Source organism: Acanthochromis polyacanthus, chromosome 15, assembly GCF_021347895.1.
Source record: "Acanthochromis polyacanthus isolate Apoly-LR-REF ecotype Palm Island chromosome 15, KAUST_Apoly_ChrSc, whole genome shotgun sequence".
NCBI lineage: Eukaryota > Metazoa > Chordata > Actinopteri > Pomacentridae > Acanthochromis > Acanthochromis polyacanthus.
Genome location: NC_067127.1, coordinates 13,539,331 through 13,827,688, shown reverse-complemented (window position 1 = coordinate 13,827,688; position 288,358 = coordinate 13,539,331). Strand labels below are relative to the sequence as shown.

The following is a 288,358-nucleotide window of genomic DNA, read 5'->3' as shown; positions in this document are numbered from 1 at the left end:
TGACAAGATTTGCATCCAAAAAAGTCTTCATACTTTAAAGGGATTTGTAAAATAAATCAAAAAGAGAATTTACTGTGGAAATGCGCACGTCCTGTACAAAAGTTAAACTCAAACATCTCTGAACCTTCTCTTTCACAGCTTCAGTGGGAGTTCGCTGGATGATCGGCCAGACTGAGATCGAGAGAGGCTCAAACTATGGAAATAAACAAGTTCCACTAAACAACAGCTAAGGATTTCTGACTTACTCAGAGCTGCTTCTTTGCACAGCTACTAATCTGCAAAGTTGCCAGTCTGGCAGGAATCTGTTGGTCCCACAAGTCCAGACCTGCTTCAGTGCACAACACGGAGCCTCTTCTTGTCACTAGGCTACAGAAGCTCAACATGAAAGATCATGGAAGCAGATCGTGGTGATCAGACTCTTTTGCAAAAATGAAAGGACAGGCAAGATTTTTTTTTTTTTTTTTTTTTAAAAGGCTTTACTACATTGTACTTCGATGAGTGTTAATATTTGAATACAACCAAGACAAACATGTTTACTGATCATTGAATTAACCAAATGAAAAAATTGACTACCTCTATGATTGCAAAGTAATGCTTAAATGGCATTTTCACAGTGAAAGAAAATAAACATTTCACTTTAAAAAAAAAAATAAAAACACGTTGCATAATAATGTGGTTTGTACAGTAAATGACCTGAAGTTGTGGTAAGAGTCAAGTGTGCGTGTTTGGTTGTGTGGATGTGAGCTGTGTTCAGCAGCAGTGAGGGCCTCTTTTTCCTCCTAGTTGATTCACTGTGAAAGCCCTCAAAGGCTTCAACTTGAAATTCTCTCCTTTGCAAAGTGTTTTAAGTACGGGAAGTATGAGAATATTTGTACATTAATTAGGAACACTTTAAAACAGATGCATGAAGCAGTCTCACGTTGACTTCATTGTGCTTTTAGTCTGAAGTCTGCAGGTTAAGATAAAAGTTGGTGAGTCATTGCTATGAGCTACAAGTCACTTGCATGTGGTTTTAATAAAGAAATTGATATACTGCACTGTTACACAACTACACTCCCATGTATGCTCTGCTTGCTAAGAGTGAAGGCAGATCACTAACTTAGTAATCCAGGATCTCAAATAGTCTTACTCAGTCACATTAAAAACTTTGCATCTATCTTCAGGTGCAATGTATGCTGATAAAGATTAAAAATTGGTGAAAAATAACCTATTAGTAATCAGTAATGCATGCATATGTACGCACTGAATTGTGAAAGTTTGCCTCATACACTCTTTGGATGGCGCAACTTGCAAAAAGGGGAAAAGATGGAACAAACCACAGAGACACCTGGTGGTAGGACGCAGACAGGACACTAGCTTTTTTAAAAACATGATTTCCCAAGTATAGTGTCCCTGTCTGCTTTTCGTGAGGCTTAATCAGGACTGACAACGTCTCGGTATTTTGACCTCAAATCAAAAGAACAGAGGCAAAACTGACAACATCTTGGGATCACATAAGGGATGCAGGTAAATGAGAAAGTTATGAGACGGACTGTGACACTGGTTTCTGATGAATGGTGGACAGTGGCTGTAGTTATCTGCTAACGGCAAACTTTGATCACATTTCCTGCAGCCCCAGTCTCTCTCCTTTATTTATCCCCGCCTGAGATTGTTTTTTTTCTTGTTATAAGTCACCTAGAAATTGCTTTCAATCCAGCGAGATTGTATTTTGAGCTTTTTCCCCCATGAGTTTTATGAGTCAATGTGTGACTGAAATGCCTGAAGTGGCCTAAATTGTAAGATTAGAGTGATGATCCTGGACAGGGCTGCATTCCGATTAGATTGTTGGTGTGTCTTGGCCTCACTGCTTCACTCTCTCACTAGTGTTTTAAAAGATTGCGATCTGTCTGTCATGAAGCTCACACATCAGTTTTCTGTTTTATTTTTTAAACTCACAGGGGTGTAACACAGGTCTGATTGTATTTCTGTTTTTGTTGCAACTGTGAATGACTTTGTGCAGTACCTTTTCTTTTTGGAAATTTCTAATATTAAATTCTCTTTTTTGTCACCATCCTTCAGCAACAGCTTAACAATAAAAAGGAATCAGGAGGGAATGAGAAGTTTTGAACTAATAACACTGTGGCTTTGGATAACAGACTTCTGGGGATCTGTTTAACTGTGATTTTGCCTTATTACCCTACTTAAAAACACAATTTTGCACATATTTAGTCACATTAAAGCAGGAAGACGGGTCTACACTGGCAATAGGAACACATACTTTTTCAGATCAACCCCATACGTGAACCTCTACTGTACATTTATTTTATTTTGAGAGAAAGGACCAAGAAATGCAAGTGATACTGAAATTACTAAACCAAATAAATAGTTCATAATAAAACAACAGATTTCATACATTTATCTCCAAATTAGGGTTAAAAAGTTAAAACAAAAATGAATAAACCATAACTGTGAAGGGGGGAAAAAATTGTTTTACCCTATTCCCAGCATACCTATTGAAACCCATTAACAGTTCTGAATGCATCAGTATTATTTTCAAACACATTTGAGGGTCAGAGCTCTAGAGGGCATTAATTGATTTCAAAAGCAGACAGATTTGCTAAAAATCTAATGGTGGTGATTCACCATTAGAAAAGCAAGACTAACATTAAGGGCACTAAATTGCAGAATCGCTTCATTTTCATACCATGTATCTAAAATGATTTTACCTTGACTTGTAGGGATAACTCAAGATATGGTAACCTAAACAGTGAAAAAGTTATGAGCACCGCAAGAAGCAAATGTTTGCCCTGTTGATGACGGCTTAATGGCTCTGTGAATAAACAGGAGAGTCCAAAGTTAATCTTTATAAGCAGAGCAGGTTTTCTTGGCAAAACTTCACTTACTTCCAAAGTGCAGGGAGGAAGGTTCTGTCAGGTAAAACTGAAGTGTCTCAAATCTGGCAGCAATTGTTGGCAGATCTTGGCTTCTTTGAAGTTAATCTTGGTCGCCGTGGGTTGAGCTGCTGTCACACCTTAGGAAAACAGTTGGCTTGAGCTTGAAGGTGTGTTTGAGAGAGTTGTGTTTAGCAATATCTGGTTCCACCAAGTCAGGTGTGTGATGTGAAGAGATGCCTGTGTTTTAAGTTTAGGATGTGCTGCTTTTACGCTCACTGGCAAATGTATTCGGTACACCTGTTTAATTGCTTGCTGACGCAAATAGCTAATCAGCCAATCACATGTCTGCAACTCAATCATTTAAGCACATAGCATCAGAATGAGTAAGAAAGAGGATTTAAGTGACTTTGAAGGTAGTGTGGTTGTTGGTGCAAGACTGGCTGGTCTACTTCAGAAACTGCAGATCTACTGGGATTTTCACACACAACCATCTCTAGGGACTGAAAAAAAGGGAAAATATCCAGTGAGCTGCAGTTGTTTGGACAAAAATGCCTTGTTGATGTGAGGAGATTTTGCCGACTGGTTGGAGATGACAGAAAGGCAACAGTAACTCAAATAACCACTTTTTGCAACCAAGGAATGCAGAATACAAAGCTCAGATGCTCTCGAACTGGTTTCTTGAACTTCACAATGAGTTCACTGTACTCCAGTGACCTCAACAGCCACCAGATCTCAATCCAACAGAGCACCTTTGGGATGTGCAGCTGTCAAATGTGCAGCAAGTGTGTGATGCTATCATATCAAAATGGACCAAAATCTCTGAGGAACGTTTCCAACACCTTGTTGAAAGTATGCCATGAAGAATTAAGGCAGTTCTGAAGGCAAAGGGGAGTCCAATCTTTAATGAGCAAGATGTCCCTAATAAAGTGACCAGTGAGTGTACAGTGTAATGGTCTCCTGCAGCAGCTGAAATCCAAGTTTTTGTGTTACCTGATCATTTGCTATGTGTCAGACTGGCCTACTTGCATCACTAGCTATAAAAATGAGTCTTACTCTCTTCTACACAGATGATCCTTTGGGTGTTAGGTGCTGAAATGAAAAAAGTCTGTCATGTGTTTGGTAGCTTTGTTGCAATAAACAGGTTCATAGATTTCATAAACTCTGTCCTCACATAAACTTGTCAATACTTCCGTGCTCTGATAACCCTTAGAGATGGAAGCTGTCTTACACTGGTGGTTCTCTTCAGTCAGCCATCCACAGTGTATGTAAATGCAGTCACCAGAGGACATCAGCTGGAGGTGGAAGTCTTTGAGCGAGAAGGACGAGACAGATTAGCAAATCAAATGAGCTGTACAGTTAACTGCTGCTGCGTCATGTCTCATCTCGGTGCAGCTGTTTAGGATTCAACGCTGATCTCCAGAAACAATGAAACGACGACCTTGCTTGCACTTAGTCGAGTCAAACGAGGTAGTGAAGTAAAGAACAAAAACAAAAAAAAAAAAAAAAGAGAGAGGAGGCTGTTGCACCATGGAAGCAATACACAAAGATAAACTGTAAATTAGCAGCTCACATGTCAATGGACGGAATAACTTTTGCTACAAATTCTTTTCTAATTCATAAACCTCATTTACTTAATAAATTAACGATGTGACAACACACGGTATCCTGAGAGTGACAAGCAATGCAAATAGGAAATGCTGATTTTGGTTTTCTATTGTTACTAAGCAACTACCGAGAACAAATGCTAGCAGACTAAAATACATTTGGATCAAGTTTCTCACTTCATAATTAATTATAATTATTGAAATTGGCATGTCATATGCAAGTACAATAAGTGTTTGAGTCTGAGAAGAAATTGACAAAAAAACTTTTTGTGGGAAATATGTCAACAAAAACATCGTCCCTTCTCTGTGACATTCTAAACATCTGGACTCCTTCAAAGCCTCAATGGGTGTTTTGAGACTAGCAGAGGCTCAATCTATGGTAACAGGGAGCTTCTCTAAACAACAGTTCAACACTCCTCTCCGACTCAGAGATATTTCTTTGCAGAATTCTAATGATAAAAGACATCAGATTCTTTTTAAAAAAACGATTGGTTTATTAATATCGTTTGTACATAGCAAACACTGTAAGAGCAGCAGAGGACCAGAAGGTGTGGTGTGTGTGTGTGTGTCAGTGTCTGTGTGTGCTTGTATGGATGTTTTGTGTTCAGCAGCAGGGAGGGAGAGCAGGCCCTGATCTCCTCTTAGTTGGCTACGCTCTAATCACATGAACAGCTCTTCACTGGTGACCAGTAGACTTGAACATTGCTCCAAATTGACATTTCCTCCTCAGCAAAGGCAAAGAACAACACATTTAAAAAAAAAAAAAAAAAATCCTTCCTCGTGCCCGCGCTTGCTAAATGACGAGATAAATCTGTGGATATTTGGATGGTATTCATTTCATAAAGGTAAACCAGCGCCTCCTTCCATTCACTGAGGCTTACCACACCTCTTTCAGCCTCAAAAGGCGACTGAAATAAGAATCCTCCCTCCTCTACTCAACTGCTCCCTTGGGTAAACAGTTTAAAAGTGCTATAGATTTTGTCCCCTCCCTCCCCACCCACAACCCTCCCATTTGTTAAAAACAAAACACACACAAAAAAGTATTCCTCAATGCCTTTTCAGAGGTCTCTTCACCAGTGAGAACAAAAAAAATGTGGCAATAGTTACTTTAACTTTACAATATTGTTTATACATGAATTAAAGCCAATCCTATTCTTACAGTATGTACAGTCCCAGCCCGATTCTCCTCCCTCGGTCCATGGATACATACAGACACAACAACTCTATATTCCATAGATCCAGTTGTTCTCTGAAATGATTTTGTATTAGTTCCTCAGTTTAACTCCATGTGCCTTCAGCCGTAAGTCCTTCTTCTACACGTCCACAGTTCTTTTTTTCTTTAGCCGACAGCATGTACAGTAGTGCTTTAATTTGTAAACTTTAAAGCCGCAGAGGAGATTTCGTTCACTCTTCGTCCGTGCAAACCTAAAGCAGACAAAAGACAGCAGCTGTAATAGGAGCTTGTTGGAAGACCTGTTTACCCAAATGCAAAACATGATTTTATAAACTTGAAAGTCGTCATTCAGAACTAAGGAATGTCCAGTCAACCCATGACAGTCAGCTCATAAGATGTGATTAAATGCGTAAAGAAAATAAGGGCTGCTTCAAAGTGCGTGCCATGACAGTGTCTCACCTTGACAAACGGGTGGTCGAGCAGCATGCTAGCTGTCCAGCGCCGTTTGGGTTCACTCTCCAGACAGTGACCGAGGAAGTCCTTCCCCTCCGTGCTCAGCTTCTCAGGGATGGGGGGCTTGTGGCCCATGCCCACTTTGTACATGATCTGAAAGTTGTGCTCGTACTCATGCCAGGGTCTCTGCAGGTGGAGATAAAGTTAAGAACATGAGTCACTTCCTTTTGTTCGGTTTAATCTTCTGGTGAAGTGAATTTCCTGAAGTGGTAAGAGGGAGGAAATAAGGCGTTGAGGCATGCAAGCAAGAATTTGCACTTGACAAGCTAAACTACCTTTTTTTGTAACTTTCGTACGGATCATTGGTAACCACAAGTACTTCATTCTGGAAGTGGCAACAGCTCCACAGATCGGAACAGCAATTTGTAGCCAAAGTGTAGAGACTTTAGGAAACTTTATATCACAGCTTAACCTTTGGATTTATATTTGATTTGAATAATAATTATAAAAACAGCTCAAAATTGATGTTAAATGAGATTTTATTTATTTCTCTAGACCTCAAAACCGACCAGTGGGACTGAAAGGCCTGAAAAAAAAATCTCCAAAATTAGACCACTTGTCAGAGCCAAAAACGGCAAAAACAGAAATCCAATTTAAACAATTGTTTCCGCCTTTAATAACTACTCATCTGTGGCATGCAATTCCATTTGGAAAACACCACCAAATCTAAGCTTAAAATGTAATCAAAGTCACTCTATTTTACCTGCCACATACATAAATTCACTTAAACGATTTGCAATTTAAAAAAAAATTATGTTAAAGAAAACAAAAATGTTGTGCTCCTTGGCGCAACCAGGAAGTCACTAACGTCTCTGCTGTGACCAACAGCTATGTGGTGAAAAGTCAGGGACATTTCAGTTGAACTGCAGAAAGTGTTTAGACATAGAAGACAGGTTTGGAAACAAACTAAAAATGTAAGTAGTACTCTGTCATATCATGTCAAGCCAACATTTTTTCCAGTACTTGGAAAAATGGTGCACAAATAATCAAAGCTATTTAATTTTCTTTTCTTATTTTTTATGATTATAGCATTGGTACTCTGCACAAAAGTCAGTTTTGAGCTCTGCCTAGTTTTAGTCATGTCTGTGCCATTTCCATAGAGGTGAAGAACTTTACACTGCAGTGAAAAATGAGCTTACAGGGTGACAGGAGCATAAAACGCCCAGAAGCTGCTCGGGGCTTCAGAGGGTTAACTGAACTAAAACATAAAAATTGCAGGTGGGAACAACAGCTGATCTACAGAGAATCTATTGTTTTCAGTAATAACAACTGAGCTACAATAACCTAAGGCGGTAACACAAGTATTTCCATCTGTTTTTCCCCTTCTCCTTGAATAGAAACCAACATCTTACACCAACATGGAAAAATATCTGTGAATCAGCATTTCTTTTGAACCGTTTAACGATGCATGACTAAGGCAAAACACCTGCAGTCGGTGGATTGTACGCTGTATGTGTGTATGGAAGCTCTTTTCCATCACCGTTACCTTTCCAGTCACCATCTCAATAAGGACGCAGCCCAAACTCCAAATGTCTGCTGCTCTTCCGTGACCTTCTCCCTTTGCTCTTGTGATGACTTCAGGTGCCATGTAGGCTGAAAAATATTGGGAGAAATAGCTGAGAATTAGAACACTAGAATTTATTGTTATTAACATCGCAAAATGCAACATATAGGAAGGTTTCACAGTCATATTATATCATAGCATAATGTCATATGACCAGTGACAAAGCTGATGGACTGTATTGAGCATGACATGTGTAAAGGAATGGATCAATGCACCAGAAGACAGAATTTTCAACATTTCAATCCCATATTCTCCACCACAACGAGACAAGAGCACAAATTACAGCATATGGGCTCAGATCCACTGGTGAAAGGGGGAAAAATGAAACACACCCTTGTGGCAGTCGGCAATCACAATGCAAGATGTAATTTCTGACCTGCAGTTCCCAGCGTGCTGTTCACCTCTCCTGGCATGGTGTGAGTGTTGTTCCTCAGCTTGACTGAGCAGCCAAAATCACCCAGTTTAATCAGGCCCGATGACGTCAGAAAGATGTTGGCTCCTGATACAAAGAGACAGAGACAGAATAATAATGGGGAAGTGGTTGCCGAGTTGATTCTGAAATGTTCTGATGAGAAGAGGAAACATGACACTGACCCTTGATGTCGCGGTGCACGATGCCATGCTCGTGCAGGACATTGATGGCTGTAGTGATTTGTTTACTGTAAAGCCTGATGACATGCTCCTGCAGCCCCAGTCTGGACACCTCTTCCAGTGTGCCCTCATCGCAGTACTCCATGAAGATATACATCTCCTCCTGTCGGTGGTCACATGATAATTTACACCAAACTACCTCTTGTCCTCCCTATGTGATATTCAAGACGTGTACTACAGAGCAGGTTTGACATTGACAGGCTTTCTCTGCGATAGCTGGTCAACCTAAAACACTCATCAGAGATAATGGGTATCATGATGGCGGGTATCAACTTTGTTAACTCGGACTGTGCATGCTTCCATAAAACGGGCATCGGATGTCATATTTGACTCTTCTTCTGAGCAAAACGGACCAATGGAGAACTGTCTGTTATAATAGAGAGCTACATTTATTTACAGTTAAAGCAAATAATGTAAAAGATATGTAAATAATGTAAGTTAAAAGATACGTGTGTCCTCTCAATGTGGCTACTTATTTCTAAATGGTGATGCTCAACAACAGCACTTAGGTCTGACACTGTTCCATAACAATGAATACTCTGATACCAGTTTAGTTTGTGACCAAATTAATGGTACTGATTGAATATTTTCTGTGATAAATACAAATATAGCACTCAATTTTCTAGTCTGTGTTTTATTATCTGCCACCAGTGAGAAACCAAGACTTGAAACACATTTATGCTTCATCTGCATCATCAAATGAGTGCATGCTGGCTCAGGGTTAGGCAACACCATGAATACAGCTTTCACTACTGTAATTGTATGGTTTTGTTCACTGGCATCACTAACATGCAGCTCAACAGGTTTGCAGACATAATGTATTCCCTCATTGCTCAAAGAGAACATCGTCAGGTAAAGAATTGTGAAAGGGTGAAGCTGCTGTTCATTTAAATTCAAACTCCGTTTAAAAGAAAGTCGCCTTTGTGACACTGAAAACTCTGGCTGTAGGCTCAACACAACTTGCCTTTTGGTGTACCCCTCAGAACTGGCGCTTCAATATAAGCTTCTTACCCGATGGAGCTCAACTCCGAAGTATCGCACCAGGTTTGGGTGTTTAATGCCTTCGAATATTTTCAGCTCATCTGCAGTCTCTTTGATTGTTTTGTGATCGTTCGGCTGAAATCGGATCTAGATGAAAACACAAAAGGAGCATGTGCTACCACCACCAGCATTTATGATTGGTCTTTTGAAAATGACTGAATTAAGCTTGAACTACATACCTCCTTCATAGCCATCAGTTCTCCAGTGTCAACATTAATGCAGGTGTACACTTTCCCATACTGGCCCTCACCTGTTGTCGTACACGCAAACATAACATCACTCTCTGGATGTGTGTTAAATAATACACAGCATAAGTCAAAGCAGTACCAACACAGCCTTACCTATCTTGTTGCCCCTCTGCCACTTAAAGGTCACCTTCCTGAGCCCAACATGCATGACGTTATCATAGGACTTGGGTGTGTGGCACACTTGGCCGATGATGTTGCGCTGCTTCATGACAGCGTAGCGCTTCTCCTCGAACTTGCGAATTGAGCGACGGACGGCCTCCATGGGGCCTTGTCGTGCTGCAGTGTCTGAGAGGAGAGAAAGGAAACAGGATTTGTTGTTTATTTGACATTTTTACATGTTTAATGATTTAGTCTATCTGACATGCTTTATCGCTCTACAATCTCACCCTTCGACTGACTGATGAAGGTGCGGAGCTCCCAGCTTCGGCGTGCAGCACTGTTAGGGTCTCCCTTAGGATATGAAGGTTCTGTAGAAAGAAATCACAAAAGGAAACTCAGACAAGGAAGGTTAACATTCACTGTAGGCCAAATCCTGCATAACATCTGAATGCGGGATCACCCACCTTCTCTGTCCTCGGTGGGGCTGGAGTGGCGGCTCAGAGATTTGAAATGCAACTCGGCTGCAACTGACGACAGACGGTCATTCTCATGGAAACTGGAACCCCTGCAAAGATATGGAAAACACTCATGCCACACTGTGATTCAGTCAAAGAGTATTGGCTCTGATGGCATTTTCAGTCCAGGGGATTCTCTGTTAATGGCCAAATGAGAGGTAAACAGAGTGCAGTCTTTGCTTCAAGAAAGCACTTAGTTTATATGCTTTAATTACAATTTCATGTACTGAGTGGTTCCTTTTAATTAAATGGACCGTGTGAAATTAAACAGCATGGGACACTGTTTTCTGAAGTCATCTCAATCATATGTAAACAAATGACTTCTTCATATTCTTGTGTCTTTAGAGAAAATGTTCCCACACTTGTGTTTATAATAAAACTTATTACGATAAACTCTGTAAATAATCCCAGCAATAAAATGCTACACAGAAATCTTAACATCTGAGGAGATGTTATTAGGGGTTCAAGATAAATGTAAATAGAACTAACAAACCATCTGACTTTTGAAGAGGGGGAAAAAAAGAAGCTTACTCACAGTGTACCTTTTGAAGCCCATTAACAATTCAGCATGCATCAGAGTCATTCACACTTTAGGATCAGATCCTTTGATAGCATGTTCTGAATTCAATACCACACACTAACACGCCAGAAAATCTAACAGCAGTGAATCACCAGCATCAAAGCAAGACTGATGTAAATAGCACTAAAAAGCAGAATACCAGTCTTTCAGTGAGGTAGTGCTCATTTTCACACCATGCACAACAATCACAGTGTCTTCCCTTGACCAGTAACAAGACTTGTGTGAGGCCTTTTTTTTCTGGTTTGGTGACATTTTGCAGAGCTTGTAAAAGCTACAGTTAGACTTTGAAGCCTTAAAGTAATGCTAATGAAGTCCATTCTGAGATTTTTCTTAATTCAGGAATAGTCTTTTGTAGCTTACACCAATGCCATGCAAGTGATTATTTAGATGCATGTTCTGCAAAATCTCAAGATTAGAATAATCACACGTAAACAGACGTACTGTAAGTGCAGCTTAAGTTAAATTAATTTTGATTCAGTTTTTTTCTTTAAAGAGAAATTTAGAGTAGAAGGGAAATGCCTCATTATTTAATTTAATAAAATCAGATCAAAAGTACATCTAAAACTCCTCTTAAACTAAAAACGATGGATACTAGATTTAAATCTGTGGTGTACCAATGTAGAGCCTGTACATGATCAAGTTTTCAACTAACAGGAAACTGACTTTGTGGTAAAGCAGCTGATCCAATATCTGTCTAAATTTATTCAGTTTGTTTAGATGAGTCAGAAGGCTTAAAACAGGAAATGAGTTGTCTGTCTTTGAAATATATATATTATTGAATTTCCATTCAGGGACGAATAAAGTGATTCTATTCTAAATAATAGAGCTACAAAAATAACAACAGAAGAAATACAGCAAGTATAACTAAAATACATCCTCTGTACAAATAATATCGTTAGCATAGTGTTTAATTCTTTCCATCTTTTGACATTCACTGTTAAAGCTATACTTTGGCACAACATCACAGATTTGACGAGTAGGAAAAATACTTTTCGCATCCAGGCTCGTGCTTATTGTCATAAAGAATTTAGTGAATCCCCTCCGATACAGAACAAAGTGCCCCAGGTGCTGCAAATAACAGATTTCGAATCAAACATGAAGCATTTCCTCCTTCTATTTCCATAAGCCTAGCAAAAAACTTTTGACAGCTTTTGTTTTTGCCTCTGGGATTGTGTTCTGACAACAGTTTCTACTTGGGGGCAAAGCTACCTGACGTCATTGGGGGTGCTGCCGGGTGCTTTGGGTTGGCTGTGTTCCCCTGGGCCCTGAGGGACAGGGACAGGGCGAGGGCCGTTGGGGAACAGCTGGTTCCGGAGATCGCAGGGGAGACTTCGAGAGCTGTGTGGCGAAAAAACAAACTGAGGAGCGCTGCCCTGGGAGATAAGGTGGCTTGCATGGGATATGTGTTGATACGTGTGCAACTGGGCGGCTGGTTGAGAGACACGCACTCACTCAAGACACTATACAGGTTAAGAAAACAGCAAAACAAACACTGATGACATACTCACAGCATACACACACAGAAGCTCACATAGCACATAAGCTTAATAACTACAGAGCCAGAACATCACAAGGTAAAACAAAGCAAAGCCATGCAAGATAGAAAACCAACATTAAAACACAGCTGGCTCACAGATTATTGTGACAACCTGAACTGTGTCACCTACCTGAAACTGTCAGCATTAGGGATAAATAAATTGGGGTTTGGTGGGTCACTATGGCAGCGAGGGACCTTTACAGGACGAGGACTATTCCTGGGAGCTGAAAAGGAAAATGCCCAACGCTTTATTTAGTCAAGCCTTTTATAGAAAGCACATAATATGCATTCACTGAATGGAACTCAAGGCTACAGGAAATTGGCTAACATTAATTCTACACTAAGGATGATGGCGCTCATCCTTTTGCAACAATATAAATCCAGTGGTTAGGTTATTTGGACTACATGACAGTCAGGATACTGCATTGCTTTACAACATCCATGTTAAAAAGAAAGATGCTACAACATTTAGCTCTGTGCACCCCTGTTCTAGTACAAGTTCGGTGCCTCCACATTCTAGTTTGCAGAACCAATAAATCTGGACACATTTAGTGTTCATTTTTCTATAAACACTGCATTTGAATTAGCCTTAAATGGCAAAAACAAAGCTATGCCTGACATTCTTCAGGTAGCATGGTTTTAGAAACTGTTTTACCTACAATTAAATTTGTTTTTTTAGTCCTTATTTAATCAGGAAATGCTTGCTGAGCAAACATGCCCATTTTTTCAAAAACAACCCTGGTCACAGTCATAGTGGCACAGGTTCACACTTGCTCAGGATGTTCAAAAGAGTCTGACTAACCACTGAGGTTACTTAAGCTAACAAACTCACAGTCATATGCATGCGTCTCCTCTTTTCTATGGGAGTTAACTGTAATGTCACTGTTGCTGTGCCTGCTTTGTGCAACAGCTCATTCCTCTGACATGCAGGTTATCAACTGGCAGCAGAATAAGGACTGTAATTAATCCTGAACTACATACACAGAAGTCACTAGCAGTGTCTCACACAGAGGGCATCTTACCAAGGTACAGGCCAGTAACTGGGCTATGAGGTTTTCCAATCACGTGTCCGATACATTCATTCATCAAGGCTTGCAAATTCTGCAGAAATATATGGACATTTTTAATAAGCAATAAAATAATGATATCCTGAACATGCTTATTTAGAAAATGCAAAAAAAGAGAGAAGAAAACAGGCCACATTACCAGGAAGTCATCCTCTGGTAATGCTGATATAAAGGCAGGTTCGATAGCCTGAAGAAAATCAAAACCCTGAGTCGCCCACCTGTGGAAGTGAAACATGACAGTCAATCAGATATTTAAGAAAAAAAAAGGGAAGAATGATATTGCACAGTGGCAGGTAGGTAAGGGATGGAGAACTGAAACACTATTACCAGACTGAGTATCATAATTAGGAGGTCATCAATTACTTTTGATCAAAACTACAGGTGAATATAGATGTATATGAATGAAATTAAATACGAATTTTGCTATTACTTAATGCATTTCTAAGAAGCATCTTTGATGACAAATAATACGAATATGACAACTGAGTCATACTCAGGGATAAGTGTGCCTGTTTTTGTTTGCATATTTGCCATATTAATAAGAAAGGTCTCTGCCATACTTGCCAGAAAGCTTTATTCTATTAACAGAATACAATGTTGCCATGGTAGCTCGTTAAGACTCAAAGGAAAAGAGCTTGATAAACGGGACAAAAATAAATGTATTTCAATGGAGGTCGTGATTTTTATGTAGAAAACAGAACTAATAGCACCAGTCGGCTAGATTGCTGGTCAGTGAGGTGGATGTTCCACTAGAGGGCCTGGGTTAAATTTTGCTATAACAATGCCACAAAAAAGCATCAGTGAGCAACACGCTAGCTGGCAGACTCGTCACCCATCCACACAGCAAAAAAACACACACACACACATATCAGTGAATAACTTCAAACTGCATACATGCTAGAACGTATGGCCTTACCTGGGCTTGGTGCCCCTGCCACTCTCACATTTGGTCAGGACATAGGTCATCCATTTGCGGGCAAAAGCTATGTAGCGTTCCCCGATTCTCTGCCTGAACTCCCCTGACATCAGCCGCACCACCTCCTTGTGGTACTACAAGTGAGACAAAAACAAAAAATGGGGATATGTTTAGAATTACTGCCTCAATTTTTCCCCCATCTGATGATTTCACATTTAATTTACTTCATATGTAGCTTTATTGTCCCTTTGTCAACTGTAATCCATAACTACACCAATGCTGGAGAAGCAGACACGTGACTGTTAGGTCACAAGGTTCAAATCCAAGCAGAAGAAAGGCTGGGTCTGATGTGCAGATTCTCCAGCACAGGCTTTTGTTCTTAATCCCTCCAGGCTTTTACCTCAAAGGCAAAATTGTAGCCCTGTATCATCGCCTCCCTGTAGTACTGATGCAGAGTGGCTGACTCGGACTCCTCCACCTCTGCCTCAAACTCTGTGGTGAACATGTACTCCACTCGCTCAATTGCAGCACTAATCTTAATGCATAGCTGCAGTGCCTCATCCTGCGGTAGGAGAGAGAACAATGGGGAGAAGAAAGAGAAGGTTGTATTATTATTCTCCGATAGAATTTTTTCTACAAAGCCTAAAATTCAAATGTGAAGACACTCAAAACAGAAAAACGATAAAAGCAACATTACTGACAGGTTTTGAACATGACAGGTATGAGTGTTTAATTTCCCCATCAGGTAAGGCTTCTAAAATCTTACCTGAAAGAGGCTCACTGTCTTTTTTCATGATCACAAATTCAGGGTAAGTGATGAACAGTTGCAGTAAATAAAGATGTGAAAGTGGGACACCAACATGCAACTGTTTCCGCACCAGCACAAAATAAACCAGTGTTTTAATGGGCTAGAAACCACAGCATGTGATTATGAAAGTACCTTGAGCTCTTCCAGAGCACTGGCAATGAGAGGCTGACTAGATGTTTGCTCCCGGCTAAGACTGAGCACATCCTCCATGGACTGCTGAAAGGCCTTTCGCTGAGTCACCAGGTGAGCTGACTCCATCACTATCAGGAGCACATTCTTCACCTGAAACAACATTGGATCAGTGGGATGCTTGGAAATAGAGGACACACAGATGCATACACACACACAGACTGAATTATAAAGCGTCACATTACCTTCATGGCCCGTAACGTGTCAACAGTTTCCATCTGTGGGACCAGTTTGAGAAGCTCTCCGTCCCACTGAGCCCAATCAGAATCAGTGGTGGAATCCCCAGCTCCATGTTTGCTCATGAGCAGGTAGGTGTCGTCCTCAGCAATTTCGTCCGGCTCTTTGGAGCAGTCTTTGCCAGCAGCCGCATTAAGAAGCTGCAGGATGAGAGGCCGCTGATGCATCACGCTGAAGGGGACAAAAACTTGGAGCTCTTCTAAACCGGGTATCTGAACCTGAGTACCAAGGAAGGAGGTCAAACAGTTATGTAAACGAACAGAGGCCGGAAAGCCAAGATCAGAAATGTGTGACATGAGCAAAATAAATAAATAAAACGCACCTTGACATAGTTTCTCTTCTTCAGTGCCTCCAGGAGACAAGTCACCCCATTAGTGATATTGAAATCCGCAGCAACTTCCAAGTCCTGCAGAGAGGGAAGCAAACAGTGTGTGTCAGAACACGCAGTCCCACTTCTTCAGTGAACAAAGAAAACAGGGTCAGAGATAAAGTACGAAGCCAGCGTTGTTGTGGCTTTCTGTTTCAAGGAAGTGCAAATTCTTCACTGCGGTCTCTTACTTTGCGAAGCATTTTGGCAAAGCCCAGAGCCTTGGATGCTCTCTCCCTGGCCTCGTGGAACAGCTCTTTAAGCGACCGGCTCGTCTCGATAACCGACCGTCTGGGAAAAATTAAAAGGTTTAGTGTTCAATATATCGCCAGCGGGACAAAGAACGTCATCAACAACTTTCATATTAAAATCTATTAGCCATTTAATCCTCCCTACCTGATCTCATCTGAGGCGGTGCTATCATCTGCGCTTTCCCAGAATTCATTACCACTCTTTTGCAGACCAGCATCAAGGAACTCTCCAGTGGATTTGAGCAGCATCCCAGCAATGTCACTGCAAAGAGCAGGAGATTACTCAGTTTCACATTACAATAAAATGTATTATTATTATTAGAGTTTCTTATGTCATTTTGTGCTGTATGTAGGTGCCATGCCTGAAAAAGAATGATGACTGTAAAACACTCCTGTTTAGATGGACTACAGGTTCACTTACCAGAAAAGTTTCCCTGACTGGGCCTCCCCTCCACGAATGTAAGGAGTGATGACCTTGGTAAAGTGCCACTCCTCCTCCAGCAGGTTCTTTAGGCTGTGAGAGGCCTGAGGCAGCTGCTGCAACATCTGGATCCAACTGTGCATGTAGTCAAAGTAAACCTGCAAAAACAGCAAAAGACGTTAAGTAACCACAAAATCTTTTATGCACAACTAACAGTTAAGTAGTGCATATAATTCCATGCCTTTCTTTGCAGTTATTTCACACTTAAGGTTAGTCTATCTAAACTCTGCAACTTCAAGTAGAGGTGGGAGAAGGGTTAAGGGTCTTACCACCAGCATCTTGTGAAGGTCCTCTTCAAATTCATCAATATTGGCATTTGTTTGCAAGCCCTGAGCATCAGTCACCACGCCACGCAGCATGAACTGATAATACTGCTTCATCAGTAGCCCACCTTTAAGAACCTCCTTACACTCACGCACCAACTGCAAAATGCAAACAATACATGTAAGACCAATTGCATATGCTGATCATACAGTAGAACTAAAATACGTTAGATTTAAAAAGCTTTCAGTCATTCAGTGAGGGGTAGAGGTTAGAGAGTAAATGTTTCAGCAGCAGCTTGCCTGTTTGATACTGAGCAGTGAGGGCTCTCCAGCAGGCCTCTGTTCAAGTCGTAGTTTAAGGCATTCGTGAATGACGTTGAGGAGGACTCTGCACAGCACGAGGAATGCTGGCCGGAAGGATGGGAGATCCATATCCAGCAAATCCTCCCAGGACACCTGGTCTGCTTCCAGCTCTGGATCAGTCGGACCACTGTAGGATAGGTGGCGTGACAGTTCTGGCAGGTAATCGCTGTACAACATGGGGTCTGGGAAGTCTGCAAACTGCAGGTGGAAGGAGCACAGTCAGCTTTGTTCAGCATGTCGTACAGACCTCTATCACTAATGAGAGCTGGAATATTCTCCTGTATTACCAGAGTCAACACTTGACAGTAAATTAGTCTGCTATTTAATAATTAGCATTTAAACTGTGTGTGCTCATTGCTTGAGTCATCATAGCTGTTAAATCCCAGACGGGCCTTCTCTATAAAGACTGTGAGGCATAACGTATGTTACTAAAAACTTTGAATTGTGCAAGAGCAATGATGTACAGCCACGACTTGTGCTATCCGACAAGTGTTTAAATTTATTGTCGTACGATTCTGTGAGGCTGCGGTGGTGGTGGGGCTAGTGTCTGAATTGACCTAAAATGCTCCATTGAATTGTCACCCAGATGAACCGATAATTCATTGCAATAGACTCACTAACAATCCTCAGCTCTTTACTGCCTTTTTTGCTTTTACTAGCCATATCAATGTGTCAACACATCCTCTGCTGTTTATAGCCTCGGCTCAGACTTCTTGCAAGCTCCGACCGGTGAGAACTGCTCCAAATGCTGCAAGTGCCTAATTAAATTACTAACATTTGAACTGCAAAAGTTACAATTAGCTGTTTGACTGCTTTTGCTCTCCACTTTATAGCAGTTCCAGACTGCAGACATGACTGCTACCCAATTGCTTGGAAACAGAGCACCATATTATCGTTCTATCTGGACAATGACACTCATTTAATTGCAAATGTTTTTACATAAATTAGCAGTAGCTTAGGTAACATCACACTGCATTTCACTACACAAATTACTGCAGAGCACGAGATAAACAAACTTTCAAATCCCTGAATTGTTATTTGACAAATCAGTCACTACATGAAACATAATTTAGCTTTCAATAGACTTTTAAATAACCATATAATGTTTTCCTTTCTTGAAAACTTACCAAAGACTACTGTCCTTAGTTTGGGTGTTAACACAACAGCATTAAATTACTCCTTTAATGAACCTGAAGGAGCAATCACGCGACAGACTGCCTCTGTTTTACCGTTTACAAAAGAAAAGATGAACAAACATTGAAGGAAAACCCAGTTGTAGTCATCCATGACAGGCACACAATGCACACTGTCTACAAAAATGTAAAACAAATGTATTTAACCAACAAACACTTCTATTTTTGAGTAATCTGTAATGATATATTCAATATAATATCATGAAATTGTCAGAAAAAGCTAACAACGCCCCAGAACATGAGGTGTCTTTTTACTTATAACTATATGTTTGGAAGATTATTTCAGAAATATTTAATAGGATGCATTTTGATTAAATTTTTCCATTGTATTTTACCCTTCTTCCCATGAACTGTTTAAAAAAAAGTTGCTTTTTAATTCAATTCAATTCAATTTTATTTATATAGCGTCAATTACAGTCAAATTGTCTCAAGACGCTTTACAGAACCCATATGCCTGACCCCCAGAGCAAGCCCAAAGGCGACAGTGGCAAGGAAAACACCCTTTTAACAGGGAAAAAACCTCGAGCAGAACCCGGCTCTATATAGGGGGGACCCATCTGCCTGCTGGCCGGGCGGGTTGAGAGGGACAGAGGAGGGCAAGGTGGAGGGATGGGAGGAGAGGGAGGGGTGGGAAAGCAAGGAAAGTACAACACACATTTGGATACAACTAACAAATGTGTGTCGTTTAATATTAGTGTTATGCGTCTATATCAATTCATTATTCAGGTATTTATTGCTATTCTATTTTAGAGTGCGCATGTAAGTCTGCAAAAGATCAAGAATAAACTAACTGATGTAACTATAACATGGTTTTATCCTCACAGGACACCAGAACACCTTTGTTTTATAGACAGATAACATTCTGTGATGTTGCTTTAATAATGCTATTGAGCTTATTTTACTTCTATTTATTGCAAGAATAGGATAAATTTGTAACAATTGAATGTGCACTGAAAGAAATGAACGCCTCACCTCCAGTGCTGGAGTGTGGCGGAGCAGCGCTGCTCTGGACCTCTGAAGAGAGCGGTCCATCAGTTTGTGCAGTCTGAGGATCAGTTTACGCAGTCCCATCTGTTTCAGGGCTTTATCCACAAATGGCCTGTAGATGGCTGTGGGGCAGAATACTCCTCCCGTAGTCGCTTCTGCACTTCCTGAAGTGGCAGTTGGGAGAAACTCCTCTTCTGACAACAATCGGGCAAATTTAGGAGTCAGGGTGGGAGACAACTCTCCCTCTGCTACATGTCCCAATTCCCCCTCCCCCTCCTCCTCCTCCTCCTCCTCAGCATCCCTGTCCTCTCCATCACTTTCAGCTGTAAAAGTGGCAGTCGAGTCATTCTCCTCATCCTCCTCATTCTCTTCTTCTTCATTTCCACGGGAGCAGCGAGGTGAAGGGATCTCAAAGACAGGCCACCCGATACGGGACAGATCATGAAGGCCCAACACAGTGGCCATAATGCGCAGCTTCTGGTTGAGGTCCTGCGTGATGTTCAGCCACAGACAGAGCGCCTGCACTCTGCCCTGGAAGTCTCGTGCTGCATACTTTTCATAGTCCTTCTGTAGGGCCTGCAAAGAGGGATACAAAGCTTCCACAGATTCCAATAGTTCCATAACCCGCTTGACCTGGTCAAATGCCAGCCGCTGGCGCTGAAGATGTTCCCTGCAATCAGAGCCAGAACCTAATGGCTCTGCCGCATTCATCGCTGATGAGGGGCAGGCGCTAAAGCCCCAGGGATCTACGCCACAGTGGTTGGTCTCTGCTACAGCAGGCTCCCTCTCCTCTCCACAGACCAGATCTGGAATACTCTGATAGTCCCCCAGGATTTTTTGAGACCCTGAACACTGAGCCCCTCTCAGGCTGTCATAGTTGACCTTAAAGTGCAGCACCTCATTAATGATGTCAGGGATTGCTTGGCGGGCAGTGAAAAGAAAATAGTCTTGGTCGTTGGTGGAACGTCGAGCATGCCATGCCTGCAGCTCCAACCAAATGACCTCGGTGTTGTGACCCATGTAGGGCATGTTCTCCAGGCCCCTCTGCTCCTTCTCCTTCCTCTTAGAGGACATAGATGTGAGCTTGAGCAGCAGCCGAAGAGTCTCAAAGAACTTGAGGCGGTCAGCAGGACAGTCTGTCCTGGATGTCTGTCGATGGGTCCGGGCCATATGGGGCATAGTCACAGGAAGCTTGCCACTGCTGCAACCCAAACTCAAGTAATGCTTCCTGGGATCCATGTTGAGGGCACCGAAATGGCTCGACTTTGAGAGTGGATCCAGCATGAAGGAGCCTTGGAAGGTCTTCTTGTCGTCTCTCTCCGTGGTGCGCTGTGTTGCCCTCTGCTTCTTGCCTTGCTTGTAGCTGTGCTCCTCAGGGGGCTCTGCTGGCTTAGGACTCTCTCTCACTACAGATGGGCTGAGGTCAGCTGGAATAAAAACAGACTCCCTGTCAGTACAATGCATATACAACCATATTTACAAAACGTTTTTTTTCTGTCAAATCTATTTAATAACTTGCCTTTGTTTGGAGACCGACCAGCACCCCTCGCCTGGCTGTTCCTTTGATGCTTGCCAGACATGCGTTTCATCTGACGGGAGGTATAAGGAGGTGATGTGCCATACAGAGCTTCCTCCTCCTCGCTGGGAGAGTCCCAACCCTCATCCACATGCAAGTTCTGCTGGGATGCATCTTTCACTGGCTTCGCCTGCCTATCAACAATCCATAAAAGAACATATTACTGAATTGGACTACGCTGGCATATTTACCAAAAGTAGTGAAATTTAGCAGTAGGGCTGGATATTTTGCGTCGTCCCGTCGGACGATTTCGCACGATCATTCCTTCGTGTGTTACCCCACCACCACCTCGAATGTTACGCTCCGATCCAATCCAAATATCCGGGTATTTGTCATTAATCAAGGCCAAATATCCAGATCCCAGAAATTGCTACACAGGACAGCTCTACTTAATAGACATACTGAAAGCAAGTCATTGCTTTGACATAATGAAACTATTTCAGCCATATCTGAAACCAAAACCTAAAAATGTGTGTAGAAGGTCAAACAGTGCTGGATTGTTTGCACCCATAACAGTGTGCAGCAAATCTCCTTTAATGCCACTGCAGGCAGGTTGCTAAACTGCAACTACACTGAATGTCTGCAGCTACCTACAGCAGACTGACGAGTTGTCGGTCCTTTGGAGTCTGACTGGCTGCCTCCTAAATGTATAGCAGCAACGCTCGGTGCATGACCACAGCCATCCAGATGAAGGATAATAAGCTGTGGGCAAACTCTCTTGGTCTAGGTAGACATAATAGCACAACCAGAGAGGGAGAAATAGTAACCCTCATTAAGTCTGTCTGCGGAGTCATCAACCATACTGCACGAGTCGAGATTTTTAAGAGAACCGAGACTCACTCACCAAGTATGTGGAAGTTGTTGACTGAATGGAAATACAATAATGCAAAATAGTATGCTACTTTCATGAGATGATGGTACATCTTGCATTTAAAAAAAAAAGGATAGAGACATTACTGACATCTGATTACAATCTGACATGACTGTGAATTCCCAGTAATGAACCACCCTTGCAGTATCTATTTCTACAGAAAAATAAACAGTACAGCCATTCAAAGCACTTCCTTCTGGTAAAAAAAAAAGGAAAGGAAAAAAGAAAACCAAGGGTGCAAGCGGCACGCCTTTGCAGATTATAATGTCAGAGCTTTGTTTCCTGATGCCTTTCTGAGGGTTTTTAATAGGATTAGAGAGAAAGGTTGGAAGGTCTGACCCCACAAAAAAAAAGAAGAAGAAAAGACAAAGAATGGGGGGAATGAAAACGGGCGATATCTATGCTGGTGACCATGTGTCCCTCCATCGATCATCTGACTGCAAAGCATTCCCCAACACGTGCCTGTTAGCGTCTGTGTAGGCAGAGCTGAAAGGGGCATGGGTGTATCACTTTCACTGGGGGAGTGTGAGTGTCAAGGGAGGGGGGTTAATCTGAAAATCACTTGCTTAAGCTTTTCAAGGAGCCACTGAGACAGAGATTCCAGACTTCTATTCCCCATCTGCCCCATAGCAGAATCTCCCCCTTTCTTTCTGCACACACACAGATGTATGTGCGCACGCACACACACAAACACTTACACACTCACACACAGAGTCTGGCAGCAGCTGTGGAGCTACGTGCGAGGCAGTCAGACACCTGCTGCAAATCCTGCGTGTTCAAGTTGAGGTAAAAATCAAGAAGAATCATAAAAGAAACATGCTGCCCTCAGTGTTTGTTCACAGATCACAATGAAACACACACAGCATAAATTTAATAGTAGGGTTAGGGTGCATTCATGTCAAGCGTCTCACGTTACCAATGTAGCCAGAAGCTCTGTTTTTCACAGTGTTGCTATATTGTGCAACAGCAATTAGAAATCCAGATGTTAACAACAAAAAGAGCCAAAAAGTCAAGTTAGAAGTTATTAATAAAAGAATAACAGAGACTAACTATGATGCAATCTTTAACTGCATTACTATTGAATTATTCCGAGGTTGTTTATTTGTTCTAAACGTGGATGCTTTTATTCTTTAACAATATTGTTGAATTATATTGTTTAGTTCTGTATTGAGTGTCTGAAGAGTGATGATGTGAGCACAACCACATTACCCACAGCAGTCTTGAAGCTGCAGACTAACTCATGCAAGAAAATACACTGGATCCATTATGAGTGTTTTGTATGAGAAATTGTGAAAGGGCTTGTTTTGCAGGAGCAGGACATAACAGTGATCTTTTCTGTACGCAGGCTCAATGAGACACAGTGAGCAATTTTGTGTGTTACAATAAGACATTAAGCACCACAACAGACACATTTTGCAATACAAAAATTGTGACTGGAATCAAGAAGCTGCATGGAAAAACAGATACAGTAAATGCTTAAGTAGAATCCTATCCGAGCAATTATGCAACTAAGTATTTAACAAACCTGTTATGCTACCATGCTCGTACGGCATCTGTCATAATTATGATCTGATTGGGCATACATTTGTAAACATTCCAAAGTGTGCATGGGTGTGTGGTGCCTGAGGACAGAAATAGTACATACATGTGAGAGGGAACGAGACCAAGTTTTAAAAAGACACTTCTCCGCGCAGAACAGCATGACTAAATCATTCAGGAATGAAAGCGGAACCAATGACGCCATCACTGCCGGTTGTTTGTTAGGTTGCCATGAGACACTTCAGGCACAGATTGTGCCGTTGCAGTAAAGGCTGCGCAAATTCTTCTTCTGGATTCCTCAACCTACTTGCAGACTGCACAGAGAGAGTCACCCGCCTGTGTGTCCTGCAGTTAACCATAGCTGCACTATGGTCTTCAAGCTGTCCCTGCCTGGCTGCCACTAGTGAAATATCACTGCAGATGGTGTCTGGCTGCTCTCAATGGCTCATCTGATGGCTCATTGGGGCTCCAATAAAGGCCAGTGGAATGCTAGAGCCCCCAGGCAGAAACACTGACTGAATAATAAACAGCACAAAATCGAGAGTCTTTTCTGTATAGCGACTGAAGCAGTGATACCAAGGGCTGCCAGAGTCAGGGGGGCCTGACCTTTGACACCAACCATCCACACTATTGTACCAGCAAGGGGCACTCTATTGTGCAGTTGTGACACGTGGCCCGTGAGGCCCACAGCTGAATACCACACAGCTGGTTAGTGAGCACACTTGCACACAATGTCCAAACTAAAGGGGATTTTTTTTCAAGAGGGGAAAAGGAGGAGAGGGTGGCTGGGGTTTTGTAGGAGCACACTTCGCTTTAATCAGGTCATGCTAGCATAACCGATGCTCAGTAGGATAAATGCTGATTTTGATCACCCCCCACTGTAAAAAGGATGTTTGTTGGCTGCTATTTTGAGCCAACTGTGTACTGCTGAGCCCATAGGATTAAAAAAGTGTATGTGCACATGTATGTTAAGCTCAATGGAAGTGTTGTTAGTGCATGCAAAAGTATGCATCTCTGACCTCCTGTCAATCCCTGATAAAGTGGCAGAGCTGAAGCAGCAATCAGTTTTTGCACCACAGGCTGCCAGAATGTAGAAACAATGAACACGACATACTTGACCACACCCTTCTCTGGAACAGAGTGACATTGCCAGGAGTGGACCTCCCAAACTCTCCTACATGCAGCTACACAAAGCATACTGTGCACGCACAACAAAGAAGACTCCCTCTGCACGACAGGAGAATATGCAAACAGACACTTTCATTTATAACAACTCGAAAGTGCTTTGTAAAACATTACTGTGCTTCCTACAGGATACACTACCAAACACAGGGAACATCCTCAGTCTAAGAAAAGACACAGACCTTACTGTGCCAGTGGAAGCTCATGCCATTAACCACAACAAGTCATAAGATCTAAATGTATCTAAATGTAGATACTGTTTGCAGACTGTGGGTTGCAGCGGGAGTTTTTCACCTTCTGCCACTTCCATCACAAGTGCAGAGAAGGCTGCAGTCTGCTCTGCCTCTGAAATTTAATCTGAAACTGTAGAGTCATAAACAACACCTTGTTCACTTTCAGTTTGCAGTTTCTTTTGCAGCTGTGCACATTATGAAAGCCAAATCAAGTAGACAGACAAACACTTTATTTTCCTTTCTTTTTCTTCTTTATGCATTTTAATCTTGCATGACCCTGTGCTTGCAGCATCTCAGGAACATCAATAGTCACAGTTTAGTAGCTACAAAGATGCAATTGTTTAAAAGGAAATGGCAGATGAGAGTGACAGAATGCAGGAGCTGTAGCTTCTCTCTCTAAAGCAGGTGTGGGCAGAGATAGGATGCAGTTAGGAAATGCTAGAGGATGATCCATCTGTATTCTACAGCCTGTGCTCCTGGCAAATGCAGGCATTAATGAGCGCTACCCAATGAGTGCCTCCGGGGCTCAAGGCAGCTATCTACTGCACACAGTACACCACATCCTGAAATCTCTGGAATGCCTGTGAGCCACAATGTCTTCAGACTGGCTTTGAGAATGAGGCATTATTGACAAAGGACCTCTGTACTTGCAAAGATAGGGATGGCCTTCAATTGCCAAGCAAGCACATAGCTCATTTCTCTCTAGATGGTTGTCAGTTTGAACCGACCTCACATGTTTTAAGTACGTGCACTCACTGAGGTAGACGGCAGCAAGGGATCACATGTTGTGGTGCCACTCATTTTAGTCAAGTTTGAATGCATTTGCAGAGCTGTCACATATGCCGACTTTATGTTGCATTCCTGCAAACTCTGCAGCTTCACTCACATTAATTGCTTGGATATAGAAATGACAATAAACCAAATACTCCAGCAATGCCAAATTTAGACTTACTGAATGCATCTACAATCTATACTGCTAAGCATTTTTGAGCTCTTTAAAGTCTCAGTTATCTTTCACCACTAAAATTGGTGCACACACTAAACATGGGAATAAAATAATAAAAAAAAACATGAACTGATAGCATGACAACGCCAACTTGTGACACTGACATGCACGCAGCAAATGCATGATCAGCTGTTCATTACTTTTCCTTTATGCAATAACGTCGGCCAGCAGTAACATTAACAGGGCCAGTATTGCACAATCATGCGAGCTGTTTGTGTATCCACTTCAACAAAGTGGCCACAAGAGTGCAAGGTAATAACAACTGGCTGCGACTCAATCATTACCGAAATAGCCGACGGAGGAGAAAAAAAGGGGCCGGCTATTTGCTGAAAACCAGGATTATCGCAGAAGATGACAAGAGCTGATCCTACGTGATAAATGCCTTCAAACTCGTTCACTGTGCAGACAAACAACTGCATGCGAGCAACAGAAGGGAGGAGAGGACGGGGAGAAGACACAACAGCGGATTCCTGAGGGTCTGTCGCCAGCGGTCAGGGGCAAACACTGCGGCATTTCGTTTGCGATTATGCGCACACAAGAGAAAAAAACACGTTATGAATGTGTGTTTGAATGCATTCTCCTGCCAGGCTGCAGGAGAGTACCGCTCAGTAGCCTTCTCATGTGAACACATGCAAAATGAAATACACCTTCTGCACATATTTGCAAATATTACTTAACCAGACCGCTACGAGCAACAATAACAATCCAAATAAAGGATGCACAAACCGCACAGAGCCAATGCACGCAGCAAGTATAGCTACGGGATTAACAATAACAGTGGAGCAACATACTAGCTAAAGCCAGCGAAGTTTGTGCTTCGGTGTGATGATGAAATGCACAGGCTGGCGAACACAAATAACCAAAAACGCACTTGTAAGTCCACCCTACGAGGCCACATTGCAAAGGTAATTTAATTTCAGCTCCCCGAGTTTCTGTTAGTGAACTTGTGGATGAACAATAATCTGACAAGCTAGTGGAAGATGTTAGCTAGCTGTTGCCTGACATGTTGCACTATTACAGTCTTCATAATTGTCCGGAATATTACCTTATCATTTGCCGAGCATTTTGCCTTTCTTTCTAGCAGCAGAAAATCAACCGAGAAGCAAATGTATGCGGCAAAATCCGCCAGGAAACGTCGTTCCAAAAAGTTTACAACTCCACTGTTGCAAATGCATTAACTGCACGCGTAGCACTATTTGACAGGAAGTGAAATCGTACGGGATGCGCAAGCGCTGCCATAGAGCTCTCGCAGTGTCATGTTCAGCTCCCTATTTGGCAGCTGCGAGGTCCTGATGGTGAAGTGTCTGTTCAACAAATTCGCATACCTGCTGGGCTTGTTACGATCCGGAGGCTCCATAGCAAAGCGGTGGCTTCTTGTTCCTAGCCGTGCATGGACTACACCATGTCTAAGCGATATCAGACGCACTTTGCACTGCTAAATCTTTGCAAAGGTGGAGGGTTTGTGTCTCTTTAGAGCACTTTCTATCCGCCGGCACAGTTGACTCTCGCTGGTGCGTATGCCGTCGCCATCTTTCCAACGTTCATTGAGGAGGAGTGCCACAGCCTTGTATTACTACGGCAACCCGGATAGGTCATGTTCGGTCATCGCTGTGCGGGGAGCTTGTATTTATCCGCAGGGTGATGCAGATAACATGTGGTCATTACTGGGCTGATATTATGAGTTATCATAATTAAAACACACACACAATAAGGAAATTACTGTTTTGGATTTTATGTTGTTAATTATTAATGAGCGGGGTATGTCAGGAGGCCACCTGCTGGGCCGCTGTGTGGCGTAGTAGTGTGGGAACAACCACCTGCTCGTCAATGTGCAGATGGCTGTGGACTTGAGCACGACCAGGACTAACTTAAACGCAATTTCCATTTTACTGCTCCTTAAATATTATTGCAGTCGTTTTACTTGTGTGAGAAAAATTAAAAAGAAAAAATGATGTAAAATGATGTAATATTGTATACAAAAGAACCCTCTGGGTTTTTTTTTGTTTTGTTTTGTTTTTCAAACTTTCACTGTTAACATGAGAGTCATATGGAGGGCTAGTCATTAATTTGAACAAAAGAAAAATCTGTTTTAGCTATAATATCTAAAAATGTAAGAGGAGGACTTTTGATGGAAGATGTCCTCCTCTGCCAAGAATCAATTATTTTCAATTTTAGAATTGCTAATGTCAGATTTTTTGGATGAATTGTTTACACTGTCATCTGATGCAGTGACATAATAGGTAAAAATGTAATTATTATAAGTGTAAAATGTTAACAAGTTTATTTTAATTTAGGCTAATAGCATTAAGCTATGTTAGCTTGCTGTAGTATGTGCTAGCTTAAATTCTGTGCTGCTTTTAGCAAAACATTCCTACTGATTTGACATTGTTTTTAAGTCAGAAACTTAAAGATCAGTGATTGTAAAGCAAACTTATAAATCTTATCCTGTAATTTTAAATTAGTTGCCAATAATTATATTGTTTAAAGAACAATCTGATATATATTTTCTATTAGTGTTAGCTGTCATTTATGTTGCACCTAAAATCATAAAAACAGTTTAAAAAACTGAGAATGTAGTTATTTACATGCTTAAGTAACAGGCTTCTATTGTGACTTTCGGAGGCCTTGTCCCCAGGTCGTGGTGGGGAATGCCCCTTTTCAAATGTACAATTAATTTTGTATTAAAACTATAGTCAGTTCTTATTTATTTACCCTAGGGGGATTTGCAGTGATAAAGGAGCAAAGAGGATGTTGCAAAAGTTCAGGGAACATCAGTAGAGTAATACAACCGAAAAAGGAATATATATATATAAGTACCGCTGACATTATGCAGGCTGTTCAACATGTGAAAATTCAGATATTGCACATATTCCTCTGGATGTGGAAATTAATGATGCTGCACATATCTCTATGTTGAAAGAGTTAATAAAGTACAGATTCTTCCATAGGTAGAAAATATTGATATTGCACAGACTCTTGTATAAGTAAAACAAACTGACACTGATTGTGCACCTATGCATAAGTGCATGTTGCACCAGAATGGAATACATTTTTCTGCGTGCTCTATTGATTGTAAAGTCTTAAAGCAGCAGAAAGATGCTTACATGTACAAATTTAGAGGGTCAATACATCACAACAGACTACAGCTGCGTTATTATGAAAGTAAATGTCAAATCCTGCAAAAGGGGCATTTTTGCAGGACACGAGAACCAGTCATTTTGATCAATATAAACCTGTAACTTTTGCAGAATTTTCTCTTTAGTTTCACAATTTGGTCTCTTGGTCTCTCTTCTTGATACCATGAAGAGCGAAGGAAAAACTCCCATTTTTACCCATTCCATTTAAAATAGGATTACATTTGCTACTGATTGTCTACAAGTGTCTAAATCGACTGGGCACAAAAAAATATCGGAGATATATTTACTAAACACAAGCCTGGAAGGTTTCTCAGACCTGCAGGGAATTTTCAGTTTGTGGTGTCCAGAGTTCAGACCAGACACAGTGATCAATTATTCCATAAAATATGTGTACTTTATTCGCCTACCTTTGAGTCTCCCTCGACCAAACTAGTCTTTAAGCTCTGTAGTAAAATATTGCAGATCTTTTTCCATTGTGTTGTGCCTTGTGCAATATTCTTTGCTGCTAAAAAATCTCAAGGCTCAATGCCTGATAAAGCCACTACGGAGTTCTCAGGCAAAATTTTCCTGTGGGCTTGTATTTACCCACACAACCGTGTTTCCTCAAATTATTTTGTCTTGAAATCTCAGAAACCAACAAGTATTTCTACACTGGAAAACTTCTCTTTCCTAGGTTTGCTGTATTTCAGTAAACCTCTCATGATTTCATAAACTAACATGTTCTTAAAGTATGCACCATGTGAGCATAATGTTAAATAAGGTAGTTTAACTAGAGGACAGTCATTCTGTGTTTCTTTTTTGTGTGTGTGTGTTTTTAGCAGTGTGGGATATTGATCTTATTTGCAAAATAACACAAAATTTATCATCATTATTTTTTAATCATTTTCAATAGTCTTCTATATTAAATTTCTAAAAACAATTTAACTGAAACAATCTAAAATGTGTCGGTTTAACTGGTCTCTCATATTCATGTAACCTGTGATGGGAGGTCATATGGAGACTTCTTTGTGTCTGTTTTCTGACTCATGGATAAACGAGTTCTGTATTTCAGTGAAGACACTGAATCACTTTAGTTAGGATAATGAAGTCCTGCTGCACATTTACACAATCACTGATCACTTGATGTTTGAAGAAATAATATCTACACTATTTTATAGACTCCCTACCTCACCTGTATTCACCATCCTTCTTTCTTGCAAATACATCTCTGCTGAAACACTCTTCAGATAATTGGCGTAATTTAAATGAACACTGGTAGATATACATGTACTCTTGTAGCCCTGGACAACTTCATTCCATTTGAGGTAGCACCTGTCATTTTGAGTCTTACAGAATTACTGACACTTCGTCTTTATAGTAACATCTGAAATAAATCTGTCTTTTTTTGTTCAATGTATTTGTCATGTGATGGAACTGCTCTACAGCTTATGAGACAGCAGATTCAACCTGACCTTTACATGTTTAAGATTAAACATGTTTTCTGTCCTTCTGTCCTTCCTGAACGAAACAAAGGGAAAAGTTCAACTGTTAAATTACGTGTGGAATGTCCTTGTATCTCCTTCCACAGTTAATGGGGCACCTCCTAATAAAGACCAAGCTGCAGCTCCCAAACTTTTAGCTGCAGCCCCTGAAACATAGCCGGCTGCTACACCCAAACTGCAGCCTACAGCAGGTGAAAATTCACCGCTGAAACTATTGCATGCCAAGCTGGCTCAGAAACTACTATATGTTATAAAGAAAACATCAGGGTGACGTCTGAAAATACAGACATGATATTAAATTGGGGTCATAAAAATATTTGGGGCTTTTTGCAACTTTATATTCTCCTCATCTCATAACCCATCAAAACGATCAGGTTTGTGATTTTGTTGTCTCATTTAGGCATAACTCGCACAGTTAAGTAGCTTTATTCTCTTGTCTTGGAACATCCTCTGTTATAGCACAATCTTAATCTCAACAAGACAGCGAACCACCACCTGCTGCATCATCCATCCATCCATTCTCTATACATATATCATTAGGGTCGCGGGGGGTACTGGAGCCTATCTCAGCTGACTCAGGCCTGGACAGGTCACCAGTCTGTCGCAGGGCTACATATGCAGACAGACAATCACACTCACATTCACACCTATGGGCAATTTAGAGTCATCAATCAATTAACCTCAGCATATTTTTGGACTGTGGGAGGAAGCCGGAGTGCCCGGAGAAAACCCATGCATGCACAGGGAGAACATGCAAACTCCATGCAGAAAGATCCCGGGCTTAGGCTGGGACTCAAACCGGGGATCTTCTTGCTGCAAGGCAAAAGTGCTAACCACTATTCCACTGCTGCTGCATCAGATTCTCTGATATATCTGAATGACAGTCTCATCCCCTTCAGCTCCTACCATCTAAGTCGTAGCGCACTTTGCTTTATCAAGACATTTTTAGCTTCTATAGCATCATGTTCCCTCTTCATGCCTATCACAGTACAGCCTGCTTTGATACACAGCTGGTAACAGCTGCACTGTTCATGTCATCATTACGCAGTTGTTTGCAGCCATATTGTTTCTGCAAGATTTACTCTTTGGTAATATTTAAACCTGAGATGCATATATTTTGATTAATTTGAAACTGGATGCTGTTCAATAGGATTCAGCTTTGTGTTTACACGGCTGATGAAATGGTCAATGCTTAAATTCAGTTGTTTGTGCTTCTACTGGGTAGTTTATTCTTTTCATCACCAGGAAATTGAATTGGGTGGAAAAAAACATAACAACTGCATTATTTATTTTTAGATTTCTCTCTCTCTTTCTTTGTACCCATGTCTACATCAGGTGTATGTTTGTATTTCACTGCACACTGCCCATCTTCAGATTCCTGCATACTCACATAATGAACTAAGCAGAAGGGAGGGTAGTATTATTTGAATGGGGATAGTGCAGAAAGCCTCTATTGTCATTCTGTTTTTACCCTTTGCTAAATATGTTTTACATGAGCCACCTTTTTATTATGTAACATCTGTGCAAAGCTATTTTCTTTTTTTATATGCAGTACTAGAAAGGAAATACAAGCAGAAAAGCAAAGGAAGCTCAGTCTGGCGAACAAAAGGTGGCTAAATTGAAAAGTCTGATCTTAACAAACATAGTACATTTCTGTTAAAATGGGAGACCTGATGCTATTATATAGAACTGATGTCATATTAATTGTGTACTTTGAGTCAATTATTATCCATTCTTCCCATCCTTGTGATATAATACAAATAATGTTGAATATTAACAAAATCCTATTTCTTGTGGCGGGTCATGTAGAGGTTTTTAAGCATGACATGTTGTTCAACACCTATGACTAAAACCGTAAAATGATGTTACATCATCGAATTTGCAGCTGCACAGAAAACGTTCAATGCAGAACATAATGTTTGGGGGTTTTTTCACTGTGAATTTCCCCTGTAGTCCTGAAAATGTGCAGGGATGCATGGGGTTCTCCTGCAAGCGTGTCTGCACACAAACGCCCCCTGTTGCTCGTTGCCTGGAAGAGTGTTGTGTGGCTTGGTCTAAGCCACTATATGTTTTCTTTTCCCATTTACACAGCCTGAGCTGTGTATGAACACTTGATGTTTTGTTCACTGTACAGACAGCAAGCAGACTGTAAGGAGATTTTTGCCAAAAGGTAAATTGGATAAGAATGACTTCCTATACCATTACTGACTGTTTCCATGTTGAGGCTTCAAGAATAAAGACAGAATAAAGTTGTGGCACTGAAGCAAACCATTCTGCCAGCATTGATTTTTACTTTGAAAGAGATAGATAGAGAGGAATAGGCTACATTAGAAAGGTGTAGGGAGACAGAGGACGAAGCAGAAACTAGAAGAAAGACTAGACACGGTGTTACCATAACCAGTTGGATTTGATGTTGTATTATGAAGACAGGATATTTTTACAGACACTCTCACAAACTTGTGCCTCTCTCCCATAGAATCTAATAGTGAAAAAGGGATGATGTTGTATTAAACACATTAAAATACATAAACATATCTACCAAGGAGGTAGGTAGGTATGTTTGTGAGTTTACAAGTTTGTGTGGGTCACAAACTTGTGGACCCACACAAATAAAATTTCACAGGAATATGTTTGCATGCTACACAATAACTTTAAGCTTGTAAATAAACTTTGTAATGTAATTTACCTGAAAGATTAGGCATTGAAATATCTGTGACCACAATGCTACTTACTTCCCCAGTAGAATACAATAGTGAAAAGGGAAGAGGTGAAAGCAGGTGACAACTTCGTGGGTGTAGGGGAACAGAAACTCAAATGTTCTGCATATTGACTCTGGAGGTCTAACATGGTAGACTATACCTATTTACATGCATTTAGTTTAATTATAACATTACATATTGCTCATGTACATTTTTATACACATTGTTGCTGTATAATTTAGTCTGTTACATCAGTAAAATAATGTGTTGCATAGAAATGAATGAACACGTGAAGACAGATATATGAACAGGATAGCTCAAGTGACACATATTGACTCTAAGTACATTTTGCTTTATATAAAAACTTCTTGCACCAACGTGCCTTGTTCATTAAACACCCAAACACACATATCAAAGGGCAGGGAGTTGGAGCATGTATGGTCCATCATGTCTGCTGTAACCTCAATGGGTCTGATTAAAGAAGCAGATGTATGCAGAACTAGGCCATGATAATTTTGCTATTTGGAGCCTGCCTCTTCATAAACCAGAATCTCAGCTCTCAACATGTTTTACATTCTGCATATCTGTGTTGTCATCCTCCCTCCATTGACGACCCTTTTCTCCAGTGATCCACAATAGCGAAGTGACGCCTTATTGCTGGGAATAGAAACAGGCCTGACTACCTGAGAAGAGAGAGGAGGAAGCCCTGACGTCACACGATCGTCGTCGTCGCCACATCACTTGCTGCCTTCATGGGCCGTTCAGACCTCGGAAATGTGACAACGGCAGTTTTAGATGCCTTTTATACTGGTGGGATTTTCGGAAATTATTACAAAAATGGAAGTAATATATTGACGCAAAGCGCCTATTTGTTCTTTTGTGCTTGTACTTGTCACGAGTTTGGAAGTGGCGCAGAGTATTTAATATAAAAGTGTGAAAATGCTGTTGTTGCCATCGGGTCACTTGAAAATTCCCGATTACACATGAACGCCTCAAGTGCCACAGCAGGTTTCGCGAAGGGGGAAGAGAATCCTCATTTGAGCTTTGTCTATTAACAACATCCCTCTCTGTAGCTTATATTCCGTTCAAGTAACACGTTTCTTTCTACTAAAGTAACACCGTAACTGCGAGGTGGTAAACCTCTCGAAGATGCTTCAGTCTCTCGCCAGCAATTCCTGCGTGCGTTTGATACAGAGTCACAAATCGACGTGGTATTTTGTCTCCCTGGTCTTGGGGTATCTTCTGTATCTCATATTCGGCGCCGTCGTCTTCTCGTCGGTCGAGCTGCCGTATGAAGACCTGCTTCGCCAGGAGCTGAGGGCCGTCAAGAAGCAGTTCCTCCAGGAGCACGAATGTCTCTCCGAGGAGCGTCTGGAGCATTTCCTGAAGAAAGCCCTGGAGGCCAGTAACTATGGGGTTTCCATTCTCAATAACGCCTCGGCTAACTGGAACTGGGACTTCACCTCTGCGCTGTTTTTTGCGAGCACGGTGCTGTCCACCACAGGTAGGTGTCGGTCACTGCTGGCCCTGGGCACTGGGGGTGATGCTGAGGTCGGTCAGGTGCGCAGCAGAACATAGGACAGATATTTATACTGTGTTTCTACTGTACTGTAACACTGAAGGCTTGATAACAAAGCTTTGTTTTTGCCTGAGTTATGCATTAGGCCACACAAGCTTAGCCTAGCCTTAATTACATGCACCTGAAGTGAGGTACTGAAAATTTGTCAGCACTTTTATATATATTACTTCATGTTTATCCCTGAGTTTAGCTTCATCTTCAAAAACAAGACCAAAATACACAAATACATCCTCCTATCTTGCATTTGTTTGCATGATGATCACTGTCTTGAAGCTGACCCAGCCTTTGATAAATACAACATTGCTGTAAGAGAGCAACCCTCTTGCAAAGTCCGCTTGATTTCTACTGTATTCCAGGCAGAAGCAGGCCAGTGTCAGTGACAGACAGCTTGACACAGCGTCTATGTCAACATCATCATCTTATTAACCTCCCCCTCAAGGTAGTGTTCTAATTTAGACAAACCCTTTGGACAAATTGTTTTGTATACTTCGTCTTAAGGCGTTCCGGCAAGGTGAGCAGCAGTTGTCTTCTGTTGTCCAGCATTGCATAAAAAGCTTGCAGATACTTGTCAGTCTTGAGACGTAAAGAACTTCAATCTGACCACATTGCAATGGTTTATCTGTGAGGTTTCAACATACAGGGTCATGTAGATATCATGTGTGCTAGTTAACTCTTTGCTTCTTGTTTAAATCTCAGCAAATTTGATGACTAAACAGACTTGGCAGACATATAGACCAGAAGGAGCTCTGAGTCTTTGTAATTGTGTTTCATTTTGGCAGAATCTTGATCATATTTATTACAAACCAACTTTGTTCATCAGCATTATGACAGACATGCTACAAAATGCATTTCTAGAGACCTTTGTGGTGTTTATTTATGTCTCACCAGCTTTAGAAGGGCAGGGCCCAGTGTCCAGCCTTACATTCAACCTATTCTGAACAGGGATTGTAATGTATAAATAACAAGCAGAAGCTGAAGGTCCGTAGTTTGGGTTTTTTCCAAAACTTTCATAACAAGGACTCGCACGTTAACCTCCTGATTTGCACATTTATGTTAGTGAACCATGGCATTTTTAAGCCTCTTGTTAGGTTTGATTCACGTAAACACGCCAGGTTTTTATACCTTCTTCACCCCAATGCCACGTAACTCCAAAGCTACTCTCAGTTATTGTCCTCCATTTGCCTGTAACTGTCTTAACTGGGTTGGTACCTTATTTTTTGGGTTTTATTTCAGTTTAATGACTGTCTAGTTAATGATTCTGTTTATGATAGATTTACTTGTCGGTGAAACTGTTACCAGGACGTTGCTCAGCGTGAGCATGTTCGCTCAGCCAATGTATTAATAAAGCCAAAAACACACTGCGTTCCAAAACCTTGTGGAGGAAGCAATGTTGGAATTATTGTATGCATGTTAAAAAAAAACAAAACAGGAAGACCGCAGATATTTGGAGCATGTTACAGACATTCCTGTTTTGTTCACCGAGTAATCATGACACAGCATGTCACCATTAAATACAACTAAGGTCCAATTGTATAAAATAGACACAGGTACAATATGATTGTGTACTTATTAATCCAGTTTGTAGGGGAGTGTGGTACATAAAATCTGTCCTATGACTCATTTCACACCTGATAGGAAAAAAAACAGACTGTGAGAACATTGTTTGACAGTTATAATGGAAGTCTACTAGAAACATGTTACGCTTTCATCGTAATCTCTGACAGCAGCAGCTTTTGAGATTATAACTGACACATTGTCTGTGGTTTTTGCTTTTTTCATACAGGATATGGTCACACAGCCCCACTGTCAGATGGAGGAAAGGCCTTCTGTATTATATACTCAGTGATTGGTATCCCCTTCACCCTCCTTTTCCTGACTGCTGTGGTGCAGAGGATCATGGTGTTCAGCACACGGAGGCCCATCATGTACATCCACACACGCTGGGGCTTTTCCAAGCCGCTGGTTGCCATTGTTCACGCCACTCTGCTCGCCACATTGGCCGTCTCTTGCTTCTTTCTCATCCCTGCTGCCATTTTCTCAGCGCTGGAAGAGAACTGGAACTTCCTGGAGTCCTTCTACTTCTGTTTCATTTCTCTCAGCACCATCGGCCTGGGCGACTACGTGCCTGGAGAGGCTGCTAACCAGAAGTTCAGAGAGTTCTACAAAGTGGGAATCACTGGTGAGTGCTGAATTTCTTTCATTTACAGATCTTTCAATGGCCTAATGTCAGATCACAAGTTGATTCTGCTGCTTATTGGGGTTTTTAATGATACTATGTGAGACATTTCAAACCATTTCTATCATTTTCACATTTGATCTGATATTTTGTTATAATTACAATTACCAAAAGATATTATTGTATTAATGATATTATTCTTGGTGCCTGTGTTTCTCATAAACCCTTCTACTCTCTGTTGTAAAGAGGATATCACTTGTACTTTCTAAGTTAGCGCTGAATATCTTCTTCCTTGTTTGAGCTATAAAGCAATAAAAAAGCCACCACACATCATATAGAATTTGTGTCTCACTATTTAACATACGGTATGGTAATGGTGTCCGTTTGTTCAAGTGTCTCAGTGGCTCAGAAATAATGCTGTGATGATTTACTGTTGTGATAATATCCCTTGTAGCAGGTTTATGATGGTGAACTTCGATCTTTTCAGTGTGACATAGTCAGCTGGGGCTATTCTTTGACCCATTTTGTAATACCTTGATTACAAAGTGTGTAACACTTACATAAAACTACATATACACAGAAAGGATCCGTACTAGTGCTTTCCTAAGAACAATTTTATATCTTTGAAGACAAATGGGTCACAAAACAGCTCAGGTCATAGACAGGTGGAGTTAAAAACATATTTTTTTTTTTACTCCCCTGATAGATAAAGTAGGAATTAGCACTATCTTGGTCTTTAAAATGGGACATTATTTCCAATTTATAAAACTGCAACTGAACAAATTATTGTTATTAGACATTATTCACCTGCATTCTCACATTAGTGTCAAGGAAATTTCCCCTATAGGCAGCTTTCATTTCTGCACTCTACTGCAAATTTATAAACGATGCAAAGCTCATTGAAATGGTTCAGATCTAGCAGCTAATATGTCTGCTGCCGAGAAAGCAACATTTTCCTATGTATTTAAAGCCATATTAGGCAGTCAGATAGACCAAGATGGGAGCAGTGCTAAAAAAAAATGGGCCATGACCTACTGGAAAACAAGAGGCATGTCTACATTTACTGGATGACATGTAGAACTTGCTGCCAGCAGCACAGTTGACGCTAATAGTGAATAGAATAAAAGAGAAGAAAAAAAAACAGGAGTCTTGACAAGCTGTGGGTGTGCGCGAATGTCGAACGCTACTCCTGTGAACCGTCTCCAGCATGTGTGATGTGGGTGTGTGGCGCGCAGCAGAGACGTCATTCTGTAGGCGCAATGTGTCAGTCTGTAGGTGGAGAGAAGGCTCTCACAGAATGTGTTTGTATGCATGAATGGCCTCAGACACATCTGAACGACTTCCTCTACGAAGGATCGTGTCGGAAGTGACATCACCAGTATTAATGTTTGAGGGACTGAAACAAAAGAACCAAACCACAGTTTGAATCACAAATAATGAACACTTTGTCTCCCTTACTGGCATTACTTTTTGTTTAGATCTTATTTTTGCTGCTTTAATTATTTGCATTTAGGATGTGGCACTACAAAGACTGACACTAAAGAAAAGACTGTCGTTTAAATGCAAAAATACAGTAAAATATCTCAAGTCTCACAAACGCCAGACTATATTTTTCCAGGATAAGGGGACTTCCAATAGAGCAGCTATAAATGAAAGTAATAGTATGTTCAGGTGCTGGTCTAGACCCACCTTACAGGGGATTTTGAGCATTGACCTAAGTGGTTTCCCTTTGTTTCTCTTTCAATTAGCTATCCACTGCCCTCTTGTGACAGTGCATAAAACAACAGGGTTTTGGACAATAGTGAAGAAATGCATTGTTTGTGTTTCACCAAAAGAGTGACATGCACAAATTATGAGCAGCTACCATGTTAAAATTACAACATTATAAAAGTAATGTCTATAAAATTTCACAAGGATACAAAAGGATTAACTCGTGTAATTTTATGCCATCCACCAAAACTACATGATGCATTCTAAAAACATATTTAAATCCAGAGAAATGTGAGAATGATTTCATATCAGGGTTGCTATAGAAACTGTTTTTAATATGGCGTTAATAACACTTCTCACTGCAGGTCATTTCTCATTATAATCCCTGCTTTTATTTTATCTCTTCAGTCTACTTGATCCTGGGTCTGATAGTCATGCTGGTGGTGCTGGAGACCTTCTGCGAGCTTCAGCAGCTGAAACAACTGAGGAAAATGTTCTACCTCAAGAAGGAGAAGCCGCAGGACCGCATCGCTATTTTGGAACACGACCACCTGTCCTTCACCACCGTGTCCAACAGAACCACGCCCCACAGCGACGAAAAATCCCAGCAGTTTGTTAGTGTCCCAACTCTGGCCTCTCCCAATGATGACCCTATGATCCAGTAAACGTCGGCGTAAGCACATAACAAAGGAGGGAAATATGAAAGCAGGGGGTAATGCACGCAAGAGTAGAGGTAGTACATAGAATGTGTAGATCACCGTCTCAGCTGTAGGCATTCTGCAACACTCAGCCCTGCAAATTTAGTAGTAGAACTGGCTGAGAATACTCAGATCAAGCAAACAGTCTTATCTAGAAAACCACAATACTGACAATATAGTATTACACAGCAGAGATGAAATTTAGGTACATTAATAAAGGAGACAATTAATATTTTAACAATGATTATGAGTACAAAGTCAGGGATAAAAGAAAAGGCTTCTGCTGTATTTATGACTCACAGAAACTAAGCGCCTTTATGAGCTGCATTATTTATTGCATAATTAGGAATACTTTACAGAATAATTGGTCTCTCAAATCTAGCAGGAATGCAGGACAGATCTCTGTTGTCTGTCGCAAAATAGTACATAAATATGTATGCATCTTATAAATAGGGATGCTTGACAGGTATGTGGAATGTACATAATCGGGTAGATGTTTTAAATGTACAGTACAGTGGCACTTTGAATTATCACACCTGCTACAGATGAGCCAAAGTGTAGCCAGAACATACAAACATCTGCAAGTAAACAACTGTCATTTCAGTGAACTTTGAGTTGTTTAATTGTAATGTATCTTCACAACCTTTTTTGAATTTTGTTTTTTGAGTGGTTTGCGATTGGTGCAATCTAGTCCGTTTGCTGCTGTGTAAGCTCTGCAGCGCTTTATTGCATTCCTAGCAGTTGAATTGGCTCCTATTGATTTTTTTTTTTTTTTAAGTTTCAGGGCCCTGCTTCTGCATAATGTGGGTCACAATTGACTGAAAGGGAGGATACAGTTTGAAAGGAGGGACAATGAATCATGTTTCTGTGCAATAAACAAGGCAGAGTTCAGAAGAGTTCATAAAAGCATGCTATTTTTAAAAAGTGAAAGCAGGCTTTGCTCCAGGAGCTTCCAAGAAGAAACAATATACTCCATGTGTAAGGACAGAGATATGTTTTGTAGCATCTTTGGGCCATCTTTATAGAGGTGTTGACTATTCCGGTCGCTGTCCACATTGTCACATTTCATCGTGAGGGAAAATATTTTCTCATGTTGCAGTGCTGTTTCAGAGTCATCCATGTGTGAAGCACTATAATTTATTGATTTCGTCTGAATGGCTTAATGTGTGCTGGACTGTGTGAAAAGGGAAGCGAGGCTAGCCCAGCTTGTAAAGGGAACTACAGAGGGCTGGCCTGTTGCATTTTACCGTCAACGAAGAGAGCTCTGTTTGGTATAGAAAAAATAACGGTTGGGGGTTCTCTGAAAGAACGGAGTTCAGATTTCATCCATGAAAACGGCAGATATTTTTATTCAAACAGCACTTCTTGTGGATGATCTGTAAAAGCTTGAGATTTGCTCTAAGCTCGTAAAGCATTTGGTTGAACTGTTTTACTGTATTTGCTAAATTTGAATGTAGAATTGTATATTTTTGAATACGACATAAGGGAAGTTTACAAGATTTTGTGAAGTAATGAAAGCAATTCTGTACTAGAAACGGTACAGTAGGAAAACTTGAACTTGTGATTTCAAGCAGCAGGAGTGCAGCTAGAGCATCCCAGGTCTAACTATATGCCGTGTCAGTTTTAAATCTGCTCGTCAAACTAGAACCACATTCAATAATTAAAGCGGTGGATATACACGCTTGCAAGTTTTTATGAGATATCGCTCCTCTGTCTAGTTTTAAGAATACATCTCTTAGTTGAGGAAAAAGTTTTTTTTTCAAAAGGAATAATTTCAAGTCAGTATCCGTCCTCTGATATTCCGCTTTGTGCAAAGACGACCACACAGAGTGTGGACAACATTGTCCTGTAGTGACAATGTTTTTGACATTTTTTATTTTGTAGTACATATTACAAGGGAAATGTTCATTGTTAATTAATTTTAACAATGTCACAGTCTTAGTAAGGAGTTGAAGTTCTGACCTCATTTTCTCTGGTACATTTACACATCAAGACAACATCGCAGCTTTTTTTAAAAGTCTTGAATGTCATGTTTTTTAATGCTTTTTGCTAAAGCAAGATTTGAGGCCTGGTCACGGCGCAGCTTTAGTCATTGCTGCCCTGGTTTATTGGAAACATTTCCATAAAGGTGAGCTCAAGCAAGGCATCATTGTCGCTTGTAAAATTAGCTTTGACTGTGTCATCATTTGATTCACTCACTGATCTTTAATATTTTATGGATCTGTTCTTTTTTTTTATTTTAACCATTCTGGGCCTTCATGTGAAACAGTGATATCATTCAGTTTTCCTGCTGAGAAGAAAGAGAACTTCAATTTTGCAAGCATGTGTTCTCTCTTTTACTGTAAGATGTTTCACTGTTTTGTAGATACCTTAAATACATTGATGTCAAGGCTTTGCTCCTGCAGCGCTACTATTTTCAGCAGTGTTTGTTTTCATGCGCATACAGTTTGTCTTGAATGTGAAAGCTGTCAGGAAAAGTAGTTCTAGTTTTGTTCAGGGAATACACATTGTGTAAAGGATTACAAATGGAAGCACACTGACATTATTTATTTATGCTGCCAAGACAGACATGTCTGGAACTTTTGTAATCATAGCTTTTTGTAGATTTCATATCTCTTCTGTTGTCGTGGTGGATACTGTAGATTGATATGCACAGTTCAGTATTTCATTGTTGCAATACCGACATTGTAATACAGGGTTGCAATGGAGTAGTAAGGTTTTTATGTGAAATTCATTTTGTCATAAGAAACAAACACATGAACTGTATACCAGTGTGTCTTCAATAAAGTGTTGGTTTCATTTTATTCTATTGTTAATCTGACTTTTTCTTCAGTCATTTTATTCCTTTGACTCTTATCCAGAGCTGCTGCTGTGCGCTGAATGCTGAAATAGGTACTGACACTGGCTGATTCAGCTCATGAGAAACGTGCTCTGATGTAAGCTCACAGCAACGCAGGATTATATAACATGAAATTTCTGTAAAACTGTACCTCAAATGAATTCAAGTAAAGGTGAGGGACGTGGACAGTTGGCAGGCTTCTGAGCACAGAAAGGCATGTGGATGAATTGGAAAGAAGAGCAGAACAAACAACAACGGATGTTTGATGATTATCTGTGGGGTCTTGGGTGGCTTTTAAAAAAAAATGTTGAATACACTAGGTGTATCTTTTATCCCATCTTTGAAATTGAAATGGAGGTAGACGTTCGGCACATCCTTATTGCCATCACAGAGGAGCAGTAATTGAAGTTAGAGGTGAACAGAAGCCTCAGATATCCCAGCTAGTGACTGAATGGAAGATCATTTCCTTTTAAACAGTGATGAGACTGATTATATGGGGCGCTTCATAAGAGAGAGGGCATTGTTGGCTGTTGAAAGACACTGATTTATTATGGGAACTTGTGAACAATATTACACAAGGCTTTTGAATTTGTAGAACATATAGCAAGTTTGGGATGACAACATAGTATCTGGCCTAAAGAAACATACACAACAAACATAACGCTGCTCTTACTGTTCATTTATTTTGTTTCTTCATCTGCCAGTTCTGATGTGATGCTTTCCAACATCACCCCGATGCTGTAGAGCATATTGTGTTTTGTAGCTACGGGCTGCGTATGCCTCTCTAAAGAAAGTAAATTTAATTGTGCAAAGCTTTTGTTTTATTCAGTAGCCGTATTCCTTATCGAAGAGAAGTGTAATTACCTTCGACATGCAGGCTCCTCTCGCTGCAGAGCCACTGAGCCGACATCCACGTTCTCAAGTTTAACTACACGCTCAAAAAAAAGATGGGGGAAGGCAGCTTGTACACTTGCTCGCAGCAAGTATTTATTGGATGCACACTGTGAGAACACGATTACCTGTGGGTGCACAGTAATTGGAAATAACTGTCAAGGATGTCAGCTAGTTTGATACAGAACACTGTGTTGCGAATCAACACCAAATAGCAATCGTGTTCATTTGTGTGATCTAATTACAACGAAGCACCGTAAACTTATTAAAACCAGTATTTTAAAGTTTATGATCAGCTTAAATTTAAATGGCATTTTCTGCATTTCTTTAACTTTGCATATAATTTACAGAACAATGTGCAAGCGACAGTCACCCTCTTTGCTTTCGTGCACTGCAAATTTTGTTTTATTTTGTTTATGTAACAACATTTGGAATATGGACAATGATCAATGGATCCCTGAACCGAGCCTTCTCTATGGGAAAATCTGAATGTTCATTCATCACAGGCAAACTGTAGGGTTCATCAAAAATGCTCCTGTGTAGTTTAATTCATCAGCAGGTGGTAATACATTTTCCAGATTTCCCTGTAGTTGCTAGCTGTTCCTTTGCTTTCCTTTGCAGCAGGTTGGCATGTGTACAACTGGCTCGACAGTGACCAAACAGAACCACGTTTCAAAGCCTGCTACATGAAGGTGTAGGTTCATGCCTGTAAGAAAACAAAGCTGAATTAAAAGGGGAGACAGCATTCCCTTGCTGGAAATGAAACATTCTGCATGCACAAGCAAAGTCTGAGCTTACAGCAGAGTGACATTGCATTTGCTGACTGCAGAGACTCCAACATAATACCTTGTAACTGTGGCATGCGGCCAAGTACAGTACACCCATATTTTATTGCTTCTTCTCATGCTTCACCCTGTGTCTCCTTTATTTGCCTTTAACTTGGACCCAAACACAAACTCATGCATGGTATACGATTCTCAGAAGACAGAGCCAGGCTGTCAGTCAGGAGTGTAAAGGGGCAGAACAGGACAGTCCCCGAAGGCTCATCTTTCTACACCTGACTGGAATCAATCAGCAGCCTCTTGTCATTAATATTGCTATTTGATCTTTTTGCATGATTCATATGCTCAAATTTGACTACTTGAGCTTGAATTCCTGAGATAAAAATGATTTCAATTTGCTTCTCAACCCTTTATTGAAGGTGCGAAATGATTGCACTCATTGTAAAGATGTTTTTTCCGGAATCCTGATGTGGAGTCAGTCGCATCAGTGCACAAATAATGCAAGACTGATGAAACGTGGATGCATGGATCAAAAACGCACTCTGGCAAAGCCCCAGAGTAATACACAGTGCAGAAACACCCAGAGAACCATTCTGAAATGCTTGACATTTCATCTGTCAGGTTGTACAACAAGTCCATTGTTGCGACTTTGGCTCCTCGTGCGGTTTGTGGTCGAGGCTCTCAGGGGTCATCCAGGACGGGGGGTGGGTAGGGCTTCACTGACTGGCATCTACCCTATAGCACCACTTTCTGATGGTGGAGCAACTCTATTTATAACCCACACACTGGGACTATGTGAATGCAGGAAGCCTCAAGCACAAACATTCCCCACTGCCAACTCTATAACTGCTCTCATTTTCTACTGCAAACACAATGTGTGCATTTTGCTGGTGTAAAGGCAGTGGTGACTATAGCTTCTAAATGAAAGTGCAGATTTGTATACGCTATAAAATAAAAACTGAATTGGGCATTTCAGGTTATGTTTGTGCAAGGAAGTCCTGGTTTAAAAATGTACATACTGCTCCAGTTAACTCTGTCTTGAATGTATAAGAGGTGAGACAACCTGACAGGACAAGGAGGGAGGAGAGAAGACAGGAAGGAGCCAATGACAAGAGATGCTGCAGCCATCCTCCAGTGAGAACTCAATTTCTGCAGCGACTCTGATGTTTAGAGAACATCAAGATTTCCGCTTGGCTCCTGTCACATTTCATACAAAGAATTTTCATTTCTGAGGTGCTGGATAACTAACATGAATACACAAAAAGAAGAACCGGAAAAAGCTGTAAACTGCCGTTGTTTTCCCCAGAGTTTACACTTCTGCCGGAAACCATCCCAGGATGAGACATCGTGAGTCAGGATGAAACAGATGGAGAAGCTCTTGGGAATTCAGCAGCACAGTGCACATTCTTTCGTGTTTTTCCGACTTGTCATCCCACTAAAGTTGACATCAGATGTGTGCTTGATGTGCAGGATATGTCGTGGACACTAATTAGATGACAAAAGGCACAGAGCGGTGCCCATTTTAACAACACAAATGGTGTTAAATCACGAGCGCAGGAAGGAACAAAAACTGACTAATTGCCATGTAAGTTATCTAACCCCATAGGAGTGCTGTTACAACAACCTCAACATGGCCTGATTCACAGATTTCTTCATGCCCCACGATTCTCTGAAAATAATTGGTTATAAATATTCAAAAGAAGCAATAGCTTGTTTCAAGTGGCAAATGTCAGACAACCCTCAGGACTTGGAGAAGAAGCGTGGTGCTGAGTTCTCTCTTGACCACATGGGGTGACCAATTACTCCAAATCCCTTTGGCAAACTGGGCAGCTAAAATGCAAAGCAGGGCGGGGAAGTACACACTGTCTTAAACACAAAAAACTGAGGATTTTCATGTTAAAGCCAGTGGACAGATGATTTTTCTAACAGAGGATTGCAGCATATAAATATGCATATGGGAGAAGGAATAAAAAGCAGTATGTTCCTGTGGCAATGAAGACCAGAGTATGTGTTCCAGGCACAAATTGCCTTATTTAAAATAGAAACAAGGCTGTAAATATGTAAGAGTGGTGTATTTCATTTAGAGGGGACCCCAGTTCAGTCACCGATTGCATTTATTTGATGGGTATTTATTAAAAAGCTATACAGAGCAGGATTCGTCATCTGTGAGGATGAAAAACATTCCCCATAACACATTCTGCGAGGACAGTCATCTGAAAAGCTCATCGAAAGTGGCATCCTGGTATTTCGAAGGTGTGCTTTAATAATAATAGCAGCACAAGAGAGAGGGGATTATGTGAGGCGACTTCCAGAACTTTAATCATATATTTTTGTCTTGATATCATTTGTCAGCAGAACTAAAAAGGGAATATCTAATAATGGAAATCAGGGCAGTTAAGGCTGGCCAGAAAAGAAGACAGAGGATGCCAATCTTCACTCCCTGCCCGAGCCGCTTGCCTCGGCAGCAAACTGGTTTATGATGTTGACACATAATGGTGTCAGCAGGACCTCTTGTCCTCAGAGATTCTGCTTGCTGCTCTCCAGCTGTGTGTCAGCCTTACCAATAATGGCACATGAATAACAAATATACCCTAAAGAAATGACACCGGCGGTTGGGACTACAGGGTGCCAAATTCATAAAGGTTGGGTCCTTCTGGTTGGAAAAACATTTTAACAGATACAGCCTTCTTCACCAGCAGAAGAATAGAAGTGTCTCTTTGGGTTGTGACAGTAAATCACTCCTCATGTTGGCATATGCAAATCGAAAAATCACTTATCAAACACTGAGTAATGAGAAAAATGTCTGTAAATTCTCTAAGTACTTAAATATAGAGTATTAAATGTGACCTTTTTACTGGCTCAGAGTTTCACTTCTCTCCAGGCATCGGCCAATCAGCAATGGTCTGTCGCACTGTTTCCAGGCTGGAAGCTGCATTAAATATTGATGGTGAGAGGAGACATGGTTTGCATCATACTTTAAAAAAAAATGGGTGTGAAACTGGACACAGAAGAATGAGAGAAATAATGGAAATGTATGAAAAAAATAGATCAAGGTTTGTAATATCCAAGCTTTTGTTTTTGACAGAACTGTGAAGTGTACAAGTCTTTGAAGGAAGAGAAAAGAGCTGAAGGGAAGCTTATGATGAAGGATCCCGACTCCAAACACCAGAAGCTGTTTCACATAATAATCTCTCTCCTTTCTAGAAATATGATGAAAAATCACTCACTGGACCGTCATATATTCGGGAACTGCAAACAGTTTTGGTTCATTTCCCTCTATTTCACAGTATTTAAACACAGGATCCACTGAGAAATAAAATGAACATTTTACACAGGATACATGATGACGTGCCAGTAAAAAGCACAGCAGCAAATAAGAAAATTAATGATGGTTGAGTTTAATTTAGCTGCCTCGGTTCCAGCCTTCTGGTTTTCTACATGCTGGCTCACTGCCACACTGTCATGATTTAGTAGGACACTTGAACAGATTGGAGCCATCATTAATGTACTAACACTTGTGCTTTTCCTAATCACATCTATTCTCCTGTTATGTGAATGAAGTCTATTAACAAATCCTTTCAAGAACTGCCGTGCAATTCCAAAGAGTTTTTTATATCCTTCATCAGGACCAAAAGCTGATAAATGCTGCATTCGAGGACTGTTAAGTTTCAAAGAAAATTACTCGTTTTAAAATGTGCTTCAAATTACCTACTCAAATTCTAATAAACAGAGCTACAGAAGCTTACAGTTAATCAACAAACCTAATAAACCTTTCTGCCAAAACACTGGGATTTGAAGAAATTCTGAAGTTACAGAAAAAGTGTTCACTTTGCAGATATTTCACTTATCATTGCAGAGTAAAGATGTGTGCAGCTAATAAGATAAACAACAGGGACACAGCTATGCTCAATTGTGAGTCAGCAGAAACATCTAAATAGGATGCTGGAATTATGAATGCTGTCTTTGTTCCACAGGTCAGCATAACCGCAGTGAGAAAACTAAGGAAACCTTTTGCATGAGTGATAATTTGCATATCATGTAGTAGATTAAACACTGGTGTCATAGTCTTTATATTTTAGAAATTGACGCATCTTATCTACTTCAGGCAGCTTAAAAGCCTTGGATGACTTGCTGAGACAGTCAAAGGTATTAAGCGTAAGAATTTGAGACAATTTACATGTATTGATTGCTTTTTATCACCAGTGTGTGAGTGGATTGGAAGATATTTTTTAAAAAATACGACTATCCAAGACTTTCTCATTGGCGGACAGCAGCCTGTGGACTGATTTGTATGCAAAGGAGTCGTTCCACTTTCCTTGGAAAATCCAAAGGGTGAGATGGTCATGACCACTCCGGAGTGCCTTGCCTAAAAGGCTCTCATCTTTAGCTCCCCTACTGTGTCAACAGCATGCAACACAATATAGCATTGGCTCAGAAATATAGACCCTGAGAGCTGAGTGGTTAGTAGGATGCAGAAGACAGGGTTAGATTGATTCGCCGTGGCGACCCCCGAAGGGAAAAGCCAAAAGGAAAAGAAGAATATAGCTGAGTGGTTAGTGTTCCTAGAACATGGGCGCAAATGCCCTGAGTGGCTTGGTTCATTTCTCAGCTGGCTGTACCATTTGTTGCATGTAATTCTAATGCTTTTTCTTCATTTTTGCTGTTCCTCTCCATAGTAACTATCAAACAGAGGCAGAAAAATGGAACACAAATGATGTAAAGCAAAAAATAAAGAAACCATAGTGTTCAAAAACAACCAACTTCCAGCACAAGATAGACTTCAAAACAAACAAAAGTTTAATCTAGTCAAAGCTGTCTGGGAAAACAGTAATGTGTCAATTCCTGAAAGGAAATGGAGTCAGGAAGAGAGCCCATAATTAGTCACACTAGTCATACCTATCTCCACGTTTCCAGAGTTAAAGTTAGTCCATAGTGTCTGATATAGCTCACTATAGAAGTATATAAAGTGTCAAAAGATCAAGGAAGGTAGTCGGCAGCGCAGAAGACTTCTGCAAAAGAAGTAAAGATTTTATTTTACAATACTTCTCCATTTTAAGACTAAGTGTGTTACAACTCAGCTCTGAAGCTGCAACAATAAAACAGGGAGACAACACAGGGTTGCGACTAAATAAAACGGATTTATTGAAGTACAAACCAAGTCAACAAAGGCGCACTGAAGACCTCCAACCAAACCAGAACCAGACTGCAAACCAGACCCAGGCTGCTGGAGCTCCAGAAGGGAGCAGCTCCTGTCAGAGAGCCCGATGCTAGAAATAAGGGAGGCTTTATGTAGTTTGAGCCACTTGATCCCAGGTGTGGCTCAATCAGCTGACGACCCTCAGCACCTGAACAGGCACACCTGGTGCCCAAGTGGAGGGTCATCACAAGTGATTAAACGATACAAAAAATATACATTTCCAAATAAAACCTTTTTCAGAATTAACCCACAGCTTCTCAAAAACAGCCCATTTACACAGCACATCTCTGTCCTCATGGCGCACTCTCTACCTATCGCTATATACAGTGCTCAATTCCCACCTCAATAACGTCAGCCGTACCATCATACAGCATGGTGGACGACTGTATAACCTTGTTGCAAACAAAAATGCAAACAACATCGCTGTACACACCATATTCTTGTTGACATTTATAAATATCTCTCTTAGAGCTAAACATGTGAAATCATTACCGACTGACACCTTTCAATGCAGAAGAAAATTTCATCCAAAATACAAAACCCCACCGCTTGGTCTGGCCCAGTGATGTCACTCTGTCTCATAAATTCAGGAAGTGCTGGGCGGGCCTCCTCCCAAACACTAGCCCTACATGTGAGTCAAATCAAAGGAGCAAAGACAGGTAAGTTTAAAAAAAGGAACAAATTCTTAAACCACATTTGACCTGCAACTTAATGCAGGATACATGGATAACAACCCATGTGGTGGATGTAAACTGTAGTATAATATTAACACAAACAAGCCTGGCATAGTGTGTGCTGCAATACTACACGAGCATGGTTAAATTAAAGCAAAATACAGAGAAGGAAAACAGCATTGGATAATGTGTGGCATCAAAGTGTCAAAGGACAAGTGGAAAAATGAGAGTTCTCACCCACTTTGTCACACACTTGTATCAATAAGATGCCAGCCAATCACATTCAAGTTTTCTTAAACGGTAAACCTTGAATCAGTCTGAGCCATTGTTAATGCTACTAGTTACACGTGTGCTTTTCTCATACTGACAGGACAAAATATTAGCAGTCAGAGGTTGACTGCAGCTGATTTTATGATGAATTTGCTGTCAGAAAACTATAATGAACCTGGTTTAAAAGGCATCATTTTAGTCAGTGTCCTCCATCCTGTGTGTGGAGGGAAAAATCCCCCTCGCTCTATTCATTTTTTATTTCTTGGCCTTGAGCTTTGGCTCTCAATTTATCTGAGATCCATATTTAGAAAGGAGTGCAGAGCCCTGTAGATTGCGGCATCAATTAGATCACCATTACAGGTCTGCTGAAGTGGACGATGCTGTGCTGGACAGCAGTGGATGACTTGAATGTATTAGCACTGCCCTTAGGACAACTGTTTTGATATGTATGAGGTGTGTCTTACAGGAGCGTGAGACACGGCTCACACTTTATTTAATTTTGGCAGAGAAGAAGGTCGAACAGTGAGATTGATTCTGCCTCGGGTGATCTGTGAAGTTGAGAGGTGCATTATGCAAGATAAACTTGATCCTCTCCTCCCTAAGGCTGTCGATGTGAGGTGTTGACCCCCTTATTGATGACTGGACTCTGCTTTTTTTTGCTCGAGTAAGCACAGGTCCTCGCCGCCCACCTACCGCGACTCCTGGTGCTGTGTGAGGTGCAGCTGGTCATTGATCAATGCAAAAACCTGTCTTCAAAATAGAGTCTGCAGTCAGGAGCTCACACAATGCCGACGCAATGCAGCGAGTGGACCGCAGACCGGGGATGTGTGGACACCTCTACCCCACTGATGCAAGGTACAGTTCCACTTTCCTGATTGTTGAAGCTGCATGCACTAATTTACTTAGAGAACAAAGAAAAAATATATTTTGCCTGTCAGCCTTGATCGATAAAGACAGATTAAGCATGAAATGTATTCTACATCATGTTAAAGGCCATATCGGTGAGGAGCACATCACAAATTCACATTCATTTAAAGGCCTACTAGAGAGTCGGGACTCGGGTGTAAGTCCTCTGTTGTTGCACAGCTCACATCTGAACTGATTTGAATTTCCTAGTGGATATAATCACCATCAGTGAACATAATTGCCAGATTACTACAAGCACGGCTCTGATTGGATATAATCAGCCACATGCCTGTAACCGCTTTCAGTTCTTGAGCAGAAATCTCAGTTCTGCTGTTTCAGTTTCTACCACTGTTCACTCAGAAATCTGAAACAAAGGCCCTGGCGTCATGTTGAAATGCTGGTGGACTCTTTAGGTAAAGCTTACTCTGAATAATAGAACAAAAAGGGACCTCCAAGGCTTGTAGAATCTTCAGCAGTAGTTACGGGGGAAAAAAAAAGTTGTCTGATACCAGGGCTGGTATTTTTCACCACTGTGCTGAGAAACATCTTGAACTGTCTGAATTTGTCAAGTCAATATTTCTGTAACAACCTGAATAATCAAGTGGGAAAATTTAAGCTTTTAAGACACAGGCAAGAAATGTCAAGAAGTTTTAGGATGGATGCACTCATAGAACTTTTTTACAGACAGCAAGCAAGGGCTGTAATATTGACAGATTCTATTTTTTCAAGAAAATGAGGTAATTTAAGGTGCCTCTGCTTCACTTTTCCATCGCCTTTTTTTTACTCGATAGTCTTTTGGATGAAAAATTTCTCCACTCAGAGCAGCCGGTACTGTTCTAAGGCTGAGATAACTGACACCATCAGATAAAAAAATGAAACACCTGCATGCTTCACACTTCAAAGTCAGGTTATATATGTGTGTTTTTGTTCGTCTTGAGCTGGAGGAGACTTGGTGTGCCGTTATTTCATGTGACAATTTGAAGGAATAAAAGAGCTCATTTGCAAAGTGTGACAGCTGCCCACTGGAGTGTGATTTACACCTTCAACAACCAGGAGAGAATACTTCTGTACTACTAAAGCTGAGCCCCTCTGAAAGACGTTCTTCAGCACTTTAAAAAGATCACAGTTGGTACAATTCATTCTCAGATGATAGTGACTCCGGTAGATGGCGCTGTTGCAGTGCCTCCAGGAGCGAAGCAGCATCCAGAGCGTAGCGCATGCTTTTATTGTTGGAACGGTGCGCGCTGTAGTGGCCAGCCATATGTCTGTGGGGGTGAGGAGGAGCAGGACGATGGTACTTATCTCCGTCAGCATCGATGAGGATTTAGATTCGCTGTAGTTCGCCCTGATTTGTGGCCCCCGAGGATGTACGGCGATGGAGAGGGCACAGTGTGGGACCGGGTCGGACGGCCCCACCGGGACTGTATGTGCTACCTTGGACCTCCAACCACTTTGATGCCCATGTAAGACGTTTCAACTTTGACTAAATGCACTACAGGAGGGAGAACAACCTGTTGCACACTTAATTTCACAGTAAAGTAAATTGACTTAATTGTGTGTAAAATGCATTGTTCGCTACAAAATTTGACTGACGCACCAAATTTAAGTGTTTTTATTGCATTTTTTGGTTCATTTGGAGTCAAGTTGCAGCTTTACAAAGATTACACAAGCTACATGGGTCTGATTTTCCCCAGTTTCCACACCGATCTTTCTGTGTGGGTCAGTAAACCAGATTTTGCTCTCACATGATGGTTTTATAACAGTTGAGAACCTGTCAAGCCACAACTGAGAGACTTTGTGAGCTCTATAGGTGCAATTTTCAGCAATTATTTCTGTTTATCTCACCAGCTTGCACCATGTATTTATGTCCTTTGCAAGATCAAAGCAACATTTGATGGGCTTTCGTGTAGGTGCGCTCCAGTGCCGTTGACGCTGTCACAAGTGTTTCATCTCCATCTCTCCAAATCCCTCATGATCGATTTGTTTCAGATTCCTATAAGCCTATAATGGGAGTTGCACAGTGCATAGTATACAACAACTGCAGGACCAGTCACTTTCGCTTAGTGTCTTGCTGTGCGAACGCAGGGCCACTGAAGGATGAGGATGATTTCTGTGCGCTGCAGGGGCCCCAGTGGAAAACACAGCGCCGACTTTTCTGCTTTAGCCAAGGAGAACTCTTAGGATATCTCACCAAGTCATACACAAGGTTCACAGCTTTTTACTCACTCTGTACCAAACGGCCTGTCTTTGTCTTGTAACAACACATCCTTCCTTGTTTCTCTCTTCTTCCCAGCGGGATGCGCAAGTCGCCCGACGTGAGCCCCAGAAGGCTTTCGGACATCAGCCCGCAGCTCAGACAGCTCAAGTACCTGGTGGTGGACGAGGCCATCAAAGAGGACCTCAAGTCCTCCCGCTCGGTGGAGGACATCAACAGCGCGTCCATAGAGGAGCGGATTCTGCGGATCACCGGTTATTATGGATACCAGCCATGGAGCGCCAGCTACAAGAGTGAGTCACTTGAAACGCATGGTGCTGTGAACTTTGAAGCTGTGGAACATGCAGTGTTGTTGTAACAGTGGACGCAGACACTCATTCCAGATTATATTAGAATATTGATGACAGTGATGTAGTGTGCCGTTAAGCATCATTGATGGCTGTGTGCTCTAGCTGACACTGATGGATGCTTTTGTGGATGAATTGGACAGAGACAGGAGGAAGATAGTCCAAGTTAAATAATGACATGATAAATGCAGGTTTCACTTTTTTTTCTGAGAAAACATGTGGATATGTATTGTCTGTTAGATTGTTTTACCAATCAGATGTAGATGGTTTGGCCCCCCAGATTTAAAGGCAGCATGTTGTGTCCCTTTAAGCAAACTGGGACCCAAATGAAGACACCAGAAGCAGGCATTAGAAAGGTAAGCATAAATGAAAAAAAGCTGGTATAAAAACACACTTAAGTCCACGTCAAAACCTAAAGGTGCAGACAAAGATACTCTATAGGACCAATAGTGGCCTAAAGTACAGCATAAATAAAAATAAACGTAAAATATGTACAGTATTGATTTACAATGTTTGTAATGAAACAGTTTTGATGACTGTGATGTACTTTTATTGTAAAAGAGAGATTTCTAAAGTACTAATTGAGGGTCAGCTCATACAGGAGAAAAGTGGAGGGAGGTGATTCCTTTGAACACAAGAATCTAACATAGTGCAAAGCTTCACCTTTGACTGACCGCCGACAGTGACTGCAGTTTCTACTATAGTGTTAAAATGAGTGAAATGGACTTTTGTTATTGATACAGTGGCTTCATGTGCATATCCACCTTAAACAGAAATTACAACCCTGTCTCTGCTTACAACACAGCTTTTAAAAATGCTTGCTTAGGAGAGGGAGGGGAAAAAAGAAAGCATAGTCAGAAGTAAAGTGACACAAACACAATTCAAAAGTTAAATGTAACAAACCAGAAGCAGAAAAGAAACACAAGGAAAACCAGACCAGAAGGCCTGGAGAATAAACAGGGCTGACAAACAGGTGGGAAACAGGCAGGATTACCTGGAGGCAAAAACAAAGTTGCATACAGGCAGATGGATCATTAGACAAAACAGGAAACAAACTGAGAATAGAACCAAAGTCCATGACAAACACAACTTCTGTCCATCCATCCTTCTCATCCTCAATTGTTCCGTTAACCAGAATTGGGTGCTAAAGTGAGGTGCAGATCCTGCTGTTCAATGCACAATATATGCTCTGCACAAAACGACTTCTGCTCTCCAGAATTAGAAACTAACGATGCACACATGGTGTCAGCCATCATCTTCGTCATTATATTCATGGAGTCTAAATTTTCACTCTTTCTCACTAAAGTGTCAGAGTTGCTGTTGGTTGCTGCAGAAGGGGGAGCTAATGTTTGCTTCACTGAGCTCGGAGTCAGAGAGTGAGAATGTTGCTCGGAGCAGTTTATTCTTTGAAGAGCGAAAAGTTGTCAACGCAGCTTTTATTTTCCTCTTTCATTTTCCTCCGCTGCATCATTTCAGTCGATTTGCATTATTTTTTTTGTGCATTGCTTTAAATGCCTGGGCTCTAACTGCTGCTGATCCTTGCTGGTTGATGTGATGGATTACAGCTTCACCTGCTTCATCTCGGAGCTTTTTGTTTCTTGTGGTGGTGTCGCCACAAACCGCAGTCTTTGCAACTGTCATTCTTTTGTTCATTTGTCTTGTACTGTTCTGCTCTGAAGTGAATATATTTAGCAGGTAGGATTTCACTGGCTGACAACTTCTAGCTGGTGGCAAATTTTGTAAATTTCACATGATACTGCAATATTAAACAGCTGCGAGGCTTATTCAAAATTCGTCTGACCACTGCAGAACTCACAGGACAGCTGCTGTTCATATTTCATTTTGTCTTCACTTTTTTTGTAACTTCTGGTCCTGCAGCAAGGGAAAGTGAAGCAGAATATTCCACTGAAGCGAATTTTGTGTGTATATTGCTTCTGAGGAGTGAAAAGAAATGCTTTTTTTTTCTTTTAAAATTGCTGAAAAATACACAACACTTTTTCTGCCAGCTGCAGGATCCTCTTGCTGCCAAATCAACAGCAGTCAAATGTACTCATGGTGTTGTATGCAGATATGTTGAGTCGGATTATTTGTGTGAAAAAGAACAAATGTTGACCAAAGGGCTTTTCAAAGAGATAAATTTATGACATTGATTAATTGATGATTACAATCAAGTTGAAGCACACAAATGATCAAATAAAAACGCAGACACTGATAAAAGGGTAAAAGCAAATTTCTCTGAGAGAGAGTTGTCTTTTAACTAGTGCATACAGGTCAGCCTAAAGTTATTTGTACTCATGCCAAATTTTGATTTGCAATTAATTTTTATTTACAGTTGGTTTCCTCTGGCTGGAAACAACAAAATGAGTGAAAAAGACAGGAACACAATGTTAGAGATGTTAAGAATGCATTTTAGTTATTTGTATCTTACATTTCCATTTAAAATATCATGTCCTGTCTTAGTCGCACTAAATGTAAGCCTCTACACCATTTCAAGAGGTCCTGGTAATTTCTACTTTGTTCTAGAATATTCTAGTACACTGCTGTTGCTGTAGTCCTTTAGTATGTTATTAGTCAATTCCAAGTCATGGCTAGAACTAAAGTGATTCAGGAGTCAAAGTGCCAATGGCCGCAGTGCAAAGCGTCCTTGAACAGTACATGGAGTTCCATGCTGTGCAAAATGTCACAGGTTGGGGTATGAAGCCAAAAGTGATCCCCGCACTGACAAGAATCGCTACAAGAGAGACCAAGAGGAATTTAGAAATCGCTGAATCTCAGCAATTCTCCACAGCCACTGACCAGGGAGGACTCCACTTCTCAAAAACAGGCACACTGAAGCTCACCCAGAATTTGTAAACGTTCGCCTGGAATATAGAAGAAAGTTTTTATTCATCAGTATGGTGGCTGGGTGAGATGAATACCGAGTTGTTTTGACACAAGGATGTTGCTTTCATTTGGTGAAAGAAAGGAGAAGCATTCAGTCCCAAAACACCATCCCCATGGTCAGGTGTGTAATGCTTTGGGGTTATTTTTTTTATCCAGCGGGCCAGAGGCCAGGCAACCTTGCAAGTAAACCGCATCATGAGAAAAGAGAACTGCATTAGGATTTCAAAGACGAAAGCTGTCCTCGGGCAGCACTGCACATTCCAACAAGACACTGATCTGAAACATACAGCCAAAGTGGTCCAAAAATAATTAGGAGAAAACAATATTAGCCTTTTGAAACAGCCCAGCCAGTTCAAACCTTAATCTAATCGAGAATCTGTGGAGCGAACTGAAGACCAGAGTAATGGCAAAGATGACTTCAACTTGAAAGACCTGGAGGACATCCAAAATTCCAGCAGAGTCATGCAAAAAGCTTGGTCACAGTAATAAGAAGGTTTGATGGATGTGGTGGCAAATCAGGGCTTTGCCATTGAATAATTTGGACATTGTATTTTTAAGAATAATATAAAGAAATAACATAGAAATAGTTTAAATTGTGCTGCACGGTGGTAAATATGCTGAGGTTAATTGAGTACTCTAAATTGCCCGTAGGTGTGAATGTGAGTGTGATTGTTTGTCTGTATATGTAGCCCTGCGACAGACTGGCGGCCTGTCCAGGGAGTCCCCTGCCTTCGCCCGAGTCAGCTGGGATAGACTCCAGTACCCCCCGCGACCCTAATGAGGATAAAGCGGTATATAGAGAATGGATGGATAGTTTAAATTACCGGTATCATTAACACCTCAAAAACAATGTCTTAACATAATTTGTAACTTGTTTATTCAATTTACAGCCATAAAAGGTCAATTGGTGAAATGAAAGTTCACTTTACATCAAAATTTATCATGAATATAAATAACTTTGGACTTAATTGTAAGTAATTAATTTAGCTGAGGTTTATTTTGTAGATTGTAATAATAAATATAATAATGAATAATAGTAGCGCTGCATGTTGAAGCTTTTCAATAAAGTTGATTAACTGCTAGTCAGCAGCATTGGTGAAATACCAAATGGAGCAACACACATTGCTAATATTTATTAATGTAAGTGGTAATAAATGGAATTCTACATTAGCATGTTGGATTTACTTACATAAAAACAGACTGATACCACCGTTTTTATGTGCAGATGATTTAGACACTCCATTAAGGCCTGTGTTTCAGTCAGCTCATTATCATCTACATAAGTTATTTTTAGTGTGATTGATTGTAGAAGCGGTTGTGAAACAGACACATTAGCAATTATTATTTGTTAGAGTGGTGGTGTTTTTATTCAACTGAGTGATGAAATGCAAATGTCCATTTTCCCCCAAATTACTTTGCAGCAAATAAGAGAAATTGAGGTTTTCATTCCAAAACACCATGACCAAACTGAAATGCAACATCCACTCTTTGATTTATACGACAGTCTGTCCCCTGAAATAGCCTTCTGTGGATGACAGTCATGCTGCGTCTGATATTTCATGATGAGTTGCATTCTTGCATCAGACGTTTGTCTGCGTGCATGGCCACCAGGGAAAACGTCCATTAATTGCACATTTCAGGAAGAGTTTGGTTCGTTCAGCTTCCTCCTGTTTCTAACAAAGCAGTCCTAAAGTAGAATTAATCTATGTGATGGTCCACATTCAGAGCAGCTTTCAGATCTTTGTGGCCCACCTCGCTGTGACGTGTTTCGGGGGGACAGGAGTCAGACGAGTCACACATTGCACACTGTTGCATGCCTTGTGTTGAACAGAATCAGCCCACAGCTGCCTCTAACACACAAATGTCCTGACTGCTCAGGAATCAGTGGCAACTAGAAAGCAGTGGATAATGGCAAACAAAGAGCAGAGGGCTGATGCGGAATGCAGCCAATTTCAAGAGAGGTGGGAGGCTGAGTACTTCACAGCAGAGTGCAAAGAGATGCCTGTTTGTTTCATTTACCACCAGCCTTTCCAAATTGGCACATGTGCTCTTTCACGCAGGAGCAAGCACACCGAGACAGAAAGTGGGAGCTGGTAGTAAGATATGACTCAGGCTCGGGAGTTGAAAGGCAGCTGTGTAACTTTGTTTTCTTTCTGACTTAATGGATCATCTTAATATCCTGAATGTGAGAGTGCAGGGATCACAAACATGCGGGATGCTGTAATGGCCCTCTGATCAGAAGTGCATGTGTAACACGGCCAAATGCAACATGAAAACCTCACTCGTTTTTCAAACCTGAGTCTGTGACTCACTTTCCCATGAGTGGTGTACATGCAAACCCAGAGGAACATTAAGCCAGAATTTTGCTTTTGATGCAGTAGATACAAGTGATCTAGCCTGCAGGCTTGTCCCTTTTATCCCAGGATGCCACAGCTCTGTATTCAGGCTGCTTTAAGCACGTGTAGACTCCACCGCAGATAGCTGCTCTACCTTCCATCTACCTATAGTGTCTTCTGTTTGATTCTCTCTCTTCTCTCACACTCTCTCTCTCTATCCATTGCAGCTGATTGACAAACACATAAATCCAGCCAAAATGCCAGTAATGAATTCCCTCCTTAGTGAAGATCAACAAATCGTTACATAATACCCTGCCTGTGAGAAAACTGCTCTCACTAGACTTTGAAACTGGCCACAGATGGATTGATTGATGTCTGTGTCAAAGAAAGGTCACTGAAGAAAGGTTATCCGAGGGGATATTTGGAGCTATAATGTCTAAATACTATATCGTATAAACAATTATCAGTCATTTTGTGCACTTCTCATCCTTCTTTTGCTTTCTCAATGGTAAATCCATAAAGATTTGCACTTCATAGATTCTATTGGAAGTTAAAGCAAAGGAAGATTAGACTTTTACTTGCCATTTTTGTCATGAAGTTGTGAGGAATTGGTACGATAAGTACTGCAGAAGTTCTGACATATCTGTCTCATCTAAGTCCTTCGACCGCGAGGGATTGTTTCTGCTGAACTCGTACAAAATGTCATCTTGAAAAACCGACTCACGTCGTGATTAATAAAACATAAATGAATGTCCTCTCCTCACACTGATCAGACTTTAGAGTGAGGGCGGATTGAATCTGATATCGCTGCTGCAGGTTAACTCTTCAAGATACAAGGAAACTATTTTAACACGGAGGAAAGTGAGCGAGCGAGTGTCATCACTTTCCCCTTCGCCTGAGGAGTCCTCAGAACACAAAAAACATTTTAGCTACAATAATTCCACTTGAAACCATGGGAGCATTTTGGAGCATTTTTACACAGGAATATGGAAGATATGGTAGCTGAAGAGTAATTCAAAATGTAATTGTCGTAACCGAATAAGTGTAGCAGGCAATTATGAAGATAATATTACTTTAAAAGTGGAGCTGAATGTCAGCTGCTGGCTGTAGTGTTATTTTATATGTATTCATGAAAGCTAGAGATGATTATTTGGTTCACATCCTGTTGGTTCTCCAGGCATGAGTTCAGTCCGAGGACAAGTTCCAGCTAAAAAGTTTGTTTTACTTTCTCCTCTAAGGTAGAAATGGTTTTCTCTCAGATTAAGTCTTTACTGTGTCTGTGAAAGTGTCCCTTGAAGTTCCAGTGAGAGACAGACAATTTGTCAAACAGTCTTTGTTCCTTTCCGTAATTTACTCACACCATCACAAATGTAGCATCCCCTCTGGTGCAAATTTAGGGCTTCACAAGGCATGAAATGAGGTTGGATTCTATTTTCAGCTCATGGTTTGGGCATGGTGAGACACAACAGTGGAGCAGGTTGGAGGGAGACTATGTACATAGTCACTGCTGCCAGTAGCAGGACAGCTGGAAGGGATGGGCAAGGTATGGCCTGACTGTGAGAATGACTGCTTTCAACTCGGCTGGAGCAGAGGAGGAAGACAGAAACAGTCATGCAGATTCACTCTCTCACTTGCTCAGCTCCTTACGGATAAATCCAGCCTGAATGGAGGCTTGGTTGAAAACTCCTGAGGAAGCCAGAGGAAGACTTATACTGGTGTTTAAGAACTGATCAGTGAGGCAGACAAGAAAAGAAAACAGCCACAAGATGTTGCATTGGGTGAAAGCGATAAAGGTTAGACTTTTAGCTCACATGGAAGAGCTGTTCTTCTGCTTTCACTGTTGTTCTATTTTTAAGCACATAAATGTAGCACAACATTTAACGCAATTGCCTGTGTCGTCGTATAGCTGAGTCTAACAGCTTTGACCCACTGAGACGAGGATTCCACAAGACCTCTGAAGGTGTCTTGTGGTTTCAAGAATCCAAACATTAGTAGAAGATCCTTTAAATCCATGAATGAGGCTTGTTTTAACAGCACAGCCCACAGATGCTTAGCTAGGCTGAGATCTGGCTGACTTGAAGACAAGCCAACACTTGAACTCCCTGTCATGTTCCAACCACTCCTGATCAATTTCAGCAGTGTGGCAAGGTGCAAAAAATATGCTGTCAGGGAATACTATTGCCTTGAAGAGATGTATGTCATCTGTGACATGAAGCCACTGCTTCCCTGCTGGACATTGCCCAGAGCTTCACACTGCCTCTACTGGCAAGCCGTCTTCCCATAGTGCATCCTGCTGCCATATCTTCCCCAGGCTAACAGTGCACACACATCCAGCCATCCACATGATGTAAAATAAAACATGATTGAACAGACCAGGCCACCTTCTTTTTGCTGCTTGATCCAGTTCTGTCCTTCCTTGAACTACATTTGCTTTTTACTAAATGCTGCAAACCAGGAAAAACCCATGAGACCTTCTTGACCACTTTTATTCCAGCTTACAACACATCAGCTTGAAGAACTGATTATTCCCTTGTTGCTACTATATTGCACCAGTTGATAGATGCCTCTGTAATGAGATAATCAGTGTTATTCATTTGGTTTTAATGTTATGGCTGATCCCTGTAATCCATAGTTGAGAATGACAAGTTTGAGCATCAAGGTTTAGAGAAGATGCTCTGGGAAATGTATTCAATCACTGGCTGGGAGAGAAGTGAAGGAAAGGGCTTGAAGAAAGAGTTGACAAAATATAAATGGCCTGGTGATCATTAATTTTCCTTTATATCAAAGGCTCACCATTCTTTATCTGATGATGTGTAAATGGTGCATCATGACAGAAACGTATTGATTTTTCAGTTGTTAATTTATCACAGCCACCCGGAGATAAATTATTGACCCAGTAAGATAATGAAATATTTGTATCCATTTTATTCCTGTGTGAAGCAGAACTATCTGTGTGTATTAGACTGACAGTGATACTTCTCCAGCCTTTATCAGCTTCTTTCACATTTGCATTCGTCGCTCAAGGCAGGCGATTGCGCGCTGATGTTCAGTCGAGGGGCAAGAACATTTCTGTACACAAATAGTCGCTGTTCCACTTAAACTTCTGCATGTTCACACGCTCATGTGCAGAGTCATCCACAAAGAGTGAAGAGGAGTGAAATGAAACAAAAGAAACGGAGACGGCAACTGCACAGCGTTGAGGTAAACAATTCATTACCCTGCAGAGTTTCATCTCTAGACGCTTCTCCTTTCTTTATACATGCATTTTTTTAAAAACAGTCCTACATGTTTTAGTGATTTGCGTAACACATAACATACTAAAAAAAAAAATAAAAAATCTGATCCCAGAGGACCTGAACACCATGATGTATTTAATGCTTTATGTAAATGGTTATGTGACAGTGGGACATATATTTATGAGTTTTGGGTACATATAGCTCAGTGTGGCTCACATGCCATGATCTGCCAGGGATTATTCAGACATACAGTGTTTTTTTTTTTTTCTAGTACGTGTCAATAACTGTGTTGTTGTACCCAGCACCAAAGGAGCTGAGGCAGGAGTACAAATACCGAACAGCAAATTATCCTGCTGCAGCTCGCAGTTGGCCGGAGGGACTGAAAAATCAACAGTGATAAGAAAAAGCACACAGTTCAGAGCAAGAGACATTTTTGACTGTGTCTTATGAGATTTTACTTATTCAGAACCAAGTAATTCTGGTTTTCTGAAGTTTATTGGGTGCAATTTTGTAGAACTTTAACAGGAATGTGTATTTTAATGAGGGTTAATGTGCTGGAGAGCGTTGCTACACCCTTATGATGCTGGGTTCAGAAACATAGTTGAATGGTTACTACAATAGTGGCACTGAAATCTGAGGAATTTCTGCCCCCCAACTTGTCTGTAAATAATTCCCTCACTGTGTTTCAGAAACCCTGACGAAGCAAAATGTCTCTAGTCCCATGTTCTGTCCAAGTGGTGCAAGCAATGCTTCTGTGAACAAGTGTATTTTGGGCTTTTTTTACCCTCTTCAGTACAGTAGAAGCAGCTTCTGTTGCATAACATCATATCTATTATTGAAAAGGATGCATAGATCATCACACACCTGCTCCTCAAGTCCCGCTTGTGCTCATTGGGCTGGAGGAGCTGCAGATCAGCTATACCACTTTGAAGAAAAACTCTAGTCTTGTCTGTTACAGCTGCTCGCCTTTGCTCATCCAAAGTGGTGGAGGTTACTGTGGATGCAGAGGAGCAAAAGAGGAGCCATCTGAAGCAATACTGAGGAATAATATTCAGTCTCAGTTTGGAAATTTTACAAAAAATCTCTTGGTGTTACTTGCAGTCGGGCTCTTTTTTCCCCCAGTATGTTGCATTCATGAACTTGTGCATCTGTACACTTTATGTAATATCTGAGACGACATCCTTGCCTCGTGCTGGCATTGTTTGTGCTTCTCTTTCTCAGATTTAATTGTAAAGACAATTGCACTAACTGAATTACAGCTGTAGTGCTCCGTTCTCAGTGCTCAGTCTTCCTTGTAATGGAAATCCTGCCAGTTTAATGCCAAATCCTGCCCTGCTGTCATCCCTTTCTCCTCTTCGCTCCTTTTATCTGCTGTTAATTAGAAGTTGTGAAGTGATGACTCCTACTTCTCCGTAATTAATCCAGGGTCTGCTGTGGCCATACACAGCACATCATTGTCTGTGCCGCCACAGAAGAGCAGTGCTCGGGAACAGGCAGAGCAGAGTGTAAATGGGGTTGCGCAAGTAATTAGGAGGCTTATTTGGGCACCTTGATGACAGAAGATGAGTATTGATGGCAGCTTGTAACACAGATACAAGCGTTCACCGGCTGCAATTAACTGGTTTAAGTGTTGCTAAATTTTGTGCCCACTTTTTCCTGCTAGTAGGAGTTGGATCAGGAAGTGCAGACAAACACCATTAAACACCATTAAATGACAATGTTTTAAAAAATTCACAACGATTTTTACTCTTGACACTTGACACAAATGCCAGTGTCAAGAGTGAAAATGTGGCAGAGTGAGGAAAAAATAGGAAGCAAAAGTTGGCTCAGCCTTTATCTCAGTCCTCCCGTTTTAGCAGCGGTTTGGGAGAAAAGTGTTGCATCAACTGACCTAGTTCTAAAAAGTTGGGCAGCGCTGTCATATCGTTACGCCTCTTTTCTTATTCGCTGGAGCGATCTTACCCCCCCGCCATTTCAATTTCTCAATCAGTTTCTCATTGTAGTCGTCATTCCCAGAGCAATTTGCAGCGTAGATATCAGCCCTGCTGGACGAGCAGCAATTGACCTTCTCACCGCACTCAGTCCTGAGAGGAGTCTCGTCGTTTCCTTGTCAGCTGATTATAATGGTGCCCCAATAAGAGAAATATGGCTGCAGTATTAAAACATAAGGCAGTGGACATACAGAGAAGTTGTGCAGAACACAAATTAGTGCCATCCAAGTGCAATTCTAACTGATTTGGATTGGTTTTATTACATCAGCGGTAATTTGTTAAAGGTACAGCTATTAACAGTTTTATGTTAACAATGGATCAAATGGCTGTGTGTAATAGATTTATGAGTGACCTACAAAAAAGTGTCACTAAATTCGCTTTCAAAGTGTTTTCTTCCACCTTATTGTTTTGGTTTTAGTCGGTAAACCCACTGTGTACAAGAAAATGTCAAAAATATAAATTAGCAACTAACCGACAAACACAGTGTAATGGTTTGCTGCTAGAAAGACCAAAACACAGCTAAACGAAAAAGTGCGAAAGCAAAAATATATAAATTAAATGATTATTGCGGTTTTAAATTGTATTTTACGGAACTGATTGTATTCTACTTTGACTGGCTAACTGGGCCTGTGTGTTTCCCATAAACACAAAGACACATGGGCAGTAGATCAGTTATTAGACACTTAGAAACATAATTAAATTCACTCTAAAGTACCTGTTGTATGTTGCATCCCACCCACTGTATGGTACATGAATCATCCTCCAGTCCTTTAGATCATTGGAAAAAATAGAAATGTCAAAGTATCAATAATAATGAATTATCAAAACAAATCAATTCCCCACCAGCAACTCAGGAAACAGGGCAGCATAGGTAGAAACATGTAAACACAGATAAAGCATGTTATGTGCAGTCGACGCTTTGCCCAGGGTCAACACTCCCCTCATCATTGAGTCATGGTGTCCACAGGCTGACAGTAAAGAGGTTCTGACTCATTTTCAAGTGTTAATTCATGTTTGTTTTAAAACCTGATCCTTTATCCTCAGGGATAAACACTGTCAAGAAACGAATTCACAAAATATTCCAGCGGGATGAAATGAACACTATTAAGACGTTTGAGGGCTGATCAGCATGCAGCTTATATTGATGCTTGCGTTTATGAAAGCAGCACTCGTCTGGATTACCTCTAAATGGCGTGGTGCTGCAGATTTCTTTGGCCGGTGTTCAGCCTTCCGATAGATAGAAGATATAATTTTGTCTAAGATTAGGATCTGTATGTGCGTCAGTGTAAAGTCTAAAGTAGCAATTCAAGTCAGAAGTAACTCTTATGGCAATCAGGACTCTGTGGAGTGAATTGCAAGAAGGGGAAAAGATATTTCACTTCAAAGTCTAAATGTAGTATATAATTTAGCTCAATAAAAGCTTGCATTTGAGTTGCAGTTTCAGGGCTTTATTTGCATCAAAACTTGGTGAGCTTACATTTTTAGCTCTCACATATATATGAAGTCAGATTTATGTCTGATTTGGCATTGCGTATTGATTAACTGAACTTCAGTTACTGCTGCATTGTCCATCTCAGCATCACCATATGAGTGGGCATTACATTAGATTACATATGGTCCAGATGCAAGTGTTCATTGGTGGCAAAAAGATGCACAAACTCACAGTCACACATACAGTATTTCACCCTTCAGTGGCACTCCTTGTTTTACAACTTTCTGTTTGTTTCAGGTGTTTCATGTGCTTCCCGATTTTCCGCCGATCCTTCATGAGGAGAAAAAATGATTCCAATGAAAAATATTACAGTAGAAAGTATAGTTTCATTTTCAACAAGGAACCTCTTCAGTGATGCCTTTCATCCAGTCATGTAGCAGCTGTTCACATCACCTTCCTATTTTGTGCGCTGTCTGTTGTCATTTGTCTGACTGGCATTTCTTATTTAGCCCACTGCTGTTTAAGTGCGTCTTTGCAACAGGGTGAGAGCTGCAGTCCCATCAATCATACAACCTGCTGCATACTCCTCAAACTAAGTTTATTCCAGTCTCGGGCTCTCTGTCCTCGCTTACCTCTGCTCTTTGTCTTAGTCGGTTTGCTTTTCAAGGTAAAAGCAGCTAGGGCCTTGGAGGAAAGGAAGCGTGTGTGGCCAGTGCTACCACCACTGCAGCATAAGTCCACTGAGCTCAATATGTGGCACTTGAGATTCATTTGGAGAGATTTATTTGTGGTCTAATGTAAGGGAGAAACAAACATGAGCAGCCATGCGTGGCGGTTCTGGTAAACAGACTCATTTGGTCTGGTGTTTGCTTGCTTAGCGGAATTGAAGAGCGCATCACCCTCAGGTGATCCTCGCAACGATCTGCTACAGAAGAAGTGCTTTATTCTTGTTGTCTTTAAAGATAGGAAGGAGTTTGTGGCAGATGAGGGGTGGGGGTTGTGCTGGTGCAGCCCGGGGCAAAAACAGCAGGGGGGGGGAAACAGTGCAGTCAGACCTCTGGGATACTCTGCTTAGCGTTGCTGTTGGAGAATCAGATCTGCTCTCTCACCAAGCTTCCATGCAGATAATGTGTGACACGTTTTGTGGTGAATCATCACTCTTTGTTAGTTCAAAAGCCCAGAATTGAAGAAATAGTTTGACATGTTTGGGAAATGTGTGTACTTTTGTGCCGTTACGCGAAAACCGAATTATTTCACTTAATTTTTTTTGTTTGAATCTATTTAAAACACAGCTTGGTGTCATCTTTCTCGTCCAATTCTCAGGAAGAAAGCGAACCTTCCTCAAAGTGTCAAACTGTTCCTTTAAGTGTTTACTGCTGGTGTACAGACGAGCTACTCTACTGTAAATGTGTGGGAGCGACTTGCTTCCTCAGAGAGGTAACAAAAGCCACACAGTGTCTGAACAGATCTGTCAGAGAAGGAGAATGAGGCTTAGAAGAACAACAACAAAGAAGACCAACCGTATAAAATCTTTTTCTAGATGATAGAGACCCCCATACAGCCTGCAGTGGTTCTAAAGGCTGTGATAGGGCAGTTAATTGGCGTCTCTGCATGAGCAAAATTATCACTGGTGAATATTTGACAGCTGATCCCTTTTGTCTGAAATTGTTCAAAGGGGAATAATCCTCACAGAACACCGCATACACACCAACTTCAATCTGTTTTGAACGCTATATTTTGTTTTTATGGGCTAATTAGGCTGAGATGTAATTACCATTTATATAGAAATTTGGACTAGAGCCAAGCAGGAATCACATCAAGGGGAGTCGTAAATTGAAATAAAGAACTTCATGTAGATGTAATTTCACAACGATCGCATTTAGAAGTGGTCCGCCATTGTCGAGGCAAGCCTCTCGTTCTATCATTCCATCTCATGGATTATTAGTGTGCTCGCAGGAGTATCACTAATGGCTCAGTGTAAGCACTTGATTTTCTTTACTATCCAAAAGATATCAGCAGGCTCATCCAACCATCTCTCTGGCTGCTCACTGAGTTCCACAAATACTGAACAATTACAGCGTTTAGTCAGAACTCCCTGCATTATGAGTTTTCATAAGACCTGACTGTTGCAAATTGTTATGCAATGCACTGCTTAGGATGAGCAAGACATGATTTCAAATATTATTCATTTTCATTTTTTGGGCCAATGTACATCATGTGGTGAACATGGAAGTTATTGTGATATAGTTTTCTGCTATGCCAAAATCACCAAATTCTGGGCTCTAATGCAATTCCATGGGTGATGTGTACCTCTATCTGATCTGTATATACAGTGTATGCTTAACAGTTTGAATATCTGCCCTGTAGCTGCAGGTATTTATAAAAAATATTACTTAATCAGTTAATCAGTTTTCAAATTTACTTGACTAATTCTTTCAGCTCAAAATTACTTAAATTGAAAATTGACTGCAAACATGGTCTGTAATTATTTCCACTGTTGTAAAGATTTTATCCAATACCACTCTGCTCCTCTTGAAAGAATACACCATGAAGACAAGCTGGATTTTAATTCTAAGCATTGTTGAATAGTGGAGGCATTAATAAAAAAGTCCTGCCTCATTTTCTAATGGCTTCGTTTGAATTCAGAGTTCTGGTGTCACATGTCTTACACCGACCCAGAATATTTTTTTGTGAGACACTCTTGTGTGGCCTAATATGAGGCTTTGATTTAAGTATTAAATGAAGAGGTCTGTGATGAAGTCGGTGAGAGCTTTGATAGCTGAGGGAGCGAGTCTCTCCCATGCGTGTCACTATAAGTCATTATTATAACCCCCAGCCCCCAGCGTACAAAGTAGCCAACGTTGGGTCAGGAAATCAGGCAATTAAGGGAGCTGTGGATGTGGATGAGAAGCGACAGCCAATGGGGGAGTGCAGAAGGAGCCAGAGAGGCTTGAACCTCCTCTCTCCCTCGGGGGAACTGACTGGTCCACATCCCTCAGCCAAGTACATGTACAGACCAGCTACTTAATCACAGTGCTTATTCAAATCAAGACAATGCACAGGCCTGTGTTTGCCCAAGTTAAACTGTGCAATCACTCCACACTTAAAGGACAGTAGTCGACAGACCCGTCTATGAGTGAAAACTGTATTGAGCAATGGCTGCAGGTATTGTCTTGTGAGATAGAACAAACGTGGTTTAAATGAGAATGTATTACCTTCCATTTTAGTGTAATTGAATAAGGAAGAACACAGTGTTATTGAGTGCACTGAACAGTCTATTACGAGAGATTAAGCTTGTCCTTGCTTATAGCTTTTAAAAGATAATTTTATAGCACAATCAAATGGTGTGAAACACAGACAATACAACCCTGAGATGTAGAGCACCTGTCTTACTTTTCTCAGTGTGAATTCTCGGTAATTACAGCAGAGAATAGAACACGACATTCGTCTTCCATGTTGCTTCTAATGAGGAGACTTCCCCATAATGAGAATTGCTCTCAATGGAATGATAAATTGCCTCATTTTTTGGAAATTTCATCACCAGCTGATAATGAAAACAGCTCTCCCATAAATCCTGATAACAAGGGCACGGAGCTGTGCATTTACAGCTTTTGGGAATGCAGGGGCATCAAGTTCTATTTTAGTCCAACACTGACTTCTCACTATTTCAGTCTGGACTAAGAACTGGAGATAGAGGAGGGAAAGCTTGTGAATTTTGCACCGCTGACAGGAAACACACCTGCTGGCCTTTTGAAGCGTCTCCAAACACCTGCTGCTGTAGTGGACGGAAATATAGGTTCGCAAGTGATCAGAAACCAGTTTGATCAGTGTTGAAAGCGACCTGGCATCCAATCTAAAACTAATAGATCAGAAGGTTGATGATAATATGAATATACAGGTCTGAATTAACCTGCTTTCATTTTGCATTCAAAAGCCATCCTTCTCTCCTGTGAAATACTTTATTTCATTGTTGCTGCTGCAGCTACGAACTGTGTTTAACAACTAGTTTCTCTCCTGGCATCGGAGCCTGTTCCCCAGCTTTGAATTATTTACCACAAACGGCAGAGTCTCATCCCCGATTTTTTTTTTTTTTTTTTTTTTTTTTTTTGTGACTCTGCCAGGCTCCGTTATGTTCAAGCAAAATTATTCAAATCTCTGTATAATTAAGGTGTAGAGTCTCAGGTGTATCATTTCACTGTTACTCACTGCACTCATTTGTGCACAGGATGTTCACAGTTCTGTCAGCAGGCTCCATGGCGCCGTCTGTAACGAAGATGGAGATTAGTTGGATCCCTCATTTAAGGTCCCACGTCACTGACTGTGGGAACTGTGAGGGAAACGTGTCAACAGGTCCCTCATTTCCAACGAGAATTCTTCGCCTAGTCACTGTCCAGACTCTTAGAATGTTCTTTTCATGTGTCATAGATTTAATGAAGAGCTGCAGGATTGGCTTGGCGCTTAGCCAAGTTGTCTCCAAACTGAATATTAGAGGTTTGATCCCCTGTCTGTTCATAAGTGTAGAAGCAGCGTTGGGGAAAAAAAACAACTCCTTACTCCTTCTGTAATCCATTTAATCAGCAGCAACATAGTAGCTGTTGAGCGCTGCATTCCAAAGTAGAGAGAAGGAAAAGAAAATTTCATGCTCGAGGGATCAATAAAACTATATCAAAGACTCGGGTAAGAAAAGAAATTCTGTGAAATTCATGTCGCTCATTGCTATTCACATTAATTAACCTTTTTACTGCCTGGATGTAAAATAACCTGCAATGCATCACTTCATGGAAAGTACAGTACTTCATATATTGTGATACATTCAGACACATTTTCATACCTCACGTGTGGAGTGTACCACTTATGTATTATATATATATATATATATATATATATATATATATATATGTATATATATATTATGTATCTTTTATATATTAGTCTAGGCAAACCACAGTTAATTTATTTATATAGTAGATTTCATACCCGATCCCAGCTCTACAGAGGTAAAAGCACACGGAACAAATGGCATAAACAATAAAAGAATCAAAAGCACACAGAATACAAAACAATAAACAAGCTAACAAGCGCGTTTGATATTCATAGGAAATTCAAATGGCCACTTAAGTCTGATCCAAATTAATTCAAAGCAGTGGTAAACAGACAGGTCTCGAGCTTGTATTAAAAATAGTCTGCAATGTCTGAAGTCTTCTGACAATTTATTCCGTGTTTGAGCAGCAGAGAAGCTAAAGGCAGCTTCACCATGTTTAGTTTGGATTCTCCACTAATCCAGAACCAGCCAACCTGACGTGTCTGCATGGTTCATACTGGGTCAGAAAATCTGATAAGTATCTTGGACTTTAGCCGTTCAATGATTTATGGATAACAGACTTTTGAAGTTGACTTTGTAAGAAACCTGTAACCAATGTAGTGATCTGTGAAATAGAGTTATACGCTGAGCTTTTTTGGTCCATGTTACAGACCTGGTAGTGGCCATGTGGATGAAATGAAGCAGTCTGATTGCTGTCTTAGACAGACCTGTGAACAGTTGATTGGTGTAGTAGAGCCTGCTAGACATAAAAACGTGTACAAGTTTCTCTAGATCCTGTTTTGACATCAAGTCTCTGATTCTTGCAACACTGTTGAAGCTGTAGATGGTTTAGATTTTGTCATTGATTTGATGTGACTGTTGAAATTTAGTTCCGGGGGCAACACTGAGGTTTCTAAATCGATTTTTACTCTTCAAAGATGAAGCACAGACTTCACGGCTTTCTATACTGGCCCTAATAAACATTACTTGTACTCATTTAACTGAAAGAATTTTGGAACATCCAGCTATGAACTGTCTCAGGAAGTCTATTGAGCTGTGTTTGTTTGGTGAGATAGCTGTATATATTTGTGAGTCATCTGCATACATGTGGTATGAAAACTCACTATTCCTCTCCAGGTTCACCTTCAACTCAGCGTAAACACTAAAATACTCTACAGTATACAATGTCAAATTCTAGTATTGGAGTAATTCAACCATACATGTAAAAAAAATCGTAATAATGAGACAGAGAGCCCCACTCTGCAAGTTTGACTGTATCAGTTTCTTCTGTTCGCTACCTATGAAACCCTGGCTGTATGAATACAAGTTATACTTGTGGATACACTGCAGTTTTAAGGTCGATGCTCAGCCTTGTGGTATTTCTAGCATTTATATATAAAAACACCATATAGATATGTTAAAAAGGTTAAAAAACAGAATGGATCTTTAAAAACTTGAATATTTGTAGCCATCGGTAGTTGGTAAAAAATAGCTGAGGCCCAAGAATCAACCCCTGTGGAACCTCATACATTGTTCGACAGTGCTTTGATGTACAGCAGTTCATGCAACGTAATCCCTGTCTTCAAAGTTGGACTTAAATAATTCAGGACCATGATATGGAGTCTCTTTATTACTATGGTGTGATCAGTCAATTTTAGGATTATGTCACTCAGAACCTTGATATGATCAGTGTCAGTACTTTGGCCTAAATCAGGTTAAGGAAGCTATTTACTGCCAGAAATCTGCTGAATTGTTAAAGTCTTACTGAGAAATGACATGTTTGAAATGGATCTTTAGTTGTTTAGTACATATGCATTTAAATTAATTGTCCTAATTACTCAAGTTTTCAAGGCTTTGGAGAAAATGAATCCAGTTGAAACTGTTGACTACTTGTAATGCATCCGTTGCCAGGCAACTAAAAACATTTTCTTAAAAAACGCTGAAGGTTGCAAAGTTTGACATGTGAAAAAGAGGTTTATTACATCAAAATGATTGCTGAGGCGTGTTTTATTCTGTTTAACCAAGTAAGGAAACAATGATAGTTTGCCCAATCTTTCAAAATGTTTCCTGTGAAGAAAGAGGAAAAGTCATTATACACAACTTTGTAGAATCGAATTGGCTCTGGTGCTCGTGGGTTGCTCAGGGAGGAATGATTGTCTTGCATTTCTCAGCTCTAATTAGTATTTATGGAGGCTGTCTTTGTAGAGATCGTAGTGAATTTGGAAGTTGGTTTTCTGCTATTTGCTCTTTTGGACACATTCTCTTTTGAAGATTTGTTTAGTTTGAATTCACAATGAAGGCTGGAAATTTTCTGTTTTTGGGATATGATATAAAGACTTTTTAAACAATTTTTTTAACCAAACTCAAAAGAAGGACAATGACGGGTATTGTTTATGCCTCCGTTGCCTTATTTGACCTACCGCTAACCCTCAATCCACAGCTCAAAATGGGCCATATTTTCTGAGGGTTTTGAGGGTTTGGGAAATTATTTGACTTTATCTGAAATCCACTTGCAGTTTTACACATAATGGTGTCTTTGGAGCTCTGCTAAGTATTTAATGCTTCTAAAACCCACATGTCAACTCATGCAAAAATCCTTTTTAAAACAGATACTGTTAATTGCATTCAACTTTGTAGCAGAGGTTTTTATCAGTCAATTAAGGCGTTAAGCTTGAAATTATTTTTCAGTTTGTGAAAAACCACAGTACACGGCTACCCAGTGAGTTTTCAGTGCTTTTTTCGTTCACTCTGGACTCATTGTAGTCTTTTGTCATGTCACTGTGAAGGATGTTGGTTGAAAACAAATCTCAAACTGGGAGTGAGTGCCTCAAAGTGTAACATAACACCACCACCAGAAAGGACAAAAAAAAAAATAAAATACTGTGCTTGTTGTTGCTATTTTTTACCTATGTGTGTGTGGGTGTGTGTACTATAGTTGAGTATATATGGGTCTCTTCTTTGGTCACATTGAATTTGTCCTGTAGTTTCTGTGTATGTGGGTCAGTTCATCACTTTTCATTACCACTCTCCCACGTTTTTTCCCCTCACCGCTGGGCTGCAGTTTAATTTCTTGGTCATTTTTCATCCAAACCCTGAGCAGGTGTCATTTTCTTGTCAGTAAGGTACATGTAGTCACAGCTCCCCCTACAGGTTCTGTCAGTACACTGCAGTTTGACTGGATTATCAAGTGTGACAGCAATGGACCTTCTGTTTCCATTTGCTTGTGATTTCATGCAATAATGTGAAGACACAGCAATACAATATATAAATTGTACTATTTGTTGCATGTTTTGGGGCAGTGAGGAACAATGACTTGATTCTGTAAGTACTTCTCATAACAAGAAGCTATTTTATTTTAATATAAACAGTTTTATAATAGAATGAAAACTTTCATCAACATAATGTGCTAGAAATAAATGGCCACTTTGGCTCAATAATTGAATGATTAGACACTTACCACATGGGTGCCAATGCCATCAGCAGTGAGTCTCTGGTTCAATCCCCAGCCAGCCAGATTTTTACTGCATTACTTTTCCAACATTTGCTGTTAAAATAAAGCCAAAAATGCAAAAAACTCTACCTCTGTTTCCACAATTTTCAGGCTCAGGTAAACAGCCTTATATAAATGCAAATGGCAGAGAGGAGCTTTTGGAAATGTGGTTCCATAATTACACCAATTTAGTACAATCTGAATCATTTTAAGCTCCTCAGTTCAAAGAGGTGCTGCTTCAGCTGGGAGAAAGCACTGAATTTAAAATGCATTAAATCTAAAGTTAAATGCTGGAAAACGAAAAACAGATTTACCAACCAGCCGATTACATAGCGTTGACTTGAAGTTAGTCAGGCAGATTTGCCCAGTAAACCTTGAAGTTGAAATAACCATACTGTGCTTTGGCAACAGAGGGAGCCAGTGTCATTTACTGGAGAGAAAATGTCTTTCGCTGTCCATGTAGTTTGTCTTCTAAGGGAGGAATTTATCCAGCACTGCACCGGGGGACAAGGAGTCAGTCTCTTTGTTACTGGTGGAGTGGGCAGAAGTTAAATGTCTTCCTGAAGGTTAATTTGTACAACCATGTGAAGGATGGAACCAGTGCTAGGGGAGTAGTTGGACAACCTCTAAACCAGCATTCCTTGCTCCTGTTATCAACAATTTTCATCAGTTATATGAAGAGAATGCTGGTCAGAGAGGCCTAAAGATGTAAGGTTGGCATTTTGATCACCAGACTGGCAAAAAATTAGATGCTGAAAGTGGGTTCTACATGGTGTGTATTGCTTTTAGAAAAGGCAGCCAAACTCTTTAACATATTGTAGAAAAAAAGTTAACACATACTGTTTGAGGTCAGCCAGGCAATTTCATGTTTTCCATGAAAACTCACACGTTTATTCATGTGCTAGTGTAATTGCACAAAGGCTTTCTTATCAAGTAGCCTTTAAACACAATTAGCTAACACAATGTAGCATTAGAGCATAGGACTGATGCTTGCTGGAAATGTTCCTCTGTACCCCCATATAGATATTCCATTAAAAATCAGCCATTTCCAGCTAGAATAGTCATTTATCTCATTAACAATGTCTAGACTGTATTTCTGATTCATTTAATGTTATCTTCATTGAAATAAAGGCATTTCTTTCAATGAAGGACATTTCTAAGTGACCACAATCTTTCGGACGCTAGTGTATATACACACTTATGTACTTATTTGTAGGTGTTCACGCCAGACTTGTGCTCGTGATGTTATGAGCACTGTGCCTGAAGTAACAGTTACCATTGGACTAATATGTGCTGTGTCTTTTCCAATCTTTCTTTGATCCCAGCTGAGACAAACCCCATGTGATTTAGCTGCCATGAAAAGAAACAGGCTAATGATTTCCACAAAGGAATACATATAAAGGGAAAATAATTGAAAGTATACACATGCTGGCTGCAATATTGTCTAGCACATTTACTGCACAGATTAAAAAACAAAACAGTGGGTGATCTGTTTACTTTTAAGAAGTGACATTTCCTCCAGATAAAAGGTTCAGCCTGTTTGGGTGTCTGGTTCAATTTTACATCCCTCTTAATCGGCATTGATATCAGATACTGACCAGAATCACTCTGGTCTCACTGCTGCCCACATGTCCTACAGTATCCAGGGCCAAATCCTAGATCAGAAAACCTCGGAGCCTTTACACACATCTCTCTCACTCACACATCAAACTTTTACTCATCACATGTGGTGGCCCTGAAACAACCTTAATTGGAAAGGAGAAATGTGCTGGCGGGGGTTGATTCCTCTGGTGGGATGTAAATTTAATGGAGACTCACTCTTCCCAATTAAGCGTGGGCCACCGGGGTAGAGTGTGATTATAAGGGCTATCACTGGGTATTACAAGTTGACAGCATTTAATAGATGCTGCTGGACTTTATTAGCTGTGGTTGTAATTAAGAGGAAGTTCCACATTTTTAAAGTGGCAACCTGTCTGGCTGTCTTTGTTTTTCCTCCAAGACAACACTCTGCTTAGAGTGAGAGGAGGTTAGAAGCTCTCTGACCCATGTGCTCATCTCACAAATTGCCAGTCAGGCCGTTTATTTGCGTTTGTGTTAAACAGTGAATGCAGCTGAGCGCTGGAACAATAGACAATAAAACCAACTGAGAAACAATTAAACTGCAGTTAATTAATAATTGATTAGTTGTCCATGTTATTTTTCAAACCCAAAAGCTTCTCAAATATGTAAATGAGCTGCTTTTAAATTGAATGTCTTTTAATTTGGAACTGTTAGCCAGACAAAACAAAGTGTTAAGTAGCCGTTAATATGCCCAAGCTGCACCTCTGGGACATGCTGCTGAATGTGAAGTTTGATTACCTGGACTGACCTATCTTGAATTTAAATTAAAAATTGAATCCCCTACGCATATCTCTACAATGTGATACAATTAGTGACAACTTACAGAAAAAAAGTCATTTAACAGTAATTGATGGTTATTTTAAAGGCAGTTTGGTGACCCAGCTGCTGATATGTTATAGCATTTTATTTTACTTTATTTATATTGTTGTTGTTTGTTTTGACAGTGTGACTCGAGCTTTCCAGCAGGACCAGCATTTAGTATGCCTAATTAACACATCTGCATGATGTCTGAACTCATGCCCTGCTTTAAACGGTCAGACTGTTGCCTCCCACCTGCTTTGTTGTGCATTGGCTGCTAGCTCAGTCCACCTCAGCCTCTTATATTCATTCCAATATCAGTTCCAAGAAATTGTGAAGGTCGTTTTTTTTTAGCATACAGATATATATATATATATATATATATATATATATATATATAAACCCACTAAGTTATGTTTTTTGTCAGTTTTTCTCAAGCTTCAAAATTATTTTCTTCCCAACTAATGTTAAACAAACACATGGATGCCTTTTTTTCTCCATATATTGAGTGCTTCTCATAACAGAAAAAAATGCATCTTCTAATAATATATTTTAATTTGATGTTAACAGTTTAATATATATATATATATATATATATATATATATATATATATATTTATTTTTTTTTTTTCCACAGTGAAAACTTCCACATTTTCAAAATTTTTTAGGAAATTTTTGAACATTTTTGGTGGGGAAAAAAACAAATTAAAAAAAAAGTTTAAGAACGTTCAGAAAAAAATCTACCAAAATCCAGTGAATTTTGCTGTCAAATTTGGGGATTTTTTTATTTTTAAAAAAATAAAACTTTTGAGGGAAACTTTTCAGGAATTTTCTTCCTGAAGATTTTGCAAATTTTTATAAATTTGGGGAAATTTTTTCTGAATTTTGGACTTTTTTCAGACAAGACCACAACATTTAAGGTTAAAAACAGAAGAATTTTTTTTTACAACACAATTTGTTAGAACTAAACGGCCACTTTGGCCCAATAGCTGAGTGATTAGAGCACTTACCACATGGGTGCAGATACCAGCAACTGTGAGTCTCTGGTTCAATTCCCAGCCATCCAGACATATACTACAGTAGTCATACATTGACGTGCACCCCACACAGCCCAAACTGGATGCAATTATATTTGATGTAATTACAATAATTTAGTCACACCACCAACTGCCTATGGAAAGATTAGAAGTCGTTGGAGCTGCCATTTAATAATCCTGCAAATGAACTAAGCTACTGGAGGCTAATCTTATATTCAGCGTACCTTCAGACTGCACACAAAGACATAAGAAAAGAAGTTTGTGTGAGGATGACTGTATACCACCAATCACTATGGACAGTAACATCACAAAAGCTGAATTATGTGACGGTTAGGGATTGGATTAATAGTGTTTATGTCATCATAAAATATTCATGCAGCTCTTGTCCTGCAGAGAAGAAAGACAGCTTTATTACAGTATAGCACAGAGGTATTGAATTCCAACAAGGGATTTGCAAAAGCTCATTAAAAATCAGTTTGAAGATGAAGTGTAAAAAACTGTCAGGATGTCATTGCAGTTGTCACATAAGTTACACTACGGCAGCACAAGTTAAAGGTTTCAAGCATAAGATCAATACAAGTGTGTGCCACCATGCAGCTCTGCAATGTAACTAAAATGAGGAAAGTGTTTGGGCAACTGTTTTCTCCCTCCCACGCCCCAGGGGACCGCGCCGAGGCCATTAATCCAATAAACTGCTGTTGGCTGCAGTACCTTGACAGCCGCTTGCCTCCGCAGATGAGCTGTGTCTGCTCTGAAGATGTATAGGGCCCAGGAAGAGGGAAAGTTAATTTGACTTGACCTTTCTGGTACTTGAAACAAGCTGTTATTTACAGACTCCACGCCACGACCCCCCCCTTCTTCTGTTCTCATGCCCTGGGAGTTGCTGTTAAGTTGCCAGACAGACTCCTTGAGTTCTGTAATGAACCCTCGGCCTCCATGCTAAACAGGAGGCAGAAGTCACCCGGACTGCAACAGTGGAGGGAGACATGGTTCAGACAAGATTAAAAAAAAGTAAACTTATATTGTTTCTAGAGAGAAGCAAAGACTGAAGACTGTTCAGTTCACTTAGGAGCAAATAGCTTCCAATATTTACCATCAATATTAATCACTGCACCATTAATATTCATGGTTACATTAAAGTGTATTGGCCTATCTTCTTTGCTGCAGAACTTGATTATGTGTGATTACTTTAATAAAGTGGGAAAAGTTTTCAAAAAGAACTAAAAAGCTCAGTAAAGTTCAAGAATGAAAGTGCCATTTCTGTGTCATTGCTATGATAGCAGATGTGAAGCTTTGCACGGAAGTGAGCTCATTTCTAATAACATGTTCACATTGATGTCAATACTGCAGCTAATTAGCAGGTACAACCTGTACTCTATTCATCACTTTAGTTTAGCCTATTAGCATACTAAGCATACAATCAGAAAATGGGAATGTCATTACTTTTGCTGGTACAAAGAGTGAAGATGTCTCAAAAGTGACATGTATCATTGCTAAAAATCTGTCAAAAAGCTATTTTAGCTCTGATTGTTCTCATTTTCACACAGCTTTTGTATCCAGTTGGGTCAAGTGTCTTCTAACATCTTATAAGAGAGTAACTAATAGATATCAACATGAAACTTCTCAAATTAATTACTTCCAATAAGGCTATGACTTTTTACTAACTTTATATATGCTGTGCAAATAAAGGTATTATTTAACCAAAGAATGCTCAGAGTTGCATAAATTTCCAGAACAGAATCTCTGAAGGTCAGATAAATCCAGCTTTGAAATGTCTGTTTCATTCTGTTGACTTATTAGAACTGAATGTTTTCACAGAGAGGACTTTGGATATTTCTTTTTTATCACCCCATAATTCAGAAAACACAGTCAACAGCCAGAAAAAAACCCATCCCCTTTCTGTTTTTAGGAACAATATGTCTATGAAATATAAATATGAACAAATGTCTTTTTAAAAACCTTCAGAAGACAGATGGGAACAAAACATTAAAGTTTGGTTTGTGTAATTCCTACTGAAGTAAGAATTTATGAGCAAAAACTTACTTTGAGAAAACAGCCTATATTGTAAAATTATATTCTAAAAATGTTTAATTATAGGTGTACAACTGTCCCAGTTGATGATTTTTGCAATTAAAGTTTTCTGAGATTTTAGGATTAAATATTCAAATGAGGTGTTATCTCATTAATTACATGTAAATTTGCATAAACAGCCATTAGATAAATTGCTGAGAAATGACATTTCAGCGTCTGTTTTGGATATTTTCTTTCCGCTGGTCTGAAAAAAAGACACATTAAAGAAGCAAAAAATCTCAAAAGTGACAGTGCACGAACAAAACATGTCTTTTTGCCTGTGGTATCTCACCACAATGTGATAAATAATCTGTGCTTACTGGTTTAAACACAAATAATAAGAGATTAAATCTGACTTTTGATATGTGCAACTGTGGCCAAACATTCTCAGCTCTCATGATGCCTCCAAGATTCCTTAATTTCAGTGAGATAAGGCTCACATTAGGTCGTTACTATGGGTGTTAGACAAGTAATTGATTTGTCTTAAATCAGGGTTAACTGTAATTGGTGATGAAATGCCAATAACAAGTCTGTTAACATTTTTGGCAAAGATGCAGCTACAATAGCTTAGACAGTCTGTACCATACGGCTGCTGTACACAAATTAAACCAGGCGCTTTCACTCACACTGACAGTATTGGTTAATTTAAGCTAGACGGCCAGAAATCATTTACTTTTGCACACACCTTTTAGCCTTCCAAGTCAATCATCTTCCACCGAATGCTCTGTACAGTCGAATTTGCAGTTGAAGCCACTTTTATGCATTATTAATAAAATGGCTTTTCAGACTACTTCATTTTCCTTCTTCTCATCTGGCTCTTTGTGATGACAGAATACAACGGTGATTTGTAATTGTGACAGTGGTGAAGACTTGAATTCAGTAGGTGAAAGTTATCAACTGATCTGCGTCTTGGTTTGAATTAGACATTTTTTATGCATGTTTCTTCTGATTTCATATTTAAACTGTTATGTTCATTTTGCTCCTTGCTTATTCTCAGTTTCAAGGAAGAATATTTCCTTCAGCTCTGAAAAGAGATTTTTCCCTCCGAAAAATGTTTACTAAGTAGCTTCAAGACATTAATGTTTCCCTGGAGGAGCAACTTCACATTAATTTCTTGCTATGACTTGAAGGCTACCAGTAAAATTTTGCCAGGGATCCTCTTTCTTGTATATCCGCCTCAGTTTTCCCTTTAGGTACCCATCAGCCCTGCAGTATATCTTTAATTTTATGCCAGAAAAGCTTTACATGAAGCATTTCCCTTGTCCCGCCATCAGCAGGAACATCACTCAGCGCTGGTTGGTGCAGTTAAAGATTGTTTGACCTGGAAAATGGCTACTGTAGCTTCCCTCATTATTCAGCATGAATAAACGAAAGAAATAGAAGTACAAGCCGCTCTTTGGAGCGCACTAGAACATTCCAACGTGCATGGGAGAGTAATCGCCTCTCGTTCTGCCTCTTTCAGTCTCTGGGTAGAAATAGGGATTCAAAAGACTGTACTGATGCAGGGACCTCAAAGGATTTGGCTTTTTTACACTTCATTATTACTCACTTTTCCCTATACAGTGTGCGAATGTGTGTTAGAGAGAGTTGTCATGTGGTGTCTCAGAGCAAGGACCGGCTTGATCCTCCTCCGTGTTCACAGATAAAAGTCTATGAGTCACTGACTGGGATCTTTTAATGATCTCGCCCGCTCCACCCATTTCCACCTCTCTGTTTTTTCTATCAATAATAGCATGTGGGCTCTTAGTGAATCTTCATGTTCTTACCATACTGAGCCACTGAAAACTGATGACATTAGTTCCTGAAGGCAGCTTTGGAGCCTGAGTGGGACTCTAACACACACACACACACACACACACACACACACACACACACACACACACACACACACACACACACACACACACACACACACACACACACACACACACACACACACACACACACACACACACACACACACAAAAAAACACACAAAAAAAAGAGGGAGATGGATTTTTTCGGACAGACACAACAATATAATTCATAGGTGACATGTTTATAATGTTTATCCATCAAACATCCTGCGCTGCTCTTTTAGTTCATCCACTGCGAGCTCTTGCACTTCATCCATTAGTCCCCATCCGCTGTCCCTGACACTTCCCATTTTGAAACCCAAACACAGGAGGAGTGGGGAGGCAATGGAAAATAGTGGAGGATCCAGTGGATTTGCTTGCTGAGGGAAGCCAGAATGGGTCTGGGCAGAGTGTTTTTAGAGCTCCCTGTCCTAGTTAGGCAGGGCAAGGGATTCTAGCATGAGTGTGAGGTAGAGTCTAAGCAGTGAATTATTCAGCACGGCTTCCTTTAGGCGTGCTCACACTCAGCGGATTTCACACACATATGCAGGGCCACTGCAGACACTCACTAGCGTGTCTTTAAAGACATTAAAGTATGGTCACACGGAGAGCAGAGGCATTCTCAGATCAATAATGAGCAGTTTAATTTGCTCCACTGACAGCTATCTGCTTTCCTCTGATGTATTATGTCTTTGCGTATAATGGAGTCTCAGGAGTAAAACACAAGTGACACGTGGAGGAGTGACAGGATAACTATACACTCGGGCATAATTTCAGTTGACCAGCTGCTATCACGGCGCGTTGGACAGCTCTCAGTCTGAGAGTGTTATGAAACTCGTTGCGAAACTCTGAATTGTCACTTCAGGCCTCAAAACCAATTTCTGTTGTTGTTGCAGAGACCTAACAGAGAAGAGTCACGGGACACTCAGCAACGCTTTTCAGCAGCTCGTGGGTGAGCCTGAAAATGTTACCCTCTTCAACGCCTCGAGCAGAGAGAATTGGAGCTGTGATGACTTTGGCAAAGTCACAGACATGGCGCACAAGCAAAAGAACTGGTGGCAGAGGGGTCAGTCAGGTCGCGATTGACTTTGTCAGAATTTAAGTGGCAATCACTTTGCAGAACATACAGTAGGAGAAGGAACACTAAAGCTGCTGAGTGTTCATGACAATACAATTCAGGGCAATAGTGAATTAGCAGCTGATCCTCTATTTTTGCCTCGGCATCATAACCTACATAGATTTCTGTTGGGGATGGACTAATCCAGTGTGCCAGATTGCTATCAGCGCCAATACAAACCTCATTAAACAGATAAAATGTCAGCCATGACACAACCAATTCACATTAAATAACTTTTCTTTTTCTCTTTCTGGCTTGATGAATTTCAGTGCTATCATTTGCGTTACATTAGTCAAGGTGGACACGTGCCGCCAAGTCAGTGCTTTACTGCCGCAGAAATCCCTGACCTCACATTGCCTCGCGTAAAATGTTTCCTATGGATGCAATGCAGAGGAGGAAGTGCTATAATTGGATCTGTATTGGCAGATACTTGGAATTGAGGTAAACAGAAAAAAAAAAAAAGCTGGATGGGTTTCGTCCCTAATCTCTGTGTGTTAATTGAACACACTGTGCATTAAATTGCAAATCCTGACAATTAGGCTGAACAAACAGACCGAATGCTCTGGAGAACAAAAGTCTTGGCATATTCATGATACTTTCTACATTAATTATGCTGCTAATAATGCCATAAGAACGATATGCAATTAAACATATGCAATTAAATAGACTTTATTTACTGTGAGTCATTATCCTGATCTTCATATGTTGAACTCAACTGTACTGTAATTGTTCATTTTTTAAAAATATGGAACACACGTTTATGCAAAAGAATGCCAAACAAAAGCAGAATGAACGAGAAATGATTTATTACTCAACTGGAGGTGATTTATTTGAGTGCAGCTTATTGAATGTTGTCATTAGCACACAATCAGGAAAAGATTAAGAGGAGAACAATCACTGTAGAAACCTTGTGCTTGTCATTTCCTGCTCACTGATTGCATAAGGCTAACTTGATCTTGTGAATCATTTCTCACACCAACACTTTAACACTCTGTAAACACCAAACTGTGCCATTAATGCGTGTGAAGAACAGGATCACCTTGAGGATATTTTCAGCTCATAACCAGCACTTTAACGCAATTACTGTGCAGAACATCAGCATATTGGAATAACCTTAATGGAGAACACACCACTGAAATTCTGATTAAAGCCCTAATGGATAAAAAATCTGCAACATAAATATGAAAAAAAAAAATGCGATCAGGAGACTGGATTACAAAGTTGTGTCTGGGGAGCTTAATGAGCTTAATTGTGAGGATTCCATGTGATTCACCAGATATTAAAAAAAAAAAGGATTAGTTGGTTTGCTTTGTAATTTAATTCGCCACAAATTGCTCCAGTCGGGGTGTTTATGGGCTAAACACCCCCCACAGCACACACACCTCCCTCCCACCTCGGCTGAGTCGCTGCCAATATGTGCCATCCATCGCGCAGAGTTTCCCAGGTCTCCGTCCTCTCAGTCCCATGCGGGAGGGGAGGCGAGGAGGGAGGGAGGGAGAGGGTGGTCTGTGAGGCCAGCCGGGGCTCCAGGACGAAGTGGTTGGAGGTGGTGGGACGTGGTTCTGATTAACGCGTGACGTGGGCGAATTGCAGCAATTGCCCAAAGTGTACGTGGAAAGGAGAGAGAGCGGCCAGGGCGCACTGGATACGGCAGATTTGGGGCGGGAAGGAGGCGACAGGAGGCAGGGGGTGGGGGGAGACGACAGACAAAAAAGCATCAGCAACGGGGAGTTGGATGGATGCGAGGGGGATGAGAGCGGGAGGAGAGCGGCTCTAGAAGCGTCAAGGGTCCCGTCAAGAGGTCTGGTGTCTGCACCAAATCAGCTTCAGGGATGTAGTCGAAGCGGCTTGGAGCTCAGCCCATCCGAGCTCATCATCATGAAGAAACACTCCGCAAGGGTTGCCCCGCTGTCCGCCTGCAACAGTCCGGTGCTCACCCTCACCAAAGTGGAAGGTAGGGAGAGTTTCCTTGTCCGTTCAGACCGCCTGGCACCCTCCCCGCGCACTGGGGCTGCTGGTGGCTCAGCATGAGAATAAACGGAGACATGACTTGAAATGCCTGAAATGTTCGTCTAAAATCCACTCACGATTTTTTTATTGTTTTTTTTTTAAAGACATGGATCAACTTTGGCGAATCCTATACTGCGCGCAAAATGGATCAATCAAACGCGCAACTTCAGATCTGTGATGTAATATTCGTGCACCATCATGCTTTATCCATTTTCTGCATACAAGTGATGTCTGATGCATTGTGTTTGTTTCCTCCTGCCGTGTTGTAATGCTGAAAAATAAATCCGATATGAATCAGGAATATGTTCAACTGTGTTCTTGACGCATCATCGACAATAAGCGACTCACAGTGGCCTGATCACCACTGTGCTAAATGTACTGGTCCATAGGGAGGGTCTTAAGTTGTTATTGCAGCAGGGATTCCCCATCTCCGCCCTCCACCCATCATTGCTAAAAAAAAAAATATGCCCGAGCATGGCGCTACCAGAAGCTGGGACACGAACCCCAGCAGTGATGCTCCCAGGTGGATGATGCCCCAGTCTGCCTCTTTAAGTGGCTTCATGATGGGTCTCCCCCCTGTCTGGTCTGACAGTCCCTTTGATCTGCAGGAGCACAATTGGTATCATTAAGAGATAACACCTCTTTGACTCCTTTTGTGTGTGTTTTGATGCTGTGTGCTGCTGCATCATTTCCAAATCATCCCCAACATCCCTCCTGCCCTGATGATGTCTTGAACGAGTCCTGTCATACCTCCTGCCTGTACAGTAATGCCTCCTCTGATGTTCTGCTCTTCCCCTCACGCTTGTGCAAAGAAGAGATGTTATGCATTTTTTAATCTCCCCCTCAGCTGCTGAATATCTCAGTGTTTGGCAGAGGAACAGAACACAGCAGAACTGGCTGCAGATTTCACAGCTGAACAGAACACTACGAGCACCTCAATTAACAAATAGCTGTTTTAGATGATCAAAATGACAGATTCGCACATCCGGCTACGTGGAAACGGTCCTCGGAGGTTATGACGACTTAGAGATGAAGTCATTGTTTGATCGGCTTTGTGTTATAGCTTGCTGGCAGCTGTACTTTGTGCAGTGCAGTAGAGTAGCTTACATGAACCCTGAAGGCAGCTGATCATCTTGTGTGTAGTTCTCCAAAAATATCAGCGCGGCCTCTAAAAACAAGCTGTTTTCAGGCTATATTCGGTACATATGTGAACTATGAATACAATGGCGTGGATACTTGTGGAGCTGTTTACTTGTCATTCCGTTATGCAGTGGTGTTGGCAGCCAAAACTTGAGATAAATGGCGTGCTGACTAAGACTTGTCAGTGAAGCTTTACTCCCCGTCTATGCTGTTGTCTGGGATTTCACAACAGTGTGGGGTATTACTGTGAAAAATATCTGAGAATGCTTCATTAATCATAATTTATGAGTCGACCAACTGCTGGAATATGAATGAGGAACTTCCGTGCAGTTTTACATGGACACTGCAGAAATGTGTCAATCTCGCCTGTGCTCTTTAAACTGTGAGGCATCCAGGATAACCTCGAAATAATCGCCGCCGCCGCTGGATTATCGTAGATTTTAAGCTTATTAGTGTGCATGTCAGCTCGAAACAGAATAACTGAGGTGGTGGGCTGTTAGTTGTCACGCTTCTGTGTCCAGATTTAAAAGCTGTGCTGTGAGACAACGTGGTGTTGTTTGGGGTAAAGATTAAGTGTGTTTGTGTGTTTTCGAGCCGGCAGCGATACAGTATTGTGGATTGTTTGAGGGGAGTCGAGGCTGTAAAGTTTATGATGTGAGCGTTCGGCTCCTTGTTTCAGCAGCTGCTTTGAAGGAGGATGGAATCACAGGGGGCCACAGCGGATCAACACACAGCTTTTCAGAGTCTCTGCTGCTTATGTAACAGCAGCTCCGAAACCTCTGTTCTCCCCACTAACAACCTGCACCCAACTGTCAGAGTTTTTTTTTTTTCACTTTGGGATCCTCACTGATCTTTCTTTTTTCCTTCAATTTTGTGTCCAGTTAACATCCACATCGTGTTTGTGAGACAAAACACTGAGGAGATGTTGTGGCATATTCAGTTTCATGTAACCAAATCCTGGAGTCCGTGTGTTTGTTGTCAGATTTTGAACATGAAATTCCAGTTTTCCTACAGATGGTTCTGTCACTACATGATCACCAACATTTCTTTAGGCACAGTCACATTCTGTGCTTTAAGGTCAGACAGTAACCATTGTGTGCTCACATCGATCTTAGTGGTACAGTTGTCATCCTGAGGCAAGTCACAAAACAATCTATCAATGAGGAAACATTCCCCCGAGTCATTCTTAGTTCCTTCAGTGTCGGTCGATTTTGCTTTTTAACACCACAGGAGTCCATTCCAGGTACATATTGCTGTCTCCTGCAGCCCCGAGTTTGATTCACTGTCTTCATCTGGAACATTTACTGCTTTCCCCGTGTTGTTGTTGTGCTCCTGTGACAAATCCACCCAACCATCGGCCCATAGACGATAATTATTGATTTCCGTTTAAATGTATTTCTGGTGATGGTGTCTTCGGGGAGCGTCTGTGTTGTTCCTGTGTTGTCAGGGGTAAGAAGTTCATAAAAGACTCTTTAATCTCTATAATTTAATTACACGCTTTGAAACAGAACAGGCATCTTTTGAGAGTAATTTAGTGTACATACGTCCCCCAGGAAGCCGGCTATAGTTCAGCAGCTACTATTCCGGGCACACTGAACCATTCCCAAGGGCTCCATGCACCTCAGCCATAAGTTACCATACACACACAAGTAGAGCCTTAGGTCAGAATGGACAGATAATTACCTTGTTCATAGTAGTGTTGGACCTGTGTCAAAGTGCTTCATAGTGCGATGACAAATCTCCATGTTTCTTAAATTAACCTTCTTTTTTGTGACTGTATCAGCAGTTTGCTTTGTTCCCTCTGATCCCAGACCGTAAAGATGTTTTTAGAACTGAAGGGAAGCCAAGTATTGAACCAACTGCTTTGTGTGGATGTAACTTTGGTTAATTTTCTCTGCTCTTTGTGCGGAATGTAGAAGAATCATCTTTATCTTAGTGAAATATGAGGCAGAGATTATAACCTTATTAACCAAATTCAAGACAAAACCTCCCCCACTAAAACCTAAGTCATCATCAATGTTAAACATTCAAGCACATTCACAGAGGACATCAATACAATCTTGCGTCTTGTGCTCGTTTGTATGCGTCTTATTTGTATGTAAAAGCACATTCAGGTTCTGTGTAAACAGCAGCAGCATCAGTGTGGAGATGAGACTGGATCTGCCAAAGTAGAGGTCAAACATACATACGTGTGCATACGCTTAACCAGCAGCAGGAGCACTGATGGCTTTAATTTTGGAGTTTCCCTTCCTGAGCTCCATTAAAATGTTGGGTCTTGCTTTCATCCTTTGAGCTTAATTGGAGTTGACTTTGAATGTTGTCAGAGGAGTAAAAGTGAGGCGTCTCCTCGCTAAATTCATTTTAAGAGCCAGCGAAACAGGCCTTGATAAGTGTGCAATGAATACACAATGACAGGGCTTTTATTTTATTAAGGCTTTTCCCTTACATTTATTAAATGCAGTGTGTGTGTGTGTGTAGCGAGAGAGAGAAAAGGCTGTCAGTTCCATTGTAATAAATCAGACTTCATTGAATTTGGTGATTAATCACTGTTTGTGGCCAGACTTCTTTGCTGAATATCACACTTGTATTTGTATAAGAAAATGCTTTCTGTGACAGTGTAGTAGTGTTTCATCTTCAAGCAAAATCCTTTACAGAAATGTGTAACGCAGAAGCGCTAAGCTTAATCCTAAATTGAAGGAGTTGATTCAAAAGCTTTTGTCAGTCTGCAGGAAAATTGCTCGTCTTCTCCAAATGTGTAATACCGCCACTAAATGTTGCAGTTCTTGTGGGAAAAGGATAATAATAACAAATAATTGAACAAGCTAAATTAAAAAATATATATATACTTTGTCCATTGTTGCAGCAGTTGTAGTATTTGTGACCAACTTGGAAATGGCGTCAGCAAAAATGTGTGCTGTTTGCTTCGTTGCGTTTAATCTGTAAAAATGACAGAGTCGGCAGTTGTTTCATAAACATAATTTTTTTCTGTTGTTGCCATTAAAAAGATACATCAGTGATCAAATTGTGATGTCAGTTTACAGCAGGAACATAGTGGGATGGTTAAAATGTTTTTTTTTTAAATGGCAAAGCCATAACTCAGGTTTATGTAAGTCCCGAAGAGCCCCTGTTATCAGTGGTTTTGGGGTGCAGGGAGGGAGTAAAACCGCTGTTTGGGCAGACACTCGGTGTACACCTGCGGTGGTTGCCTATCCATTACTTCAACAGGGACGCTGTGGCCAGTCTTTTAAATATTGATCTGTCGCGGAAAGTGCTGGGCCTTTTGCCAGTCTGTTAAACTGCAGGTACATCACGCTGGTATAAGGGACTGCAAGAGAGAGAGAGAGAGGGAGGGACGCTTCCACACTGGAGGTGGGAGTTGTGCTGTTAGGCAGTGTAACAGGGGCCAAAAAAATGATGAATGCTATTACTCTGCTGCACGACACATTCAATCACACTCTGCTTGCTTGCACGCAACGTTTTGTTGTGTCACTAACCAATGAGGCATCGGGGGGCCGCAGCATTGACCTGTATCATGAGCATCTGTTGAACCAGCTGGGCAGGTCGAGGCAGAGACAAACAACAAGTTTGCTACTCGGTGAGGAAGTCGCTCCGTTGTCCTTTGAGGTTGAAGGAGAAACCGGTTGAGGATGAAGGAGAGTGGGATCAGTAACAGCTGTCCCACCTTTGTCTGCCCTTCTGGGCCTTTTGTCCCCTCAGCCCATGTTGCCCTACCTATCAGCTTTTTTGACGCAGCAGGGTGTGTTTTCCGCCCGTCTCTCTGCTGTGTTATTGAGTGGGACATGCTTGTCAGATGAGCCTGCTCTGATGTGTTAAAAGGCCTCTGACTGACAGCTTGGTCAGGCCAAGCTGTCACAGTCAAGTATCACAGACTCCCACTGTCTGACACTGAGATCACAAAGACAGTGACTGCTTTCTGTCTGTGTGCTGCCTGTCGTTCTGCTATAATAAAACTACCACCCATTTGGATTTAGACATCTCTAATTTATAATTCATAAAGATCCTAGAACTTGCCTTCCATTTCAAACAAATGTGGGCAACTTCTTTTAAAGACCGTCTTACATAACAGAAATGACAAATCAAATAAGTCATCATGGGACTGAAGGATTTATTTTTATTAAGGTATCGATTCAATGATTGATACTGTGTGACAGCCAGAAACAAGCTCAGTGATTTTGCAGTTTTTTCTTGTTTTACATTTGTAAAGGTCAAATTAAAGGGTCAGTTCACAGAAATTGCAAAAACACCCAACATATTTGTCACGAATGGCACATAAATCTAGTTGAGAATGGAGATTTCTGCCCTCAACCTTGACTCAACCTTTAAGGAAATGATTTATGGGATAGAAACTCTGAAAGCAGCCGTACAAGGACTGCACACCATAATGTTTGATTATGACAGCATGAGTAAGTTACACTAGTCGATTCATATTCGTCACCGAGCAGATCCAGCAGACAGTAAGACAAGGAGATGTGTTCGTCTGAAGTGTGTATGGGTGATTGATCTGTTTACCCTCTTGAATCACTGAGGCACAGCGCTGCAGTGCACTCTCACTCCCACGGAGGTGTTGCCAAACAGCCCGACAGACAAAACTCTCTCTTACCTCCATGTCTCCCACTTAGCTGAGGTCCCAGTGAAGCGCTTCCCCGACAGTTGCACGGCCACTTTTGCAAACCAGCGCGTGCCTGATGCTATCGGCACTGCTGCCAGCGAGGATCTTGCTCGGGGTGGTGCTGGTGGGGTGGAGAGGGGCGGGGGGCAAGGCAGCAGAGAGCAGCGAATAGTGTGGGCGGTGGCCTATTCAGGGAGCAGCAGAGGGACATAGCGGGGCTTTCTTGGCCTGTCACGGCCAGGTTCTGTGAAGTGTGAGAGCAGGCAGTGGAGCAGGGCTCTGCTGGCACGTTTGGGATTTGCAGCTATCAGCAGGAGAGATCTGCACTGCAGAGACTGCAGGGGGAGGGAGGAGAGCACAAGTGGGGAAGAGGCTGGTTTGGAAGCAGGGAAGCGTGGATTGAGATAGAAGAAAAGCTGGAAAACTGGCTAGTTAATGGAAGGATAAATCTCTTCATCCATTGGAGTGCTTTGGCTCTATTGGGAGTGTGGCGTCTATTCAATACCTAATCTATGAAAAGCTCAGTGAGCTAAAATCCAAACAAATGAGCCCATGAGAAAAAGGCTGACGTGTGGCTTTAGTCAAGTTTGACGTATCCACAGATGTTCACAAAATATGTGCATTTTTCTTCTTAAATGTTAATTGAGCAAGTCCCATCAGGGCTCAGATGCTATGCTTTGTATCAATGGATGCTTCAGCTGTCATGACATTACTTTTTATGAACACATTCTCTACTCCGGAGACCACCTTCACCTGTGCATGCTAAATCCAATAGTGTTCGCATGCCTCAGTCCAACTGCAGGGTCAGGATGAACATTTGAGGAGGCAACAAGGAGAAGCCATACACAGCTGTCAGAGTGGATCAAGAGCTGCTCCTACAAACACTTTCGTCCTGTCTCCAGTGATTTCACAGATGCCTGTTAGGCTTCATTTAAGCACATTTGGACACAGAATGGGTTGGATGAATAGAGATATTTTCATGTCGTGTTAAATTAAGCATCATTGCTAATGCAGCAATCTACAAGTAAAACTAATCTAAATCTGTTCTAGTGTGCAAAACACTGAGATTGATAAAAAAATAGTTAAGATAATACACTGTATAAGCTTATGATTGCATTGCATGCTGTTTCTTGGTGACCTTGATAGTTGATGTTTGATTATGATAAGGTGAGACAACTGATAAGGTTGAGAGCTTTCACTTAATCATTTAGCCATTACAGAAGACTCTTCCTTAGTGTTTCCTTCATGGTAATAATGGCTTCAAATGTCATTAGCGGAGGAGCTTTTCTATCTTGCGCAGCCACTCCACTGACCCACCTCCCTCACACTGATGAGTTCAGCCACGCTCCGTATTGTTCATCACTGGCAGTCGAGGCTGATACTGTATCATTTGTCACCGTCCGTCTAAGTGTAAAAGAAGTGTGTTGCCATTGTGCTTCAGTTACAAATGAATATACATTAATGTCTCAGCTTTTAATCACAGCAGCTTTGATTATATGTCTTACCGGCTGTGTTTCAGATAGAATATTACATTTGAGTATCATGGTAACAGCTTTATTTCAGTGTGGGCTGTGCAATATCTCTAATGTTGTCATGACACTTCACTAAGTGTGCAAAGCTGGAAGTGCCTAGCTGGGGCTCCTCCTGGGGGCTGATTGGCTTGGCCCATCGCTGCATTTGGAAGATTAAACTGTGGTGCAGTACGGAGAAGTGGCCATAACCACGGGATGTGGGACCAAGGCCCAGGAAGGACAAAAACTGGCCAGTGTAAACAAGAGATGACCTTCAGAACAAGACAAAGAGGCTTAGATCTCAGAATAGAGAAACTTAATTCTCACCCTTGTGCCCAAGACTTTGATCGACATCCATGTGTGGCTGCATCTTTTTTCGGTCTTTGCTGATTCATCATTTCATCGCAATAACAGACAATGATCTTGAATCATCTTTCATTGCAGCCAAATTTGCCAGTGGCCTGTCAGAACTGTCAAGTGCTCCTGCAGCAGCAGGGAACATTGTTCAGGATGCTCAAACAGTGCGGCATAATGTCAGCTTAATTGCATCACTTCTTTTTTGTTTGCAATAGATAAACAGAACGCGGCTCTCTTGTATATGCGGTAGATAGCCTGGGGAAGCCGGGGCATTTGCATTAGAGGCGATAGTCATCAGGGAAGTTAATCTGAGATATGATGAGACCACCTGGCTAGGTCAGAGGCAGCTCTTCCAGGAAGAATGAGTCCCCCTTATACAGCTCTTTCAAGCAAGTCACATATCAGAAGATGGGTGTTCCATTGACTATACAGATCATATTAATATACAGACAGAAAATGTTGCATGTGGTAGACATATGACCATAAAGTAACATACATAATAGAAGAGAGTACAGTGTCCTGTTGGTGCCGCACAGTAATATTTTTGCAGTGTAACTCCACCTTAAGTTAGATTTATTCTTGTCTCACTGAGATCTTTTGAAGTGTGATCTGTATTCTAGTCAGCAGCATACAGTGCAGATGAATTGGCAAAAGTCTCCCTGCAGCAAATCATTACCTCTGGAAACACCATCAGGGGGATCCCTTTTTTTTAATTTTTTTTTTAACTTTTTTGGAAAGTACAAAGCTATAGAAGATGCTTGAAGCATACTGTGCGGCAGGGTTGTTGTTTCCAGTTTTTATTCTTGTCGCTCTGGTTACAAAGCCATGGCCTTGCAGTTTTATTCTAAGTGCTGAAAGTATAGCTGCAGGGTCTCTTTGGGTCAAAGCTGATGACACTTGGTGATAAAAGGAGGCAGATAATCTGCCTAAATGGAAAGCCGCTGTATGAATAATGTAACTATCATTATCTGCAGAATAAATGTCCACTCAGAGGACCTGAACAATTGGTGAACCATCTTGAATGTTGCATTTCAGCTTATTAAATTTTGTCCTTTCACACATGATTAGACGGCTCTAACTGCACTGTTTAGAGGAGACAACACTCGATGTATCCTCAAGTAAGTGTAATAACTCAAGGGAGCAAAATGACCTTGGTGAGTGAGTCACTTTTGAAACACAGAGTGGGTGTGAGTGGGACAGAAAATGGCAGGTCCACGCTTTGCTTCAATTCCCGCGTTATTGAAGAGGTATGGAGGCTATCAGATTTTGACGGGAGGAAGAGAAAAGTTGTCGCTGTGCTTGCCTTTGTGCACTCGGGCAAACACACAAGCCACTGTAGGTGGAGAGGAGGTCGTCTTGGATTGGATATCAGATCTGCCCCCTTTTGTCCTCTGTTTGGCTGCCGCCTGTCACACTTGATCACCACATTTTTAACTCAGATGTCTGATTGATTACCTTCAAGTTCAATTAAACCACGAAAGCAGCTATTTTTAGCTGGAATAGCTGACAAGACACATGTGACCTGAAGTCATTCGGAAACACTTGCCTCAGCTCTGACTCAGTGCAAAAGCTATTAAATGTACACATGTGATGCTACTGAGATATTTTCTAAACAGCATTAGAGAAAGGGAGCAAGTATGGTTTGTTTTAGTCTTAAACCTGCTTGAATCTGACGGTTTAATGGGATAGCTGGTTCAAAAATGAGAAAAATTTCCTTGTGATTTTCTTTTCAGTCAAACTAATATGACTGTGTCCATCTATAGGAGAAGACCGCACCAGAGAGAATGTGGTGGGCACCGCAGACGCACAGTCGGCCGTTGCAGGAGGAGCAGAGTCCGGCACCAACAGAAGGAGGCTCCACTGCTGCATCAGAGTAACAACCGTCCAGGTTCGGAAGGCTCTGTGGGGAGTCGCCATGGTGATGTGCGTGTGCTCGTCCTGGGCAGGCTCCACCCAGCTGGCCAAGCTCACCTTCAAGCAGTTCGACGCACCCTTCACCCTCACCTGGTTCGCCACCAGCTGGAACTGCCTCTTCTTCCCCCTCTACTACATCGGCCACTTGTGCAAAAGTCCGGAGAGGCAAACGCCCAGGCAGAGATTCAGGTGAGGAGACTATCACTGCATCAGGACAACACAAGCAGAGCAAGCAGACTTTACTCATGTAGGCACCTGTCAAAACAGAAGTTACAAAGGGATTTACAGGATGAAAAATGAGAAGGGAAAAGAAGAGCAAAGAAGTAAGGTAAACAAGTGGGTTTTGATATGGCTTGTTTAAGACCTTGTGGGAGGCGATTCCAGAGTCAGGGATCAATAATAGCATTATTATGGGGAGAGTGATGTGGATTTCACAGTGTAGGGTTCTACTTAACAGTGCTCCCTGGGACCATAAGACACTGGTGAAAATAAACAATTATTTGGCAGTGTTTTTTTGTTCATTTTAATGCTAAATGTGTGTTTCTTCTTATTTTTTGTGGCTAACAGGCCAAATAGAGACACCACGTTCCATCCATCCATTCATTATTATACACCGCTTAATCCTCATTAGGGTCGGGGGGGCTGGAGCCCATCCCAGCTGACTCGGGCGAAGACAGGGTACTGCTTGGATAGGTCACCAGTCTATCACAGGACTACACATAGAGACAAACAAGCAAACTCACATTGACACCTACGGACAATTTAGAATTACCAATTGACTTTGGACTGTGGGAGGAATCCGGAGAACTTACACTAGACTTTATTGTCCCAGTGGGGAAATTCTTTTTCACTGCACCATTCCGCTTAATTTACATTAACAGGACAGTACAAAAACAAAACAAGAAGACATTCTACAAAAACACTGTTCAACATATAAGTGCTGTTTTCACTCTGGTCAGATCACCTTGGCATTTTCTTAAGGATTGCTATATTAGATGTCGTCATGCTTTTGCCATGCTCGTCTGCATCTCAGGGTTCTGTATCTAACCCGGTGAGAAAACACACATACACAGGGAGAACAAACAAACTCCAAACAGGAAGATCCCAAGCCAGGACGCGAACCAGGGATCTTCGAGCTGTGAGGCTACAGTGCTAACCACAAGACACTGTGCAGCTCCAGAACAGAAATGACTGAGAAAATATGAATAGCATATGTGAACAACTATTGAAGAGGGTTGTTTTCTGTCTGCAGCAGTTTCACAGGACAAAAAGAAAACCAAATTGCAGCAGCTTCTGCAGGCCAGAATGCAGTGCATCCATTAGCTATACCTGCTTTACCCTGTAATGCTGTCGTGCTGGGCTAGTGGTGACAACTGGCAAGAGAAAAGGTACAAGCCGAACAGATCGAGAGTCCATTGCAGGGCTGACACTAACAGTCAGACCGTGCACACTCACACCTCCACATATAGAATCACCAGTTAACCTACAATGCATGTCTGTGAACTGTGGAAAGAAGCTGGAGCACCCGAGAAAACCCACATAGAAGGAGGCTTAAACCTGGAACAGTGCGAACTACTGCACTGCTGTCATTGAGTGAGCTTGAAGAAAAGTGTTTTCTCTACCAATAAACAGTTTCGTGGTTCTACTTTATACAGGTACAACCCACAATTTGGTCTCAAAACAAGCTGAGGAGTCATCAGATCAGTTTTGCTTTTTCAAACTTGTCTCAGGTTATTCTATACTTATGACCTCTGGTGACCCCAGGGAGAAAGGGAAAATAAATATATAAAATTGAAGTCTGATGACCTTATTTTTATCCCTCAGACTTCAATTTTATCTTTTCTTTCTTCCTTTTTCTCTGAAGTCAATAGGGGTCACAAATATAGCATAAGTTAAGTTTGAATAAGCAAAAATAGCCTCCCACTGAAGAAGTCAGTTTTATTGCAAAGCAAAATTATACATTAAAGATATGTGATATTTTGCACGGCCCTACTATGCCTATGGGGATATTTAATGTTACATTTTTTTATCACATTTTCAAATGGTGTTCCAATTTCATTCTCTGTCTATATTACATCTCTCTATATATTTAATGTCTTTTGCCAGCTGCTTTCAGCATGACATGCAGCAGCTGATAATCTCACTAAGTGAGCTAAGGTTGCATGTTTGTTGGTTAGTTATCCACAACAACTTCCTGTTTATTTTATTTCCAAAACAGCCTGACACTTATTTAATTTGGAATATCAGGTTTAGATGCCATTTTTAGGCCTGCTGCTACAGAGAATGTGATCCTTTGGAGTTGCTTTCATAAGTAAAACAGTCCATTAATCATGGTCTTAAGACAAAAGTCTTATCTCTGCTGCCTGCTGTGCAACTTTAAAACAAACAGACAAAGAGAGTGACGGGGTAGAAGGTGCTCTGTGTGTGTAAGCCGGGAGGATAGTCTCTGTATTTGTGATCATTGCACCTCTCTGATGTAAGCCATTTTTTGAGGACTTAGACGAGTATCTGGGGCTTCCATTCCTGGACTGATGTTCTCTGAATAGCAAACACCAGATAAACCAAGAGAGGGCATTTGCAATAGCTAACCTGCCTCTTCGTATGAAGCGGTGGCCACATTATAGAGGCCATAGGCGTCAGTTTAGGGGGGGACGTGTCCCCCCCCACTTTTTGTCAGGGGTCATTTTGTCTCCAACACATTCAAATTCTTCACATGTAAGCCGTTGTAAACCGAGTTATTTTCAGTAGTATAGAAAATTCCGACGCTCCTGAACGCACCATCCGCACTCGGCCGAGAGTTGCACAGACACGCAGCACACCTTCGTGAGGTTAAAAAAAAAAAAACGCGCAGATGCTAAATTTGCGCCTGTGCCAAGTGGAAACTCCGACCAAAGGCGTGCAGGGACAAAATTTCGGCCCGGGAGAATTAGTACTATAGCGGCCCACAGACCCCTCTACCTGTATGTACCGATAGCTCAACAGCTTGAGCCTCTGCCTTTGGTGCGGTGGTTGTGAGTTCGAGCCCAGTTTGTGGTATTTTGCCGCCGTTCTTCGACATTTTCTCAAAGTGCTGTGGTCTCCACCCCCTCCACTTTTAAAAACAAACTGACGCCCTTGATAGAGGCAATGACATGACGCTTATTATCGTTGGTTTCTGTCCTCACAGGTTTGAGTGGAGAGGATGATCTTCATTACCGTGTATCTACTGGTCACCTTTCCTGCTGTACTGACTTAATATTCACATGACAGATTATGGATAGAATTATTAATAATTGTCTGATAAATTAAATCTATGTTTTCAAGTTTTAGCCTCAGTGCCTGTAGTTGAAGAAGGTTCTTGGCTATTGAAAAAAAAAACTTTAAAAAGTCCCTTGAATAATTGAAAATATTGTTGTCAAGGTGAAAGGAAGGATGGATTATCGTGCTTCTTGAAATATTCACATAAAAATACAGTCATTCAGTATGATCTGATCCTTTTTCTTGATAACTTTGCCTATGTTTTCTGTTTTTTTTGTTTATTTTTTTAGCTCAATTGTGAATAAAAAAAAAAAAAAAAGTTCAGGCACCAGAGACCTATTTGCTAATATTCAATTATTTTGAAATGCAGTGCTTAACAGTTGGTTTCACGAGCTTCTAGATGATTTTAAATCTTCCTCCATACCATTTTCCCCGATGGAGTTGTAGAGTTGCAAATCTTTCCAACGTCATTGCAAATTATGGGTCTCATAAGCACAACAACAAAGCAGAAGTAAAGAAACGTGCTGCTGCTTGTTTGGATTTGAAGGTGGTGCATTCACCGTCACTGGTAATGAAATCATGATAAATTTTAACGTGGCTGTCACAGAATTAGTGTTGTGTTTATAGAGCGGCTTTGAGCGGTGTGTTTTTTTTTAGTGCTGACTCAGCTCTCTGGAGCTGATTCATAGCAGCGCTGCTCCTCAGTATCCAGTAAGACTCTGGCGAAATGTGCTACCTGCCATTCCTCCGTTCTTGCTGCTTCATCACTTTCACAGGGCCACGTTGTCAGAGTAAACGGTATAACTCAGGAGTACTGTAAACGGCAGTCAAAAATGCATGATTGCTATATTTTGACTCATGGGGGGAAGGGCGGAGTCGTGCAGTTTTGGGGTAAAATAAATCATTCTTGGCCTCACGGCAGAGCAACGTGATTCCTTAACAGAACAAAAAGTCACAGTTTGGTTCCTCTCTTACCTTACAGAGGGTGTTGTACACTCACTCAGGCCAAGAGTGTTTGGACTGTCTGCTTCAATCAATAGCATTCTCATTCCTCTCAGGGATCAAGTCCAGACTTATTCTTCTCAGGGATCAAGTCCAGACACAACCCAGAATTTAGCTATGACGTCCACTGAAAAACATCCAGAGTATATGACTAAGCCTCACTCTTGGCCAAGATGATGCGCTTAAAGCTGAATCACTGCTTCTGGAAAACATAATGTCGCCAACTGACTGTTAATCATCTATCACCAGATTTAGTTTTGCTTCCATAGTGTGTCCATTAAGTCTGAGCTGACTTGATTTCCTTATACTGAGTCATCACCTCAAATGTTCAACATGTGCATACGTAGGAGAAAGTTGTTTGTGTCCCTAATGTACCTCCATCGTTACACCCATAAGGAAATTCAGAATCTGAACTCCCAGGGTCTTGAAAAGTAATGAGGAGGGAGGAAGATAAAAGGACTTTATTTCAGTACATTTAATAAACTCTTACAAACTGCTTTTTTCTTCACCGATATACATCATGCCCTGTTAGAGCAGCAGAAATGATGACACCTCTTGGCCAAGCTGTGAATATGTGTCCGATACAGTTATCTTCAACACACATCCTCTGATGCAACATCCAATACAATCGAAGAGCACTCCAACAGGGTAATTGCTTATGTATTGCCCTAATTTCTGCTTACTGTACATACAATAAAACAGAAATTGACAAACAAATGAAATAAATTTGTTTCTTTAATGGAGACAGCTGCTTATTTAACTTGCTGTTCTTACAGATGATCTGATTGCATTTGTAAGTATTTACTAATTTCTCCAGCAGAGTAGATTTAGTCCCACATGTGCTCTGGTGTGGGACCAGCATCATTTAAACGTAACTGCTGGAGTGGGAATTACTGAAGCCACTCATCACAGATTAGCGCCTCCGCTATCACTGTTTATGTTTGTGTTGATTAAAGTCCCAGACCGCAGTAATGTCTACTAGGTTTTAAATAGTACCGCATTTCACAGCACTGTGCTCTGCATTTTGTTTCTGCACAGGGAGTGCTGTCGGTTTTTTGGGGACGACGGGCTGACACCCAAGGTGTTCTTCACCAAGGTGGCTCCCTTTGGCCTGCTGTGGATCCTCACCAACTACCTGTACCTGCAGGCCCTCAGGAAGATCAACACAACAGACGTGTCAGCACTGTTCTGTTGTAACAAGGCCTTCGTCTTCCTGCTGTCTTGGATTGTACTCAGAGACCGCTTCATGGGGGTCAGGGTAAGTTCATCTGCATGGTTTCTGCTTTGAGGAGAAAGCATTATTGCTGTATTGTTAGATAAGAGTGAAGCACAAACGCTAGCCGCAGAAAGAAACTTGGTTGATTTTTATTATTTCTGCCCTCTAGACTTGTAACTTTTATCTGTAAATGACAGATAATGACTAACAAGCAAAGCAATTACCATGATGTTATTGCTACAATGGCATATGTAATGATAATATATAATATATTTAGAACGCCCATTCACAGCTTTTTGCAACATTTAACTCAATGTGCTGTTATATCAACTCGTATATGTTTAAATATTATCAGTGTCACTTTAAATTTGTTTCTGTACTGTATCAGGAGATAATATCTTTTGATTGAATGTTTGCATGCCCTTTGGTTCAGTTTCTAGCCAGGTTTAATTACAGTTACAGCATAACCAATATTTGGGAAGGAAAAGTTGTCACAGTTATCTGATTTATGAGTACTTTCAACAAACAGTGATGTCTTTTCTTCCCAGATTGAATCAGTTGGATCATGTTCACAGCCCCGAAGCAGTAAAAGTATTCCGTTTTTCACAAGACATGAAGTAAGATTAGAGAGAAGTGAGGAAAATATAGAATTTGGTGTAGCAGAGCTATGTTCTTTCTTCTTTTTTTCTGTCCTGTGAGCCATCTCCTGGACGTTTTGGATTATGTTGTGACTCCATGCAGGGGTTCTGACAATGAAAATTGTTTGTTGAGCTACAGATATGCCAATATGATCTTATTGTACTGACTCACTGACATGTCAGTCTATGAAAAATCCAGTGATGTTGCAGAGGCTTTCTAATGGATGACATGACATAAATAGATAGCCTTCCCTTGCCATTAGGATTCTTATTGCCACTCTCATTGGTTTCCTGTTGGAGAGAAAGAAATCTACTATATTCCCTCTAAGCTCCTGTAGTCGAGGATTTGTCCTGGAGTGATTATGTATGAGCTCAGTTGCGCAGGAGTTCACGTGTATCAAGTGTATATAACCGCTAAAAGAATGCAAATAATTTATGATGAGTTACTCAGACTGAATTTGCAGCTAAACATTCAACACAGCACGGCTGAGTAGAGAGCAGGCTATCTGTGTGACAGCATGATTGCCCACCAATGATCAGAGTGTCACTCAAATGTAGGTCCTGGTTTGTGTGTTTGTATATGAGAGTGTGTTTCTCTACATTTTTGTCCAGATGAGGAGAGAGAAGCAACAGGGTTTACCTTCATGAATTGAGGCATCTCCTGCTCTCCTCCCACTGGACGCATCAGCTGCTTTCATATCTGCAGCTGTCCTGCACTCTGCAGAATGGATTTCCCCCTCTTTTCTTCCCCACACTTACAACCATCCTATCTCTCCCTTGTGCATGCCCCTACTCCCCACCCCATTATTTCTGATGAAAAGCCTCAGTAGGAGACAAATACTGTAATAATCTTGCTTTTCTCGCTCTCTCGCTCTCTGTCTCTCTGTCTCTCTGTCTGTCTGTCTGTCTGTCTGTCTCTCTCTCTCTCTCTCTCTCTCTCTCTCTCTCTCTCTCTCTCTCTCTCTCTCTCTCTCTCTCTCTCTCTCTCTCTCTCTCTCTCTCTCTCTCTCTCTCTCTCTCTCTCTCTCTCTCTCTCTCTCTCTCTCTCTCTCTCTCTCTCTCTCTCTCTCTCTCTCTCTCTCTCTCTCTCTCTCTCTCTCTCTCTCTCTCTGTGTCTTGCTTGGTGGTGGGGATTGCAGTGTTTGGATGTCTGCAGCAATGCAGGGGATCTTGGATGAGTTTGCCATGAAAGTGAAAGAGGAGAGAGAGAGCGAGGTCCTAAATCATCCTTGTTGAACTGGGATTTGGGTTGTTTTAGGGATATTATGTGCATAAAGAGATGACTGTTTTATTGGCAGCAGCAGAATCAGAATCATTTTATAACCTAAAATAGTAAAATAAACTGAAGAGCCTTTTGGTTGGCGTGTGACTTGTATTTGGGTTTATGAGTTGAAAATGCAGCATAGTCTAAGATTACATGCTGCCGTAATGGTGTTATGAGCTTCCCAATGTGCAGGGGCTTCCTAAACACACTGCACAGGATTAGGCGAGGTCACGATCTTTTCTGCCACCATTGTGCTGAAACACCTCGCATTGTCGCTGACCCTATAAGCGAACAGAAATGAAAGGTGTAGCTGTGACTGACAGGCAGCCCGCAGTGCAGAAAGAGCCATTTCACCAAAGGTGCCCAAGGGCTTTGGCCTAGCAAAAACACACGGCTCATTTATCTTCCTGACACCTCCTTAATGCAGAGCTAATCCACTCAGCTGGACTGCGCCGTGTCCCTGTCGTAGTCAAACAACCGTTGCATGTGCAGTTACTGTATGAAAACACGCACTCAAACACAGACTTGCATGCAGCAAATGAGGAACTTGTTTTTGGTGCCAACCGAGAGCGGGATGGAACCAAAGATGGTGCCATCCTGAAGCTGTGACACAGGCAGGGAGTGGGGGTGGGTGTAATAAGTCGGGGTTGCTAGATTGAGAGGGTGGGGGTTTGGTTTGTAAACATGATGGCAGCGGAACGGAAATCAATGTGAGACAATCAAGCCAACACTGTAGAAGCTGCCTGTCCCGCACTGGAAGCCCTCACACTGTGAATCTGAGAGCAGAATTCCTCTGAAGTGCGCCTGTGTTTGCCTGCATGTGAGAAAATGTAAATACCAAATGAGCTGCCTGCTGACTATAAAATAAAACTCACACAATAATTATACCATCACAAGCTGAGTTCTGTGAGGCTTGTGATTTCTGCGAGTGGAGAGCATGTGTGCCTGCTGAGTCCCCACACAGCGGTAAAGGATCAGGCGTCTTCATCACCAAACTGTGAGCAGCGTGTCCACTCATTGATCTTCTGTCTTCCTTTACAGATAGTAGCTGCTATCTTGGCCATAGCAGGCATCGTAATGATGACTTATGCAGATGGATTTCACAGCCACTCGGTCATCGGCATCGCTTTGGTCGTGGCCTCTGCTTCGATGTCAGCGCTTTACAAGGTATTTGCTTTTCAGGGCGTTATTGCCAGGTTTCTACACTTCCCTTGTAGGGATGCTTTATTTGCAGTGGAACAAAGCAATCAAAAATAGCTAAACATATGTATGAATAGTCTTACATAAGAAATCCTGGACTCGCTCCCTTCTGGTTATGTAACCAGGTGGCAGACGTCAGGAGGAGATTATGAAATGTGAGACTCAGCTGACAGAAGTGTGTGGGTCTGGTTGCTCGCCTCAGGTAGCGATACCCCGAACAGGAGGACAGATATCTATATTTTGACAGGGTCTGATCTGCTCTGCCCCCTGTCTGTGCCTCCTAATGTGATAAACAGACAGCAGCGGCCCAGAGCCAGAGACGTGGCAGGTGCTTGGCACGTGAACCCTCTGTAATATACCACAGCTCCTAAAGGGCAAGATTTTGTGCATTCATCATTTTCCTCCTTGTTTACCCTCAGGTGCTCTTTAAGATGGTCCTGGGCAGTGCCAAATTTGGAGAGGCTGCACTCTTCCTGAGCATCGTTGGAAGCGCCAACTTTGTTTTCATCAGCTTCGTGCCGGTCATCCTGTATTTTACACATGTGGAGTACATTGGCTCGCTTGAAGACATCCCCTGGGCCTACCTCTGTGGGGTCGCAGCCCTGCTTTTCGGTATATGAAGTGGACACAGCAAGCAATATTGTGCAAGTTTTGTGGTTTGACAGTGTCCTTATGTGGTCTGCTGTTGCTCTGATTCTGCTTTTTCTCCCACAGCTTTCAACATCCTGGTGAACTTTGGCATTGCGATAACATACCCAACATTAATTTCCCTTGGCATTGTCCTAAGTGTTCCTGTAAATGCCAGTAAGTCTCTTGGCTTTCCTCCCAGTCTTAGCTTCTTAGTTGTGGTCACCATTTAATATTTGATTGAAACTGAAATGCCCCAAAAGCTGTCATCTATATTTAATAAAGGATAAAATGCGGTTTTCCCATCCCAATGTAAAACTTTTCAATTTATTTGACAGGCACAAACTCATCATTTATGGTTTACAAACCACTTTAAAAACTGATTATTTACATTCATGAAGTTCTTGTCTTTTAGTGATAATATTTTAAATATCTTTTATATTCTCATATTAATACATGCTTGTAATTTGACAGTGGTGGACCTCTATACGTGTGAAATCCACTTCAACACGGTGCGCCTCATCGCTGTGTTCATCATTTGCCTGGGTTTCCTCATGCTGCTGTTACCGGAGGACTGGGATCAGTGCATCATCCAGCTCAGCACGAAGCTGCGCAAACGCGATGAGCCTGCAGAGGGCAGCGGGGAGGCAGGCGCCACCACAGGGCTCAACTGGAGAGGGAGAGGCAGGACCTCCATGTCAACATTTGCACATTGACTCCATGAAACATCACCGTACAGACACACACAGAGGGAGACACTTTAACACATTTGATCTGCCTGGTTCCCTGCCTTCTGTCTCGCGCAGCTTTCTGGGTGAAGCAAGCAAAGAAAAAGAGAAACAAAACGAAGACTATTTTGGACTGCCCTTTGATCAATAACATTTCAACCAAGCGGAGAAGGTCCAGGAGGCACAGATTGTGTGTCATTCATTGGCCGTCCATTCCACTCTGAAGCTATCTGAGGTGGTGCATGGACTCATATCAATTGCGATCCTTTTTACCCCCCCAAAATGATCAGGTATAACTGATTGCGTATTAATTTTTGCTGTACCTCTTAATCATTCCATCGATTCATGACATCCTTGCGCCTGGGAAGACTTGCCAATTTGCCTGATATTTTTCAATTACGAGAAAGACACAAAACAAAGAACATACGTTTTTCAAGGCAGGCCTAACACCTTGTAGACCAGCTGGCTTTAACATATACACATCCACACACCTTTAAGATCCAAAGAAGAATGCCTAAAATGCTGAATGCCTGAAAACAAAAGGGAAGGCCCACAGCGGGCATCCCTCAGGCGTAAACTTAATGACAAATACCTGCCTTCTGTGCACTGTACATAGCTATGTTTCACACCTTTGATGTCCCGGAGCTGCGGACCTGATGGGCTCATCTGGTGTGAAGGGGACCTGTCTGGACGTCTGAGGATCAATCTGAGCTGGAGAAGCTTTTACAATGCCTCTCTCTGTTCATTCTGAGAGAAGAGGTCAGGTTCTTTTTAACCACGCTGATTGGCTCCCCGTGGTTATGCGCATTCCTGGGGCTAAACTCCTACTCCGTCAATGCTCACCCAATGCTCGGGCCCACAGTTTAGTCACGAAATATCTATTCCAGTATCTCTATTGCATTAGATTACAGTGCATGGGGTTTGTTTGTCGAAAGGTGCGAGTGCTGTCAGACCATCCATAAAGCCCTTGCCTCACCAAGACACCAATAATAAACAGCATTAACATTTTATTAACCAGGCTATAGAGATAATACATGTATTTATGCATTAATATTTGAATAATCTTAAGATCTCATGAATAATGCTTCAACCATTCCAAACTCTGGATGGGCTCGAAGCTCTACCAGCTTAAAATAAGATGGACAGGCTTAAAAAAACCTGGAACTACCCCTTTAATTCTTTTAAACCATACCTATCACTAAACCTCCCTTTGAATTCCTACCACATCTCAAGATTCATATGCACACGAACCAATCTGCGGAAATTCAATTTTATTTCTGGTGGAAAAAAACAGACAGCTCGATAGAAAACTGTCTCACTGTGGCTTGAGGAAAAATGCGTCGACACATGAGAATGGCTCGCATTTCTCCAGCTCTTGTCTTTATCAAAAAAGCAAAAAAAAGTCTTACTGTACCTGTTTTCATTTGTCACATTTCTGAGGCAAGTTGACAACCAAGAAGAACCCGAGAGCGACTGAGGCACACGCCTGGTGAAGCGACGGTGTAAACTCTGCCTTGTTGTGAATGTATGAACATCACTCGACCACACACGCTCAATACATGCTATCTGTTTTTTACAGTGCCACCACAGACTGCTGCAGAGAGACTCTTTAATACTATCCTTCTTGTACTCATGTGAATGAGTTGCATTTTGTTTTTTGGAACAAACTCTGGATGCATCGCACAGGACTTTTTAAATATTTTTTGCATTTTGGTTGCTGACTAACCTCGCGGGGACAGTGGTTGAGACATCTACAGAACGAGCATGCACATTCTGTATGAGCAGATACAGCTGAAAAAGTCCACTTCACTGCCTTTTCTTTGTTTTGCAATAGAGTACATTAGCACTGTTTCCCATTGTCATTCTCTATGACAATAAATAATAATATTGTATTCCTCTGGAATTATTGCTAGACATAAATGTAAACCTTTGTAAGGAATGATGATTTTTACACTGAGATGCAACATATGATTATCACATTTGAGGAAGAAATATTTAGTGTGAATAAAAGATGGGTTTATTAGATCTACTGTTGGGTGTCTTCAAGTGTAATCACATGTACTATATAAAAAAAAATTTCTTTTCAATACATTTCCTTGTCCAGGTTTGTTCTTCCGCAGCGTTCTTGGTCTTAGTCCATTAATCAATTGGTTGAGCAACAGAAAATCAATTTGCAGTTCATCAGTAAGTCTTTTAAGTTATATTTCAAGGAAATTATGTTGTTTGCTGATTAGTTTCTTCTCTGTGAAGATATGCACCCTGTATTTGTTGTATGAGGTCGTAAATTAAATGTTTGGGAGTTCTGTAGAGCTGCTTGGACAACAGAAGGCATAACTGCATCAGGTTCAGCTCTGGTAAATTGTGATGACATAACCAAATGATTAATCATTTGGCTATGTCATCACAATTACACTTTGCAGATCAGCTGCACTTGTGCAACCCTAATCATTGTTTCAAATCAATCTGATGTGAAATGAGCCACTTATGTAATCCCAAATGACTGTGTCAAGCAAAAAAACAAAAAACAATACACTAGATCCAGAAAGTCTTACTTGATACTGTATGGGAAGACAACCATGATAAAAACAAGACACTTCATCTTCAGATTCAGTTACATTAAGAAAAAGCACAGACAATATATAGGCGTATGCTCAAAGAACAGATTAAGAATTAAAGCTGCAAGCAGGGTTGGATGGGTCCTCGCATCCTTGCTGGTCAGCAAATCCACGCCTGTCCACAGGTGGCGCTGCCACCGAGACTGTATATTGGCCTATGGATATCATGAGGACTAGACTGATCACACATGTAAAATTTCAGGCAGATCGGAGCATGTACAGGCTAGTCATAGTTTTACTTCCATCCACCGGGTGGCGCTATGTTTGTCGCTGTATATCAGAATGTGAATGTCATCAGGGCAGGACTCTGATCATACATGTAAAGTTTGAGGCAGATTGGAGCATGTTCAGGGCAGTTACACAGCATTTGATGTTTCATGGCAAATTCATGACAAATTGTCAAATTCCAGGGGTCGTCATTTCCACGCCCTCAGACTTTTGAGGAATGTTTTGAAACCTTTTGATCACTCATGCCTGGAGTACATCCTGGCCAAATTTCAGCTCTCTCAGTGTTACTCTGTTTGAGTTTATAGCTTTAGAAAATGTCTAAAAATTACACAAATCATCGAATATGTGACAATTCAAAATGTCCGACCTCCTGTTCGTTTTCTAGGCATGGGTGTCTACATTTTTGTGCATCTTGATGAACTACATATGTGCAGGGCTGCCAACTCTCTTTGGCCATGAGACACACGCAACTCGGTCCCTTCACGCTCTCACGCCACACTCCAAATATCACATGGGCAAAAAAAAAAGTTCCATTTTGCTGTTATGGGAATATGTAACCTTTGGGGAAATCTAGTTCACGTTTTACTCCAGAGAATGCCAGGTTTGTGAAAATCTGGTCTGCATTTTCCATCCTACAGGGTCATTGTGCAGCTGATAGACATATACATGACTATGGTCAGGCTGGCTGTCTCTGAGTGACGTACCTGTGTTTGAAACATAGACATACAGTCTATGGTTTGAAAGCCAAGCGCTACCTGGGCAGTGGTGGATCTTCCGTGGGGGCACGGGGGCAGTGGCCCTTCATATGATCTGATTGGCAACTCCGTGTGCCCCCCCAAAATATTCATTGGAAATTTACTGATACTCCGATTCCTGACGTTCCTGAACGCTGATCGTTGTCCGACTGCACCTGAATGCAGCAATGACGTTAGTTTGATCTTTTGATTGTATTTTGTTTGGATTTGAAGAAGCTTTGAAGAAGTTTCCTGATGCCGGAGGAGAAGACAGATACTAGAGTAGCATAGTATGTCTCTTAGAAAACATCATAGTAGCCTTTGTTATGAAAAAACGCCATCAACTCCAAGATTTTAAATACTTTAATTTACTGCAAATGAAGATCTACTCCAAATATCTCATTAATAATCACTATCAGCCTTAAAAGCTTACAAAACACCCCTCTATACTCGACCACACTTGGTACAGTCCGGTTCCCCCTTCTATACATCTGCTTGGAATCTTCCACTTCCTGTTTGTCAAAGTGGCCTTCTACCAGGGTAGGTTTTGTTGGAGCTCATGCAACAAACATTTTGGATAACTGCACATTAGTATGGATGGATGACACTGAATTAGAGTCTGTTTTAATGAGACTGAGTTCAGATGTGTAGCTCTGTTATTAAATAGGAAATTATTTCTCAGAATTCAGAGAAAAATCTGAAATGTTTGCTAGGTTAGCATCCCACATGTTCTTTGGCTCAGCTAAAGCTAAATCTCTCCAACTTCTGGATCTCTTGAGTTCCTTGTTGTTCAAATATCTTGCTAGAGGTGCTGAAGCTCAGAAAGTCTGAGATGTTTGTTCAGAATAAGCTCATTCTCAAGTCTTATCTGAACTGTCCTCTTTTGTTTGAACTTTCCCTAAACTTAGGAGTTAATGACAGAGCAGCACATCCAGACTCAGTCTCATTTATGTAGAGATTAAATTTCAGTGTCATTCATTGATGTTAAAGTGCAGTTTTTTAGATGTTTGTTGCACATGCTCCTGACCAAACCAGTCCAGGTGGAAGACGATGTGAAGAGAAGCTCCAGAGGATGAATATCACACATTTACGTTGGAAATAAATGTCCTTTAATTAGACATCGTCATGGAAAAGTTGGATTTCCCTTTATTGATGTTCAAATCTAGTGTTTTGTTGGTGTTGGTTTCTAAATGTTTTCTGTCACTCGGCCCCAAAGATTAAAACTTTCTACAGCTCACAAGCTGCAACAATTCACACATTATCAACTATCTTTCTGACTAAGATAAAAAGTGAAAAACTGCCCGATTCCTGCATCATGAATGTAAATCTTTTTGGTTTTTATGACAGTAAACTGAATATATTTGGGATTGACATTTTATAAATCAAAACAAATGAATCACTGGAGAAAACAATCAACAGATTAATGGACAAAGAAAATGTGTTTTCCAACATATATGGCTGAATTCCTCCAACATTACAAGATACATGCAATTTAAATTAAATTTTATTTATATAATGCCAATTACAGGTCAAATTGTTTCAGGACGGGTTATTTTTATATTTTTTGTCATTTAAAATAAGTAAGAAATTTAAACCTCTTGACTAATCCAATTTATTATTTGTTTTTTAAAAGACTAAGACAACTAAAATAACTTTCTCCACTAAAACTAATAAACATGAGGTCAAATAGAAGGAAGAGTTTTAAATACTGCAGTCCCACGACGGCAAGAATAAAGTTTCTCAACAAAAACTAAATCTGCTGGTGGATTCCATTAAAGTCCTAATAAATGATAACAAAGTGTGATACTAAAGGTTTGTGGTGCTAAAAATCTCAAAGTCAAAGATTTCAAGTTGAACATCTGGATGGAGGTTGATAAAAGTTGACCTCCCTTCATTTCTCTGGAGCCGACTCCCTGGATTTTAGGGATGCTGGTTAAAGACTTGCTCTTCTCGTTGTCTTCCTTCTCGTCGCTGTAAAAAGTTACTCCATCCTCGCTGACTTCAACACCTCTTTATGACAAGTTCTTCTGCCTCCAACCTCGTGGAAACTCCAGAAACTCGGGAAAACTCGTCGAGACTCGGATTTTCGAAAAACTCGTCGGGCGGGGGAAGGTGTGGTGGGCGGTGGGGGAATAGAGGGGGCCAGTGGGGGGAAGTGGGGGAGGGGGGGGGGTAGAGGGGAGAGGCTGCCACCCACCTCCCTGCCTACTCTCCGCCTTGACTCCACCCTGACTCCTCCCAGACTCCGCCATGGCTCCACCTGTGTGGTCACTTGGAAACTACGATGTCAAAGGGATGACGAAATTCTTTCCTTTTAACTAATCTGTAGCTCAGTGAGTTAAGGGTTTGCTTACGGAGCTGTAGGTCACTGATTCAAGACCAGACCCTTCTTAAATTTTTTGGAAAAACTTAGACAAAGAAACAAAGTAAAAAGTTGATGGTGGGTCTTGAACCTGTTATCTTCCACTTGGTAGTCTTTCTTCTTCCCCCCTGAGGTAGAGCTAGAGCTACCTATTCAGACGCTAATCCTTCTTTTTTTGTGTGTCTTTGTCATCGATTTTTTTGTTGCTTTCGAGTTTTTTTTAACTGGAGTCTCGTCTCGACCGTTTTTCTCAGGAGGTTGGACTTCAACCTTTGTGCTGGATGGTTGAACCCTCAGTTTCAAGATTTTCCAAAGCCTCCAGACTGGAGGCACACACCTGTGCCATTCCCCTGAAATATAAAACTTTTTGCCGGTTGTGGTGTGTGTGCAAATTTTCATGCATTTTTGTGTATGTTTAGAGCTTCAAAAATGATTTTTTTCCCCCCAGCAGACGTAGAAAGTATAATCATAAGAAACCCTAGCAGTTCAATAGGGTCTTCGCAGTTTGGTGCTTGTACCCTAATTATACTTCACCTAAAAATGTTGTTTTCACAGCTGTCTGCACTATATAAAGTCAAACAAGAGTTCCTGGATCTTGTTCTGTTGTACTTTCAGCTGTCTGACCTGTCAGATCAGCTGTCAGAGCGATGCAGAGCTTGCAGCATGAACTGATGTGGCAGGCAATTTCCTGGTGCAGTAAAAGTTTGACACATCTAATTTAATTCTGGTATGACTGATCAAATAGCTGATGGACTATTTTCATAATTGAATAATTGCTGAGATGCTGATAAATTACAGATTGAGCTTCTAAAGTGTGAATATTTCACGGACTTGAACTGCTTATCAGACAAAAGAAATGAAATCAATACACAAATTGTGAAACTGTGATGCACATTTCCCTTTTTTGACCTTTACAGACCAAACAAATCGTGATTTATTGAGAAAATATGTGTACAAAACAAATAAATAATTGTTAATTGCAGTCTGAGGAGACAGCTGATTTTCTTTCAGCCACATTCTCTGCAGAAATCAGGTCAACAAATATCATGCTCCACTCTGACTGTTATCTGGCCATAGAAAAAAGTGGCCTGTCGCTCCTCAGTCAGAGCAGAAAAAGGAAGTCTGCTGCTCTCTTGTGGTCGAGAGGGGACCTGCAGGTGGTCCACTCTGTCACCAGCAGCATCCTGCCACACGGAGGGTGGGGGGGTATTTTCTGGATGACACACCTTCCATAGATGTTCATCAGAATGATGTTTGAAGTCAGTGCTAACAGTAAAAATGGAGGAGGAATACTTTGAATTGTCAGTGGTCACACTTTCTAAGCTGGAGGGCGGGCTGGGATTGGTGGTGGTCAGAGTGCATGGATCACTGCTCCTGCCTTCATCCCCCTCCGCTCTGACCTCCCCTTCTCTGCCCACCACTCTGCCCAGACGAGCTCTTATTTTTTGCCTCAGTCCCTCCAGAGCGTTCTGGAAACGCTTGCTAAGCAGAGCATACAATAGAGGATTGATATCAGAGTTCAGCAGCACCAGCCAGTAGGAAAAAGTAACAACAGAGGCAGGGACAAGGTTGGATCGGCCTGAAATAGCAGTTTCTGTGGCCTGAATCAGGGCCACGCCTATGTATGGTGTCCAGCAGAGAAAGAAAGCTGAGATGACCATGAAGAGACGCAACACTCCGTGATTGTGCTGCTGGGAGTTCTGCAGAGTCGCCTGGGAGGTGCTCTGAGCCAGAAAGGAGAAAAAACGTCTGCATGCTGGGTTGCTCTGCTCTGTAGTAGCACCTGGAAGAGCAGAGTTGATAAAATCCCTCTCCTCTGTAGTGACTTCAGATACAAACTGTCCACTTACGTGATAGATGAGTGTGGAGGGGCTGTGGAGGCTCTCACAGTGCTGCTGAGATGAGTCATCGGGAGGACAAGCAGAGCATGGATTCCTGCTGCGCTGGACAGAGTCCTCCAGTGTATGAATCCTCCTGGCATGGCTGCGGGCCACCTTGACAATGTTCACATAGCAGAAGAGGATGACAGCTGCAGGTAGGAGGTAGGAGAGCGCAGCCATGAAAGCAGTGTAGCTGGGACTGCTGGCCCAGTTGACTGCACAGCTGTACATTGGAACCACAAAGCTGATGGAGCCCCAGCCCAGCAGTGGAGGAGAACTGGTGGCCAAGGCCTGCAGCCAGATCCACAGCACCACAGCACAGATCCTCCACAGGGTGCATCGGGAGCTGTAGCGCAGGCAGTCTATGATGGAGTGGTAGCGGTCAAGGGCAATAGCGGCTAGTGTGAGTACAGAGGCTGTGCAGTACACAGAGGAGGTGTAACCCACGTACAAACAGAGGTCCTATCAGACAGGAACACATGCACACTGAATGCATCAAAGGAAAACGGATGTAAACACAAAACAAGTTAGCTATAGGTCAAATGTAGAACATTTTATATCACTGAAGAGAGCCGTCCTACCCTAAAATCCACCCATCCATGGTTCATGATAGACAGAGCAACAAAAGGCATGACTCCGATGCCCACCAGCAGGTCACTGATGGCCAAGTTCATGATCAGCACTGATGTCACAGAGTGGAAAGTCTTGGTTGCAGCCACAATAACAATGACAAGGATATTACCTGCACAGAGATCCAACAACACACAGAGAGGTCAGGGTGAATTCTAGACTGCACAAACATCTTTTCCATGTGAAACCCAGCAACAGAGACACAATCCCCACAGTAATATCCTGTGATTTCAGAAAATTGTGGCCACAGAGACAGATTTGTTCTTATTAATGTTTAGGCTGCTAAACTAAAAGAGTTGGAAAATGCCAAACTTTTCCCAAGATCCTCTAATACTTCCTTAAATGTAAGCATTTCCTCCAAACACAGATAAAACATACCTGAGATGATGCAATATATAAAAAATTTTTTCTTTGGTAAAACTATAGAAAATGAATACTTCACTATGTAAATCACAGGTGATATTATTGAGGTGCTGAAACAAGGAAACATACATAGAACTCATGTTTTTGCTTATAAGTGTGATTCTCAGTTTTGTTGACGCTTTAAAAGGTAAAATGTCACCCGGTCACCATGTCTGTACCTGTCACAGCGCCCAAACACATCAGCACCATAAGAATCTCCAGGACCAGCTGAGTCCTCTTGGACATCCCAAGCTCTGTGTCCTTAGTCAGGCTCACGTTGATCACTGCTGCCGCCCGCAGAAGCGATCTGGGCTCCGACCAGGAGACATCCAGATTGTCCATAACCCTCCTGAATTAGCCGCTGTCCTCACATCATGAGTCACATACAAGCTGGACTAGATGGAAAAAGAAATTACTGTCATCACAAGTGCTCCATCTGCTCCCATTCTGCCTGGACGGTCTCCATGTGAACCAGGTCGTTTTAAACGGAGGGAGGAGGATACACGAACACCTACTGTACCTGATTTAACCCTTTCACTGCTTCTTCTGTTACTGCTGTCGTCTTGAGCTGTATTCAATCACGAAAGAACAACAAGGCAAAGAAATGATTAAAAGTATATTTATTTCAATATGTTTTTAAAAATGACATCTTTAAATCATAAACTGCAATAAAAAGCACTAGGAATACTGAAAATCATGCTAATACAAATGCAATACTGAGATCAGAATCTGCTGGGGGTGAACACTATAACCCAGTCCTGATGCTCCGAGGCAAAAACTAAAAGCTCACATAAACAAAACACCTTCCTCAAAGGAGAAAATTTCCATTTATACTGCTGCTCTGTCAGCACTCCCTCCATTAATATAACAGCATGCCGAGTGGCACATTTAGGTGCAATAGCCAAAACTGAGCTTTATTCATGGCTCTCATTAAGGCACAAGAGCAATGCTGAGAGTAGAATTCGAAAGTCAAGACCTACAGTATGCAGAAACCTCACAGACAGTAGGTGAAGTTTGCATTTTCATTTCAACTCTCCCCTGACGTGCCACCAGAGGAGGACAAGCAAGGTCAACATCTGGTGGTGCGATGTCATGTCAGGCTTCTTCTTCTTCTTCACTTGCGTTTCGAGTTGACCTCGGCCGAGGTGAGATGTTGTCGGGTGTATTCCCAAATCAACAGGGCAGCGCTCACATGCACATTGAGGGAGCGGATCACACCCTGCTGAGGGATCTCCACACACACGTCCAACATTTGGAGCAAGTTGGCAGGAATACCTTCCCGCTCGTTGCTGTGAAAGGGAAAGAGAAAATCAAAATATCGTAGAACGTAGCAAAGCAAAAGGGAATTTTAACATCAAATATAGATTAACGTCTACCACTGAAAGTAACCCATTTGTAAGTAATACAAGATGATTCATTTAGCCTGGCACAAAGACCTTAAGAAACTGCCAGGTAAAGGTAACACAATCTATCTACCAATGCCTCTAAAGCAACACCTCTAATTTACCAAGCTTTAGAACTGTCAGGCTACCCGATTTCCCTGTATCCAGTCTTTTTTTCGAAGTTGAGCAAGCCAGCCGTGCACAAATATTAATGTTTATATCCAACGACTGTCAAGAAAGCCAAAATAATATTTATCAAAATATTGAATGCCTTCAATTGGAAAGACTCAGTGTTTACCCCGAAGACTTTTTCTTTTTAGGATGAAAAATCTTCCCAAAGAGAATTCAGATCAACAGAAAATACACACAAAAATATTTGCGCAAATTCAGACGAATCCCTCAAGAACGGGCTATTTACTGTATTTTCAGTAGTTGAGTCATTTGGGACATGCTACTAAATTAAATCATATAATTATCCGGATAAACTGCAGAATCAAGCTGAAACCAGTGTATAATATATATACAGTATACTTAACATTTTTCTAAACGGATCTTTCATTTGGCTTCATGACGATATAGATGTGATTAAATTTAAGAGCCCTTAACATGAGCAGCCAACTTGCTCTTTATTTAATCTCAAGCCTTCACAATTATGAGTACTAAACTCGTAACACAGATGACACACGAGTGCAACTCCAAGAGCAATTCAAGCTGTAATCAACCGAGCACATACCGAGCTCCAGCAATATGGGAAATATGGGACATGCAAAGCAAACATAAAGAGGTAATGAGTTTGGCGTTCGGTGTCTGCAGAGGATGCCACACAGTAAGAAATCGTGATTTGATGAGCTACATTTATCTTGAGTGCAAGTGGGTGAGATAAAAGCGACCTGATGAGAAATTAGAGCTGGGCCATGCTGAGCCGAGGGGAGCACAGCTGTGAAAGCACTCAAGATTGAACTCACACATGGGGTGTTTAAGCTAACGGCGCTGCTCACACCTCTGTGGCTGAACGAGGTAAAACAAAACAGGACACCTACACAGAGGGGATCAATATTAATTCTTCCCTCTGCGCCAGGTCGGCTGCGAAATTGCGAAACACGTTTAGTGAGGAGAGTGAATCGTGCGGCTCCTGTTGCACATGCTTCTGTTCTTTGAGTAGCTACAAATGATTTTTTGTGTCACGGTGACCAAACTAATGGAAGCCACAGGGCAGCGTTACGAACAACACTAAACAAAGATTAATGTATTTCTTCTGCTGTCATTGCACTGCTTGTATTGGTTTTTGTAATTTATTTCCTTTGCTCCCCTCCGCCTCCTCTGGGAGAGCCAATTATAGCCCAGCATGTCCCGACAGGTACACAATGGAGAGGAGATGTGCAATCCTCACAGGGAATCACACTAAGCTGGTGAGAGAACGTTAAATAGCCTCGTCAGCTAACACCTTTATCTATGCGAGAGTCACAAGGGCATGGGAAGACAGAGGCTTGCATGCATTTATGCACAACTGGTTGTGTGCTAACGATGGAAAAACAGTTCTTGGAGCCTTTTTCATGGTTTCACTAACTGGAGGTGTCGTACCCCAGAAGTAGCAGAGTCTTCTCAGGGAACTGGTAGTCCTGGAGGCCGTGACTGTTGGCCGTCTGCTCCACACCAACAATACAGTATCCTTCACTCTTCTTCACCTGCAGGAAGTCAGTCAGCTCCACTGGCTTCACCTAAAGGACAGATACGGTGTATGATGTTAGTGATGATGGGGACAAACAAGGAGCAATCAAAGTGAGTTAAAAAGATATTTAAATGGAGGAAAGTAAGTTTAACGCTATCTAACCACCATCTGAGCCTGGAGCAGTTTCTGGGTGTTTTTTGCTCTTATCACATTTTCCACTCAACGGGAGGTCATTTTCTACTTCAAATTAAAGTGTTGCTCCTTTACAGAAACAGCACAACTATGACTATATGTAGAGAGAACTCAAAAAAAGAAATAACAGGGCTCACAGATGTTACCAATAATGGAAAGAAAAAATGTGAGACTACATATTACAGATGTTATACTAGCATTTCCTTTTAAATTTGTTTCAAAACACAGACTACAATCAATCAATTTCAGACAAAAAGTCCCTGAACTTTTGTCATTTGACCTTTTGTCACAGCTGAGTCACCAAAGGTTGCAATAAGGAACACTATATATATATATATATATATACACAGTGTTTCCCCTCCCATATAACCAGCAAGGTGGCCTGCCTCGTCGGTATAGGCCATCGCCTCATTAAAATACTGCCGACAATGCCGCCTCACTGGTCCGCGGCAAAAAAAAAAAAAAAAAAAAAAAAAGGGGCATTCTGTGTATAGCAAAGGTTCATTTTTAACAAATTTGTAAATGAGGAATGTAGAATGAAGTAATACGAAGATTTTAAGCAGATATTTAGTCAAAATCCCTGATGGAACAGCATGTCATAGGAGAGCAGTTCAGACATTTATATCTGGCAATTCTCTCTCTATTTACAGTTTCTGGCTTTGATAAATATTGTAATTTTGGCCATTTTGTAAAACAATATGCCTATAAAAACTCAGTGGTGGGTTTGATCCAAGGGTTAAAGGCCCTTTTTTCAGACAATAACATTGCGGTGGGTTAGAATACATCATATATGGAGTAAATGCTACAAGCTGTCACACTGTAATGTCCCAATCAGCTGCTCCATATGGTGGATGAAAAGATGCTCCAGACTTGGAGGGACACCAGCTAATCAGCAAGTTTCACAGTGTCTAATTTAAGGCTTCATGAGAAGATTTACTGTTCGCCTACAATACACCATGTTGATAGTTGTTGTACTAAAGCCAGAAATTTTAAAAATCTGAAGAATTTCAAAAAGATGCCAGCAGGTCTCTTGACAGTTTTTTTGGGGGTCACAGCACAAACAGGAAGATATTAGGAGAACTACATCTTACCACTGTACTGGTGACAACATTCCAGCTCTTTTGGATGCTGTGTGCATGTAATGAGGATTATTTTAACCCCCAGCTAACTATGCCAACTCAGTCTTTGAAGGTCCCATTTTCAGCAAATTATTAAAAGTCTCACATGTCGACAGAATGTGCCTTTTACTATTTTCAGCTCAAGTGACCGCAGAGACAGTTCATGTCACCATGACTGGGTAAGCCCTGGTTTAAGCTGTGTTCTAAACGGGCTGTAGTTTTAAATTCAGTAAAGCTGCTGCTGTTCACACTCCGTTCAGGAAGAAGACTCTCTCTGCATCTGTCAATGATAGTGCAGAGCAAAACAGTAGACCGCGAGACCTGGACTTTATATTGCTTCTAATATTCTCTGTGAGGGATCATTTTATGTGAAAATACAGAAGAATCACCAGTTATTGTTTTCAACACGTGTGCATGCTGAGTTTATCGACTGGAAACAACTGTGAAGTGACTGCCAATTAACATGTAGTCTGAACGGGCTGCATTTTAGTCAATATTTCATATTTGTTCTGTTGTCTGACAACAGAAGCAGAAAAATGTAAATGACAAAGCATTATTGGGAATTCAGCTGTACTAAAATACAGCATATATGAGCACAGAAAGCAGGACAGTAGCAGACAGACGTAAAAGTCTGACATCGGGGCATATGCTAATCAAAGCTACTGCTAACATTAACCACAGCACCTGCACAATGTCCTAACACAAGTGATTTTCAGATTGCTGTGGTGACATAGCCACCAAAAATACAAGTAATCCACTGGATCCTCAATTCATCAGATGCTGGGACTGAATGGAAACTCTTGTGTTCACTCTTGCAGCCAACAGAAGAACATTTACTCCTGGCCCAGACATTTTAAGGCTTGCAGAAGAAGCCTTAGAAAGTAAACTGACCTGGTGGACTACAGGCAGCTGCTCTTTTTGAATGGCTCACCTCACAAGCAGCAGGCAATGAGGGGGTTGGATTATACAAAGTGGGAGCTAGGTGATTATTTTCCCTGATGTGAGAGTAGCAGCCCAGTAAAATTCTTACTGGCTTGTAAAGCTGCGAGGGAGCTTGAAAAATGCCTTCATATCACATCTTTTATAGCAGTTTTTACATTATGTCTTCATGTTTATAACAACAAAATTTTTTTTGTAAGACTACACCATCCATCATGCTCAAACGAGCGTGATTAGTGAGGTAGTGAGTAGATTTTATGTACTTCACCTCTAACAAAGGAAGCCAGAGCTCAGACGAGACGCTCAGAGACTGGAAGTGTTTGTCATTGACGTGGCGGAGGCTGTCCAGAACCAGAGCGCTGGCACCAAATATCTCGCATGTCCGACACAGACCTAAAACAACAACAAACAAATAAACACAGACAAAGGCAAAGTAACATCCATTTGACTTATGAACTCTGGAGCTGCAATGACATCAGCATGCTTCTGAAAATAAATGCTCCATGACACTTGTTATGACATCTGTGGCTGCAATGACTAAGCATACAGAGTTTATCATCGTGGGCACAGACATACAAAAAAAACAATAAAAAAAAATAGGCTGGCGTTAACAATTGAGTGGGAGATTTCAAGTGAAACATTTACAGAGCAGTCAAGGCTATGTTACATCACCCAGTATCAATATTAGTTTTGAAAATGGGTCTTTTCTACTATAAACAAATTGTGATTGTTTCAGCGCTGTATCGTCTGAGACAAAAGCGCCGGAGTACATTTGCAGAGAACATAAAATATGTGTCTATGATGAAAGCCGGGCGATCGCCGTCTGAGGCCTGATAAGCGGTTCAAGTGCTTTTGGTGGAAGCTATGACTGAACTGTTTGTCAAGCTCACTACTGGGAAACCGAATGACACAAATCAAGGAGAAATTCACTGACTACATAAATGATAAAAATGTGAAATGATGGAATAGGTTGTGCTGCTCCTGACCTCCCAAATTGGTGGGCTTGTCTATAAGTGAAGCCACAACTAGCAGAGCGCCGTGCAGCTTGCCCAGTCGAGCAGCTCTCTGCGGTGGAACCAGCTGAAGTTCAGCCTCCTGCTCCTGAATCCCCAACCTCCAGGGGGTGATCTTCTTCTGCACCTCGGCCCAGCGCTCCTCCTTATCCTGCTCACCTGGAAGATAAAACATCATTACCACTTAGTAAGAGCCGGCATACGATTGTGGCAGAGTGTGGCTGTCTTGTGAGAGGTGCTGCTATACTTCTGTCTTGTTGGATCCAGTCTCCAGGCTGGAGCTGGTTCAAGTCGGGAGCCGGATTTCTGAAAGGGAAACGCGGACTTTCAGAGAAACATGACAGCTTCTCAAACTTCCAGGTTGGGATCCACTCATCGTCCGCCAACTCTGACAGACTGGGAAAAGTGCAGAAGATGGTCTGGTGTAGAAGAAAGCAAAAAAGAAAGAAACAAGTGTGATTCAGTGTCATCCTGTAGTTTAGCAGGCTTCTTCTTCTTCTGTTTACTTTTTAACATATTAGCATACCTCAACACTGTAATCCCTGATAGGATGAAAGGCACCAAAGAAGAAGTGCTCCTGAATCCTTATCCAGTTCTTGTTGGCATTTCTAAATGTGACACAGCAAAGGCATATGCAAATAAGCACATTAGCATTTTTGCTACAAACTTTTTGCGGCTATTGCAGGTGTTCTGCTCTCACCCGGTGCTCTGCATGGCCTCAGCCTGGTTCAGACAGGCCCTGATCACAGAGGACAAGCCTCTCAAAGCATCGGCCTGTTCTTCTGCCTGGTTTTCTGCCAGGCTCCACACTCTCTTCAGGGCTAGCAAGGCATACAGGCGGACGCTGAAGTTATGGTTGAAACACGACTGCAGGATGACGTCTAGTGCTTTACGCAACTGCACTGCCTTAAACACACAGGGAAAAAGATGTCGTAAATACTAAAAAGCGATATGAGAAGAATGGAGTTTGAGTGAAAAAGAAAAAACATCAAAGGCTTTACCTTATCCTTAAGATGAGGAATGATGACACTGAAATGTACCAGGACTGACAAGAAGGTGCAGACACTTGTCTTGGTCTGTTCGTGATCCTGTACAGAAAACACAGAAAATAGTCAATAATTCAATTTTTTCTTTCCTACTTTTGCATTATTTTCTGATAGATATGTGCCCTGAATAGATACTGACCATGTTGAAGCAGCTCCAAAAGCTGTCCATGTGTTGTGGATAGTGAAAAAGGATTAGAATCATCATCCACTCGATCAGGTACTTGACTGAGGCCTGGTTGCTGCAAAATCCAGCTTCAAACACACGTTCCAACAAAGTGGCAACGAACTCCTGCAGGCACAAACACAAGAAAAACACTTTGAGTTTTTTTTCCGTTTTTTTTTTTTACTTAATTGTAAGGGAGAGTGTAATTTTCTTACCCCTCTGAGTTTGGGCAGCAACAGCAGCAGTGTTTGCCATACTCGGTTTTTAACACGATGCTGCAGGGAGTTGCTATAGTAACGCACTTTTGACTTTGATATGGCATTATCCTGAGGAGATATAGTGAGGAGTTGAAAAGATAATTGAAAATGGCATCAAGTGTTAATTGTGTGAATTCAGTTAATCGTGAGAGACATTTACTCGCTAGATAATGAAGAAAATGCCCTAAATATGAGGTGGAAATAAAATCTGATATACAAAAACAGGTACTTTTGGCCATACATGAACAAAGAACAAACAAATTACATATAATTTGCCCCGCTCATCCCTTCATTCCTTTCAAAAATCTTAAACAAAAACAGAAATTCAAATATTTGACAAGAAATCCTTAAAGCTTAGGTGATAAACAGATTCCATACTGGGATTGGGAAGCTAATCTATTACATACCTTTTTCAACAAATCCAAAACCAGCTCCTCTATTAGTTTTTCATGCTGCTCATTAGAGGGATCCAGGCGACTAAGAAAAGCCAATATACATGTGCGAGGCAATTGATCATCCCTGTTGTCACTGGAGAGTAAAAGCAGTGGATTAGCTGTGAAAATGTCTACACAACGAGAGAGACCTCTAGTGGTTGTACTTTAAACTACAGAAATAGAGGCAGAGGTGAAGCAAATTACACCCGGGAGAATTACAGCTCACCTTGTAACTGCAACATTTGCCGCACACTTTTCACCGAGACGCTCCACATATATTTGGACATCCTGGACGAGCCTTTTAAAAGAGCAAGGGGAAACTGTTCAAACATCTCGGAGAGACAGCCCAGCGAATCTGAGAAATGCTGCCGAGACGTACCGTTGGTCTCTGCGGAACACTGGACCGTAGACACAAGCCTCGCTGACTATGTCGATGTGACTGAAAACGCTCGAAAAAGCAGCGTCAGCCGGCTCACCGCTGCCTCGATCTGTGGGCAGCCACGTGTGACAGCAGTGTTGCAGCAGCACACCGAACACGCCGCTCTTCGACTGAGACAGCTCCATCAACTCCATGGCAATCTAAAAACAAAGGTACGATCCATCACATGGTGTATAAACATGCATAAAGTAGAGAAAATGTGTGTTTAATGTGCAAATTAATGGGCCCCTGTCCATCTATGTCAACTGGTTTAATCTGATTCACCTGTTTTAAGATGGCTGTCAGGGTCGGAACCTGAGCGTGTGTCAACTTTAGCAGTTTAGGGTGGAAAGCCATGGAGATGAAGCCTTTGAGGGCTGGCCAGAAGTCATGAGCATTAGTGCTCAGACCCTGCACCAGCTCCCAGCTCAGAGTCACAGCCTCCACACAGAGGGCCTCCTCATCATGCACCAACTGCAATCAAAATGTCACAAAAACAAACATTTTAACATATTCTAACACAGTTCTTTTTAAAATTACAACTACTAGTTACTTCACAAAGAACTCTACCTCCATGCTACAGTCAAACATCACTTTCTAATCGCCTAAACTGTTCCAAATTGAGTGAGACTCACTTGTGGCAGCACAGTCTCCATAAATGTGAGCACAGGCAGCACCAGGTCGCTGGGAAGCAGAGCCAAGGCCTCAACACTGCAACTCAGAGCGGCCTTGAGAGTCTCAGATGTTTTGGGAATCGCCACAGACTCAGGAATCCCAACAGCCTTGATCAGAAAGTTCAGACAAATCCACTGGTCCCGCAGAAAATTGGCAGCGATGCGTCCCCAGTCCTGCTGCAGAAGGCCTTGTGCTTCGAGATCACTACAGAAAAAAGAAAAAAAAAGGGCAGCCCGGCACTTAAAAACTGTATATTTCTATCCTGAATTGTAATATCTATTGTTGTTTTCTGTAATAGCGGTAATAAAATGTTCTCACTAACATTGAGTAGTCTTCCATCTGTGGTTTCAGTAGACGTTTATTGACATTTCCGAGAAATGCTTGTCTTTGTGAGGAAGGGGACACTGGACTGTAAAAGTAATCATTCAGTGATTTCAGACCAGTAACAGTCTCTGGTTGCATGACAATCAGCTTCTCCTCCATAAGACCACACACCATAGCCAGGGATGCCATAGTAACCGCTCTAGACACCTGGTTTGCCACAGACGGTACCTGGCAATGGAAAAACAATCATTGCTGAATAGCTGAGCAACTAAACTGAATAATGGAATTCCTGCCCCATGAAAGGGGCATGTACCTGCTGGCTGGGTTCCTGCAGGACCATGAGGCTGTATTTGATGAGTTTAGGGAAACCATTCTGCTGAATCCTATTGTAGTGCTGTGGTGCAGAACTGCACATGACAACCAGTTGCTTCAGGACACAGAGATACAGCTCTGCTCGCTCCACATCAAACAGCTGTAGAAAAAAAAGAAAAAAGTCAGCCACAAAGGACATCTACGTAACTGCAGTGATGGTGACTTGTTTCCCTTGCTCCTTACCTCCTGCAGTTCCCCACACAGCCGCCTCAAGATAAAGTCCTGGATTGGAAAGACATGTTCAAAAATGACCTTCTCCATGGCAACCATCACACTATCCCCTGTGAAAAAGACAGCGAGGTATGAAGTGTTTGATTTCAAGTGCTCCCAAGTCCCTCACTGTATAAAACATGACAAGGGGAGCTGTGGCCACAGCAGCACAGGAAGAAAGAAAGAAAATAAGAGTATAAATCAGTAAGAGTGACCTGAGAATGTTAGGTCAGGTCATTGGACGATTAACATTTTTGGAATCTATCTCAGTCTTCAATCAAACCTCGGATCAAATGACGCTAAGAAGGTCTTAGGGGTAAATTCTGCAATCTACCAACTGAATGAAAAAGAAAGGAGTAGAGACCTAATCCAAAGCAAGAGCTATTCAATCCATGGATAAAAAGATTCATGTTGGAGGGGAGGGAAATGCAAGAGCATTAAAGGCAGAACTCAGAATATATCAGAAAAAAGTGACACCACATAGTAGGAATCTCTGAATTCCTGAAATGCTGCTTCTGATTTCTTTTTACAAAATATCAGAATTTGTAAAAGAGATGCAATGCTTTGTTCATGGAATGAATGCACCTGTCCATCTACTGTACCTGCTGCATACACATGAGCGCAGCCTTGACAGCTGTAACAATGAATCTGTGTTATCTTTACAAACCTTGCTGCACTCCAACGCCCTGACGGTTCGGCATCGCTCCGAGCTGGAACAGTCGGAGCACAAGCTGCAGGCTCTTGTCACTCTTACGCAGAGGCAGGTACATATTGGTGCTGACTCTGCTCAGGGTGTCCGCCAGGGGAGACAGCAAAGACTGTAGATCGTTACTGATCTCTGCTCCAGTTCGGCTCCTCTCCATGTCCACACACAGCAGAATGGCCCTGGCCAACTTATCAGCCTCTCTGGGGTCAGGTAACCTCTCAGACTGACCTGGGGAGCAACGAAACTTACTTTAATATTTTTTTTAAAAGAATCACATCTCCAGATGGAATTATTCACTTATAACTGCTTCACTTTAGACTTACCTGTGCTAGCTGGGACTCGGAGATAGGTGAGTATCTCATCTTGAACATAAGCTCTTACAGTGTCCGTATTTTTGGAAGCACCAAAGCCATCTCCATCCATAATCCTGGGCTTGAAACTGTCTTCATGGTCCAATAGCCAGGTACACAACTGCAGTGATGTCGCACATATACAAGATAACGATTAGTCAACCATACAACTTCTCAGCATGTTATGACTGTTCCTCCATCAGTCTTGGGGATACAGCGTACCTGATTCCAGAGCTGTGTTCCTCTACACAGCGACTCATCTGCACGGAAATGCATCAGAAAGCTAAAAACATCATCCAGGGTCACTGCGCTCTGAAAAACAGAAATAAATGCAGTGAAGCTCTACATCTTTAAAAAAATACTACAACAACAGTCCAATCAGTGACTTATTTTGTTGAATGAATCACAGGTATTAGTTTAACCTAATACATGTTTGTAATGTTATAATTTGGGGTGGTATTCAGCAAATATCTCACTAAGTCATCTTCTCATTTCTGTTGGAGGTTAATGAGGAACTACTGGTACCCTTTGCCAAATAGTTTTTCATTAGTGTTGCGTATGTTTTCATCGTTTTGGTGATATCTCCCTCGCACTTGGACTGTAGTTACAGATGTTTCCTTTTCAGTCCAATTGCTGTAAAAATAATTCCCAATTTTGGATAGAAAACATGTCTATTATTTCTGTTTCTGTCTGTGCACTATTTCTGTCTTACCACTACTGTGAGGCAGAGGGCGCTGTTCAACAGAAAGCACTGGGCAGCTCCTCTCAGCAGGACCTGATGAGTTATCATAGTGCAGCGCAGCACCTCTCTGCAAAACACAACAGAGAAAATCAGCCTCCCTATCAAGCGCAACAAGCAGCAACACAGCCTGTCTGTAAACATGACGAGTTACCTTAAAGCTGTGAGTCCACTGGTCTCCAGGAGTGGACTTGGTTGGAGACTGGACAGAGCCTGAGAGAGGAAGAGGAGCGGTACTGCACACCAGTGCTTCAAACTCAGCTGCTGAATCAACTGCAGCAACACACGACCTTCAAAACAAACACAATAGCCGGAATTGGGAAGGCAATTTCATAATGAGTCGGAGCTTTGTCAACATGTATTGTCTGTGGCTTCTGTACCTCTATTTTCCGATGGCAGGCTATTGAAGAAGGAGGCCATAAAGGCTTGGAGTTTAACAGCCAGCTCAGGACAGTCTCCTACACTTTGTAAAACTGACCTACATGCGGACAGACAATCAGTTACTTAAGTCTGGTGCCAACAACACTCAATAGCATCCCTGCACTGTATTGTCCTTAGTTTAATTGCTTAACTGGTTCTAAGTCCTCACCTGTGGAAGAGGGACGTTTCGGAGAGAACATCCATAAAGGGGCCAACGATAAACTTCAGAGCAATGTAACAGAGAAGAAAAATGTAATAAATAGGTTTGACTTTAAGTGTTTTCAGTGAAGGTGATCAAATAAGCCTTAGTGACAAAATTGTGCCTGAGCCTGTACCTGAGAAAAGGCCAAAGCAAAGGCTGATTGCTGGAGGACCCGCAGTTCGAGCAGATGACAAACTCCTTCTCTCATTAAGGATTTATTCTCGCTGTGGAACATCCGCTGGTACACGCAGAGCAGCCAGGACGGGTGGAAAAGGCTTTGACCTGGAGCTGCAAAACAGACAGAGAACTGGCATGAAGAGGAGACCATGTTGAGACACAGAACACTTATTTTTAAGTATATTCTTGGCGCTTTTATAGCCTTCATTACAGTAAAAAGTGGAGAGAGAGAGACAGGAATCATGGGGAGAAGACTGAGGGAAGAACATGCAGCAAATGGCCATGGGTTAGACTCAGACCCAAGGCCACTGCATCCATTGTGTTTGTGGGTCGCCCAAGACACAGAACACTTCTCCACTGAATTACTTCTGGATCTTTAATGAATTTTCAAGGCTATCTACATCTGCCATTTTCTTGCTATAGTGAAATGAAATTTAACTCCGATTATGATCAGTTCAGTGCTTTTGGATTCATAGAATTATGGGTTGGCTGTGTTGCTACATCCATCCAACACTTAAATAAAGCCATACAAAAAACTAATCTAAATAAAAGAGGTAGAAAAGGATTTTCACCAAACTTTCAATAACCATACCAAAGCAATTCCCCGCTTTGCTCAACCCTAGTATTACCTTGATTATCATTCACTGTCGTTCGGATCAGCGTGTCTATTCTGTTTAAAACTGGTCGAACAACGTGAACCTGCAGAGGAAAGACAGACAAGAAGGGGTAAAAGTTGCACCATGATTATATTTTGAATAAAAGAGTGAAAAGGCAGTTAGTTGGGATTTCCTACTTGGTTTTCCTCCAGAGTCTCCATCACCAGCGCATAATCCTCCCAGAACTCTCGAAGCAATTTGCTCTTGTCAGGGACCCATTTAAATAAGGTCTCATCTGCAGACATTTCAAGAAGAGTTCAGTAACAAACCTTCCAACACTTGTGATTTAAAGCTGGTACAGTGTGAGGAAATCTGAGCATTTTACCTTCCTCAGATGGAGAGAGAGGACAGTTCAAGCCCCGCTCCTCTGACAGAGCTGCACACCTTTTCAGCAAGTACAAGGCCCTCTTACGTGACACACTGTCTCTGTGAATCAGTCCATCCTGGACCATCCTCCAGAACTGGAGGGACAGACGAGGATCAGGCTCCCAGGAGGAGGAGGAGGGACGGCTGTGAGGGTTCAGGAGGTGGTCTGACAGGGCAGTCAGACACAGCAGGGTCCGCTCTGTCACCACAGGTGTGCGGTCAGTGGAGTGCCAGCTGTACAGATCATCCAGTATCACATTAAGGATGCCTTTTAACCTCACACCGCTGCAGCAGCTCAGTAGAGTTAAGATAATCCTGACTGTGATTTTGGAAACCAGGACATCAGGGAGAGTTCTGATGGATGACAGAGCAGATGATAAGATGGTGAGTGTGAGGGCTTCATCCGCTGACAGAAAAGGTAAGAGAGCAGCCAGGACTTCGCTGGCAACCTCCACACAGAGTCGTCCCTGACCCAGCAGCTCTTCTTCTGGTAGCTGGAATGACGGCAGGACGAAGCAGACAGCTCGCCTCCAAACCTCGTCGTTACAAAGAGGGATGCAAACGCTCAGAAGCCGGCAGGCAGCAGCTGTACTCTCCCTGCAGCGAGCACCTTCACCAGCTTCTGCTGATATTCTAGAGAGGAAAGGCAGACATTTTGTCCAAATGACCGACTCAATTTTTTCTTGAACGGAGCGTCTTTTTGCGTCTGTAAATTGAATCGAGTCTGCCAAAAGTGGTCCCAGTCCCTCAATGAAAGCTGTCAGTGCTTCCACCCGCTCCGTCTCCGGCCACGACTCCTCCGTCCAGGACAGACTTTTAAACAGAGCGTCGTAGTCCGGAGAGCTGGACAAAACCGCGTTCATTAAAACGGAATACATTGTACATATCTGTTATACTGTCAGGATGAAGCAAGCTACATATACCCGACTCTTATCCTCATTGCTGCCATGAGCAGCACGTTTTCCAAAACAGAATGTAAACTTCCGCAAACGTCACGTCTCACTCTCGCGAGAGGTGGGATTTCAGAAAGAAACCTACTGATGTTTCTTTACATATATCTACGTCATTGGGTAAATCGAAACGGATTGATTTTAGACAAAAGTAAAAGGAGTTGAAAAGAAACTGTAGACTCTGTGTTTCCTTTAGTAACATCAAGAATTTATTTTCACCATCATAAAAAACAGTGCTTTAGGTAAAAATGAAGTACTGTAATTTTTACAGTGTTTATACATTATTGACATTGGGTAAACGTTTTGCCGTTTAATGACTGACATTCTTTCCTGCTGCCCTCATACTGGCTAATGACAGCAGTTTTTTTTTTGCATATGAATTATCTACAAAACAGTGACAATGATGTCTGAAGGAAAAAAAGTCAGGCTTTTGTTTGGGGGTTACATAATACACAAATACTGCAGATTCATTGTACACTTACTGATTACAGAAATAGTGCAAGGAATACTTTTCTGTTATAATTACGACGGCGGGTCATAATGCATCTTGTACCATTGCCAGTTGCAAAGAGGTTCAATTTTCCTCATCAGCAGCTACATTGCTGTGGAAGACTAATGGGTAAAGCATGACAGAGCACACAATACAAAAGAAAAGTGTACAATAAAATAAGACTTAAAAAAAGACAATAAAAGCAATACAGGAGCACAAACAATAGCACCATGGCTTCTGGGGATTCTCCTGAACAAAACAAGGAAATGTACATGTTTATATAAACAGCAAGGAAAATAAGCCACATTGTACAAGTGCCCAGTACAGCACATGGCTGTGTTGTGCAACTTTTATGCCCTTGACATTAAGCTATTAAGACATTTCAGAGAATGTTTTAAAAGCGTGAACTTTACAAAAGACAAACTTGATTAGATATGTTTTTGCTCAGAAAGGCTGAAAGGTAATAAAATAGTGCAAGTAATATGTACACAATAAGTATACAACATTAATAAATATGCTCTGTTTACCAAATGAAAAGTTGCTGAATTAAATCTGTTGTCTAATCCTCAACTTTTGGAAGAAGAATGCAGGAACTTGTGATTTTCAAAAAATGTCTCCCTGCAATTTGAAATAAACACATTCCTCATCACAGAAAGCAGAGAGGAAGAGAACAAGAGTGTTCATCAGCACTTGATGTATTCAAAGTATGAATTCCAGAAACTGCTCATCACCCAACATGTCCAGTGAGACACAGTTGGTAGACCTGCGGCCATAGAAGGAAGGTTTGGCTTGGCAGTGCAAAAGGGGGTAATAACTGTGATCAACAGAGGTCTTAGTGTTTGCTGAGACATCTGGAAGCCCAAAGGTGTAGCTGTGGGAGGAATCAGGTGGCAGTGTCATTCCCAAGGGTGCTGGAGGTGGGACCAGACGGACATCATCTAGACTGTGGCTGTGTCGATCCACGCTAAGTTGTGCTCTAGATTTCAGAATCTAGAATACAGACAGAAAGTAAAGATAAGTAAGTACAACAAAGAAATGTAAAGAAGGCAAAGTGAAGCAGGTAGAAAAAAAACAAAAACATAGTTGACCAACCTGTTTTAACATATCGCTGTTATATAATTTCCTGGCATCTTTATCACTGTTTGGGGGACACTCTTTGTTTTCTGTGGAGCCCAAATTATTTCATTGGTCAATTTTAACAAAGATGAGAGAAAACAGAGTTTGAGAACAAAAACTATTTTGCTTGAAAGGCTTGGATGAGGACAGTTAAAGGACCAGTGTATTGGATTTAGGGTGATCTATGAGCAGAAATTGAATAAATTATTCATAATAATGATTTCATTAGTGTAAAACCAACTGTAACTACAAATATTTGTGTTTGGATTAGTTCAGAATGAATTGTTTGTATCTACATAGGAAGTGACTCCTCTTCTTCAGAGTCTGCCACGTTCCTACAGTATCCTGGAACAGACGAACCACACACTGGCTCTACTTCTTTTTTTCCCCCCACATTTAAGTGGTTGCCACCTCAGGCTCTTCTGCATGCTTAAAGGGAGGGGTACTAAGGTGGTTGCAATGTGCAACCTCACCACTAGGTGCCATCAAATCCTGCACACTGGTCCTTTAAATGAGTCATACCTGGTGAGTGAGTGTCTGAGGATAGTTCTGCACAATCTACTGACACTCCTTCAAGAAGATCAGCCAACTGGAACATCTCATCAGGATCATCCACAAGCACCTCCTCTGGACTTCCAACACTGGTTTTGGTCTCTGGACACAACAATTTAGAGATCTGACTGGTAAAAATCCAGACAAACAAATCTGCTACAGTTGCATAGAATTTAGGAGTACAATGGACCAAAAAAGGCAGCAGCTGTACAAACAGCCTGTAACTAGAGGTCAAAAAGTTGCAAGAACACAGACATGAGGCAGATGAGGGTAAAAAAAGCAGAATAATGACATCATATTATCTTTACTGAGCTACATATTTTGCTTAGTATGTAACCTGAGGAACACTTTGAGGAACAGTGCAGTTACTGGAACTGTACAGAACTATTGAAAACACCTGCGCAGATGGAACTGACATCATCATCATATAATAGTACTACACCAACTTAATTTGTTGAAGGTAAAAACTTTATATTCATATTTGATTATATTTACATTTATTATCATCATCAACATTCTTATTCCACAGTCTTGTGGTTCTATTATCACTTTGCATCTTTGAAACATACTGCCAACTTACTGAGGGGTAACGGTGAACACAGATCAGACTAGCAAATCAATAAGCCCAAAAGAAAGCTGCAGAAGTAAATTTAAATTCAACACATCACATAGTAGCTGTCATGACCAATATCACTGAACTCCAACCCGAAGCATCAGTCTATGCCAGTGCAAATGTTTTTAGTATAAAAGTCCATTCACCTTCCTCTGGCCACCCTTCATCTTCGATTCGAGCCTTGCTGCCTGTGTCAAACCCAGAGGTACAGGAGCTGCCTTGGCTGACTGCTGAGCTGAAACACTTCTCTGCTTGCAGCTGACCTTCCTCCTCCATAGAGGCCATTTCAGCATACATGCTATGTTGGCGGGCATCTGCTTCAATTCCCGAGCTGCTGGTGGAGTGTCGGGACAGACCAGGGCTGCTTTCACTGCCTTGAGGGTCCAAATCCAGGTCATCACTGATGTATGATTCTCTGTAACACTTCTTCTCTAAAATGAAGAAAATTTAAGCATAAATCAACAACATAAGCCATCTAAAGAAACTTTTCAACTTCTTAATATATACAATTCATCCCAAAGTATACTGCCAACAGTACTATGATCAATAAGAAACTCACTTTAGCTCTTTTCTTTTACGGCAGAAGAGAAAAATATTAAATCTTTAAATTGCTACAAATATGATTATTGAAAAGTAACACCTTCTGCAGTACTAAGTTACTTATTGCAAGTTACGCAATTACTTTCTAGTAGCCACTGGGGTGTTCTTTTGAGTCCATGTGGTCCCCATCGAAACTCTAATTATCCGATACTCATTTTGTCCCTGTATTTACTTCTCCCCTCCCTACCTTTGCTCTCCTCCAGCTGGCGTAGGTGTTTCAGTGCAGGCTGGAGGCTGAGGTAGAGCTGATGGCTGCTACTCAGGTGCAAGAGGAGGTGGCGAGAGCGAAACGATGACCCGGTGTAGTAAACCAGCTTCCTGGCTGATGGCAAGCCATCTGGCTGGATCTCGAATTTCTTACCCTGAATGGGACAACATATTTTACACAGTGTACGTGGCTAATGCCCACTAAATAATTACAAGGATTCCACTTAAATTTAACTGTGAATGCAAATGAGAAGTGTTCATACCAGGAAAGTAAGACGTCCCACATTTGACCAGGGGAAGTCGTACAGCAGCTGTCGTATGTTGTTCACCTCCTATGAATACAAACCGCACATAATTAAAAAAAACAAAACAACTATTCAGTGTGATATCTGGATGCGTATTCTAATTAGCCATATTTTAGAATTAGTCATCAATAATCAATTGTCTTTTTTGGAGCCATCTGGACTTGAATGAGGCTAAGGGCTTCTCGAGGCATCTCACGGTCTGCTGGCTTTCAAATCAGCCAGGCCTGGAGTGCTAATCCCCCCCAGATGGCCCCTGATGGACAGATCAAACAACTGACAGGCATGGCAGTCAGCGCCTATCTCCTGATGGACTGCTGTTGGTGGCAATCCCACACATTCCTCACACGTGTAGTCGGGGGTTTTATAGGACTACAGCCACAAAGACGGAATCTTTGAGCAAACGCAGATTCCCTCGTGTACGCATGTGTTGACGTACACCCTGTTCATCAATAACACACTCACACATGCACGCACCTGATAAACTTGCATTCCTCGCAGGGTCAGACCGAGCAATGCTGTTCCTTTCTCCTCCTTTTTGTCCTGGACAAACGAAAGATGAGATATCAGCGAGGCATCTGACTGGCTCAGATAAGATAGCTATTTCACAGTTTAGCCTCGCTCCTAGTTCACTGGGAAACACTGAGCTGCTGCTAACAACAAATTTAAAGTGATAGAGTGTTACGCAATGGATGGGCCAGACTTCAAAATATCACTCTATAGATGAGTGATTTTGAAATGGGGAGGTCGAGAAACTGGAATAGATGGAAGGTTACATAACCGCCTTGTAGTTGTTTGTACAGAGCAGCTCAAATGAAGCCAAGCTAACGGTATTTGTTTTATATTTGTGCCAGTATTACCGCCAGAAGGGAGAAAAGAAGCTGAAAAGTTGTAGAAATGAGCTGAAAACTAATTTTTACAATGCAACAGTCTAAATAATCATAGTTTCTTATTTTTAATGAGATACATCAGTTACATAAATAAACAGTCTGTGTATTGCAAAGGCTTCAAAAATCTAATTCAAACAACTAGTTTAAACTAGCTTATGGTAGGGAAATACTAAAGTGACTCATAACCTTTTGCAATCTGTAAAACCTGACAGGTACGTCCTCCAGTTGACATGACTCTCTGATGAAGAGGAGGATGGCGTCACGAGTAGACATGCCCCACATCTCCTGATGTACCTTGGGGCCATGGCAGAGGAGATAGTTCACTCCACGTTTAGCTACAATCTACAGAAGGACAAAAGGGCAGTAGTTAGCAAAGAGCGCCTTAAAATAATTTTACTACATATCATTAAAAAATTGAAACACTTAACAGAAGCTTTTTTAGGGGCTTTTAAATGTTGCTGCCTTATTGTGACACCTACCCAGGGGGGAAAGTATTCCTTAGGCTCGAAATAAGGGGTGACCTCCATACCCTCCCGAGGCAACGGGTGGTCACCGAGGTCAGCCTGTAAGGCGTAACCTGCCAGCTGGAAGTACACCTCCTCCTGCTGACGGCATTCAGAGCGAAGCACTCGCTCCCGCAAGTCTGCGTAGTATAGATGCCGTGCCTTTCGTTCACTGATATCACACACACCCAAAAATCAGGGGAGGGGAGGGCACAAAAAGGTGTCAGGAAGCAGGACAAGATAAATTAGAAAAACATAAAGAATACAAGCTTCTCCAGAAGAAGATGCATATAGAGAATACATACCATAGAAGTCTACCATTCTCTATGTAGTATTGTACTTTGAGAAAAAGTACTAGAGGCAAGGGTCTCTTCAGTGAGCCCTGTAGATATAGACAAGTTACATTAATCTTGTGTATATTATCGTCTTTTGTCACATTAAATGAATAGTTAACATACAGGCCACTGAACTCTACCTCTCAATTAATGGATTTGTGTAAGAGTTTGCAGAGTGGACCGAAGCAAACAACTTCTCATTTGAAAAAGATTTTCATACCTTTCTTGGTTCTTGCTTCCATTCCTTAGCAAAGTACTTAGTCAGTTTCTCCTCCATGTCTAAAAATATGTGCTCATTGTCTGGGATGAAGAAAGACAATCAGGAAACAAGGAGACAGTTAGTAAGCAAACAAAACAATAATGTAACCAAGCGTAAAATTTGCCCAACAATGGAATTCATTAGGGTCAAAGAAAAAAGTCCTTGTTCCATTTATGAATGGGGCTACCAGGAGGCTGTGACATCAGTGCCAATATTAATGTATGCATTTTCTAATGCCAGTGACAACATGGCAGCACACACCAAACACTGTTGGCAAGAACAGTGTATTTTTAACAGTTTGTAAACATGTAAATACATTGTTTGATGCGCTTAAAATAATAAAGCTTCTATCTACATAGGTAGCTCCTTATCTGTCCTATAAACCCCTGAAAATAAAGTTTTATGCCAATGTTAACGCTGTTTTATCTAAAACGATTTTGAAATACATTTTACTGGCAGGTCTAAAAAGCTGTTTGCAACCCGTGCTGAGCTTCAGGATGTGGTATCACTCTGTGCCTGGTCCTATGAGTCATGACATAAGCATTTTCTATTTATTTCAACTTATCTCTTTTGTTCAACTTTGTGTAGCCAAATCATCCTTGCCAAGCTGTTTCACAACTTGTTCCTTTAACCATCTCTCTTCTTTCAGCCCGTCTCGTTCCCACTCTGACTCATTCCAGCTCCTTCACTTCTCATCTTTCATTGAGGCCTTTGAGTAAGAGTTGAGTAAGGCAGCTTGTGTCATGATGAATCTCCCCTACCTCTTTTTCTACCACTCCCACTCCCCTCCTCTTCCCATCATCAATCCATCCCTCCTCAGTGAAGCGGAGGAATGCAAGGGTGCATTCCAGGCTTAATGAAGTTAATATTGCAGGAATCCAGGCCTAAGTGATCGCTGAACCAACACCACAAAAACAAAAGGCTGCTTGTTCAAGTGGTGAGCCACACAAGATTACTGAGGCATTTCAGCGTATTTGTACGACCGGAACACTAGGAAACAGAAAGTTCAGGACTTGCTCAGTGGCTCAAGTGGATTACAAAAATCAATTATGCAGACTGAGGAGTTGGAATGATTTTGTCTTGTTTACATTATACCGAATGGATCGCTGAAGTTTTGCACTTCCAATGCCATGATCTTTTTTTTTGTTGTTTTTTTTTGAGTTTTCAAATTCTATTCTGGACTCTAGTGTGAACCATCCTTTCAGGTTCAAGGGCTGAGGGGTCAATGAGAAGCCAACTTACCTTTCACCACTGTGAGGCCAAAGAAGTGCAGCTCTTTGATTCCAAGAAACTCCGCTACACGATTCAAAACATCCTGCCCTGTGGTCTTTATCTGGAACAGGTGAAAAAACAAAGAAGTCCGTATTCACTTTGTATTCAAAAAGAACACGATGCAACCAAAACACTGTCGTTACTCACTGAACTTTCACCATCTCTTAACACCTCTAGGTGATAGTCAAGTGCACATCCAGAGAGATATTAAATACCTACCCCGACAGTGATGTCCAGCTGGGCTTTGTTGGGCAGGAGAACACAAATGGTTCTCTCCTGCTTGACTGAGGTGGACATGATGTCTTGTGTATGTCTCTGACAAGTATGCTCGTTTTGTTGAACTGCTTCAGCTTTTTCCTGCTCCCTCTATCCCTCACTCTTTATATGTTCCAGGACAGTCCATCCTTATTGCATCTAAAAAGATAAATGGCATCAGAGTAAGATAAGCAAAGAAACGAAAAAACATAATCCAAAAACAGGTCAATGCCAATTATGAAGACAGTAGAACATACCTTAAGAAATTACTGACTTGTGTATGTTCTGATATTAAAATAAAAGAAGTTGAGCATCTTAAACAGCATTAATGACATTTTCTAGGTTCTGCTGTGAAACATGTAATCTTCTGCACTGACATTGCATTACAATACTGTCAATCAGTTGAAGCAAAAACAATCCCATTCTCAGACATAAGTACATGTCCATTATCCCACAACCAAGATTATCTCGACATGATTTGTCTGTTCGGAGGGTTGAAGGACAAGTGTTTAACCATCACGATTATCTTCCAGAGGGAACATAAATTTAAGACAAGAAGGAAAATCTTCCTTAAAAATCATCTTTACTGAAATGCTCAGCAAACACTGCAGTACTGTATCTTTGATAAACAAGCAAATAGTCAGGCAAATTCAATGAGCTTATCAAAGTATAATCCTAATAATAGTCATTAACTGGAAACAATCAGATAATCCTTGTGCATACCTTTTTTCTGAGAAACCACAGCAACACAGCATTATAAAAAGTATTTGTATTATTGCAGATGGTTCTTAACATACCAATTCAATTGGCCATGGCACTTTACTAGTAACCGAGGCCCACCTGAAACTTGCCCAACTATGCTGAGTCAAAGCCCCGACTGGTACGACGCTCATCTGATTAGCGTCTAAGAATCAAATAATCAGGTTAATTACTGCCGTGCGCCGACTCTGATCCCCTTAAATCCGGCCCTGGACGGTAATCATTTACAAAAAAAAAAAAAAGGGACAGAAAACAAATCATCAGAAACTCAAACAGTGTGATCCTTCAACAAACTACAGTTTCTTTGTGTCATACTCGTCTGTATTAACACTCGACGCTTAAGGAGTTAAGCATTCAGACTGGGGGAAAAAGATGTTTATATACATTTAAAAGTAGCACATACACCGCTTTTCTGATTGACATAAATGATAAGAAAAAGAAAAACTGATAAGGCCTTTCCAGTGTACAAAACAAGTTGTGGGAATTACAAAAGCAAACGCTCTTGGCTCATAACGTAAAACATTTGCCCTACCAAATATGATTTATCAACATGTTTGAACACATCAGGGTGTCAGCTCAAACAGACGTTCAGAAAACCTGAAATTCCAGTAGCTCGAACATCTGACTTATGACACAATCTACCAAATTCACACTGGAATATAGCAAATGGTACACAAACTCAACACACCCAAGTACATGTTCATTTGGACAATGTTTAAATAATTCCTACATTTATTAGAAAATAAAAATCGATCACAACCAGTCGTTTTAATCTTGGATTCTTCTGCAAACTTATTTATGCCCACAGTGACACTGTTGTAGAACACAAAAAATATTAAAAACACTGTATTTCTGTGATGTACTTTAAATGACACAGAAGTAAGATACAACAACATACGGAGGCAATAAATGATAAACAAACATCAATGCACAACAGTTTGCTGGTTTGATTCCAGAGACTGGAAGAAGCGGTTGCATATCTTAGTGTGCAATTTTTTTGAGCAATGCATGTGGTAGGCAATACCATTTCACAAAAATCTGATTGTTTTTGTATCCGCTCTGACTCTCAGAACTGTTCTATGCAGCTAATACAAGAACGAAAATACATGCATTTAATAAAATCTGTACTTTCAATGCAAAGCCTGGCCAGTCATTTTTACTCTTTAGCATTTGAGATATTTGCAACATGAATTTATGGTCCTTAAAGCTGTCATAATGCATTAAAATATGCCTGAAATGAGGCAAACAGTTGGGTATCTAATGGAAGAGGTGAACTAACCCAGTGTATGTATATTGGTGACACTAATCCTCACTGTATCCCACTGTCAAAACAAGTTTCCCCATCAGTCCAAACGGTGTTGACTGACGTCTTCAAACATCCCCCATGTTGCTGACCAGGGTGAAACCTGGCATCACATGAGAGCAGCCATCTGTATGCTTTAATTCCCCTCCAAGACTGTTATAATCCCTACTTCTGAGCACACTGCTGGCTGGTGGAAAAACAACATCCCTTCTGCACTGTGCAAGCTCTCTGTAGTATTTAGGGATCCTCGCTGGCCGCTAAACTCATAAAGGAATAAGACAACATCTGAATAAACAGGGCAACACCAATTACACCCATTCTACTTTAAAACAATGGGGTGAGCTAGACTTTCAGTTTTGGGGGAGCAGTGCATTCCTCGAGTTTGAGTCAGAGCTCTGGAGAGACACATTTATATAACATGTAGGAAATTAAAACTCTGCTACAAAAGACCACGAAGAAGAAACAGCCTGCTAAAGACAAGCAAGGTGCATTAAATTTCCTTTTTTTTTTTTTTTTTTTTTTTACAGTTCCTCTGTAACGGTAGTGAAGGCAACAAAACGTAACGCTGGAAGCTCAGCAGTCGCTTGTTCTGTCAAAGTTTCTGAATAACTGTTAGCATAAGTTTATTACAGACATTACTGAGTGAGCAACAAATCAGAACAAAACAGGAGAAGCTGAAAACAAATAGTCCATATTCCCCTTTCCTAAAGTAAAACTGTAAAACAGCGTGTTTGGTCGGATAGAGCTGTAACGTTACACACACAGTGCAACAAGTGCATCACCAACTCCGCCGACTCATTTACTTAAGTTACGTATGAAGCGGGAATTACTCACAGTATAAGAGGCGAAGGAGATTTAAATACAGTCGCAGGTCTTCCACAAAATGATTCAAAACAATCTTCTTATTTATCCGAGTAAAAATAAGACAGAAGTAAGCGGACCATCACTTCTCCCCCTCCCCATCGCGTGTTGTCGCGTCTTAAAGCGCTGCTTCAACCACCCTGAAGCTCTAACGATTGAACCGTACCATTTCTGGCAGCTGCGGGGGTGATCTGTTGTGATTGGGCTAATGTTTGATATGTTCTCAATACATTCATGTTCTATTCGATAATTAATTTAGCTGTAATCGTATTTAAATAAGCCAAAAAAACACACGTCTTTATCTATGTAGGTATATCACCTTCATATTATTTCAAATAAACAGGACAACACATCCCTTATTTTGTGACGGTATTATGAGGCGTGCTAATTAGAGGGCCATGTAGAAGTGTTGACAGCAGCTGTGATTCTCGTTGTAACTTCCAGCGTTTTCCAGGAAAAGGGTTATCTTTTAATCAGCGTTTGTAGTATTTTGATAAATAGGAGGAGCTTAAATGGAGAACTTTTTTTCTGTTGTGGGAATATCATTCACACTAGTGGGTGAAGTGCACAAACTATAGTATATGACATGGCTGAAGTATCATCTATTATATTAAAGGGTTTTCTTAGAAAAGATTAGATTTGAAGGGGATAAATAAGTGATTATACGACTGAAGACACGAGTGGTAAGAAAATATTACAAAACTTACTTCTAAGAAGTTCCAAATATGTTGTCAAGATCATTTTAAAGGCTATTCGTCTTTATATTGTTATGGAAAACCTAAAGGCGTGTAAGCATGCTTGTCAAAACAATATCACCTAGGTGAAACCATGTGGCATTTCAAAATCATCTGGCGGGCCAGATATTATTCCTGACGGGCCAGTTTTGGCCCGCGAGCCGCCAGTTACCGACCACGAAACAGTGACATTAACCGTGGCATGTTCCCTAAACAGTGGCATTAACCGTGGCATCTCTGCTGGCATCTCCAGAGGCCACTGGAAATGCCGCTGCGGCAGTGGCATCTCGCCCGAACAGTGGCATTAACTGTGGCACCGCGGCGGTGCCACAAAAACTGTCACTGCACAGTGGCATTAACCGTGGCACCGCGGCGGTGCCACAGAAAGTGTCACTGCGGCAGTGGCATCTCGCCCAAACAGTGGCATTAACCGTGGCACCGCAGCGGTGCCATAAAAAGTGTCACTGCTCGCTGCCAGTGCCACAAATCGGACCTGCTGTCTCTCTGGAGAAGTGGTCCATCATCCATGGTTTCATGGAAATATATAGGCTACCCAAATGTCTTTGCCATTATAATCCCATAGCCTTTATATCTTTTTATCTGTCAGTGAAATCGCCCACCTTTGTCCCTTGTGATTGCATTGGCAGAATATATTCGGCCTCCAATTAAACTCCACTAAATAAAATATACACTGGCCATATCAGTGACACCTATAAAAATATCCTAAGATTATGTAGAGGTCTAAGGCATGTAAAATGATATCAAATGATATTCCAATAGTTTCACCATTGAAAACATTATTGCTGGCACTCTGCCAAGACCCCTACAGCCACTCCTGTATCAACTGAAGTTCCTGCAATGATCACATTTTACTGTGAAGACACTGCCTCCTGCAGGACCATTTGATCCATTGCAAAAACAAAACAGCAATTTAACCCCCCCCCCGTAAAAGTTAAAAAAGACACCAAGACAATCAATCCAAACTTTGAAATCAGACTTTAAGAAACCATAGGATTTCAATTGCAGCTACAAGTGGGTGATTAGAATGAATCCATTGCAACTACCACGGCTGTACATAAATGTAAGAAAAACTAGACTTCATAAAATCTTTATATTTATTTTTAATTGTGATGAGAAATCTTCTAATTAAAATTAAATGTTTTTTTAATGTAATACATGAACCCCATTCTTGATCAAATTTGAAAGACAACATTGAATCGGATAATTTTCCGAAAGCCTTGAGAGTGGCACAACACTCTAAATCCCGAAAAGAACACAAGAAAATAAAAGTCACATAACCTACTTCATAATATGCATATTTAATGATAGATTATGATGATATATATAAACAACTGTCCAAGAAACATTTAATTCCAACCAATACTTTCCAGTTTAATAAACATAAATAATCACCAAATGATCAACCAAATACTTTCAATAAAACAAGTTCATATTACCAACGTGTGCTTTTGCTGAATCATGAGCATTTCTTAAAACCTCCGTAATAAATTGTCATTCTGTTGTAGGCAAAGCTTCACTCTCCCAACACCAGGCTGGGGAAATGTTGTGCTGCAATGGCAAGTAACAGCATTAAGTATTAAGACCAAAGCCAAGGCTGCAAAGTCTGGGCAACAATCCTATTTCATATGCAATCTTTGCCTTTAAAAATGATGGAAAATTGTTGATAAAAAAGTAACTTGTACAAATGACCATTTTCAGTACAAAAGCTTGTAAAATGTAGTTGTGGTGCAAATCAATGCAGTGTCTCTTAACATTAGTGGAAAAACATTTGCAACAGTGAGGACAGTATGTGCAGACTTGACTTGGGCCAGCTCACCAAAACAGCCATTTCATTTTTGTAGCAGCTACATTTCCAGTTCAGAGTCTAAAATTAATTGTATACAAAGTTGGAGTAAAATAATTAAGTAAAAACATAACACATAAATAACACTGAAAATATAGCATAAGATGGGGAAAACCATTTTCCAAACACAGAGGCAAAACAATGTTTTTAAAAAATGGTAGTAGAAAAATAAAAATGACAAACTCCGTATCCACCGTGATTCCAATATAAACAACGTGAAAAGACAGAAAAATGATTTTGTTCATATGTCTTTGAAAAGGTAATTATAAGTACTGAAAAACCAAGAGATAATCCAGATGCCCATTCAGTTGCAGTGAGGTATCAGTGCCACATTCCTCCTGCCCAGCCAAGTGTTTGATTCTGCCGCTGTTCTACTGAAAGAACTTGAGGCCCGCAACGAGGAAGAACTTCTCCAGGAAGATCTCAGAATCAAGGACGGCAATGTGGGCAGCCCGGCCGATAAGGGAGTTGGCTGTGTTGGGCAGGGCATGGATGACATCATATCGCACTAGATTACAGTCTTTGTTCTGAAGTACTGGCAGCAGCAGGTTCTCAATCATCTCAGCATAGACAGGACCTTTAGAGACAAAGGTGAAACAGGCTGAACAGGACAGGGTTGGGTACATTTCAAACTCTTCAGTCAATATAATTTGTAAAACTGTATGCTAGCCTAATATTTAGTTTGTCAGCAAAATTAGGGAATGTGTCCATATAGTGTTTCTTTGGCAAGAAAAGCCTAATCAAAAATGCACTCCCCATGCTTTTTGTCTCTTTGACAGCAATATCTTGACACTCTAACCTTAGCATCACCCCTCGTTGTGATCATTTCTGCCTGACATTTCATAAAGCTCTGCATAGACAGCCATGGCCAGGATAACCATCATTTGTTTAGTTTCCAGGATGACAAATCCTGCCCATATTATTATCTGAAAAGAAGCGACAGTGACAACACCAGCACCATTTTGAAAAGTTCAGGGATTTTCTACTTGATGTGCCCAGCGTGGCTGCACAAAAGAAGACAAGAGCTTTGGGAAAAGATGCTGGGTGCAGCGCTTTTTCTATCGGTGACCACATACGATCTATCTTCACCGGGATCAATTTAAAAAAAGATGCTGGCACTCAGTAAAACATGCTATATCGACACTCAATCTGCAATCATAATTTAGCCTACATCACCATGTTGGAAAAGGAGCAAAAGAATTGAGGGGAATGGAAAAAAGTCAGAAAAAAGTTTGGACAGCAGGACACTCGCTATTTTTTAAAGGCAGAGCTAAAAATACTGAAAAGGAGATAGCAAAAAAGGGGAAACTGCACTACATGGGTGAAGAACAACCTAGCAGTAGACAGTGGCTTGGTGTGTCAAAACCCTTAAGAGTGTGATTGTTCTGTTTGCTTCTCCAATTTAGAATCAGAACACCTGCATTTAGCCAAAGCCCCCTTATCCTGGTCATTATATCACTATGCCGAGCAAGGATGCTTCAACTTACCTGTTTGTTTGTCTTTTAACGCAGTTTTACACATTTCTATTCGAGCAGAATGATAGGGGACATAGCGATCCTGCAGTGACCCCACCAGCACCACATTCTTGAAAAACTGCAGACCTTGAACAGGAGATAAAGAGGAAGGTTATATGCAATCTCAAATTCCAAATGTACAGCCTAAAATGTCTGTTTAGAAACTGTAAAGCTAACCAGATTTCTTGCTGAGCTTATAGAGAAAAGTTTGGCGAGGATCAGAGTGATCACGGCACGTCAGCTGCAGGAGTGACCCTGACTTTTTCCACTTCTGCATGAACCAAAGGCCTGGAAAGACAGTTGAATAGCTATTTAGGAGGATTCCTCACGATAGATAGATAGATAGATGGATAGATGGATAGATAGATAGAATACAATCATAGCAACTACCTAAAAGAAGGTGGAATCTCTGAAAATGAAGTTAAATGTTCTGACATTCACCTGTGTTGACCAGAGCGGAGCTGTTGTACAGTGTGCCCAGGTGAGGTCCAGAAAGGGAAAGAAAGGTGTGTAGCCTGCTCAGGTAACATTTAAACCTGGGCCTGGTAAGCACTGAGCGAACTATGAGGTTCCCCAAAGAATGACCCACAAAGCTGCAAATGAAGAAACAAAAGGATTAGAGACTGCAAAGACTCCAAACAACATTAAAATGTCACTGACATAATTTGAAAATAAATAGCCTTAACATTTATCATTTGTTGATTGATAACGTGAACTTCAACACTTAGACATGGCTATGTCTAATCATGTCAGTTTACTGATGGTTTATTGCACTATGTTGCTGTTTGATAAATCACTAACATGGATTTTTTTCCCTATTTTGCATTCTCACGGAACATTCAGATAAAATCAAACATATTACCTTATCTTTGACACTGTGAGGTTGTATATCTGAATGTACTGGACTATTTCATCCAGCAGTCGATCTGTCATTGACTCAAAGTCAGCAAAAGTGTCATTCTGTAGATAAAAGGAGTACTGAATCAGCAAGGACAAGGTTTGAGTGTACACTTGACTAACAGTTGTTTAAGCTCAAGCATCTTTAACAGATAACCCCAGTTCATCCACTTAAACTCAACAAGTATAAAGTCTGAACCATTCACCTGATTCCTCTCAGACATTAGGAAGTCTATACGAGCACCAGGTAGTCCAAGCTCCAGGTAGGTCTTCACTAGTCTCAGATCAGCACTGTTACCTGCAGCAAAAATGCATCAATGTGTTTTTTTTAAAAAACATGGGCGTAAAGGAACAAATCGAATGTTGAAGATGTTGATGGAAGGTTTCCTACCATCCAGGCCATGGACACAGACTATGAGATGGATGCCTTCTTCACAGCTTTCATCCTCTTCCAAGCTGAAATAGGGCACAGTGGATGCCAGCTCAGGCACTTCACTGTACAAGAAACCAGGAAGCCTTAGCTGCTTCATTTCTTCTTTGGCCTTGATGAACCTGCACAATTATAATGAAACAGGTTGATAAATATTAATTTGTAATGTGTGAAAAACAACGTATGATATTAGGTGGGATTTGTGAAAAGTTTTGAAAGATGACTCACGCTTTCATCTGTGGTGTGGGTGCACATTCGTACCACTGCAGGCTAGAAGAAAGAGAGGTGGAGGAAGAGACAGGTCTTCCCAAGCTATAGCCAACACTGCTGGAGGCCAGGTTAGAACAGATAGGAGCTTTTGATAAATCTTTTGTTTCATGGAGGTAGTCAATGCTGAGCTGTTCGAACAGAAGACTTGTCTCTTGAGCGGCTGCATCCCCAATCCCAATCCGGTCATCATCCGCCACACCATTGACAAAAGCATAGCCGTCACCTTCTTCGTAGTAACCGTTCTCGATCATTTCATGCTCTGTCTCGTCCTCATCCTCCTCAGCCTGTGGTCCTGTCTGGATTCCCAGTGTGATAGCAGATGTTTCTACAGGGCTGATCTCAGACACATCAGTACTAGAGCATGAGCCAAAGTAGTTCTCTACCATCCCACGCTTTACCAGGTCAGTGCTACTGGTGGCCGAGTTACTAGAGGGGCAGGCTGTGTGTGGTTCACTACGGGGTTCTTTAATGGTCCCAGAACCAGCTGCTTCTTCAAGTCCAGATTCAGAAAAACCTAGTAATTTGGAATCTGTTTCCAAGTCACAGGCAGGTTTTCTAAGCTGAGAATCACCTGCGACTGTGTCAGGATTGCAGGCTACATCAGGTCTTTTAGCGATATCCCCAGAGAAGACAACACTCTGCTCCTGCACCAAAACACTGGACTTCCTGCCTCGGACTTCAGCACCACTGGAGCCCCTAGAGGAGCCTTCACCCTCATCATCTGAGGGCAAGGAGTTGATCGAAGTGAGGGAGGACTGGACTCCACTGACAGCACTGGTATTTTCTGGGTACAGAATTTCTCCTGCCCCACTGGGCTTTTGTATTGCACTTTGCTGAGCAGGCCGTGCGGGACTCAGGAAGGGCCTCTCAGGTTGTGGGGCAGCAGGACCTGATTCAGTGGCACCTAGCCCTGCACAGGTCTGCGGTCCTAAAGCAAGCTGAGTGGCAAAGGAACTGGGCTCACTCTCAATGCCCGAGTCAGAGAGGCGAGACGAGGCACTGGGGGCTCCTCCATCTGGCATCCTGATACAATCACTCTTTACCTGTACGGAGACAATGCAGGACTGGCCACGCTGTGCTGCTTCTTTACTTGGCCTTTCAAAGACTGATTCTAAGACAGACTGTTGTGAGTCACAAAGATCTGTGTGGGTGATCTCAGGAATATTACTACTAAGAGTTCCATCAGTCTGATATGGTAGAAGAACCGTTACTTTATCACCTCTGTATGGGTCCTTGTTACTTGGTTTCACTTCAATTTGTTTCAGTCCTGCAGACCACTGTGGCATCTTTTGGCCACTGTGGTCAACCTGCTCATCATGGTGAACTGGTTGGTTGGATGTAGCAATAACCCCAGGACCTGCCTGAGGATTATTCTGCGTGTCCAAAGTTGTAGGATTTTTGAAAAAAGCTTTTTGACAAGCAGCAGTAGTTATATTGTCATCCGCAACAGAATCATCAGCACGGTTTCCAGAGTGTGCTGATGTGGCAGCAGAGTCAAAAACAGAACTGACATTAGTCCTTAAATAACTACTTGAGTCCCCTTGCAAGATATCTCGTTCCTCATCTTGGTTAAGAGGAGCTTCGCCTTCCTTCCACTTTTTGCTGGTGTCACCATAAGGAACTTTGAGGTTCTTATAACCCACTAGAACTACAGAGTCCTTAGAGCCCTGTCTAATCAGCTTCTTGGAGTTGTCTGTCTTTGAATTTTTCTTCAGTTTGACTGACTTGCCTTTGGACTTTGGTGGTGGATCATAGTTGTCTGGCCAGGTGTTATCCATAGGAGCATATCGTGACTCAGGTATGGGGCTTGCTGCTGCACTGTAGTCCTTAGCGTTGGGCTTGTCTGCTTTACAAGAAACTGAGCCTGTCCTTGTATTGTGCATGCCCAGCCAGGGTCCATCGCGATCTTCAGGTTGAAAACATGTTACACACAAAAAAGTTAAAAAACAAACAAACATATAACTTGTTCATAAAATTAGTCAGTAAATATGCACATCTAGCAGAGCAGCAATACTGTATTGCTGACCTTCAGTGATAGAATCCAGATAGCGATCCTCAAAGATGATTGGCAGGGAGCTAACATCACCATCCAGGTCTGCACATTCCACTGGAAGTGGAGGCAAAGACATGAAGTAGCTCGAGCTTTTGATAGCATTAGTCATCTGCTGGTGACTGTGAGCACTGATGGAATGGCAGAGGGAGAAAAGGAAACAACACGTCAAAGAAAACAAATCTGGGCTACAGTATTTCAGGCAAGTTAGTGCTGGCCCAGACCCGATAACAGAAACACTACATTCAACAAACACGACAAACATGCCAGTACAACTTACTGTAGCTCCTGATATGCCAGTGCAGATTGTCTTGGATGTTCCAGACAGAAGAAAGCCTCAGCAAATCGCCTTACCTGTAACAACACCCCATTACTGATTATATAGTCTAGTATTGCGTATTCTAGTACAGCTTTGAATCATATCAGAATGAGAAAGATTGTTGTCCTTCATAGATAACCAGTCAGATGTTTAAATTTGTAGACGACTTCAGAAATTGGACTCACTCTTAGTGTATGGTGTTCCATAGCTAATAGAGCAGCAACATGCTCCTGCAGGGACACAACTTCTAGGAATTGTCCCCAGAGAGCCATAAGCAGAGAGCAGAGCTGAGCTAGATTCATATTTACGAGTTCCGCCAGTTCATCAGGGGACTCGGCTTTCTGCTAAAATCAAAAAGACACAAGCCACTCAACAGGGGGCATAAGTGAGCATATTTTCCTGACATGAGCAATAAAGAACAATATAAACTCTGTTCAAAGGTTCTTTGCTTTACAAAAAGTAAAATCCGGTAAAATATATAATTTGTCTTCCCTTAATTGTCAATTGGGGAATTTGTTGCACGCAATTTTGGCATTTGTTTTGTCCAAAGCTTTCCCTTAACAGTCATTTAAACAAGGCTAATTTTTCCATTTTTTTCCAAGTAAATTAGGATCATGGACCACTTAACCCTCAAAGAGACTAAAGTACTCTTATCTTTAATTTCCATATATTTTCAATTCTGAAAAGCTGCTTACTGTGATCATGTAAAGCTGCTTAATTCCAGATGGAGTCTCCAAAATAAATGAAAGCTCTTCCTATCTCTGTCTAGCCTCATATAAAATGATATATTTAGACACAAAGTGCTATACACTGAAACATGCAAGAGGCACTTGACCTCCATAACGTGCCTACATGATCCACAGTCATTTGTATCATTCCACAACTCTGGCAACATTCTCCTTCACTACTGATCTATAGAGGGCCTAACTAACAAGCTTCAAGGACCCACTAAAGCTTGGTCTTCTCATTTACACAACTATAAAATCTGTTTACAGACTAGTTTTAGCTAGTCTGCTCACAAATTTGCTAACGGCATTCTGTTGCGTCTCTTCTCCACAATTTGCTGACACATCTTGAGTCATTTGCTGTAATTACGGATTCTCACAAGTGATTCAGCTACACTTTCTGTGCATTTCAGCATGCTTTGATATTCACTACCAAATACAGCAATAAAATGTCTTGACAACTATATGCTCTGGTGCCATATTTGAAGTTAAAATCTAGAAGTTTCAAACATAGATGATATGGCAGCCTTGTCACTTACTATAAATACTGTGCATCATTCGCAATTGACAGACAGTTGTCAAAGAGAGAAAATACAAACATTCAATAGATCTTACCTTGACTTGTTCACATAGCTCAGCTAGACGGGCCTCTAAGTCGAGTTGCTCTAAGGAGGCAGAGTAATAGCGTTACTAAGATTCATCAATATCAGTCAGTTCAATTACAGAGTTTTTCAAAGAGCCTCAAACTCATGCTCAATAGGAAAGTTGTGTCAGACAGTAATGGTGTCAGAAAATACTTCATGGCATGACCAGAGACAGCAGAGAAATTCTATAGTACCACTGTGTTATGAAATTCTTTGACCAAGGCCTTGCTACAAAGATGAAAAGAAAGGATGAAAATGTATACAGCAATGAAAAGATATGCCCCTGGAAAGTGGTCCTAAAGAGGGCGTGGTGCTTTCTACAAGAAAGGAAAAAACTGGAGTGAAGAGAAGAAGGGAGAAAGAGGCAGTTCGATTTGAGGTACTGTAAGGGTCGGGACATACCTATGTAGACGTGCCTTTGACTTCGAGGATAGGGTCTTCTGAGTACTCTCTCATATAGGACTTGCATGCTGGGCTTGGCTAGTAAGATTGCACATATAGGCATATTTAACTTTCTGTATTATTTGTTTGTCTGGGATAGGTTAATATATGGCCACTTGTGTGGATTAGGTTTGGTGAGCTATAGGAACAACAGTGAGTTGTGTCTGGCTTTTGTCAATTTGTTGAAAGGTTTAGCTGAATGCAAAGTGATTTTGTAAGCATCGTGAACTGAGATGAGTTAGCCATGGTTAGACCCCTAAAACAACTGAGTAGGTTGCTAGCTGTGTGGTCTGTTTAAAGGGCTGAATATGGTATTGTGTAGGGATCAAATGAAATGGCATGAGATCACAACAAACTTATATACAACAAACACATACTGAAAAGAAAAAATAATAATGAGAATCCACTGACAGCAAAAAAATTAATAAGAAAATATTGCATAAGGTACAGCCTTGAAGATGCTGGTTTCTTCTCATTGATGTTAGTTCAAATTAAAATAATGACATAAAATAGAGTCATATTGTACTAAGTCTGGGATATAGAAAACCATTGCTGTACAACCTGTTGTAACCTCACACAAGAGCTGATGTGAAGCCACAATGCAGAATACCTAGTTCCATCCGATGTGAAGAGGGCAGGTCCTTGGTAATGGAGGTGAAATAGCCAAAGAGGCCCTGGTAGGCTACTAGGAGATTGGAGCACAGGTTATGGTGCAGACCGAAGGCATGCTGCAGACAGGGGTCAGACACCAGAAACGTCCTGCCCTGAGGGATCACAAAAGACACAAATAGTGACAATAGATGATTTAATTCAGTCACAGTTTTATTGCTGTTCTAGACATTGTACGACTTGTGGACCTTTGCTTTAGTAGCCACTCTGTTTTGTGTGCGCTATCTACATGCAAATGTTTCATAGTGACTTTTGAACAAATCCCTGAAGTGAAGTAAAAAGTGGTCAGTGAGATGTTATTCCCATCCAACCCGTTAGAGATACATCAAGAAGTGATGCAGGAATTGCCTCTGTTCTGCCTGAATGACTCTGGCACATTTACCCAACAGCATCTCAGTGGAAGCGTCAGCTGGCCACCTTCCTCTGTCATGAGAGGGATATTACTCATGGCCAGATCCGACAGTGTTCTTCTTCGGCCTGATCTATCAATAGTCTGACATATCTCCCCATGCTTCAAATGCAATAAATATAGCACACTACTCTACCTGAAGTGTACAACTGTAAAATCCAAATCCACAGCCATGTCCATGTAGCAATCAAAGCCTGCATTACTGGCAGGCATCCTTGCCAAAGATAAAGGCCCTTTTTTCTCTTTTAGTTTTTCCCCCTCCAGCATAACAGTAAAACAACTAGAGTTTCACAACATACCTTTGGTATTATTAGCTTTAGAACAGTCATTTATTTTTAAGCAAATGTTCAGTTGATTCAATTGCACTTCTGCAAACTATAAAATCAAAACGGCATCTTCAAGACTTTTTAACATCACAGCAGATTTGCAGCATCTATAAAGAAAAATGGAGAAAATTTCAAAAACATTTATGCCATAAAAATAGCTTACTTACATCTGGCGATACTTGCTTGACATAACTGCTGCCGAACACCACATTCTCCAGAGGTGGGATGACTGAGTCTTTGCTCTGTGCTGGAGCATTGCGGTTAAGCCATGTGGTTTTCACAGGTCGAGGGAAACTAGGTAAACACCACAAGAATTCAGTAAGCTACTTCAAAACAGGTTTCCTGTACTTCATATTCACTTTCACTTCAAGTCCAAAATCAAAAGTAACAGTTTTTACTTCTGCTTTAATGGTACATTTTGTGTAAGCAATAAAGGAAGGTTTATGTTGGAATTTGCTGCCAACAACAGAACCAAATAACATGACAGAAATCTATGAAAGAGCTTCAATTTCTGTGCTTCAAAATTTAATGCAAAAAAATTCCTCTTGTCTGACCTGATTAGAGGCTGATGTAGTGCCACAAGGGAGGCATGGATGGCTACAGAGATGACAGACAGGTGGAAGTAGTCAAACATGACATTGACGTGTTGGTGGATGCCTCGCTGGAGGCTAAAGTGCAAACGAAGTGTGCGGCCACTGATATTCTGTAGAGAACTTGGATCATCTGGCCTGGAGAAATTATATAATGAAGACAGAAAACTGTAGTAGTGTCTTATTACATAAGAGATGCAAACAACAAATTTACAAAACATTGCACATGCAGTTAAAATATGCAACACCTACGTGTAATCGCCATCTGTGAAATATAAATCCAAGAGGAGCTGGAAATCCATGTCACTGAGGGACTCTTCCACCTGAGGATAAGAAAAAAACAGTGAAGCCAGTCAACTTTAGAGCCTGCATGTAAAAACAAGAGATGTCTTGGGCTGAATTGAAGCTTTTGTGAACTGTTTTTTGGGGAGAGATATTAAAGAATGAGTTTTCCAATATTCCTGCCACAGAATAGTTTCACACTTACTACTTTATATTTGCTTGTTGCAGGACAGAAAAACCATAAAGAAAACTTACGAAGCTGACTATATGCAGTTATCAAACACACTCTTCTAAATTGGATTGGCTTTTCATTAACACGTACTTTACACCAAGTAGGTAAAAGGCAGCATCACTGTATTAAAAATCTATGACTCAGACACTGTATTGACAAATACACTGTGGCAAATTATTTGGCCTGAGCTCAGGGCCAAGAAAACAAAACCCTAGTTAAGGTGACTTTATTAATCTTACCTTCTTCTCATCCAGCAGCATCATCACTTTGAAGAGAAGGACATCATTGACCACAACCTCTTCGTTCTTATACAGGATTTGAAAAGTTTTGCTGCAGATGACATCATCTTGGACTGAAGCAGGGAATGCCAGATCAGAGCCTAGAAGAAAATCACTACAATTAAGTGTTTTGATGAAAAATGAGAATGGAATAATTTTACACCACATGTCAGCTTCAGAATGTATAATCTTTAGAAAAACATGAGAACCACCACAGAGGTAATGGTCTTATAATAACCTGAGTCAGAATGTATCTGACAGAAAATATCTTATAATGTCTGGATTGAAAGTTAAAATGTTGCTGTTTCTTAACTACTCCATTCAGCAAGGTTACCAAAGTCGGTGGAAAACAAAACATTTCAGCATTGGAAATACTGTTGAGGCTCTTGTTTATTTATGAGACAAAGAAATGAGTGCTTTGTGCGAAAGAAGCACTGCAGGTTCCTGAAAGGGCATATGCACAAAGCCTTAAAGAAATACTGAGAACAAGGAATGGCCTTATGACGAAAATCAGTGCTCTACTAGCTCTATGTCAGCAAAACAACATGCAAACCAAATCTGCAAAACATTTTTAAACATTTTTCCTGAAGTCACTGATAATATCTCAGGCCTGAAAACTGAACCTGCCATGCATATCTACCTTAAGAAATAGTATGACTTCATCACAATCACTTGCATTTACAGGAAACTGCCAGCCCTCTGATAAGAAGGATAAAGAAAAGCTGCAGTGTGTTACTTTGTGCATACTGCAGCTTATCAAAACATTTTTTCCATGGCTTTAATTGGAGAACTGAGAGGAAAGGAGCAGAGCTTGGGGCTGACCGACTGGATCCAAAAAGAAAACCTGAATCCAACTACAGAAAATACTGTAAATGTAGTTAACAAGCCTTATTCGCAAATGTGGTTGGAAAAAAAGACTGTCCATACTGTACACGTCATCAAAAATTTATTTACCTCCCGGGTGAAGCAGACTTGTTTCAACTTTGTGTGGTACTCGGGGTGGAACCTTAAGACTGGCGCGCATCTGGTAGAATCTATAAATGCATAAAAATCATTTAACATGAACACAGGTATGAAAAACTAGCACTACTAGCTTAGTTAGCTAGATTAGAAGTGCTGTAAAAGGGGAGCAAACCACACAGGTTAGCTACAAATGCCTCTCCTTGTAAAGGGACACTACACCTTTCATGAATAAATAATGAGCACTTTCTTTTGCAGTCACTCATGTAGTAAACCTGAGCTCTTAAAGCACTGATGAGTCAGGAGCATTGAGTACGAGTTTTTCCCTCAACACAGAGAGGTATGAGTGCGCTGCTGCTGTGAAAAAGAAATTCCAGAAGTGAAATACTGAAATGACTGTAGAGCTGTGCAGTTTAAACAGTGAACTCTCCCATCCTCAATGTCCTACAAAACTTGGTAATTATATGTTAGTTAAACAGTTTCGGATGTTTGCAAAATATCAATTTGATGGGGTGTATCATTACTAACTGGCAGGATGGCATCGAAGCACAGAACACCATCCGACACAATGCCAAAACTAGAATCATATTAGGAAGCAGGAAGTATCAGTTTAAGTCAGATGGGACAGCTGGATTGTGGCTTGCTTCCTGGTGAAGAGGATAAAAGCAAGTAAGGAACAAGGTTTATTCAGTCTAATATACTATGCTACATTGCATAGTAAGCTCAGTCTTAACACACAAAGTCTGACACAAACAACTAAAACATGCATCTCCAAAAAAATTATACAGCTTTGTTTTTCCATACTAGGTCTTTGACTTGCAATTATTATCAAAGGTTTTCTAAGTCCAATACAGTGCTGAATAAAGCAGATTAGTCACTCTGTGCCAGCCCAAATGGTATTTTGTTCTACCACAGTCAATAATCCTTAATAGCACTGTCTCACTATAAAAGACTTGCAAGAACAGCATTAGTTGTGCTTGTTTACTCATGTTTCGACTGATTAAATGGTACGTACAGTTCACTACATTAGGCTTAGTAAGAGCTGCATTTTTATCTTCCAATCAATTGCATATTCAAATCAATATTTTAATTCCACTACAGAACTTTGGTAATCAAGACACATATTTAAACTAAGTGGGCCACAAATAAGGAGCTCCTCCATATCTGTTCTCCGCAGCATTTCTTAAAGTTATCTGTGTTCTTAGGGACTTATTTTTAAACTGTAAACATTAGTTTTGAGAATTCCCATCACACAGAAACAAAACAAAATGCCAATTAAAATATATAACACAGTATCCTCACACACTGTTTAGCATACTTAATGCTGTCTGTACAAAGAGCATTTCATAGCCCCCTGAAGGTCTAAACAAGACTGCCAACTCTCTGAGATTGGCTGGGACACTCACAGAACATGTCCCTGTGCCCTTCTATCCCAAACTCCCTGCCAAAGCTTGTTCAATTCCCCTCAAAGCATACAATGAAAGCTGACCTATTTTGTACATTAGCAAGATAGACTTATCTGTAAAGAATGTTTGTGACAGAGATTTTTTTTGTTGTTGTTGCAGCATTAATGCATTGCAACCCGGAAAATCATTCCAGAAAAGAAACAATGAGACAAAACTCACCCTCTTTGGAAAAGGTCCACATTGTAGAACTTGTGGAGCTCCACAGAGAACTCCACTGTGGCCTGAACTTCAGTCATCTTGGTCTCTACAGGCGGAAGTGCCTTACATCATCTGGGATACACCTGTAGGCCTGCAGGCAAAAATAATCAAATACATCATTTCAGCTCCGACACTCAAGGACATCTGGGCTAAAGCAAAGAGATTTCTGCAAAATCTTTCCACTTGAATAAAACACTAGCCTAGCCACGCTAGACCCAGCTCTGAAGACACAAGGTTCTAGGAACTCTGGACAGGGAGGGAGGCGGGCTAAAAGGTTGTCTTTCAAATCACTCTGCAGCAAATGTGTAGGTATACAAACAATCAGCGCAAAGAATAGGCTGACATAGTTGCTAGAGCACCAGAAATCAGAAGATGCGGTAGTTCGGTGAAGCCTTATTTATACAGTCAATGGGTGAAGCTCAAGTATATTACAGACATGTTAACAGAAAGATTATTCAGAGTCGGTGCTAATGGAGCTCAACGACTGTTGTCGCTTTTGTTGTCGACCCTGGCAGAGAATTAAATTCGTTGCCGTGGGTTGTCTAGCGCGGCTAGGCTAGTTGTTTCCGGTTGTTTCTGTCAGAATCATCGCGCCTCTGTCGTCACCAGTTTTAGGAGCATCCAACCTCGAGGCTTACCGAGGGTAACTAGACCCACCCTGGCAGAGAATTAAATTCGTTGCCATGGGTTGTCTAGTGCGGCTAGGCTAATAAAACACAGCATTTTCACTACAATAAAACTGGCAAATAACAGACCAAAACTTCAAATGAGTTGTAAAACGATCCTCTGAATTGTACAAAGCGAAGTCCAGGTCCAATTTTCTTTAAAGATCTGAAGATATCAATTAAAAGAAACCATCAGCAGTAATCATAGAGTCACAATGTGAAGTTCAAGATTACATAAGGCTCTGGTGATAGTTGTGGAGAAATTATTAGGGCATGAAGTCTATATTTGACAGAAGAAGCAGCCTGTCCTCTGGGCCTAAATGGTTAACAGCCCAGAAAATTATAGCATTAGTATGACAGAGTAAAGGAAAATACTATTAATAACACTTCAAAAATAGGCCTGAAATACAATATTGCCAATTGGTACTGTTAGAAATAAACCCAGACATCCCTCTCATTTAATGCAAACATTTTTAGCTCTCAATGCATTTAGACCCAATTTAAAAAAGGCTATATAGTTATTTTTGGCTGTAGTTGAGGCAAAATAAAACTGGCAAAAAAAGAACTATACAGACGCTCCTTAAATTAGTCATGTATGAAATGAATAAATCATCCACTGGGAAACAACATGACTTTGTGTCCGTGCCAGTGGAAACCAATGAGACACAAAAGGCCACAATGAATTTGACCTGGTTGACATGGATGCTTGATACAAAGAGCAACAGGTTCATATCTAAATTTGACTGTGATTAAATTACAAAAATTGTTGCTCACAATAAATTAAGGTACTTATTACTCTTTGCAACGTTGTAGTGAGTACTTCATCATTGTTTTCTACAATGTGACACCTTTTGTTAGTACAACAGACACTTCATTAACACACTTGTATGTATCAAGAAGCCACTTGTAATTTATCCCCAGCTACAATTATCATGTGAACCAATGATAGCCGCTTTTATCAAGTGTACTTTGTAAGTAAGCTGCAAGACACAGAATTATGGCATGAGAAAGATGGCATTTCGAATTCAAAAACGTGCAAATGTGTACATAAAAAGCTCTGTTACTAAGTGCCAGTGCGAGTAATTCATATTTGGTTAGCATTATCGATTTATGACCCAGTGAACAGCTGGTGCTGAGTCTTAGGGTCATAGCAGAAACAGGTTGATCAGGTTTAGCCTTTAGCCAAGAGCTACGTCTGCAGCACTACAAGTACATAAAACCTATAATTAGGGACAAAACAAAAGGTGAAGTGAGGCGTCGACTGGAATGCTGACATGTTGCTATCAGTAAACCAAGTAACCTGACAGTGTGAGCTGCCAGCAGCGGATGCATATCCACTGTTTGTCCAAACATTACAGTACATGCAAAACGCTCATTTGGAAAAAGTTACCACTAGGCAAAGTGAAATATTTCCCTAAAACACCAGCAATTGCTGATACGGAAATGTAACAATCACTTAAATCAATTCAAACAACCAATCCACATAGGGGAAAGTGAAATTAAACAAGCAGTCTTGTTAAAATATATATAAATGGTAAGGCCTGAAATGCCATCAGCGTACGGTTTCTTATTCAAAGGCATATCAACAGCCCCAAACTAATCTAGGTCGGTGTAGAAACAGTCGCATTAGCTATGACTTAGTTAAACGTTTAGAATACAATTACCAGAGTGAGTGAAATGATAAAGGTCTATGACTGGTGGGCTGAATCTCTGCAAGGGTATCGTTTCGGTTACAGGTGGGACGCTACTAAAACAACATTTATGTAAAGGCCCACAAAAGATGAGGAACGATTCGACAAAGACACAATATACTTGAACAGACCGACAAAAAATCTTCCCCGACAGCCAGTTTCCGAACGGTAACTAATAGTTAGCGGTAACCGTAGCCACCCACCGAGCAGTTGTCACCGGGTATCATTAGCTCGCCGCAGACGAGCTAACGCTACTCACCATTGCTTTGGCAAGCTAACATTAGCTAGCTAACCAACGTTAGCTCCAAAATGAGTCGTCTCGTCGTCGGTTCACAGGGAGGAGGTGACAAAAAACACAACTCCGCTGGCTGTTTCACTTCCTAATCTGGCTACTCCGATTTGGGAAACGGCTTTAAAATGACACGCACAGCCGACGGGCCATGTAGCTTTCTTTCTCTCAGAGTAGTGTTTGCTAGGCATCAAGCTAACTGTGCTCAATCTGAGGAGCTGACAGTAGGCGCTGCTCCAGCTGCCCGCTGATGAACATTCAACTGCGCGTAACTGCACATACCAGAGGCGCAGCTGACGCTATGCAAAACAAAACTGCTGCCTATTAATGGGACACTGGAAGCTTAGAGATGCTTATATTTCTTCTTTTTCCGTCTTCTTTAGGTCATTTATTATTATTATTATTATTATTATTATTATTATTATACTGTTGTTGTTGCACTTTGACTTCTTTGTGTTTTTAAAAACTCTATTCACATCTGATGGCCCTATGCATCTCATGTAAGTAGATAAGTTTTTCTTAGTAAATTGGTGAATGTTTGACATGGTTTTCTGTGTCTGGTGCTTTGCTTTTTTTTATTCCCACAGTCTGCAGACCTATACTGTAAACTGGCGTACCACAACCTGATAACAAAAGAGGACGTCAGTGTCCAGAGTATTAAGTCCAATTTGACTTATCTGTTTTCCTGGAGACTTGAAACAAGTGGAAACTGGCAGGATGTGAGGAGGAAATGTGGGGGAGGGACATCAGTTAAACAATGAGCAATTTCATTTCTTGCACTTTACACCTTCAAATTAAAAGCTGAGTTTCATGGAAATCAACACAATGCATATCTTTGCAATCTGGATGTCAATACTACAATGAAAAAGACTAGTCCTGAACATTATTGCCTGTGTACAAAAGGTTTTTTTTTTTCTGCCTCTTTGCCTGACTGAACAAACACAGGCTGCATTGCTCCTTGGTCAGCGTCTGTTGATTTTCAGTTTGTACTGCACTGGAAACAATGGTGTATGAATGCTGTGCAACCATAGCAATCACAGAGAATGCAGATCCCCAAAGTGCTGGGTAAATTTGTTTGAAATTTCATTTATTGCATAAGCATGACAATAGAACTACAAATGGGATACAGTCTGGTAAGTGTACAATTGAAGAAACATTAGGCCAAACATGAAGTCCAAAGTGGAAGCAGAGGACGCTAGTAGAATGCAAAGTTGACACTGTGGAGACTGTTGACTCACTCCCCCAAATAAATGACAACAGTGAAGCCAATAAGAGACCTCTCACTGTGACCTGTGAGGTTTTTTTACTCCTGCTGACAGAGCAACAATTTCAGGGGTTTGTTCGCTCCCAGAAGCCAATCTCAAAAAAACATCTAGCAGCAGGTGCTTTTTACATTTCCAGATCAAGCTATGAAATGGGAGGAGTCAAAAGGTAAGTCATTTACTTCACAGTGTTTGTGTGACAAAAGAAGATATGTAATTGATGCAAACACTGCTGACACGTTTAATTACAAAGCGACAGTCAATTTGTAAATGTGTTTTCTCATTTGAAATGACATCAATGCTAACGGTTCCTTCTGATTATGTTCCAGAAATATCATTCTGTACTCGCTGTGCTGCTGCTATGCAATCCCACAATATCTCTGCACTGGACTTCATTCTCAGAGTAAGTAATCTTCTGTACTGCGGGGTGCACTTGCTGAGATAACAGTGGCAAAGGGAGACAAAATGATGTCAACATTTCATTAAAAAGAAAGAACACTTTAACCTTGAAGGAACAAAATGACCAGTTCAGTGCTTTGCTGCAGACATGAGTCACGTTAACTTAGCATTATCTGTCAGCCCCAACATACTCGATATATTAATCATATCCCTTGTGGTTAGTTTGTACTTGTGACCGCTGTTCCTTTTGTTGAAGCAGTTTCCTTGTGCTTGACCGTGCTGTGACTTATGCTCTACTTGACAGAGTGAATTGTTTTCACTCATGCATATGTAATGAGGTCTGTGGAGCTCTGTTAGTTGCTTCATGTTGCAGGTGTTCCAGCTGACAGACTCTGCTAATTGATATTTATTGATGTAAACCACCCGTTTGATATATGTGTATAATATATAACTACATGGCCTCTTTTCCATTAGGCGTTTATGTTACTTTGTGTGTTTACATTGCTGCTCTTATCTATATTTTATGACATGCATCCTGTCTAGCAGCTGTGAGCATGATTATACAGTAGCATGTTCAACAGTGCACCAACAGTGTCAGCTCTGAGTTTTTAATCTGAACAGTGTCAGACGTTTAATATAGCGCTGACACCCTTTTTGGCAACTGGATAAAGGAAGAATGTGTTGTATGTAACTGTTTATTCAAACTTGATAAACACCCTAAACTTCCTGTCCAGATGTGTGAAAACAGGCAAATCTAGAGCATAAGTGTTAAAGAGAAAAGCACAAACAGTCAGAGATAGTCTAATATTTATTCAAGGCAGTGGTGCAGCTTTCCAAACATTGAGCTTTTATTCCCTCCACACAAGACACACACACAGAAAGACACACATGACTACTAACAGTCTGCTTTCTCTTTCCGTCTTGCAGCTGTGAGATTTTCAACTCAAGTTGGTATTCATATGGAACGGCAGTCCATGTGTCCTCAGATCAGAATGGGAGAGAATCATTTCCCAGGTGAATTCACAAAATATTATGTAAAATATTACAGTACAACCTAAAAATACTAAATAGATATTGTCTATCCCAAGTGAAAAATTTACCTAAAAGTAATATAGCAATATTATTGCCAGAGGAACTTCATAAAAAAACCAAAACAATAAATAATATTCCAGCAGGTGGGGCGGCAAGAAGATACAGCAAAAATTCCTATTTATTATACACTGATTAAAACACATTCATACAGCATTTTTGTTTTGAAAATGTCTGTAATTATAAAACATATTGTCAGTTTCAAAAATAAATGTAAAATTACAAAATTCTAATATATATAGAATACACTTCTTTTTCTGTTATTTGTTACTAATTGTATTCAGTTTTAGAAATATATTTACAGTATTTAACTTTGACCGTGTCATCTATTAAATAAAAAAGAATATTTTGAGATGATCAAAATGTATTTTCAGTCTTTTTATGTAAAAAATACAAATTTCTTTAATAAAGCTTTTTCTGTTTTTTTGTTTCCATCTCACATAAATTCACCCTATTTTTTGTAATTTACTGATAGTTTCATATATTTTTTTAAAAAATCTGTAAATTTAAAGCAAAAAATGTGTAATTTTAACAATTTACATGGATGGGTGACCAATTAAATGAAAACCCTGCATATATTGATCTAATAAGGTGTTGGGCCACTACCAGAACAGCCTCATTGTGCCTTAGCATTCATTGTCCAGATCTCTGTAACTTTACTAGAGGGATGAACAGCATCCTACGCAAAGATGTTCCCTCATTTGGCGTTTTGATGATTGCAGTGAAGACGCTGTCAACACACTGACCCAAAATCTTCCAAGATTGTTCAATTAGGTTGCGATCTGATGACTGCAAAGGCTAAATCATATGATTTCAATCATCTTAATACAAATCAAATCCATCAGTGATATCTTGTGCCCAGTAGATTGAGGCATTGTTGTGCTAACCACTGCCATCAGGATAGAAACATTTCATTATAGGATTAAGGTCAAAATGATTTTGTTTAGATTTGCAGTCACCGTTCGGTCTAGCGGCGCAAGTTGACCTAAACCAGGCTTGCAGAATGGCCCAAACAGCATAACAGAGTCACTGAATCCTCTCACTGTAGGGGTCAATGGTTCAGGATTTTCTTTCATTTGTCATCCGTCTGTATATGTCTGGCACTGCTTACCAACACATTCCCTCTAAAGAGACATTATTACAGGAACACTTGAGCAGCATAATAGAAAAAAATAAAAGATGTTGCCTATGGGGTTTTCGGTCATGCAGAAGAATCAAACGCCACCCTGGGGGATTACTGCAAGCCCTCTGAAATGATTTTGTGTTTAACCACTCTTGTGTGCCTGTACCCTCAGGATTCTATATTATGTCCCAGTTCCACATCGCTGAGCTGGCGAGAAGGGGCACCGTCAAAAAGGTTGCTGGACCATCTCCTCAGGATGTTGCTTATCAAATCGACCCAGCTTTCAACTTCAGAATCAACACAAGGTAATCCACAGTGTGTTATAATGTATGAGTGAACACCGACATCTAGTGGCTGAGCTGGTATAACACCGTTTACCCTGTCCATGGTCCTGAACATCAAAGTCTGGCTTTATCTGCCCCATCAAATTCATTATGTAGCACAACTTTATTAAATAATGTACAGACGAGATATTTCTTATAATAAAAACGGGTTTCACAATCGCTTTTGACTAAATAATAGTCCATCCTCTATGTTTCAGATCAGCTTATCCTCTGGGACTGCCAGAGGAGTTTGTATTTGAGATAGTGCTGCGCATGAGTGACAGCAGCATAAATAAAAACTGGAATATCTGGCAAATGCAGGATGTGAATGGAGACGAGCAGCTGGCTGTCAGACTCAATGGCAAGTCGAGGTCTTTGGAGTTTACCTTCACCGCACTGAACACCGGGAGGCAGACTGTTGTTTTGGGCCCCCTGCCTTTTCTTTTCAATGACCAGTGGCACCGAGTGTTCCTGGACATCAGGAGGCACAGTGTGGCTCTTTTTGTGGACTGTGTCTTGACGGGTTCTCAGAATATTCCACCCCGGAAAAAAGTCAGTCTTGACGGCTTCACGTTGATAGGAAAGCTCAAGGACAACCCTTTGGTGGCAATTCCGGTATGTTTATTGTCACACTGAGTGTGAACAGTGGGAGGTGGGGGGCTTTGTATTGATTGAGAGAAAAGTTTCACAAGCACTAATACTAGACAGGATTATTTGCTATTTCTTTTTCCGTTACAATGTACTGTTTTCTTTATAAAACATTGATGCCTTAAGGTTTAGGCTGCTTCCAAAAAGTGGAATGCTTCTTGGATGTGACATAAATGACATATTGTCTGACTAAGATATGATTATTTAGTTATTTGTCATTATGAAAAGTGTAAAAAAAAAAAAAAAAAGCAAGTCAATGAAAGCTTTGTATCCCATTTGTGTTTGTGATGCTTAATAATCATCCACACTATAATGCAACGATAATATAGAGTGAAACCACAAGTTCTTTTAAAGATTATCCTAATTTTGATTCACATAATTCTAGATCCTCGCTTCACCATACATGCACAGGACTTTCTCCTCATAGTGGGTTTTCTTAGGGGCAGTATTGCCATGCAAAACTTTTGGAATCCCTCAGTTTTCTCACCAGCCTGTTTGGTTTGTCTGTTTCAATGTCCGGTAGTTTAACTCTGCTGTCCCTACATTTAGGCTTCACAAATATGTCGCACATTCTGGCGAACAGCCTGAGTTGTGCATAGGCTAAATGACCCTACAGTGCCACACCATACAGCTCAGGTGCATGTTTTCTAATATTTAGATGCATACGTGCCTTTGTTTTGTGTAATTGCACACATAGCAGATGAATTGCCTACTTTGCCAACATTATAACTCGCAGCATTATCTGTGTTTAAGGCCCGTAGTGATGCTTCAGTAATGAGTCCCACGTTGTAACTAATTTATTGTGCAAACAAAGTACTTTATGCTGTTAGACGTAGTTATGCCTTTTATCTCATGCTACAGACTGAGGCTAGATTGTTAATGGAAGCAGCCTCTTGCCGCCGTGGGAAGTGCCGTTAGAGGTCTGTGCTTTAAAATACAATGGATAGGAAGCTGCACTTCTGTTCTACTGTTGTTGTGCTAATGTAATATTTTTCTTTGTTTATCCGTCAAGTTTGAACTCCACTCCATGCTGATTCACTGCGATGTGATGCGAGCCCAGACAGAGGTTTGTCACGGCCTCCCAGCCAGAACGTTGGTAAGAATGGAAAAAAACTAAAACATAATAACCCACAAATATTAGTCTTAGATGTCAGACTATTTGTTAAAAATACACACTTCTTGTTGACTGAGAAAGGGGAAATAACATCCACAACAAACCTCACAATTTTTGTGTGTGTAAAAATCATCCATAATGCCTGTGTGTAATCAACAATCACTATATATTATTTTTGTTTCTGCATTCTTGCCAAATTGTCTTTGCTCAAAACATTATTGACATTTAAAATGCAAAATTAAATAGATCAAATCTATAAAATGCTTGTGAGTGAAATCATTGTAGGTGATAGCAGAGGTTAAATGGCCCGCTGTTCCTGCCCATTGGTGGTGTCTGCAGTGTGGCCCCTCCCCGTGGTGTCCCCCTACAAACCCTCCAATCCCTTCGTGCAGCCAGTCAAAGTATGAATATACATGAGCCCCTGATAGCTATGGGACCTCGGACGGTCTAGATAGCTGAGGCGGATTCAGTTGGGTTGTTTGGCTGGGGGCTCCTTCAACCCAACAAACCCCAGAGAAAGGACTACAACTTTTACCTTTCCTGCACACGGGGAGATCATGGCAGGGGCCCCTGGCGTTAAAGGGCCTTTTCTGGTGTTGCTACTGCAGCTTGTCCTAATTTGCTCATCTCAAGTAAGACTTTTCTCTCTCTCTGTCTTCTTTCTATTTGTGTGTCTAGACTGATGTGACAGAGGTGCAGGTGAGTGTTTTCTTGGCGCTTATGTAAAAAAATTACATCATTTTGCCTTCAACTGTGGTGAGATGCTCTGAATATTTTATTCTGTAAATACATGGAGCATCTGTCTTTGAAAAAAAAAGTAGACTATGCAATATTTGCGGGTTTTCCTCTTTAAACTTCTTGCTTTTGGAATGTGAAGTCTAATGCAGATAAAGCTGAAGCAGAAATCCTCTTAGTATACTGTAAGCACTTCAGCGTTACAGAGATAGTTCTGCAGGAAGAAATAAGAAGGCAGTGCACCTGCTCTCAATTTTTTTCAGAGTCTCTGTGTAGTAGTATATAAGGACAAGAAAGGACCAATTTGGCAGGAGTTTTGGGAAATATTTTGTCTTTACATTGCTATCATTATTATTTTACGCAGAGAAACAATGGGACCCCTGGCCCTATTGGACCTGCAGGTGTCCCGGGAATTGATGGCATCGCTGTAAGTCCTTAAATTGTCCATATAATATGTGAGATACTTTGCAAATAGCTCACTATTTTCAATTCTTTACACACTGAATCTCTTCTGTTTTAGGGGGACAGGGGAGAAGATGGCGAGGATGGTCTTCCTGTAACTATTACATTTAACAAAAAGATGTCTTTGCATTGCTTACCATTGTTTTCTGTGAATGATGTATGCGTGTTGAACCTCTGGGTTTAGGGACCTGACGGAGATGCAGGTAAACCCGGATCATCGGGATTACCTGGAATTCCTGGAAATGACGTGAGTGCTCTGTGTTTCATATTTTTATAGAATTGATGCCGACTTTAATGAGGTCGAGGTGCGATCCTTAAACCAACAAAGGGGTGGATCCACAAAGTGTGATCCTCCCACCATAAAGGTTATGTTTGCACAAACTAGTCTTGCGGAATGCCCAGTGAAATTTCAGATGTAACGGGGGATCTTGGGGAAATGTGTGCAAAAATGTGAGGAATTTATTCAACAGGATGAACAAATCCACATTTCCTCTGTGACAGGCTAAACCAGGACCCAAGTCTAATTAACTGTGGGTCGCTTCAGAGTTTAAGGGTGGGTTAGGAAAATATCCAAACATAATACTGCATGTTATTGACTGACTGAGAAAAGGGCCTTCATTTAAGATTTAGGTTTATAGAATCACTTTATTTCATTTAGAATTTAAATGTAATCTTTTCTTTCTGACTCCCTGACTGTTTAGACATTACAGCTACTAGGACCCTAAAAACAATAGGAGCTTTGTTGGTTGGTTGCTGTTGGTATCTCCTGTTGAGAATCCTCAAAACAGTGTGGAATGATTTCTTTCAGTGCACTTGTTTGAAATGAGTCACAGGAATGTTGCTCTCCTCTTGGTCTGCAGTCTAAGAGTTCTGCCCTCTGCCTCGCTGCTGTCTTTTTCTGTGTGCCTGTTAAATTGAACATGTTCATGTGGATGACATGTTTATGAAAAGATCTTTCATTTCAATGTGACTGATGAAGGCGAAGAAGCAGCCGTGCAGTCTGTAATGAACATTTTAAAGGAGTGGGTTGCAGTGAAGTTAATCCCATTTATGAATAAGAAGGATTCCTCCCACACAAGCGTAATGGTGTTATGATGATGTAACATGTGGAGATTTGGAATTTAGAACTATTGACAATAGTTAACTTGAACTTGCTAGTGTAAAATGAAAAACATCTAGGTGCTGCTTCCTTTGGAGATTTGTTATGATGTGCTAATTCAGCTGGATTTCCATTCTCTGCAGGGTCTGACCGGCTCCATTGGAGATCCTGGGCCTGATGGTCCCCCTGGACAGAAAGTGAGTGACTAATGAGCCTTTGCTTTCCTGCTTCAGAGATTGTCAGTGAAATGGTGCCAAGCGGCTGTCCAGTCTTTTGGCATGGCAGCAAGAACCGCAGTGCATAAACCAATTCCTCATGACAAATGAGACTTAATCCTGCAAGTCTTCTCTGTAATCTCCGTGGGACATGAAGCCCCAACATCGGTCCTCATTAGGCTAAATATTGCTGGGTCAAGTGTGCCCAGCTCAGTCATGTGATGAGCTGGAGGAATGTTAATTCGGACCGTCTGCAGGCTCACACAGCTCTGTTTTACCTGAAAACACATTTCTGCATATGTCTCAATCCTATATCTGATATGTTCATATCTGTTCTTTAGGGTGAACCTGGAAAACCTGGACCTCGTGGAACAGCTGTGAGTAAAATGTCCTCTCTAAGCCTGTCAATCCAAGGATCTAGACAAAGAATCTAGAAGCTGGTTGCATGTTAATGTTCAAATCTCCCCTCATAAGTTTCTATATATCACACTGAATCCCACTGTATATATCTCTTTAGGGTGTTGGACCAGATGGACCCGCTGTAAGTAATTTGCTTGCTCCATCTACAGCACTATAAGTTGCACTGCATCTCTTAAAGTTTAGTATTATTTGGTCATTGTCGAAGTTGTGTTAATAATGTTGAATCCCTGAAAAATGGCTTTGAACAGGGACCACCGGGGCCTGGAGGACTTCCTGGTGAAGTGGGGAAAGGTGGACTACCTGTGAGTAGAGGCAGAGAAATTAACTTTTATTGTGATTTAAATTAGGTCAGCAGGCTAAAAAATACTCTACAAAAACTACAATCAGGAGCACTGAGGTGGCAAATGACAGAACACTTGTGCTTATTTTCATCTACTGGTGACAAGAATAAGAAATTGGCGGTCAGTCAAAACTGAAGTGGCAAAACTATTAGGTGAGGTGCAGCCAAATTCATTGGATAAAGTGTGTCATTGAAAACTGATTACAAATGATTTAACCCATAAGAACCCACGGTGACACCAGTGTAACAAGCACTTTGAGTGCCCCAGTCTATGTGGTCCACTTGGTCTGTGGTATATCCCACATAATTTTCCTTTAAGGAAAAATGGGTCTGGGTTCGGGCTGCACAGTGATGTAGTGGTTAGCACTTTTGCCTTGCAGTTAGAAGATCCCTGGTTCGAGTCCCGGCCTGAGCCCGGGATCTTTCTGCATGGAGTTTGCATGTTCTCCCTGTGCATGCGTGGGTTTTCTCCGGGCACTCCGGCTTCCTCCCACAGTCCAAAAATATGCTGAGGTTAATTGATCACTCTAAATTGCCCGTAGGTGTGAATGTGAGTGTGATTGTGTGTCTGTATATGTAGCCCTGCGACAGACTGGCGACCTGTCCAGGGTGTCCCCTGCCTTCGCCCAAGTCAGCTGAGATAGGCTCCAGAACCCTCCACGACCCTAATGAGGATAAAGTGGTGTATAGAGAATGGATGGATGGATGGATGGATGGGTCTGGGTTCTTATGGGTTAAAGTGTAATCCGCTATTTAAAAGTCATTAATGTAAACAAAATGTATATATACACAATACTGTACGTTGATACTTTCAAAAAATATGACAAAGCACATTAGTACACACATAAAGCCACGAACATTGTGCACCATACACTAATTACAATAATAAAAAAATGCAGATTTTTTTACACACTCAATGGTTTGATATCTTCTTTTCACACTGAAGACTTATTCTTCATCCTACTCCTGTTCTTGTACATGGGATGTGCATATTTTGTGCTTTATAAATTGTATCCATTTGTTGTTGTTTTTTTACGCATTACCATGGAAAAGAATAAATGAAATGAAATGAAATGAAAAAAAAAAGATGGATGGATTCAGCATTTTTTGTGTTACACATTCTAAGAAAGTTGTAAAATTAATTAAGGCCTGGAAATCTATTTGATTAGAATAAATTATTATTTGGGTCATTGTTTTTGGTATTTCATATACTATTATTAGCCTGTGCACTATAGTTAGGACTTACATTTGAGGAGTTTTTGGTTGTTGCTGTCAGTATCAAAACAGTGAATCTGAAAATATTGTGCGAGTTACAATCTAGGTTAAGCATGTTTCACCATGTATGATGCCTTTACCTCTCGGTACATTTAAATACCCATCACATGTAACGATATATGAGAAATGTAGCTTTGGAAACCTTGAATTCAGATTCCTCTGATCAACTGCTTGCACATTTAAGGATCAGCAAAGCTACAGGTTATTCAGCTGTATTGTTTACTGGAGTACTGAATGCATTTAACCACTCAAAGTATTGATCAAAAATTACTAATTTGTATTTTTGAGCATCAAAATTCTGATTCATAGTTTTGAAATGGCCCAGAGATAGTGATGGATGTCTTACAGGGAAAATCACATAGTACACTAGGAATGAATGATTTTATTTAGTAGCTGTCCATTTGACAAACCTCCCAGATAAATATTGTTTTACACTCATCTCTTTTATTGTGCATTCAGTTTCCTTGTGTAGGTTTTGACACATTTATGTCTCCTTATTACAGGGGTCCATGGGTGTGAGAGGGCCACAGGGACCTCGCGGATCGACAGGGCCCAGGGTAAGGGACAAAACTTTAGCTGGCAGGAGGCAAGTGATTACATCTGACCTCATATTTTAATGGAGAACTATTAGGGATGCCACTGATGCACACCAATGTCCTCCTATCAGTGATTTACAAACTTCTCCAATCCATCATGATGTTGATACCTTGAAATATAAAAATGTTAGCGTGTATTTTATCTCAATTTCAGGGTGCAGCTGGAATGCTCGGCAGTGCCGACCTGGTAAATCATTGTTTTCTGAAATACATACAGGACATTTTCTTTTGTTTTGTTTTGTTTTGTTTTACACAGGATGTTGAGAATACTTTCTGACTTTTATTGTGTTGTTTAGTGTCCAAACTCTTGCCCACCTGGGACCTCTGGACATCCTGGTCTTCCTGGCATGAAGGTGAACTGAAGATGGCTCTTTGCTGCTCTCAAATCACATTAGTGTCTCAAAATATAGAGTTTAAGTGGTGCTTCTTTTATTGTCTGAATGTTTCTAGGGCCACAAAGGAGTAAAAGGTGAAGCAGGAGAACCTGGAAAGCAAGGGCACAAGGTAAAATATGCTATATTTAGGGAAACAAATCATCATTTGTTAACTCATAGTCAAGCACTTCTACTCTTGTGAAATGGTATATACATCAACAAAGTGAATGTATACTCCTAAAACTGCATAAACAATTACTCGAAACATAAATCTCCCTCCCACAACTTTCACACATGCCAGAATGTTCCACATCAGAAATAACACGCATGACTTGAAATGGATTCCCGACGCATTTGAGACAAGTATTATTCGTGCTGCTCTATTTCAAGAGGAAATGATACAAGCTTGTGTGTAATTCCTCTGACTCCTTGTAATTCACAGAGGATGATTTATTTGAAATGATGTTCAAGCACAACTGCCCTCTCCCTGTAATGTGTCCATGCACTATATAAATGGAAATGAGTCTGGGCCTATCTCCCTTTATCACCCCATGCCAGGATATGATTTACTGTCAGTCTGCCCTTCGTCCCTGAGAATGATTTTCTCCTTCACTGAAAGTTTCATTTGAAGGGCCTTTTGCCTGCCTTCCATTCACAAATCCATTCACATATCTTCTATAGGAAGATATTTACAGTTAACAATAGAATAGTAATAATAGAATACCTGGATGTTGTGCTGAGGTTTCCATGATATTCAAGACAAATATGAAAATGTAAAATAAGTGTGTTTTGTGTTTATGTAGAAGATTGTGCACTGGCATACGGTTGTAAAAAAGATTTTGTTGCCCAGGTACATACAACAACATGCACTACTTCACGGGTTACTGGGGGTCTGGTAGGAGAGCAGGTTGTCCTCTAATCGCTTGATCCCTGACTCCTCTGCAAATGTCTTTGGGCAAGACAGTGAACCTGAGGTTGCTCGTGATGGCAGCTTGGCAGCTCTGCCACCACTGGTGTGTGACCAGTTTACCATTTACTTTGCATTCGAAGTGAACAGAAACAGTGTCTGATCAACACCGATCTTTCATTCGCATCTTCCTGTAATTCCACGCTACATAATATATCAGCATGAATCTTTCAGTCACTTCAAAATCTCTGCAAATAGGCAAAGACAGATATCTATTTCTATCAAACAACCAGAAATTGAGGTATTTTCTTTTAATGATTCAGCAGTCTGGCATCTCTCTCTGTTTGAAAAGCAAAAACATTGTCCTGACAAAACAATATGAGTTGTAAATATTTCACAAGACACAACATGAACAGGCAGTATTAAGGTCACGCCCTCTTTTCCTCTGTCGCTCTATGACGTAAACAAATGCCGACCCGTTTCGCTGCATTCATTTCCACTTATTTAATATTTGATTATTGTGTTTGTATTGTTCACATGTGTAAATTGCCTTTTCTAACAGGCTACATGTATTTAAAAGAATAAATTGCCTTTTTAACAGCAGAAAATGTGTGCAGCTGCAGACCTCAACCGCTATCTGTCTTAATGGATGCGCTTCCGAGGGTCTACCACAGAGGCAGCGTATAAATTATTTGTAATTTGGGAAGCTGGAGAATGGTTATTTGGAGTTAAATGCTTGCCTGCTTTTGCCCCCTTGCAATCCATTAAACAGTGGGTATTAAACACTTTGGAGAATGACTGCCTCATTTTCTAATTAACACACAGCAGATAAGAGCAGCATCCATTTATAATATTTCCGCAAAAAGAAAAAAAAAAGCAGAGGCAGTAATGGGGTGCCAGACGCATCATGTGTTTGGATATGGCCTTAACTACTATAACGTGGTTAAATTCACTGTTTGGTGTGTCATCTGATTAAATTTGTGCCGGTTTGTTGTATCTTTTTAATTCACTTAGGGCGAGGAGGGAGACCAGGGAAGTCTGGGGGAGGTTGGGGCCCAAGGACCAACGGTTAGTTTCTGCACTTAATACATGAGTGTCTAAAGTTGCAGTTTTTTTTTTTTTTCTGTGTCAAGTTAATTTTTTTCTGCTCACTGATGCACCTGCTGGATATGTTTGTTATTACAGGGCCCTCAGGGAATTCGTGGAGCCACGGGAATGATGGGTCCCAAGGGAGAGATGGTTAGTGTTTACAGTATTTAAGCTGTCAGATATATCTTACTGGATTATTTTTCAAGTACAGGGTGAATTCCATTAGAACTGTCAGTCTTTAAAGAAATATACCAATAATCAACACTTATATTGCTCTATGGCAGGGAGCTCGAGGTCTTGATGGAGATCCAGGTCCCCAGGGTGTCGCAGGGGCAACTGTAAGTTTGTCCCTCAATACAAATGCAGTTGGCGACAAGTGTGACATGTACGAGATGTATATGATTCAGTGATTTATTTCAGGGAGATCAAGGCCAGAGAGGCATGATGGGCGAGCCTGGGCCTAAAGGTGAAACGGTTAGTAGACCCCTCATCATCATCATCACGGACAAAATAATAATCACTTGTTTGGTATTCCTGTTATGAATGGATTAAATGATTTGTTGCTTTGTTCTTCAGGGTGTTCAAGGGCCAAGAGGAATCACAGGGCTTCCAGGTCCCAAAGGAGAGGCTGTGAGTGTTTGGTCAATGATGACGAATAATCCGATAACTGTCAGACACAATGTCTGCAAACAATGGATTTCGTTTTATTCCTATTTATCACCAGGGTCTACCGGGTGTGGACGGTCGTGTGGGTATTCCTGGGATGCCAGGGGCAAAGGTAAACTATTAATTGCGCTGCTTCATAGTAGGAATGTTTTACTGTATTTTTGGGATATTTAAAAAAAAAAAAGTATTCACAAGGCTTGGCTGTGTTGCTGTTAGGAGCAGGAGCAGCTTCATTTCTGCTCTGCATCTTTCCCTGCAGGGAGGTATTGGGAAGCCCGGCATTCCTGGAGAAGTTGGACTTCAGGGGCTTCCTGTGAGTATGACTTTTCACCCCAAACTGCCACGATTGGAATGCACCTGAGTAAATTTCTCAGGAGCACTCTGAAGCGTGATAACCGCAGTGCAATACTTATCTCCCCAAGCAGCTGTCAGAATAATGTTTTAGCTTCATGTATTTTATAATATATAATAAAGCTGACCTATTTTCCGTGGGTTAACCTTTCAGGCAAACTAAATTCCATCACATAATAATGATAGTATAATATTATACCGTCCAAACACAGCAGGCAGTGCAGTGAGATAGTGATTACTGTCTTCTTCGGGCAGAAGTGTGAGAACAAAGTTTCTCCCGTCCTCTCATCTTTGATTTGTCTAATGAAAGGCACTAATGAGAATCAGTTGGCAGGTTGTGGCAGCCTTATGAAAGGTTTTGTAGAAGTATGAGTTGTCACCTGTTTTCAAACACAAAGAGTGCTTTTATTACCATAAGCTTTTTTGGGTCAAAAGCGCTAACAAATGCATTTTCATCCACTAAACCTGCCTTCATCTTCCAGTATTTCTGACAGTGAGGTGCGTTATGTTTTAGAAGTGACACTTGCTGCTAGAAATAATTCTTCTTTACGGATTAAAAAAATGTCATTGTTGTATTTCATGATGTCTTCTCTCTTTTTAGGGTTTGCCTGGTGCACCTGGACCAAAAGGCCTAGGTGGCCCAAAGGTTGTCTGCTTGATCCCTTTTCTCTTAAATTCATAGTTTTTTCTCTTAAATTGTTAAAATCTGAATGGCAGTTTGGTTGTTTCTCTACAGGGAGATGCAGGTCAGGCAGGCCTCCCTGGAACAATAGGATCTGCTGGCAAACCAGTGAGTAGGAGCAGAACACGTTGAAACACCTATGCTGTTGTTTTGTCACCTCTGTTGTGTCACTGTGCCGTTTCATTTCATTGTCACACCACAGGGTGAGCGTGGAGAACAAGGAGAGGTGGGATCTGTCGGACCTATTGGCGAGCCTGTGAGTATTTCAACAAGCTGACTTTCTGTCATCTTTGCTTTGTTCATGGTTAAACTTTAAATGCCACGTTTACTTCTCTTTACTTTCTTATCATTTTCTCCTCCTCTCTACAGGGAGATGTAGGGGAGCAAGGCCCCGTAGGTCCAGCTGGCAAGCCAGGAGCCCGAGTAAGTTAGAAACACAAGAGCCGTAAAATCAAATTAAAATTGGATTTTAAATCATCCATTATGATTTGAAAAATTGATTTCTTTTTTTGAAAGTATATCCTTTAAAAGCTTCAGCAGCCAGTGTATATCCAAGAATCGCTGGTAGTAATGAATAGTAAAATTGCAAGAGAATACATCCCCAAAGGGAGGCATCAAAAAGAAATTACATCTTGCATTTTTGATATGTTAAAAGAAAGAATCTAAAAAGAGGGAAGCCTCATCGTCTATAGTCCTGACTGTTGTTTCACTGGAATGTCTCAGAGAATAGACCGAGGCTGGATCTCACATGAGGTCTATTTTCACAGTAAGGGGAGACTAAGCAGCAGCCTGAAAGAGCTCTCTGTTCTCCTGGCATTCCTCAGACACTTGGTCAGCGATCAAAGACAGAGTGGCACACACAAACATGCCTGGGAGAATAAGCAGCAATGCTAAGCTTTATTAAAGTTAATTATGTGAAAAGAGTGTAGATATACTCTGATGTGCAACATATAAAACACAATTTGAACTGGTGTTTAAATGATGAGCAGTTTCAACACTGTTTACATGAAATAGCTTAAAAATAATGCTCTATTCGTTTTCTTGTTTCTCCTCATTAGATGTGCATGTATTTGTGTTACAGGGACCCAAAGGTGACCCCGGCCTTCCTGGTCTTCCAGGTCCTCCTGGCCTGCCTGGAGTTAAAGGAGACAGAGTAAGAAAATAACACATTCCCAATGAAAAACATTTTCTGATTTAGAACTATTGTCTCAAAAAGCAAGACTGGGGATCAATGCTCAACAACAAACAGCTGATCGGCTCCCCCTAGTGTACGCAAATCAAATATTCTGTACATCTGTATTCTGCAAGTCATCATGTAATGATCATTTAATTAGCTAACATATTGGTTTGGCTAATTACAGGGAGAACGTGGAGAAGCAGGACCCAAAGGAGAGCAAGTATGTTATCCCAATGCCACATTAATTCTTTCTGAATAGCAAAATGGTGCATTTAAATAACAAATGGGTTTCTTTGCATAAATTATTTACAGACTATGTTTTCATAGGGAGTACAAGGTGATGAAGGAAATCCTGGAGACAAAGGCGATGTTGTAAGTTTCTGCACTAACAGTATTAAATTGACTCATCAGAGTGAAGTTGTAAATGTTTCCTCATCTGTGTTTTATCAATGTGTCAGGGTGAGGCAGGAGCACCTGGACCTAAAGGAGACGTGAGTTCAAACACACTATTTTAGCCTCTCATCTCTGCTGTGTCAAACCACTCAGAAAGGGCTGCAGTTCTGGAATATTTATCTAACACTAAACTTCTTTTCTTTCTAGACTGGTAACCCTGGAGAACCTGGCAGGAGAGGTCCTGAGGGGAGTCGAGGGCAGCCTGGCATTGAAGGGCCTCCAGGCACACCTGGACCAAGGGGCATGCAGGGAAACAGGGGTCCCCCTGGAGTCAGAGGGACCCAGGGTCCTGCGGTAGGTCTGAGAGAAAGCACTTCAAAGCAGAAGTTTAGAGAATGTGTAAGAGGACGAGAAAAAAAGAATGAAAGAAACAAATCAGGTTAAGTCCTTGACTAAGGTTCTGACATACAGACAACAAAAAGTTAAACAAAATAATGGAATCATCTCATAGAACCTGTCTTTCAACCTAAAGAGATTCGATCACAATCTCCAGCTGAGATTTGTTCCTTCCACCTGGTGCTTTCTAATATTATTAAATGTTTGTCTAGTTTCTGCGTAGTTAGTGCATCACTGACCGCGGGGTTAGCTGTTATATTCACATTAAAGCCACATAAATGGAAAGTGACTATTTGCCCTTGCAAGCAGATTTTCCTAATATGCAGCATACAGTTTAACAACACATCCCACAGTTTGCACACCAAGCATTTTCTTGCATTTTCACATCAAATCACAACTTTTACTGCATTGATTTCGATGTAGAAGAAGCTCACTCCATGCCAGCTCATAGAAACAAACCTTCAACTTTAAAATAAGCCATAGTGTTTTGAGTTTTACACCTCTTCTATCACTTAAAATGGTCAAGTTCTGAATAAATCCTCTCTGTGTACTGTACAGGCATTACTGCATATTTGACCTTTGAACAAATTCACAAGTCTACTCCTAAAGATCACCTAACACTTATCTTTCCTATGTGTAGCTAGTTAGGGTCAATTCTTATGGAAATATTCACTCATTATTTGTAGTACTTCTTCTGTAATTCTCCAGAGCATATTTAACATTTCTCTTTGAATAAAACCCCTGAAACTCACCTCTGTGTATCAAAGGTACATATTTACAAGATTTCCATGATAATAATCCCTCTACCTCCACCAGCCTCGCATTCCTGCATCCTGAGCACACCTGCTAACCTACAACGCTGCTCAAACACTGTAAAACCACTCTACGCTATATAACAGCTAGTTTATAGTCATTCAGCCATAGATGTTTGAGCTGAAAACTGATTGTGAAAAAGTCTGTGAAGGCTCTCAGCCGTCCAGGTCATCTTAAGGTGAAGGGTTTAGTTCAGGATGAGAGGCGAAACGTCGTCAAGATCACAAGAATAAGTCCAGTTGCCTGAACTAAACCCTTCACCTGATTGTGAAAAAGGATTCAACTTAGTAAGTCTGAATTTGTGTCATTGGAATGGTACAGTTTTGAGGTAGAAATGCTCATCCATGGCACTGACAGCTTATTTCACTAATGATTTCTCTTCTAGCATATAAAAAGTCCATATAGATATGCTAACAAGGTTAAAGAAAACAAAACAAAACTTACTAGAGGAGTCTTAGAGACCACTATTCTCTTTGGGATTAGTAATTCTCCCTGCAGGCTTTGATCATTATTTTCACGGCCTTCATAGATTTTTTTACTCGCGCAAATAAATTCCAACACGCACAAATATTTTAAAACAGCAGGGAATACAACTGGGTATAAAAACAAGATGTTTTGGAAATGTTGAGATTTTAAAGGTTTTGAACCCCCAAATGCTTCAGCAGATCTGTACTGAATATCTACTCTGGCATCCCTGTAGCGAAAGCATAGAAGAACAATGCTTTCTTATCAAGATCAATAAAAATACTGACTCAAATTCAACACCCGCATTTTTGCAAGGAGAAACCTTTGTATCACGAGAATGTTAACTTTTCAAGGAGTGAAGGGAAGAGAAAGTAAGCCTCATTTTTTTTTAGCTTTTCCACAGTGCATTTTGAGTTTGTTAAATGTATTTTGTAAGTCCAGAAATAGTTAAAAAAAATCTCCACCAAAAAATCTTTCAGTTAAAGCAAGGCATTAAAATAGCCCTGTGGAGTTTTTATGTACATGTTTTATGCAGTGTCATGAAATCTATTAAGTCATCTTTCTCCTTCTAGGGTAAAGAGCCAAGTGAGCAGCACATCAAACAAGTTTGCATGCGAGTCATGCAAGGTAAGAAACGTTAGGCCTTTGACCCCATTTATCATTCCCTTGAGCCTCATTTCATCTCTTTAATATTTCCCAGAACGCCTCATTACACAACCACACACACAGAGCCACCCCTCTATTGTCTCATTGATCTAGGCTGTTGCTGAATACTGTGCAGTTCGGAAAGGGAAGGTCTCATAACCAAAACATGAAAAAAGCTTCAGCCTTTGTTTATTTGATGGATGAAAGATTCTTTCTTGGCGCTTTTGAAATGTTTCACTGAAGTCGCAGCCTCTGTTCTCTTCATTCTTTTGCTCTTACGTCTTCACAACTCATCTCCTATACTCATGATTTTTTTATACCAGATGTGCTGAAAAATTAATTTCACCTCCAGCAGACCTGCGCTGCTCTGCTCTGAGCAAAGGATCTGCCTGGAAAGGAAATCTTTAAAAAAACAAAAAGAGCAATCAGGCAGCCGCTGCATGAATTTTCATCAGGAGCCAGAAAACTGGAAATTTAAGTGCAAAATACCACATAGCAAAGAGGCACAGGAGATTAATATTACAGCCTTTGCACTACGAACATAAATTTTTGGTTACTGATTGCTTGAAATAAGCAGCATTATCCGCTTTTTGCTCAATTTACGGATCTTTTATGTAAAATGGTTGAAAAACAGGAGAGGCTGGATGGATATCGCGACCACAGTTTCACCTCACTCAAGTTCATTGCTCAAGAGCTTCATTCTCAACTCAAATACAAGAGCTGTTGGACCATGTCTTCTATGAGAATTGCTTTGGGCTTTCAGAAACGAGCGCTCTGATGCTCCAGCAGGATCCATTACAAAGTGCTATTTCTTAAAATGTCCCTTAATAGCTATCAGCTTCAGCTCTGGTGAAACACTCGGTGCCTTGATAGCTATTTTGCATCCAGTGATTCATCATCTTCTTTATATTGCGCTTCGACAGAACAACTGGCTCAGTTAGCTGCTAGTTTAAGGAGGCCAGAGTCTGGCATAGCAGGCTTACCTGGAAAACCTGGACCTCCAGGACCTCCTGGACCTCCAGGAGATAATGGCTTCCCTGGGCAGGCTGGAGCAAGAGGGCTTCCAGGACTCAAAGGGCCACCAGGACAGATAGGAGTGAAAGGACCCAAAGGTAATGAATATGCTGTCAGTCTGTGCTGCTGAGTGAGGTGTGAGAGAATAGATATTAAATGAAACAATGGTATATCTGTATCTGCTGTACAGGAATCATTTCATAATAAAATATATATTACAGGTGAAATGGGTGACAGAGGGTCCAGAGGGCCCACTGTACGGGGACCTAAAGGTCAGCCAGGACCTCCTGGACTTCCTGGTGAGTCTTTTTTTCTTGCCGCTGCTCCTCAGTCCAAATTTTTAAACTCTATCTTAAATAAATAATACATCACATGTACACTGGTATAATTCTTGCTCTGTGTGATTATTTCTCCTGTTCATATCGGTCCTAAAGAGATTTATAATTGATAATAATATCCACACCATCCTCATTTAGTATACAATGCATTTAAAGGCAATATGAGTTAGAAAAATCAACAGATCAGCTAAAGTTTGGTCTTCATAGCACATTTTCATTACTCCACAATTAAACAGAGGAGAGGAGTTCTGATGCTCAAAATGCATCAACGTTGGAAGATTTGGCTACTCTTCAATTCTCATATTAGCCTGAGCTGACTCATTTTTACATGGACTTAGGATTGAGGATTTTGTTCCACATTACTTGCATAGAAAATGCATTTAAGCGGGCTCTCTTGGAGGCCTGTATATACAGGAATAATTCAGGTAAAAGTGACTTTTTTGCATATAATGGAATGTGACTGTCGTATTAACACAGACTTGAAAAATGTGAACATACTCTACTTTGAATCCAGCCACTAACTACAATGAATTATGGGATCACAGGGGAGCCAGGCAAACCTGGCTACGGTCAGGATGGTCGGGATGGGCAGAGGGGACCTCCTGGTGTTCCTGGACAGCCCGGCGTTCCTGGGCCTCCTGGTGCAGCTGGTCCTAATGGATACTGTGACCCATCGGCTTGCAACCTCCAGGCGGGGGCTGCCCACCAGTCTCTGGATGTGAAGGGACCAGCAGGGAACTAAGAGACACTCTGGCAGAGACAGAAAGACTGTTGGATTATCTCCCCTGAGCACACAACATTTTTCACACTTTCTTCCCAGGGGCTGTGGTTGGCGTGCTGCCTTTGATACATTAACCCCCAGTCCTGTGAGCATGTTTTGTGCCAGCCACATCTCCATCAGACAGAGCCAGTCTCTTTGAGATGCAAAATCACACACCTTATTTTTTTATGAGCTGCAACAATCTAGCTTGTTCCATTGTGTTTTTCTACCTGAAAGATGTTTTTATATATCAAGGATTGTCCTCGCATTTCTATGATGATATGAAATGACCAAAAACGGTTGTTTATCCCACTCTCCTTGTACTTCTGCCTGAATTTTTCTATTTATGTTCTCAATTTTTACTCTTTTACTTAAATAAAAGCTCTTATACTTTCTCACAGAACATCTCAGATAATCATCCAAAGCAAATCAGGGTCTGAATTTTACTTGGCTAGCATGCCTGGTTCAGTCATTGTGTTGTGCTATAATATACCAAAGATAAACCTGCTAAAACTCTCATTTTATGTTCAAATGTATTCATATGTCTGACTGCCTTTCCAGTTCTAAATAAAAAGGAGAGAGGATGAAGATGTCATCAAGTCACACTGACTTGAGTGTATGTTGTAAATCTGTAAAAAACAAAACAAAACAAAAGTTTATGTAGTTAATTATATTTCCTACAAAACCACCTGATGTGAGATTGTGCCTCATTGTACAGAATGACAACAGAGTGCAGCTGTGCATATATGGAAATATATTTTAGGGATGATGGAAATCCTCATTAATGTAACAAATAAATAAAATCACACATGCAGTGTTTAATTTATTCTGTATGCTGGCATCATTTTGTGATAATATAACGAAGAGCTGAGCTGTGTGCCGAAAATGAAGGCAAAAAATATTCCAGGTGGTGGAACACTTGTTAGCTTTTTTTGCACCTTTTCATCATAAAACCTGATCTTCTTCAGCTGGAGGAGTTTGATCAGTTTTACATGTTCAAATTTCCCTTTTCTTCTGAGTATTAAGGACTTCTTTTCACTTATGTGATTTGATCAAAAGCTACAGAAAAGCTACTAAATAGATGCTGAGGTTAGAATATTTGTCTGAATTGCTGCTTGGAAGCACAAAGATATCACAGCTGATTATTATGTTTCAACTTGGCTTTATACATAGCTTTGATTTGTTATTAATTAACATAATTGCATCAGATAGACTCAGCTGCCTTGGATAAAAAAACAACTTTGGTTGTGTGTTTTTTTCCCCCTGTGATGACAGAAATTCAGACGAAAATTATTGCTGTTAGCACAAACTACAAGTTCAACTCATAGAAAACAGTAGCAGTCAGCATGTTCGGGAGATTTACTGTAAAATAGCTGCAACCTAAGTTGTGTTTGTGCAGAAAATACAACACAACACAAGAAATAAAGCAGTGGATAACATTTATTGCACACGTGTAAGGCAAATGTCATGAATCAGTGTAGATAAAAGAAGCTGCAAAGAAAAGTGTAAAATATAACCTCTGATACCTGGTAACCACATACACACCAGAGGGAACATTACTGCCCCTATTATTATTTTTTTTAAATGAACATTTCAGTGATGTCAACATCCAGGACTGCAATATATGTGCTTTTACACACACACATGAGGTTTTCAATTGCATTTTCAGTGACAGGCAGCAGCTGTTTTTTATATATATATTTTTTCTCTCCGTGTTATCTAACCATAAAGACGTGGTAAACCAAGACTGAGGTAGATATTCGACGAAACAAAAGACTTCCAAAAACAAACATTAAAGTCACTCTGCACAACAGGAGCTTGCAAAGGAGCAAAGAGCAGTTTCAGTGAGAGCAGCAGGCAGACATTTTTAATCCGAGGGACCATGCTGAGTCTGATCCATAGTCCCTCTCGTTACAAGCTTACTTACAAGATTAGATTACATGCGGCAACAAGATCAACTTACATTGCAGTAAAAAAAAAAAAAAAAAAGGCAACAGTGAAATATGAATGAATGGAGGTGGTGTTATTGTTTTAAGTGAATTTTGCATGATTCGACAAGCCCGACTTGAGATGGATAACAGCATTTCCAAAAGGATGCTTCGACCGACAACAACTGCGTCCTTTGAGTTTGCTATCATTGCACATTTTCCACTTAGAATAAATGGATTTTAACTCGGAGCGACGTAAAATGGCTCCGAATTTCTAGTGAAGTGAGCTGTGACATCAGCAGCCATTTTGTGTCCTCCCTACTTATCATACTGTTAAGCTAAATTGAAGTCACAAACTGCTGCACATTAATATCAATTCAAGCTAAATTCGATGAACGCAGGGAGTCGCTCTCATCAGTGCGACAAAAAAAAAAAAAAAAAAGAAGTTTGGATCACATTAATTTGCTGATGCGGTCTTATGTGAATCTCGTCAAGGTCAGCGTTATTGTCTTTGATGGGAACCCATTAAACCAAATATGAAAATTAGTGTGATGAAAGGACAGAAGCCAGTAGAAGGAGGGGATTTTATGTGGTCTATAAACCAAAGAAAGATTGTTTTCCATTCACATTACAAGCCATCTGAAAATAAATGCATGTCCAGCAGGGGGCTCTTTCAACTCACAAATGAAGTCAGTGGCATGCATTTGATTCAATACCCATCTAAAATTAGAGCAACTCACACTGATAGAATTTAGCAGAGATAAAACCAAGCTGACATGCTCAGAAAAATAAAATAATAATAAAAAAAAACATTCTGTAGCTTCTCAGAGAGTGGGTTATATGTGGATGAGAAGTATGATGGCTATGATGTAAGACATGAAGTACAAAGTATAAAAAGGGCCAAACAGATCTCAAAAGATGAAATGCAGATCGAACAGAGTTCTTAATGTCACAAATTTTCAGATACACCCACAGAACCTTTCAAACATTCATCACAGCAGGACTCTTAAAAGTAAAATTAAAGCCTTTGAGTCAAATTCTCATTAAACAGAGCTCAAAATGAAAACTTGAGGAAAGGAATATAGACTATTGGCCAGTTATTGTCTTTTTTTCCCCAAATAAAAAGTTCATTGTTTAGGATTACTATGAAGGTCAGGCTTTTTTTTTTTTTTTTTGAATGAACAAATGACAAAACTTTTCAAAAAGCAATCAATTCTAAAACGAAGTCTGAATGCTGGGAGCTTTTTGAAAATTTGCAGTGTCCTTGATAAGCCACACCAAGTCATTTAAGTTAATGAGATCTTCAGTTTATCTTTTCTACATAAGATGCGTTATATCGCCTGCTTATAGAAAACTGACTCAAAAGCTTCTGAAGTTAGTTGAGAACATTAAAATCACTCGGATTAATAAATAAATCAAAACTCCAGTCTTAAGACACCCCCAAACCCACCAATACACAGTGACACACAGTGTTGGTCAGTGAGTGAAAAGCCAGGCTGTAGACCATGATACTGTCAAAAGAAGCAACAAGAGAGTTCAAGTACATTTATGAGTATTTCAGCAAAATAAAAATATCTGTCAGTTGTAGTGTAGTAGTCCGATTTCCTTTGTGTTGCCGAAAACCAAAAATATACATATAAACCAGAGGAATCATCATACACAACACTATGTAAACAATATATATTATTAATCTGTCAAACAATCGCAGCGATGTATGATTGATAACATAAGTGAGAACCTTAATGCGTCATTACAATGACAACTTGCTTATGAAATTATATTGTCAGGTCCCGTAGCAAGCCCCATTAGTCAGGAAATGAGAAAACGAAAAAGTACACAACCACTTATTTACAGATTAAACCGACAGTAAAGGTAAATGAGGGGTCACGTCACACTCGCTGAACACAGATGTCATTTAAAGTACATTCTTTTCATGTGGAAAAATCTGCCCTTGATGTTTGCGTCGTACAAATAGCTTCCGACAAACGGCATCAGCGAGTTGTTTGTGGGTTACAAAAGCTTTGGCAAAGCTCACTGATGAGCGCTCAGAACAGCACAGGACTTCTGTGAAATGGGAAGACATCTTTATCAGTGACTGCATACTGCAGGATCTTTGAAAAATGATTATCGCACACAATGCATCATGAGTGACAATTTCAAGAAACAAAAACTCTTTCAGGATTATAAGCAATCCAGAAAAAGTATTAATCCACTTTCTAGTAATAATATTACAGATTATTCATGCTACATTTAGTACAATTATTTAGCCTAGCTGCGCTAGACAACCCATGGCAACGAATTTAATTCTCTGCCAGGGTGGGTCTAGTTACCCTCCATAAGGCTCGAGGCTGGATTCTCCTAAAACTGGCCGGACCAATCACCATGAAGTGTAGAGTCAGAAGGCGGGCGTAACTAAGTGACGACAGAGGCGCGACGATTCTGACAGAAACAACCGGCGCACAATAAACAGTTATCTTTCGACTTGGCTTTGGCCACAGCCCTTAAAGATTTGAAGCTAAAATTCAACTTGAAAGATAAACAAAGGACGGCACTGAAGTGTTTCATTGAGAAGAAAGACGTATTTGGACTTATGCCGACGGGATATGGCAAATCCTTAAAATACCAGTTGGCTCCGCTGGTTGGGAAGCTAATGGGACTTAGCCACAATCTGCCTGCGCTCTAGGAACTACGTCAGCCTATTCGTTGCGCTGATTGGTTGTATACCTACCCAATTGCTGCAGAGTGATTTGAAAGACAACCTTTTAGCCCGCCTCCCTCCCTGTCGAGAGGCCCTAGACACTTGTGCCTTCAGAACATGGGTCTAGCGCGGCTAGGCTAACAATTATTAGTACCATCTTTTAAATACGTTCTTGAAGAACACACTTAAAATAAATAATTTCTGTATCAGACACATTGGCTGAACTTTGGTTGCATAAGGAGTTTCAAAAAAATCTGTTATTTTCTCACACCTACACATAAAATAAGTACATTCAGTCTGCTAATCTCGTTCTTGCTCTATCTCTCACACACACACAAGCACACGCCAACTCACACACCGAAACATGAGATGTACCTTCTGCCAGCACGATGGCTTATCTGAATAAGAACAGAAGAGTGCATAGACATGCCCATTAAAGAGGCAAACAAAATAATTAAGATTGTGTTTTCAGGCTGGACTGAAGTTGACAAAACAAAGTCATTTCATGGTCTTGAAAGGCATATTGAGAGTTGACAAGGAATGCATTACATCACAGTAGGGGACAAGAAAACAAGAAATAACTTAAAGAGTACGGCACTGCACAAGGTTTTCTGTCGCATTCAAAACAAGCCCAACAGCAATCCCCCGAAAAACAAAAACCCAGACGGCTTCCAAATGTTGCTACAAAGTGAACAAAAGGGGTCAGCTGTGAGTCTGACCCGATAAATCAGAGGTGAAGAAGCCTGCCAGATACAGTGAGGTCGTCCTTCTCCGGCTCTCTGGCTGCAGAGCTCAAGAGCTGGACGGCCGTCTTTGAACCAGCCTGAACCACTCTGCTGGGCTTATAGAGATGGGAGGAGACAGTCACTGGGGTCACATGTCCCAGCAGGTCCACGGGGCCCAGGAGAGCCAGGAGGGCCTTGAGAATTGATCCCAGGAGGGCCTTGACACAGAATTAGATATGATTAATTCCTGCACAAGGCTGCACTTTATCATCATTCAGAAGAGCTTTCCATTAGTGATAAAGTTTTGGCACTGGCACATGTTCACTCACACAAACACACACAGTCATACACTATCAGATTAAATAGATTGTCAGTACAGAATTACAAAAGACAGTAGCAGAAAGAAAACTTTTCTGAAAGTCTGTCAAAAGTGTATCGTCACATATGAGTGGTTTAAATAAAAAAAACCTACAGTATATAACCACTCCAGATATTTCTACTTCAGCAACACTGATATGTCAAGGTTGTATTGTCTGATACCAGCACACTGCAGATGTATTGCTATCAGTGTCTACGTCAGCGGACCAAGAAACTACTGAACTAAGAAAAAGAAAAGTGAATCTGAGGATCTGTACCAAGATAGTTTAAAATATGTATTCATATAAAAAAACAAACAAAAAACCCCAACAAGAAAAGACAGCTGTAGCAAGTGTCCTGAGATAAGACACTCAACCTGAAAAGTTGTTCCCAACAGCAGCTCTGTCACTATCGATGTGTTTGTGTGTAAATGTGGGGAAAACGACCGTAAAACACTTTAAATACCACCGAAGTAGCAAAACGTTCTGTAAGTAAAGAGCATTTAACATTTATTGGTATACACATTATTCCGGACCCCCCCCCCAAAAAAAAAAAAACACAACAAAAAATCAACATCAGCTTTGAAAACCCACTATTAGCCAGGTTATGATTCCAAGCGAAAGGTATTTTCAAAAAGCACAAGTGACTGAATTTATTATTTAGCTGACGAACTGATGACTTTATCAACAGAAAATTAATCAACAATTTAGACATTTGCTACTCCAATTTGTCAAAGTGCAAAGATTTGCTGCTTTTCTGTGTTTTATCACTTCAAACTGAACTATCTGGGCTGTCAAAACTTAAAAAGTGCATATTTTCCACTTCCCTCCCCCCCGACACTTCACTGACTGTGTGATTAATTAAAAGAATACTTGACAGGCTAATTAAAAAAATGAAAATCATTGTGAGATGCAGCCCTTACAGTGTTATCATTTTAGAACATATTGTTGTTTAAATGAATAATTTAAAGCTATCTGTAATTGAGACAGAATTAGCTCTTCTATTTTCCACTTTACAAATGAGGGCAGCTTCTCTGATGTAATGCTGGAAATGCAGCGAAGATCAATCAGATCTTATAAATTGCATAAATGGTTATACGTTCTCGCTGGGCATGCGTGGGTTTTCTGTGGGTGCACTGGCTTCCTTCAGCAGTCCAAAGAAATGCATGTTAGGGTAACTGGTCAGTCTGAATTAGCTGTAGGTATGAGTGTGAGCCTGCACGGTTGTTTGCCTCTTTGTGTTTGCCCTGCGATGAACTGTTGACCTGTTCGGGTTGTATCAAGTATCTTTCCCTAAGTCAGCTTGGATCAGCTTCAGCCCCTGGTGACCTCTACAAGATAATCCAGGTATAGCTAATGGATGGATTGATAATTAACTATATGCACTCTATATCTGCACTGAAAAAGCATGTGTTAAAGTGTATTTATTCTCTGTGATATCAATTCTTCAAAGTCACTGTAAGGAGAATAAAGGAGAGCAAAAATGTAATACAATAATATGGTGAGGTCATCATGCCAGATGAGACATTCATGTTACTTAGCAACAGCTTGATGAAGTGGCAAAGCGGTCCACACTGCTTCGTGGTCTCTGTACAACGCCGTTCTTACGACAACAAAAAACAGCACCAGGTGATGACGCATCGTTTCAAATGGATCTCGATAAACCTACACGAAAGCCTCCACTGCAGTCCAGCCACAGGAGTGTCCATTACATCAGTCAGGCCGGTCACAGCCCGATGGAGCCCTGCCTCCTCTACAGTTTGTACAAAGGGAATTGCAGGTATTGCCTTGTCCTTTACCTCCCTGTGAAAACACAACTTGCCCTTTCCATCACATCCATCTCCTGCTTAACTGCTCACACACAAACTGTCCACAGTGCTGTCAGTGGTGTGTGCTGACAATATCAGGGGAAAGGTGCACAAAGGGACAATGATCATGTTTTATACTTTGTTAAATCTGCTGCCAGCTTAACTTTGTTAATTAGCTATATATATACCTATCACAGAGCCTATTGCACTACAGGCAGGAACGACTTAACAGCAGCACTTTCATGTCTAATTACCATCAGAGTGCATCAGGATACAAATAGGTGAAACAGCAAATGGACACTGTGGTCACTTTCACTTAAATGACTTATCCTTATGACAACCAGGAGCACGGATGTGGGAGCCCGCCACAAGGATTTTCATATTTTAATATTACTACTGATAAGACCGAGTTGTGCAAATCTGCTGTATGTGACTCACACATTTCAGTCTCATGAGTCTAAGGGGATCTTGTTCTGTGATGCAAGGATACGAGCTATCCTTCATTATGACGGCCAAGTGGCAGAAATATTACTCGGTAAAAATAATCTCCTGTTGTACAGGGACTTGTAAATCTAAGTGCTCAGGGAAAACCAGAGCAGTGGGGCAGCACACTCCTAGCAGTTTGTTCAAGTACTTTCTAACTCTTTCCAAGCTGTGACGACAGCTTAAGGCTAACCCCCACAAGTTGTGCCGCAGGTGCTTCCTATAACTGTGCACCTCTAGAGATGATGCCTTCCAACAGCTGCGATCTATCCTCTCTGGAGGAGCTATAGCCAAGTTCCCTTTGCCCTAAACATGCATTATGCACATACACAGATAGGAAGAGTGACTTTAGGTTCAGTGATAAACTCCCACTGTTACAGGCTGGAAGTCAGTAAAGTAATCCCACTTCTCATTTTCCATCAGGATATGGGGAGTTATTTTTTCGTTCGAAGGAGCAGAGGACATGCTGACATCTTGGGTTGTGCTCCTTTGTTCAGGATACCACCAAGCAGAGATTTTAATTTACAGCGCGAACGTCATTTTCCATCACTGCAGAATTTTGTCCCCTATCGGGGTCCCATTTATGTCACAGCAGCTGTGGGATTTTAGAAAACATAATGCAATCGGGGAGCTGTGTTTATCTCTAACATGCTGAGATATCAAATGAAGGCTGAAATAGAAATTCAGAAGGTTTGTGACTTGACACAACCCTGGAACACTTCCTGCCTTTCAATGGTCAGGCTAGAAAACCTGATAAATAGTGAAAGATGCGGAGGAGGATGCAGCGTCTGGTCATTCTTTTACAAATCTGGTATAACTGAAGCATTAGTAGTTCAACTGCCAGAATTGCTCTTATACCACAGATCCGCTACAACATTAAAACCACCTGCCAAATGTTATGTTGGCCACCCTCATGCCGCTGAAAGCAGCTCTGACTCTGTTGAGACATGGACTCCACCAGACCTCTGAAGGTGACTTGGTGTCAAAACATTACCAGCAGATCCCTTAAGTCCTGTAAGTTGTGAGGTGGGGCCTCCATGGACTGGACTTGTTTTCTCAGCACGGCCCATAGTGTGATCGGATTCACATCTGGGGAATTTGGAGGTCAAGTCAACACCTTGAACTCATTGCCATGTTCAAACTGTGAGTGATTTTTGCAGTGTGGCAGGGTGCATTAATTCGGTGGACAGAGGCCACTGCCATCAGGGAATACCAGTGCCATAATGCAGTAATGTTTAGGTAGGCGGTATGTATCAAAGTAACATCCACATGAATGTCAAGATCCAAGGTTTCCCTGCAGAACATTGCCAAGAGCATTACACTGCCTTCTTTCCATGGTGCATCCTGCTGCCGTCTGTTACCTGGCCGTCTACATGATGTAAAACAAAACGTCACTTTCCTCCACTGCTCCGTGGTGCAGTTCTAAGGATCTAGTGCCCAGTGTAGTAAAAAGGTTAGAATGGACACTCTGACCGGTCTGCAGTCAACCGCACTATCAGACTTTGCTTCCCATGCACATCAGTGAGTCTTGATTCACCAGCTTTCTTGGACCATTTTAGGTAGGTTCTTTTTTTTCTTTCTGCAAAACAAATCTACCCATGGGTATTGATAAAGCAACTGTGAACCACTGCATACTGGGAACAACCCAGTACGACCTGCTGCTTTGGAGATGCTCTGACCCCATCAAAATTCACCCTCTGGTTCTTACATTGAGACATTTTCTTGGTTCCATCACACCAGCTTTAGGAACTGACTGTTCACTTGCTGCCTAATATATCCCGTCCTTTTACAAGTGACATTTTAACAAGATAATCAATGTCATTCACTTCACCACTCAGTGGTTTTAATGTTGTGGCCGATCAGTGTGTAACAGCACAATTAGTATACTTCCTTCCATTTTACTGATCTGATGGTTATTGAAAGGTGGAGACTGATTTTGGAGAAAGATAATTGACCTGCCTAGTTAGTTGCACATGCCAGATTTACCATTTCTCTTGCTACCACAAAATACATTATAGCAAGGTAATTATATTAAAACAGGATGTCTCCAATGTTCTTACCTGGTGGACCCACTGGTCCTGGATCTCCTGGTAACCCATACCCAAGCTGACCTCGTTCTCCTTTCTGACCTCTGTATCCTGAGGACACACAAAACACTGTGGCTGAGAACAAACACTGCAAAAGTGAAGCAGAACTGTGTGGTGCCACGTCTACAGTGTGTAGTAGAGTTAGTAAGATTAGTACAAATGCCATAGCATGTTAAAATCCGAAGAATGTCAAGATGAGAACACATTTGTGCAACCTTTGTATTTGTCCAGGGACTCGTACAGAAGAGCTTCTTGATGATATAAATACCACCAGTACGACAACAATGTCAGGCATCAAGTATGCACTTATTTTGAGGCAAGCAGCTTTAGGAGGTGGTGTAGGAATAGACTACTCTTGATTCCTAGTTTCAGTCCCAAACCTTTGAATAATAAAAGACCTACTGACATTCTGTCAGAATAGAAATCATCAAACAAGCCATCTGTACGTTAGTGTTTGAAGCAGGAGGCATCATGGACTTGTACAGCTTTCTGTCAACAACAGGGCCACAAGCACAGATCTTTGAAGATCTCAGAACAGACTGAAGAGGGTTTTTCAATCAGAGTTCAGATATGTGGGTCAGTAAAGGCTTTCGGAGAGTGAAACAGATAGGCCTAATCAAAGGTGGACTCTAGAGAAAGGTCGATTGTATGGAAAACAAACAGACGCACAAAACAATCAGAACTATTCATGACAGCTAGACTCTGATGCTCATGTTAAAATTCTGTTCAGTCTTTCCGATGGTGGAAACTGACTGCAGCATGGTTACCTCTAAGAAAAAACAGGCAGTGATGAAAACGAGCACATGCTTAGTCTGACAAAAAAAAAAGAGAGACTGACACGTTAAATCACAGCATTTGCACTAAAATTCAATCATACCAGGCAATGTGTTGCTTTTAAAAAGTATGCACATAGTATTTAAAGGCTTTTTCACTACATGCTTAAAGGCTTTTTCATTACATGCAAAGCCGGTAAGTCTTTACTGTCTTTACAAAACAGCAGCAGACCAAGTAAGAATTTGAGGGCTGCAAAAATATTTCCCCATGAGGCACTTAGAGTAATGGAGTCTCACAACCAGCGCTTGCATGGAGTGCATCAGAAACATTGACAGGAGTATCAAGCATTGCTCTGCCTGGCCCAAAGGGGAAACGCTTCAACGCTTACATGACAGACAAAATCTCAGAAAAAAGGCTTATGAATGCTCTAAAACTGAATCTGAAAGAGAGAGGGTCTATCCACACATTGCCACAATAATGAGACTTCTTTCAACACTCACAGAGCCTGGGGCATTCATTCAGGGAGGAGACGTTCCATGGAGAAAAGAGCACTGTACCTTAAGCGAAAAAAAATACTGAATAGCACAAAGGGCAATAAGCTTGGGTGGCATGCTGGATTGGTGCACTCTGATAAATTGAAAATGCCACACTGCGTACTTGGTTGAAAACAAATTGTTTCTGGGGGCACTAATGGACAAAGTACGTTAACAAAAAAATAATACCGCCAAAGAGCCGGTTTTTCATGCTTGATTGATAGGATTGCAGTGCTGCACCTGTGGCGCAACGTTGTAAACATTATCAACAGCAACATCTATGTATTCATGCTAGGCCTTATGAGCAAACAAAACAACAAACAAACAACAAAACCTTTCTGAGGGCAGCTGCTCCATCACTTACTCTGAGGAATTTTACTGAGCAGGGAAGAGCGGCTCAAAAACAGACTTTGCAGTCGAATATATTAGAAGACACTTAGTTTAAGTCAGTATTGATAAATACAGAGTACACTGAAATGCAAAATTAAAAATGAATGCTAAAACATCAAAATGTAGAATTTATGAAATATGCACTGAAACACATTGACTTACATCAGAGAGAAATTTCATTAGGATCTAAGAAGTAAGAGATGAATAGAATGATACACGAGCACTCAGTTACAACAAAGGAGGAAATGAAAGAAATGATGCTCTTCAGCTTGAGTCCTTATGGGCATTCTCCAGCAGCTTGAGACTTTCACCCATGTGAAATCAAACCATGAGGAACGGGGGGAAAAAAAAGACTGCCAATTCAACAAAGGGGTTATTTTTCTCCATAAACAATTCATTTTGGCATATTGGAGAAGAAGTCAAATTGCATATTCCAGAGGAGCACAGTCTCCAGCGGAGGATGACGAGAAATAATGAGGAAATATTATCCCAAACTCTCTCACCAGCTGAGTGGAAGCACAAGTCAACAAAGGAAAAATTAAGAAGTTGTTGAATTTTTGATTTATCAAGGGAAATAAGTTTCCTCTTTATTTTTCAATAAATATTTATTGCAGAGCTGCATTAAGAATCACCTATAAAACACTCTTTTGAAGCATAAAAAAAGAAAACAAGCACAAGAAAATCCAAGACACGTGTAATGCAAATAGCATTAACACAGCACAAATATTTAAACTTGAGTAGTTGCTTATACTTTAGCTACATCATTCATGTATGAAAGCAGCATTTTATATCATAGCAGAGGGGTAAAATGTAAATGGTCTTGAATAATGTGAGGTAGATACAAAGCTCAAAGAGAAAGGCCAATGCGGTGGTGCTTTGATGTGCACCAACACATAAAACACTCCTCCTCTTCAAAAGTTAAGATACCATAGTTCTGCTGCGGACACAATACAAATCTAAGCAAGTCTGAGGTACAAGGCCTGACCAGCAAACCATTAGTGCTGTATGAGCAGTCAGAGAGTTGTATTAGTTTGATAAAGAATGTCCACCCTCTTTCCTGACTACGCTCCTTTCGTATTTTAGAGGCTTTCTTTCCCGGAGTGAGGTATCAATACTGGGGCTCTTTCCTGTCCACAATGATAACACTTTCTCTTATTCACAGCCAATTCTTCGTTTGTCTTCATATTTCCCAGTGAGCCGCTGTGCACCACACTCCTGGCCTTTCCTCTGCTTCCCGCCCCTCAGTCTGCATTGATATATGGGTCTATGCAAGAGAAAAATACCCATGAATCCGTACGAAATGTGAGTATCATTCTGACCCCAAATCCAGGCAATTTCCATGTATTTCATATCAACTCTTTACAAAACAAGAAACATATCTGACTGAGTTGCTGACATGAGATGTCAGCCTACAGCCTGCATTTCACAGGTATACATAAAGCACCAATGACACGTACACATAAGACGTGTGTACATACATAGATAAACATTCAGTTAAATCAGACAACAAATGGTTAATTGTGTTTCACCAACAGTTTGTAGCAATCAAATGTTAAGAGCATTGCTTCTAGGTCATATTTTAACTAGTGTGGTTATGTTTCTGAGGTGATGCTAACGTCCAGCAGTTCCACCTGCCATCCTGAGCTCCTACCTTGAGGACCAGGAGGTCCAGGCTCCCCTGGTGGGCCGGGTAATCCATCCTTTCCAGGCGGTCCTGGAGGCCCTTGAAAGTTGGAAGCTAAAATGCCCGCATGTGTCTTCTGTGGTATGCCAGTGTTCGATAGTTTCTCTACAAAGGCAGAAAGAAAGAAATCACGGAAATTGCTTAGAGGAAAAACAAGGCAGGAAAAATAAAAACAAAAACAAAAAAACAGCATGCAAACTAAAATTGGAACAATTTGTACCTTCAAAAATCTTCAATACTTCATTTCGAATAAACATTCTGAGCTCCTCTGTGAAGCCGGGATCACCCTGTGTGTGGAAAAAAATGAGACCGTACTCAGTGAAGCATTTTAACACCAAAAAGACAGACAATGCAATTAAGAGACGACAGCAACTGAACCTTTGTTCACAGTTAACTGGCAGCAGAGTAGATGCAGTAAAGAGGGTAGTTATCATAGCATGAAAATGAAGTGGTTACCTGTCATGCATCTCATATCAAAGACATCTTCTCAACAGACTGATGAAACCATACATGTTAAAATCAGAGGGACAGAGAAGACATAACCTCATGAAGCTCCTTACTATTTTTTCAGTAAAATCCTACCTTGCTTTGCCTATAAAATCTGCATCCAAACTCAGCTAGAAATAAAAATAGATCCAGTCTGAAAATAATCAAATTGATGTTAAAACTCAATAAATCAGTGCTGCCTCATGTCCAATTCTGTATTTTATTCTGTGCTCAAGAATAAAATGTAGCTTCCCATCCCGGCGCTGCATGACACTATATGGCATCACAAATCAAGGAAATACAAAGATAAAATGTACACATATCCAATTCGTACTCACAAATAACATGCCAAAATACTTTATATAGTCATGTGAACCTTTTTGAACTGCACTGCTAGAGCTTCTCAGGGCTGAACTAGGAAATATGGCAAACAATAGTAGCCTTGGACCTTGAATTCTTGCATTCAAAACAATGTTTCATCTCTGCGAGTGTTATATAACTGTCGTGGCTGTGTACAGTAAGTGTAAAATGTCTGTGACAGATGGAGGTGTTTTCACTGCTCTGCAGAGCTCTAGGCACGCCCACATATCTCTGTCTTTCTTTCTGTTTCCGTCTCTCTCCCTCTCTGACCTTCTGTTGCGCCTAGATGATCAGGAGTGGGAAGCGTTGAGCAGAAAGAGAACAGCGAGCTCCCTTGCACAGCCTTGTTTGATGTTTCATGCAGAAAGCTGTAGCTGCACCATTTTTCATACAGGGAATGGGAACTGAACTAGTTACACAAGCGGCGAAAGCAAGTTCAATGATTAGGGTTTTAATTATAAGGGAGGATAGTGTCTGTTTACTCTGAGGAATCGATAAATTTACAACTCACCAGAAGGTTAACGCTCTCCAACTGTCCTGGAGGGCCAGGATCGCCTTTTTCACCTTGTGGACCGATTGGTCCGGTGACGCCTGGATCTCCTATGCGACCCCTCTCGCCTTGAACACCTCTTTCACCAGGAATCCCTGGATCACCCTGAAGTAAAGAGACATACATATATATTGTATATCTCATCCCCTTATGTTTCAGAAAGACCAAACTTCACGTGCTATATAAGTTATATATACACTACTGTTCAAAAGTGTGGGGTAACTTAGAAATGTCCTTATTTAAGCCAAACAGTTGTTTTCAATGAAGAAAACATTAATACAGGAATACAGATTAGACATTGTTTATGTAGTAAATGACTATTCTAGCTGGAAATGGCTGATTTTTAATGGAATATCTACATAGGGGTACAGAGGCCCATTCCCAGCAACCATCACTCCTGTCATCTAATGCTACATTGTGTTAGCTAATCATGCTGAAAGGCTAATTGAATCTTGTGCAATTATGCTAGCACATGAATAAAAGTGTGAGTTTTCATGGAGAACATGAAATTGTGTGGGTGACCCCAACCTTTTGGTCAGCAGTTTATACAGCGCCCTCCTGGTTAAGATGTGTTCTTTAACTTCTAATAAATTCATTTTTTTCTAAATAATATAGGACCAAAATGAAAAAAGAGCAAAATCCAACCTTTAATTCAAGTGCACTTATTCAGTGGGGGGGAAAAAAATCACACATTAAGAAATAATTCTTTTACATCAAATCATGTGTGCCAGAATTATTAGCACCCCTGATGTTAATACTTTGTACAACCCCCTTTTGCCAACAAAACAGCGCCCTAATGTTCTCCTATAATACATTTTTGTACAATTTTCAGTGTGAGAGTATGCTTCTGCAATAAAAATGTAATTTATTTTAAGGCTTTCAACACATCTTAACCAGGGGTGCCAAAAATTATGGAGGGCGCTGTATGTATATAAGTTCAGTATAACAATCAAAGCTACCTTCCCTGGCTAGCATAAGGCTGCATCAATGTCAGTATAGATTTCAGGTGTAACTGTGAACCTAATGTGTTCTGCACAAAGACTTATTTCTCTTTGTGTGTCCAGTCAGTCACCTGTCCTGGGGTTCTGTAGCTAACTACAAAGCTAAAAGCCTCATTTTGCATCCTCTATTACCAGCCTTTGCAATAGATTACTGCATAAGTGTGACAGAGTTCTTGCAAATACAATAGGAAGCTGCGCTGAGTGTTAAATGCCTTTATCTTGCACTTACGTGCTAGCGGGGATTAGTCATATTTATGCTGAAGTGAAAGACTTTCATTATAATTCATTGCTATTCTTAAAAACTTTTTTTTTTCATGAAAAATTTGAGTTTGAAACATTCAAACAAGACAGGGACGTTGCTACTTACACGTTCTCCTTTGGATCCTCTGTCTCCCGGTCTACCAGTGGCTCCCTTGGATAACAAAAGAGAACACGTATTTTCAGTCTTTGTTGCTGAGGAAAAAGGTAAAGGATTACTGTCTGGGTAACAACAAAACAAAATTATTCTGACCCCGAAGCCTCACGCTCGCTACTCACAAAGTACTGATGTTCAATAAAATGCAGGGAGACACGCTACACTGTTCGTCTAACCTGTTCGTATGAAGCAAAGAATTCAGTTAAATTCAACATGTTTGATGTGGTATTTGCAAAAGATTTTTCTGTTGCCTGAAGACAAAAACGCAAGCAAGCTTTTTCTGAATTACTTGACTTTGAAGAATGTACACTTTTCAGGTGACTGTGCATTGATTGCCTTTACTCTGCTCAGGTGTATTGCTTGTATAATATCTCCCTGTATAGTGTTTCACCTTCTGCAATGTCACAGCTCCTCTGCATCACTCCTGCTTTGTTTGACAAACGCCTGCTTTCCCACCAGCTGTCTCTACTGTACGCAGGATGCAGGAGAAAATACCTGTCTCTGGCTTCATGTCACAAGATGTTGTGTCTTCCAATCCCTCCCTGTCACTCTTCATTGCTTCCCTTTACTCCACTCACAGCAATACCTCTGGGAGCATCTTTGTATCAATTTCCTGCTGGATTACAGGAGCCATGCAAAAGACAATCTGGCATGATGTGGTTTTAAAGCGGGCATTGCTTTGTGGTGCTGTTCTCCCCTGCCCGCTTTAATCTGCAGTACTCTGTATTCCCCACTGCCTGATGGGAGGCTTAAATCTATCATCTTGCCCACTGAAATGTGCTTCCCTGAGCATTACATTAAACCTCAAAGCAGTGTGCAAGAAATCTGCGTAGGGGAGTGAAGCTACCTGCTAGATGGCACTGTTGCCCCACCGAAAAGTGGCGCTCTCTGTAGAAAGCCTATGTGCAATGGTGAGGTTATGGTGGATGGATATTAACTATTAATAAGAGAGGGAAAAAAACACCAAGTGTTGGGGCTGTCATTAAAGTGCGAGGTGAAAAAATCTTGTAAATCTGAGCAAAACAGTAATAATCATAGTCCATCTAGTTTAGGTGTTAGATCATACAATGTGTTGGGAATGGCCATTCAAGCATATCTGCTCTGCATCCAGTGAGACCATTCCATGTGTTTATGTAGTAAATAGTGTATAATATATATATGATCAGCCACCTAAAAGCAGACTTTTCTGCAGTATTTATTTCAATTTTGGCCAGGTTCATCAGGCAGGAAAATGCATATTTAATTTGAAGTGTCTACTGCCCTCTATTACAAACATTTTATCATTGCCTGAAAGCATTAACTGTATAATTAGGGTAAAAAGACTAAAAGTCAACAAAGCCTTAAATCTGCAGGATTCCATTTAGTTTTTATCGTTAAGATCTCAAATATGCAAATAGGTTTAATGCAGTCAGCATGCTGTAGCTTGAGGGGGGATAAAAATCTGCTGTGCCATCTTTCTGTAGCTTGGCTGATGTAAAGCACTTTCTATAAGGAGATTTGCAACATGTTCGCACAACTCACCTTGTATCCAGGAGTTCCATCTTTTCCAGGTCTGCCCTGCTCAAGAAGCGCAACACAAACAAAGACATTTTGTATCAGCTCCCACCTTCGATTGGATCAGCACTGTTGCACTCCTAGTAATCTCCACAGTTAATGAGATATCTCAACCAAGGGATAATGATCCTGATTGCTGTGCGAACACTGTTCCATTGTGCGCTTACAGGGAAAATTACAGAAGCCATCTCTGATGGTAATTATGTAGAGGAATGTAATCATCTACAGGACAAGTGGTATCTAACATACGTATTTTACCCATATTGTCCTTGAATCGTGTTCTTATTTTCCCACACACCACGATGGTGAAACAATCATGGGCCTGCTAATGTAGACAAGCAGCGTGGTATTCAAAGCCCTATTTCTAGCATGGGCATTATTGGAATGTGCTTTGGCAACATCTCGTAGTGATTATAAAAGGAAGAGCGACAGAATTCGTGTAACATCCTTACAGCAACACCTTGGGGTCCCTCGGGTCCAGGGAATCCTGTCTCTCCGAGTGGCCCCCTCTCACCCTGTCAGAGAACAGAGACAGCCAATGTGTCAGTCGGGAGTGACAAAGGAATGACGCGTGGATTGACAGCTCAAAGAGAGTTAGAGGCTGCGGCTCACCGGCTCTCCTGGGATCCCTGGCTCTCCACGAGCGCCGGGCTTCCCCTGTCAATCACAAACATAGGAAGAGAACAGACTGTGTTTGACAGGTCTTCAATAGTGCCATATCTACAGCACCTTTGCAGCCTCCCCTTTATAATATAGCAACAGCCTCCTATATTTACACATAAAATCCACTCAACAGACTACAGCTATATAGCGTTCTTAACTGAAGTAGTGTAATGGACTTGTAGTGCACAGGGACTTATGTTTTGAAATCTGCTATTCTGTATACTTAACGAAACATGATTGACTTGTTGCCAGCAGCAGACTGAAACAACACGGATGATTGATCAAGCAGAAGTACGAGCTAAATTAATCGAAACCAAGAAAACCTTACTTACTGGAGGACCTGGTATCCCAGGTGGACCAGGCAAACCAATATCACCCTGGAAACACAACACATATCAAGTCAATGACATATACATTACATAAAGAAACCTATAAATCACTGTCATATCAAGCAGACACATAGATAGTGATATCAGAAACTGTCAAAAGCCTGGCTATAATGACTGCTGCTGGGTTATTCACTCTTTGGGCCCATGCAAAAAAAAATCTCAAATATTTAAAAACACTATGAATTTCTATTCAGAAAAAAATCACACATATACATTTATTATAAGCAGCCCCTTTAAGAACTTAGGTCTTCTTCATATTTCAACAGCAAACACTTTGCATATGTCAAAGCTTTGACAGTATTCCCTGAAAGGATAAATTACTCTGCATGTCACAGAAACCGAAATATTCCACCCCCACCAAACTTCCACACAACATACAGTCACACACTGCCAATCAGTGAAAACCTTTTCATACAAATTCAAATGCAGGAAAAGCTGGATGCAGGGCTAGTTTTGTTCCGTTCAGGGAAATGTCTCTTAATACTTGCCGTCTATTGTGCATATTGCTAACTACCACACTTGCCGCATTGTGTGCAGTTCAAGCATTTTAACCTGAAACTCCTTCAGTCAATAGTTAAAAAGAAAGAAATAAAAAGAAAAGGTATTGAATTCTTCTGAACATATTTGTTCTTTCTCAGGTTGACTTCAATGGGAACCAATAATGCGTTTAACTCTCACACTGCAGATTGTGCAGAAAAGCTCTTTACATTTTCCGTGAGGACTTTTCTTCTCTTTGTTATCCGAATAGCTCAATGCAGATGAGAACTTTCTCTGGTCAGATACTGTTGCTTACCTTGGCACCGGGTAGCCCTTCAAGCCCAGGTAGTCCCATGGCTCCTGCTTCTCCCTGTGAGAGAAAAACACCTGTTGTGTCAAGACAAAAAAAACTAACAAACAAAAAAAACACTTCTGATATAGACTAAGAGGTCTTAGCTTTCCCTTTTTTGCAAGTGAGAATAATGCTATTTTCGTCCTAACACAGACATGCTACTGGAAGGTACAGGTATCATTATAATGCTGTCAGTAAGAATCATGCTTAAACAAGCAAATATAGATCAAAGCTACATGAAGGCAAGTAAGTGAAATTCTGCAGGAGACGCACATTTCTATCTCTCCTCTTGATGTTCTCGGTCAGGCATCCATACAGCCTATTATGTGTCAATAGGAGGATAATCTTGAGAGGACAATATTGCAAATGATCTATGACACATGCTGTCACGCCTGGCAGGCTATAGATCCAATAGGAAAAAAAGGTCCCATTTGGCTACCACAATCAGACTTGTTGTCTGCACTAAAAATAGAGACCCATTCCCAATGCTCCGGCAAGTGATGTCCTCTATCTACCTCATCTTGCTCAAGCTGCCATGGAAAAATGCCATTACACAGAGTAGAGGGGCAACTGGCGCTGACACAGACGGATTGTCCAGGTAATTGTCACACATGTAGATTGTCATGAATAAGCTATTGAGGCTAAAGGGAGAGCAAGAGGATCCGCTGTGAGACGGATTGGGGCAATTCCACCGCAGCACTGGGGCTGCTCACACAATTTATTAAAATGTCAAATTAACATCCTGGTGAAAAATCACTGTGCAACAAAACAATAAAAAATGCAATTGGCCCCATGAGAATAAGGAATTCCAGTTGATGGCAGAAACGTCAAGTTGTTTCCGCGCCTGTGTGGACTGTGTTCGGGTGTCAGTACGGGAGGAAGGGCATTTGAAGTGCGGAGAGGGTTTGTGGGATCCCACCGGCAAGACAACATGGTACAAAGGTTTCATATTTGTAGGAGACATGATCATTTTTATTGCTGTGTGTTGGAGTTCTTCTGAGAGTGGTTAAGCGCTCAGGCTTGAGGGTGTATTGACTTTTGCTGTACAGTAGAAAACCGCAGAGATAATGATAGAAAGGCAACTGGCAACACTGACTTCACTGTTTGTGTGAGCAGCACAAAAATAGGTAAATGCTCAAAAAAAAAAAACACATTCAGGAATGAAAAGCCTCAACTCACTGCACGTCCATCATCTCCTTTGGGACCCTTAAAAGAGAGAGAAAAAAAACAGGACAGATTACCCCCATGAATGTGACAACTGCTACCATAAAAATCATAAATATAGTCTGAAATGACATGTGGCTACTGTATGCTATTGTCATTAAAATTTATAATATCCATTATTGCTTGTCTTTTCGGGCAATTTCTCTCTGTAAATCAAGAAAACACTGTAAGTGTGTCTGAAGCAGGTTTAAAATGATCAAAGTTACATAATAAAGTAGGGTTATCATGTAGGCTTTACAAAAACACGTCACGGGTGTTTAAAAGTCAACAAAGCATCATTCCATATTAAAAAACAAGCAGTTAATGATAAATCAGGTACCTAGAGCCTCTTAACACTGATGAACATGCTCCCTTATTGAGCTGGGCTGTGATGGATGCAGTGCAGGGGGAAGCGTCTTCAAGATTTAGCTATGGTTCATGTGCATTGTGCACTGGGGACAGCAGAGTGTCTACTTTTTGTCACCACCTTAAGTGTTCGTTTTGGTGGATGGATCCCTGCGGGGCCTGTGACTGAATGTCTCCCAGGACTGGACGAGATTACAAACTGTCTGATAAGGAGGAGCAAGGGAAACCGATAAGCAAATCGGGTCACTACGGCTTGACGCAGCGACGAGCAGCTGAACTTCCATTTTGCATATCAGTGGTGATGTGTGTCCTGGGGTGAATCAGAGGCACCTGTTTGAGAGTCGGGAAGCCTCTTGGCTTTCACCAACCAGCGGCTCTCAATGAGCGGGACTGACTGTGATATAAGGGTCTCAGAAGCCAAGATAGCACTGGAGGGCTGGTCAGGTTGTTTGTTATTCAGCTCTCCCAGCTTCTGCACCTCATACAGCATCAACATGCTTGCTTGCTCGTGTTCCTCCACAGCACACTGTAAAGGATTTGCTTCAGGCATAACAATGATTATACTTACTGGAGCACCAGGAGCTCCAGGGGGTCCTAAAATAGCTCCACCACTCTGAAAAGACATTTTTTATGCTATGACTACATGTTTCACAATATGGGTCAAACACATTTTAATGATAAGCACAGATTCATTTCTGCCACTATAACCAAACTATACATATAAATAACATTTCCATGCATTCAGTGGATCTCTATGGCACTACATTTGAAAAAGTCTTTACCTGCAGCTTGTACAGACTGCTCATCCCATTTCCCTCCACACTGGGCACACCCTAAGACACAATACACGTTCAATCTTCTCTGAGAAACTGTCGTCAATGTGGTGTGAATTTTCGGCACTAAGAGTCCTCATAGAAAACTGTACTGTGGGTCTGGCACAGTTATACACAGTTAAGCCCTTAAAAGCTACATGAGAGAGATCAATAGCTCATTTGGTGATTACACAGAGAGAGGGTAAGAGAGTGCGAGAGACTGAGAAGTGAAAAGGACCAAAAAAAAAGAGAACAGTAGACTTAATAAGCCTTGAGCCAGATGTAATTCAAAAAAGGGAGAGGGCCTCAGATATACAAAAGAGCACATTGATTAGAAAAAGATCTGGGTATGAGAGCTAGGTAATCTAGACTTCTTGGGTAGCATTAGAACATAAAATAATGTTTTTCCCGTGATAGATTGGTAGAGGGCAGCTATTGTAAACGTAGAAGGAGTCAAGGTTCTCATTTAGAAGCAAGCGAATGTCTGTGCCCTTTTCAGGCCACTGAGCCATCCCCTGTCCTCCCAGACTGCAGTTTATGAGACCAGGGTGTGGGGGGGTGAAGGCACGGCAGGTTCAAGGGGACGGCTGATGAATTATAGATTTGCCTTTGGAAGTGCTTACTCACTCGCCTTTTAAAGGGACGGAACATGATTCAATGCCAGTGAGCAGGTCGCCACAATTTCATCATATTTGTAGCTGTTTGTCAGTTCTGTTTTTCTTGTTACAGTAAATTCCTGAGCAATAGAGAGCTGAATGGATGGCTTGAACTCAGAAACCTAAATAACAATTTAACAGAATGAAGAGTGATGAAGAGAATTACATTAAATGTGCATGTGAGGTGACAAAAAAAAAAAAAAACCCCAGTGGAACCCTAATGGAGGTTCGAAGACATATTATCAACAGCTGGCTCTTGTTGAGGTATCGGGAACTTACAGGAGGTCCTGGAAGTCCTTGTCTGCCTGGAGGTCCTTCGTTTCCCTGCCAAACACAAAGCAGAGGAATTCTTAAACATGTCTGTGAAAATGGAAATGTTTACCAGGCACTGTCTCATACTAATGCAACCCAGTGATATGGAACTTCATTTGCCAGCCCTGAGAGGAAAAAAAAGACCCAAGATTCTTTGAAGAGATATGCCTTCCTACATTTCACGCACATGGAAAAAATGAAATAAATAAAACATTTTAAATATTTTTTAAGAACAAATTCTATTTCTGCATTTTGTTACAGAAACTGAAGTTATTTATTTTTTCACATTTTTCTTTTATTTTTAACCAATATATCTTCAAGATTTATGATACAACTACATTTAGGGGTAAAAACGTACACTAAAGTGTTATTTCTAGTCTCTGTTGCCATTTATTTACTACAGGCTGATATATATATCTGGGCATTTTGCATGTAAATTAGCAAACACAGAGTTTTAAGTGAGTCACGTATACTCCAAACAAAATCTAGGAAGACATACACACCACCTATAGAATATAAACAAAAGCTTAAATGATAAAACATCTTACTTTTTCTCCTTTTGCTCCGGGCTGACCCATTGGACCTGGTCTACCCATGAGCCCCTGCAAGCAAGAAAACATTTTTACAATGGAATCTGGTTTGTGCATGAAGCTGAAAGAAAATTAATTCACTCACATTTTACAGTAAAATAGACCTGTGAATATAAATTGATACAGAGATTGATGATAGGATAAAGAGAAACAGCATAATAACAGACTCTTTGAATGACATAATTCTTACCGGGGACCCTGTTCGACCGGTCACACCTGGAAGTCCTGGTGCCCCTGGAGGCCCCTAGAGCAGACAAAGTTTAAGAGTTCAAAAACGGTTTCTCACTACTAAGAAAGCACAATTACATATATATTTTTCTGCAGCACTTGACAAGCGGTGCACCTTCTTGATCGATGCAGAAACACGGCACATAAAGAGAAATACTGCACAGAATCTGGAGTGAGAATTGTCCAGTCTGCGCTCTGTGCTCACAAGCATGTTGACTAGTATTGGAAGTGAAAGACTGAATTCAATGTGAAGGTCAAACAGATGACAGTATTACAGGCCGGCTCCACTGTGTGCAAAGTAAAACACCCCAGATAGCAAACTATGGGTGAATCAATGTTGAATCTATGTTGAGACCTAACGTCGAAATTATACAGAAAGCGCAAGGTTGATAAAATGTTGAGTCAACGTTTGCTTTTCAACCATAAATCACACTTTACCCAGATAGCAAAAGATGTTAAATCAATGTTGAATTAGGGTTAAGAAGGTTGAATTGTGGTTACGGTTGAAGACTGATGGTTGAATCAACGCTGATTCAACAACATTTTGTCAACATTGAAGTTTGTGTTTAAAAGATACCATTGAATCTACATTGTATTTTGGTTTAATTAAAATGTTTGACAGCTCAATGTTTAATTAATGTTGAATCTATGTTTGCAAACATGTAATCTATGTAAGCAAACGTTGACTCAACATTTTATCAACCTTGCGCTTTCTGTATAATTTCGACGTTAGGTCTCAACATAGATTCAACATTGATTCACCCATAGTTTGCTATCTGGGACTGATTACAGCCAGTTCTTTTGTAATATTTCCATTTATGGCGATGATGGACATAAGTGATGTTGGCATACGGCCACGCTGAACACTACACATCTCACTACACACTGAGCATTGAGTGTCCAAGGTGGAAGGTGTGCTTAGCATGTCTCCTCAATAGTCACGGCAGAGATAATTCAGAGTTTACAACTAAATTGTGAAGGGCGAATTAGAAAACTTTGCGACACACTGCAATGATTGCTGGGTTTATATTATCTTTACAGCACAGTTGAGCATGCAGAAGCTGTGAAACATGCCATCCTATATGGTATATACATCTCTATTCATTTGTTTAGATGCTGTGTTTTGCATTGCACTGTTTGTTGAAGTTTTGAGACTGCATATGTTGCCATCAATTAACTGTGCTATCATGAAAAAAAAAATCAATGGGGATATAAAACAGTGTATGTTGATCCTATGTAATCTAGTAACAAGAGTGCCTGTTAGTAAAAATCTCCTGTCACTGCAGTTCAGTGGTGAAAGCTGACCTACGAAATGCTTTTCAGCTCCTCTAAAGCTTACCTTGTTTTTAATTAACACAAGTGTGTGTGCACACACACACACACACACACACACACACACATGCAAATCAGGCTGTGTTCTTTATAAAGTAGCTCCTTAGAGAGCAAAAGATAGGGCATAGTGCACACGCGGCACAGTGGATAGCTTTTGATAGCTTCTTTTGAATACAGACTCAGAGCAGACAGGCTTTAAGATGAGGCCGACATTACAATATATTTACATTCTTTTGAAACCCAAATCTCAATGTCACAGTGACTTCCGGATGGTTAGATAACTACTGGATTAATTTGTTTAGATTGAACTTTTCTTTCTTTTCTTTCTCCACTCACCTCATCACCTTTATCTCCAGTGGGGCCTGGGAACCCTCTCTCTCCTTTCACTCCCTGCAGGAAGGCAGAACCAATGAGGTAAGGCAAATGTGAATGCTTTTTTCTTTCTTTCCACTAAACTTGAAAAAAAAAGAGCCTTAAACTAAAGGCTGATGGGTGTAAACTTCAAAATGTCTCTTCCAGCACTCTTCCAGCACACGACTCGAAATTGCCTAGCCTGTTTCACCAAGACTGTATCCATAGCAACAACTTCTGCAGAGAGCACCTAAGAGTGTTCAGAAAAATATGAGTTGTAGAACAGCTGGTTAGGCTTCCAGCGATAATCCAAAAGGAAATTTATGAAAAGCATTTGTCAGTGTAAATCTCTGTATACTAGATTAAACACACATTTCAGCAAACAATATTATAGAGGGAGGCTATTAATTCTACACATAACTCCATGCTGCGAAATTGAATAATTCATTACAATTATATCAAATGTGATTTGTTATTTACTGCGTATATTTATGACATTCTGCTGTCTACCTTAGGGCCTTCTTTCCCAGGGTTACCCGTCGGACCTCGTACACCTGGATCCCCCTGTTTGTGATAGAAGTACACAATGGATATTGCTGTAAGCGCACACACACACGGAAAATATTTAATAAGCAATCCCAAAGGAGTGTTGTGTAATGCAAATCACGGTCAGATAAAACTGTTTACAGTGTCTGTTCCAAATCGCCCGCCATGTTAACGAGTTACTCGCACCTTCTCTCCCACCAAGCCTTCTACTCCTTGCACTCCAGGGGACCCCTTCTCTCCCTTCTGCCCAGGCAACCCTGGGACCCTCGTCTGGCAGGCACTGCAGGCATTCTGCCAGCAATCGGCAAGGCATGAGGCACAAAAAAAAAGAAAAGAAAAAAAGAAGTGGTGGCACAGATAAGATTCCATCAAGCTGAGCTGAAACACTGCATTTTCGCCCTTTATTATGCCACATCCCCCGGGTGGAGGACGAGACCCCAGCTGACATAAAGTGTTCTCTAAATGTCTGCGGAGCTGAAATAATGTGAACCCACCACGAGTGCCTCCAAGAGTGTCTCTCATCTGGGTGAATGGTGAACTTTGTCAGACTCATTGACTGTGACATTTAGGTGAGAATCCTTAATATCATTGTGCCTGGTCTCGTCTGGATATGAGCACTGCACCTTCCTGAACAGAACCAGGAGCTCTAATTTGAAAGGTGCCAGTCGAATTTTACATTATAATTAAAAAAAGAAATTGAAAGAAAACAATTAAATCAGTAAGTGAACGTGAGAAAGATAATGGAATATTATCAGTACAGCTTTGCCATCTAATTTCAATTTTAATCATCCAAGTTTTCAAGGAAATGTTGCTAGTATGACAAAACAAGAGGAGCATGCTATTATTGACATAATGACTGAAGGGGAAAAAATAAATGCCCGAACTGAGTGTGTTTAGTCCATTTTTTGTGAGTACTAATTAGAGTGCCACTATGCAAGTCTGATGAAGGCTGTAAACAGTGGCTGAATCTAACTGAGCACTTAATGGATGAAATAAGCTGACACTGAAGGAAGGGGTGACAGAAAATTATAAGACTGCTGACATCTGCCCTTATCTATCAATGATTAATCATGTGAAGGCATTGTAGCTATTGTCAGAGTTGACGTGTGTTAAATGTTAAAATGAAAAAGCCTTAATTTAGCTAAGTGCTGTCATGCAGGTAACAACATGAACTAAGGTGACTAAGCTGCTTCAATCAAGAAAAAGAAAAGAACAAATCTGTAATTTGGAAGGATTTTGATACACCGCTCCCATTGTCAAAAGTAAGAGCTAAAAAGGAAGCAGTTGATCTCCCTTTTATACCCTGCAATCTTAAGAAATACAGACTGGAAAGGTGCTTCAATCAGGTCTGCTCTTGTAGTCCTTCTGCACATTCTGCAAGGTAAAGAGACCTTCAGCACTGTCTGTACCAAGTGATGAAGAAATTAGCAGAAATGACAAAAGACAGGAGACAAAATTAAGATTCAAGCTGCACATACAGCTAACTTAATTACAGATATATAGGGTGATATAACCTCATTTCATATATTTAAGGTTTTATTTAGACTGGTGAGGTATATTAATTAGAAAGAAAATCTTCCCATGAACTCTGAACATGGATTTTTGTGATCAGCATGCAGCATCTTCAAGTGGTTATTGATTAACAAATTGACAACACTTAATGTTTCCCAAAACATTTTAAACCAAAAGGCTTCTAATGCGCTGTGTGTGTTTGTGTGTGTGTGTGTGTGTGTGTGTGTGTGCGACATAAAGTAATGCCAAATTCTCTGTGACTTTTCAAGTAGTGGGAAGAAAACTGTCACATTGCGATGATTTGCTGGACTCGACATACAGTATGTTTGCATATCCACAACAGTGTTTATCTTCTGAGACGGTTATCTCTGTATTGACATGTTTTACACTGTATTTGCATTGAGAGAGTGTGATATTTCTATATTCCATTATCTTTACTGAAAGCTTTATTAAACATGTTGTCAGACTGTGTACCTGTGGCGAAAGAGTAATCTTGCATTTCCTGTGAAATGATTTGCTATTATTTCTGAGAAATACTTCTCCCAGACATCCTGATGGAGGCACTCAAGATCTGTTACCTCAGCATCTCCCCAAATAGCATGATAGCATCTATATATTAGTAGAAAGGCACAGGATCAAATCAACAAACACTTGATCATTTAAAGAAACTAACCTCATCCCCTTTTTGCATGTTGTTTTATATGAAAAGCTGCAATTATCACTAACTCAGAAGATGAAATACCTTAAGTAAAGCACCCATGTCTCCAACAATCGGCAGGGCAGTCTGTCAGGAAAAAGGAAAGAAGAGAAAGTCTTAATTTCAGAGCAAATCTTTCATGTTTTTAAAATATTCAGCAGTTGTTTTCTTGGTGCAACTGCATCTTGTAAATTACTCAAAACATCACCAGGCATATAAGACCATCTTACACGACTGGAATGTAATTTACCCTGAACATTTTCAACAAATTTCTATTTCAGTGTTTTATTTTCAGTTTTTATCTGCAACGCTTGAGGAAACAGTTTAATAACTTTGCTGCTAGAAGACAGGATCCTCACATCTTCACAATATTGTTGTTCTTTGGAGCCAAGAAAAAAACTGTTTGAACTAAAGCCCGTAATCTATAAAAAAAACAAAAAAAACACAACAACAACATAAAAAAGTATAAGTGCTTTTCATGCATCTTTCCAACACATGGATATAAATAGGTTAAAATGCAACATTTACAGGGCTTTTGTGCAGCGGCAACACTCGCATGGTGCTCCCACTAAAGCTCTCAGAACTCTAGTAAATGCGGCACATTTCAAACTCACAAAGGGACAAGAAAAAAAACATGAAAGCATATGTTAACAATGGGGTGCCGCCAATTTGTCCTAAACTGCAACATTTTCCTGAATGTGATGTTAGTGAACAGTGAGACAAGCTGCTAATTATCCAAAAACTGCAGCTGCACTCTGAATATTGACTTTGACTTTAAGGTGATCTCAGTACTTGTCAATGCAGATCACTGATGCTGAACTGCAGAAAGGAGACGAGGCTTTCTCACATACCGGTTCACCTGGAGGTCCAGCAGGGCCTGGTGGGCCTGGTCTACCAGGAGAGCCCTTTAATTGAGACAAAGAGAGGAGTTAACAGCCCTCCAGTCTGTAATATCAAGCAGACATGCAAGGCTATAAGTTGCTGCTTTCACACCCATCTCGGTTGGTGGGGATTTGTGTCCAGGAGCTGTGATACATTGTACTTGTTCAACCACAGTGCGTAGCTGACATTCTTTTGTGCTTCCAGCCATCTTTTATCTGCAGATGTGTGAGGGAGTGAAGAAGAGCGGAAGGAAAGACCGATGTCACTTACCTCTCTTCCTGGAGCTCCAGGAGGGCCAGAAAAACCCTGGGGTCCACGAAGACCCTAACAAAAAAAAATCCCCAGACAGATTTAAACAATCATGCTTTATACAATCAGCTAAGTGTTATTTGCACTGTGAAATATTTGCCAGACTGCCTGCTACAACAACAATTAGCTTCAAATATTTGCTATGGATTCAAAGAATTTTCCACATACCTCAATTCCTGGCTTCCCTGGGGGTCCCACGGGGCCCTAAGAACACATCACACATCTTGTTAACACTATCTGCCCTCTAGCACCCAGGATCTAATAAAGGGATTGTGTTAGACACCTTTTGCTCTATTGATTCTCTGTCTCCAACAATCCTGGATTTCAAAAATGAACGCAGTCTCACTCACGATCAAATCTGTGAGCTTCAAACTAGCGCATGAGAGCATATGTGATGAAGGTACCGCGCAATACACCGGCACCCCACGGTGATGACCAGCCATTCATCTGAGGGTGCATGTAATGAACGCTTAAAGTGAAAATCAAAGAGGATCTCCTCCTTTCAACACCGAAGACAAAGGCAAGAATCTGAAGGTACCATAGTTTGAGCTAAATAATGAATGCAGGAGACCGATCAGTACGACATCATACTCACTGGTGGGCCTATGACACCCTCCCCGGGTTCGCCCTTTTCGCCGTGGTCTCCTGGCAATCCTGGGACACCTCTCTCACCCTGACACAAACACAAGGGAGCAGTTGGTGGGGATTCAGAGATAGTGAATCCAGAAGAAGGGAGAGCTGCTTCTCTGCGTGATCATTAAGTATTCAAACTCTGCCGGAACCCATTTCCCTTTATCTTTTGCCTTTAGTAGCTTCAAGGGTAAAAAAAAAACACTACTATGGTGAAGGCCAGTGGCATGCACATGCTCATTATCTATTTTACTTGGAGTACACCGTAAATTCAAATGTACTGCATTTTGTGTGTTTTCTATACTATTAATAACTGGAGCATGATTTCATCAGACAAGCCTAAAACCTCTTTTACAGTTTTACATTAAGTGCATACAGTATGTGAGCGTTTTCAGCTCCATCAAGTACTAGTGCTTTATTTTTAAACATAAGTGCATAAAGTGGAATGGAAACTGTTGAGTTCGTATTTGAACAAGCAAACATTTGATTTCTACTGCAACAGTGCTGACAGATGACATAATCATAAATGACTCATAAAATTGACATTTTGTTTTGTTTTTGTCATTTTCAAAATTTAAATAAAAAGCAGATTATTCACATGGGAAAAGCAAGTGCAGCTCCCCTTCATCACACCTTGAGATACTTATTATTAGAATCAGTGGCTCCAGATTTGGTGCCAGCGATTAGAACTTCCTTGACAGGTGGAAACCGTCAGATTTAAACCTTTGGCACTGAGGTTCTGGTGTTTTCTTTGCTATTGAAGTGTTTGGTGTCATCATGGCAAGATATAAAGAGCTTTCAAAGGCCTTCAGAAAAAAAAAGGTTGTGGATGTCAACGAGTCTGGCAAGTGATTTATAAAGATCTCCAAATCTCTTGAGGTAAATCAATCTGCTGTGAGAAAATCATCCGCAAGTGGGGTAGATTTCAAACAGCCCCAGGAAATTCAGTCCAAAAAGAAGCCTCCAAGAGTTTTTGTCACAGAATCTGCACTTGACTGTTGCAAGCTTCAGTCTCAAAGTGTCTACAATCAGACAAAGATTGCCAAGGTTTGACCTGCATGGGAGGAAAAACGCTATTGCACAGAATAAAACTGCAGTTTGCCAAAAGCTTTTTGCCTTTTGCAATAACGTGCTCTGGACAAACAGATCAAAGACGGAGCTGCTTGGCCACACTTACAGCAGACACGTTTGGTGCAGATTTAAAACAGCTTTTCAGGGAAAGAACCTCAGACCAACTGACAAGTTTAGTGGTGGTTTAGAGCTGTTTTGATGCTTGCAGTCCTTAGTTCACCTGAATTCTGCATCACATCAGGAAGAGCTTCAAGACAATGTGCGGCCATCGGTCTAAAAATGCAAGCTGAACCGGAACTTGACCTTCCGACAGGATAATGATGAGTGAATCTACTGAAAAACTGACCAAAGAGAAGAAATAGAGGGTTTTGAAATAACCTAGTCTAAATCAGATTTGTATCCCGTTGAAATGTTGAAGGGGGATTTGAAACAGGCAGTACATGCAAGAAAACCCTCATACATCCTGCAACTAAAGGAATTTTGCATGCAATAAAGTGAAAAACATTCAGTAAGGCCATGTTGAGGATTGGCAGGCACTTCTGTAAATCACACACAAGAAGTCATTCCTATTGAAGAGGCAATGGTAGCGTCAAAAGGGTAAGACTGTATTTTGTTTATCCACAAAACATCTATTCATATTTATTTAATTTAGTTTTGTTAAATAAATCATCGAACAAGCCAATTTGTGGTGTTGTTCAGGTATGCCATCTTTAGATGTAGTTACTGTTCCAAAGAGAATCAAATGTTTTCATGTCCAACAAGAAAAGCACTCGGAGAGCGCAATACTCTGCCAAGGCTGCTCGGTCATTATATCATTCTGACGGATGAAATCTTTAATAAAAAATTACCTCGTGGTGAGCACAGGCATGTGTTATGCATGTGTACGTCATGAATGGATACCGAACCGTACGACCTAAATATGTATTGATGAGACTCGGAAACACCCCCACAATTTAATCAATTGTTCCTTGTATGATTTTCGATAAATAAGTCCCCGTAGGTCAATTATGAGTAGGATCACAATCATCAGCTGCTGCAGTGTTCACTTGTCAGAGTTACAGTGACACCGTGTCGCTATCTCACAATACAGAAATCTTTAACAGATCCATGGATCCAGACAATTAGCCGCATCACTGCCAAAATCTAATCATTTGGTCCTTGTGTCATTTCTGACCTTCCCTGAAAGTCTCATTAAAATCCATTTTTTGAGCAACACTGCTCGCAGACGGATGGACAGACAAACAATCAGACAGACAAATGTACGCCGATCGTCACATAGTAACATTGACACGTTGCTTGAGAGAGTAAATATGCCAAAAAAAGCCAACAATTTCCTTCCTTACTATTTACCAATACATATATGTATAGCCAGATATAATGTTAATACTAGCTAAGAATAATAACAATGAATAAATAGCTTAAATAGATTCGATAAGATACCATTTGTTGCATGTTTCATTAACTGGGTTTTCTGTATTTGAATGTGCTCTCTATATTCATGTGAGTCTTGTGTTTATAATCGATATTCCAGCAGAAACCGTACTGCTAACTCGCCCCACGTGGATCGTGTTATGAGCATTTAATTAAACATCAAATAGCGCTTCTTGTATTCATACTATGTGACATTGATTTTGCGTTGTAACTTTTAAAAGATATTTATTCTATAATGCAAGTCAATGGGAGAAATTATCTGACGGCTGAAACCTTCTAAACATTCAAAAGCAAACGCAGCTGCAGACTCAGTTTAAACCCGAATCGATTCTTTACAATTTAAAGGCAGCATAAATAATATAAATGGCTCTGTGAGGCAATGCATCAATTTCATCTTGATTTTAACACTTACATGATCTGACCTGCGTCTCTGTTATTAATTAAAGTCATGCTCTTAAAACCATAGCAATGGCGGCTGCGGATTGATTTCAGCACTCAAATCTAATTCAGGAAATGTCGATTGCTCGGGTCAGCTGTGTTTTTCTTATTTTGTCACTTTGTTATTGTACTGAGGTATTAGAGCCATAATTTAAAAGCTTAAAAGAATAGTTTAAATGGTTAGGCAAAAGCAATTGATAAACAGTTCAGCTTTCGCCACTCCCGGTGGCAGTAGAAATGCTACAGTGACAATTCAGTAGTGTTATTGTAGAGTAACAATATCCACTTTTATGTAATTGGTAGTGATGAACACCATCCTGTGTAAATCAGTTCAAATCAGCACATTTGGAATTTAATAGGTGAAGCGGATAATGGGGTGCTTGAGCTCATATGAGAGTGTTGTGTGATAAAAAACCCACTGTGGAGCCACTGGCCCACATAAAGATTTTGTTACAGCAGAAAAAGGTAAAACACATATAGCTGCTGTAAATATCGCTGATCTATCTGCAGAGGTTAACATACAGCAGTGGGCAATACTGAAGGTTGTGTTGGTGAATTTCCAACACCACAGTTCCTCCTACCTTCGGCCCGCGAGACCCTCGAGTCAGAGACAATCCATCGGCCTGCTGCAAAACAACAGGAAGAAGACATCAGAACAGAGATTCGCTGCACATTCATCAGCAATTCACTTTGAGAGCTGAGGTGCAGCCCCAAAAGCAAAAAAAAAGAAGAAAAAAAAAGACGACGAAGCTTGAATTAAAACAAAAGCATCGAATCAGTATGAGCTACACGTCACAGCGCAAACAATATGAACACAGCGCTGTATTATGAGCTCATCTCCAGTACTACTTACAACATTTTTATTAGTTTCTGTCTACAGGGGAGCAGTGATAATACTATACAACAGAGAAAAAAAAAACCATGATTGGAATTGAAGCTAGTGTAAGCATTATTTACTGTACCATCCAGATGAGACATTGATTTCTGTGGTCAGCATGTATTAGTGTTACAAGTCCGACATTGCACAATGTAAATTAGCTATGCAGAAGTTGGATTTGAACTAACACAGCAATTCTACAGTTTTAGGGGAGAAACGTACCCGTTCACTCCAACATAAGACAGGAAAGTTGGGGAAGTGCAGAACTTTTAAAGGCAAGTATGATCCTATGACTGCACTGTCATAGCCTTTTAATTCCTTTAATCAGTCATTCATTGGCTGTTTCCTGCTTACATGCATTAATTCTGGTGTTGTTTCAGACTTCACCTTCATCACCTGACCAGACCCTCCTCTCCACTCACCTGATTCCTTTCACCTAATAGTCTATACACTCCCAGCCTGCCACTACTCATTTACCAGATTCTCTTTGTGCCTTAGTTTTCCAACAGCTTGTTTGGCTTGATTAGTTTATTTTTCAAACCTAGCACATATTTTAGATTCTGCCTCAGCCCCTTTGCTTTGTTTGCCTGCCTTTGTTTGCTTTGTTTGCTTTCAAGAAAAGCTCAATTTTTGCTTTTACTCCTTGAAGTCACGCCTTTGGGTGGTCGTTTTAACCCCGGCTGTTTGCTGAAGCAAAATCTCTACGTCGGTATACGAGAGCGGATGGTGACTGCTAATCTATGCAAATAATAACACCAAAAGAAACAAAGAGCAAACCGCTCATTATTCATTTGACGGCAAAATCAATACAGTGATGTTAACTGCTTGAGCAGGCTGACTCATTAAAGATGGTCAGACAATCTGCACTGAGTTCTGTTTATTGCTTTTTTTTCCTTATCTTTGTCTTACGTAACAAAGGCCATAAATGCTGAAAATGAGTTTTCTCGCAGTTCTTCCACACAGACTGACACTTGTAAAAGACTGGAGGACGGAGCTCTAAATGAAAGTCGTTTCTCTTTGTTTAGTTTTTGGCCTATGTGACAATACAAGCGATCATTAGAATGCTGTAAGCATCATCCCTTGACATGCGTATAGCCCCTGTTTCCAATCCCTCTCCAATTTTCACAGTGCTGGAGTATGTTAAAGAGGTTTAAATACTTCTGCCTGAACGCAATCTCTCCCTTATTACTCTGCTCACAGTACCTGCTCGCTTGATGAGTAGGTCCGCTGTCAAGCTTAATGTTCGGTTCAGTGTTTCCGCACACAAACAAACATGATTGTTTAAAGTTGTAGTGCACAACCAGTGATTGAAGAATGCAAGCACCGTCAACCAGGACTGGAGCATTGGCTGCACACACACCGCTTTTTTTTGGTGAAGCTATAATGAACATTTCTATATGCAAAGCCATGTCCATAAAAGAGAGTGCTTCAACAGCTATAAGTTCCAAAGTGGGAGGATAGGTGATTACCCAGACTGAGGTTATCCAATGGTGGATTGCCTAATGACACTGCATCTCGATGTCAATGCATCTCTGCAGTTGGCAGAGCTGGCTTCCTGAACTTGTCTGCTCTGCTGCTGTTCTGTCTGTTTGCAAGTCACCTATACAAATCAAAATCTATTGAATTTTCCTTTGTTACTTTCCTGCTCTACTCTAACAGTTTTTGTGTCCTGTGACTTGAGGGCTGCAGTGAAGAAGGCTGAATGAAAATGAATGCTTAAACTTCACATGATACCTACCATGTATCCAATGCCGGGTTCTCCAGGCTCACCCTTAGGACCTGGAAGTCCCTGTGGCCCAATCAGTCCACCAGAGTCTCCCTAGAGACAGAAAGACAAACAGTCATCAGAAGTTTTTCTGCAGCAAAAGTGTCAAACTGGCTCTGTCATCTCAACAATGCAAAGGAGGCGCTGTATTACACGCAAGGTGCAGATCCATATGGATCCGATATCCAGCATTTTTCCAACTGTCGAATTATCAGTATCATTATTATTTAACTAACTGCCAATACATCTATTCAAAATGTTTGGGTCTAATACCACTCCCTTTCTGTAGATGAGAGCATTGTCCATTACAGAGCAGTATTTGATGAGTAAGAGAATATAAACACTGTAAGGTAAATACAAATTAAAAAAGAAATATATATATATATATATATATATATATATATATACATATAATAAAGCATATATAAAACTGAAATGAATAGATGCATTGCAGCAAGGTTTTCTCTTAGAGTTTGAGCAATTCTAAATTTCACAACAACATTAAAAGTTTTTATTCCAAATGCATATCGATTACAAACATTAGTCATCATGTCTTGTCTTCTTGATTACTAATACTACTACTAATCGGTATAACCCACTAGCTAACTAACTAACTAAGTCGACTTTGCTCAGCTAACAGCTTCCTAGCCCTAGCCTCATATTTGATACTGTTTATTTTATATATTTTTTCCACATTTTTACCCCGTGAATGTACATCCACAACTGCTTTCTAAATCAGAGCTAACATCAGTATAGCAAACAAATGAGGATTATAAAACCAATATTGGAGGCTTAAGCACTTTATGTCAATGAGTAAAGGGGACTTAGGCACTTTCACTTTATTTCTCTGCTCTAGAGTATAAGAGTGGCTCCGTTGGGTGGGGTGATTTGAGCACAGCTTCATTTATTTTGAGGCGTAACAAACCCCATCAAATATGCATATCAGCTGCAGACTTTGCTAATTTGCCACTTTCAGCACAGCGTTTGGAGCCAGACTGCAAAGAAGAAAATTTGTGTACAAATAACAGTGTAGTTGGAGGCATCAAAGGCAAGAACACAAAAGTTGCAGTATGACTGAGGATGGCACGCGGGGCGAGTCATCCGAAAGGTGTCTTCACAAGTTGTCTAGCATGTTCAACCTGTGATAAAACATCAGAGCTTCATATTTTTCTTTGAGGTAAGAACTTGATTTGAAGTTTACCTACCTTTTCTCCTTTCAGGCCATCTCTCCCAGGCACCCCTGGCTCCCCTGGCTCGCCCTGTAAATAGTGGTGAAAAGAGACACATCTATCACCAGGCCTTCATCTCCTCACACACATTTATCTCCTCCTCCTCACTGCTTCAGCGGGCTGCTGTGTTCCAACATAATTTCCCTTAGCCAGGATTTATGAAATGCCTCTTTTCCCTCCCTGCTTTTGAATAAAGACAGATGCTCATTACCGAAGCAGGTGTGGAGAACAGATTGGGCCTCTGCCTCCGTTCCTGGCATAAAGCGCTTAGATTTGCCTCTTTCCACTAATTAATTCTTAAATTTGATTACTGATCGTCTGTGTAAAAATTCTGGACTTTTCTCCCTATACTTCCTCTCTGTCTCTGCCTGTTGAGGTTTATCTGTTTATCTCTCTCTTTCATTTTGGCAGCCTGAGCTAAGAGCGAGAAGGATATGGCAAGGTGACAGATAAGGCAATGACAGAAAGGAAGGCTTGACATGAAGTGCTGGTGTCTAGTGCCAGTGTACTTACTGCCTCGCCTGGGAGCCCTGGTAGTCCAGTGGGTCCAGACAGTCCTTGTTTCCCCTGGCAAAACACAAAGGAAAAACCAATACTGTGTGCTATTTTCTCTCTCTGTTTGGTGACAGAAATGTCTGGGCTTTGAGTGTTATGGCCCAGCCAGCTCTGGACAGACTTTCCAGAGCATTTCAAACGGCAGTGTTGTGAAAGTGATGCCCCTGCTGCCTTTTTAACAAACCATGGTCAGTTGCATGGCAATTACTGTATGCTGACAGGGTCATCCTGACTGAGCAGCATTGGGTTACATCACTTACATCACTGCTGTGCTGCTGTTATTCTAGATGAGATGTTTATATACATTCATCTTTTCTGGCTGATTACTGTCTTTGTATGTGTGGATAATTGAAATGATCCACATATTACCATGGAAACTGAACCTATGTCGAATGAGAACTGGGAAAAGATTCTGCATCCCGGCTGCTATCTTTACCCACTCTGCATAATTACGAGCATTTTATGATATTCTCATAAACATCCTTCAAAGGAATACATTTACAATACACACGTAAACTAAGCATTCCCTCTTAAAAAGTGGAATATGTAATTATTTGTTCGCATTCATCTCCATATTACACTAACAAATAGCATTTTCTCCAAGTACTAATGTTAATTATAAGACATTTCACAAAAGCAACAGAAGAAAAAAATAAATTTCAGTTGTGTTGAGGACCTAAACATGAATTATCTTGGTTATTTTACCACATGGTCAAAGCTATAGTGCTTTTACTTATATGTGTATATAGTCCTGGCACAATTTCATCTTGTATTCAATATATTTTGAGATTTTATTTATTTTTTGACCAACTATAAGTGGCACAGCAGACATGAGATAAATAAAAAGTCTCACCTCGGGGCCCTGATCTCCCTTCAGTCCTGGCAGCCCAATGTTTCCCTGTTACATCACCAAAAAGGATGAATAAGGAAGGAAAAAAGAGGCAAGGAAATAGAAAAGGAAAAAAAAAAACATCTTGAGATTTGTGCTCTGTTATATGCTACTGAGAGAAAGGGTATAGTATATGTTTAATGTCGTTCTGAATTCAACATACAGGAGAACTTTGGTGCTCTCATAGAAGCTTTCCAAAGGTTTGGAGAGGCATAAACAACAGAAAGGAATGAAGGTTCACTTCAGCAGCAACTGGAGATGAATTACTCGCTAGTGTGTCACTAGAAATTTTAGGTCCTCAGATGACAGCTAAAAAACATGGCACTTTGCAGGGCCACCGTCTAGCTCAGGATGTACTATGTCAGAGAAAGAATCTTTTCTACAATAAGAAAAAAAAAGAACACTTTGATCAGCAATCTGTAAACTCCACACAGCCGTACCCTGCTGTGACGACTGTTCACAGACACACACAGCGCTGGTCAAAGGACTTTGAAGCCATATTGTGTTGGCGGTGGATATTTATGCAAAAAATTTTAGTGCAACGGCTAAGTCTGAAATAAGTCACCTTGAGGCCTTGCGGTCCTTGAACCCCTCTCTCCCCCTGCAGAAAGTGGAAGAAACAGGAAAGCATTAGTTGTCAAAAAGGTAAAAAAACAAATCAAGTAAGCCATTCCTCTTCCTGACAGTGGTAAGGTTTAAACTATGTCCCCAAGAACCTTCAAGAAGTTAGCTTTTATATTATGTGAGCATTAAGCACACAGAGTATTTCCTTTGCCAAGTTTGTTCCATTTCTCAGAGAATGTGGATATAATCAAAACAGTAACTATTTAAACACACACAAAGAACAAAACATCTCACTTATCATTGGCATGAATGGAATGGTTGATGCCTTCCATAATGCAATAAATCTTTCCTCATTTGCAGATTTTACACAGATATCAGATTGCCCGTGTTTTTATTCTTCAGTCGGCTCTACGTTTTAGCACACTCAATTTGAAATAAAGTAACAGACGCAACATTTAAGTCTCAGCTTTAATCAGAGCATAAAGATATATGTGGGAGATGTAGAACTTTTAACACATAGTTCCCAAAGTTTAGGACTTTGAAAGTACCTGGGAAGATACACATGAAGTCAAGCAAAATCATCTTCATGTTTAATATTTTCTGACTTATGCAATGCTGTCTCTGTCTACTGTCTGATCTTCAGAAAGTGGAAGTTTTTTTTCCTCAATCAGACTGAGATTAGGGTAATTCATAGGCAGATTTTCCACTTCTTCACCTTGAAAAGCTCTTATTTGCTTTCACTGTATGCTAAGGATTGTTGTCCTGCTGAATAGTGAAATGTCCTCCAATAAGTTTTAATGCATGTGGCTGAATATGAGGCCACAGACGGCTCCTTATCTCTGCATTCACTCCGTTGCTTCACAAGCACCACTTTTTCAAACATGATGTGATTCTTTGGGTCATGAGTGTTTTTGTGCCTCCACACTTTCCTCTTTCAATCATTGTAATTGAAAATATTGTTTGTTTCATCAGTCCATTGAACTTTGTCCTAACTCTGGTTTCTTTTAGTATGTTTTTTGTGAACTGTAACCTAGCCAGTTCTGTTTTTGAGCCTGACCGGGGGTTTTCACTTTGTGGTGAACGCTCCGAGGTCGTGGTCCTGAACTCTTCTCTTGACAAGGCAAGATGAACTCCTACATCCAGGTAAACATTCGTAACTTGCTTTGCACTCTCAAGGGTGCTTTTCCACACCATAACATTTATTATCAAGTCATCAACGACACTTGTGCTTCTCAGCCTGTTTGCCATTTTCTTGTTTTCCTGTGTGAATCTCCTATTCTTTTTTTGTTTTCAGAATGGACCCAACTATTGATTTTGTCAAGCAAACTACCTTTGATATGTCTTTGATAGATTTTTACTTGTTATTGAATCTCATTATTATCTCCTTCACTTGCAGTCACATCTTTACTCCTCATATTGACAGATAACTCTACCTCAATCTCAATGGCAGCTCTCGACTCTCAAATAACTCATGTGAGCCATATATGGGATCTTTTCTGCATGAACAAATGTTGATATATACACATCAGCCTGTGTAGCATATAGTTGCAGATTGTCCAATTACTTTTGAACCTTTTCAGACTGAGTATTATTATTGTTAAAAGGACTACATCTCACACACGGTTCTTTCAGTGCAGACATATGCCTACATCAATCAGCCGAGACTTGGCACTTTAATATAGTTTATTTCAGAATGAATGCACTTATATCCGAAGCCAAAGAACAAAAAAATGTGTCACTCTCCAAATACTTATGATCTGGACTGTGTCTCTGCTTGTAATTTGCTTTTTTTCTTTTTCATTTAGTGGACTGTCTTTTGATGTTTGGTCAATAGCTGCATCAGTGGCCTTTGTCATCTGCTTGCCTGACGTAGATGCATCTGTTGTTCCGGGGCCCAAACAATAATTGTATGCCAATTTATTCTGTGCCTCACCTTGTGCTTCTCTACAAAGAGCAAGGATGAAATCAGACTCACCATTTGAACAGCAGGTGATGTTCAATTGTTCTCTCAAAATCAAATGTCAATGCTGCTTTTGTTGATGTTATGTAACAAATGGGGTGGATTTTTTTTTTTTTAACACCATGGTGTTGGATTTAATGTTTGAAAACTAATACTGGCTTTTTTATGCTTAAATAATCTTCAGTAAGAAAGAAACATGAGAGAAACTCACCTCATCTCCCTTTTCACCCTTTTGGCTTCTTTCTCTCATTTCATCCTTAAACAGAAGACAAAACAGAACACTTCAAAAACTGACTGCAGTGTACTTTTTGTACAAGAAACAAAATACAGTAGGGCATCGTACATAAACATTTCACATTTTAGGATAATAACAGCTGCTTACAGATCCAGAGAACTGTCTTAATCCATGAGCTGTCATCACCTAGAAATAATGAAAGAGACACAGTGTTCTCTATAATAGTCTCGACTGATCTGGCAAATACTGTGACTAAAGATATTTTTTAAAAGATTGTTTCTAAAGACAATATAGGAGCACCAGCTTCTTCCAGATTCAATAATATATGTGCATAACCCGACTCTCTCCCTACAAACCTCAACCTTGGTTTGATAAGAAAAGATTAAATCTGTATTTAGATGGAACATTTTCATTTTCTCCTTTATATCTCCAATATAGGGTGACAGAGCAGGTGGGCAGAGGCCTCAGCGACAAAATTAAATGAAATGGAAAAAAGAGGAGGTCAAGACTGCCTGACGCACCCAAATTAATATGTTTCAAGTGTTTCTGTGGTCCTACTGCTCCTCGAGTCATTCTTTGCACAAGTTACACATCAAATCACACACTGCGACAAGGACCTCATTTAGATCTGTCATTAACACACAGCACGCTGAGTCAGACATTTGTGTGCTAGCGCTTGATCAAATAAAAGCAAAGGTATGAATACACCCACAACACACTAAGGATGAACTAGAAATTCACTTTCTACTAAACTACTGGCCTTTCTTGACACAATAATGTACGCAAATGAAGAAACTTGCATCCAGCTTTCTTGTTGTCTAAAAGCTTTTTCTAACATTTAAAAAAAAATGTTGTGTACAGCACGGCCACAATTATCTTTCAAAGCACGCACACGCCAGGAAGAGAGGTGGAGCGGCGCAGTCACCAATGATACGAGCGATTGTTGCAGTTGGATTGCTCACAATCGCATTTCAGAGCTGACACCAGTGACATATATTAATAACAGGTTGCACAGGCACATCGAGATACAATCTGGATAGGAGATGAACAATAAAATGCGGGAGTAAACTGGACAACAGTTCTGAAGGTAGGACTAATGTTTTAAGACCCAGCGCATCTATCTACAATCATCAGAACTCATTACATCTAAATGTCCTCGGGCTCTTTCTGCTGTGTTAATTCTGTATTTCACCCATGTATGCAGTTCAGTCTTGCAGAGTCAGACGAAATGAGATGCAAAAGAAAACAGAAGCAATCTCAGCAACTGAAAGCCATTTCTATACATTTTGCCACCCCCATGGCACTTACATTTTGTATGGAGGTGCCTCCTATTGACTTAATCGCCATTTACCTGGCTTGATTATTTCTCATTGAAAGGATTTTCATGTTTTTCTTTGTCTACCTGTGCAGGTGTCCTGTCCCCTGACAAATGTGTGCCTGCGAGCCCTTTGAGAGCCTTACTGTGTAAATAAGGTATATATAAACTAGACATTAAGTGCTCTCCCTTCCTTCACAAACAATGATCAGATCAGGTTCAAGTGAGGTACTGAATCCTCTCCCGTCCCAGCAGTGTGTCTGCATAATCAGTCAACCTTCAACATGCAGCTACTCAACAGAACGGCTGCTTGTCAGTTTTTTTCCTTCTTTTCCTTGGATGCAGAACAACGCCATGAGTATCTGTCTGATCGAATTCCTGCCAGAATTTTTCTCCAGAGCAACGAAATATTGCATATAGCCATTTTCGCAACATAACTTGGCATAACAGATTCAGTTTAATAGATTATAAAACGCTATTGTAAAGCGATGGCACACTAAAAAAAAAAAGGACAGTCTGAGAGCTAAAAGGACTGTTTTGCCACTTTAAGGGCTTTGGGAGAAGTGATGGCGGTGTGTGCCTGTAAGCTCACTGCTCCTCCCTGTCACTAATAAACACAGGCACAAGAAGGTTTATGAAGGGAGGGTAATGATCTGAACCCTGGCTTCTGCTGTGTAAGGGAAATCAATGCTTAACTGCCAAAATTATCTGCAATGGGAAAGCAGAGAGCACAGACAGAGACTGGTACTAAATATTCAAACAGGCTCATTTATCAAATGACTAATGTTTTCCCTCCACTGTGTGCTATAGTATACATCGCCTATACTCCGGGTGGTCCACTCCTCGCTACACAACAACAAACACGACTGAGTATTTCAGTTTTGATAGAAAATTTCTTTATCTTCTCCCCCAAGCAGAAATTAAATTTCAGAAAAAAATAAATCACTATTCAAATATAATTGCAATGCAAGACCTTAGTGTTGTGAACAGCCATTAAAACCGCCTACATTGATATCTATTCTTATTAAATGACTAGACTTTTTGTTGGTTCGACAGAAACCAGTGAAACCAGTTGAGAGTGAGAGATATTTGTTCACTCTATAATTAAGTTGTCTAATTTCCATATGAATTACTTGCTAACAAGCAATGAAAATGAGAATGAGAATGAAAGCCATCAAACTTTGTTTCCAAGCTCGTGTCTAAAGCCTTCAGAGGTTCAATAGGCAGCAGATTTTTAGAACAAAACCCATTAGGACAGAGTCATCTAAATGTCAAAGCCTTCACTTTGAGGCACAAAGGCGCCAACGCCATGTTTTCACTTGACACTTTTTATGCTTCAATTTCTATTTATTAATTTTTTTTTCTCGAAGAAGGTACACATAGTTGCGGCATGTCTTTGGAGTCATTACTGCCGCCTCACAGATCTTCAAGCGATTTGTCACAGTGTATTTTTGACTTTAAAATGTCGAAGCAATGAGTTCTATCATCCCAGCACCACCCACTCGGTGTCACCTTCAGCATACATTAGACATCCAGCATGACGTCAGGGCTTCTCCTGTTTTTATCTGCTACTTAACCACATTTGACATTAGTGTCTTCCACCAAAAATCGTTTATCTATAATTTACAATTACCAACATTACAAATAGGTCGTGTGCTGCATGACCCCCATTAATAGACGCTGTTAAGACTTTTTTTTTTGCTCCAAGTGAAAGATTGCAACATCAGTGGGTGATGGCGAAATACACAAGAAGCTATTTTGCACATGTACATTGCAAAAAAACATTCACTGAGAGCCTGCAGCAATGTATCAGTGATTTCATTACCTGAGGAAAAAAGGAGGCTCTTCCCAGAGAAATCTAACATGACTAATTTCACCTGCTTCTAAACAGGCTGCCTATGTGTGATGCCCTTTTTCAACACCGATCTACTGTTCATATGGGAAAAAAAACTGTATATCTAAAGTTAGAGCAAATCTGCAGGTTTGTCAAAGAATGAAAACTGGTTACACAACGACATGCCGCTATGTTGGAGATGTGAAAGCAAAGTTCAACACTACACTGCTAGTTTACAAATAGTAGGATATGAACAGCTTAATGATGCAATAAATTGTGATATTTTCTAAACTTTGTCACAAAAAAGTGCAAATGTAACAGTTTCTTCTTTTAAACATGATAAAATAAAAAACAATTATGGCATATCTTACTAATGACAATGAACAAAAGTCTGTAACTCAGGATTTATCGCTGTTGTGAACTTACAGGACCAGGAGGACCAGGGGGACCAACATCACCCTGGAAGCACAGCACAAACATAGTATCAGTCACTACCTACAGTGTAAGCAACTGTTAGACAGAGAGAATAACAGGCAGTGACAAAAGGGATACAAAAATAGGGAAAAAAGAAGAAACATATGACATTAAACGCCACTTGAGGAAGCACTTCTGAAAGCAGTGCGACCTCAGACAGCTACCTCAATGAGTATTGGAGCAACACGACCAGATTTCAGAGAAATCTTTAACTCGTCGATATGAAAATAAAAATAACAAAACAAAAAACATTGAGTATTTCTTCTTCAAGAGCAGAGTGCAATGCTGCATTTCATGCGAGGCATGTAGAATGTTGTATCGTACACATTCCTAGCATGCACAGCCCTTTGCAGTGGGTTTACTGCGTGCTCCACGGAACCTCGGACGGTACTTATCTATGAGACACTGCTTGATGGGAGCCTCCATCCTTCTATTCATAATTTACAAGCTATAGCTTTTGTGCTTTCGATAAAACACGAAAACATCACAAATTATATGGAGAACTATAAACAACTCAAAAGCACTCAGCGATTGCATGCCCTATCTTAACAACTAAACACAGCTCTCTAAGATTACACTTTTAGTAACAGGGGAAGGTTCATAAGTTTTTAATGCCTGTCTAGATCTGAATCAAAAATACACTTGAAGCTATTTTTAGAGAGAACCTAAATCCTGGAAATGTATAGGTGGTTTAGGTAAATAAGTCCCACAACTCATCTGTAGCGCGGCTCGAGGAATGGCGATGTCAGGAAGTCCATCACTTTGATCCAGACAGGAATTTCACTGATGGATGGCCATGAGATTGTGTACAGGCATGCACAGTTCTCAAATGATGAATCCGTCTGACTTTTGGATTGGATCATAAAATATGGAATGCATTTTCACACCGCCCAAGATGAATCCGGTGACTTTGTGGTCTGACTCTTCCTCTTGCAGCACCAGCAGGTCAACATTTTTACTTACGTTGTTGAGAATTCTACAGACAATCGTGGTACCCAGAGGATGAATCCTACAGACTGACTGATGGCTTGCACTCTAGTGGCACAATTAAGCCGACATTTTAGACTCTTAATAAAATGCTTCGGCAAGTCTTGGGTGGACTGACATGCAGTTTAATAGAGACATTCACGGTGCAAAATACCGAGTTTTCGCCTACTGTCATAAAATTTCTACTTCAACTGGCACAAAATTGTGCACTGACAGCCAGCAATAGGATTCACCCTAATGACTCTGTTTATCCTCTAACTTTCTGTCTAGCACCTGCATGAGGTTGACATTTAAGCTTTGAGTAAACATTATTCTTGGTGAATGAAATTTGATGCACACATTTATGTCTCCCTAAGGATGAATTGTTTTCTCTCCAGCGACGCAATAACTTTTCAACTGGCATCAGCATCATCGGGCCAAACTTTCAGTCTGTCCATCTCACTAAACTAACATGTGGTCAACATTAGATAATAGCTTAGCATCAGCATGATACGTTGCAAAAATAAAAAAAAACTAACTAACTGGGTAACCAAAAAAAAGAATAAGATAAAATAACAGCCATCCAAGAACTACAGATAGATAGATGGATAGATGGATAGATAACCTTTAATGTCATTCAATAATACTGATATAAAACTGATATGAAAATGCATTCATTAACATCTGTGCTGTGAAACACCTGAAAATATATAAGTTAAAATGAATCCCTCCTTTTAAAATGATCAATTAAATAAAAAAGGAAATGTTTGTAAAATTGCGCTAATCTTGTAAATGCATTTTACAAGTTTGCATGGCTTTTTATGTCAACAAAATTTTATTTTTTTCACAAGAATTTTTGGAAATTTACAAATAGAGGTTTTTAATGTTATTTTGACATTAGATATCTAAATTTGCAGAATATTCTTCAAATTTTATTGATACATATGATATACGTATTCCAAACTTTTTCAATTTTCAGTGAAGGAAAAATTCAGTAAAACTGGGCTGTTATTAGTAGTATTATATATATACTTTTGCAATGTATTGCTAATGAGCATTTGTTAGTTCAATAGAATACTGTCCCCAAGTGCTGCCTCACAGTTCTGCTAGCACGGCTATTGAGGAAACATTTGGAATCAAATGGCCTCCATTAGAAACTGATTCAAATCAAATTTCTCATGTATCCCTTTCAGGGGACATTTTTCAATCTTTGACCACTGACAAACTGCAAAAAATGTTGACTTTCGACTTCTTGTTTTATATGTCTAGCAATAAGAGCATCCTTATTAAAGAGAGCTTGCTCCCAATGACCCTTCTTGTTTTAATAAATGCTGAAGAAGAATGAGTGACCTCCGTTTACATCTATTAGACTACCGGGTAGGTTGTAATTCCATCAGATTTCCAGAGGACCCCAGTTGATAGAGAAAGCTATCATATGAATTAGGTTGAAATTGCAGAGTACAAGAGCACTGGATGTTTATAACTGCAATTCATGCAAAACAGGCAATGCCTAGAAGAAATTTGAAATCAGTTACTTATTTGTTATGAGTTAGACTACTCACAGCTTAGAAGTCAGGAGTTACTGGAAATAAAAAAAGTGCTTTGTAAATGCCGCTGCCTGCAGTAAACAATGCTACTTTTTACCTGACACACGGCCCAATTTTCCTAAAGATTTCACTAAAATTGCTTTTTTAGATAGAGCACTCTGCTAAGTGACAGATAAAGAGACATATTGGGGTAATTAAAGAGTCTCAGTTCTTTGTCTATACTGCAGGTACAGTTTTTCCTCTGCAAAGTATCCCTTGCACAAAGTATCACTCATGTGCAAACACAACAAGATACACTCACTCACTCGCACATATGCAAAAGCTGTCAACAGTAAGAACATTAGTTGAATCATGCACAAGAGGATACAAACAATGTCAGCTGTAAAACGCAGGAATGACCACCTGCAGATTCATTACTGAGTGCTAAGTGACTTCATAAACCCTTGGAGGATAAACAGCTTGAGGAAGATCACTTACTCAAAAGGTTTAACCTCTGAAATCTGGTGTATCATATCAATTAAATTGCTTGAACTGCGTTACCCCCCTCTCCACACACACACGCAGAGGCTGAGTGTCGGAGAGCACAAGCGCAGGGAATCATCATGTATGCCACTTGACATTGACGTGACTTACTTTTTGTCCTTTCATCCCGCCGGTCCCCTCGGCACCTGGCTGACCCTGTGGGAGGAGGCCTTGGTTAATGACTCTGTAGCACAGCACCACTGTAAATGTCACTGCCGGAAAATACATACAGGATCTCCTCGCTCTCCTTTCTCCCCGGGGACTCCAGCCTCACCCTTCTCCCCCTGTATGTGAACAGAGCAGATCACTGACAGTGACTGACGGCAAAGAGAGGGCGAGAAGACAGAAAGCTCTGAGAGCGAAACTTAGGCAAGGACAGCTCGCATGAATAAGTAATCGGAAAAACATACAGCTCTGATTCATGTCAGAATCAAACTAGTTTGTAATTACAGAAGGGGGAAAAGAGAAAGAAAGACAGCAAAAGTTGTGGTTTTGCAAAACCATGATACTATGTGAGTGTAGCGGTATAATGAAAAACTTTAAACTCCGTTGCACTGCAGCAGTTATCCATGTCTCCTTATTCAAATCATTCCCCTGTCTGCCAATAGATGGCACTTCATGACTGCTAGTAAGCTGTCCTTAGAGCATTTTAACAGGATTTCTTCCTGCCAGTTATGTGGAGAATGCTCTAAGTAAACGAAACAGTAGGACAAATGTACTTTGGTCAAGACAGACAATGAATGAATAATTTGTGATAGAAATCACACACACACACACACACACACACACACACACACACACACACACACACACACACACACACACACACACACACACACACACGTCTGGTTCTGCTATTCCCGTGGGGACTTACCATTGACAATCAAACTTTTTTGCACTTTTACTTTTTTCAGTAACAACAACATGGCCAAGAAAACACTGTTTCCCCCCGTGGGGACCTCATTTTTGGTCCCCACTGTGACACGAGTCCCCACCGAGATAGCGTGGAGTCAGGTCAAAGTCCCCACCAAGATAGCAGAAACAAGTACACACACACACACACACACACACACACACGCACACACACGCACACATGCACACACACAAGCACACACACACGAGAATACCTCACTTTCTTGCAAATAACACTGCATGCATTTCCCACCCTCTCATGACCTTTCACGCTCCTATTTCTGACATCACACAAGGTCTTTGCCTACAGATGTATGGAATCCCAGTTATTATTTCAGGCATTTGGCAGAAGTGTGGTAGACATTTAAGCAAATGCACCTGGACTCAGAGAAATGCATTTTTTCAGATCTCCTGCCATATTTAATGACGCTCACCTGTGATAGTTTATTTTCCTCTCCAAACAGCAACACAAAAAACAGGCTGTTCATCAAAGATTATTGTTGTTTTGTATGACATGTGCGAAGATTCATGGGGATTGTTTCAGATACTGTGCGCTCAGACATTATGGAGCATCTGTTTAGCAATCTGAGAAGACAGAGCGACATCTGAGAAAGGTTGCAGCATATTTGCACACTCCTTAGCTAGGCCTGGACTCTAACACACAATAACTGCCATTCAGCTCCGGCCCCTCCCCCCGTTCCCTCCACTCGCTAATGACAGCCTGCAATACCATTCATTTAATGAGATATAGTCACTGTTTCCTCATCCAAATTAGGAGCTGTTATTAAGTCAGTAGACTGCTGCCATGTATGAACAGATGGATTGTCTTATTAATATTTTAGGCGGGGAGGAGAGACTAGTGGCAAAACTGACTTTGAGTGCTAATTGAATTCTCTGCAGCTTTATCAGCCACATGGAAACTCATGATTTCACCATAATAATCTTAGAGGAAAATCAACTACATAATTGCTGTCATGCTATCAATCACAAGGCTGAGGAAAAAAAGGGCCGGTTACGGTGCGGTGCAACTGTTCAGTGCAAATGATAGTGTATGTAGATAATGATTATCCATTGTTTAGGGCTAGTTTTCACACAGAAATGACTGACATTTGGTGCAAATTGCTGCACAGCTGATTAACAGTCACTGCTACCTGCAATACGCTTCTTGTAAAACATTCTACACAGCATGGTGGCATAGATTTATGGAAAAACTATTTCTGTCCTTATCCTTGTTAGATCTGCAGGGAAGATCACTCAAAGTCAATGTATTAGCAGAGGAGTGTGTAACAAGTTAATAAACCTTTCAAATGAGATTAACTGTAGCACGGCCAGTATTTATGTCGATTATCACTATATTTACACAATGAGAAAGCCCTAGTGTGTACAGCACAGGGCACTGCTCCACCTGTGGAGGTCTGTGGGTGATCTGTTGATTTTGAGTCACCTCGAGTCATCAAGCAGCAATTAAGACTGTCTGCATCTCTCACTCCATCAATATCTGCAGAGCTCTGTCAGAGCCCATTTGCGACTGTCAGTGGGTGACACAGTTATGGATATGTAATTCATGAGAACACCGTCTTCCCGGCACATCATGCACTGCAGACCTTCTTTCTTTTTTACTTTCAAACATTCACACTCGGCTGGGTGAATGAGAGGGGGCTCAGCGTGCACAGATGTTACACAAGCTGCAGTTTAGTCTAACTTGCGTCTATTTTGTCCAAGCTAAAAAATGCACAAGGATGGCACTGAGAAGCACGGCGAATCCCTGATGCTGTTCAATTATTGCTGCTCACGAAAACTGTTACTTTCCGTCGCTCTCGGAAGGTGTGATAGTTTATCTTCTCACACTTATCATGCCGGGTGGTGTAAATTCCTTCAAATGCACGGCTATACTTGTTACATTATGGCATATTAAAATGTGAAGTGGTTCTGTGGGACACAAGTTTTCTTGTCTTCCACGGGAAGTATAAATTTATAATGATAAAGTGAAGATGTATCTGTAATGTGGGGGCATGACTGATTTATGGCAAGGGCAAGGCTGGCATGCACATTTAATGTAAGAATACGAGCACAGAAACAATGTCCCAGCTAGTATCTACATGCTGAAGGTCATATAATAAGCATGTTAATCATGTTCTCTAATCACAATGTTACATTTAATTTAATCTCAAATGGGTAGCTTTACTCACCTGCAGGTGTAACTCCATCTTTCATAAGAATTCATTAGAATGTTTTATGGTACAGTGAGTCAACAGGTCAACTTTAACAGACTCTTGTGAAACTCGAAGACACACTATTATACAGTAATTATTTGTTGCTGTTACACGGAAACAGTTTCAGGCGTCCTTTCCTTCAGTGTGTTCAAACTCTTGAGTTATTTACTTAATCAAAGCCTTATTAAAGTGAAGCAGTAATTGCTAAAATGATCCTAAGCTCACAATCTTGGAGCTGTTTTCATTTCTGCCGAGTGAAGTTTCCAGTTTTACGGCTCCTTTAAATGATTTGACACTGATTCAAGTGAGACAACAAAGCAGCCAATTAGAGAAAACTAATGAAAACTTCATAGAGGTAACCTCTGTTTATCATTTTAATCTGCTTCAAAGCAGCATGCCATTTTTCATCCAAACAAAACTGCTGTCCATTGTGTCTCCACCTATGGTATGCGTACTGAAATCCCATTTGTTTTGAGGTATAATAAGTGTGTCCTCCTATGGACAACTTTCTCTTTCAAGGTTGGCCGGCTGACACTTCTCCTTCCTCTGGGCACAGGGAGCAGGAGGAATTCTGCGGCCTGAGCTGAAAACCACAGCAAACGACGCACCTATACATCAACTGAACAGCTGCGGTCAAGGGGTTGTCCACTACGCAATAGCTTTCACTCTCAACATGATCACAAGTAGGCCACTGGAGGCTTGGTGGGCGGTGGGTGGGTGGAGGGTGGGTGGAGGGTGGGCTTGTAAAGGAAGCATGTTGCAGCAGAGACAGTGGGAGGCCCATGTCTGAGTGTTTTTTGTTTTTTTTTTAAACTGCATATCTCATGTGCCTCTGGTGAGCTACAACACCCCTGGGCTTCATGAAAATGATTGCAGACCCTTTTTGCAAAAGCACTGTATGTAATGGCCATCTGTCTGTTTGGAGTGTGAGCACTGAGTCACGCTGTGCCGTGCTGCAGGAGGTGCAGGGTGGGAACAGCGATTTAACTTGCACAGTGGATAGGCTACAATTGACTGAAAGGTGCCATTTGCAACGAGGGCGATCTGCTCCTGACTATAAATACAAAACATGTCAGTCAAGGGCGGAGCGGATTCTGCTCCTGGTCACACGTGTCTGACTTGCCGGGTTGGGTTGGCTTCTTGGGACAACAGGTTTGGTATATCTTTATACAGACAACGTCGCGTAAATGATTAAACTCCCGGCCTATTTGGGGGGCTGCTACAGCGAACACTGCTCAGTCATCTTGACAGTTTGCTGGAAGTGCATGAAAGGGGTCAGTTTATCAAACCAGAAGACAGCTCAGATATACTTTAAATGCCACATGCCAGTACTTTGTTTTGTGATGAATAACGCTTTAGGTGATACCTTGCCAGTTGCTCCTTCAGAGGTTCCCAAGGGACCCTGCAAAAAAAAAGAACAAAAGACAATAATATAAATACCCTTATGAACAGTAAATGTTATTCATCATCATTACACAACCATCCTAATCCTCTCCGCACTCTTATTTAACTCTCAAAACCACAGTCAGTCTCTAAGCTTTATTTCAATACATTTTTTTGTTCCTGTCACATTTTAACTCACTCTGGGCTCATTTTTCACTGTAATACAAAGTCCTCCACCTCTATAGAAACAGCACAATCATGGCCAGAAGTAGAAAGAACTCAAAATGTGTTTTGTGCAGTATGACACAGCTATGATGCTGTAAATCATAAAAACCTCAAAAACAAAAGCATTTCTTTGAAATCTGAAATGAACACATACTACATTTTCACTTTAATTTGATACAGGGAAAAAAATGGTGGCTTTACATACTATACACACGTGGACAAAATTGTTGGTACCCCTCAGTTAAAGAAGGAAAAACCCACAATTCTCACTGAAATCACTTGAAACTCACAAAAGTAACAATAAATAAAAATTTATTGAAAATCAAACAATCAAAATCAGCCATCACTTTTGAATTGTTGATTAACATAATTATTTTAAAAAACAAACTAATGAAATAGGGCTGGACAAAAATGATGGTACCCATAACTTAATATTTTGTTGCACAACCTTTTGAGGCAATCACTGCAATTAAACCATTTCTGTATTTGTCAATGAGCGTTCTGCAGCTGTCAACAGGTATTTTGGCCCACTCCTCATGAGCAAACAGCTCCAGTTGTCTCAGGTTTGATGGGTGTCTTCTCCAAATGGCATGTTTCAGCTCCTTCCACATATGTTCAATGGGATTCAGATCTGGGCTCATAGAAGGCCACTTTAGAATAGTCCAACGCTTTTCTCTCAGCCATTCTTGGGTGTTTTTGGCTGTGTGTTTTGGATCGTTGTCCTGTTGGAAGACCCATGACCTGCGACTGAGACCAAGCTTTCTGACACTAGGCAGCACATTTCTCTCCAGAATGCCTTGATAGTCTTCAGATTTCATCGTACCTTGCACACTTTCAAGACACCCTGTGCCAGATGCAGCAAAGCAGCCCCAAAACATTACTGAGCCTCCTCCATGTTTCACCGTAGGGACAGTGTTCTTTTCTTCGTATGCTTGGTTTTTGAGTCTATGAACATAGAGTTGATGTGCCTTACCAAAAAGCTCCAGTTTGGTCTCATCTGTCCAAAGGACATTCTCCCAGAAGCTTTGTGGCTTGTCAACATGCATTTTTGCAAATTCCAGTCTGGCTTTTTTATGAGTTTTTTTCAGCAGTGGTGTCCTCCTTGGTCATCTCCCATGAAGTCCACTTTGGCTCAAACAACGACGAATGGTGCGATCTGACACTGATGTACCTTGGCCTTGGAGTTCACCTTTAATTTCTTTGGAGGTTGCTCTGGGCTCTTTGGATACAATTCCAACGATCCGTCTCTTCAATTTGTCATCAATTTTCCTCTTGCGGCCACGTCCAGGGAGGTTGGCTACTGTCCCGTGGGTCTTGAACTTCTGAATAATATGAGCCACTGTTGTCACAGGAACTTCAAGCTGTTTAGAGATGGTCTTATAGCCTTTACCTTTAAGATGTTTGTCTATCATTTTTTTTCGGATGTCCTGGGACAATTCTCTCCTTCGCTTTCTGTTGTCCATGTTCAGTGTGGTACACACCTTTTCACCAAACAGCAGGGTGACTACTTGTCTCCCTTTAAATAGGCAGACTGACTGATTATGAGTTTGGAAACACCTGTGATGTCAATTAAATGACACACCTGAGTTAATCATGTCACTCTGGTCAAATAGTTTTCAATCTTTTATAGAGGTACCATCATTTTTGTCCAGGCCTGTTTCATTAGTTTGTTTTTTTAAAATAATTATGTTAATCAACAATTCAAAAGTAATGGCTGTTTTTGATTATTTAATTTTCAATAAATTTTTATTTATTGTTACTTTTGTGAGTTTCAAGTGATTTCAGTGAGAATTGTGGGTTTTTCCTTCTTTAACTGAGGGGTACCAACAATTTTGTCCACGTGTGTAGATGTTATTCTACTTAGATTTATAGTTTGTGTTCAACCTAAAATCTCTTGCATTATTTGTCATGTTTTGTTACCAATTGTGTAGATTTTTTTTTTTTTTTTTTGCTTTTACAGGATCGGTTTAGTGCCAATGGTATATTTTTGGTGAATCTGTAAATGAGAAATGTAGAATAAAGTTATTTTGATCACAATTTTAAGGATAAACTTAGATCATTTTTCCAGCGAAACTGCTGCACATCACAAATAGACAAGTACCATCGTTGAAATCCCAATTATTTTTTTTCAGTTTTTCATAATTTTGTGTAATATTATTGCTGATTCTTTATAAGACAACATGCCTTTCAAACCCCCCGGTAAGTTTCAGAGATCAGGGGGTTAAAATGACAAGTGTACTGCTGCAGTGGCCTGTTCTATTATATTTTGCAACCTTTGCATGAATGTTAGCTGTCATAAAAACATGACTAGACTCCAGCAGTCTATAGCTAATCTTTGAGTGCGTCTTTGTTATGTGTCTTTCACAGACTCCCTTGTTGTTGTGAAATGCTAATTTGACTTTGAAAAATAACTGCTGCCCCCTCGACTGCATGCACCGTCCTGCTGCCAATGGACAAGAGAGAGTGATGCCCTGGAGTGTGTTTTGAATAGATGATTTTGCCCCTGAGATCTACCTCAGCAAAACAGGTGACTCATAAATGCCAATATCAGGGGATGGAAGCAAATCTGGCACATGCGAAGGGTATCATCAGGACATTGCCATTTAGAAATGTCACACCTTCTCTGTCCTGTCTTTCTTTTCTCCGATGAGTTTGTGTCCTACAACTTTATGAGTTATTATGGAAGCAGAGGAAACACTGAGTCATGCGGGAGAGGTTTACTAGCCAGTAGCTCAATTATACTGAAGATAATTAAACCTGAGCATCGGGTGATGGAAGCAAAACAGAATCTTTCTTGATATCTGGACGGAACAAAGTACAACAACCACTGTGTCCTGATCAAGAGCGTGATCAGGGCAATCATGCATGAAAATAATTGGACACCCAAAGCAGCTGAGCTACATGATGTCTAAACGCTCCTCTTTGTCCTGATACCAGAGCAGTTTAGGGTCTGACAAGCTGTCTGCTTTAACGCATAGTGGTGTTTGTGCCCTTCAGCGTGTGGGTCACTACACAAATACACAAACAGTGTCTGGGGTTGGTTTGGATGCCTTAGGAAAAGACCATAATTCAAGGAGTCAATGGACCCTCTAGGCAGACTTGTCCTACTCATCAATACAAACATCTTAAAGTGCTACCTTAATATACCCCTTGTGGTTTTGTGCTGATAATATAGCCTGTTTGGAGCAGTGCAGGAGTACGGCAGACGATTTTGAACAAATCAATACAGCCTAAACATGAAATTAGTTAACATAGATGCTTCAGCCCAAAGAGCGTAAATGGGCTTTTTCAGACAGACTTTGTATTACACGTCTGCCATCCTTACCGACTGTTTGCTTTATTATACTTTTCTAATTATGGTAACTTTTGAAGTCAGTGGAAAAAGATATTGGCAGTCTCAGGGAAATTCTTGGACAAATAAAGGTTGTGCTCGAATTTGAATGGTGGGAAGCCAGAATTTAAAGTAGTGTTCAAAGTGCTGTATTGAACTGCCTGAGGTAAGTTTTCTGTGTTTTCCATTGTTTCACTTTCAAACAGACCAGACGTGTACATCAAAACATGAAGGATTTATTATGTTGAGAGTGATCCATTAAAAAAAAGAAAGTGTTTTTGTCCGACAGCACTCTAAGTGTTGATGTTTTATTCAAAATGAAAGAAAAAAAGTAGAGTTTCTCTGATTATAGTATATCACTTACAGGCAGGCCTCTGAGTCCAGGCTCCCCAGTCTTTCCTCTCCGTCCCTAAGGAAAGCACCAAAAGAAGTAGAAATAAAAAGAGACTAAGATGAGTGAATGAGCAACAACAGGTGTGGCTGGGCATGCATGCTGCCAGCAATTAAGGCAAGACAACAACTCCTGTCGCAGCCTCTAATTTGCTTTTAATTAACAACAAGAAAACAGCTTAATTGCTGCACCCTGTGTGGCCCACTACTCTTTGTTCCCTCCTTTGGTTTACTGCCTCCTTTCCAGCTGCGTGAGTCCCTCGGCACATCAATCAACCCAAGGAGCAAATATACTGTAGCGGTAAGCACGGCAAGCCAGCCAGCCAGCGGTGTCCAGCAACGCAAAACAAGGTCAGATGGAAGCCATGCCGTTGAACCGTTTCGTTTTTGAGTTTAGTTGTTTTTTGAGGAGGGTATTTTGTTAAATACAAAACGCCTTAGTGCCGAAAGTCTGCGAAACTCGAAAAGCTGACATCTTAATGAGATGTAATGCAATCTGAAGCAAACCAAAGTTGGTATAATTTACATCAAGAGGGGTTTATGTCCTCGTGAGAAAAGAGGATAAAGCTCTGTGGATATCCGCACAGCTATCCACTGGCAGAGCATCACTGGCTCTCTGTTGAGAAGTGCCTGGAATTAGCTGGCTTTCACACACTCACACACACGCACACACACAAGACAGATGTAAAATAAACTCAATTAGGAGATGGCAGAACTCTGGCCAGTATCAGTTCACTATACAGCAGCCTAATCAGCGGCATAAGCATGAGACAATGCAGATATCTGTATTACGGCTAAATACGATTACCTCCCTCTAGTATGGGTTTCATCATCTGACACAATTGGCATATTGAAACATTGTAGCTCTCTCCTACTGTATGTGTCAGTATGGGTGATACAAAAACACCGAGCTGGTGGCTGTGGAGATCTGTGGAGAGGGAAGGCTCACTGGCTGCCGAAAAGAAAAGTTGCGAATCACAAAGCAACGCCCCCGACTCTTCCCTCTGACACTCCATGTGTGCAGACTTTGATTAACTGGGTCGAATTTGACATGTACGTTTGCCTGCAACAAAGACAAAGGAAGGAACTTCACTAAGAGCTATTGCTTTTAATCATCTGTTTGCATGTGCGCTCATGTTCGTGGGCTTGTGTGTGTGCTTCCGCGTTTGTAGTCCACAGATTGCAGGATTATGAAAAGAGGAGAAGCCAAGGTGCAGTACAGTAAATATTAACCTTAATAATGGCACAATAGAGCCAGTGTGTGCCTCCTCTCAGGAGTTGCATGCTTTCGTCTGTTTCGCGCTGTTTGATGTACCAACAAAGCCTTGGCCAGCGTCTTTTGATCATCTGTGTTAATGTAACTCTGAGGCTCCTGTATATGGGCTTTAATGTGAGCATGAATGAGAGGAGCTAGAGGAAGTCAAATTGCCTTGATGTGTTGGGACAGCATCTTCAAACCTTAAAATACTTTGCTTCAAATGACTACAGACTACATTACTTTGGTATTGACTCTTTGAAACGTACCGTAATTGAGGCTGGTTACCTTTGTGGCACAAACAGCAGCCAGAGAGGCAGCCAAAGAATCCAGCGCACGCTCACGCATGTAGCTTCAGACTAAAAGGTCCACTTCTCACCACACAGCATTTTTGGTGAGGGTAGGTGGTGTTATTTTTTTTTACATTTTTTTCGTCTTCCACTGATAATTAATTAGGCTGACACTGAATGACTGCTACGTTTGCAAAAAGATCAGCCTGTTTGTTCTAGCGTTAGTCCCGTCTGCTTGCCCTTTCCCCTCTAAACACAACAACAAAAGCAGATTACACAGATAAGTAACTAAGCTAATGAATATTTCATATGCTATTATTCCAAGCAGGCCATGAATTATGCAGTTCTCAAAATTATTTCTCCACATTTGCCATTAAATCTCTTTTAACTCCAAAGTACATACTAATTTTATGTCCATGTATTTGCATATCATCAAAATAAACAGATGTACTCCAGATCTCAGTTTCTCATCAAGTGGGAGGCCTAAGGCTTACTTGCACAGTTACCAAAAAGTTATATAATAGTTCTTAATAAGGTGGTATGAGTTAATTTCTGACTTTATTGTCACATAAATTTCCTTTAAATACTACTCTGTCATATTTATTTGGTTACTACCTTTATTACCTGTAGTCACACTGGATTTATACTCACTTTCTGGTTTATTGCACACCTTCCGAAAGCTAATTGTATTGTGACAAAATATAAAAAAAATCATACGTTTATGAAGATCATAATTAGGTGTTGATCATACTGTGTTATGCCGAGAGGTCTTTCTAATATTTCGTCCAAACAGTCTGGACACAGCTATCAGTATTAGCTGAGTATCTGCTTCGGGCTGTGTGAAGATAAACTCAGCTGGGGGCGTCTATGCTGGAAGTCCGTGTCTGATTTTTCCTTCTTTGAAAACATATTAATATTCATTCAGTATTTATACACACAGACAGCTCAGACAATCATTTTCACAACAAAATGATCCATTAAAGTGACGACATCGGGTGACCTTGGGGTGAGACTGACTCTTTTCTGTCCAGAGGACCTCTGGTTAGCACGCTATCCCCGAGAAATCTGTGCACAGTGACAAGAAATAATTAGTCCGGAGCACAGCTGTCATCGCCGTTTGCACTCGGTTGACTCTCCGAACTGAAACACCTGCCAGGGACACTGCGAGATAACCACCTCTAAAGGGACATGCTGGCTCTGGAATGTTGAGATAATCACGATACTAACAACCACTGTAGTGCTCACCAGCATCCAAATACTACAGCAACAGATGCTCTGTTCTGGAAGTTAAGCCTTTAGCACAAGGGTGAAGTGTTTCAGAGGATTAAGTCAGGGAATTAAGTTGAGTTCTATGTAAATGGTGTTTTGATGATTTGATCAGCTCTAAACTTTTGGAAAAATGATACTAACTGCTTAGACTGAGGTCATGTTACAAACTAGCTTTGATAGCAACACTTTTAAATCCATTTCTATAAGTACAGGCTGTGAAGTATAACAAGTAGTGTATCTAAATGAACAAAAAACATAATTTTGCATATTCAGCACTTTGCACAATTTAATCATGTTTTGTTTTCTTTTTGCACAGGTCACTTTTAAATGTGCACATTTCAGCCACATCATTAAAAACCGCCTGCCAAATACTGTAGACCTCCTGTGATCACTCGGGGCAAAGAAATTGAGCCTGGGGACATGTGCTGTGATTTCTAGCCCCAGGACTTTGGCATTGGATCTTTCAGGCCCTGCAAGGTGGGACCTCCAGTGATAAGGCTTATTCGGCTGATGACCCAGATGCCTAATCGGGTTGGGAGCTAAGTGAACGCACGGCTTCTCTTTGTCATGTTCCTCCACCAGTTACCCAGCAGTTTTTGCCGATAGTTGGGATGCATCATCCCGCTGGGAGAGCACAGAGTGATGCTGTTTTGGTCTGCAGTAATGTTTAGCTGATTCGTGAATGCCTGGACTCAAGGTCTCCCTGCAAGGCGTTGTATACAAAATAATCAATGTTATTTACTTCACCTGTTAGTGGTTTTGACGTTGTGGCTGATTGGTGGTGAATAGCAGTGTTTAAGCGAAATCATGGCATCCAGTGGAAAGAACATTTGCATTAGTGAGATAATAAATGGTCAATTTTGTTCCATAATGACCTTATTAGTAAGTTAGTATCTAACACTACATCTGAACAAAGTTGTGTGTTACCTAAGTGGAAACAAAGAGGAAAAAAAACCTCAAATCTCAAAGAATATTTCTGATTTGCCCTCAGAGAGAAGGTAAGATACATTTGATGCTATAAACTAATCAGCATGTTGCCACTCTCAACAGCAGAAGCATTTACTTTTTTGAAGTTTAAAAACATGCTCATCAAATTTCAGGAATTACGTTTTTTATTCAAAGCTTTCTTGTAATTTATTCTGGTATTGTGTAGACACAATACCAGAAGACACATAAATGTCAGAGGTGAACTGCAGTCCAAAGCCCAGAGCAGTCTCTAAGCAACAAGGAAGAACAGGAAACACAAACTGAGGAATTTAACTTCAATGAAAATGAGACAGAAAGATTTTCTTTTCTTTTAAAAAAAATAACTTTGACTGTGAAAAAACTGTGTGGCAACAGAATAAAATAAAATAACAGCAAAAAAATGCTTCCACTTTTAAACTGATCACCACCTGTGTATGCCAAAATATCATAGAAAAATATGTCGACATGCGGATAAATTTAAATTCAACGGAATGTCAAGCACACAAGACCAGCCGGCAGCGTCTGTGAAGCTTTTCATTCAGCTAAGCCAGCCTTAACTTTCTCATTTCCTTTTGTGTTTCTCCATCACTCATTTATCTCTCCCTTTGTGTACAGCATAATTCTATTACTCTCATCTCATCCCTCTCTCCTGTCTCCTGCTCTTCTCGTCATCTCTCCTTCCTTCTCCTGTCTCCTGTCACTCGCCCCGTTTCTCCCTCACCCAACTTCCAGCGCCTGTTAGATCACCCTGGCAATCTCTGTTGCTATGCAACGCTCAGTGTCCTATAAATTTGACAACATCCTAGTGCTTGATTATTATTTGAGCGCTGCAGTGTGAAGCCCTCCTTCAGGTCATTGCAATAGATTAGAGGGAGGGAGAGACAGAGGAAGGAAAGGAAGGAAATGAGGGATGAGAGGGAGGGAAGGAAGTGGAGGAAGATGAAGGGATTGTGGAGGAGAGGAAAGGAAAGAGACTCAGGGTTAAAGATGAACTAGGTTTTGGAGTAAAGATGAAGTGCCAAGACCCACCACTTATTCCCTTATACTTATTTCTACTATTCATCTGTTCCACTCTAAAAACCTGCAAACCATATCGGAGAAGTGTGAAAAGCACAGCACATTAACTGCTAATTCAATAACGATGTAAGCTAAAGCTAGAGTGGGCACATATTTGAACTGAAAGGAAGAGGACTCAGCAGACTGACAGCACATTTTGAACTTCAACTTAATCCACATAGATCCAAGCTTTCACTGGCTTCAACTCTGGCATAAGTTTTAAAGTGCAAAAGGAAAGCACAGACACGGGACCCGGCTTGGACCTGCAACACAAACCAAAATCTGAGAGCAAAGTCAACAGCGACAGTGACACACTGCAGAGACACTCCTTTATGATGACTCCATAATCCTTATCCCAAATGTCAACATGTTCTCCGAGACATTCCATGTCTCACTAGCCATACTGGGATAACGCAGTAGCATAAAACGGAGAAGGCAGAGTGTGTCGCATTTTCAGGAATAAAGCAGATATACTATCAAAAAGCCACATAATCCACCTGACAAATGATCCTGTCAGGAGGGGTCAGTAGATAAGCTGGAGGAGCCTCCAGCAATGAACACCACAGGACCCAACTCAAACCTGACACAGAGCACAGAGGGACAAAAATAACAGACGTTTTTTTTTCTTCTCCTTACACATTCAGGGATAGTTTCCAGCAGATAAAACAATTTACATTTGGCATTTCAAACACAAAATTTTTCCTTAGATTTTTGGCCAATTTGCCTCTCAATGTAGAAAGATAAAGGCCACATGAGCTTCCAAAAGTGACTCTCCCATTCTTACAGCTTACATCACTCTCAAGTTAATTATAATTCCATTTGCTATGTATTGGTTCACTGCAGTGAGGTTTTGGCCTTGGCCCGCCTTTCCTGCTAAGTCACAAATTGTATATAATGATTCTTCCATCTATCAAATCTCCATCTTTCACCGAACATAGCCCTGAAAGCCAAGACACCTACTGTCTATGGCGTCTGACCAGCTAATCCCCGGACATTTCTATGCTGCTTTTTCATTCATCTGCTGGACTTACGTGTAACACTCAGATTTTATGTCCCGGAGGGGAAACTATCTGACAACACAACTTTATGTAGCTCATAGGAAAGATGACCTTTGCTTGACTGGAAAATAAAAAAAAACTTGCATGCCACTCCCACACTTTCTGCTTGAGCTGAATCCCATCTCCCTGTGGGGACATGCAGTCAGGCCACCTGAGCCTTTTGCTGACCTGCTGCACTGGGTTTGACAGAAACCTACTGTTTAGATTGTGAACGGCAGCTGTATTTGCTCGGTAAACAGGGAAAATATTAAATTGTCATAATATCCTTTAGTTGAATTAACAATCACAGAACAAAAAGCAGGTAGCTTTCTATTATGACTTAATAAAATACTTTATTTGTGGTAAAGCAAAAAAAAACAAAAAACAAAAAACAAACCTTTCACACTGGTGTTCTAAGACACAGTGGCTCTCCTGAACACACATGGACACCCAGTACTGTGAACTTATGTGCTCACTGCCAAAAAAAAAGGCACAAAGACAGACAAATGTTCACATGCTTCATGCACACACAAACAAAAGCAGGAGGAAGTTTGCCACAACACAGCCAGTCACAATATTTATTCCCCAGTGAAAATGCTTGTCGGCTCCTGGCTTATGAAAGCAGGAGAACAGGACTGAAACACATTCAGTCCTTCAGACAAAACCAGACTTCCTTAGGAGCACTTACTGTTTCCAGAATCAGCCACATGAAATAGACAATTGCTTAAAATACCAGCAAAAAACTAATTTATTCTCTAATTAATTCTGAAATGTCATTCTTTTTGCCTTGTAAATACTTTCTCATTTAGCAATTTGCACAGTGAACCACAAGAATCTCCAAGATGAGAAAAAAAAACTGTAGAAAGAATGCACAAATGATTTCCAAAGATTTCTGCAGTAACATCAAAAAACTTTTACGACATTTAATGCTACAGTAAGTATGTCTTCTTAAAGACAGTGTGTTGGGATCTTCAAAGTCGCCTTCTCTTAAAAGGGTAAATTTATTCATCCAAATATACAGCAGCAACATAAAAAAACATAGTATGCTTGTTCAGTTGCTTGTTCTGTATTTTACAGTAAAAGAATCATCAAATAGGCAGATTCTAAACGTCACTTACATGGATAATACTTACATACTTACATACACTTGCATCAGCCCGCCTGCCACTGGGCGTTAGTTTCAAAATTCTAAGTATTAGCTGCTAAAGGAACAAATATGCAGTGAATTTGCACCAACTATGCAGCTCAATATGTTGCAGTTGTCAGAATCTCCAGACAGCCCATTTTCACTGTGTCAAATCAGCTATCAACACTCCTGAGGTAAATATCGATTAAGCATGAAATGTCACAGAAGACACTGCACAGAATGTAGCCCCACCTGCTTCTTATTAAAGATCCAATTAGAGTCAGACACTGCAAATTCCCCACTTCTGACTGCCCTCGCTGGATGCCATCTTAGGACACTGCACAAGCTCAGAAAATGCCTGGGCACTGGAGCTTGCAGAGATCCCTTGCACTTGGTAAAAGCCTCAATAAAATAGGATTTGTTCCAGTTGTTTACTGAGGGTTAAGAGGAGCGGCCGGGGCAGGAAGAGAACGGCAAAGCCGACAGCTGCCTGGCAGGGGCTCAAATGCAGCTTAGCATTTTTCACCATTCTGACTGGCACACAATGCTCTCTTTAACTCCCAGCCATCTAAATATTCAGGGACGTATAAAGAGATGGCTGACACTGCAGCCGACTTAAGACACAGCTCAGCTGGCCAAGATTGCACCTATAGTCTCTTGGCTAAAGCTTTCCATGAAGGCTTTCCTCTCAGAGACTCAATCATAGACCCCATGTGACTAAACGGTTATTTGTACAAGTGCCACTAGATGGCAAACTAGTTTCATCACAAATTTGGTACATGGCAGGGGATAGAGCCAATGAGGAAACTGTAAGTTCTCTCTGAGGATGGATGTCCTCAATGCATGAATGTATGATGTGTGTTGGGTAACATCCCTAATTAGGCAGTCTGGCAATTAGGCACTGAATACTGTAAAGGAGATTTTTCAGTCAAGGGCTTACAACGATGAGCGAAAAAGGAAATAGACGAGAGGAAGAAGCTGTATGAGAGTGAGGGAGAGTGACAATAATTCTCATACCGCATTACGCCTCTTTTCAGCAGCCACACAATACAAAAGGGACACAGGTGGCATTATAAGGCTACCCAGTCACAGAATGCAGCGTATCATCGGGAAAAATAACCATTACAGAGCTATTTCAGCAATCACCCAACTCAACACCACCACGCAGCGTGCAAACACTACAGCCGAAGGCAAACACAGGAAATGCAGACAGTGGATGTGTATGTAAACTAAGCCGTGGAAGTCCCAAAGGAGGCTCAGAACAGCTCTTTACAACAGCCACGTTTGTATCACTTCTTCAGTTATAAGTTTTAAGAGCCCATTGACTTTAACAACTCCTAAGGAGAGGAAAGAGGGCTGATGATATGATCTGAATTTGCATCTTTATGTGGTGAAGAAGAGATGATAAATCTATATTTAACTATGAGCTCAATTCCCTCCGATCAGCTGAATGTCTGTGCAGTGTTTCCATGCAAGCTGGGTGCATATCGCATTGGCTCCTTACTAGGCCGGCGTTGCCTCTTGAATGTTCTCATCTCCTAATGGATGCTGTTATTAGTCTTGGCTCTTTCACAATTTCACAGTCTCATCTGGACTTTTGGCCGTATTATTCATCCAGAGCAGATTGCTCCTATCCTATGTTTACAGATACTGAGTGTTTCATTAATGCATTATCCAACAAGTGAATAGGAGAGGCTGAAAATCTACTTTGAATAAACCCTGGTTCATTTTACAAACCAAATATTTGAGGTCAGCGAGAATACACTGTGCAAAGATCCACAGGGCGCTCTCTCCGGGTACTGTAGCCTTTGGCGAGTCTTATGCTTCATATCACTCACCACGCATAACAGATTACACTAAGGTCCCCCACACTACCATCTGTATAATATCAGGCCACTGTCAAATGTGCTGCTCCCTGGCATGCCATTAAAGTGGACACAGATGAATGTATCTAAATTGGTTGCAGGCAGGATGAGAGTGTGGAAAATCAGAAAACGGATGGCAGGCTGTAACAGTGTGCTGTAAGTGGTGCAGCCTCCCACTACCACGCCTCTGTGTTCTGCAGTGTTCAGGGCTACATCTCCTCCCCAACAACCCTCCTTCCCCCTGCACTCTTCGCTCTCCATGTCGTCCTCCTCCCTCCCCTTGGCCGACTTGGCCGAAACGGCTGACACAGACAAAGCTTGCTGGGGGGCATGCTTCAATCCGAGCATCCTCGATCAAAAATACCCCTTTAGAGGTATTTGCATTCTCACACCATGTCTCCTCCTTAAAATGACCGAAAGTGTCAGGAGCGTGTCTTTGTGTATTGCCAGACTTTTTGGAGCCAGAGAAATCCCATTGTTTGGATGACTAAGGCCATGGTGTGGACACCGCAGTCACAGGGGCCAGTCACCTCCTGTCAACTGACATACCTCAAAGAGTCAAGTGAATTCAGCTCAGCTGACCCCATCTGAAACGTGGCACTGCAGTAGTGCTGCTATGACCTGGTAGACATTGAAACAACATTTAAAAAGTTGGGGAAGTATTAGACACAGGCCACGGGGGTACCAGGCCCGGATGAAATTTGTACACCGGAACGACAGGAATGCATATATTGCCTGAAGGGTCCCTACTGTGTTGTTCAGCTGTATCTCTAGAAAAAAATAATAAAAAAAAAGTTGTAAGGTTGTAGATGTGTGAATGAGGGCCACGCTCTGGCCAACTACAGCAAATCTATCTAATGCTCAGAGGACGTGTTGACCTACATTACCCCTTGTTGAACATCAGTTTTTCACGTTTTTACATACACCCATCAAATCACTGACAGACACAAACATACGAACACGCTGACTATAAAAGCCAGTGAACAAGGAGCAATCAAAGTGGCCCTCTCAAAGTTCTGCCCCCACGTATTCGTCCCTGTAATTAATTGGCCAATTAATGTGTGTTTATTCTGGACACGCATGGATGTAGCCAAATTGAGGCTCTCTGGGAAATACGAGAGTCAGACAGATAAATCAAAGCTCTGTGCATCTGTCCTTGCATGTGCCAAACGCTTCCCCCTGTAACTCTCCTCTTTCCCAACAGGGCCCAAATGTGAGACCTTTTCATAGCCAATCAGGTCAAATCTTTGTTTCATCCTCCCTCCCAATGCACTTGACATTGACAAGATTAATTGCCTTGTGCGCTGGGCAAACGTGCTACCTCCTGGTGTAATACAGGTGTCAAAAGCGTGGCTCACTGAATTTCCTCAATATGAATCCGGACGGACGAGAGGAGAATAACCTCTGCTCAACAAAGGGTTAACGAATCCTCCCCCTGCTTGTAAAATCACACAGGGTGTAAATCTTGCCATAAAATCTCAGCTGTGAGCCCTGCTGACCTGTAAATTCATCCCTCTGTGTTACTCTGCCATTGAGCTTCAATGGGTCGGGCCGAAACTGTAACTACATATCTACATCATGCTACTGGGTTTAAACGCCGCTTTTAAAGACACACACCATCGATGTGATCACCAACTGTGTCTTAAATGCACCGTACGCCAGGACTTTATAGTTAAACGGAAATGAGTTGTGCTTAATTTAAACAAATGTAAATCTACACATACAGGATTTTATTACAGCTTGCAGATAAATATGTAATATGTGCCATTACAATTAATAAAGGCATCCAAAAAATGCTGTTAAATATGCCAAGATGACGCAGTTTTGCCAGAAAAACAGACTAAAAATAACACGGAACACAAAAGCACAACAAAACACCACACAAACTGTTCTAAATGTGAATCCACTGAGGAAACCGTACTTCTCCTGTTAAGAAAACCTTGAAGGAGGATAGAAATTAATATATCATCTCACTATACAGTATATTGAACTGGACTCCAACACAAAAAAACAAAACATGGCTACAATCAAATAGTTGCTCTAATTTTGTGTGTTTACTGTATTACCCAAATCAGCAGCAACCTCCCATGGAGAACTTCTGGCAGGAAGGCTGATATTCTCACCAGGGACTCGTTACTTAATAATCTCACGCTGCAGGTGCTCTGGTAGAGGTCAACAGTCTGTTACAGTTGCTGTTCTTGTCTGCCTCCACCTATGGAGCAAGAAACCGCTGCCAAATGTTTCAGTCTCCACAAACTGAGCCATTACTCCTTCCCTATCACTGTCACTGCCGGCTTTGGTCTCTGCAGACGCACAGATCGACCGAAATGAACCTCAGCCAAGGCCATTACATATAATATGAATATTATATATATACTGTGGCGGCTCAATTATCTCAAAACAACATTTGCTCTGTCCTGTGGATGGAGAGGCATCTAAATTCCAGTTACAGCATGCATTTGGTTCTTCGGAGATTGGCGCACTTTTTCAAATTAGGTTAAATGACAAAAGCTATCAACTGCGCAATGGTGATACATGGATTTGGTTTTAAAGTAGATGAATGTTATTGTATCTAATCTGACACTAATGGTTTGACCTCAGTGCGGCCGCAGAAAAGCCATCCAAAAGAGAGAAGCAGAAGGATGGCAGCAGAAAAAATACCAACAGTTTGGTGGGCGAGAAAATGACATAAGTGCAAGATTACATAGCTGTTCTCATGTCTGGGAGAACATATTCGACCTGTAATTTGCGTCCACTGGATAGATACCCTTTGAGACATGTGCCGGTGCAACGGTGAAGGAGGGAAATATGAAAAAAAGCATGCTTGTGTCTTTGGTCAGGCCTTATAGACAGCTGTCTCAGTCATTCAGCACAGGGCATGAATGGAAAATGTAAACACCACTATCACTCCCAAAAGACAGCAATTACCTCCCTCCTCTGTGGAAATGTGGACCAGTCCAGTTGCCAAGCAGAGACAAGACAGATGATCTTTTCTACTGTTTTGACAGATTATATCCATGCCACTTTAAAGAGCCCAGGCAGCTGCTGTTGATGCTCCTTACATTGTTTCACATTTCTGACGGAAGAGAAGAACTGAAAGTGCTTCTGAACTACAATTACTGACATGCATTGATCTGCTGCTACACTATCAGATGATCTGAAGCAATGACAGCTCACAAAAGTGATGTAACAGCAGTTGAAGTTTTGAGAGACAGACTTTTATTATTTCACAAATAGTCAACTCTCCTTTACAACTGAAGGAGAGTCTCTTAACTGAGACGCTGTCTTAGCTGGTGAACATCATGTTTACACCAAACTTGTTCTCTAGTTTCATTTGACTTCCGGCATTAGGATCACATGTCTGACGAGTCTCATGGCTTCACTGATATGCATCGGTGGTGAAGTAACAGGTAAAGTAATATAAGGCTCCGTGTTGCTGTACGTCTGCTGTCACAGGATACAAATTCATTAAATCCACTTTTAGAAAAACTTTTTCCATCTGAATATTTAATTTCAATACCACACTATCAATATATCTCTGGAAAAAAATGTTAACTTGAAACATATTTTACATTAGAATAAGCATAATTTAAACAATAGTAAAAACAGGATGATTTGGTAATAAATAGGAAATGATCTGTTGGATAGCGTAATTAGCAACCATGGTGGTTCCAGTGCAGACACACAGAGGAGGGCAGCTAATTAGACACAGGATGAATAGCTTGGTAGTAAAAATCAAAGTCCTGTCATATCCTACAGCTCCACTCTGTAATATTTCTTCAATAGCCATCGATAATGTGGCTGGATTCTTTTATCAGCCGTATTGATGTGGCACATCAAAGTATTTAGTGACAAATGATTCCTCCCAGATTAAAAGTCTCTATTTTAATGGCTTTTCCCTCCAAGATCATCTTGTGTTGCCCGGCTAGCAGCAGAATCCGGGCCTTTCCACCTTTATTGGGACTTGTGTCCCCTTTTATCTCCTTGACATATGAGGCAGGTATCTCATGTGGCACAGCGTCATCCAGCCGCATCTCCAGCTGAGATACACAGACAAATACCGCTACGAGAAAACGGGAGCTATTTTACAAAAGACTCTAGACACTGAAAATACTACAGACAATCACAAGGCAGTCAATTGAGAATGTCACCCCATGCCTGATGTTAAATTCTTTGAAACAGATTACATAAATCTCCTCACCTCACAATAAAAGACACACGCAGGGTTATTACTGAGATGCGACTCACCAGATACCAATTTACCAACTGTGCCAACTAGTTCACTCTCTAAATAAAAAAAACTACATAAATAACAAGCTGAACAGATTTGAATATATGAATGAATTAATAAACCAGTAAGAGAATCCTCAGTGCATAATTTATTAGAAGAGAACACATCTGTAGACAGAGCAGTTGCAATGTTCTCCTTCCTCTAGGGCTTGCTGGAGTTTCATCATTTCTGCACTAGCACAGCTATGTCTAGTAAGAACAAACACTGTGCAGCACATCTATCAAACGTGTGCATTTTCCAAAGCAGGAAACAAGAACACCTTGACACAGTGGAGGACTCAGCTGATTACAAGGGATTTCAAGTGCTTTGCATTCACATTATTTGCATTCTTCAAAATGCACAAAAGAAAACAGCTCATTGCTTATCAACAAAGGAAATCACTGTATATAGAAAATCTATTTATAAGGCTTATGCAATAGTCCCAAAACATTTAATTAAATCAAATGCTGTTGTCATTATAACATTATGCATGATCACATTGCATACTGTAGCTTACTTAGGAAATGAAAGAACCAACATGGCATTTGCCAGTGACTTTAGCAAGGACTTACTTTTCTATACAGGTATATTTATACAGCTAATAAGGCTTAATGTGGTGTTAGGCATGGATTAAAACTCCAAGACCCACCTTGTAATGGGGGATTTCTTAAGGTGATTATTTATTAATCCACAGGAACCTACTGCCTTGCCCAGGGATGAACCCATGTCTGCAACGAACCCACTCACAACCGCTTGCCAACTACCGAAGCAGGGTATGCTGGGATGACTTGGCACCACATGAATAAGAAAAGCTTGCTGTGGTGTTCCTGTGTATTCTGGCATTAAGGAAGCAGTGCGCACTGACCGACCATGTGTAGGTTTTCAGTCCTATTTTGTGCAAGGCAAAATTATGTAATTCGGTGCTTTTGTAAGGCTTTCTGGCACCAAATCGTCATACAAGACTTTATAATACAGTCATATTTCGATAATAGGTGTCAGGCAGGCACTTCTCTCTCTCGGATTCTTATAAATGACTCCACTGCAATCTCTGAATACCATAGCCGCTTCTTTCAGCATGCATGTCTTTTTCCTTCTCAACCGGTGTAGGACAGAGCCGGTCTACAATGACAAGGCAGAGCTTAGCACATCATTACAGTGTGTGATGAATATTTTAGCACGCCGTAGTCGGCAAGGGGGACATATCCTTTTTACCGGTGCTTCCCATCTTCGTTTTTGATCTGCTGTAATGTGCCACTGAATCCCAAAGTCCTACTCTTTGCCTCCCATTCTGTGTCAATGCCATCCATAATAGATAGAATCGAGCCATTCACATTACCATTTAATGGCAATGTGTAATGTGGGGGCAATACATTCGCATAAATTCCTGGTCATGGCTGGACTGGCCCTTACCTCCACCCTGACAAACTTAACTAGTCATCCATCAAGGTAATAAGATAAAATCAAGATTCTGTGAATGTTAGGCATAGGGGTCAAAGAAAGGGTTGGTTGGCTGCCCTTGATATCCTCCCTTGCATATGTTGCTTTAAACTTCCGAGAAGGATCAGTGCAAATGGCATCATTCTTCTTCTCTCCACTACAATGTCCTCCACATCTCCTTGAAGTAAATCTAGATGGCTTAGAGTGGTCTTATTTTCCTCAACAATAAATTGAAGTAGACAGTTTGAGAGATGGTCTGGCTTGAATCTAAGGCTTTGTGAAAGCTTTCCTCTTCCGGCTATTCTATGAAGGTTGTGGAGTGGTCAGTCTACATCAAGACATTCTGCATCATTTGTACAGCCACCATGGCTCTTAGTAAAACTCATAAGTTGCAGGCATGGACAAGAGTTGCTAATTGGGTGAGAGTCTCTTGCTGTATCAGCTGGCCACGAGCGAGCCCCTGATAATGATACATGTCCACCTTCCTAAAATAGGCTGTCAAACTGCAGAAACACAGGTTGGTCAACAGCTCAGACTCCATGTGACTCCGAGAGCTAAGAATAAGCAGAAACCTTAGCACATTAACAGTCACCATGAAGTCAGCCAGCCATCAAAGACAGAGTATTAATAGATCAGAACTGTGTCTTCGGCAACAACAACAGCAGAAAGTCTGGAATTGCCAGTTTCAAGCCCTATGGCTGTTTTACCTACAAAATCTTCAAAGAAATAACTTGTACAAAAAAAAATATATATGGGTATGGAGGAAACCAAGAAGCCACAACATCAAACACACAGCGACTTCTAACCCAATTATGATTGAAAGATTTATCATAAAATTGTATTCCAGAAGAAAAGCGCACACCGTAATTGAAGCCTCTGATGCTCAGTCCCTTTGACGCTCAGTCGCTACTTAAGTTAGGTTAGGTATAAAATAGCACTATGACTAATGATGTAGAGTGACAACAGTATCCAAAACAGAAAAAGAAAAAAAAAAACCCCAAAACATCTGCACCAGTCTCTATGCTCACTTTTGTTGACCGTGAATAGTTTCCCTCACGATGGATTCTGTTACTTTGTGGATTGTGGGAAATGATTCATTGAAAAATATCACAAGCAATGATAGGTCATAAATTGTTAATGCTATTGGAAGAAGCTTCGAGTTTGAATGTACTCACACACAGAAGGGTGGAATTCTCGAGATTCTTGTGTCCAGATGTCTCGAGTATTGTGCATCATCTTGGCTTTTGCTTAATCTGAAAAGAACATTTTCCTGACCTACTTATGGGTGCTCCACAGCTCAACCTGTTATATATTTCATATCTTGCTGCAGTGAGACCATTTTTTTTTCTTTCCATTTTATGACCATTCTCTGTAAGGCACAGAGCAATCCTGAGCAACGTGAAGAGCCTATTTTTGATCACAGGCAAAGGTATTCACACCAAGTCAATTAGGTTGGACACAAAAGGACACTCTCTCCACCTGTCCCCCAATGCTTGCTTTCAGCTGTGATGTCAAGGAAAAATAACATTCCTGCCATTGTTGCGATCTTGAGGCCGTAATGATTTTTATGTTTACACACCGCAAATGTCAGAATGCTATACATAACTTTAAAGTCCTCTCAAATACTAAAATGAAATAAAAATAATTTCTCATATGTTCCCACTGAACTTTTATGTTCCAAAGCTTTAAAAAGAAGCACTTTTGAATTGGGAAAAGTTTTGATTTTGAAATTACATACAAAACTCTGCCACTTTTACTCCTAACCACAGTTAGTATAATCAGAGGTGACAAATTAGTGAATGTGGTATGATATTTCAGTTGATTCAGTCGTCGGACATTGCGTCTATCCTTGGTCAACTGGCCTTTTAGGAAAGTGAATACTGTCCAGCACAGTGGGATTTAACCATGTGTGCTGCCAGTCATACCATGAGTGTCTGTGACCTCTTGACCACGTAGCCCATCCATTGATTGTCTTACAACAAGCCGACGCCACCCCCCTCCTCTCCTTTTGCAGGCCCATTGCAACTGCCTTGCCACACATCATCTTCACCTGATCTGAGACAACAACAGTCATTCAGCTGCTGCTTGGCCTTTCCGCGGGCCGAGTCCTCTCAGTCAGCACAACCACGAGCCAGGCCACGCAACTGGTAAACCGTTTCTGTTTACTCACCCTTTTGCCCTCTTTGCCGGGTTCCCCTGGCTGACCTGGCACCCCAGCCGATCCCTGGGGAAAGGACACGCATAGTAGTGAATTGGGTACTATATCTGGCATCACGGGAAGATATTATAACTTCTTTCTTGGAAAAGACTGAAGCAGACAGATGTTTGTGCCACATGCTCTCAGCAGAGCAGTGCATAAGTGGTGGGCTTATTTGCAATGATAGGAAACACCGCGCTAGTTTAGCTAAATCACAGGAATAGACAGAAGGGAGTATGAAAAGCTGTAGTTTCTACTCTCTCTTATGAATAGCTTCTAGGTGACTCCTCCACTATCCCCTTAATAGGCAATTTGCAGCCTCAGTTGATCAGAGCATCATTCCATTATTCTGCAAAGTATCTTGATAAGAAACTATTAGCAAGTTAATCAAGGTATATGCTGAGTCGTGATTTTGTTTTGAAGTACTCGTGCAAGGATATGCTTGTGGTGCTCCAATAAATGCGTGGCGAACCTAATAACTGCGCTTGATTGAGACAGAACACTTTAAGTGCACTTTGTCCGACAAGAAAAACAAATTATTATTAGGTTCTAGACTGAAACGTGGGGATTATTTCGTTACCTTCTCTCCTTTGTCACCCGGAGGGCCCTGAAAGTGGCACATTAAGATTTGTGTTTACATGAAAATAAAAGCACATATATACAGGATGTGTCAGTGAAAACAACAATCACATTAAGTACCTGATCTCCTTTGAGGCATTTGTTGTCAGTCTAAGAATAAAAAAGAAAAAAAGTGAAAACACAGCACATATGATTCATACACTATATAGGATAAGAATACATATTTACGGGTTATAGCCCGGTGAAACAATTGGCCATAAGTAATTATCCTTGACCGTGATGACCTGAAGAAAAGCTAGGGCATGACTATTACAACTCTCCAGACACCCTGCTGGCCACTGTCAGGAAAGGGCAGACAGAGTCGTCTATCCACCAGGCCATATAATGAACACAAGGCCACATACAACATCTCAGCTTTCAAATACAAGCCAAATAATTGGTGTTCTCTTTCAATTGGCATCCAGAAGTCAAAGCCTGTTGACTTTTCTTGGAAACAGCTGCAGAAATGGACATTCGCAAGACAAGTCTTTGATGTTACTCGGACGTTTCATGCAAACTAACACAATCAGAAACAGTTAACGAGGACGCTGACAAGCCTGAGATTTTTGCTGCTGTATCTATAGAAAGAGACAGCTCTGACCTGTGACACCGTACATAAAACATGCCTTTCTCCCCCTGCAGTTGTTTCGCAAATAAATTAATTATTCATGTACGATGGTGCAATGATCTTGGGCTGGATTGTGAGCACAGAGTCTTGACCTTGAGAAATACAAGCAACAAGTCTGCATGACTTTAACAACTTCCTCCCAACATACGAGCACGATGTGAGAAAGTTTGCAAAAAAGTTTGTTTGCTTGTCATCAGAAGACTGTTACTTTGCTTGTCTTTATAAATGTAAAATTAGCACTAGAGAATGGCTAATGAAAGGTGGCAGTGTTCTATGGGTATCATAATCACTTTGGTGACATAAAAGGGCCAAGCCAGAAGCAGTGGGACGCACTTTTTGTATCACTCTAGTGCTGATTAAAACTGGCAAGCTTATCCCCTCATGATGTGCACATAATTAGCCAGCCACCCGCAGTATACCTTTAATCTACAGCAACCATCAAATCCCCGGCGACAATGCACTGGGAGTATGTGTGTTTACATTTGTGCCCACACATTCACTATATGTGCTGATAGGTGACTATGCAAGTATCTGCGAGTACATACATCTGCCATCTGCTAACATCCATTTGTGTGTGCACTGGGATCGGTACATTTCTGAGTTACGTTTTCTCTCCCCCGGATTTTACATGACCAGAGAAAAAACATAAGTACAGCCAGTCCAATTACAAGATCGAAATACATAAAGCATGGTATAGTTCCTCTCCAGTGTCTGTGAGTGCAAGAAGTCTGCAGAGACAGCCACCGACCCAATAAGAGCATGTCTCACCCGTGTAGGATACAGCCAGTGACTGCCTGTCAACCTCCACCCCTACCCCAAGGCTCGGATCTCCATTCTTCTTTGCCTGGCTGCTCATCCCTATCCTTTTCGGCCCAAGTGAAGATGCCCACTGAGCCCTGTCTATCTGCTCCTTGTTTGACCCATTCCCAGGCGACGGTAATGTGACACAGAGACTGCTCACCTGAGTGCTTCACTTTCCTCCCTGCGAGCCAGATGTTTTAACACCGTGTGTAGCGCCTGGTCAGCCAAAAGGCGGTGATATTTACAAAGCCCAGTCTAGCCATTTCAGGTCGTACCCTTATGAGTAGACTTCAACATTTCACATTCTCTCGAATGTCCCCACATATACAGACAGCATAATGATATGCCAATGAAAAAGTTTGAACTTACAGGCAACCCCGGGGTTCCTGGCAGGCCCACATCACCCTGGGATGGAAGATAGTGATTAGTGAAACTTCTAAAACTCTGAGTCACAGCATCTTTGTCAGCTAAATATATACAGTACATTTCTGACTATTAAACATCTAACCTAAAGGCCATCCATCATGTGTGTGACAGGTCTGACTATGCATAGTACTTCAATGTATGCATATATATGCTACAAAAGGCAATTAACTGGTATTTACAGTGTGTCATGAAATGAAGCATGTCTGATGAATTCCCACTGTCACACCACTATCAGGTGGGTGAACTCTATTAAATCTGACAGGTCTTAAAACAAACACAGACAAACTATATCATGTAAAAGCTTTACAGTATTAACAATGGACAGGTGTGATAACATTGTTTGGTGACTCTGACACAAAGGCGGTCACAAAAAGTCGTATAAGGAAGAAAGCAGATGTCTCCTGACACCGGCATAACCCAGTATTAGCAATCATCTCACATGCTTGTCTTGTTTTTTGTCTTTTACGATAAAACCTTGTGTATCACTGTCCAGCATTTCTGCAGTTCTATCCCCCTTTCACCATAATCCCAACAGTACTTTAAAAAGCACTGAGCTGAGAATCAGTGGTCTTTACAGCCAGCAGTATCCTTTTATCAGATGTGGATGAAAGAGAGAGAGAAAAAAGGTGCGTGTAGTTCATATCCATTTTGTTGTCTAAATGAATGTCATAGCTAAAATATGCTTGCTATGGGATATTCAGGGGACTCATTACTTTATGCTTCCAAATCTGCCTCCCTCTGTCAGTTTCAATACAAACAAACGTTCTCCCCACTCCCCACCACCCTCCCATCCAGAAAATAGGATAAAATACCCTGTGATTCTCCGTTGTCTTCACAGAAACACACAGACCTCATTATAACTTCAAGGCTGGCAGACAGTGCATTGCACCTACAATTATGTGGTGAGTTCTACCAAAAGACAACAACAAGGAAGGGGGGGGGGGGGGGGGGGGAAGAAAAGCCCCAATAAGGGAGGAAAAATAAAAGAGCAGGAGATATGGCAACTAATTACAGGAAAAAAAACATCCCATCTTATACATAGAAAATAATCCCACAGTGGGATGAAAAGAAAAGCAAACTTTCAAAAGACCAGTATTTCCTGCATTGCAACATGATAATCTAATTCATGTCACCGATGTCAGTGAACAGACTATAAAGGGCCTGCAGATGAAGAACAAGCATCAAACTCCTCCGCTGCAGTTCCGGCTTGCCTTAAATCCCGGGCGTATGAAACCAGCCACAGCTTACTGTACAGGACATACCGATGCACCTACTGGATTTATAAAATATAAAAGCAAATGTCAACTATATTTGAATTCTCATCTCTATGAGAAGTCCCCAAACCAAAAAGCAATAGTGTGCAATTCACATTTATTTATTTTTTTGCTCAGGGCTTTAGACTCATAAAGCAACTGCTGGGGAAAAAAAGGGTGAGATAAAGGAATTTGTTGGGTATGTCCATTACAAACACATATTCCCATGAATATACAAAAACTCTGCAAACACAGCAAGTGGAACATTTTCCTCACCGGGATAGAAGCTGTTCTATATGACCACTGATAGGATCTTGCAAAGTTATGATAGCTATAACAATATTTTTTAGCTGGCAACGTTTGAAGCAGCAATGATAGCAGCACTTCAAACAGATGGGCGACCACATTATTGAGATTACAGCTCGTGGAAGTGGAGCAGATTCCCTAAAGTGTATATTTTTTTTTATCAATAAAAGGAACACAAAAACAATTTTGGTGTTATTTCGTCCAGTCTAGTATGCACGGCAGACTCACTCACTTTGGTTCCTTTAGGACCAACTGGACCAACTGGCCCTGGGTCACCTTTCAAACCCTACAAACAAAAAAAAAATACACAACACACTGATGAGGTCGATTGCCTTCCAGTGAGAATGGTTAAAAAAAGCCCACAACCCAATATGTGTTACTGTTTGTCAGTACACCCACATGCAGGAGTGAGATTCTCATGCCTGTCACAACCGGTCAATGAGAAACAAAAGCAGGTAATGTCAAAATGCGGGACACTGCACGAAGCAAGATTCTGCTGAGAGATTCACAATCAGCTCGTTGCACTGTGTCTAACTCCCTCTCAACCCTTCGCCTGCTTTCCCCTCGCTGCACTTCGCTTTAGCAAGGACAGTGGTTGTCATTGCATTTACACCTTGAAGCAGAGAACTGGGGGGAGGGATTGAACTACACAAGCTCGGGGCAAAGTCAAGCCTCTCGGTGGTGAAACGCGAACGCAGAAGGACAGCTCAGATAAAGAGCGATAGCTGATGAATGAGGCTTGACATATATTGACAGGCTAAATTTGAAGCAAGCCTTGTTAGGTGTGACACATTTGGGCCAGTAGCACCAACTCTTTGAAATAGGTTATGGCGGGGGGGAAACGGGAAAGATAGGGGGAGCGTGAGCGGTCTGTAAAATGACTCAGAAATACAATAATTTGTCATGGTTAAATTTAGAGTCAGATAGGCTATTAATAGTGAATTATATATCTGCACAGGATGATTACCTACCCTTATCACATTAGGTCTTGCTACCACAGACGTGACTAATTCATTGCATATTCCCTGCAAGCCTTGTCTGAAACACTGCCATTCAGAAAACAGGAGGCATGGTAATACCGGCGGTAAAATGATTGTCTCCATGCAATGCCAGCTACAGTTACACAGCCTCCCCGTAAGTTGCACGAACAACGAAATGACTATGATGTTATTTCATAAGATTGTATCAGTTTATGCGTCCCGTAGCCCACACACACTGTCAATAACAGGGCAGCTGTCTCATTGCTGTGCATGGGAGCCCAGTTCTTAATTTAAATCAACAGCCTAACCACTTTTCAGGGGCAATCTCGCACAAGGGGATCCAGAGGCAAATTTCCCACTTAGGTATCACCAGAGCTGTGGCAGAAATTAAGGAGCGTCGGAGGCTCATCTGATAACAAGGACGTAAACAACTTCAGACTCTGCTGATTAGAGAAGGATATTTGACTAATCAATGAATTATGCCACCAATTTTGTAATACGGAGAGTTTGTCTAATTACTGTGATGAAAAGGGATCCTGTAACACAAACATGTTTTCTTGCTATTTAGAGAAAAGCACCACTTGGCAGATTTGTGCTTGTATGTAAAAGGGGATAATTCAACCATGTTTCTAAAATTACCTTAAAATGCATTGTTGACTTGTTGTTGACTTGGCAAAAAATGTTTTGAGTCTGTATTTGATCATGCTTTTCATTCCTTAGAAAGAATCAGATGAAGAAACAGTTACCCCCTTTTCTCCACAAGTGGTACGAAGAGATGTACGAGATGTGGTTTGCATGGCTCCGAAACAAGAAAAGCATCTGCTTGTGCTCAAGCACTGCTTGAGTCACTTTTTATGGTGCATCTGTTACATTGATAATCAGAAATTGGCCAGTCCTCAATATAAAATAAATCTTCATCCAAGGGCAGAAATTACTGGAGTTATGGATCAATTACTTTATAAGTTACTTAAAGTGAAGACTAACAGGGGCTGCTCTGTCAATGTCCTCTCTTGCAAGCCACAAATAAAACTCACTGTTGCAGGATGCATTCACACACTGCAGTCCTTTACTTGCTTGCCTATCCGAACAAACTGACTGAATCAATACTGTAAATTTGCATGTTATATGACATAGTCTCTGATTTCTTTGACTGCATTCATATGGTATTTATATTTATATTTGTATTCCAGTTAATATGCTTGACTACAAGCAAACATTTTCTTCTAAAAATGCAATTTCAATAAATCTAAGCTTAAATTTTAGTGGTTCTACATCAAAACCTGCTTAAAATGAAGCCCAAAAAACTACTATATATGCACATCCCAAAACAACATGTACTGCCTATAGGACTGTCATGTGTAAGTTGGAACTACTAATTTACACTATTTCTATGTAGGCTTTGTGCAGTCATAAATATTTAGGTAATGTTTTACATTAGTTTGGCAAAATGAACTTCCCTCCCCCAGCATGCTCTGCTGCCGGCTGTAGACACGAGACAATGTGTTTACAAAAGGGCTGACAGGGAACTGCCATAATTCAAACTGAATAATACAACTGGAATAAACTTTAGTAAGGTGGTGACTTATTTTCCCAGTGGTACGGCATGTGCTTATCAGAAATTCAGGTCAGACAGAAGCTCAGTCAGCCAACAAGTCACTCTCTCACCATATATTGAATGATAGTCATTCATCCTGCTTTGCAGTCAGACTAAGTGTCACAATTGCTGTAGCTAATCTGTGTGCCACCAAAATGTTTTCTGCTGGTAAATATTTCAATTACAACAGTCAACAAAGCAGTTTTACAGGAAAAGATTCTGAATTTATTAGGTTTGCCAAATACTGAAAAATGCACTCTCTGAAGAAAGATACTCTGGTTAAAAAAATGCATTTTTTGGGATAAAAAACAACTGAGGGATTATTCAGACGACAGTGTTGTCAGTGACAGGTGCCGAGGGACTGCACAACATCTGGACTTGTCTGTTGCAATGTAGAAAACAACATCCAGAGCAATTAAAAGTGAGCGCTCACTCTTTTTTTGGCTGAGGTTTTTGGCAGTCTTGCAAATTTTGCATTAAATCTTATTCATAGACTCACAAAATAATTACACACAATTTCCAGCCACCCACGCTCTCTGAATTCATTCAGAGCTGAATGTTTACTACAGGTATTGGCATTATGTATTATTTAGGCTACAAACACTCGCCAGCTATCACAACACAGTGTTGTTTTTTTACAAAGCACTTTTTGGGACAGAAGTAAGTCACATCATGGAAATAATACTGTAGTATGAGCTATAATGCAGTTGATAGGAAAAAAGGTTTAAATTCATGAATTTGTCTATCTTGTATTCATCTACCTAACTCATTTCAGAAAACTCTTATATGACTAGGTTTGTACTAAAGTGCTGGGTCAAAATCAGGTAAAATGCATTTGTTGTCACTGTTACAAATGCTATACATTTTGATAGCTGCTAATTATATACAAGCGCTAGTCTGTAAAGTTAAACAAGCACACCTTTCCTTGCCTTTATCCAAACCTCCACCTAAAGAGAGTTTTAAAAAAGTGCTAATTAACTTGTGAAAGTGAAATTAATTGTTAAAAATATGGAATAAAGAGTAAAATAGAAATGGAAAAGATATACTGATTTGATATATAAATGATGTCAAATACAGCAAGATTTCTTTGTAAAATATCTTTGCAAGACCACAAACACTGTATTGAGCCTAGCATCAGTGTAAACACACACACCAATTACAAGGAAAAGAAGGGATTCAGAGAAACTGGTTTAAAGTGAGTTTTTCTTGATGTTATTTTAAAAAAAATGGATATATATCAAGGACAAGGAATAAGGATAAGGTAAGAAATCAAAAACAAATAATTCCTGGAAATCCAAACAGATGAATGTAGATATAAATGAAGAAATAATTGAGATGTTGTTCTGGAAAAAAAACAGAGTTTCAAATAATCTCAACAGACCAAGACTAAATTATTCTGGTATTATGTATGTTCACGATTGTCAGACAGCTCCCATCTCTGAAGAAAGAAAAATCTAATCACCCCTTAAGGGAAAAAAGTGCATGTTTTCTTCTTTCTTTCTTTTTCATCATCCCACCTTCCACATCATAGCCTAGTTAAGATGCTGCCCTTCTATCTAAAGGACTCAGTTGTGAGCCCATCGGCCCAATTCAGGTGCACGACGACATGAAGGGAGATGCAGAGTGGAGGGGCCGGATATATTGCTAGCTTCTGTTGCAAGCTGTGGGCTTTGTTGCATTTACAGGGAGCGATGAAGGAGGGAGAAGGGACTGGGAATCTGCTGGTGCTGGCTGTGTGGCAGTTGTTCCTGCAGCACGAGGTCAGAACACTGTGGGGAGCTGTGTACACTCGCCTGCTAATTACACACACCACTGTGTCTCGTCACTCCTGTAGCGGTGGGGCCACAAGACAATCTGGCAACTCCCCAGCACAAGACAACTAAAGTAAGCAAATAAACAGAGCCGGGGAAGTGGGGATGAACAAATGCAGCCTAATTATGTTTACTTATACCTTTTACCAACCAGAGCAGCTGCAGGTCATGCCCTTGTCTGACAAGAGGTAGAAGGATTGCAAGTTTGAGTTATTTACACAAATTTAATCATCCCAAACTAGGTTGCAGGCCTGCTGGGTGGAGGATAAATTAAAATTGTTGCGATACACCAACTATTCTGAGCATTTAGGTGGGGGGAAATGTGGTTATACTGAATGACAGGCCTTTAAAGCGCCGTGGAACAGGATCTGTAAGTAACATAGATATCGCGAGTGCCGGCCTACAAATGCCAGGGAGGTTACAGCAGGAAATGCCTTTTGTGACTTTCCATTTGCTCAGCGAATACAGTGTAGCATAAAACTAATCACACTGACATCGAGTGCTAGATAAGATTATTGGCATGTCTATTACACTCTATGAATAAATCCAGTAAAACAAGGTAACCTAAACAATGATCCATTGTGTGAGGATATCACTGTCAGAGATCCTCCAGTGTAGAGGATATCATGTTCTATCAGTGTTGCTTGACTCTTTTTTTTTTTTCTTTCTGTGAAACTCCACTCTTCGGTTAACATCCCGTATCCACGAATGTAACTTGAATTACCCACAAGATAACACGCTGTGCACTCCTTCTGTCCCATAGGAGGTGCATCTGCAAAATGATACCAGATCACATGCTCATACATAGAATTCTGGCTTCTCAGGTGTCTACTCGAGCTTTAAATAACATACTAGCTTTAAAAAAGGAATATGAGCTAATTGCAGTAAAAGGACGGATCGGGTAATACGGTCTGTCGAAGTAAATAGGTTAACTGAAATCATCAAGTGAGTTTGTTTGCACAAAATAAGCCTTAATAAGCCTTTAATTCGGTTACACTCAGTGATTGTAAGCTATTATTGAGTGAGCAAAATCTTTTTTGTTCTTGCTATATTCACCAAGGAGCATTGCAAGCACAATGTACTGAAGTTAAAGTCAAATTATATGTTTTGGCAGAGTCAGTAAAAGACACAGAGCAATGTTTCGTTCTCTTGCTGGGTGTTTTTTTTTAAATATTGAGGCAACTGAGACAAAAATCAAACTGAACCAACTGGGTCAACCGCAGCTCGATGACAGATTCAGCAATATCTAGCAGCATTTTATATTTTATACATAGTAGCAGATATTTATCCAAAGACATGATCCACATTTGTAATGTTCCAGAATAGCTGCTGTCTAGTTTCTGCAAATAAGGCCACTGGGACTTTTAAGTCTTTTAGAACCGATTACTGTAAGTGATTAACTGGTAAGAAGGGGCAGCCTTATTGCAGTCTTATTTAGTCGACGAGGCTCAACTTTATCCACTCATTTATGGAGACACTTGGGATACTGGTTTTAACCTATTAATCCTCTACTGCTCGCTGATGAGACACAGGGATGGGTTACATCCTATCTTTTATTTCACTCCTGCCATCATATTAATCTAAATCAAATACAAGGGTGAGGTCAAGAAATCAAATAAATCACAGAAATAGCACAGCAGCGGAAAAAGACTAATTATGAACATCCCATCACAGTATGATTTATACTGTAATTTCTGTGGAGGGAGACTCTCCATAGATTTTCGAGAAGGATGCATTTAAAGAAAATGTAATGCGCTGCATTGATTGTGATGAATGGTTTAAGTTTATTTGCTAAAAAAAACACTTGAGGTAGGACCGGCCAATTCTGGCAGTCATATTTACACTGACACTTGATCACATGACTAAATGTGCTAAAAGAATATTTGTTTAAATTCATCAGGTGGCCTGAAAGTCCTTTTTTAAATGATGCTAATGCTGCTGATTGTGGCTGACATAATATCTTAACACGGTATGTTCAATTCTGTGTTTACAGCAACCCTCAAGCTGCCTAAAAATCTGTTAGTGTAGCAAACTGATATCTGAGTTTTTTTTGTATAAATAAAAAAATGAACACGTGAGGGAAAAATATACAAATGCACTGTACTATATTCAAAGCCAGTTCCTTATAAAAGTCAGAGATTGTCTGTTCTTTAGGGAACCGTCTGGCATTTTTAGAAATACACTTGTTTTCCCATCTTACTCCGTGTCAGATAAAATGATATGTGTCAGTGTCATCTCTGTGCTTTCATACAAAGACACATCCACAACATGTTTACCTGCCTTCACTCAAAGAGAAAGCCCAGGTGGTTCTTGGATGTGTTAGTGACTAGCTTGTTAGGTAACAAGATACAGCAGTTTGGAAGCCTATCTTATTCGCTTTTGATTTAGCTGGACCAGCTGTTTTTGTACTAACATCGGCTGCACACATCCAGATCCATCCTTTATTATCAATAACGGGTATTTGGATCGCTCCACAAACATGTCTTGGTAAACGCAACGCTTCACAAGTACAATTTCTCTACTTTTCTTTGTTTCAAATCACTTGAGGAAGTAGGGAAGAGTATAATAAGTCCCTGGAGGGTATGCATGGTGAGGTATGTGAGCGTGACCGGAGAAAGCTCAACCGCCTAGGGTGGCACAAAGATCAAAAGCAAGTCACTTCTCGAGGAAAACATGTATCCACCCAGACCCACACAAAATCGGTGGTAGGAGATCAGTGAAAAATGGAATCATTAGTTTTCATCTATCTAAACGCTGACTGTATACTGACATGCGAGAGAGGATCTCTTTTCTGATTGCAAAGTTTCCGACTGAGCACCACTAACGATGACGGCAGCCGCGTACATTGAGAGCAGAGGGGAGCAGGATGGCCTCTCAGCGGGGCTTTGGTTCTATTCTGTGACGGCAGCAGCTCGCTACACTTTTCAGACACCCCCCTGGTGATGGTAATTCCAAAAGCAACTTTTCATGATCATCATAGCAAAGCGATGATGATCACTTTAAATATTTGGTGACAAGTACATTTATGCATATACTTGGATAATTTAAATTTGTGCAGTAGCTACAGATGAACTTAATGGCAATACATATGGATTCACTCCATTTAGTGATGTGCAAATAAGCAAATACCATGAACATGTGGCACAGCAAAGTTCTGAGCTGCTGCTGCTGTTGTTGTTGGAAACGGACTCAGTCGCTCCACAGTGAACATGCTTCCTCCTACTTCCAGTTTATATACCGCCGATGTCCAGTCCACAGCGAGCAAAGAAAGAAGAGCTATTCACAGTTCCTCTTTCCTCCTGATTGCTGCAGTACCAGTAGTATCAGTAAATAAAGCACATGATCCATGGAAATGTACATTCACGGTCTTTTATCATAGTTTGAGTAATGTTATGACAAGTCAGTCCATATTTGATGTGCTTGTTGTTAATTTCCCATTAGGTGGTCTCGCTCTCCTTTGGATTTCTATGTAAATAAACTTCATCATGTTATTCATATGCTAATGTACAGATGACGTCAAGCGGCTTTTCAAGCTGTCAATTGCTACTTACCTGAGAACAAAGGGAACCATGCTGGTTGTTGGGGGACAAGCTAAGGCTTGAGCTTGTACCCTGTCACTGTTTTATTTTAACCTTTTTTTTTCTCTCCAGCCTGAATTTTACTTGGTTTGCTGCTCACTTGCAATTACTTTTATCTAAGGTGCCCCTTTTAGGCTCATCCTGAGAAAAACTGATGAAGGTTGATAGGAAAGGAAAACAAGTACTGAAGGGAACAAGTACAGGATCCATCTAGTCAGAGTGGATCCGTTTTAGTTTATCCATTTAATTACTTTCTTTTTGTCCTTCTTTATTTTTAAAATAACAGTGACTGTATGCTTTAAAAGAGGCATTTGTTGATGCATAATGCTTACAGACCATAGAAGCACAACTTATAATTCAATTGATGTGGTTTATCTATTATTTAAATTAAGATCTTTGAGCAAAGCACATTTTTACAGACATCAGTGTAGAGCTATCATAAAAGTGGTGAAAAACTGAAATTTAGGAAATAGAGAGATAATCCTGTGGATCATATCAGTAAATACTCCTTTGGCTCAGCATACTTATGTTTATCCCTATTTTTTCTCCCTTTTTCCCGTTTCTCTCTGTTAGGGCACAGAGTAGGACTGCAGCCTGCAGGGAGGCTGATTTCTGTGGCAGCTGTTTGTCGACTCAAGGAGGAGACGGTGATGAAAACAAGTCTCTTTATTAAGCCACTTTAAACTGACCATCTGCACAGCTTCCTGCACGTCTACTGAGCTCATACCATTGTGGGCAAACAAACACTGCGCAGAATAAAAACCACTTCCGTTTAACTTTCATTTAATACTTTAAACTGAACAAGCACAAATTTGCTAGCGGCTAAAACAATCTCACTAAGATCTAAGCCGAATTGTAATTTCTGCATTTGTATTATTTTATTTTTTTAATTGTAATATCCAAGTACTTCTTATTATGGTTTATATTACATACATTAGTTTAATCACTGCAGTCAGATTTAAAAGCATGCAATAAAGTGTAACCTGAAGTGACACAGGAAGGACTTACAGTAATTTGAAAAATTAGTTTTGTCCATTAGTATGCCAAGCCTAGTACACATATCAATTAATTTTACTGCAGAAGGACACTGCAGGCTAGAACACACTTAGATCCACTTCAGATATGACAGGCACCTGAAAACAGCCATATAGAAAACGGTGCTTCGCTCCTACCCCCAGGGCACCGCACAGAAAATGAAAAGCCTATAAGAATTGATTCCCTGACGAAACTAGATCTGGTTGATGTGCTATGTATGGAATATATGTCTGCTGGAGATAGTAGTACTTACCTTCTCTCCATCGATTCCCTTTTGCCCTTCTGATCCAAGTTCCCCCTGCAATGACAAGATTGAAAGTTAAAAGGCAAAGAAAAGACTCCAAAAAAGTTCATACTTTCTCTAATATTTTTTCCCCACTTTTACATCCCGTAGCTTTAAAGCAAGATTAAGGAAAAAACATGGTCACTCCGGAAAGCTTTGAGCTTTTAAAAGTGTCCCGTACATGATAAGATATTAATTACATAAGCTAATAAATACATTAATCCACAAATATTTTTCTTAAAGCATTAAATAATTCAAGAAAGCTATTTTCCTATAAATGCAAATTTAAGCACCAATGGATCCCACAATCTAACAACACTGCCATACAGGGTCTTGTTGATTCGACATTTATCCTGTATTGTTCTACAGTTATTGCAGTTGTATGGATGTGTCGGCGCTCATACGCACAAAGGTGCCACCGGTGGACAATTATGACAGGACATAAAAAGAAATCCTAAATGCAACTAACTGTGCTAAAGTGGGTGAGCGTACCCAGGAAGTCTCGTTCTGGCCCCATCGGTGCAATAAAGTTAATCCCAAACTCAACTTCAAATTGAGCTCAGAAGGAACAGCACTCTTGGATTTCAGCGATATCAATTCAAAGACACGCTTGGGATTTTATGTAGAAAAAAATAACACACTTGCACACATTTTCAAACTGGATATCACATTCTGTGCCATATTGATTGCCACAGAGTTCAATGCAGCATGTCAGCTTCAGCAAAGTCTACAACATGTGTGAGATTATATGCATTCAGTGAGTAAGCTGTTGGAGGCTCTTTTCCATGAATATCTTTCTGATCACTGATTCTTCTCAAGCTGGCTAGCCTCTGCTTTCCACACACTCTGCCAGAAATATGTGAGATGTCTTGGAACTTGTTGGCTCTGTTATTAGGGTGTAACCTATACAGTTTAATGACCTCAGCTGGCCAGTTAAGCTGCAGCAAACTGCCATATTACAGTGTCCAAGGGCAACCATATCATTACTCTTATGATATCGACAGCTGCAGGGAATTGTTGTTCTCACAATGAGGCTACCAAGAGAATCCGAGAAAGCGTGTGTCTTAGCCAAAAGTGCTCTTAGCCAAAATCTGTACAGAATACCACGCATATAGTTTGTGCATATGAATAAAATGACAGCAGTGCTAACACAAAGCAACCATGCAGCAAAACCCCAGTAAAGAGCTTTCATAAAATATTCCTGGATCTGAAAAAATCGTCACTGACAAGAGGTTGAGCATAGCTATAAAATACTACAAGGCATGGCAACATTCGTTAGCATCAATATTAATACTATCGCTATTGTTGTCGATGTAGCCTTTTCTTGTGCACTGTCGTGTAACAAAACAGCTTTGCTGGCTCATGAACCTCATCTCAGGGAGCACAAGTGGAGAGAGCGGTGCCATTAAGTGTTATTCCATATTCCACATATCAAGGTTCACGAGCAAATAAGTCACCCCACAGTGGGCTTAACGTCTTCAATGGATATAGGTCTAGGATTAAGCCATCTTCCACATCCAGGAATAATCCTATTTACTCACCAATGCATAAAAAGCTTCCACAGTACAAGTGATCCCTCGAATGCGATGAAATATCTCATGGATGTGTTTTTTTTTCTCGCTATGTATTTTCTTTATTTTTCTAAGAATAGGATCACAATCCCACGCCCTCTCTTTCTACTATATAAAAATACTGCAGGGGGTCCTCGTAGAGATAACGCCCATGTGCTGGCATCATAGTAAGTAGTTGTTGCTGGTGATCAGAACTGGCCCACGTTACTTAAGGCGATCAGCACAGAGATGCTGCTTTCGATAGTCACAAATCTCTCTGATGACAATATCACAGAAGGAGCAGCAGTGAAAATGGAAATGAAATGTAAGCAAAAGCAACACATTTTCTCAGCTCTCCAGGGATGTAACAGAGATAGTGAATAACACAACCAGCTTATATCAGAGGTGTACGCCTTTTTCTCCCAGTTTAAAGATCTTGACCCCACCGCAATGTCTTTCACTCCTGAAACCCGCTGTTGGCCTGGGGAGGGCGAGACAGTTGCATGTTCTCACTACTCAAATACGCAGAAAGCTATGCCAGTCATGTGTTTTTCGTCTAACAGCAGAGAGCTTCTTCAAGAGGGCATAACTGAGGCGTGCACTCAGATCCCAGCCCTCTTTGCACAGACAGCCCAAACATCTAGTAGAAGTTACTGGTGCAGTGACAAGGACATGATCCCTTACTGGCTTCCCAGCCAGGAGGACTGCCAACTATGTCCAACGGGGGCACATGGCCAAAGCAGAAACGTCGCTGCTCGGGATTGTACTTGCATCTCCGTAGCGGCACCATCCACCCAGCGCCAACCGGGCAACCCACTAGTTGGTTTAATTTGATTTTGATATTGTTTTGTTTTCTTTGTCGTGGCGATGGGATCAACACAAAGCAAGCCAGTGATCCAATCCAATAATGCTAGAAAATCATCTCGGAGAGGGGCAGTGACAGATGCCATAAATCACTTAACTAAAAGAGCCACCTGCTATTCACTGCATCTGCAAGCCATGCAGCGAAAACAAAATCAATTGGAAACATTAATTAAAAAACACAAACACATACACACGTTCAACCAAAGTTTCCAACTGAGCTCATGAGTCCGTGACAGTCATAGATTTAATCACAGTTTTAAGGGCAAAGCAACCCTCAGCAGTTTCTGGTTTTCAAGTGACTCAGTGAGTGACCTACCTTAGGTCCTGGGTTTCCTGGAGGCCCATCGTCCCCTGTGTCCCCCTGCGATGAAAACAACGCACAGAACAGTTAGTGAAAGGTCTCTCGTTCACACATTAGTGAATAGCTTTATGGAGGCTTGTCATTTCAACGGCGATCTTGCTCCTACAGCTGTTCCACAAGCTCTTGCTGACACAATGGCTCAGCAGCTGCAGAGCCGGATCCTATTTCCCAACAACTGGAGAGCACAAATCTGAACCTTGTTAAGGCTCGGTGTATTATCTTAATAACTGTACATATACATAGATTTGAAAAGTGGTGAGGGAAAGAAAGGAAGAAAAGTTTGATTGGCTCGGGGATATCATTTTATAGGCAGCATCAAACACGGCAGAATGGGAAAGAAAATTGAAAGAAAAAGCCAATTGTCCACAATACTGTTAAGAGAGAGAAGGTAGATTGTTATTCAACAAATTAAGTGAATGCAAAACTTGCTGCAAGCAAAGAATCCAATTAAACATAATGCCTGTTCATGGTCACAGCTTCATTACAAGCCCTGTTTGTGGCAAAACTTAACAACTGAGATTCCATCTCTGTGTAATGGATTATATAGCAATTATTCTAGACAACATGCCCAGTCTACCTTTTGTAAAAACTCAGCATTTAATAAGTAAAAATACAGGTCTTTGGTTATATGAACAATTACCTATGAAGTCTTTGCATTTGAGACTATAAACATCTACAGCTGCTGACTCATTCACAAGGAACAGATAAACCTATAAAATACATATGGGAATCAAAGTATATTTTCCACTGCCGCTATCCTTTTTTTTTATTCACTTGACTGTCTTTTCAGCCACTGACACACATACACAAAGCTAATAATATTGTAATGCTGGTGAATATAATAGGAACAATGGTAGATTTTGACAGCTAATCAAAATTCAGTGTCAGTGAAATAATAAATTGTCCTGAATAAAATTCCTATAATAATTCACTTTGGAGGTACAATGGGTATAAATTGAATTAGAAGGTACTAATTGAAAACACAAGCCATGAGGGCAGGAGAGTTTTAAATGGTGCAAAACAAATTAAGGGTATTGTAAAAGGGAAAGAAGTTTTAATTTCACCATTATGCCGCCCGTTTTTTTTTTTTTTTTTTTTTTTTTCTGGTGCGTGTACATGCAGGAGCTGTAAATCTAGTAATACCAGGGTTTATGTGCAAGCCCATAGAAAATGGATTTCCTTTCAAGTAAGCTGCATTCTTATAACCCACTACTTATCTGTTTAATTTCCTGAGGGATTCTGGATTAATCATAGCAGTTTAATCCCGTTGCACTGCATTAGAATCCTCCATCAAACTCTCACTGTAATGTTGGATCGTACTTCCTGTTGGAGTAACACAACCAAAGTAATCCCCACACACTTTCCCAAGAAGCCCTCTGTGTAGGTCACAATGATTGGCCTGCAGTTCTCATTACGGGTGTTTTAAATGCTCCAAATTGCCCAGATGTCTTTGATTAATCTCGACAAAGTCAAGCTAAATTGTTAGTAAGTATACTCTATTTTTAATCTTGTACAGAATGGGATTCTCATGTTGGTAATTGAAAGTCTCATGAGCTTACCTTATTAGCTCTATTTGCTCTGACTTTGTTACCCCCCTCCTTTGATTGTGCTGTAATGTAACTCTAACAGACTGCCCCATCATTAACACTGACTTGACCACCTTTGGAAATTTAGCAATCGATACAAATTAAATGTGCCTTAACAGAAAAGAAATTGCACCCATAATCTGCTAGATTAATGTGAAACAAGGTCAGAGTGAGCAAGAGAAAAAGCACCGCTACACATGACAGCGTCAAAGCATGACGTTTCTGATATACTGCACAGATGGCCTAAAATAAACTACTTCTCCTTCTACTGCTTTTTCCCTCAGTGGTAGCGACACATGAACATCTGCAAATCCCACAAGACATGAGAAACATTTTCAGTCGATGATCAGTGGCATTGTCGTCTTCAGGCATCTACTGCTTTTGCTCAGAATGACGATTCGGTTCCAGTTGCTTACTTCTTCAAGAATCTTAGCTGTTGTCAGTGAATGGCATCCTGCATATACCACTTTGACACCACATCGCAAGCAGCTGTGCGTACATTATGAAATCAAACATACCTCTTACCATATTAAATCAAGATGTTAGTTATTTGCGAAATAAAATGTGTTACCATAACCACTGCACATCAGTCTAGCAAACGCAGCAAGGCAGTGCTGTCAGCGCACTAATGGCGAGAGTGGCACTCAAGCTCCTGTGCCTGTAAAAGTATTGATTTCGATTGTCATTTAAATATCTCCCTGCTTGAGATTCATTTAGTCAGAGTCTAGCCTTTCATTACATGTGGTGTTTTTCCATAAGAAAAATGCCTCTCTGTTCTGCACTTTCAACAACAAATCACAACATTATGCATGTATAAAAACATGATGGAGATGAACAAGGGTATTTAGAGAAAAAATAAAGAAGATGAACCTCTCACAATCCCACCCTCCAAAATAAAGTGATGCTCCTATACAACTAAACTGCATTCGTGTTTTGAAAGAAACATATTTTCACCCCAAAACGGATTATGTGACAGTAGGAAAGGCTTCCAGGTAGAATGAGCCAAATAGTCCATGTGGGTGTCGGGGTCATTCTGGATCTGCACGATGCAAATTTCATCATCTCCCCAAATCTACGAATGCGTGCACTCACCCACGGACATCTGAATGCAGCCCCGAATTTGTGTCCTTGCACGGTGATTATGCAACAAGGGCAATAGTGCATGTGCTTGGCAGCAGTGTGCATGCAAAGAACACACAGACAGAACCCAAATTAAACCTCAAAGCGAACTCAAGTGGACTGGAAAAAATCCTACAGTAGTAGCAGCAACCACGCATCGGTGTTGTCTGCAGCTGTCCGCATTTGTCCTTGTGTATGTCTGCAGCACAGTGTGATCAAAGCATAAGCTGCAATCATACAGGCATAAACGGAAAGAGTAGATATGACATGGATGCACGGTTGTCGTGAGACTGCCAAGCATGCGCACTATTGCAGTTGTAGCATAGTAGCACGTGGCTGCATGCAGACGTGTGTGGAGAGTTCCGCACAAATCCTTGGACATGGCTACCATGTCCAAGGATTTGGAGATAAAAGGGGACAATGGCAGAAGTGAACTGATTTTCGCGTTTGCACCCTGTGAATCATTCAATTTTAGCCTCAATTACTATTTTTAAGTGTTGTTTACTTTTGGTTTTCGGTGATTGTTTGATTCGGTTCAGACATCAAAAATAAGTGGTTGGATTTAGACAAATGTTACACTTTTATTGACACATTCACAACAACAACTACTACTTGTCAGAAGCATGCTTAAACTTGGGCACCAAAATTACACGGTTAGGTTTAGATAAATAGCGCAGTTTGGGTTGTAATACAATTCTTTCACAACACGTTTAAAGCTTCTATTCCACTTTCTGGATGACCAGGGTGATGAGTCCTACCCCATCTAATTACTAATTGTTTGAAAAGGAGCAATACTAACGCAATTAAAATAAACAGTAAAGGTATGTTAACATTACACACATTTGTGATATATAACAAATTCATTCCAGCAGGAAGTGTTTCTCTCAAAACATCATCGAGAAGCGAGTTGTAAAAGGAGTGTAATTTTTTGCAGAGAAGGTAACATAAACTTGTCTTTACAGTAAATCACATGCGAAGGATAGAAGGTAAAATTATTTTCAGTGAAGATCCTGTAGACAAAGTACAAAAACGTGCTAACTTTAAATTCTGCAAATTCTGCAGTGATACTACAAGATAATTAAATTCAGTGTTTGTTTACAGCACTAGTTCAAAATACAAGACATCAGTAACTGAAATCTGCGTACATTCAAAGTGAATAAAATGAGAAAAAAATGTAGCTGTTAATTATATCTGTATCTATACAAAGACATTAGATGAATTAAGCAGGTAGTACCCTTTAGTTTACTCAAGTTTTCGTTAACCACTGAGATTAATCAGCCTTCAAGCAAACAAATGTCATTAACTTGAGCATACTATTAAAACACTGGAACTACCAAAAAAACAAAAACAAATTAAAATTCTTTTTTGTACTTTTTGTTTTTCTTCCACACAGTGGTGGTGTTATCAGTCGGCTGGAAGAGAGCTTAATCTAGAACATGTGCTCCCCGATCATGTTTTTCCTTAACTTCATTGATTTCGTCTTCAAGCCACGTAATAGGATTTGTTATGAATTTCGTTGTTCAGTAAGTAAACAAATGGTGCCAAATATTGATTTGTTGAAGACCTGAAATTAGATTTCGGGTGTTAACAGTTTCGGCCTGTGACTCGAAGCACAAGACGTGGCCTGCAGAAAACAAAAGTAATATTAATAATAATAAGGACAACCAAAAGAAATGACCTGTTAACCTGATAATGATGTTTAAATAACTGGCAAATCATTTAGAAAGAGATAAAATAGGCTACAGGCTGAGGGTCTTTTGGGACATGCTCTTAGACTTCAGGTCAACACTTGCAGGGGGGGGATGGCAGGCTATATGGCTACTTTCAAAAGCATAAGACCTTGACTAGATGCCACAGCACCTGCAATACACGGTACCTTTTTGCCTGATGCAGTCTTACCCGCTGCATATAGTTATAACAATTAACAGCAACTAATTAATCACCAGTGCTACGACCACACTGCAAACGCAAATGCACAGACATATTATAGCGTGAGAGCTGATCTGTACTAGGTCAATTAAAATTCATTAGAGGCCAATTATAACACATATTACAGCCTGCTGTTAAACACACAGTCTGCAATATAACAGTCACAATTCTATTAGCATCTACAGCTATTTCAAAGAGTGCAAAGTTGCCACGTAACAATATAAAATTCTACAAATTAAAAAAAAGAAAAAAAGAACAAAAAACCCCACTTAAGATTATCTGAGCAATCTTTCCATTACTGTTACTCACATTTTTTTGAGTGACATTATAATAATTGCCAGGAAACACAGCAGAGAAAAGCAAAACCTTAACTGATTCTCAGTAATGTAAACATTTCAATCATTTATGTGTATATTTTTTATTCTAAGAACAAGAAACATAAAATGTTAAGTTAATCTCCAGTATCCACAGCAGTTTTTTTCCCCTATACTGGCATTAATCACAATAGCACTTCAATAGATTAAAAACTGGGGAAAAAAAAGCCCCACTACAAATTCTCGTTCACAATGCTACAGGTACAAGTGATTAAGCGGTCGTGTAATATTTTTATGCTTTTCAGGGATGAATGTTTCCCCAGAAACAAAAATCAAATAGTCATCCTACATATCTTAATCCCACAGCCACATCATGGTAATAAGGATACTGACCCCAAAAGCCACCAGGTCTTATCAGACACGCAGTACCACCAGCTGTTCGTCTTTTGTGAATTTCACTCCTCTTTGAAAACCTTCTCCTGCTTCTTTCACCTTGCAGGCAGCCAAAAGGGGATTTGATCCTCCAAACAATGTGATTCGTCTGGGGAAAAATACCTCTTTTTGTTTGGGTAGTTGGTGGTTCCTTCATGTTTTTGTTGTCCTCCAGCTGACACAACACCCGCAATTTTCAGTGACTGGGCATGCACAACTCCACTTGTCTATTGAGCTGTCATGGTCAAAGGATCCTTCTCTTCTTTTTAAACTACATGTATTTTCGAGTGATTGGAGAAATGTATGATTTCCCAATTCACACTTCTTGAGATTCGGGGGAAAATGCACCTTGTGAAGGTAATTGCATGGTAGCTTCTCTTTGCCTGAAGAACACGAAACTTTGCGAGACACTACAGCACAGGCATTTGCTTTGCCGAGAGAGAGAGATGTACTCCTCTTCCTCGAACAGCGAAGTATAAATTTCTCCTACAGGGACCTGCTGTCTTTCTTGACATTTAGACCTTGCAGCTGTCCTGGAAAACCAGCAGCACTAGCCACAAAGAAAACCCAGCGAGAGCAACATTTGAGAGCAAAACTATGGTCGTTTGCAACAAAGGGCAGAGCACAAAGACTTAGAGATTTGTAGTGTGGATGCTCAACATGATACTGCCCACCTACTCAAATTTAGACGACCGTGAAAATATTTTAACTCTAACATTCCATAACCACTCCAGTCCCTTTACAATAAATGCCAGGAACAGATGTGTGCCTTCATCATGCTGAAAATGTTGCCCATACCTTGTCTCCTTGATCTCCTTTTTGTCCTGGCAGGCCAACTACGCCTGGAAGACCAGGATCCCCCTGAGTAGAGACAATTAGTGGGATTAAAAAAATGTAGACATCAGTGTCAGCAGCATAAATCTTAGCAGTAGAATGAAATAAAACACTTGGGCCAAGAAGTAACAATTATTTATAAGTGCGACAATACAAATAACTTATAGTATTTACAGTAAATAATGCTTTTACAGATTCATGTGATACTTGAAAAATTAAAACATTGTTAGAAGAGCATTTTCTAATATCTAAAATCAGCTTCTACTGACAGAGATTAGCAATGTCTGCGTAGAAACAGAATTTTCTTTTAATGCAGCACCTCAAATGCTGATTTTGCTGCCTTTTTGGTGACTTGCAGACAAAATCTTAAAACCATAAAGGTGCTCGGTATGAGATTGGATATCACCTCGGAGCTATGCTACCTGCGCCTTTCAAAGGAGGCTTGAAGCTTTTGAGTCTCAATTTGCATTTTACTCTTACATGAATATTTGCAGCCAAAAGAGACCTTCTGCATTCCCACAAAATCGATTGCACGGTGCGGATTTACAATGTTCGAGAGAATTAAACCTGTGTTTACTCATAGATTATGGCTATACTGCCTTTGGTTGGCTTCCAAGGAAAACACTTTTTGGTGTAAGTGTCTTTTAAATGGCAGCTTAGTGCCCATAAAGGATTGAGTACACGTGGTGCCAAATCAGTGCTGGTTCAGTTGGAATAGCCATTACACTTACTCAATTAGAGACCCTTGTTGGGGGGGAATTGATTGTACCTTTTCAGCTGGACAGTGGCATCTGTCAATTGACTGTGAGACCGGCTGAGACAGCATCTGGGGGATTGGCTCTGCATCCAGGGGAGGGGAAGTCCCATTAAATGCCTTCTTGGCTCCACACTGGATCAATACAGAAATTTCACCATTTAGACACCTCTCTCTTTGTTACATTTGCTTCAACGCAAAGATACTCTACCATTCACAGTAATGTACCACGCTTCACACAAGTAACGTGCGCTATATGCTTATGTCTCCGTGCACTGAAGCAATACTGATAAGTCCTTCTCCAGGCTGTGACAATTCCCCGAGAGTAACTTTACACTGGCATGACAGTGTACTTATGGAGAGATGTAATGGTGATGGGTCAAAGGTCATTTCTGCATTTGGAATCACTGTAATATTAGCTCTTATTGACTTTAGGGTGATGGGAGTTATTAAGTTTCCGTCTTTGGATGCATGTCCTCATGAAGAGACAAAAGAAAACCCTACCATGCTCTCAATGTTTGATCACACTGCATAGGGTCGAGTTATTTAGTTATGTGACATTTACTACAGGTACAATCTGAAGGGTGTCATTACAGTTTTTTTCTCTGAATATTTTAAGAAAAACATATTGTATCATTTATTTTTAAAACTGTAGAATAAATTTAAAAAAATAAATCTGTCACCCCTTATTTCCTGATTTACAACAAACAGCAGGTGTTAGTTACGCACTGAGATATTACAGCATGTTACCTCTTGTAGCTCACAGCAATTTTCCAACTCAGCCATATAAGGGTCACAGTAGATTAGGATTTGTTTCAGTTCAATCTGTGGAAAACAACTCATATTAATGAACAATCACAGCATCAAACAGTAGATTCATTATGGCGTCATGCTCCTCTTAAGTGACAAATGTCCGTGCTTCGCTGGGTAAGACAATTTGTTCAGCTGATAGCTATTATAGCTTTAAGTTGTCCTCTACTTCACCTCGCTGGCAAATTGGCTTAAAAACATAGCATCTAGACACTTTAAAGACGCTTTAGCTTCTGCATGAAATCTACAGTTTTTCAGATATACAGACTTGCATAATTATCTAATAGCATGGTGCAAAAAGTCAGTTGTTAATCCGACTTAAACCAGAATCCACTCAGTAGTGAACAAATGGCAAAGCTGTCCTTAAGTTTTCGTAGCACTTTAGGGGCATCTCTGAGAGAGATGCTAACAAATATGGCACAATGGAGGATTTAGACAGATTAAGAATCTGAATATGTCCCTCAAGCATGTTTTGAATGGAGAGGAGTTTTGATCTGCATGGACTGTCACACAATGGATCAAAACTGGAGATGAATAACAAAACTACTGTACCAAAAACTGGTGAATCATCCCACTATGCAGAGTACACTGAGGTAATGATAACAAATATGTTCCTGTAAAGTTAGAATGGGACGCACATCTACAGGTCGTCCGTCCTCCACTCTTGTAGTGATGAGTGTGCGCCCATTGAGGTCAATGCTGTCCCTCTCATCAGTCAGTCTCCGTTCTATTAGCTTGCAGTCCATGTAAATGGAGACTATGTTGCTCTGAAGAGAAATGCTCAGCTTGTGCCACTGGCGATCAAAGAGGGCATGTAGGTCACGGCTCTTAAAAGTGTAGCGGAGGGTGTTCTTCAGCGAGCCCTGGGAAGAAAACTCCAACACCTTCCTACCACCATCGACCACAACAGACACCTAGAGGGAAAAGAAGGCTTTAAAAACTAAATTCTCACCACAAGGAAACATCCAACACGCCATATTTTTGTAGATTCTGAAAAAGACATTAATACATCCAGTGGGGCTCACCTGACTGCCTCCTGATTGGTCAAATATCTGCCAAAGATACCAGCGGTCTTTTTAGTAGTTCGTCTCACCCGGAGGATGGAGACAAGGGAGTACTCACTTGGGAGCCCATTTGGAAAGATTAATCTAAAAAGAAACATTGTAAAACGGAGTCAGATTCTCACAGAATATCAATATTAAACGGATTACGAAAATATCCCAAAAAAATTGAAGATAGCAAGCTCTTGTGTCTTTTGTCAATATTGATCGTAAACCAGTTTAAAGCTTTCAGTGGCTGAATAATGAAGCAGCCAATCAACTTCAGTGATCAATAAAACATTTCAGTATCCTCTTGCTGCAGAGACATTCACATAAATAAACCTGACAAACCTGATTCCATTTAACTTGATGAATTTTATACAGGCTTCCCTGTCATTCAGATAATGAAAGCATATAGACATTGATCCAAAGTCAAAGAGGCCAATCTTTTTACCCCACTCCGATCCCATGCACTGCAGTTCTACATGCTTAGTGTAATGCAGCTATCGGTTTATATCTATGACCTCAGCTGCTCTGTAAAGTCAAACAACACAGAAAACAATATGTACCAGCAAAAGTTGAACATATAGGGAAAAAAACAACATCATATTTCAACTCACACCCACTCTCAAATGAATTACAGCTTATTCACTAACTCATCTCTCAACCCACACCCTCGCTCCCTTCTTAATTTTTTTTACATTGCATTAAAAAACACAACAAACCACGGTATCCTTCAAAATACTATAACCCTAGCCCTAAGTCCAAACTCAAATTAACAACCAAAAGTGGAAGAGCATAAACATAATAAATCAAGATCAGCAAAAATAATAATAATACAATGATAAGGTCATTGAGAAGGCAGAGCACAGCCCGGGGGAGGAAGAGAGCGAGTATCCTCAGACAGGTTGGAAATTAGTTTTCACTCCAATATATCATCTCCTATTCTCTCAGAGCTTCATACCCTCTGCTATTGTGTCCCTCGAAATCTTTGAGATTTTGGTGTAAACGGTACATGACTAAAATGATAAATACACCAAGTAAAAGCTCCCGAAAAATCAAATGCTTCTGTGAGAGACCGAGGACTGGGAAGGTCATTTGTTGCCCAGGGGCTAAAGGACTATTTCAGCTGCAATTCAATATCAGAAGTGACATGGCAATTTATAAAAATGGGAATTTTACAATAAATTCAGCATAGAATATTTTAAGGCTACCTGATTGTACTAAACGTATTAAATGTTAAATACAAGATGCAAGGAATAATATGAAGTAAAAAGGTACATAACAGAACTCTGAGAGCTTTATGTACTGCACCTATGGAACATAATAAATTCAAGAAGTTTTATTACAACTGAGATACTCTGCAGAATTTACTGCAAGGCGGGGGGTTTTTTTTCAGGCCAAAGAGTTCATACCCTTCTTTTCAAAGTCCCTACCTCAGCCTACTCTCATTTCAAAACATTCTCTGTCTACAGTGTGGCACAGTTGATCTCTGAAGACCCACAGGGTTAAAGTTCTTGACCTTGTGTTGACTGCCCTCAGCGGCTAAGTGGCTAAACCTGGAGCACAATGTCGGTTGGTTTGAAGTCTGTTTGTGTGATTCTTTGGGGAAAAAAAACTGCTCCTCTGCGTGTTTAAATGTGTGTAAATGAGTCTGAATTCATTCTCCATGCTCTTATCTTTCACTGCCAATACAACTCTTACAGAATACTGCATGTGATTCTGCCAACCCTGTCTGCTACAAGTGCCATTTAAATAGAACTAATTTGCTCAGAGTAACACTCTGGCACACCAGAGTTATAATCAGAACTAATTCCATTTTTATGAGGAATGACCATGTGCTTTCTGGAAACTATCACCACTCTTGGAACATGTCTTTGACCGAGCATATTGCTTGGCTGACACTGTCGCTTGTATAATCAGAGACAATGGTTTGACAGAATGTCACAGCAACACTACCGGTGCGTTAGACTATCTCACGGAAGCGACTTTAGTGTCCTGGTTTGTAAGAAATTCAACCCAGGAGGATTTTTTTAAAAAGAGTCGGAGGAATTGAATTGCCGTAGTTGAAACAATCAAACCTCCACGTGCTTATTACCGACATCCAATCCTCCAACAGATCAAAGCTGACTCAACCATGACAGTTTGCACGCTAAATCCATCATTTGTGCTGGCAAGGACTATAACTTCCTCCCAGCATGAGTCCACTTTTCCATTTAAATGTGGAAGAACGCTTGGCAGCATGATACCAAACTGCCTGTTATCAAGCCAAATCAAGTGCACGCCTGTGATCTGGAAGAAGAATATTTTACTTGTGAAGAGACTTTACAAAACTGAGTGTGCATGTGGCTAGCTGAGATAACTAAAACTATATATCATTGTCGTCCCAGTGTAAATAAGTGTTCCTCTGTACACCTAAATAACGGAGAGCACCTCAAGATGCTTTGCAATGACAACAAGACACCAGAGATGGAAAACAAATTTAAAAAAAAGCGTGGTTTGAATTAAATTCTTCATTAATGTAGAGCCATTTAAATACAAGGCAGTTCAAGCTCTCTATATCGTTATTAGGTATGTAAGATTAAAAGGTTCTAAACATCCATGTCTATGGTCTAAAAATGAAATAACAAAAAATGCAGGCAAGCACTTATAAACTGCATATTTCAGAAACAGTTCAGAGGTTTATGACATTAAATAGAGTGTCAGCTGTACTGTATTGACTAGAGTAAGCCTACGTGATCAATTAGCTGACAGACTGAAACCACTGAAACCACAGACTGACAGACAAACACAAACCGTGGTGATTTGATACACCACATCTCAGCCTAAACACGGCAAAAACCACATTATGAGACTCTGCGTCCAAATTCAAGATGTGTTGTTACCACTGAGATTTCAAATAAGAGATGACTATTACATTACAGAGAAAATTATAAGGATGATAGATCAGGGTTGGATCAGGTTGCTTACAAATTACCACGTCAATTTGTATAATGCAATCCAATGGATTACAAAATATGTATTCTAGTCTGAACGCTTTTGGCGTACATGAAAATCGAACGTGGAAAACATTGCCAGAGAAATTTGAATTCCACAGATATTATTTTTCTTGAAGTGCCTCAAAACATGTTTATTACAAATAAGAAGCATTTTACATATTCATGTGCACTTGGCCAAATTAAATTAACCTTACAAAAGCAGTACTGGCACAAGTTACAGATGCATTGTATATATTCTGTAACGAGTGGGATGCTATTCGGTGTGCGTTTTTGTAGCTGCTGTTTTTTAATCAAAGGAGATGCTGTCAGGAATGGAAGACTGCTGCTACTTGAACCTCCCATTTTGACTCAGCACTGTTTTGTTTTGTTTTTCCCTCACCACAGAGTAGAGTGCCTTGTCTAGAAAACTCTATATGTGTATCAAAATTTAAAAATATCAATATTTTAAAGACCTGATCGAAGAGCAATAACATTCTCCTTAACAATGTAACTACAACCTAATAAAACATTCTTTAAAATGTGATCTGGGCTGAATACACTAACCTTTTTTCTTTGTAATTTCATCATTACATGTGTCTTATCTCTCATACCGACAGTTTCTTATGCTTTGTCTTGGTTTTTGAGGCTAAAAAATAACAAAAATCTTCAAGCCACTGCAAAAAAAAGCACAGATAAGTGTGAATATATGTAAAAATAAGTGGACTTCCTACCTTTTAACTTCTTATATTTTGCTAAAGACAACTAGAGTCAGTCAAAAAAAAAAACACAGACCAGTGTGGCTGCCTGTTACCTAACTGCAGAAAGAGAAAAAAAAAGTGCTCGCTGAGCTTCTTTTGCTCAACATTTGAACAAAGAAAAGCTCCATTGAACCTTGAAGACTTTGAGCTGCCTAACTACACAGGGAGCCCTGTATAGTGGAGCTGCATTTCAATGTACTTTAAATGTAAATGTGATGCATATCAATGTGAAACACCAGATATGAGATAGAAATTAGTATCGGACCAAACACAGACATGCGTCTTATGGCAGTGAGCAATGTAGCACTGTACGGTCAAACACGTGCTGCATTTTGTAGGCTGATTCGTCACCTCGCATGAATGTTCCATAAGTGTGTCAGCTGTGATCTATGTACCATAATGTCTTTTGTGCCAAGGAGTTGGCAGAACATCAGCCAGATCTAGAGAATAAGGCATCTATTGCTGCATATCCTGCGAGTAAAGTGAGCAATGTTTTAGTGGCTGTGGCAGGGGCAGAGGGGCCTCCTGCTTCATGCAATTGCCCTCGCTTTCCCTCCTCAGCTGACATACAGTATCACCTGTCAAAGTACTTAGATAATTGGATATGAGAGGGATCGCGGTCTTGCCACTATAACCAATGACACTGTCAGCAGCGTCACTGAGAAGCAGCATCTTCTTGCACTATGGCCCAGGCTGAGCGAGGGGCTGAAGTAAATGTATTTTCAACTTGCTTGACTGAACAGGGAAGCAGATCACAAATCACCTGGCTCAAAGATTCTTTCACCTTGCCAGAGAGAGTGGCAGTAAATGTTTACAGTTGCATGTCATGTAAAAATACTAAAAATATCCTTCCCTACCTCCCGGAAGAATGACAAAGTGTACTCTTTCACTGTTACAACCTAAGGACACAAAACAATGAACATCGATGCACATTTTTCAGAATCCAAGGCATCACTGTCAAGCCGAGTCGGGCGCCCATTACAGCTTCATATATGCCACCGGTCTTTTTCTGATGCAACTGGGACTATATGTAAAAGCACAATGGACCTTTATAAATATTGTATCAAATCAAATGGCCACTATATCATAAGAATCAGCAAGGTGAAGTCGCTGCCAGTTGACCAGGGAATAAAGGTCTTCAGTAAATGGCACCTTAGTGTGTCATTTATGTAGTTATTTTAATATTCCTGTCTCATTATACGTCCTCAGACTTTTTTCCCTGTCCTTTATGTCCCACTTTTTGCCCTTAGGAGACTTCTAGAATAAATGCAATATATATTAATTCTGTTCAAATTATTCCCTGTCTACCAGCTCACCTCACCGCTTGCCCTTATTAGCCAAGGCAAATGGAACTATTGCTCTGAGCAGGGCATATCAGGGCTGCGTCAGTTCAGCTCTATCATGAAAACACCAATGGTACACGGTTTTGTTTTGGGGTTTTCTTCCTAGAAACTCACACATTTGAAAGCCTAAATTCTCACCATGGTCTGCACAACAAATATCTGTAATATTTTAGCTGCTTCTACAATACCACAGGCTCTTGCAGTGTTTAAATTATAAGAAAAAAATGCCAGTACATATTTAGATCCTGAACATGAAGAAGCATATCAGTAACAGCCTGCACTTTACTACTGTTCATGTGTGCTGCTTTGGTTGTGCAGTGCATTCTGCAGCTTCCTCACATGTTATAATGAACCACAACCCAAATGATGCAGAATATAAACACACACGCACGACAGCAAACGCGTGCACGCTACTTACTTTGTTGGCTTAATAAGCGGACTGCTTCCTAATCGGAACGATGGCAACTCTTCCGTGATTGTTCCCTTTCGAAGAAGAAACTTTTCTGTGAGATCAATTCCTGTGAACAGGATTGCAACGTGTTACTAGCTTTAAACAAGCCGTTGCCGACTTATTTACAAAAGTCACCTTTCAGCACATACCTGTGATTTCCAGGGGACGATCTAAAATGTCCTTAAACCTGTGCTCCTCTACGGTCAGAGCGGGACATGAGCCATCTGAGGAAAAGTCACCAAGAAGTTGTTTGTGCTGGGTGCAGACGTTCATTTATATTTGGAATCAGCTTTGACTATTGGTATTATAGAAAAGACAGTGATGAATTGAATCGTGAAGTCATTTCCACAGTGCATTTCCTTTAATTCTGAAAGCAAAACTGCTTTATGAGAAATCCACATCAGAGCGGAAAATCAGTTCACAGTTTTTATGTTTTCCCATTAATCTTCAAAACTTTTGCTTAAACTTCAAAAAAAAAAAAATGTAAGAGACAAGACTGAAATTCAATTTAGAGACAAGCCCAGATTAGCATTACCAAAACCGACTTTATGAACAATGATAATCCTGTAATATAAGCTGTGGCTAAAAAATATTACACACCTAAATAAAGGCACTGCAAAAACAAAACCTGTACGCAGATATGCAGTTACTTACACATCGGGTTGGGATGTAATTTCATGTTTTAAAACATGATTATTTGAAGAACAACAGAGGCTTTTAAATCATAAAAGCTGTAACATCTCTATCTGTTCTTCACCGTCACATTCAAAGGAGATCATTTGTTTTATGGATAAAACCTGTGTGCTTTGTGTTAACAAAAGCACATTTAGACAGACACTGCAGGTGGTACTTTGCTGCTAAATTATCGCCATCAACAATCTTTTTCTTGTTGAAAGAAATACATTGATGCAGACAAAGAGTTGAGGACAACAAAAAACACGCACCTGTTTGTTCGCCCACTGCCATTCCAAAAGCACAAGGAATGGAATTCACAGTCCAAATGAAAGCAGTCCATCGTAGCAAGCAAATCATGGCTCCGAGGATAGAAAGCCGTCTACCTGAACACCTGAGGGCAAACAGGATAGCGCAGGTAGGTGAAACTGAAATATAAAAAACACTTGCCTTGTGCTAATCTTGATTAAATATTTTACCAATTTAAGTGCTAATAAATGCATAACTTATAATTAAACAGCGCGGGTCAGGTGACTTTCATAATAAACTTGCTTTTATGCTAAGTGTAGCAGCAGGTTTTACTTCAATCATTTAGCCTAGCACTGAAACAGTCACGTGTCTGTGATGGGCTAGCAAACATGGCAGGTAAAGCTTTAGGAAGCTTCCCAGTCTGTGGCAGAAATGTAATCTATTGTATTCAGATCAGGTCTCTTCCTTATTAGCAAAATCAGTATTAAAGTGGAGTTAACATTTCAACAGTCGCTCATGTCTGATTCTCCAATTTTCCATTTGACTCTGACACGTCCCCAAAGCCTCTTTGTGTGTTTACGTAAAGTCAGTCAGCATGGAGAATGCACTTGTGAGTCCTTCATTCATTAGTTCTCATTAACACCTCCCATACAGTGATGAATGCAGATGACTATACTCCAGCAGAAGCATTATACCCTTAGCTATGTTTGCGTTACCGATTTAGTTGTTAACCACTGAGTCAGGCCGACTCTTGTTCTCCATACGTTTGTAATTCATGAGGTCTGTACGTCTCCTCAAGATGACTCTAATTTCTATTCCAAACTCAGCTCACAGCGTGACTGATGAGAAGTTCAACACACAATTTGTTGGCTCTTTGCACACTTCAACGTTTGATTTTAGCGTGAACGCCAAGGCCCTGATCTGTGTTTGTGTACTGCTCTATTAACACTTTGTTGCGTTTTGATGTGTAAGCTGTCTGCAATGGACGTCACATTCAAGGATCAAACCTGGAACCCTCTAGTTACAAGCAAGTCTCTTGAAACATTCGACTATGCTGCCAAACCAAATCTTTGGCATTACTCTCATGCCATTGCAAAGGCGGCACACATTTTTTGGGGAGAGTCATCGTGGAGGACAAGAGGCTGCTGCAAAGTACGGTCGAAAGAGTGCATTCAGTGAACTATTCTGCCTCAAACTGAGCACTTTCAACAACTTCCACACTCATGCAAAAACGAGTTCCCATTTTGTTTAAAAACAAAACCAAGGTCTTTGAGCTGAATAAAGCCCAACAATGAGCTGCACACATAGACGTGACATTGAAATACTTTAATGATTATTCTCTTACACAACATCACACCATTAGATTCTCAATCCTACAGAAAATCGTGATTACTGACTTTTTATTGCACTTTTTTGGCTGTCTACCTGCAAAAGTTTTGTGAAAACACAGCTGTAGCAAGCATAAAATCCTTCCCTCCAGGTGCACATTCATCTATTTCCAGCGGGACGAAATGGCTGAAGACACAGCAGAGTGCTGAACTTGACCTCCTAACACCATAATACAGTCACAACACATTAAGTTAATTTATATGCATGGCCTCACAAAGTGTGACCAATAGTATTTTTTTCACTACACGATCCTTCTTGAACCGCCACAGTCTTATCCAAATTAATTTCTCCCCTCTGATTAATTCCAGTCCATGCTGCTGCTACAAGCCTTTTTTTTCCTCCTTTCTCCCACTGGATCATAAAGTTTTTCAGGCCTTTACAGTATCATGGTGCATGGAGATGAGGTGACCATGCCACTTACAAACTACAACCATGCATGGGTCGAAGACAAGTAGCACTACAGAGGGATCACATTCCCTGTCTGTGTGAATGTGTAATGCTATTCCATGTCATTTCTGCAAAATGCATGCGACACACGCAGCTTCTACATTCACAGTTATTCCAGATTGTGGAGGTGTTCATTTGTTTCTCTTATTTTTAATGCCACATGCAGTGTAATAGATGGGAGAAGGAAAAAAAAGGCTGCTGGACCAAAACCTGCATCGATTTAAATCCTTTAAATTGACACAGTGGCAGTGTGGGCTGCATCACATATGTCACAGCTTGAGAGAGGAGCAGGGAGAGAGAGGACTTAAACCTTGGCCACATAACTTATTGTCCGCTCTATGCCTCCATCATTCATTCCCTCGATCAATGGCAATAACTCAGCGGCAAAAACTCTCCAATATTCAAAGAAGCGTGTTGCTCTGCGCGACAGCTGATTGGTTGGACGCGCGTTTATTTTTTTTATCATTATTATTTTAATAATTGCTGGATGTTGTCGCTCATATTCTATTTTATATTTTCTTTTAACAAAGTGATGCAACACGGCTCATGTTTACCGCTGCACAGCGTTCATAAATCAGAAATAACCTGTTCATAAGGCATGCGTCCCAAGTTACACACAACAACAACAAAATAAAGAGAAATAAACAAAATCAAGCTATCAAAGATGCAATTTCGCCCTTCTAAAAGGCAAATCGATGGGTAAACTCGCTCATTTCTACATTACAAAAGGATTTTTTTTTTTTAAATTTAGCGTGAAATGCATTTGATCTATAAGTACTTACAGTTGCTGATAAAGTTTCCTCTAAGGCAGAAACAAACCAAAAACAGCGGCAAAAGCATAATCCATGTGTGATTACGATCAGTCCGATTCCGGATTCCAGGACTTGGAAATAAAAGTCACAGTGGGATCGCTTGCTCGATCGCGGTCCTTATTAGTTGCACCGAGTGGCCCTCCCACTCAGTCATTATTACTGAAATACACTGACAGAGACTTCAGCAAACACGCTGAAAGCCTCCACATTAGGGGGAAAGAAATGCCCTGCGGCGGTTCAAACAAACTCTCCTATTAACTGAGCCAGGTGCAGGAATTAAACAGCGTTTGATGCATTGTGATTGTATCAAAATGCTCAGAATAAAAGGCCTGAATCATATGGATTTGCTCGCCTTTAACTCGGCTTTAAGTGTGTTATTAGCAGTAATAACTGTCCAAGTGAAGCTTAAAAGTCGGAGGGAAAAAAGCCTGTGGGGAGAATATAAAAAAAGACGTGTTAACAGGCTATTCATCTCGATCCAAATCTTTCTATTCATCTGCCCCACAGCGCAGAAATTACACTCTGACATGAGTGGAATAGATGATCTGACACAATGAAGTGGCAGCTTTTAGTTCTAAAGGCAGCAAACTGGTGCTGCAAGCAAACCACATACTATTTTAGTCAGAAGACGAATGCCATGTTGCAATACTACCCTTGCTATATGGAAGTCAACAACTTTACCATTCGCTTGTGTTTGCAAAGGCAGGTTTTGCAGTGTGATCTGTTAATTCCTTCTCTGTGTGTGTCCACTTAAGTGTGTAGAGACTGTTAATTTGTCACATCAGTGTGATTACAGGCTTTTTCTAAGTCAGTAAAACTAGTTCAAACTGTGAAGGTTAAATCACAAGTATTTTATCCCCTCAAGTTTTTTTTTTTTTCTTAAAACAACACACTAGCATTTGCAGACACCCGGTCCACAGAAACAGGTGTTCCGGCTCCCCACATGTATCTGTTTAGACAGATGATTTTAATGCACCCTCCCCTTCACCGCAGGGACGCATACAGGGAGGCACGTTTCAGTCAGGGTGTTGAAAGAAACCAAGACAAAAAAAGTGCCATAAAGAACTGAAAATTCAAATGAAGCAGGTGGCTATATTTGAGTGTTTTTTCCCGCGATACATACACATAAAGCACCAACTTTTTGCATTTCTTTAGATCCTTCGTCGCAGATCTTTCTTTTTGTTGTTGCCTTTCTCACAGTTAACATTTTACAAGGATTGTGGACATTTTTTTGAAACAAAGTTAACATTTTGCATAATACATGTTCAGTGTGTAAGTGGGGTTATTTTAATCCAAATATAATAAAGCTGGAATTTTGTTAAAATTGATTTTTTTTAGCTGCATTGCTGCCACCGTGATGTAATTTCAACATGAACTGATTTATCTACTCAGACACAGAATTTCTCAGTCCGTGTGTGTGTGTGTGTGTGAGAGAGAGAGAGAGAGAGAGAGAGAGAGAGAGAGAGAGAGAGAGAGAGAGAGAGAGAGAGAGAGAGAGAGAGAGAGAGAGAGAGAGAGAGAGAGAGAGAGAGAGAGAGAGAGAGAGAGAGAGAGTTTGATTTGGGTGAAGTGACCCTTCCAGGTTAGGGGCAACACTGGTGGCTTGATGGAATAGTGAAAAAGGCACAGAGCATTAAACTGTAATCCAACCAACATAGTGAACATACAAGGACGACCACCTGGGGTCTCTGGGGACCCCACAAATAAACTACTATACAAAACAACCACCACACACAAAGTTAACCAGATCCTTCTGTAAACATTATCAGTCAATCCCGCCTGTGGAAAAATGTTACAGAGAAGTAGGAATATTTTTTTTCTTTTCTGGAATACGAATTGAATCTTTTACCCCAAGTAAATTCTATGCTATTACTCAAAAGCTTATTTATCACCCTCTCATTCTGGTATCATCTCTTTCACATTAATTTCAAGTAAAAATTCCTTGCGTTACATTTATATATCTTGTCCTAAATTTAAGCAATACCATTCTGGCCAACCTTGATCTGCTAGCCATTGTTGAACAAAAAGACCAACAAACTGTATTATACTGATTATATTCTATATCATTACAGCCAAACACATCTTGGAGTTCTGACAAATACAGACATCTTTGCATGCATCTTCTTGTACAGCTTAAAAACGGTGAAATTTGTGCTTTTCCCACACACTTACACTGTGTTCTCTAACTCATGTTAGTCACATGTATGGCATGTTTATTTTATATAACAGAACATAAACATTTCATTTGACTCTCATGAATTTGTTATCCTGAAATCACTTATTGTATTTCTGATTTGAACATCATTTTATTTTAGGAACAGCAGTATTTAGGCTCACTGAGGGTGAAGTGACTGAATCAGCGCCTCTGTCGTGTAATACCTTAAATAAGGACTTCTGGCAACCAGTCCGATCTGCATAGACAAAACTGTCTCCCCGGGATTCTGATAGCATTTTTTTAAAGCACCAAATGAAAGAGAAACAGAAAACAATGATGTTAAATCACTGAGGACAGAATGAGTCATGACAAATTATAAATAAACCCCGTGTGGCAAATGACAAGTATCTCAGTCGGTAGAATAAGGGTTAACAGAAACTTCAGAAAGGCCTTTCAAAGAGTTTACCTCAGTTAGTAGCAGACATTTATTTAATGTTTTAATCAAATGACTAATTCCTGTCTCCTGTGTGCAAAAATAATGTATAGCACATTGACTGGTCCCAGTTCGCCATGAAACTATGAAAATTACAGGAGTTACATTTCAACATAATAAAATCCAAATTTCAACGAATGACTGTAACCGTATAGCTTTACACAACCTACATATGCTATTTTCACTTTCAAAAGAATATAAAATGCTATTTGTGAACTACACTGCTGAAACTACCTTTGATACTTTCTTTGTTGCACAGAAAGCATCAGCAGAAAACAAGTCACCACCTTTAATTTCTGAGAACGCGATCAATAACATTTGATTAACGTCCAACATTTTCTGCTTCCCCATCACTTCTTTTTTTACATAATCCCCTTCTCGCTATGTTGTGAGAAGCTAAGCTGGAGCATGGCTGTTGCCCTTTGTGGTGTTGGGTTGAGGTTTTCCTTGTGCTTTCCTTAAAGTCCTCACTTAATCATAAGCTGTCAACTTTTCATAAACATTTCTTCTGGCCGATGGAAACTGCTCACAGTGTGGTCTGTGGATTACCCAGAGTACTCAGGACATGGCTTCAAAAAGTCACATTGCTGCTGATTTTATTTTGAAAACGCATTAAGAGTTCAAATTCAGTTTTATGCTCGTTATCTCCACGAAACTGACGCAGAGACTGAAATCTCAGCAGTTTCTTCCACCTCAGACTATTACAAATGCATACCTGGCCATCACTTTGACCTCTGTGACGGTTTTGCATACATGTTTCATGATGCTCTCACATTTCGTGACACAAATTAATATTGGACTAATCCTAACCTTGAACCTTGTTTCTTACATAATGGAATACAGAAAAACAAGCAGATGTCAAAGGTTAGAAATTATGTCTGAAATTAATCTTTAAGGGCAAACTAAACAGTTTTCTCGCGGCAGAAGTACACCTCGAGATCCTTGCAGCAGTTCTGGGGAATTGCCCATTGAAATATTATTTTCGTGGCATTTCAGCTTTAACAGACAATGAAACGTCGGATAACGAGGGAGACAGGAGGGGACGGCAAGTAACAGATGGTCATGCTGATTCTGACCCCGAGACATTACATTTACATGTTTGGCGCCCTCCTGACAAGACTCGGAAAATATTCCAAGACATATATGCCAGAAATTGCCCTTTTAGAGATTCCTTGCCCCTGTGATATTCACAATCTGTGCGCTTAACTGTGGTTTGTGGCCCAAATGACTGCATTTCACAGTTTTATAAGGGTGATAATAGCATTTGAGTCAGCTATGTGTAGATGTGGATGTTAGTTGGAAGCATCACAACAACATGAACATGTTATGATGAAACAAACATGCAAATAACCTCGACAAAATATACCTGATAACACTTTCAATTTTGGTGATTTATCAAATGCAAGATAAGAAAGTTACTTAGCTAATTCCATCTTTTGCTTACCAAAGTGTAACAATTTATGAAGAATGTATCATTTTTAATAGTGTTGTTTAACTGTACCTCTTACTATCATCCCTTGAAAGAAAACATGATCCATTTCTCTTGCAAATGTCTTTGGCTAAACATTTATAAATACCCTTGACTATTAGTGAAGATACTTGCCTGTCTTACTGCAACCTAAAGTCAAGACAGAATTGCTAACATTTTCCCACACATTTTAAACACATAACTTTAAAAAAATAGCTAGCTGAACACCGATCGACATATTTCATCTGTAAAACATTATCAATTGTCCAGCTCTAAGAGATTGATTTTGATTTAGACACAATCTATTTTCCAAAGAATGGCGAAAATTGTCTTTTTTTTCTGGCATTTGCCTTTTTTTGTACAGACATGTGACCAATTAAAGGAAAAAAACTTGATCCTTTGACCCTTACAGTGAGGCGATCTGATAGATCTGCTGTGCTGTGAGCTATCAGGTTGCATGGTTTGGGTTCACTTGCCCCTTTAGGGGGAAGGGTCA

At 40.7% G+C, this 288,358-nt stretch overlaps 10 protein-coding genes across 24 annotated transcripts in view; 4 read left to right on the top strand and 6 right to left on the bottom strand.

Moving 5' to 3' along the window:
* Window positions 1-464, top strand: part of agpat4 (1-acylglycerol-3-phosphate O-acyltransferase 4 (lysophosphatidic acid acyltransferase, delta)) — a 6,725-nt gene extending 6,261 nt beyond the window's left edge. For all 4 annotated transcript variants that reach the window (XM_051959776.1, XM_022195404.2, XM_022195405.2 and 1 more), the window contains one exon: window positions 139-464. In XM_051959776.1, the coding sequence (XP_051815736.1) occupies window positions 139-230 (92 nt within the window). In that variant the 3' untranslated portion in view covers window positions 231-464. The remainder of the gene's footprint in view (window positions 1-138) is intronic.
* A 4,486-nt stretch (window positions 465-4,950) lies between these two features.
* On the bottom strand, window positions 4,951-27,488 carry map3k4 (mitogen-activated protein kinase kinase kinase 4). Of its 3 annotated transcripts, none has more exons than XM_022195400.2 (27): window positions 27,254-27,488; window positions 21,041-21,231; window positions 19,507-20,948; window positions 17,279-17,539; window positions 16,985-17,137; window positions 16,656-16,813; window positions 16,380-16,496; window positions 16,175-16,274; window positions 15,939-16,022; window positions 15,565-15,834; window positions 15,323-15,472; window positions 14,783-14,944; window positions 14,383-14,516; window positions 13,606-13,684; window positions 13,422-13,500; window positions 12,530-12,623; window positions 12,072-12,200; window positions 10,232-10,332; window positions 10,055-10,135; window positions 9,762-9,953; window positions 9,600-9,670; window positions 9,391-9,507; window positions 8,323-8,482; window positions 8,105-8,227; window positions 7,651-7,757; window positions 6,111-6,290; window positions 4,951-5,902 (listed from the first exon to the last, which is right to left on the bottom strand). In XM_022195400.2, the coding sequence occupies exons 1-27, from the start codon at window positions 27,283-27,285 to the stop codon at window positions 5,882-5,884; spliced, it is 4,788 nt and encodes a 1,595-aa protein (XP_022051092.2). In that variant the 5' UTR covers window positions 27,286-27,488; the 3' UTR covers window positions 4,951-5,881. The 3 variants fall into 3 exon arrangements, with proteins under 3 accessions (XP_022051092.2, XP_022051093.2, XP_022051094.2); XM_022195401.2 differs by lacking the exon at window positions 27,254-27,488 and adding an exon at window positions 26,974-27,125; XM_022195402.2 differs by lacking the exon at window positions 12,072-12,200.
* A 6,727-nt stretch (window positions 27,489-34,215) lies between these two features.
* On the top strand, window positions 34,216-42,212 carry kcnk1b (potassium channel, subfamily K, member 1b). The gene is made up of 3 exons (XM_022195399.2): window positions 34,216-34,749; window positions 36,608-37,003; window positions 39,119-42,212. The coding sequence occupies exons 1-3, from the start codon at window positions 34,395-34,397 to the stop codon at window positions 39,373-39,375; spliced, it is 1,008 nt and encodes a 335-aa protein (XP_022051091.1). The 5' UTR covers window positions 34,216-34,394; the 3' UTR covers window positions 39,376-42,212.
* Window positions 42,213-50,842: 8,630 nt separating this feature from the next.
* slc35f3b (solute carrier family 35 member F3b) lies at window positions 50,843-105,740 on the top strand. Of its 3 annotated transcripts, none has more exons than XM_051959772.1 (8): window positions 50,843-50,916; window positions 53,261-53,475; window positions 93,587-93,926; window positions 99,015-99,234; window positions 102,136-102,261; window positions 102,714-102,906; window positions 103,009-103,098; window positions 103,396-105,740. In XM_051959772.1, the coding sequence occupies exons 1-8, from the start codon at window positions 50,858-50,860 to the stop codon at window positions 103,635-103,637; spliced, it is 1,485 nt and encodes a 494-aa protein (XP_051815732.1). In that variant the 5' UTR covers window positions 50,843-50,857; the 3' UTR covers window positions 103,638-105,740. The 3 variants fall into 3 exon arrangements, with proteins under 3 accessions (XP_051815732.1, XP_022051088.1, XP_022051089.1); XM_022195396.2 differs by lacking the exon at window positions 50,843-50,916 and adding an exon at window positions 52,203-52,430; XM_022195397.2 differs by lacking the exons at window positions 50,843-50,916; window positions 53,261-53,475 and adding an exon at window positions 83,547-84,129.
* A 4,742-nt stretch (window positions 105,741-110,482) lies between these two features.
* On the bottom strand, window positions 110,483-113,156 carry LOC110952059 (5-hydroxytryptamine receptor 1D). Its single transcript, XM_022195395.2, has 4 exons — window positions 113,021-113,156; window positions 112,680-112,895; window positions 112,050-112,210; window positions 110,483-111,930 (listed from the first exon to the last, which is right to left on the bottom strand). Exons 2-4 carry the CDS (start codon window positions 112,840-112,842, stop codon window positions 110,623-110,625), a joined length of 1,632 nt encoding a protein of 543 aa, XP_022051087.1. The 5' UTR covers window positions 112,843-112,895; window positions 113,021-113,156; the 3' UTR covers window positions 110,483-110,622.
* tarbp1 (TAR (HIV-1) RNA binding protein 1) lies at window positions 113,106-127,355 on the bottom strand. The gene is made up of 29 exons (XM_022195394.2): window positions 126,288-127,355; window positions 126,100-126,197; window positions 125,936-126,005; window positions 125,263-125,417; window positions 125,097-125,149; window positions 124,888-124,985; window positions 124,662-124,797; window positions 124,481-124,577; window positions 123,991-124,080; window positions 123,742-123,889; window positions 123,380-123,646; window positions 122,686-122,783; window positions 122,444-122,602; window positions 122,129-122,358; window positions 121,767-122,010; window positions 121,417-121,605; window positions 121,093-121,292; window positions 120,940-121,011; window positions 120,687-120,807; window positions 120,238-120,348; window positions 119,999-120,148; window positions 119,815-119,901; window positions 119,514-119,719; window positions 119,340-119,421; window positions 119,061-119,232; window positions 118,787-118,972; window positions 118,069-118,193; window positions 115,464-115,600; window positions 113,106-113,789 (listed from the first exon to the last, which is right to left on the bottom strand). Exons 1-29 carry the CDS (start codon window positions 127,204-127,206, stop codon window positions 113,615-113,617), a joined length of 4,875 nt encoding a protein of 1,624 aa, XP_022051086.2. The 5' UTR covers window positions 127,207-127,355; the 3' UTR covers window positions 113,106-113,614.
* Window positions 127,356-127,464: 109 nt separating this feature from the next.
* zgc:172136 (uncharacterized protein LOC566376 homolog) lies at window positions 127,465-137,826 on the bottom strand. Of its 3 annotated transcripts, none has more exons than XM_022195393.2 (14): window positions 137,569-137,762; window positions 134,637-134,831; window positions 134,388-134,478; window positions 133,107-133,186; window positions 132,857-132,933; window positions 132,528-132,723; window positions 132,235-132,390; window positions 131,636-131,701; window positions 131,120-131,188; window positions 130,837-131,011; window positions 130,196-130,480; window positions 129,407-129,538; window positions 128,861-128,931; window positions 127,465-128,758 (listed from the first exon to the last, which is right to left on the bottom strand). In XM_022195393.2, the coding sequence occupies exons 2-14, from the start codon at window positions 134,712-134,714 to the stop codon at window positions 128,468-128,470; spliced, it is 1,767 nt and encodes a 588-aa protein (XP_022051085.1). In that variant the 5' UTR covers window positions 134,715-134,831; window positions 137,569-137,762; the 3' UTR covers window positions 127,465-128,467. The 3 variants fall into 3 exon arrangements, with proteins under 3 accessions (XP_022051085.1, XP_051815731.1, XP_051815730.1); XM_051959771.1 differs by having other exon boundaries at window positions 128,609-128,758; window positions 129,451-129,538; window positions 137,569-137,825; XM_051959770.1 differs by lacking the exon at window positions 128,861-128,931 and having other exon boundaries at window positions 128,619-128,758; window positions 137,569-137,826.
* Window positions 137,827-139,308: 1,482 nt separating this feature from the next.
* On the bottom strand, window positions 139,309-155,770 carry fam135a (family with sequence similarity 135 member A). Of its 4 annotated transcripts, none has more exons than XM_051959923.1 (21): window positions 155,509-155,770; window positions 152,855-152,984; window positions 151,224-151,303; window positions 150,231-150,370; window positions 149,730-149,800; window positions 149,442-149,615; window positions 149,055-149,181; window positions 148,094-148,247; window positions 147,445-147,522; window positions 147,014-147,063; window positions 145,859-146,014; window positions 145,635-145,708; window positions 145,337-145,485; window positions 143,263-145,216; window positions 142,996-143,156; window positions 142,811-142,902; window positions 142,570-142,667; window positions 142,149-142,300; window positions 141,885-141,995; window positions 141,681-141,794; window positions 139,309-140,770 (listed from the first exon to the last, which is right to left on the bottom strand). In XM_051959923.1, exons 2-21 carry the CDS (start codon window positions 152,929-152,931, stop codon window positions 140,565-140,567), a joined length of 4,218 nt encoding a protein of 1,405 aa, XP_051815883.1. In that variant the 5' UTR covers window positions 152,932-152,984; window positions 155,509-155,770; the 3' UTR covers window positions 139,309-140,564. The 4 variants fall into 4 exon arrangements, with proteins under 4 accessions (XP_051815883.1, XP_051815882.1, XP_051815884.1 ...); XM_051959922.1 differs by having other exon boundaries at window positions 145,859-146,017; window positions 155,509-155,769; XM_051959924.1 differs by lacking the exon at window positions 147,445-147,522 and having other exon boundaries at window positions 145,859-146,017; window positions 155,509-155,769.
* Window positions 155,771-155,945: 175 nt separating this feature from the next.
* col9a1b (collagen, type IX, alpha 1b) lies at window positions 155,946-177,534 on the top strand. 3 transcript variants are annotated; one of them, XM_051959926.1, is made up of 38 exons: window positions 155,946-156,969; window positions 157,130-157,203; window positions 158,127-158,213; window positions 159,584-159,716; window positions 159,953-160,349; window positions 161,395-161,478; window positions 162,175-162,195; window positions 162,596-162,658; window positions 162,752-162,787; window positions 162,878-162,940; window positions 163,936-163,989; window positions 164,349-164,384; window positions 164,525-164,548; window positions 164,676-164,729; window positions 166,546-166,599; window positions 166,793-166,825; window positions 166,935-166,991; window positions 167,089-167,142; window positions 168,934-168,987; window positions 169,105-169,158; window positions 169,293-169,346; window positions 169,429-169,482; window positions 169,585-169,638; window positions 169,733-169,786; window positions 169,934-169,987; window positions 170,627-170,671; window positions 170,762-170,815; window positions 170,910-170,963; window positions 171,077-171,130; window positions 171,789-171,860; window positions 172,069-172,104; window positions 172,212-172,256; window positions 172,343-172,375; window positions 172,485-172,631; window positions 174,524-174,578; window positions 175,520-175,708; window positions 175,832-175,909; window positions 176,494-177,534. In XM_051959926.1, exons 1-38 carry the CDS (start codon window positions 156,953-156,955, stop codon window positions 176,688-176,690), a joined length of 2,778 nt encoding a protein of 925 aa, XP_051815886.1. In that variant the 5' UTR covers window positions 155,946-156,952; the 3' UTR covers window positions 176,691-177,534. The 3 variants fall into 3 exon arrangements, with proteins under 3 accessions (XP_051815886.1, XP_051815887.1, XP_022051080.2); XM_051959927.1 differs by lacking the exons at window positions 155,946-156,969; window positions 157,130-157,203; window positions 158,127-158,213; window positions 159,584-159,716 and adding an exon at window positions 161,244-161,302 and having other exon boundaries at window positions 160,274-160,349; XM_022195388.2 differs by lacking the exons at window positions 155,946-156,969; window positions 157,130-157,203; window positions 158,127-158,213; ... (2 more) ...; window positions 161,395-161,478; window positions 162,175-162,195 and adding an exon at window positions 161,908-162,128.
* Window positions 177,535-178,130: 596 nt separating this feature from the next.
* LOC110952053 (collagen alpha-1(XIX) chain) lies at window positions 178,131-283,895 on the bottom strand. The gene is given in 54 exon segments (XM_051960208.1): window positions 178,131-182,277; window positions 186,767-186,844; window positions 190,142-190,279; window positions 190,395-190,461; window positions 191,532-191,675; window positions 192,939-192,983; window positions 194,508-194,543; window positions 194,993-195,055; window positions 195,153-195,197; window positions 195,536-195,580; window positions 196,386-196,439; window positions 197,601-197,627; window positions 198,559-198,603; window positions 198,773-198,823; window positions 199,738-199,782; window positions 200,319-200,372; window positions 200,551-200,604; window positions 202,257-202,310; window positions 202,782-202,835; window positions 203,004-203,108; window positions 205,072-205,113; window positions 205,878-205,931; window positions 206,179-206,232; window positions 206,386-206,421; window positions 206,813-206,890; window positions 210,369-210,413; window positions 212,403-212,483; window positions 213,635-213,688; window positions 214,172-214,225; window positions 215,067-215,111; window positions 215,668-215,703; window positions 217,838-217,882; window positions 218,009-218,047; window positions 221,437-221,469; window positions 224,631-224,675; window positions 224,750-224,803; window positions 229,011-229,046; window positions 232,948-232,992; window positions 249,715-249,768; window positions 250,322-250,348; window positions 250,441-250,470; window positions 252,158-252,193; window positions 263,025-263,069; window positions 265,785-265,829; window positions 272,008-272,070; window positions 272,813-272,932; window positions 273,548-273,622; window positions 274,246-274,521; window positions 274,633-274,685; window positions 274,688-274,755; window positions 280,145-280,244; window positions 280,327-280,401; window positions 281,122-281,243; window positions 283,717-283,895. Coding segments are annotated over 53 exon segments (3,336 nt in total). The 5' UTR covers window positions 281,210-281,243; window positions 283,717-283,895; the 3' UTR covers window positions 178,131-182,176.
* Between the last annotated feature and the right edge of the window lie 4,463 nt (window positions 283,896-288,358).

What these genes read in the sequence shown, in the direction of transcription:
- col9a1b (XM_051959926.1), top strand. An exon ending in CTGGAAAGCAAGGGCACAAG is followed by an intron (nt 167,143 to 168,933) that starts GTAAAATATGCT and finishes TAATTCACTTAG; the next exon opens with GGCGAGGAGGGAGACCAGGG. An exon ending in AGGGTGTCGCAGGGGCAACT is followed by an intron (nt 169,347 to 169,428) that starts GTAAGTTTGTCC and finishes GATTTATTTCAG; the next exon opens with GGAGATCAAGGCCAGAGAGG.
- slc35f3b (XM_022195396.2), top strand. Translation starts at nt 52,333, where the DNA reads ATGTACGGCGATGGAGAGGGCACAGTGTGGGACCGGGTCGGACGGCCC. An exon ending in CCAACCACTTTGATGCCCAT is followed by an intron (nt 52,431 to 53,260) that starts GTAAGACGTTTC and finishes TCTTCTTCCCAG; the next exon opens with CGGGATGCGCAAGTCGCCCG. An exon ending in CGATGTCAGCGCTTTACAAG is followed by an intron (nt 102,262 to 102,713) that starts GTATTTGCTTTT and finishes GTTTACCCTCAG; the next exon opens with GTGCTCTTTAAGATGGTCCT.
- tarbp1 (XM_022195394.2), bottom strand. Translation starts at nt 127,206, where the DNA reads ATGTATTCCGTTTTAATGAACGCGGTTTTGTCCAGCTCTCCGGACTAC. An exon ending in TCTCTCTCCATCTGAGGAAG is followed by an intron (nt 126,198 to 126,287) that starts GTAAAATGCTCA and finishes AAATGTCTGCAG; the next exon opens with ATGAGACCTTATTTAAATGG. An exon ending in GAACACAGCTCTGGAATCAG is followed by an intron (nt 123,890 to 123,990) that starts GTACGCTGTATC and finishes ACATCACTGCAG; the next exon opens with TTGTGTACCTGGCTATTGGA.
- zgc:172136 (XM_022195393.2), bottom strand. Translation starts at nt 134,714, where the DNA reads ATGTCCACCTCAGTCAAGCAGGAGAGAACCATTTGTGTTCTCCTGCCC. An exon ending in AGCTGGACATCACTGTCGGG is followed by an intron (nt 134,479 to 134,636) that starts GTAGGTATTTAA and finishes CACCTGTTCCAG; the next exon opens with ATAAAGACCACAGGGCAGGA. An exon ending in AGGAATACTTTCCCCCCTGG is followed by an intron (nt 132,391 to 132,527) that starts GTAGGTGTCACA and finishes GTCCTTCTGTAG; the next exon opens with ATTGTAGCTAAACGTGGAGT.
- fam135a (XM_051959922.1), bottom strand. Translation starts at nt 152,931, where the DNA reads ATGACTGAAGTTCAGGCCACAGTGGAGTTCTCTGTGGAGCTCCACAAG. An exon ending in CTGTGTCCATGGCCTGGATG is followed by an intron (nt 142,903 to 142,995) that starts GTAGGAAACCTT and finishes TTTTTGCTGCAG; the next exon opens with GTAACAGTGCTGATCTGAGA. An exon ending in GTTAAAAGACAAACAAACAG is followed by an intron (nt 140,771 to 141,680) that starts GTAAGTTGAAGC and finishes TTGTCTCTAAAG; the next exon opens with GTCCTGTCTATGCTGAGATG.
- kcnk1b (XM_022195399.2), top strand. Translation starts at nt 34,395, where the DNA reads ATGCTTCAGTCTCTCGCCAGCAATTCCTGCGTGCGTTTGATACAGAGT. An exon ending in CACGGTGCTGTCCACCACAG is followed by an intron (nt 34,750 to 36,607) that starts GTAGGTGTCGGT and finishes TTTTTCATACAG; the next exon opens with GATATGGTCACACAGCCCCA. An exon ending in CTACAAAGTGGGAATCACTG is followed by an intron (nt 37,004 to 39,118) that starts GTGAGTGCTGAA and finishes TTATCTCTTCAG; the next exon opens with TCTACTTGATCCTGGGTCTG.
- map3k4 (XM_022195400.2), bottom strand. Translation starts at nt 27,285, where the DNA reads ATGGAGCCTCCGGATCGTAACAAGCCCAGCAG. An exon ending in GTGCTCTGGAAGAGCTCAAG is followed by an intron (nt 14,945 to 15,322) that starts GTACTTTCATAA and finishes CTCCTACCGCAG; the next exon opens with GATGAGGCACTGCAGCTATG. An exon ending in AACTGATGGCTATGAAGGAG is followed by an intron (nt 9,508 to 9,599) that starts GTATGTAGTTCA and finishes GTTTTCATCTAG; the next exon opens with ATCCGATTTCAGCCGAACGA.
- LOC110952059 (XM_022195395.2), bottom strand. Translation starts at nt 112,842, where the DNA reads ATGGACAATCTGGATGTCTCCTGGTCGGAGCCCAGATCGCTTCTGCGG. An exon ending in GTGTTTGGGCGCTGTGACAG is followed by an intron (nt 112,211 to 112,679) that starts GTACAGACATGG and finishes ATCTCTGTGCAG; the next exon opens with GTAATATCCTTGTCATTGTT. An exon ending in ATGGATGGGTGGATTTTAGG is followed by an intron (nt 111,931 to 112,049) that starts GTAGGACGGCTC and finishes CCTGTCTGATAG; the next exon opens with GACCTCTGTTTGTACGTGGG.